Source organism: Plodia interpunctella, chromosome 2 (assembly GCF_027563975.2).
Source record: "Plodia interpunctella isolate USDA-ARS_2022_Savannah chromosome 2, ilPloInte3.2, whole genome shotgun sequence".
Taxonomy (NCBI): Eukaryota; Metazoa; Arthropoda; class Insecta; order Lepidoptera; family Pyralidae; genus Plodia; species Plodia interpunctella.
This window is the reverse complement of record NC_071295.1, coordinates 10,151,687-10,391,304: the sequence shown is the minus strand read 5'-3', so window position 1 is coordinate 10,391,304 and position 239,618 is coordinate 10,151,687. Positions and strand designations below refer to the sequence as shown.

The following is a 239,618-nucleotide window of genomic DNA, read 5'->3' as shown; positions in this document are numbered from 1 at the left end:
AAATCTCGAACTTACTTTGGGGCTAGCTCAATCTGTGTGATTTGTCCTGATATATTTATTTATTATTATTTATATATTTATTTATTATTTAAGGTCCATTGATTATGACTAGTCTCAGACTCTATTGTCATCCACAACTATTGTAGAGTAAAATATAAGTGATTGAGTTTCACCGTCAAATTGCATAGATTTTAATCGGCGCGACGTTGACTTTTAGACAAAATACGTAGGCGTACTTTGCGTTTTTCTGTTGACGGTGCAACCCACCTTTGGTTACAGTAAACGTTCTTGCAGTCGTTAAAAAAAATTGTATAGCAAAGATATATTTTAGGTCTCGAAAATCCAACAAAAGGTTTCTATTTTGGCAGAGGCTAAAAATAACGTATACCCACAATATATAAATTCAGAAGTTTATCATAATCACAACACATATGTTGATAATAAACGCATCAAGTTACTTATAGTTTAACCTGATCTATAAGCAATATTTATGAAATTAATATATCATTAATTTTCCGTTTATAGTCTAGGATATCGCTTTACAAATGTATCAATATCGAGAATTTTTATTACCGTCGGTATCTAAAGTCTATGAGAGATTAAGACTAATTTTAATATTAATCTAGACTTGATTCCGGCAGGTGGATGAGTCATCTTACCAACTTTACTGATCACAGATAAATAGACACAACAACTGAAGTTTAGATTTGAAAATTGATTGTATCCAGATATAGTTCAAGTGAAGTCGACGACCGTGCGAAGTGGAGGCGAAAATGTAGACAAGCGGACCCTGAGCTCCGACTCTTAACGGCAGAGGAATAACTATTACAAAACTATACGGCTGTATTCTCTAAAATTATACTTGGATCTATTTGGTTTAGAAAGTATATAAAAAAATATGGTATTCGATCAATAAGTATGAAAAGCAAAAATAAAATTTTGATGGTGGCTTTTTTTTCCCAAACGATAAACGGTAAATCGGAACAGTCACCATTATCGGAATAGTCAAACGTAGGTTGTATTGTAACCTACTTTCGATGGTAAATAAAAGATTATCAATTATCATAATAAATCGTGCTTGTAAGTAGTGCGCTCGTGAAGTTACATACCGATTTAAGATTTAGTCGAGTGCTCCGCTCTCGATTCGCTATCGAGCGGGTAATTAATCGATGTCAATGCCAAAACCGAACATATCCTTCTAAATATTAGCATATTCACAGATTAGACGGGATACCGAGAGATATATATTTTATGTTTTGGAATTATCTAGAGAATAATGAATAAATTAAACACAACCTCTACGGAATAAAAAATAAGTTCAAACATAGCTGAATTTATTTATTTTGCGGTAATGTAGTTGCAGTTAAAAGTATGTATGTATTTTGCACTGCTGCAGCACCCCTATTTATAAGGGTGCTCAAACCCCACAAAGATTATGGAGATTATGATGATGATGGGATTCATTGTATTGTATTCGTTTCACGTTTTTTCCCTTGATTGATCTCGTGTTGCAGCTGGCGTTTATCGGTAAAACTGAGATTGTTTATATACTTCCTAATTTGCGTAAATTTTAAGTTTAGTTTGTCAATCATACAAACTGCGGCTCGTGTCTCGAACTTGACATTCGGAAATAAAATATTTTTATCACTAAAACTTTCCAACTACATTCATAAGGAGTTTTTTTTAAATATTTTTAATTCATTCAGATGAATGAATTAAAAATATTAAATGGGGGTTGAGTGGGTATTGAGGGGTTCAAACCCCTCAATAGAAAATTTCAGCCATATAAGTAGAGTTTCTTTATTTTTTTTTAATGTGTTACTCTGCGGAGAAATACTCTGTGCGTTAGTTCAAAAATAATCCGCAAACAGCCGACGGCGCGCGAATCCCGACCAGTTTTTGCTAACGCCAGCTACAAAAAGTAAGACTTGATGCCGGTGACAGGGAAAGTCAAACAAATGATCTGTTCGGGATAATCCTACATAGATGTGGGTGAAAGGCTCTCGGCTAGACGGTAATGATATTTTTTTTTCTTATCGAGTGTGTTATTGCTAACACTGGCGTCGCCTGAAGACATGATTTTTACGACTACCCACCGACATCTAGTGGCAAGTAGTCGCATATACACTAGTGAACTTAAACTGTCAACCAGTGTGCAGGTTTCCTCACGTTTTTCTATACATGATGATAATGGTAATGATATCGATATGGTTGTTTATAATTAGCCCTACATTTTTATATATGGACAGGTAAGTCTATGCGTGTGTAGTGTATACGGTAGCGGTGGTGGTGTAATGGTTAAGACGCCCGCCTGTGGATCGAAAGATCCCAGGTTCGAATCCTACTCGTGCCACATGAGTTTGTATACCAATCTGACTCATGTATAGTAGTTTTCATAGACCACCACTTGCTTCCGGTGAAGGAAAACATCGTGAGGAAACCTTCACACTGGTCGATTATTATTAACTGCTGTGTGAAATTGAGAAGGCAATGTAAAATCACTCCATTAATAATGCCAAGAAAGTTGTTGTGTGTGTTTCATTCCACGTAATGACCACGACCCTCAGCCATGAGGAATACGACTATGAAGAAGTCTAATAAGAAAGTGAAGAAAACGGATTTCTGGTGAACTACGTTGCCGTCGAAATATGAATGGTTGAATGAATGGTCAAGATTGGTTGATAAACACTGTGTTGCCAGCCACCAGGAGATAGCAACTTCATTTAATTTTATTTTACTTTGGGACTAGCTCAATCTGTGTGATTTTTCGTAATATAATATATATTTTTTATTATTTTATTTTATTATTGTTAAAATGTCATATTTTTTTTGTAATCACCCTAAAGTACGGCTGACAAATGGAAAATGAATATATGATGGGAAATTTTCAAGTTGCTGTGGCATTTAGGAGTCCAAGTGCGGTTTTTGTTTTGATTCTGCCAACAAATCTGTCACCACTTCAAAAGACATCAACGTGTTTTGAAAGTATTTGTCAAATACATTGAATTACCTATTTGGTATTAATTTTATTCCCTTTTTTTATCTAAGTATATTAAGTATCTCAAACTCGTAAGGTTAGTAGAATCGTACATAGTAACTTTTCCCCTCCTTGTCCAATATGAATTTTGATATTTTTATCGTTGGGTAGAAATTTCTCAGACTTATAAATTACAAGTTGCTGCCCAGGATTTCTCATAAATAATTAAATATATACGAACTAATCACACAGAATCTTATAAAATTCAAAAAGCACCTGACAGCGGTGGGATCCGAACCCACGCCCTTTCGGACTGGTGTTAAAGTTTAAACCCTAATAATTTAATTTAGAAGTAATTATCTATCATTATTGTGATTTGTGATCAAGAGATCAAATAATTAAAAAAATATATTATTATGTATGTCTATAAAAATATTAATGAAATAGCTATTTTATTAATATTTTTAATAAAATTCTAAAATCGATCAAAAGTAATAAAAATTTAAACTAAACTTAACTAAATAAAAATACATTTTATAATAGAAAGGGGTTATAAAAAATATATTTATGTTATATAAGCAAAAAGTTTCTGACAGCGGTGGGATTCGAACCCACGCCCTTTCGGACTGGTGCCTAAAACCAGCGCCTTAGACCACTCGGCCACGCTGCCTCGTGAGAGCTCGGTCGAAATATTGAATCTCATGTCGTGGGCCAATTCACGTCATTGTAAATATTGCTAATTGTCAAGTAATGTTTTAGAAACTGCCATAATATTTTCATTTTCGTATTAGTACATGTACCTACATTAGTACAATATTATTTTTAAAACATTTTTAAGGAATCAGGTAATTTTAATCATTATTATTTTTTAGTTAGTTGTATTTTCTTTTATTAGTACAAGTTTAATTTCCTGTTAAGTACCTATGTTTCACAAATAAGACAAATTGCGTACGTACGTATTGTACGCATATCGTACTACATTGTACAAATGCACAATGAATAAGCGCCTGTAAAATGTATCAAGCAAAAGTGTTGTATTTATGCTTACATTTTTGAACAAATTAGACATATTGACATTATACTTACGTCAACCTACGCTTTAATAAGTTTAACGTGTGTGTCTGTGTATCGCCCAAACGGATGAACCGATTTACGTTTAGTTTTTTTTTGTGTCATAGATAATTTTATCCCGAGTGTTCTTAGCTATGTTCTTAGACATGAAAAACATAGTTACAATGGCATTCTGAAGCCATTTTTATGCGGTGGTTCTTAAATGTTTTTTGATCAAAATCGGTTCAGCCGTTCAAAAGTTGTAGCGAAATTCATTTCGCTACAACTTTTGAACTAAAAACAACTTTTCATATTGTTGTATAAAACTTACTTAATCATATTGAAAGGTTTTTTTTAATTTGTCTAACAAAAACTTGTAAAATATATTATTCATCATCATCAACCCAGCTCTTTTAATTTAATCACATTTTTTAGATAAAAAAACTTATTTACAAATTCTTGGATAACGATTCAATTGCCGATTTAAAAAAATGCGACACCATACTTAAATCGAATAAAACTATTGCGTTACTGAGTGACTGACTCTCAGACAACGCACAGCCGAAACTACTGGGCGTAGAAAGCTGAATTGTGGTGTGTAAGTTCCTAGGACAGTGTAGGGGAGAAGAAGTAAGAAGGGATTTCCTAAAATTCCCACTGGAAACGGATTTGTACTCATATAGTAAGTTGTGGGAAAAACTAGTATCATATATGTATAATGTGGATGTACTATCTGCTGCGGGAATTTCAGAATAAAAAGTACCCTATGTGTTATTTCAGGTTATATTCTACCCGTGTACCAAATTTTATAACAATTCGTCCAGTAGATTTTGCGTGAAAGAGTAACAAACATACATACATTATTCCATACAAAGTTTCCCATTTATAATATTAATAGGAATCAATATAGGAAACACGACAATTATCGTGTCGCATCGGATCACATTGTAGTTGAGAAGAAAAGATCCACGAAGTGAATAGTTTATTAGTTAAAAGTTACAAGTTTAAGTTGCTTGTCCGCAACAATTGCTAGTAATGCTGATGTTAGTCGAATGGCATGTGTTTACAAATAAACAAATAATCTTTAGCGATAATTGACGTACTAAAACTGGGTCGACTACGACACAGCAGGATTGTACGATGTAGGTAAGTCGTACAGCATTGATCTTTTATCTCGATGTGGACGCAGGGTAAAGAACACCCGATTACTGACGCGCTCGTCTCGAGTAAACACAAAAATCTCCAGGGCTGCCTACTGTTTAATTAAATAAAACTCATAATTGTTCATAATGACCTGTATATTTACCTAAGTGTATAGGAGTGTATTTACATTTCAGTGGACATCCATCGTGTAAACTGACTACCTAGCCTTAACATGTAAAATATAATATGAACATAAATTCACTCGTTCAACTTGCAATCTTCCTAGTATTGCAAATTAACAAAAATATATGCGTTTGAAAATAATTGTATGGTTTTGTCATGGACTACTGATGTCACGAAAGTGAATTTCATAGAATTCTGATTATTATTTTAATGTACAATAGGAAGATACATCGTGAAATTATAAACATTGAAAACATATTCCTAATGAGACTCTATTTTTTTTTTTTACTTAAATTCATATTTAAACAAGCCTATTATCGATATCGATTATCGATGTTAGAAAACGAATTCAACGTTAAGCGGGAGACCAATTAGTACAACTTATTTTTGGTTACAGTGATATAACATTACAGTACAAGTTACTCCAGTAGACTAAGAGAATTTACAAATATAATGTACAAATTCTTAAACTAATGAGCATGGGACTGCTCCCTACGATGTACTAGAATTAAATTATTATGTTGTGTAAACGTGAATAAGTAGTGTGTTATAGAAAGAGATTACGCCGTGAACATTAAATTTATGCCCAGTTTATGCTTGGGCGTAAATCTCTGTTTATATAAGTATCCTAATACTTGCAGAGATTTACGTCCAAGCATAACCTCGATTCACGATTCAGATAATATAACGGTGTAAACATTTAAATATAATGTCTTTTTTTAAATAAATTAGCCACAAATAACTCGTGAGCCGAATGATGTTGTCTCGTCTCAAGGGTTATTATTGAAATTGTTCTAAATCAAGTGAAAATCGTCCTTCTCTTCGATTTTTGAATCATGCGTGTATTTAAAAAATCCATCCATCCATTCTATCTCATATATCGCATATAGGTAATATTGTAACTAATTGGACATTTTTATTCCAATTAGTTACATTATTTAGAAAAATTTAATTTAATGTTTTAGAAAATTTTAATAAGACTTTGTTTCCTCTATTCCATCATTTTTTTGATATATAGGGATAAATCACACAGATTGAGTTAGCTCCAAAGTAAGTTCCAGACTTGTGTCATTTATTTATTACAAGGATGGAATAAAGAAGATTTTTTTTAACAGCAATACCTGCAGGCTACAACAAGTTTGATAAATACATATCCCATAATGATATTTCATTATTTTTCAGAAAATTGATTCGTACTTAAATTTTGAATACACAACATAGTAATAAAATTCCGCTATTATCCAAACCAGTGGTTCTGATAGGAATGTATGTAAGGCAATTGCGAGTAAACTGCATTTTTAAATTAGTTTTATTTTAAATTAACTAACCTAGGTAATTAAAAGTAGAATTCATGAATTAATTCCAAGTTAACAATACATTTTTGTCTCGTAAATAAAACAATTTTTATTTAATAAAAAGTGATTGGTATTTTCTTTTTAAGATTTAAGAATTGAAAAATATAAACATAATTCTAAATGCAGTTCGCACGTATTGAACCTTATAGAACGTTTCAACTACTTTCTAATTATGTCCTTATATTTGCTGAGTTTTGACATTTAGAACACTTTACAGATAATATTTACTAGTATATAATTAGCATATTTTTACAATTCGATGGTCACAAAAAAATACAGTGAATTTCAGGTTTCTTGTTTCAAAACAATATATTGCAAAAAAGTTTTAATCTTGTCTATGCTTGAGACAAAATGTAATATTTTTATTTTAAGCAAATAATTAGAAATGTATTATTTACACTTGCTCAGAATTATTTATTTTATCCATAAACTGAGAGTTGCGTCTACAATTTTATATAGATTTGTTAAATTATCGTATTGAAAATAATAAATTAATTGACAATTGTTGTTTAAAAATTAACCACTGGATTAATTATTATTTAATCGGATATAATGAAAATATAGAAAACAGACCTTAACATTGAAAATGGCACATAGCTTATAAAGAAAAAGTTTAACAATAAAAATATATGATTTCGTTGCACAACCAAGTTAAAAATAATATATTGTGAGTTTGTAACGTGAAAAAATACGGTGGAATTTCATAATTGTTTTTTTTTTCATATTTTAACGCGTTATTAAACGAAATAATCTTTCGAAAAAGGTATTTTCTGTTACCGTTATTAGCATATGCGTAGATCGGTTTATCCCAGAAAAAACTTTTAGGGCCAGACATGATCGAAGCTGTGCTAAGCGGAGTCATGTTTCAAGCCGCCAACTTCGTCATTTGGTTGTCAATACCCAGCTGAGCACCTGTTCAGCTGGGTATTGACAACCTACTGCGACCTAATCCAAAAGAGTCTCGTTTTGACGAACGAAATTCTTTTGGTTGTTCGAGACTTAGCATCGATTAGAGTCGAGTTCCAGCCTTAGGCCCAATTTATGCCAGGGCGTAAAACCAACCGCGCATATGCGTATATATGCAATAAAATAAACACTAACTAGGTATATGATTAATAATTTCTTAGCCAAACAGAGAACTTAATATCCTTAGTTGATAAAATGTTAATTTTAATCCAATTTATTCAAACATACTTAATAAATAGACACCACTTAATAAATAGACCTAGAAAGGAACGTATAAACTATTAGCAAATTACAATTGTAAGCCAAAAAGTTAACAGCCATGTGTTTATACATAATATAATATTTAAAAATATTAATTTCGATGATGCCATGGATTATATGGAAGCAAAAAGCTTGTTGTACAAATTCTAATTAAAAATGTAGTGTTGATATAGATATACAATACAAGTACTATATTACATACATAGACAAAAGATATGGACGTGTCCATAGACCTCTAGAGTTAGTTACCCCTTGTTCATAAACAAATAAATATATAAAAAATTGTATAAACTAGACTCCAACACTAAGACTACAGCAAAATATTATTTTTTTTTAAACTATAAATAAGTAATTTATGAAGTCCGTGCGAAGAGATATTGCAATATACAGATAAGCAGATGGCACATTCAATTTTACAGATAACATTCGACAATCAACCATCCATCATATAGAACAATGATATTCAACAACACACAAACCACGTTGGTCTCGAAGCGAAAGTTTAGGACACCACGTGATCTTGATCACTCAACTTGGTCTTGAAATTGATAATTTAAATAATTTAACATTTCAATGGCCCATCTCTGACAATCTCTTCGTTTAGACCTTTTTTTTTTTGTACAGAGTTTGTACATGTCACAGTACAAGCCGTACAAAACTCAATCCAAATGATATAAATTTTAATAAATTTTTGTGTCAGTCACAGAACAATTTTAGCCACGTAGACGCATATGCGTGAAACCATAATTTAAATATTATTAATAATAATAATTAAAAAAAAAAAAAACAAAAATGTATGAACGGCATTTTGATCAAGCCGATTAGTCTCGATCGGTCAGCCGACTAGTAAACACGTGGCATGGTTTGTTCTGTGTCGTCTCACGCGTAAAATTCCCTATTGTTGTGTCCCTTCCCGTAGGAGGCTGCGGCGGGGCTTCTCTTCGGCTCATCCAGGGCGTAAGAACCTTCATCTTTCTTGCGCATGCGGTACACAATGAACATAACCACGAGGATCGCGCATAATAGTCCAACTACTGCGCCACCAATCACGGCTGAAAGTACAATTAAAATCTTTATTATATATTATAATCAGCACTCGGATCACAATCATAACCTGTTTTGATATACCTTTTGACTATGTACATTATGTACTTTTATATATTATTAGAAAGAAAAAAAAAACATTGTAAGAAACAATAATGGTAAGCCGATCTGGCATGATAGGGACCAACACTGTTCAAATGAGTTTCTTTAGGCATTTCTTCTCAGCAGTGGTCGTTCCGAAATGCCAGTAGTTTGTAGCTTGTGAGAAATAACTATAAATATAAAGATTGACGAGAAAAAGTGCCTGTGAAGGTCTAATTTCTGAATGATTTGAATTTGAATATTAAAATTGCTCCAAAATATGATTTTAGGTGATTATAATCTATTGGGGTCATAATTAATTAATTATTTACTTATATTATATATTTTATTTTAATATTCGTAAGTATTATTACTGAACGGGACTACATTCCCGTACAAATTAACACTTTGTAGACATGAAAAACATAGTTACAATGGCATTCTGAAGCCATTTTTATGCGGTGGTTCTTAAATGTTTTTTGATCAAAATCGGTTAAGCCGTTCAAAAGTTGTAGCGAAATGAATATTGAAAGGTGGGGGGTTTTTTTAATTTGTCTAACAAATAAACTCGTTCTCCCGGTGTGTAGCGGTGTTACAAATCGCGGTGTGACTCAATGGGAACAAACAAATATCAGTAGTTTTACAATTACTTCAAATTTTTTAGTTTGAGGAAGTATTAAGTTGTTCGACTACAATGTGAATGCAATCGTAATCATCATATGGCGTGCCTTGGATGCAATAAAATACTCATATGTAATTGGCGCAGCCGATCATGTGCGTGACAAGTCAGTGGATGGAGTTCTGACAAGTAAGAGTAGTAACGAACACTGACCAGCAAGAATGCCAGGCTGCGCGAAGAAGCTGGTGGCTTGGTCCTCCGGCTTGTTCATGATGAGCACGCCGTTGTCCGCCGGACCCACCTTCGACTCCACGAACGACGACCCGTCCGGCTGGTGGTCCTGGAAATGATAATGATCTCGATCAGTGTCTTCGTTACGATGTCATTTAGCAAGACAATTCTTTAATAATTAGATGCAGTATTTTCTAGTGCTTATCGCTAGAATGTGCATACTTTGTAACATTGTTAACAAAGTCTAGCATGTTATTATCGGCGGGAACCTGTAATTGGCTTCTTGTAATGTATTGTTTTTGTCTAGAATTATGTATGCTCTTGCTTATTAAATATGCTGTTGCTCCTTAAAATATACAAATAAAAACAATCTGATAAAACCTATGTAACCACTAGAGGGTGAATAAGCGCGGCTAAGAACTTCTTTTTTCAGTCTTTATTTGTGTTCCACTGCTGTGTATGATGTGTACTATGCGTGTATGTATGATGTGGCTAAGAACATCAAACAGAAAATAACATTAAGACTGGCTACAACGCACGCCAGCGCCACCATCACACTTTATCAAGTTATTTTAATTAATAGCGAAAATTAATAAAATACTACATGACAATATGATACAAGATAATCGTTTTTCAAAATGGAAATTACAATTTACTAAAAAGAAAAACATGGCCACCAAAATCCTTGTCGAAAGATACACGTCAAACTCATAACTCGCTCATTTGGTTGGGGATCAAAAATTGAGAATCAATGGAAAACTGTTGTTTATGTGTGATGAAGTAGTAGAAGGACTACAAGATGACACTGTTACTACTCGAGTTGTGATCAGAATGGTGGTCATTTAAGAATAAAGTAAGTTTATAAACAAAGGTTTGTGCTATGTTTCTATTGCTTTCGATAGAAATATCTTAGGATTCGCAGAGCTAAAATCGGTAAATGTATTTTATCCAAAGGTTGACTGTAAAGTTTATTATTAAACTTACACATTATGTGTTTACTACAGACCTCCGATTTATACGTACAATCATCAGTTTTATCCAATTTTTATGAAGCTGTTTTTGCATATACAAAAAATAATCGTCAAAAAGTTCAACCGGACGCATCGATCGATTAAACCTTTTCGTTTGTAAATATTAAAACAAATAAAAAAAATTGGAGAAACTTCATAACTTCGATTATGTGAGAGTCGGACTCCTGGTATTTTGTACAATAGACTTTAATAAATAAATTAAACATGAAACAATATAAGACTACTTACAGGTTCAGGATTGGTTTCCTCTCCAGAGATGCTGATATCAGTCTGGTCTGGACGCGAGGGGGGGACGTCCCTCGCGCCACCAATCACCACTTCGGTGTTGCTTGTCTCCGAGGGCTTCAACCGTGCTGGAATTACAATGACGAAAAGCAAATTAGGACAGATACAAGAGGAAACAGAAGGTAAAAATGTACTGGACATTTCTTTTGACAATGTTATCACACTGCAAGAAGCTTTAATTTGTTAGTATTTTTAGAGTTTAGATACTCCATTGGATTAAAAGTCGATTCGATTAATAGAATAATGATTGCTTCGAAAACTATTTTCCGTTGTTAGTATTTTTCAGTTGTTACAATGTTGCATATGAAAAGAATTACTCATACACATTCCATTTACATACGAAACGAAAAGTGTAAAGAAATTAGTAATCGTTTGGTGGACGAAGACTTAGGAATAGGGTCGTTTATTCAGGTATTCGGAATTGCTAAGGATCAATCACTATTTAAATTAAAATGATACATCAAAAATCCAAAAATTAAAATTCTAAAATACATGAGAGATGCCAATGACGAAAATAAATTGGCCATAAATGCTAAAAATGATCACCATGGGATGATAAATGCTAACGTACCGAAAAACATGCGGCACTAGTCGATGGAGCATTCAATAAATGGATACGAGAAATCGGTAAAAACGATATTGTTTTGCATGATGAAGAATGAGTCATGCAAGGTAATTAAATAAATCATTTCATAGCTAATGTAGATACTGATAAACTTACCGAACTCCTTTTCAGAAGAATTGTTTTGAAGAATAGAAATTTATAGATAGACAATTTAGTAATAAATATTTATCGAGTCGACCGTCTAGGAGCGTGTTAAACGGGAAACTGGTGTGTGGATAACCAAATGGCTTCTGTCACACTTTACAGATGATAAAAAAGTGTAAATTCAAGGCTATGACACAATTAACACTATTGTTTTAATAGCTACAGCATAATGACAATTATTACGGATATTTTGTTAATGTTAGTAATTTGTTAATTTATAGTTAAACTGATTGTTTCGTGACGTAATAAGGAAAATAGTAATGACTACATAATTCAAAATAACACAGTAATTGACATCGACGAGAACACAAATTTAACTTTAATAAGAAAACAATTGAAGTCATAAAAAATAATGATATTAAAGCTTCGTCTTACACAATATTTCTGGACAATGATAAGAAAGTAAAATGTGTGTTCTCAACTATAGACTAAAAACGCAAAAAAAGGTCATGCCATAGCAGCTACTCACGAATGACTACATCGAAATATGGGACCGCTGACGTCGGCTCCGATATGACGTCTGGGTAGAAGTCGAAGCTTGAGTGGAATATGGATTTGGGGTCATCGGTGACGATGATTAGGGTAGTGTTGGTCGTGGACAGGAGGGGTCTGGGTGTGGTGATGGCGAAGTCTTCGTCGTCTTCAGGCCCTTCACCTGATCCGCGCCCGTCCTCGTCGTCGACGCCCGGCCCGGCGCCCCACCCGGACCCTGAGCTCTCGTCTTCTAGACCTGATCCATCATCGTCAACATATTCCGGGGGCGCTTGGTTTGATGGGGCTACTGCGCTTGCGGCTGGGTCCTGGAATTTTAAAAAATAAATTTGAATAGGCTGATTTGTTTGAATTCGGTTTTGCTCCCTCGACAAACCAGAGACTATGGTGCTTTCTCGTTTCAGAAGCCAAGATGGTTAATGTGCCAAAGGAGTAGCAGTAGTAGTATGATGATCTGTACCAATATAATTATGCATTTTCTCTATGCAAGTACTTATAAATATTTGTATTCAAACACTGATAGATAAAATATGGTTATGTAGATCAAATATATATCATTATCTCTGTAGCAGTGCATCTCCTTCTTTACGTGTCGACTCGGCTAAATTTGTGTGCATACTATAGCATTTAACTAAATAAACCCTAGTATTTTATGGGAAAGATGTTTCGAAATCTGATACGATACACACCTAATATTAGTTGGAAACTTTTGATTCTAAACAGTTCTATGCCTTCATTTCCGAACGCAATTAACCAACCTGTCAAGAAATGTTTAATACCTACAATCAAACGATTAATCACTTCGTTATATAAATGATATGAATGACTCCGTATACATAATTTAGAAGCTTGACCTATTTACTGTTTCTATGCCGACACCTAAAAACACTTTACGGAGCTTTTTAGTTTGTACCGCTGTATTAATCACAACGAACTATTGTATCCAAAACAAAAGAGTCTAAATCACTGCAAAGGAAAATGGGTAGAACCATAAATCACTATATTGCGTTCCTTTCCACGTCACCATGGTCATGAATGGGCCAGGCCATGAATGGGGGATACGTGTTTTATAAGGTCACTCACCTCGTGTTTTCCGACGTGTGTTCTTAGTATTCAGTAGTATTAGGCCTGATTACGTTTGAATTATTTATATAATTTTGATTTGGGCAGCCCTGTGGCAGTGATGTGGTGAGTTAGCTTAAGTTGTGGAGCGAGCCGCGGCGGATCGATAGGCTTTTGGAGGGGCGCGGTGCGGTGAGGCGGGGTCGGGAGCGAGCTGGGGCGTTCCCGGGTGCTGCCGACAGATGCCGGGATGAGAGGCTTTGCAGGAATGTTCACTGTTTTAGCGGCAGAGCGCGTTTCAGGAGTTCGCGATTGCGGTGGTTTTCGACAGATGTCACTTGAGTCGTTGCTGTCCTCCCATCAAAATAGAAGTTATATAAAAGAAAATAATTTCTTTTATCTAATTTCTATTTTGATATTATGCATATCCATAAACTATTTTTTGTGCTGTAATAGTGACTTCGGGACTCTGCTGTGAGCTGAGACAAGCCCCAAATGACAAATATAAACAACAAATTTGTATTGTGACACTGAAAACGATTTTACTTGCAAGATTTGATTATAATCACCGGTACAGGTGAAACTAAATAAAAGCTCATAGCTAAGTATATATAATAATGATGCGCGAACGATGCGCGTTCGTTTCGCTCATACACCGGGTGCAGGTGCGTAATGAGCATTGATATTTATTATCTGCGGAAGCCGCGGCACTGGGCCTGCTCTGGCAATATTTTGTGTTTTTTATTACAGGAATACAGAGTATTAATGCGGATTTTACGGTGAGCTTCGATATTTCATTAGGATGTTTATGTTCTGGATGACGTTACTTGTTTACACTTTCGTCTAGATTTAAAACCAGGGGAAAATGTTAATTTATTAAAAAAAATAAAACACATAATGTTATGATTGATGAGCATGATTTTTCTTCCAGATTGTAGTAAATTTATTAATTTTTTTGCTACTGAGTTATTTATATTTTTACTACTGAATAAATTTTGGGTTTTTAGTAACATTAGAGTATTATATTATAGAGTACATATCTCGGTTAGGCCTTATTTTCTTAAGATGGGTATGTCAATTTCGTGACCGTTAAAGATGCCATGACATAGAAGAGTTATAAAAATGTGGTTAAAAACATACACGACTTTCTGGACAATTTTGATGGAATGGTTTGCCATGGCCTTCTTTATTTGCAGGTGCAGGTTTCCTCACGGCGTATTCCTTCACTAGAACAAGTGGTGGTCAGATTGGTATACAAACTCTTATGGCACGAGTTGGATTCAAACCTGGGACCTTTGACAGGCGAGCTTGACTACTGGACTACTACCGTTTCAATACACTAAGGACCCCTCAATCCACAAGAAATATCTGGAACAAAACTCCGTCACCTTTTAATATGCGAATTCTCAAGTGGGCGAAAAGCAACTGTTTAAAATGTACATTCTACTTCACATCAATTTACGCCACTTAGAGCTCAATGTAGCGGCAATAGCGGTGATATTAAAAAGAATGTCGGGTCGGTGCGTTGACTGTACAAAGTTTAATGGAAATTCGAGGCGCTAAGGGAATATTAACGGGATAATGGCGGCACCAAGTCTCACCTGGTTAAGCCTTTCCTTGTTCATTATCATACGTCTTGATATTTGTGAAGTTGCAGGACAGAATGAGTATCACTTTCTTTCTTATCCAATATGAAGCTGTGTAAGTACACTAAGACCACAACCTACTTCTCGCGAAGGAAATAATGATGTGAAAATCGGTACACTGGTATAAAGTTGACTGCAAAGGTCTAAAGTCTAAAGGCATCTGACATGACTTTTATGAATACCGCCAACAGGTGGCAGTAGCCATGCTAATGAACTCACGATTTTTTACTACATCGGAAGTTAGTGGTGGTCTATGACAAAATTAACTAACAATTTCCCAAAAGGTTAGGTATATGTCATGCTACGTCTGATTATACATTTTGTACTTATGTATACTATGTAATTAATTTGTGCAATAAAGAATTTTTGTATTGTATTGTATTTTAATTTATAGTAGGCAGATTAGGATGAGTTTCTCCCTTGTCTCCTTGCTGATAAGAGAGAGTCGCTTCTCATAGGCGATGAGCATGATCTGTCACTATACAAATGAGCCCAGTCAAACGTTGCAAGAGAAAGTGTTCCTTGATACCTTTTTACTGACCCCTAAAATTGTTATTATGCTAACCAAGTCACAAAAGTAACCTTGAGTCAAGTATGAACAATTTTTGAGAGCAAAAATCTTCAAGTTGTGATCGGAAATGGTAAATACTTTTTCCTTCTAGGGAATGAAATTATGTCTAAATAGGTCGCTAGATAGCGACCTCCAGATAAGCTCTGGGTTTGATTCCCAGCGCGCGCAAATATTGTACTCTGATCACAGTTCACATTAGTCTGCGGTTCTGGGTATAGTGTGGTCGGTTTTGTGTTTGCATCCATCGGACACACGATACTAGTTTAGTGCTTTGTGTGGGCCGTTCAGTCGTCTTGGAAAATGTCCTTTTCTTACAATGTCCTTTCTCATAATGTCCTTTTCTCGAAATGTCCTTTTAATAAAAAAAAACGGTTTTTAATCAGTTGCTTATCTAAATTATCATCAAAAATACACAAGGACATTTTGAGAAAGGACATTCTGAGAAAGGACATTGTGAGAAAAGAACATTTTGCGCCAAGACGGCTGAACGGAACGCGTTATGGCGTAAAATGCCTTTTCTCATAATGTCCTTTTCTCGAAATGTCCTTTCTCGTTCCGTTCAGCGTCTTGTTGTCAAATTTTCATTTTATTTTATCGTTAATACATATTAGGTTCAATTTATTTATAGAATTTTTCAAAAAGAAATCCTATAATCTTCATCTTTATATATAAGGAACCCACAGTTTTTAGAGTCATGTAAGACGTAAGTGGCTAATTGGCGTGAAGCAATTAACCCTAACGAGCAGCTCACACACCGGAACTCCACCTCCAAATGGAATTTTCTAGAAGCCTTCAGTTGCGAAAAAATTTCGGCGTATTAGATGTACTTAATTGTTGATGTTTTCTGTAACAGACCTTGTATGTGCCCTGAAATCCTAACAGGTATCAGCGATATCGACAACGCCCTTGAACAAGAAGGTCTTCTCATAAATACACTATTTTAATTTGAAATAAATGGGTTTTAAATCATTGGATAAGAATAATTTAAATTTGATATATTTATATTAAAAAAACTAAAAAATTGTTCCGGTGAAAAAGCGTATAAATAAGAAAACTATCGCTTTTTTATTATCAGTTCCTTATCGCAACGACTAAGTTTAGTGAAAAAATTCTTTATGATATCTTGGAAGTTCCTAACGGAATCTCCTTATAGGTAGGTACTGCTGGATTGGCGATTTAAAGAATTTATCAGAGAAGAAGAATTTTTTAGTTGAAATGTGACGTAATTAAATGAGAGCTCAATGTGTAGTTTAGAAACTGTACAGTCAACACCAAATAACAAAAAATATCCAAATTCAAACAGCGAATCGTTATTACCGCCGCATAGAGATTTATTCGGGGTAACTTGGCGTGACTGTACTTAGTGCTAAACGTTAAACAAATTAAAGTCATTAGTTCAGTATTACTGAAACAGTCGGGGTTTGCTACTGAACCTTGTAATTTACTGTTATTGAGGGCTTGGGAGTAGCACAAAATGAATGAGATATAGATATGACACACCATACTCAATTCCAATTTTTCCATTCAACATTCATTCGTAAAAACATAGAATTTGTCAGCTGTTTTCTATGCAGTCTGTAAACGTAAATCTTGTCGCTATAAACCCCGGGCTCCAACGCTCAATGACCGTGGAAGAAACTTGCATAACGCTCCGATAAGAGAGAGTTGCTTCTTATAGGCGATGAGCATGATCTGTCACTATACAAATGAGCCCAGCCAAACGTTGCGAGAGAAAGTGTTCCGTGATACCTTTTTACTGACCCCTAAAATTGTTATTATGTTAACCAAGTCACAAAAGTAACCTTGAGTCAAGTATGAACAATTTTTGAGAGCAAAAATCTTCAAGTTGGTTTTTTCATGAATTTAAATATTAGTATTGTTCATAAGTTTTAAAGAATTATTTATTGATTATATTTTGTGCTAAATTATGTCTTTTATGAGTAATCATCATAAAGTGTCATTTGTTATTAACTTTGTGGTGATATGATGTGATTTCGCGGTAAAAATTTACGTTGGGAAAATCTTTCTCCACCAAGAGTCTAAACCCATTAATTGTGGAGTAAACAAGAGTCAAAGGCCATTTTACTGATATTGTTGAGTAAACAAGCGTTTTTTATATTATTTTGTAAAATAAATTTCTGTTCCTTTGGTGTTTTGTTTTCATAGGCTTGTTATGTAGTAAACACCCCTATGTTATCCCGAGTAACGACACGCGATAGCGCATGATACCCTGTGAGCGAGACAGAAATATGTTTATTTATGGTTCATCATGGAATCGCGATTTTGATCAGCCGCTTTCATATTGTGGAAGAATTTATTTATTTTTGCCAAGGGCGGGCATAGCTGTATTTGTTCCTATTATTAGCAAAAAGAAAAAGAAAATGTATTGTTGTAAAACTTATATTACTCTATTAACGGTAATACACAAGAGGCAAGACGACTAAGGTCCATTTCATTGTCCATGGGATACACCTGCAAGCATACACGCTAATACTATTTTCTTTGGTATCGTGACATGTATATCTGTATTTAGTGATAGCTCAAAAAATAAAAAGGGAATCGATGTTAATAGATTGAAAATAACTCGATTTGAAGAAACCTGAAAAGATTATGCTACTTATGATATTTTTTTTGCAATAGAGATTGCCTATGTCTATCTAATGCCAAACCACTCCATTAATATTGCTAAAAAGTAGTTGAGTATTTCAATCCACATAGTAACCACGACCCTTGACTATGAGGAATACAGCTATCTCTCTCCCTTTACTGTTAAGGTAAAACCACTTATTCCGGGTCAGCAGTAGACGAACTCCAAACTGCCGTTGCCCTTCCTGGAGCGTTTAATTCCTGCATTATTTTTGAGTCGTGACGCAGAGTTAAGAAGAGCTATAAAATTCCCTTTTTGTCAGCGAAATTAGATGTCGTAAGCCGGCGCAGGGTAAAAGGCTTAGCCATTAGATAACCATTCCAATTTGCGCTCGGCCAGACCGCTCTCACATTTACATATATCCAGGCTGCCTATTGCAGGTTTTTTTTGACAGCAAGTTTTGTCTAACTAGTTCTTTTAATAAGAAGTTCATCATCAGCCATTTAAACGTCCCCACTATTGGACCATTGGTCTTATATTTATACTTATGCATGGATTGGATGAGGTGCATAAAAAGTTTTGTTTTAAATCAAGACAGTCGTGGCGAGGGCCACTTGTATTAACAAACTTTCGAAGTGAGAGAATCTTGGCCGAGGGCATATTGGAATGAGTGCCTAATGGCCGTACCCGGGGTAAGGGACAGCATTTGGGCCCAATAGCCCGGGAAATAGCCGGCCGGCGTCCGCCGTCCAAATTAGGTCAAGACGCGAAGCCGTGTCGAAAGCCCGAGCTTTTAGTGAATTATACGGACTTTTATTCGATTTCTCTCTCGGCTAACGACCGTATTACTTAATATTCCCGATCGGTATCGAGAAATTGGAGTAATCTAATAGATGATGAAGTGAATTGGTAATGTAAAAAGTGCGTCTTGCTCACTACCGTGGAAAAATATTTCATCAATAACTGAAAGAAAAGAGAAATCGTATAATGGGTACAAACAAAATTTGGAACTGAACTAAAACTGAAAACTAAAGTCGAATATCAAGGTCAAATTTTGAATGAAGTTGCGTCGACTAAATTTCTGGGGATAATAATAGATTCAAAATTGAACTGGAAAGATCATATAGATATAATGTGCAAAAGACTATGTAGTTCCGCGTATGTTTTATTTAAGTTATCAAATGAATTAAACACGAAATCCCTTCTTACTGCATATCACGGTTTAGTCACGGTTGAATCAGGTCTTAGATAAGGAATAATTTTCTGGGGAAATTCTACAGACAAGGATTTAGCCTTCAAAATGCAAAAACATTGTATTCGCGTAGTGTTTGGCTTACAAAGTATTGATAGTTGTCAGCCACTTTTTAAACAACATTTATTTAAAAAGCACCTCAAGTCCTTGCTGATTGAAAAATTTTATTATAATTTGAACGATTTTTTAATGGTAGATTTAGATAAAAATTTAGTTAAATTAGTAACTTTTATTTATTCGATTTTGTTTTGTGGAATAATAGCATGCTCTCCATTTAAATTTGCATACCCGTGGACGGTGAAACATGTAGGATTAAGTTTTTCTTTTAACACCACATTGTAAAAAATGTAAACTCATGTTTTTGCAAATAAATAATCTTTGCTTTGTCTTTGTCTTTGTAAATTATATGTATTAAATATATCCTATTTCTACATTTCTCTTTTGTGTTACAGCACGAATTAATTATTAATCACTAAATAAAGCTTTATATATTTTTTCATATTTATTTCGTAATTTTTTCTTAGCGAGTTGACACAGGCGTTTTTTGTGAAGACTACTAATTCGCCATTACCCAAGTACTGTTCGAATATACAGTTTGAGTTTAGCATCTAACGTGCCACTCTTCTAAGTCCTCCAGACATCGTAAGTTAACATCAGTAAATATGATATATAATGATATATTTTTAAATCGGCATCTCAATAAAAAAACTAATAAAAAAACCTGCAATACGTGACCGTAAAAAGCAAAAGTCACGTGAAATCAGGCTCATATCATGCGTCGCTGACGAACGGTGTTGTTAAATGAACCGCTTCACGGTTATTTTCGACAATTCCCATATTTACCTGCATATATATACAATTTGAAATACTCCCTATTTTTGTTTATATAGTTTCTTCAAAGGTAGAATTTAAATTTATGAGAACATTCACCAATAAGATTAGTTACGTAAGCCGCATGCGAGTTAAACTTGAAGAACTTGAGATTCTTCTCATAGACGAGGCTGGCAACCTGTTATATATATAAATAATTTCACGAAACAACCCATCATACATCAGTAAGTACTTATTTTTACTTAATTAAGTTGTCAACGAGTGTGGCGTCTTTCAGACAGACATCACATTAATGAAGCACCCGACAATGCCACTGGGGGGAGATATGCTATGAAGAGAAAACTGTATTTTGCATGAGATACGTTGTTAAAAAAAATAACTTGACATTTTCGTGAATTTTTTTATGGAGCCATTGAATGCAGGCTGTCCGTCCGAAACAAGCATTTTGAGTGCGTACACCAGTAAACTCTTCATGCTTCAACGCTCTCTGTGTTTCGTGACTGTGCAGTGTGCCTAGGTTATTCTAGTGATATTCTACCAAGCAGCCTATGGACACAGTACCAGGAAGACAACAATACAAGCGTTTGGCGACTGTCATAAACGAATGGTACCCAACTAACAATAACAATGGAGACGAACTTATAGATTTAAGGTTTGGGGCGATTTTGACATGAAAAATTCTTTAGCAGAGTTGTGTACTTTTTGTGATGGGTGGAAAATGTTAAACTCGCGTCAGGACATGTGATCAAATTGAAAATTCGTATGCACAAAGTTAATATTCAAGTTTTCACTTCTCGGCGAGTGCCGACTCGAAGTGCAACCCGTTTTTTATTTAAATTTCACTTAAATTGTCATAAAGAGAGAGCATAAAATAAGCATAACTTAAGGCATACCTACACTATAACCTACTTTATAAGTTGACAAAAATCCATCACATATTGTTATTGTTATTATTCATAACAAGTGTGATGGATTTTTGGACATATTTTTATTACAATTTCACATCGTACAGTTGAACGAAAATTATTAAAAGAATCAATTTTTTTCTGGTACGCCTACGGGATAAAAAGTATTTTCTCCCTTAATAAAAAACAATATCTTTTATCTCTGACATAAATTGTTACTAAATATAGACTGGCTGAAATTAATTTTGAAAAGCTAATAATCATTCATCCGTAAATTAAACAAGTCATAAATTCCCGCCATAATCCCGTGATGAATTGGTAGCACTAAACTAGTGACATTTCGCTTTTCATCCTCAAAAAAATATAATTACTAGGAGTGCCTCAAAAAGATAAAAGTGGAGCAGTTTCTAGGGACACCCGCCAACCGGAAAAATAATTTATTCCGTGTTCAGTGAGAAAATTAAAACTGAGATTCAGTGCTGTAAATAGGGGTGTACCAACACTGTCCGGGCACAGGGCGCATGAACGCGCAGAAATGGCAAGGGCAAAATCACAAAAAATACATATCTAGATAGATTAGGTATAAATATAACAAAAAGAAAACACTTATTTTTATTTTTTGTTAATGTATGAATGTTGTTTTGCTTTAAAAACGTACGGAATTGAATTCTGCATTTTAAACTATATTAATATATGCCGTGGTTCCAACTAGTGCAACAAGAAACCAAGTTCTAAGAGCGACTTGTAGGTAGCTTGCACCGGGCGCATTAAACGCTAGTTACGGCAATGCTGAAGGTTCATTTACACCATACAAGTGAATTCTCATACTATTTTCCCTCGCTTTGATTGTGGCTGTAATAAATGGCTGGCCAGCAGTGGGACACAAAATATGTTTAAAAAAGATTGGTTTACTGTTTCACTTGGTTTCTATTACACCTACGCCTTACAAACTTTTGGAAATAAAAATTATTAAACCATTTTCTTTACACAGCACATATTTAAAAACTCATATTAAAAGCTCTTGGACGACATCCAAGTGGAGGTGATGTATTGGTGTAGATCCAAGTGTCTAGTGAGATAATAAAAAAATATAAAGCAATACACGGCCAATGGATGTAAATATAGTAAGAACAAATATGACGCACTCATTTTATTTATTTTTTATGCCTGTCTGACGTCAACCTGTTCTTGAAAATGCTATTATTTTCTATCGGGTAGGTAGTCGTAAAAGTCATGTCAGATGCCTTTAGGCGACTTGAATAAAATCTGACACCAGTGTTAGCAACACCTGAAATAACGAGAAGCTGCCAAGATTGTGTCCCTTAGTCGCCTCGTAAGACGTCAATGGGAGAACATGTATAATAATAATAATAACGACTGATTTGAGGGGCCCATCCAGTGAGCGGCGGGTCACCACCTGCCACTGAATAGTCAGTTACCACCTGCCATTATCATGATTATGGCAGGTGACCGAACTCTTTGCAATAGCCCATTCTCAGTCCATCCAAATTTCATTCTATAGACCAGTACTTCTATCCATTATTCTGCAACAGTTCACACTCCCGCCGAGATCTGCTCATGGGCATATCATTTTATTGGTATATCCGCGAGCGGGTTTTGGCGGGAGACTTACACAACATCAAAACTCTCCAAAGGGCCTCTACGTGTTGGATCCATATCCCCACGCAAGCCTCTCAAAGGACCGGACTTAGTGATGTAAATTTTTAAAAGGAGATACATATTAATAATAATAAAACTTTATTTCAGACTTTGCAGTCCAAAAAGTGTTAGTAACAATTTAACTTGCTATGTTAGTAAACAATAAATTACAATAAAATTAGACTGTAAAGACTGATCGTATTTTAAGCGCGGATTAAAGTGCCTCATCTGCTGCCTACATAATTTGGCCCAAGAGCTAGGGTTAAGATTTATGGAGTTGCGAATTTAGTATGATAGTGAAAGTGTAGTTGGGATGTTTGTTCGCGAATTGCGGGAGTTTGGGCCGCAAAGTTACGCCGGATTCCATTTGCATTGTTGGCGTGTACTTGTGTAGGCGGCAAGGAATTTAACTTGAGTAAGAAGTTATAGTAACGGGTGGCTGATTAAAACTTTTTATGTTTGGTAATTTGAAGGTTAAAACGTGATGTTATCATAATGAGTCTTTCTTGTGTTCATTTTAATACTTTTAATGGCAAATTCAAATTCAAAATTCTATATTCAATTTAGGATGATGGACATCACTTATTGACGTAAGAAATTACTTAACTAAGTCTAGTGCCGACTTCCAAAGCGCAGGTGAAGAAGAATCGGCGCAACAAACTTCACCGCAGCCTTTTCTCCAAGGACGTCAATTGGCAAATGTTATAATTTAAAATGAAAGAAAACCGATTGTAAAATCAAAGTCGAATCTTATTATTTTTTTTCACTGACCCGGCATCACAGCCTCGAATGAAACCGGAACACGCGAAGAAGGGAGAGACATATACATGGTATACTCATATGGACTCTGTCTGAAATAAATAATTTAAATAGCAATCATCGAAATAGGTATAGAAAAAGTAGGGAATCCAATACAAATATTATTCATATATAAATTTATTTGTATATGGAAACGTTAACACATTGGAAATGGTACCACATAAACTCGATAACAGTTGAAAATTTAATTTAATTTAACCGGCACACCGCTGTCGTTTTGACAAAATGGTCTACTTTGCTATTTTCTGCACGTTATATTAACGTCAAAGTCGACGGTGCAACCCGCACTAACCAAATAGAATAAGAAAAGCTAAATTAAACGGAAGGGATTAATTAATACCGCGTATTATGCCTGATGGTACATCGTAAATAATTGTCGGGGTGATCCTTTTAATTTTTTTCCATACAATCTCCCTCCACTGTCAGTTGTAGGCGGAGGCACAGGGCCGGAGTACTGGGTCACGATAGGGAGCGATTCTATTCGAGCATTCGATTAAATATAAACATTCTAAAAAATATATTAAAACAAAGTATCTCGTCACACACACATACGAGTCCATTGAAAAGTTTGGATGTTTGTTACTCAATCACACAAATTCTCTATCTTCTCTACACAATCTTCTGGACGGATTTCCATCTAATTTGGTACACGGCACGAGTAGAATATAACCTAGAATAGAACATCTTCAATCTTAACATCTTATTCCTAAATTATCATCGGGGTGAAGTCCTGGGTCGCTCATAGTATCTGTATAAAAGCGACAATCATAACATATATATTATTAGAAAAAAAAATGTAAGAAACAATAATAATGGTAAGGACCAACATTGTTTGAATGAGTTTCTTTCGGCATTTCTTCTCAGCAGTGGTCGTTCCGAAATGCCAGTAGTTTGTAGCTTGTGAGAAATTACTATATAGTTTAAAAATTGACGTGATAAAGTGCCAGTGATGGTGTAATTTTTGAATAAATGATTTGAATTTGACAAATTCGTAAAAGATGATAAAATTTTCATGTGGTTTTCACCAATGAAAGCCCTGGTTATTCACGAGGAAGAGGACAACGCTAGTGTACTTTAAACAAATGCGCAGGGCCCTAGCCTATGCGGGGCCCTGCCTTAAGAATAATCCGGACCTGGTACTACATAATGATTTATGACGCAATCTTTTACTCGTAAATCAAAATACAACCGCTCTTGTTCTGAGCGGGACTTTGAAACAAGCTCCTTTTTCATAGTTTTGATTTACAGTGGCGAAACGATTAGTCGTAAAAGGAATAAAAATTGTAGATTACATGCAAGAACTGAACTATGATGACGCGCGTTTATTGCATACATATTCCTTGCTACATATAGGCAAAAACAGCATTCCCAAGGAGGGTTGATTGGCACTGAAGCTTCATGGGGGCAAACCAAATTTCAAACTGAATTATATCCTATAAATAATTACATGTCATATCATAACACGACTCAATTATTATAATAAAATAATTTACTTTTTTCGGGTATCGACTAAAATAATTATAAATGCCTAGTATGTAAGGTTACTGTCGCCAGGTTGCTATCAATTTAAGATGCCTTTAGGCAAATCGCAAAAACCTGACAACAAAACGTAGCGCACATTTATTACATTCAGCTGTATTCGTACAACTAAACGGAGAAAAATATGCGTTCATTTCTATTAGAGACAGGATTGCTCTTTTTTGTCATACACAATAAGTCACATAATTCCTAGAACAGTTTTTTCCGACGTTTCAATAACATGACCTTTTGAACTTCCCATCAGCTGCCTCGTACAAAACAACTCTTATTTATGTGTCAGTGAGACATCCTGAAGAATAGCAACAACGATTTGTCAAAGGAAATGTACGTAATTACATTCACTTTCTGGGAAACAGTATTTATGTCGCTTTTGGAAGTATCAGTAGTGACGTTTGTATACTTAGTTTCGTATAAAGACTTATAAGGACCTGTTTTATCGCTTGCTGATAAAGTATCTGACCTATATGTAACATAGAAAATTGTGTTTGATAGGGCTAACTGACAAAATAATGATACTTCAGGCAGATTTATTAGATCTGTCAGATTTCAGAGATAATGTGATACAAATTTAGGCAGATCTATGTAGGTGTTAGTTTATCTGTCAGTTATTATATTTTATTACGAAATAGTGAAACGGACACTAAGCGTTTTCGTTTTCTGAAAAGCACTACATATTTTTGTATTTTCTTCATGAAATGTGCGAATTTATGAAAAAGGGTGGGAGCGTGAAGGGCTTGGTGGCTCGACGGTAGAGTGTCACGATTCTAGACTCCGATGTTTAACAACTGAGAAAGAAACGCTAATAGATGAGCGAAAGAGAAAGAGATAGACAGACGACTTCTATTAAAGTAAAGGTATTAGTAAAGGTGAAATGAGTGTAAATAGATATAACATTTTTGTATCCCTTGTATGACGCGTAGTGATAAGATTTGTCTGGTAGTCCATTACTGTCGCTCTTAAGTTGTGTGATAAAGACAGAATATGGGCCAAGGCCCTTTCGTGCTAAAATTACCGAAACAAAAATGTATCTAAAATGCCTGAGATTAAAGACAAAATAGCTAATTAAGTTAATTGAGCTAAGGTCCGTCCACCGATAGATTCATCTTATTGAGATGAAAAGTCCACTTTGGCAATTAGAATTTTAGCCACAATCTTACTAATCCAACACGAGAACGGAACGGAATTGTGAATTCGACATAATAGCGGAAAGCCCTGGATCAGTCAGTGACCCGCATATGCGAAATGTTTCATATCCTCTTTCTATATATCTCTCTTTCATAGAAGTTCTATGTTATTAGATATTATCTATCTTATGAATATGATGATGTGTAAATTGTTAGTTACAATGATGTATGTATGTAGGTGTATAACAAATCGGATATTTATTGTATTTTCTGGTCGAACATTTTGCCAAATATTCACAAACTCCAACCCTAGCAAAAATAATTCCAAATTTGCTCCTTTCACCGTGGCATACCATTACATGCAAAGTAACTGGATGTGCGGTTTATTGTATTCGTGATATCCGATATTTTGACCCTCGTGATATTACCTGAAACAATACAAAATCATTATTAGAAACCAATATTTTAACCAATCAAATATAGTTTAGGACTGATGTTTTTTGAAATAAAAATATATCGCATATATATAACATTTTTATAACAAGAGTTGATACTCAGGGCCAGCGAAATATAAATAAATAAATAAATTAGGACAAATCACACAGATTGAGCTAGCCCCAAAGTAAGTTCGAGACTTGTGTTATGGGATACTAACTCAACGATTTATAACAAATACATATATAGATAAACATCCAAGACCCAGGCCAATCAGAAAAAGATCATTTTCCATCATGATCCGACCGGGCATCGAACCCGGGACCTCTTGGTTCAGACGCAAGCACTTTACCACTGCGCCAACGAGTTCGTCAAAATATGTAATAGTAATTCGTAATAATATTACAAATGCGAAAGTTTGTGAGGATGTATGATAGTTAGTTACTCTTTCAGACAAAATCTCCTGGACCGATTGTTATGAAATTTTGTACACGGGTAGATTATAGTCTGAAAAAGCACATAAGGTACTTTTCCTCCCGAAATTCCTACGGAAATGAAGCCCCGGGGCACTGCTAGTACTATATATAAATATACGAGTAACGTTTTAATTTACAAGAGATACTGCATGACTGAAGAATATAGTAATGTAGTATAGTAACAATATATAATTACGTTTTTGAGAACAATTGTTGTGAATTATACGAATTATCAAGCGAAAGGTCTATTTGCAAACGAGGTCTCATAAAGCTGCAGATAAGTAGGGTTGCCATGAGCCCTGTATATACGGGACTTGCAAAGTATTTCACCATTTCATCACACATTGCGACGTGTACCGCATTTGTCCCGTATTCAAACACGGGTCGCGAATGAAACAAGTTTATTTGTTAGACAAATGAAAAAAACCTCGACTTGCAAAATTCATTTCGCTACAACTTTTGAACGGCTGAACAGATTTTGATCAAATATATCTAAGAACCACCGCAGCTAATTTTTAGCTATCAAATGAAAAAACCGCATCCAAATCGGTTCACCTGTACACAGACAGACAGACACAGCGGTCAAACTTATAACATCCCTGTTTTTGCGTCGGGGTTTAAAAATAAAACTCACTCGAAAAAACTCAGTCCTTGTTATTACAAGTCCCGCTTTGGTTACTGGAAGTTGTGGCAACCCTAGAGATAAGAGCAATAACAGAATATTTATGTTTCAATCATAATAGGCTAACGAGGCAAGCAATGGTAGGTAAATGAAAGGTCGAGGCATATTAACTTGATAATAATTAGGAAGGGAAAACGCGGCAAGACAATTGAGGCGAATAATGTTATCAGTCTTTTAAGACTCTGAAAAAATGCTTTACTTTTTAACTACACGATTTTACGCATTTTTTTTTAATAGTCATTTAGAAATACTGAAAAAAAAAATGTGTCAAATAAATAATCTACTTTTTACGACAAAGCTGAATCTTTGCCAGTACAAAAGATGTAAAATGAAAAAGATTGATGTATGTTTATTTCGATACTTAATTATGGTTTTTCCTATGAGTAAACGAGAAAGAAAGTATATTTTATAAGGCTTATTATTCTTCAGATACTTTCAGTAAAAACAAAAAAATCAATAACTTTAAGATATTTGCCGAAAAAGCTTAAGCATCAAAAATACGTAGCACTTACAAAATTATTCCTTGAAGAATTACGTTTTACCTTTAGGCGCGATTGGTCCAATTCGTGATTGGCCTAAACTTAAAAAAAAAAAATAATCGATTCGCCATTGGTCGAATTTGCGATTAGTCCAATTCGTGATTGGTCCAGTTCGCGATTAGTCCAATTTGTAATTGGCCCAATTTGCAATTAGTCCGAAATTTGAGTCGAAACATTGTATCGCATATTGTACAATTTGTGGTCGTCCAAATCAAAAGGGACCGGCGCCCGATACTTACGGCATTATTGCCGTTGTTTTGTATTGGAACAACGGCAATAAAGACCTAAGTGCTAGCCGCCATAAGGTCCCTTTTGATTTGCACGACAAAAATTGTAGCTGATCCCGCGCGACTTCGATCGCGTAATGTCATTCTACTAATCGAGACGAAGACAAATTATAAACTAATTTAAAAAACATTATGAAATGTCTTATTTTCTACGTGGTGAAAAACTTGAAAATACCTACGTTATATTGGACCAATCGAGAATAGGATCAACTGCGATTGGACCAATCGCCCCCAACGGCCAGTTACGTCAAATCCGCTCAAGTCTGTCACTGTAACCGCAGCCTTACAAATTAAAGTTAATGACTATAATCCGTAGGCCATCATGGGCGAAGTAGGCTGAAAGGAGACGAGAGGGAAAGAGAGGGGACTAGTAATGGACAGGACAAGATGAATCCTGTCATTCTGAACGCGATTTTTATTTAGATATCGTTAATTGAAAGCCCCTATTTCTTGGCAGTTTAATTAATTCTATCAGTGCTTCGATGTCAATGTACAGTGGACAGCACGACAACGTACCCAAATTCATTGCAATTACAATTGCAATCTTTTCAGGTGGCAATTGATTCTTTAGAATCCAGGGTAACTTGATATGTGATCGGTATTACTCAAAGATTTTTAAGTTTATAAATATTTGTATTGAGTTTTATAATTAAGTAAATTATAATTAAGATTTTCAAATATGAATATCAAGTGTTCCTTATTAGGTGTACTATGACTATGTTATTACATTAAAGTAAATTATACTATAAAACTAGTAATTACCATAATCAAATTTACTGTAAATCCTAACTAATATTATAAATGTGTAAGTATGTTTGTTTGTTACCTCTTCACGCTTTATCTACTCAAACAATCTTCATGAAAATTTGCATACATGCAGTTTAAAACTACGGATAAGGACATAGGGTACCTAACCGTTCACGCGGGCAAAGCCTCGGGCAAAAGCTAGTGTGATATAACCAAAGTCAGCTATTTTCGTTTAGTAAACATTTTGAGAATTAGGTATTGTGCGCCCAAAAGTTAGTGGCTTGAATCGCTTCAGGAAGAACGGTTTATCTTACTAATTCTCTTGGTGCCAAGTGCAGCTGTATATTGTAAACTCACAAATCTCCCTTCAGCTAGTGTCCTAAGTGAGCGGTGGAATGCTGTACGTTGAGTGCCACGCTTTGCGTGAATGAGAGAGTATGGGCTCAACACTAGTGACACATGTCACAAGTATATTGATGCAATGGCTCGCGTCGCGCTGCTTTGCCGCATTTGTCGCTCAGCTAGGACGCCGAGTCACGCTCCTTTGAAACTCTTCCAAACTCAGGATAAAAGTGACACCGACAACTTTCAACAAAATCTCCGAATTATGAAAGTTTCACGAAGGTTGTCCAACGGTCGGAAAATTTCAGGTGGTGAATTGTTTAATTCAATTGTTATATATAATAAATATAAAGGCGATGGCGAGAGGCCGGAAAAGTGAAAAATCGAGTGAAACGTTAAACTATCTGATTCGTGAAATCGTCAAATCTATGTTTCCATTTGAAATCAAAAGCTATATAATTTAGCTAGTGGTCGTTGCGAAACTTATTATAAACATCCCCATAATTTCGGGATGAAAATTATTCCAAGTTATATCTACCCGTGTACCAAATTTTATTATATAAATAGAGTGTGTATGTATGTAGTGTATTTATTAAACAGCGTGAAAGAATAATAAACATACATACACATACATCCTCACAAACTTTCACATTAATATTAGTAGGATTACTTAGTAGGCAATGCTTTCTTCAGACAATCCTTATATTGGTTATTGATAAAAAATTGTTCCTTTAAATATTTTCATTTCGATTTCTGCCTCAAATCTCCCCTGATCAGAATTTTCTTAGTCCCAATTTTATTATAGTACTAAATGTTATCCGGGGCTTCGCTCCCGTGGGAATTGTGAGATAAAATATAGCCTATAGCAATCTTGGATAATGTAACTTTAGGATGGTGAAAGAATTTTTTAAATCGGTTCGGTAGTTTCAGAGATTACCCGCCTCAAACATACGAACTCACAAACGCTTACCTCTTTATTGATATTCTGAATCTGAAATCTACTGTTAGAAGTTATTTGCGCCAAGAAAACCTGTTTTTTCCCAAACAAATTACAAATATAAACTTCATCACGTACTTATTAAAATAAATATGCTCCCTATGGACATCAAGCCTTAGGCTTCTATATAGGACTACGGTATTATTGTCGGGTAAAAGTCAGAAATTGAATTTTAACTGGCGTCCCGTCCTTAATTAACACAATATCATGGCGGGGCGTTGTTCTGTTATACAAACACTTTTTACAGACATTTCAGTGTAAACAGAATAAAAAAGGCCGCGATTACGATACAAGTTATATGATAGGTGATTTTGTTTGCTTATATTATCCATATTTTTTTACGAATTTTATAAAATATTAGCTTTTGTTTAGCCTGCAGCTTCGCCCGCGTTCACCCCCTTGATGGTGGAATTTCCAAAAATCCGTTTTTAGTAGGATGTCTCTTAATCACAATCTATATTACAGCCACTTCTTAAATGGCCTAATAGTTTTCAAGATTTCGCGATGAGTAAGTGAATATTTTTAGCTTTATATAGATAGACGTTAAAATAATTAACATTAACTCATCATCACCATTTAACACTTACGGCCTAGACTAAACACTAAGCTCGTATCGCGAGTCCGATGGACACAAACGCAGACGCGGGCACAACACAACACGCCCTGAACCGCAGATAAATATTTGTCATCACAGGTACATTCGCCCGTGCTGAGAGTTGAACCCACGTCCTACAGATAACGGACGGGCGTGGTGACCACTACACGACGTTGGTCGTCATGTTATTTCAAAAAATTTCGTATTAAATTAGTAATTTAATTGTATTTCATATTTGTATTTAGATAAGGTCGTCTGGAAATCTAATGAGTTCTAGAAATTATTACAATAACATTTTATTTCTAATAAGATTTGTGTTCGCTTAATAACCGTCTAGACGTGAAAATCTATTGACATAGTTGCTTATTTCAAGTGCAATTTTTATTACCATTTAGTTTTGGTTATGTTATTGTATAATATTGTTCATCAAACTTCAATATTTATATTATACTAGGTGCGCTCCGGGGCTTCGCACCTGTGGGAATTTCGGGATAAAAAGTACCTTATGTGATATTCCAGGTTATTTTCTATTCGTGTACCAAATCTCATAATCTATCCTAGCTCGCTCAATGCTTCATACCTCGAGAAAACATCTTAGGAGAAGACCATTAGCAAAAACACCGTAATTTATCTACAGGCAACAGTTCCTCTAATCCCTGTTCCATTATTTCCCTGCCCACCACCAGGGAAATTTGCGTAATCCCCGGTGATTTTTTTTCCTCCAAGATGTCTATATGCTCGGCGACTAATGGAATCCTCCGGTAATCCGGTCTTAACGGTTTGAATGTAGTATTAAATGAGTTTAATTTAAATTTTGGGTCGGTTTAAATGGTGAGTTAACATCTCAAGTCCTGTGTATGCGACTACTTACCATTAGATATCGGTAGATATCATGTCAGATGCACTTAGGCGACTTGAAAAATATCTGACTGACCAGTGTTAGCAATAACACAGTCGATATGTGAGAGAAAGGGAATAAAATGAGTTAGAATTTGATTGTTTTTTATGGAATAGGGTGACAAACGAGCAACTGGGTCACCATGGTAAGGGATTACCGTTTCCCAAAACCATCTGCAATACGAGTACCAGGGTCAAGATAGGAGCGTTTTCAAACTTTCAAGACGTTAAAATATATTGAAATTGCTAGCTAAAGCTATTAAAAAAAATGTTTTTCAGGTTATATTATTTTACTAGTTGATCAAGTGAATTATAAATACGATGAAGTGATGATGTTTGTTACTTAGTTATGCCAAACCTGCTACACGGATTTTATAAAATATTATAAATATGATTTGTCGTCTATTAGGACTAAAATGATACTAGCAGCTTATGTTATTGTGATTGATTGATTGATTGATGATAATATCAATGAATATATTATTTTACTAGTTGATGAATTGAAACGACAAACTACATATTTCGATCCACTTATGTAGGTTATAAGTGAAACGAAAAAAGGAAAAAATCTAAAACCAATCCAAGATCAAATTGGATCGAAAAGGAAAAATATTGTTTTCCTCGAGATATCAAATCAGGCAAGTACATATTTTCCTTTGCCAATGAACCGAGAGATCCTTCCACCAATATTCCGAATACGGTCACATGCTGCATCGCAAACAGTCGTTGACCTACTGACACCGGTGTATCCTGAAATTTATTGCACACACGACCTTCCTGAATATTCGATTGTAAACAATACCGGAAGCGGAAACGAGTCAATTTGATATTTATTTCTACTACAGTTAATCTATTCAGTTTAATACTGGAGCGATGCGTAGATGCTGATCTAAGTGTATAGGATAATTGCCATTAAGGCGATTACTCCCTGCGCCCTTTTTCGATTTAGTCAACTGTGACTAAGTGACTAATGCTAGTCATGACTAGTAGTTGACTAAAACGAAAACAGTGATCACTAAATTACTTTTAGTCTATCGAGATCACAGTGTATACTTTAAAACTTTCTACTAAAACTTTATGAAGTGTGGCATAATCTGTAAAAATATTTTTTAAATTTTCGTTTAGATATTCAACAATACAAAGTATTTTTAATTATACTGTCCACGGGACAGTGTAATTAAAAATACTTTAACAAAATACTTTAACTTTTTTTTTTTGGCGTACAATTAAAAATACTTTAAACGTAAATTGTAAGTTAGACTAAAATTTAAATTGTACTATTGTTTATTGTCCCAAATATAATATATATATATACATAGGCTGCTATTTATGTATCCGGAATAACAAAATTAAACAAACATATATTATTACATATGGTTTTATTGTTTCTCGAAGTATTCTCCGCGATGATCTATGCACTTCTGCATACGATGAAACCAATTTTCAAAGCACTTTTTCCATTCTGATTGAGGTATGTCCAAAACGTGTGTTTTGAACGCATCAACGGCCTCTTCGCGGCTCGAAAAACGTTGACCACGTAATTTATTTTTAATGTTTGGAAATAAATAAAAATCATTGGGTGCCAGGTCGGGGCTGTACGGCGGATGACCCGTCAATTCAATCTTTTGACCCTCCAAAAAATTATTTGTTTCAGCCGACTTGTGGCAGCTAGCATTGTCGTGATGAAGTATGATTCTGCGTTGTGGGTTGTTCTTTCGTATTTTTTCAAAGACTTCTGGCAAACAAATGGTGGTGTACCATTCAGAATTAACCGTCCTACTATTCTCTAGTGGCACTGTAGCTACATGTCCGTTGATACCAAAAAAACAAGCGACCATTTGCTTTAAAGTGCTTCTCGCACGAACAACTTTTGTTGGATTCGGTTCATCTTGAAAGACCCACACCGTTGACTGCTGTTTAGTTTCAGGGTCATAAGCATAGATCCAGGTTTCGTCACCTGTGTAGATATTATAAACAGCTTTTGACGTGCCACGGTTGTATTTTTTTATCATTTTCTTACACCAGTCGACACGAGCCTGTTTTTGATCTACGCTCAAGTTGTGCGGAATCCAACGCGAACAAATTTTTTTAACAATTAAATGTTCGTGTAATATCGCGTGTATACTCGTCATACTAATGCCCAGAGACGCCTCTATCTCGCGGTATGTAACATGACGATCTTGCATTACTAATTGTCGCACAGCATCAATATTTTGTTGTACCACTACCGATTTAGGACGACCCTCCTTAATTTCATCCGTGAGCATAGACCGTCCACGTTGAAATTCCTTAAACCAATAATACACAGTGGTTTTCGATGGTGCTTCATCTCCAAAAGTTAAAATCAGTTGTTCGATGCACTGTTTTTGAGTTAATCCACGCCGAAAATCATAATAAATCATCCCGCGAAAATGTTCACGAGTTAAATCCATGGCAATGAAGACAAGCTATTTTCAAAATTGGCGCCAATTGAAAAAAACAAATGACAGTGACATGAAAAATATTTATTCTCTAGCCGAAGAGTTCTATTTTCAAATGTTGTAATTACTTTTTAAATATTCTAGAATTATTGGCCAGTTCCGGATACATAAATAGCAGCCCTCGTATATATAAAAGACAATAACAAAATGTGAGATGGCACTAGTGTGCGAGGATTAATCACCTAAAGTCAAATCAAATAACAGTATTGATTACGATGGTTGATGTTGGCTTTACTAATGTTTTGTTAAAATCATGTCACACTTCTATTGAAAAACATTTGAGACGATTTTGACTCGACGCAGAAACGAAACGAACCATTTGAAAATGTCATTATTCAAATTGAACTTTACCCAATTCCCATATCCGGGCTGTAAAAACAAAATGCAATGGAACATCGGTTCGTTTTACGAGAAATTGGGTTCTTGAAACGTAAAAAAAGTTTTTAAACAAAGAAAAGTTTAAGTATTTTCCCGTTTAAAGAAACACAACACTGTTCAAATGAGTTTTTTTGGGCATTTTTTTAGCAGTAGTTGTTCCGAAATGCCTTTATCGTACCAGTAGATATAGCTATACTTATAAAATAAAATTTCACGTGACGTGCCCGTCAGGTCAAATTTCTGAATAAACGATTTGAAAAGATTTAAATTTCCAAAACATGTCTTCGTAAAATACTGAACTGGCATGCGGGAATATTTAAAAGTGCTAAAAATTAACTAGTACTTACCAAGAATACAGGTCAGCCGTGTAGAACGTGCAGCGCAATATTAATACCATTTATAAACTCCCCGTTTAAAAACTGTCGAGTAGGTAAATATGTTCTTTTCTCCAAAGTAAAACAATGATATTTAGCAAATTATCTCTCATACTAATAGTGGGTCGTACTGTCTACTTTAATGATGTTAACTTTAACTTGCGCAGAAAAACGCATATACGCCATTTTGTTTAAACGTCAGCAGCGGAGCGCAGGTATAAAGCCAAAGTTGACGGGTAACCTCACTCAAAATTTTTCTAATCCGTTTAAAAAATAGAATAGACATAATTTAAAAAATATGAAGTCGAAGCGATGGCCATGGAGGCGTAGTTGTTAAATCGCCCGCCTTTGATAGAAGCGTCCCAGGTTCGAATCCGACTCGTGTCACATGAGTTTGTGAACTAATCTGACTCAAGTAGTTTTCATAGGCATCCAGTTGCTTCAGGTAAAGGAATACATGCACTAAATAGCTGTAGTGGCAAACATTATATCCTATCCCAATCCCGACTATCCCAACTAATATTATAAATGCGAAAGTAAGTTTGTATGTTACTTCTTCACGCCTTAGGTATCTTCTTAACTAATGTTCTTGAAATTTTTCACACATGAGTTATACGGAGAAAGATAGGCTTTCATCTCGCAAAAATGTTCCTGTGGGAAAAATACGTCGGCGAAGCCGAGCAATAGCTAGTACATGAATGAAATCTGACACCAGTTTTAGTAACACACAACATAAGAATGAAGAATATTTTATGTGATAATTCCCATAGAAAAGTTCCACATTTATAAGTATCTATATAGCTCCACGTTCATTAGCTGGGCTATTCAGCAATGAGGCGCGTGTTTACTTAAATAATTGTGCTTGAGGAATTTAATAAAGTGGCGCGATTTGTTGGATTATTCGCAGTAAACCTTCACTTATGTGACAGAAAGTAAATTACTAGGATAGCTGGGAGATTTTGGTGCAATTTATAAGAGAAGAGATAGAGAATAAGCGAAAGAACGCCCGTTTCCAAAGTTGAAGAAAATACAAAGATAAAAGAAGATATTTTGGCGAATGACAAAAAATATCTTGAGATTTTTTAGCTAGACGCACTAGGTATAGCGTTAGTATCCACGGGTAATAAAATGTGTAAGGTGTACTTATTTAAATAAGTACACCTATTATATTACACATGGATGCGAACTTTACGAGTATATCCAAATTTTGTGGTTTATTCGTTATTTTTCATATAATATCTGTTAGAAAACCTATAAATCTTTAAACAAAACTTCACAATTTCACGTAGACATTGAAGCCGGAGTATTTCGAAACTGTGCATCTAGTCTAGGTGTTATAATTTCTAAATAGGCATCTTAGAGACCGCCCGCTTCAGCCTATGATAAAGACCATAAATGAAGCCAACGTTGTAATTACTGGAACAAATGATACACACCTGTGTACCGTAGAAAATGTTCACTGACGCCCGGCAATTAATTTAGACTGTTAATTGTTCACGCTCATTCGCCTGATATACGAGGATCTTGCGGATGGCACGTGCGCCTGATTGGTCTATATTTCCGCCAATTAAGAATATTTTTGTTTGCTTCCCTAGCTTTCCAGGCTAGCCTGCCAATAATACTCTAATTGACAAATTCAAATTCAAATTCAAATCATTTATTCAGAAATTAGACCTTCACAGGCACTTTTTCTCGTCAATATTTATAGTTATTTCTCACAAGCTACAAACTACTGACCGAGCTAGCGAAGCGAGCGAGGTCTAAGAATCTACTTGGGGTAAATTTTTTTTTTTGTATATATGTAACTTTCGAACCGTTGGTCCGATTTTGATGAAATTTAAAAGGTATGTAGAATATGTCCATAGAATTTTTAAGTTCGTGGGGGCATCAAAATCGGTTCAGACGTTTTTGAAATATTCAAAATTTTGTAAAAATGTATTATGTTCGCGAGGTAGTACATAACAACTAGTATTTGTGCAGAGGAAAATTAAAGTTTTTGTTAATATATTATTACTATATCTTTATGTCTACATTTTACATTCAGTCATATGGAATATTAAATAGAATTCATAATAACATAGAGACGTAACCTAATTCAATAATAACTTCAGATGTGGAACAGAATACTCGTGAGCTCGGGAAAAACTTTTTAATTTAAACTAGAGTACTAAAGTTATATGGAAATTTAAATTGGCTCTATTCTGTAGCTGTTGAGAATTTTTAAGTAATTTTGACATGCTGTCGTCAATATGTCATATATATAATCTATACATATAAAAAGTGACCTATTTCACATATGAGATATTATAGAAAATCACCTGTGGTATTGGGCTTTGGAATTATTTTCTATTCAAATCTTTATGACAATTTTTTGCAGGGAGGAAGCTAAGGTTACACACTTGCGTCAATGTGGACCGGTCTTTAAAGACGATAACTGCGAAAGTAAAAGTTATTTTAATAAAACTTATTACCATAAAAAAATACAATTTCAACAGTATCCGGCGGCATTGAGCAGATCCCAAATAAGTTTTAAAAAGGTCCGTGCAATATGGCGTAATTTGAATAATGTAATAGTAAGGAATCCGTACCGACAGACGTGGACAGCAAATCAAAGAGGACAATAGCCTTTTGTGCTCAGATGTCGAGATCAGAGCAATCGTATCCAATAAATTATTTATTTGCCTGTACTTTCCTTACCTACGGTCAGGTGCCCTGATTGAAGGGCCGCACTTTAGTTTATATTCGAGTGGAACCTTTGTGTATTTTCTATTTCATAGGGTTATATAGAAGTGGAGGGAATAAAGAAATAGTCGAGTTGTTATTTTCCTGAGCTATATTCATACCATACTTTTGTCCAGCTAACTAAAAATAGAAGATTGCGATTATCATTCTATGATTTGGGACCGAAATAGAATACAATTTGTTACGTATTTAATATAGCCTACTAGCTTTTGTCCGCGGCTTCGCCCGCGTGATTTTCCCATGGGGACTTTTATTTTCCGTGGTGAAAGGTACCCTATGTCCTTTCTCCTCACTCCAAACTACATGTATACAAAATTTCAAGAAGCAGATAATGCGTGAAGAGATAACAAACAAACTTACGTTCATTTATAATTATAACTAGCTTTTGCCCACGGTTTCTCCCGCATTAATTTGCCAAGGGAACAGTTATTTTTCTGGGATGAAAGGTACCCTATATCCTTCTTCATACTTCAAACTACATGGAAAATTTCAAGAAGATTTGTTGAATAGATAGAGCGTGAACAAACTTTCGCGTTTATAATATTAGAATAGTTGCTGTTGTTGGTGTTCTTTTTGTCCTGTCTGTAGGTCATCCTTTGATTGTCCGATGACGTTTAGGTAAAATCCAGAAATAAGATTTTTTCGGTCAGGCAAACTTTTTAAATGACTGATTTCATAATACAAATAAATTAATCAGCCAAGAACACACTTCTAAATTAGAAACAAATTAAATTTTCGTCTAGACACAATTTTAACAACCGTCTAATTATTTAACAAAGAAAACAAAATACAAATATTAATTGGCTACTTTCATTTGTTTGTATTTTTTTTGCGAAAGCATTCCAAAACAAAACGTGATAATTGGGCTCTATTTTATTGACCAATTACTTTTGGTATTGATTGTTTGGTATTGGTACAAAAGAGGGTCAAACTGATCCTAAAAGAGGGGTCAAAATTTTGTGGGTAGAAGGGTCCGCGATAAACGCGAGTTACTTTGACTTTTATAAACGTCTGAATATTAATTACTATAATTTAAATTGTTTTAATTTAGACAGCATTCAACAGATTTAATTCTCCTCAGTACCAGTAAAGGACGTTACAAAGTTAAATGTGTATAGTGTTAATATTTCGCATAAACTCTAACTAGAGTGTGAGTTAATCCACATTAAATAATACACCTGACTCATTACAAACATAATTCCGGAACGTAACGGGGAGTAGAGAAATTTAAATTAAACCCCTGTAGAAATATGGCAGTAATTTGTTTCGCACGTGTGTGAATATAGCATTCTTATTCATAGTAAGTCGGCCATTACACTACCTACCATATAGTGATGCATGGATGCGTGATAGCTTACTTGTTAATTTACTCGACTCACCAAAAAGTGTGTCATGTTTACAGCCGTTTATCAAATTCAACGACTGAGGTTGAGATGCATCAGTCAATTTTGTAACCGCTATAGTTTCGAAACATTCAAATCTATCCTTTTTTATCCATAATGCTTCCTGCACCTCTTAGGCAGGTTATACATTATCGCTGAACAGTACGCCAAACTTTGGCGGATTTACATCGCTCTTTTTTCATTGTGGCAATTGAAAGCTCTTATACAAAATATGCAATGTTCATTATTTCGCGTCGGCGTCTCGGCTTGAGTTCGGCGATAGTCGGTAGTCGGTATTAGATATACCATATTATAATATGGTATTATAAGTATGCCACACTGAATCAACCTCCCCAATTAAATTGCAAATTCCCCGATATTGCCTTCACGTAGAGGTCAATTTTTTTTGGTTTTACGTGCAGTTGACTGTACTAATTAGTACTAGACTCAGTCGTGAAGGACTACAATTATCTCGTAGTGATTTTCGAGGATTTGTTTTCTCGGGTCAGATGCTTACATGCTTACTGTGTAGGTTGTTCAAATAAAGTACAATTTCATTACGAGAACTGTGTAAGCAATGAGAGAATTTAATAATAAATTTAGCTTTTTAATATACAATAATGGAAAAGGTTTGCTTTGTAAAGGTTATGAATGTTATGATATTAAATTGAAACAATATAATCCCAGTTTGTTCTATGAATAGTTTTTGTTTTGATTCGAGGTATTATAATAACATTTTATACACGGATCGCTTAGAAATCCTGTGAAGATTTCATCCCCTTATATATAATAGAAAATAATGGTTATATATTATGCTTAAGTCCATCTAATAAAGATCTATATATCCGCAAAAATGAAACATATAACAAAATAAATCTTCCTTTGTTTTTCGAAGGGCGAGGTTATCTAAGCCGTTGTTACACGGTCACAGTATTATCTTTATACCGTAAGAGATAGGCCTCCGTTGCGGTTCTTAGGGTAAAAGAACATAGAATAATAGCACTTATGGACAGAAGGACCACTCTATCTTTCTCTTTCACACTTCGGGTTATGATTGCATTCGCAGCCACGACTGCTTGACTGATGACAAACCTCTTTGGAAACGCTGTTGTTACCTATCAGCTGTTAAGAGTAAATTAGTTCTAGTGTGGATATTCGATACGACATTGAGTGAAGAGCAAAAATAAGACAGGAACCACACGTCAAGAACATAAGAAAGCTTGACAATAGACTATAACATCAATGTATGTTATGTCGACTATAAACAATCGCAAACAGTTCACCTAATTTTGGCGATATCAAACATTTTCAACAAAACGGGTTTTTCCTTACTGTAAATAAAAGCACTCATACAAACCATGCTTATGTCCGTCGTTTGCGTTAGCATCTGAATTCGGCGATAGTTGATTTGTACATTAATTAGGGCATAGATAAAATAAAATTGGTGAAATGACTGAACCGTGTCCCTGGTCGTCTGCAGGGTAAAGATTGATGAGAAGACCCCGCAGAGGGCCGACTGCCAATCGTACCTAACTTTAGCAGTGCCTCCCTCCGCTGGTAATGCTCTGTTCTGATCTCTGCTGTTCCTTATTTATAACCCTGGGAAAATTGTAATTTCGACCCCGATTCACTCAGCTTTGTAAATGAGTAAAGTAATAGGCTATTAATGTCATTTCAAATGTATTATTACAGTAGGTATAAAAAGCACTGATGACGAAGCAAGTTGAAATGAAATATGTGGTATGATGAACAGTTTTTCTGATATTTGCATGTATTTTTTAAATATATTTATTATGCAATAATGTACTAAAGTTTTAAAAGATTTTGTTTTCTTATTGTTTGCCATAAAATTAACTTTTAAACTTTTTTACCTTGAAATTTTTAACCTAAAATATTTTTAAGAAATACGGCTTGTCCTTTCTCCAATCCAACCCAATATTTGCATGATGTAATTAAATTGACTTATCCTTATTTAATTTACAAAAGAGATTGAATATTCTAATGAATGTAAAGACTATGAGATTCAGGCGAGTTTCCTAAATCTGAAAATTAACACATCAAAGCGAAATTGAGGGCTTTTCGGGTTTTGATTTACATCTCAAAAAGAGTGGGCTGAATTTTAAGCTATACTGGCGTCCTTCGTTTGCTCAGGCTTAATTAATACCAAACGGGATTCAAATACACCTCACGCGATAAAGTAATTATTGAAAACTACAAATATATCAAAATATCTAAAGTAACGTTTCACTAACTTTGATGATAGATTCGTGTCAAATCGTATAATCAGTCGTTTCGCTCGCTTGGTGTAAATACACCCGAACATAGTAAAATGTTCATTCCCACTAGGACTTTCGTGAATCAACAACAAATGATTAAAATCTCATGTTACTATGTCAAAATTAAATAATAAATCAAATTCGATAGAATCGATAATCAATCAATCACTACACGATGAGATAATAAACAGTTATTGCGTAGCCTATCCTTAACTTAATATCAAATTATTTTTCCGCGGGTATAATTTTGATAAGAGTCTGAAACGGTTCTCCGACAATTGCTTCGTCTACGAACGTTTCGTCGACAGAATGTTTCGACATCGGGCGTTTGAATGACAGAACCCTTCATCTACGAACGATTCGCCGACAGAATGTCTCCTCCATTCGAACACGAAGCATTTGTCGGAGAACCGTTTTAGACTCATTTTGATAATATCTATATAGTTTCATCCAAACAAAATAAAAACCAAAACGAAAAGAAAACCATGAAACAAACCCACTTTTATATTTATGGTATTAGTTAACAGTATCCCTCTAATGTTACCCTGATTTAAACAATACCCGTGTGGTTGTGTTTCGAAGGCCTCTGTTCATTAATAGGGTAGCGTGTATCATAAGAAGGGACACAAAACGATTATCCCTTTTTCATTAAAGAAAAACGGCCATTGTTAGGGATACACGTGTTTAGCCGGATTATCTACTGTATTGGAAACTGAACGCACGGCATTATGGTATAAGCTATTTTTTACACAACTAAGCTGTTACATATACAGAAATTTTCACATACTGAAGTCGAATTATTAATATTTTTTGTAAAATCTCTACAAAAGTTTTCTTTAGAGCCTTTCGAATTTGATTAAATGTTAGGTGATATTGATCTAATTTAAAAAAAAACTACCTCTGCTAATATGTATATGGAAAAAATCGATTAAACTGGCTTGTTACTAACACGTGCATCTTATTGCACGTTGTAGGAACGAGACAATAAAAGTGAAATACGGATTCATTTTTATCTTATTTCATTAATCAGTGAAGTGGAAATCGACAGATTGAATTTAATCTAGTATCTGCGAATTATTATATTCATACTTGATCTTTGAACTTTTTTGGCGCCCAACGTGGAACTGTCTTTGTTGGCACCCAACGTGCCAACGCTTCCACGGAACCGCGGCAACTCACAAATGTGCTCTCACATCAGCTTTTATGACCCAAGCATTCTAGAAATCTAAATGTTAAGTACTAATGGCCGACATTTACTTGAGTTACTTTCGCAGGTTGCTTTATATTGAGTTTCAAATTTATTCCTTTTTCTTCCAAAATTTAATGAGAAATAATTTAGGGCAAATAAATAAGAAAATACGTTAAAGTAATTCTCATGACCAAAACATTATTTCTTGTTTGCCTAGAATAAAATAAACTAAAATGTGGATTACCAAACTAAATTTGCTATTTAAATTTAGTCGCATATTACATTTAATATAAAACATTAGATAAAGGTTATTTAGTGTAAGTTTGAGAATAAATGAGTATTTCTTGAACAAATGAGTATATCTACTATATCTTGAACAGAGTTTTATATTCCAAATTCGAAAGAAGAATAACAATGTAAAAACATACACGTCAACGTGATAAGGATTGAGGTGTTTGATTTTGATTATATCTGGTTTTCCTTTCCGGTATCAGGTGGGTTCCCTAACGGAGTGTATACGTAGTGCCATGAATAGGGATAAGTGGAAAAATATCACAAAAGCCGCAACAAGCATAACTGATGATCCGCAACCACGACCACTCCGTCAGGAGTGTACGACTGAGAAGAAGATCAGGTGGGTACCACGTAATAGTTATGGTCAATTAATCTTTAGTTATGGTCTATATATCACACGTTGGATTAAATATCAAACAATCTATCAATATATCAAATTTTAATTGATATGCACTAGTTTACGCAATTTAGTGGTTGTATCAAAGAAAAAAAAAGTGCCTTACAATAAAAAACGCACAAATGTAGTAGAAAACAAACGTTAAGTCGATAAGTGTGTATTAACAAACTAAATTGTGTATTAACAAACTAGTGCTGTAATTTTAAGAGCAAGTCAGATACGTGGACCCCGAAAACATTATTCGCTTTTTCCCGGCACTTATGTAAAAACAGAGTATTCAAATATACCACTTGGACGGGAAATTCAGGACACATTCTAACAAAGGGGCACAGAATAATATAACGAAATAAAAGAAGAAATAACCTTCATAAAGCGATGAATGCGAATTCAATTTCGTTAACAAAGAAAAATAGCCGTGGAGAAACGTCGGGGAACTTCTGGAATTTACGTTGAATAAATATTTTCGGGGCTCCTTCGGCGCACAGTTCGCACCCTAAACTTTCACAAGACGTGGAATTTCTGAACCGAAGCATAGAGTAAGCATTAGTACTACTTTATAGATGGTTCACTTTTGAAACGCAATCGCATGGAATGGAATCATAGTGGGCAAGATCTTGTTGATAAGAGACTAATGCTGACGTTAGGAGTTGGTGGATTTAGAATTGCGCTAAACTATCACGGTTATGATTATCACAATGTATGTATATGGTCATAGGGCCGCGCCGCGACCAAGAGTTAATTAATTCCATAAGAGGTTATTATAGAAACATTTTTTTTAATGGTAGGTAAACTAACAAATATTGTTAATAGCAACATTTTTTCTAACACTCGCAACACAGTCTAAATGTCACTTACTTTTCCAATTTTGCAGTTCAATGTGCTCGTGCGTTGCTCATGTAATAAATCTATAAAAATAAATTGCAGTCCAAAAAATACACGGTATTTTATTATACAGAGGTAAGCTTAGAGTAACTCCGAGTATGTAGTTCGTGATATGATGTTGCGCGATGCTTTATACGAAACAAACATTCGTTCAAATCTGCGCGTAGTAATGCCGTCACACCATAAAAGACAGATTGGCGAGTTGCGTGTTGAGTGGCCATCGATTAGGGAATACCCCTTGAGGAGTCGGCGGCTGATATTACCTAAACACAAAAGCATCGATCCCCTTTAAAATTCCTGAATTGAAAGAATGGAATAATTGCAGATTTCGACAATGCGTCTGGCCGTCTCAAGTTTTCCCTTGGATGATTTGCAAAGGGATTCGGGAGTTGTTAAACGCACCTGAGACTCGATTAGTGAATTTAATATGAATTTGACGACTTCTATTGTTTATGTTACGACTTTTACTTCCACTGACGACTGATTTGAAAAGATAAACTGATCAAGATGAAAATGCAAAATACAAGATGTGTGATGTTGTTTTATGAGGAGAAGATGGAGCAGGGTGCCAAAGCGATTTGCCACCCTAGTAGAATACTATAGCTGGGGGTTGGAACAAACCAAAAAAAACTTCTATTAGGTCATATAGCTTAGGTTCTAATGTTTCAACCTAGGTTGAAACAAGTATCGATTAGAATGGCTTAAACTGCCCCGCCTAGGTAGGGCGCAGCAGTAATCAAATCATAAGATGTTTGCGGTCCCGCATTCGATGGCTGAACAAACGGAACTGTTTGAGTTAGCGTAACTACGTGTTTGTGTGTTTGTGCCTGTTGACAGTTTGCGCTCGGGTGTCGAGGATTGCTTAGCCTATCCGATAGATAAAAACTTCATCGTAATAACGAATTTTTGTATCGGGATGGTGTGGAATTGGTCTCACGGTTCAGAAGGAAGAAATCTTAACCTACTACACTTTTTTGTTTTTGATATGATTATCAGTAAGGCTTCTTCCGCGTCTGTCTCTACGTACTCTTAGATCTTACTACATAATGGTTTTTGATGCAGTTTTCAATGTTAGGTAAAATACGACCTCGGTGGCGCAGTGGTAAGATTCTTGCCACTGAACCGAGAGGTCCCGGGTTCGATCCCCGGTCGGGTCATGATGGAAAATGATCTTTTTCTGATTGGCCCGGGTCTTGGATGTTTATCTATATATGTATTTATTATAAAATATAGTATCGTTGAGTTAGTATCCCATAACACAAGTCTCGAACTTACTTTGGGGCTAGCTCAATCTGTGTGATTTGTCCTAATTTATTTATTTATAAACCCGTGCCTAAGACGGGTTGCACATTGTTCTATTCCTGCATAGCGTATGCGTCCAATTGTATATAAGTAGAAAGAAACCAAGAAGCGTGGCTTGATTTCTTCAAAGATGATATGTGAACTAAATCGTCTGACAATTAAGGACGCCAATGACCATATAAGAGAAAATGAATCTTGGATTTTGAAGCAATATAGCTAAGGAAGTAACCGGAAAAACGCTTAGATAAGAGAGAAAACTCATTACAAACGAATAGAATCTTTATCCGCGTATCAGTTTCTACTTAAACAAAATTTCAGATATATATTTTTAATTAAAATGTTAACAAATTCGCATGAGATGTGCGAACGTAACGTGAATACACAAAAATCCAAGCCTCGCAAGAATATTATTTGCAGGCTGAAAAAAAAAAGGTTTTGTTATGTTTTGTCTCTGGCAAATAAAAAAAAACGATAAAGCGAGGTTTCCGAGCACACCATTGGTGGGACAATGCTGGGCGGGAACTATGGGCCCGAAGATTGTAAAGATTGTTTTCTTCCGACCCATTGTGCCACGGAGCTCGAAAACCAAAATAATGTGAAAACATATCCTAAAAAAATTAGATGGATATTATTATAAACTGAATTGAATGATTTGAAGCGATGGTGGTGTAATGGTTTAGACGCCCGCCTCAGGTTCGAATGGCCTCAGCTTCGTATCCTACTCGTGCAATATGAGTTTGTGTACCGATCTGACTCATATATAGTAGTTTTTATAGACCACCATTTGCTTCCAGCGAAGGAAAACATCGTGAGGAAACCTGCACACTGGTGGACAGTTTAGTTCCCTAGTGTGTATGCGACTATCTGCCGCTAGATGTCGGTAGATAGTCGTAAAAGTCATGTTAAATGCCTTTACGAGACTTGAATAAAATCTAACACCAGTCACACACTCGATATTATGATTATAAATGATCAGATCAGACACTGTAATGTTGAATATTTAAAGAATTATATAATAAAATAAATATAACCAAATATTAAACTAAATTTAATTTGAAACTAATCTTAGTTTTAGGCATTCATTCGTACATACATTATCTAATGTATGTACGAATGAATGCCATTTCCGGCAGTATCATAGATAAAAGAAATATTATGGTAGTATCCTGTCCGGCAGTATGTCATCATGATTGGAAATCTGCCGAGTAGTTCCGAATTATAATATCCACTACACAAAAACATACAAATACAAGTATAATAGTGAATGTTTCGAATATTATGAGTCACATTTTGTTTTGTATCATTATACAAAGTTGTTTATAGAAACGGGTTAGGAGACATGTCGCCATCTACAAAATCTCTATCGAGAGAGTTATAGAGTTGTGCACAACTGCACAAAATTAGTTTTTTTTTTTAATTTAATTTAATACGTTATTTAAACAGTCTTTATGTTCGAAATGCTCTCAACTCCAGTAACACAAAGGTTGCTTCTTGCCCCCTAATTAAACTACTGAAGTACACCTGAGAAACCAATCGGTGTTCCAATCGCAAGTAATTAAGTTATCAGCTGAACCTCCGGAATCGGGTCAATTTGTAACCCGACGTCCTAGTTGATCGACGGTATGCTGTACTACAAAGCTGTAGTTGAATGACTGATTATGATTTACAATTGTCAAATTAAATGAACAGCACTCAACAAACCACCAATTAATGTCTATGTAGTGTAGTAAAAACAAATCTACATGTAAAATATACCACATATAAAATGTTATATGTTAACACTGTTAGCATGAACAAAGTTAAATAAATAAATATTTGCCCGCGCCAATTATCCTACCTCCATATGACGGACGGTTGTGGTAACCACTAGGTAAATAAAAGTGATCGTCAAAGTAATGTACTAATAAAATAAAAGTGGAACACAATAGACAAATTGATTCATTCAATATGTTATTATTTTGTTGTCTGAAAATAAAAGATTTTTTTTTTAATTTATCTATTATTTAATACAAACATCTGATATTAACGCAACGCGCGGCGTCGTGTTTCATTCCCGGTTTTGCCACTAACCTAGGACGCGGGGTTAGTCCGCGTTGCGTTGTGTACAGTGTAGGTAATGTCCGCGTCTCCAAGGAAATACAGTACGGGAAGTTTGTTGAGTAATAGCCAGGAACAGTCAATATTTTTGGTGAGTAAACTATTTGTTCATTTTGTAATTGAAGATAAAGTGTGTTCACAAAAATTATATTTTCATTAGTGATTAAAAAGTACTTTTTATTTATACAATAAACAAACCTTAATTTTAATTTAAATTACTTACACCAAACGTAAAAAAAATTACAGACCATAAAGAGCATTGTCTCTTGATTAATACAATTTTATTTTTAAAATATAATTTATATCGAAGAAGAATATGAAGGAAAAAATGTTCTATATTGCATGAGATTGTTTACCAACCTTTGACGGTGAAGATTTTATTTTCTTATTTTCTGTGAAGGAAATAGAAGCACAAATGCTCATGCATGATTGGTACAAACACTCGAAGTTTATTCAGGAACTATAATGAACTGAAAAATATTTAATTATTGATATAACATCAATTGATATAATTTTGATATTTGAAAATATAATTATATCAAAAATCATTTTTTGATGTCACTTCATTTCCCTAAATCACACCATTTTGATAGACCAGTGTATCGTCGATTAATTTCTTCCTTGCGTGGTCACACTACATTCGCCCCTTACCAAATTGGATGTAGTCATGTACACACGTCGTAACTACATGTAGTATAGTGATGTAGTAGTTAGGTAGTCGCATGCAATCTGAACTCCAATTAATCTGAGGTCTTGTACAAACTGTTTAGCGTCAGTCGCGATTTGAGAGATACAAGCTCACATACATTGTTATGTGCAGGGAGCTTGTGAACTGTGAAGCTGCTATATGACTCTTGCATCAAGTGCACATCAAAATTCATTGTTGGTTTGTTTTCATTTGAAATAACTTCATTGGACAATAAAAAAATGTCTCGAATAACATAACAATAATCTTGGACAAAAAAAAAACAGAACACAAAAGTTCTGTTCTTTTTATCCATTATTGTTATCTTATTCGAAATGTTACGATCTTTTTCAGGATAAAAGAAATAGCAGTAGTTTTTGGAAGAGTGTAATACCGAAAGAAAGAACTCTATTGAATATTATTTAATATAAAAGGAGTATTGAGTGAAAATTACCTTTGTGTAGCTGAATACTTCGATAGGCTAATAGCAGGCCCATAACAGTGGTCGTAGTGAAATACTAGTAGTTATAGTAGCGTTGAGAAATATTATATAATTTGAAATCACCCGTGAAAGTCTTATTTCTGAATAAACGCTTCCACTTCAAAGTTGAAGTAGTAGGTCAGTCAGAGTTAATTCTGATCCACTTCTGTTGATTACCCCGTTTCCTAAGCTTTACGCCAACGGAAAAATCAACTAGAATAATTTTAAAAACAGTATAAGTTTAATTTTTAGTATAAGTTTAATTTTTAACTTGAATAAGTTTCAAACTAAGGAAATGATTAAAAAATACATACAACAGATGAAAAGCGAAAATAAATCGCTAAACTGGCAATATTCCGTGTAAGTGTATCAGTTTCTCAGAGTGTCTCGGCAACAGCCGCGGGTCGGGACATCAAACAGATAGGGGATTTTGTAAAGAAATCCTGAATATCGATTTGAAGTCTATTTAAGTAAGTACTTAGTTCGTCCACCCTTTAATCAGTACCAACCATCACTTCGATGTACCAGATGTCCTGGCCCTGTTTCAGTTAAGCTTCATAACCGTGTCTCCAATATCCCGTACTTTGGACATATTCTGTGGAATTACGATGTATGGTCGCGACTTTGTAACCAGATGCCGAGCATGATATTAGTTAGAGCTTCATTTATATTCAAATATATAAAATGAATTTTAATTCACTATTGATTAAAATTGTATTAATTATGTATTTATAAAAAAAAAGTAATTGTGGTAAATCTTTAGGGATATACCATAAATTAGAATAAAATAAATACACATTTTAAGTTAAGTTGGTAAAGGGTAGATCGTAGGCAAATTATAAAATAAAAAATTGTAATAAACATTTGCCTAGTAGTTTGCAAATATAAATAATAAATATAAATATATTAGGACAAATCACACAGATTGAGCTAGTCCCAAAGTAAGTTCTAGACTTGTGTTATGGGATACTAACTCAACGGTACTATATTTTATAACATATACATATATATGTTATAAAATATAGTACCATAGATAAACATCCAAGACCCGGGCCAATCAGAAAATCATTTTCCATCATGACCCGACCGGGGATCGAACCCGGGACCTCTCGGTTCAGAGGCAAGCACTTTACCACTGCGCCACCGAGGTCGTCAAAAAACATATATTTGTAATAGCAAGTTCATGAATAAATAAATAAATAATAATTAATAACCGATATTCAAATACATAAAGTTAGTAATGGTCTGAAATCTGTCAATTCTGAAAATAGTTTATAAAAATGATGCTTGTATAAACTAGTACCGACAAAGCTACGATAAATCAAATAGTTGGACGATATTTATTACTTCTTGGAAGATCTCCAGTTTTGTTTCAGATAAAACTTTCAAAAGAAAAGGTATACACTTGAATTATTTTACGCGAATGTCTTTTGTAAGTCTGATGAAACTTTGTATAAAGGTCACTTCGGTAAAACTATATTTATAGAATTATGAACCTTTATGCATAGCTTAATAAAAATAGATATTAAATATGTTATAGGATTTTGATAACCAGTATTTCGCGATTATCTTAGAGATACCAAAATACCACATAATATTATCCAAACCGCATCATGCTTATTCTTTTCACCGGTAACATATTTCTTTAATAAATTTGCATTTTTAAATTTGACTTTAATTTTAATATACCTATCTATTTATATAAATATCCATCTAACTATTATTGTCCTAACTTTACAAATGCAAAAAGAAGTTTGTTTGATTCCTTCACGACCAACCAATCTTCTACTACTCAAGCAATCTTCTTGAAACATTGCAGACATGTAATTTTAAGTACGGAGAAGGACATCTTTCATCCAGGAGTCACTGCTCCCGTGAAAAATTTACGAGGCCTATAGCCGCGGGCAAAAGCTAGTTAAAGATAAACTAAAAAAGGAGCAACTGATTTATTTATCCAAGGTCGAGGCGTGACGTCAGATGGAGCATATTTCTGCATCAAATGTAGTAGTTTGTTTGGGAAGACTAATAAAAACATATTTGAGTAATAACTCAAAACAGCATTTATTAAATTATTGTTTTCAATAGATGCAATAATTATTGTTTTCAATAGATGCAACAATAATTTAATAAATGCTGTTTTGAGTTATTACTCAAATATGTTTTAAAGCTTAATAAAGCTAATACCTAGCGGGTAGAATTTTGAAATATATTTAAATTCGCTTTTAAAATATAAACGGAAAGAGAAAAACCTTGGATATTTTGACTATCTTATACGTAGATGATTTTCATGATCATGAAGATTACAAAATTGGCGGTGACCAGAAATCATATTGGCATTGCAGATAAACGAGAAGAGGTGAAAGCAATTTATTCTAAGAAATTCTTTCTGAAGACTGTTAGTAAATGTTGGGGCGTGCCCCCGACTGGCTCTTTGCACAAATGATTATTTTTATTGCCATAATATTCCGGGAAACTTGGGAATTAATTAGGTATGACCAATAAATTACGAATAAAGAGGGAACTTGGACCGGCAATGCAAACATTGGTGGTAATTTATCGAAAGGTGGGTGGATTAATGTTACCATGGAAATATATTGTGTTTTCGTGGAAACTTCTCCAGTTGAGTTTAATCGTTAGTTTCACATGCGCTTTGTTAATGGGTTGTAAACGTTGAGAACCAAAGATAACTTCTTGGATGCCTTTGTTCCATTCTCATTCCAGTTATGCGAAGACATGATGCAGAAATTAAAAAGAAACTCCTGAGTTCAATGAGTTTAATATTCCTGTTGATTAATATTTGTAGCTACATTTCTATGAGTAAAAGATTGTTCATATATTCATAAATATATTTTGAAATTAGATTTTCAAGAAATAGTATTATATATATAAAAGACAAAAGTCCGAGGCGCATCTGTAATAATATTGTAAAAAAAAGTTATTCCTGGGAAATCAGTGATTTAGAAGATATAAGAAGCACAAAACAGCTATATATTTTCTTCAAAGAAATACATATAGGTATTCATTAAAAATAAGTAAATGATAGATATTGCGGTCAGAATAGCTGGCTGGAGAAACGGAAAAAGTAGAAAAAAAAAAAAGAAATTGGTATTCAATTGTAGCCTAATTGCAAAATAACTGCCCTAACTGGTGTTTGCGATAATTAAGCGGAAATGCGCTTAAAAAAATCTCGACGACAATATTGCTCTTCTTTGTAGCATCGCTGCAGCGCTTAAAGCAAATTGTTTCGCTGGAGAAGGCGGCATTTCTAAAATGGCGACAGCATTTTCGACGAAACAAATAAAAGAAACCTAATGATGTTTCACGAGATTGTATTCGTGGATATATTCGAAGAAGAGTTAGTTCTTGTCAACATCACGAGGTTTCAATCTATCGGATGATTGAGTTGACATTTGTATCTTTCTGAAATGATAAGTTTCCTTTACTGAACCGTTGGTGTTATATTTTATAGTACTTATGTAAAATTATTATTCTAACCTGCTGTAGGTCACTCACATTCTAAGTATTCCAGGATCCCACAAGAATCTCGTGCTCGGAGGCATTTGAGGTATATAAAATTATATATAATATATCCTTTTAATTTTAACATACCTGAAACAATAAAAGATAATTTTATATTAGTTACTACTGCTACTTTTTTGGCGATAGACATATATCTATGTATGTATATTTAAAGTATTTTATAACCTTTCAATTTATTTTTTTGTGGAGTGTAGTTTCGCCTTATAATAGGACTCAATATTCTCCCGTGGATGTCGTACGAGGTAACTAAGGGACACATAGACTAGGCAGCTTATAGGCAACGATAGTATTCTCAATAAGGGTTGAAGCAGGCAGGCAGCCGGTTGTAATCAGCCGAATCAAAACCTTTAACGGAACCGGAAACATGCGGAGATGAGGTAGAGAGAGACTATATGTAAAGTGTTTTATGAGTCTGTATTACATGAATTAAACGGATTCCATTTTGTCAAAGAACAAATTAGTTTTTTTTTTTAATTTAATTGGGATCTTATTTTAATTAAGAATAAAATAAAAATAATGAAATCCAGATCACAAATAAGGTATGAAAATATATAAATTTGTTTCTTGCAAACAAATTGTTGCATTATCATAAAAATAACATAACTAGATTTAAATTTATTCAATTTTTGGGGCAACATTCCTGTTGCTATAACAAGCAACGAACGAAACCCAAGTTTTCTGAAATTGAAACTGGTGCATATTGCACGATAAACATTCGAGGAATGTCCCAATATGTGCATCTTACCGTCTCGCGAAGGCTGTTTGCAAGTGCATCTCATTTGGCAGTAGCGCAATATTGGGCAGTAAAAGAATCTAATGACAAAGTTAATTATAGTTATCAAATATTATCTGTAAGATAGTAGACCTACGCATAATATTAAATAGTCAAATATTCGAGTTCAAATAGAAGGTATTTTTTTTCAAAAATCTATCCCAAGGGCATTGCGATTGGGGGTGTAAGTATATTCTTGCTGCGAGCGAAAATATTAGCCCTATCTATACTATTATCTATAAAGAGGTAAGCGTTTGTGAGTTTATATGTTAGAGGCGGATAATCTCAGAAACTACCGAGCCGATTTCAAAAATTCTTTCACAATTATAATCAAAATGTTTTATCTCAAAATTCCAACGGGAGCGAAGTCCCGGGCAACATTTTTTTTAGCAAAAAGAGGAGAAGACTGAACACACTCTAATACCTCACACATTCCTATGTTAAATACATGTAACAATGTAGTAGCTAGGAAGTAATAAAGAGGACTTTTGAGCTCGCGTCGTCAAAGCTCTATTTATTTATTGTTCCCTCGAAATTCAGGCGAAAACAGGTTTCTGTTTCGCAGTTAATTTCCAGTTAGTCCAGGCGTTACACCGAACGTTGTGTTATGTGGATCAAGTCATAGGTGACTAAATATATAAAACAAAAATATGAAAAACATTGTGAGGAAACTTGCACACAGTTTAGTTCCTTAGTGAGTATCCGATCACCTGCCACTAGATGGCAGGGTAGGTAAAAGTCATGTCAGATGCCTTTAGGCGACTTGAACAAAATCTGACATCAGTGTTAGCTATAACACACTCGATATGATGATGATGAACACAATTTTACTATATATTAACATAGTTTGTATTATTTTGCAGTGATTTCAGTAGTCTAATAAAGAAGAGCAATAGAGGCGACTGTAATAGCAGAAGAAAAAAAAACAATCATGCCACTTAAATAGAGAAGAAGCCTTTTGAAGAATGTGACTCTCAGTTTTTTAGCTTACAAGCAAATAATCTCGCCCCGCAACAAGATCTTCAATGTAAAATTACAATGAAAGGCAATACGACGATATGTATGCTTATTTCGTTTTTCGCTCGGGAGCGGGGCGTCTTCCCCACTCGTCTGCCTCAACCCCATGAATCGTCATACAACTTTTGTTAGGCATAAGGAAGTCTGTAAGGAACTCTATTTCGTGGTCTAAACACTATATCGCTATAAGCGTACCACTTGGCCCACTGTTTCGCGGTCTAAACATGAAATCGCTATCAGCACTCCACTTGACCCATAGCACACAAAGCTGGGCCGCCATCAGTCGCAGCTGGCCGGCGACAGAAACTCACAGTCGTTTTCAACACTCGCCCTCTATTATTACTGGATTCTAGCTTCCGCTGTTTAAGTTAACTCGTTATTACAATTCTTGTAATAAATCTTAAAGGATACTCAGTCAAATATTCCAAGAAAAATGTTTTGTTTGCTTGATTTTGATGACGTTGGTGTTAGTTGCAAAACTCGCCGACTAATTTATTTATGTACACAATATAACTGTGTGAAAGAAAATCGAAAAAAAAATAACCTAAGACAATGACATTATTCCATACAAAGCAATGAATAGACCTAATTCTCACGCCATTTCTCATTCTCCAATATAAATTTGATTATGAATTTAAAATTGACGACCTCGGTGGCGCAGTGGTAAAGTTCTTGCCACTGTCCCGAGAAGTCCCGAGTTCGATCCCCGGTTGGGTCATGATGGAAAATGATCTTTTTCTTATTGGCCCGTGTCTTGGATATTTATCTAGTATTTGTTATAAAATATAGTATCGTTGAGTTAGTATTCCATAACACAAGTCTCGAACTTACTTTTGGGCTAGCTCAATCTGTGTGATTTGTCCTAATATATTTATTTATTTATTAAAAAAAGTCTTATCTTGCTTTACACAAGTTTTATGGGAACTATACAAGAATGCATTAATGTTAGGTACAACTTCATCTCTCAAGTACTTCAATCGATCATTTGGAATTTCCCAAACATTTTGACAGGGGCAAACGAAAAGGGTTCGGTATGGAACATGCATTCCAGAAATATCAGTTCAAATAAGGTTTACACGAGTCAATATATCGCGAATGATCTTCCATATTGATCCACACAACACTTACAACCTTTTAGTTGCTATCTATATATCTATGTCAAACTAGATAGTTTGACATGATAGCAACTACCCTATTGCGCAAAATAACAAAAGCAATTAATCCCTATTTAAAATTTAAATTGTGTACTTGAGATCGATATATGTACCAATACAAAACGAAAACCGAAAACAATTGACTACTTAAAATTTACAAATTTACCTACGAACAATTCATTTGTCAAAGCCGATCAATGGAAGCTTCAAAGATTTAACTTAATTAATTGGAAATACAGTACAATAGCCCTTGTGGCGTGAGGTTCTACTCTAGAATAAGACCACTCCATATCCTCCAGTGGACGTCGTACAAGGCGTACTAAGGAATAGGGTAGGCAGCCGATAGGAAACAATAGCATTCTCAAGGAGGGTTGACGTTAGGCAGGTAGATTGTAAAATACAATAATTGTAATAATAAAATAAATAACAATCGTTGCAAGTTAAATAAAAGCTGGTGAGCGACATTTTTATTCAAATCAAAAGAATAATATCTGTGAATCTAACTTTATCAAGTGTAGGTACCTAAATCTACTACAAGATAACATTTACTAGTTCAGAGCAATCAATGAAATCCCCACACCTCAGCATTTACAATGTTCGAGTATCGAGAATCGCGTTAACTCGGAAACCGATTAATCGGTACTCCGCAGTCGATTGTTCGACTCGCAAATCGCTAGTCGCGCATTTGTATTAGTTTGTTAACTTTGAGCGTTTCTTGTTTTGTTTTAATTAAAAGGGAGGGGACAAAGTTGTAATCTAAACGTGATTGTCGATTAAAATTCTGATGTCATATAGTTTTATCTATTGTGATATATCTCTCTTAACTGAATTTTCTTCTTCAATCGCAGAGTGTCGGAGCCCAGGTCATATATAAAGGCGCTGTTAATTTCCCATATAATTTTTGTCTTATCTCAATTTTTTGGCTGCTGCTTTTTGGATGTACAATAATACCTTGTCAAAAATTGTAAACTTATAGAATATATCAATAGATCGATCGGAAATTACAGAAATACATCGAAGAATTGTACAAACGAACAGATTTACAACACTCGGAAAATACCACCAATCTTGCAGCACTAGAATGCAATTGCAACAATATCATGCCGAGCCATGAAGCCATGATAGACAATATCGTTCGACGAGTTTCGATTCGATATATTTTAGCATATTAAAATATTGCACCGTCAGCTTTGACGTTAATTTTAACGTGCGCAGAGAAACGCAAAGTGCGTCATTTTATCTAAACGTCAGCGATGCGCAGGTGGTGGTGAAATCAACGGCGAATTTATGGATGCTACTTACGCTTAGTTTTCCACTATAGTATTCTTTCATATTGGCAAGCTTGTATGTGGATAATATTTTAGTTTTAATGTTATCTAATGGTATAGGTATTTGGGTAATAATAATTATTTCTAGTACTGGATCACCAGTACTAGAAATAATTATTTTGCTAATTTTCTTTGAGCACCGAAAAGCTAGCAATACAAGTTTACGCAAACAAGACAAAACAAAGCGCGAGTAAAAAATACATTCTCATTAAAATGGACAAACTTTTAACCATAATTAGATGCAAGTATCGTCTTGGGTATTAAAATTTATTACCACCTACTCCACTCAGTTGATCTTACCTCCCTTTAAATATTTTATTGCGACAAACAAAATGTACCTACTGCGGTAAATATCTTTTGGAACTTTTTTGGATCGCTTACCCCGCGTAATTAGTTCTGATAAGGTATAACAAGAACGAGGAAGAATACCTATTAAAAAATAAATTGGTAATGGAGATTGAAGTTGGGCCATTACTTTTTTTTCAGCGCTGTTTTTTTCATTATAAATACAATTATATACTTGATAGGTTTTCGTAAGTATCTTGATCATTATTTTATGAAAATTATTAAATAAGAGTAAATGGGTTCCCCCCATTTACTTATTTACTACTAGATGTTGCCCGGGGCTTCACTCGCGTAGGAATTTTGATATAAAATATAGTCTATAGCAATCTTGAATAATGCACCTTTCTAATGGTGAAAGAATTTTTGAAATCGGTTCGGTAGTTTCAGGGATTACCCCCCTCAAACATACAAACTCACAAACGCTTACCTCTTTATAATAATAGTATAGATTGACAATCGACTGTATACTTTTCAGTGGTTTAAAGTTTTAATATCTGCGACAAAAACTCCAAGCCTAAACGTACAAAATATTTATTAAATCTGCGGTGTAATTTCAACTGTGTTTAATGGCAAGGCAACATTGTGAGCATTAATAACCTCTCTATAAAAATAGTGTAGATATTGATTGCTATCTCTCACCTTCGTAAATCTTAGATTGTAAGTAATTGTGTGTGTATTGATGGCTCAATAAAGATTTTTTTTTTATATATGATGACACTGTAATAAAAAATTACTATTTTTATCTATAGTAAACACTATTGAATAGCTAACACAAATTCACTACATTACTTCCTATTTACTAGAACACAATTAATTGTACATGTACATCAGTAAATTGTAGTTGCTTACTTGAAGCATACACGAGCAAACCTCGTTCTAAAGTTGAAAGTAACTCCGCTGGCTGAAGTAGCTCTGGTACTAATTATCTATTGATGAAACACGTACCTGTTTGCCGGAAGCCTGCAGCCACGGAATATGTAACTTTTACTTCATGGAAAGAAATTAAAACTTAGTAAAGGAGCAAATATTTTTGTCATTATAAGTTTGGCGGTTCAAATTTCTGCCACCACCGGCAGAATATATCCAATCCGCTCATATGCTTCGCTGTCTCTCTTTCCTACGCAACGGATTTTGATGGCTTTTTTTTAATGGAGTGATAGTTATAGATAGGTGTATAATTTATTATGGTTTTACCCGAGCGAAGCCAGGACGGATTGCTAGTATATGTTTAATATAAAGTTGAAATTACAGGTTTTTGGGGATAAGTACCGTGAAATTTACTGATAAATTACGATTTATAATATACATGTGCTCTGATATAAAGCAAATCATTTGTGTATGTACCTTTTGCTCGTGATTCTGCGTACGACCTTAAAATACTGTTCTTCCCGTGCCCGTAGGATTTTAAGAAAATCGTTTTCCATATTTGAATAGAATTTGACACCAGTGATAGCAATTAACACACTCGAAAATAAAAAAGAAAATGCTGCTCTACACTTCCTAGGCACCTACATACCAAATTATATATTTCTTTCTATAGTTTTTTCTATGTCATCTGTCAATTAACTAAGCTACATACCGAAAGATTTTATATTGATTTTTGACAATCTATTGTATACTTTTCAGTGTTTTAAAGTTTTAATATCTGCAACAAAAACTCCAAGCCGGCAACGTACTAACTATTATTAAATATGTGGTGTGGTTTCAACTGTGTTTTAACTGCAAGGCAACATTGTGAAGCATTAATAAACAAGATTATTTTTAATCTGCACAGTTCCACTGCCACTTATGAGAACAGCTCGCATATTATTAACACTAACTTTTATAACATACCTAGTTGTTTTTAGTAACACTCATAACGTAATGCATAAAAAAAGCATTTCTTACTTTATGCCTTTGAAAATTAAGTAGTTACTGCTGGTTTTCTGCGTTGTACTTAACCGTTTCACTTATTCACTTCATAAACATTGATATTAATTAACCACTTGTATATTTGAATTATCTAACAAAAATGTATCATTCAAGATTGATTTTATAATTTACTCATGTTGACCGATATGTGTGTTAAGGGGCTATTAGCTCGTAGTCACAGTAAATCTGTTTCAATATCGCGAATCATACCAGCCATTTTGATATGCGCCGCCATTTTGTCATGTCGAATAATGTCTATGCGAAGATTATTATACGTTTATTTAATCTTTCTCACATCTGAGCGGTTTTCCGATTTCTTTCACGGCCATTGAGCGTCGGAGCCCAGTATCCGCTTTCTTACTTTTTCGTCTCCACTTCGTACGTTCGTCGGCGTCCTTAGTTGTTAGACTATTGGCACGCATATCATCCTTGGCAACATCAAGCCAGCCCTCTTGGATTTGCCCTTTCTGCCAGGGCCAGGCGGGAGTTGCATAGTCAGACATTTGTTCCCTACGTAATATGCCTGTCTAGGCTAGACGTGGGAGTGCCAACACTGTTTGTAAAAATACAAAATCGGGCATAATATGATCCACTCAGCTACTGTTGATACCTAATAAATATAGATTAATTGATATCAGGCAGATGTTATACTGAACAATAAATCTTATATTGCATTTTGAACACCAATGTTTATAATGGGATTAACGCAATAACGTAACGATAGTCTTATATGACGGGCCTCCAACATCATACACTTGGTTTGTATTGCACATACATGTTTTGATACAATACATTATCTTATGCCAAAGTCCTTGGATCATAAAAGTCTGAAATTGCTTGGATTAGTGTCACAAAATGGAAACTGCCGGACTTGTTTCGATTTTTTCATAATAATCAGATTGTTGTTACATATTGAACTAGCTGAGCTCCGGGGCTTCCCTCCCGTAGGAATGTCGAGATAAAAGTGCCCTATGTGTTATTCCAGGTTCTATTCTACCCGAGTACCAAATTTCATAACAATCCGTCCAGTAGATTTTGCGTGAAAGAGCAACACAGAACACACATTCATCTTGGCAAACTTTCGCATTTATAATAGGTACCTATAGGATTAGTAACGAAGAGGTTCTAAACCAAATAGAATAAAAAATAAACATTCTCAAACATATTGAAGATAGAAGAGGGAAAATGTTAGGACACTTTATATGACACGATGCCTCCATATATATATTTAACCTATGATGATAATATGTGAGTTTTAAATAAATAACTAGTATAGAAGGAAAGGTAGAAGGAAGAAGGAACCCAGAAAGACCAAGAGATAGTTATCCCAAGCAAATAAAAGAAAAAGATGAGCGTCGTGCGTCGTATCGGCCTATTTGACGATCTCGGTGGCGCAGTGGTAAAGTTCTTGCCACTGAACCGAGAGGTCTCGGGTTCGATCCCCGGTCGGGTCATGATGGAAAATGATCTTTTTTTCATTGGCCTGGGTCTTGGGTGTTTATTTATGTATGTATTTGGTATAAAATATAGTATCGTTGAGTTAGTATCCCATAACACTTGTGTTATGGGATTCGAGACTTTACGTACGTTACGTACGCTTTCACGTAATAAAAAGGACATTGAAATGTCTATTAATTGTTCAAATTTACTAATTCTTTTGTTTTGATGAAAGTATAAACAAACAAAATATCTTTGACAACAACATTTGTGACGGCACTTGTGGCTGTCATACAAACCCCATATATATAATTTTTTCGCCACACGGATAATAGTATCTGATTTTTACTTGATGGCAGCTAACCTTATTGCACGAAAACAAGGTAAGCTACATACAAAAGGTAGGGTACGTAGACTGTTGTACAGGCAGACAGTTTTGTAGTTTTTGCACTCGCTTTATCATAGTTGCGCGGAGATTAAAGAATAATCTTTCTCAGCTCGTGTAAACCCTGGCTAGGTTTTAATTAAAAATACCTGGAGACGATGCAGGTGTAGGGGATTCATTCGCCACATTTAATTGAACCAGAACTTTCTCTTTGATAAAGCGTTAATAGACTTAGTTTTAGTTTTTTTTTTAAAGTCAATATATGATATCACTGGATCTTTCTTTCTTATCGAAACTGATATCGCTAAAACTTGGTGTTCGATTTTATTATAGTTACCCCAATGCTACAAACTACTAGCATTTCAGGACGACCACGTTTAATAACTGAGAATAATATCGAAAGAATCATTTATCCGTAATATTTTAAATTATATAGTAAATAAAAGTAAGTGATATTTTATATTTTAAATGTAACAAAGTTGTAAGTACCTGGTCAAAAAAGTATACATTTACACGATATGTTCCACAAAAACGTCATTAGGACGTAGGACTCGCTTGACAGCTGAGCCACTGTTAACATCGTCTCTGTGTTCTTTAATTTATTAAAAATATAAAATCGTGCAAATAATAGCAATAAGTTGTTTAATATTGTTCAGATATTCTATAATATCATTAAAACATAAAATTTGGTATCTAAGTGTAGTGTTAAAGTGCTTATTTTCAATAACAAAATTTTAACGTTCACAGTGACATTTCCCTTCAAAATTTTGCTAACTGTTAATTATTCACAAAGAACTGGACTTTTTAAACGTACAATTATCTTGAAATTTAACTGTCTGAGACTGTAAATAAGTGTTATTGTGACTTAGGTGTATAAAATAAATAGAACAAAAATTGTGTTAAACAAGACGCGCGTAAATTCGTCATTGCTGCTGACGACGCCACGGCTGTACGGAGAAGTAATCACTGGATTTGGTTTGATAAAGCATCGAGATAAGGTCAGATCCATCCATATTACATATAAATTATTGAATATTATAGCCTATAGCACACATAGAAATACGATTGGAGTTCATTGTTCAATCACGGATTTGCAATTTTATATTTTTTCTACCCACACATCTAAAAAACAGAAACTGTTATATTGGTACACAATTGAACGAAATAATACTTACATATATTTTTGATGCAGTTTACTAGAATTTACTTTGTATTAAAATTGAAAGTAAAGGATCTAAAGTTATAACAAACATATTCATTATCATATTTTATTTATTTCTGGACTAAGGTCGCCATCAATTGGCATAGTTAGAATAACACTAATATTCATAATATTAATCAATTATCTATAGTTATAAGAATAGATTTTGTGGTTAAAGCCTACCTATTTCATAAATTAACTCTGTTTTTATATATATAAATTTAACAATTTTATTTGAAATGAACTTCTTAGACTCGTTTCGTCGCAGGAAATCTGACTCAGAGTGTCAAACTGATGATATATTCGTGTCAAACTTAGAAATAGATAATAATTCAAGTAATACCTTACCAAGCATATCAGATGAGGAAGGAGATGAAATGAAACAGTTAAAGGAACGTTTGGCCACTGTTCAGTCAGAATTACAATGTGCGCAACAGGAAATATGTAGGCTATATCAAGAAAATAGTAAATTAAAACGTGCTAACAAAGAGTTACAAAATTTATGTGATGCCAATAATAGCAATGCTAGTAGTCCTGTTACTTTGCGTAAAACATCGCCGAAAAAGAAAAACAAAAAACGTAAAAATAAAACTCAAACAGTTTCAGATGAATTAGAGTCACAAAAAATTTCAAGTGACATAGAATTAACAGAATCCTCAAAAAATCAATGTGAAACAAGCTCCAAAAGTAGTAACACGAAAATAAAAAAAATGGAAAATAGAAACAAAATATGTATATTAAGCAGCAACAAACAGAATAAAATATTTTCAATTGCTAGAGAAACCTTAAAAACATATAACATATGTCATTACCTTACTACAAATGGCAACACTAAATTATTACTAAAAGACATCAAATCGAAATTGACACATTTTAATAAGAATGACTACTGTATTATTATGATCGGAGATGAAGATTTTAAAAGTACTAAAAATTATTTTAATATCATATATTACATTCGAGATATGTTACAACAATTGACACATACCAACATCATTATTTGTCTTCCCACATACAAATATAGTCAAATAAATAATATGTTTAATTGGAGAGTTGAAAATTTTAATAACCTATTATATCTGGATGTACATAGTCATGGATATGCTTATATATTAGATTCAAATAAAAATATAGGTTACGATTATTCAACATTCCTGTTACGAACAGGAATTGTAACTAATAATGGAATGCGCATAATATTTAATGATATTAAAAATCTTATTAAAGATATAGATTACAATAATAATCAACTAGAAAATAATACTCCAGAAGAGGATTCTTCATTTTTTCGAGACTAAGGCTTTGTACATTTTACATCAAAACATTGCAGGGTTATTAAATAAATCTGATGAGCTTTGCATTATTTTACAAGAACTCATTGATAAGAAAATAGACGTAGACATCATTTGCATAACTGAACATTTCATGGAGACTGGATACGAGACCTTCCTAAACTTACATAATTATAATTTAGCTGCTTGTTACGGTAGAAATAATTCCAAACGAGGAGGAGCGTGTATTTTAGTGAAGAAAGAGCATAAGTGGAGAGAAATAAATGTTAAAAAATATTGTGTTCCTAGTACATTCGAGTGTTGTGCGGTTGAGTTAATTGATTATAAACTTAATATTCTTTGTGTATATAGGGTGCCAGATTATAAAAATATATATGATTTTTTCCAAAAGTTGGAACAAGTCTTAAACGGTATATCGAAATGTAGTCAAAAACAATTAATAATTGCTGGTGACTTTAATATTGATAATCTGAAAAATACTAAGGAAAAAAATGAATTTGAATGTATATTAAATAGTTATGATTTAAAATTAGCATTGAAACAAGTCACTAGACCAGTAAGCCAGACATGTATTGATAATTTTGCTCATAATTTCAAAAAGAATTGTATAACGGAAGTGTTAGATTTCGGTCTGTCAGATCACACAGCTCAGCTTATTAAATTGCCTATTATAAAAACTGTAAGATTTAAGTTTTGGCGTAGAACAGTGCGAGATTACAGTGTCGAAAATATTAATAAATTTATAGACTGCATAAAACGCTTAAGTTTTTCGGAAATATATAATACGGTGGACCCCAATATTGCGTATCACAGTTTTGCAGAAGTTTTTATATTATTTTATGATTTATGTTTTCCTAAAAAACGGATTATAGTCAATGTCTATAGAAAACAATCTTGGATTTCCAAAGGATTAAGAAATTGTAGTAAAAAGAAAAGAAGTCTTTTGTGGAAGTTTAGAACAAAGCCTACTCTTAATAATAAAATAAATTACAAAAGATACACGAAACAGTTTAAAAAAATTATTAAATTGACAAAATTAAGTCAAAATAATTATAAGATAATGACGTCCGAGAACAAATCAAAAACCACATGGCAAATTATAAATCAAGCTAGACTAAACATACCAAAAGAAACAATAAGTCGAATTAAAGTTGATAATCACTATATAACAAATCCAGAGGAAATAGCTAATTCATTTAATAATTATTTCATTGACAAAATCAAACCAGAAAAAAGAAGTCGAGCCAATACCATATCTGCTATTACCCATAGACAACATTCAATGTTTATGGCACCATGCTCACCAGAGGAAGTTTATAAAATTATAAAAGAACTTAAAAATACGGATAGTGTTGGGTATGATGGTGTTTCAACCAAAATACTCAAAGCTGTAAATGAACATATATGTCATCATGTTAGTCACTTAATAAACCTTAGTATAGAAGCTGGTGTTTTCCCTCAAGACTTAAAAACTACCATAATTAAACCTTTATTAAAAAAAAATAACAAAGAACTAATGCAATATTATCGACCTATAGCTTTAAATTCTATATTTTCAAAGGTTTATGAAAAACATTTTTCCAACCAATTAAACGTCTATTTTGAAGATAAAAAAATTTTGTGTAATGAACAAAAGGGGTTTCGTCGTAATAAAAATATAAATATGGCCATCTATGATTTTTTGAAAATTGTATTAACTGAAGTTAACATCAGAAAACCCATATGCTCTATATATTGTGATATGACACAAGCTTTTGACTATGTTCAACATGACATACTATTACACAAGTTAGAAGCGTACGGAATTAGGGGTAATGTGTTAAATTTAATAAAATCATATTTATCTAATCGTAAACAGTTAACAGAAATTTCAAAATTCAATCCTAAAACACAATCGGAACAACATTACTTATCAACTGAACGTTCTGTATTATATGGTGTTCCACAAGGTAGTGTGCTTGGGCCCCTTCTTTTCATAATATATATTAACGATCTTCCAAACACTACCAAACATAATATGACTTTATTTGCGGACGATAGCACGGTAACAATAAAATGTAATGATGTAAATATTTATCAATTAGATATTAATGCAACTTTAACATGCATAATTGAATGGCTTGATAATAATAATTTAAAGATAAATCTTGACAAAACCAATATAATGCATTTTAGTCAAAGACCGCTTGATACGGAAAATTATAAAATAGAATATCAAGGCCATGTGTTGAAAGAAGTTGATTCAACAAAATTTCTAGGGCTAACTATAGATTCTAAATTAAACTGGAAACCCCATATAGATGGTCTTAGTAAAAGACTTAGTAGTTCGGCGTTTGTACTATTTAAACTCTCAAATGAATTAAACATAAAAGCGCTTCTTACAGCTTATCATGGTTTAGTGGAATCAATACTTAGATATGGAATAATTTTTTGGGGCAATTCGACGGATAAGGATATAGCTTTTAAAATGCAAAAACGCTGTATTCGCGCAATGTTTAGACTCCAAAGCACTGATAGTTGTCAGCCGTTTTTTAAAGAACACAAAATTCTTACACTTCCGTCACTTTACATACTTGAGGTAGCAACATTTGTGAAAACCAATGCTCATTTATTCCCTCGTCTAGCTGATGTTGTATTGAGGAATCATCGAGATATCTATCGATTATGCATGCACCCATCAAAAACTGCTTTACTCGGTAATAGCATAGTATGTATGGCACCGAAAATTTACAACAAAATTCCAAATCAATATAAAAGCTTAAATTTAAATCTATTTAAAAAGCACCTCAAGTCTTTATTAACTGATAAATGTTATTATACTTTAAATGATTTCTTTAATGATAGACTCGGATAGAATTTAGGGCTAGTATAGTACATTATAGTTCATTATAGTTTGTTTTGGATTTGTAGTGGATAGCATGCTCCTCTTTATTTAATTATATTTGCATACCTATATTCGGTAAAACGTGTAGGTCTAATTCATTTTGACTATTTGTACTCATGTTTTTGGCAAATAAATGTTTTCTTTCTTTCTTTCTTTCTTTCTTTCTTTCTTTCTTTCTTTCTTTCTTTCTTTCTTTCTTTCTTTCTTTCTTTCTTTCTTTCTTTCTTTCTTTCTTTCTTTCTTTCTTTCTTTCTTTCTTTCTTTCTTTCTTTCTTTCTTTCTTTCTTTCTTTCTTTCTTTCTTTCTTTCTTTCTTTCTTTCTTTCTTTCTTTCTTTCTTATTGCTAAGGCAAATAAAATTAAGTTATAATTATAATTAGAAACATCCGCGAAGCTCCCAATTGGGATTTCATAACGGAACAAAAGGTTTAATTAAATCCTGTAACTATTGCATTATAAAATTAAGGACGTACAGGCAACTGCACGTGAAGTTAACCCACATGAACCTCTATGCCGCGGTAATAAGGGCGAATTTAGGTCGGTTGATTTGGAGTGTTAATTATAGAATCTCTGTCGGTGACAAGTATTCAGGGCATGTGTTTAATGAATTGTTATTTCGTATTATGTTAAAATAATTGACTTAAATTAATTGTTAAAATAATTAAATTATTGTTAAAATTATGATTTTAATATTATCTGCGGGATATACGGATTAAAAAGCTTTCAGTTCAAAATGTTTAGTAGGTAATAAAAAATACCTACAATGTTATTTTTATTAAATCAAGAAAGAAAACTTGTTGCTGTTTCTTGTATTATAAAAAAATCTGTTACTAACATGAGAATAGATTACACTATTAAACCTTTTCTAAAGATACATTGTAGTAACTTCAGAAATCCCTACATTATGTTTTTCATATGCTGTATTATAATTTTATTCTACGCGGCATTATTGAATATGTGTCGGTCGTAAAACTTTTATCATATTAGGTTAGGGTTGCCATATAAAACTTGGGTGACAGCTGTGTGCATGATATGTATGCCACAGAAAATTATTTTACTTTCTTCCTTTTTAATAAATATTTTGTAAATGAACTACTTGTAAATATTTTGTACATCAGATTTTTAGTGAACAATATTTAACAAGAAAAAACAAACTTTTTTTCATCAACAACATAGCCTATCTAAAATCACTGATTTGATTTTCTGATGGGAGATGCTTGCCGATTAGTTCATTCCTTGGTTATCGATAGAGACCTTAAAAAATCATATTTGAAAATAGAAGAAAAAAAGTAAACAAAAAGACAACACAAGTCAGTAATTTATATAATAATATTGTAACGTAAATATCATATGATTCAGCGACAGCAATTATAACAAAATGCACGCAACGAAAATTTTTAAAACTAGAGAAACTAACAAAAACCAATGCAAAGGCAAAAAAGCAAACACTTTCAAGCGTATATCACTGACTTCTAAATTCCTGGGCTTGTCAAAAAGTATATTTTTGTTTTCTTTCCACTTAGATCCACCGACTTGATCCACATGTGGATCGGACCCTAGATTGATTGTACCACGTATTCCCGAATCAAGAACAAAAACTTATTTCTTTTAAATCGAGTCATTAGAAGTCAACGGTTCACAGACTAAATTATTGCCAGACTGTGTTGCCAGGATAAAAAAGCTAGCAGCAAAATCGCAGTGAGTGTTTCTCATTTCAAATTCCTTTCAGAGAATGATTCATCAATTGAGCGACTGAACGAATGAAAAAGTTAACATTCTGGATGCACGTCCCTAACGAACTGAAGCGGATTGGATGCGACCTGAGGGGCGACTATTCAAAAAGTTCATTCAAAAGTATCGTTGAATAGAATACGTGTAGTGTTGATATACTTTTGTAGAATATAACATTTAGAGTTGATTTGTAACCCCCGACTACAGGAGAAAATTAAGTTCAATATTTTCTGTGTATGTTTGTCCATGCCATCGTAGCAGCTAAACGGCTGAACCGATTTTGATATAGTTTTTTTTGGAAAGAGAATATATATATATATTGCAATGATCCACTCAAACAAATGTTCTTTACCTATGCATATCTTGATGCAATTCAGCTACATATGCAATTGATACAATCCTAACAATACTCGATCACATATTAGTGGACGTTATAATCGATGTGTTTGTCAGTAACATGCGATTAATTGCGAGATTAATTCCAATGGTACCGATCAATTAACTATAATCAGTGTCTGCTATTAGTTTCCATTACGGTGTTGGAATCAGTGTTATCCAAAAATTTGTATAATGACTTTTTTTAACATACTGTCAGTAGATTTTACTTAAGAGTAGGTTTATTCAAAACGAGTATTTTTTATACATAATAAAATCATTCTTACGAAATAGTGAAAGATAGGTACGATATGGCAGTTTCTGTTTCTTGAATGAAAAAGGTTTACAAAAAAGGTTCGTAACACAGTTTTACGCTGGACGTAAGTTTTACGCCCAGTCCAGGTCACAGTCTAGCCTAATAAAAGAGAGCGAAGTAAACGTGGCTTTCGAAGTTTCTTTAGCAATGGAAACCCTTCTTTGTGAAGGGTTTCCATTGGTAAAGAAACTATATTCGGCAAAATTGTGTAAACTCCGAACATTGATGTCGTTTGCTAAGAAGAATATTGCAAACATATTATCAACCAAATGTGTGTGGAAATAGATATATTCTACTATATACCTGTTGATTTGAAATTCCTGAAGGTTTTTAAAGAACTCGATATAAACGGGGTAAAAGGATTACGTAGCGAAATAAATTTTAATTAAATTGTTCGGGCAGATCGATGCTGCCTAACGTTCCGAATGTTTTGCGAAAATATTCATTTTAATTAATCCCCTTTCGGGATCGGATTGAAGGTTTCGACCTCTTTGCGACCTGTGTATGTAATTTTAGATAACACGTAGGTATATATAAATATTAATAAACTTTATTGTTCCAGAGCAAAGTATACTACTAATAAATTTCTCTTCCAGCTCTCCCAAACTTGCATAATTGGAATTTCGAATCACTCTACTTATTGGTGAAAACCGCATGGAAATCCGTGCAGTAGTTTTTGAGTTTATCGCGAACAGACAGACGCGGCAGGCGACTTTGTTTTATAATATGTAAAGATAAAGATTATATTTAAAGCCCTTCTCATGGTCAACTAAACGAATTCAATCATTTCATTAAAAGAAAGAATAATAACAGATTCAAATAAACGGAAGCACAAATTTTTTTCATTCGCTGAACTGAGATAAGCATAGGCAGCCACCAACTGGCTTTATGCAGCGGGATCTTTGTCCAAATGCACTGTTACGTTCATTGCATATTCATGCTGTAGCCCGCTTCGGGAAAAAGGTCGCTTTTACATCGTGGCCTGCAATTTCTGATCATTTCTGATATTCAATTCGGACCAACCCCTGATTTTCCCGAATTGAATATCTCATCATCATCTGCAGCCCTCTGTGACCCACTGATGGGCATAGGCCTCCTTCCATCTACGCCAACCATATCTGTCTTGGGCCATCCTTATCCAGATATTAGTAATGTCAATTTAATTCTTATGGCCTATACTTATATTTTTGGTACAATTTAATCATAAACCCTATTTCCATATGCGCTAATATTTTACCGCAATATTTAATCAATTCAAAGGGTCACAACTTACTAGAGTAAATATCGATCAATATGTTTATTGTGTCGGTTAATTATTACTTTTTAACAAGTGTTGTATACATAATTTTTCCTTTTGATGAAAACTTACGAAAATGTCTTCAGTAGTAATCAAATCCAGTTCCACTTGTATCTTTGCATTCGGGCCGCGTCGAACTATGGATAAAATCGGGCCAAATTGTAAATTGACAAAAGTGACTGCAGAGTTATTATCTATGGTTTCGCTATTTGTTACCGGCTTTTGATATTTTTTTTTTGAACTGTGTCAGGATTAATGTTCCTGTTGTTGGTCTGGGTTTTGGTGGAGATTTTTAGTTTCGGATCTGTGTGGGATTTGGGTCATTGTTACACACAAGATACACGATGGTCACAGGATTTCGAAATGGGAGCTTTGATAGTGACAAGCTGGAAACAATAAAATGTTTCTTTTGTGATGATGGATCACATTCCTGAATAGACGATGCTTTCAGTTTGAAACAGAAAGACTAACAGCTACATAAATAAATCTTTACAGACATAAAGTTTGTTAGAAAGGATAGTACAATGATTATTTCCATCCGCACCGTGAATGAAGTTTATGCCTTTAGTAAAATTGAGATAAAAATAATTATTTACCTTTACATAGTTGCAATGTTGCAACGGAACAACCTTCGCTAAAAGATTTGAAAAACTAAATATTCTACAATTACAGTGACTCCAAGCTTCATTTCCAAAGACCGCTGAACTAAAACATGGCATTAGAAAATATTCAGTGAAATTTCGAATAATATGCAGTTGGAAAATTTAATTTAAGTTAAGCACACCATTCTTAGCAGCGTCTAGCCGAACTTGCTTGAAATAAAGTATTTTCATTAGTAATAGCGAACACACGATGGAATTATAATGAATTGGATTTCCATTTACATTTTCTTCATTAAATTTCTTAATTGTTTTCCGCGAATGATCCGGTTTGACACGCGCTCATTTAATCGCTCTGGAGAAGTTCCTCAACCCATCTACCTTCTCACATAAGTAGATACACAGTTAAGAAGTTTAAAACATATTTTGAACTAACTTTTGCCACAGAATTTCACTCGGTGTTTTTTTGGATGAATTGTAACCTATGTCCTTCTGTACTCTTAAGTAACTCTAAATATATGCGACATTTCAGGTAGATTGGATGAGTATCTACTCAGAGCGTGAAAAGGTAAAAAATAAATAAACTTACTTTCACAGTTAGTTACGATTAATTAGGATTATCATTAAATAAATAATAAATAGCGTGTTATACTAGTAATTCAGCTAGGTGATATCCAAGGCTACGTGTAACTTAGTTACTTTGTACATCATCTACGGTATGATATATGGAGTGGACCTTATCTAGGGCGGAGCCACAAGCCATAGGGACACTATGGGTGGGTTACACCGTCAACTTTAACGTACGTAGAAAAACGAAAAGTACTTACGCCATTTTGTCTAAACTAAAATTTGACAGTGCAACTTACCATAAACATATTTAATTTAATCAATATGCATGATTGCAGAGTAAATTAATATTGTATACAAAGCAATTTAGATCGACCCATTTTATGTGGCAATAAATAGGGATTATCGCTAGCATCAGGCTAGCTATGGCTACAGTATATTTGTAGGCTATAGGCTATACTCATTATCGTGCCGATACAAAATATATTGTGTTTACTGTAAAGCCCGCCTCGCCGTACTGCAATGTTATACTGGACGTGTACACAAATTGCTGTATCATTATTGTTTTGGCTAATGAGATTCTGAGTATAAGGTTAGTCCCCAGATTTCCATATTTATCCGTGTAAATGTAAAATTCAAACATGTGTCTGATTTTACCGAATTGTTTTCAGAATTTAGGCGTACAACATTTATTACTATTATATTTGTAGACTAAACGACATATTGGATGTAGATCAGTGAAATATAGATAACATTTATATACAAATATTGCCAGCAAAACTCTGGAATATCAATCTCTGAATTCCTCCTACTAATATTGTTAATGCGAATGTTTGTGAGGATGTATGTGTGTGTGTTTGTGAGGATGTATGTATTTTATTACCCTTTCAAGCAAAGTTTACTGGACGGATTGTTACGAAATTTGGTGCACGTGTAGAATATAACCTGGAATAACACAAATAGTACTTTTTATTCCGGAAATTCCCACGGTATCAAAGCCTCAAAACGCAGATAACTTATTATAATTTTAAATACAAACTAAAACTGACATTCCAATGTCCACCCCGTAGGTTGGTTGTATGTACTACGTTAAACTAATTAGCGTGCAAGTAATTGATAGTTCGGGCTTTATGCGTGAATTATGTTGTGCTTGAATTGGGTTGAAAGGTTTTTATCGATTACTGGCTTCCGCTCGCGACTTCTATATTCCGCGTGTATAAATATCGTTCTTTTACGTTCTCGAAAGAGAATCGGGAAGTCGTTTAGTATTAATTTATACGTTCAGTAGTTTAGGTTTCACATGGTCTGTCAGTCATTGAAACTGTATGCCACTGCTGAGTGAATTAGTCAAAAGATTTGTGCTACAATATTGTACTTTACTTTCTCATTAATGTTACTCACCGTGTCATGGATAACCGAAAACATTGCCTACCCCTGACATATAAAGACGTGTTAACACATCAGAATAATTATGTGATATATTGTTGGCTACAACAAAACGGAAAGCTAGATATATTTAGTGGCAAAGAAACGTAGCATTTTAGATTGAAAACAAGAGTATTCAAAACTATATAGTATATAACATATATATAACGGAAACATTTTCATAGTATAAGTAAAAAAAAAAATGTTTCCGCCCGGGATCGAACCGGGGGCCTTCTGCGTGTTAGGCAGATGTGATAACCGCTACACCACGGAAACACTGACGAATTTGTTAAAAAACTGTATCTATTTTATTCCGCGGTACGTCGCTAATCCTAATTGATGTATTTATTGCGAAACTAATCAGAGCATTAGCCTGCCATAAAGATTAATGATTGTAGGATAATCCCCTTTTATAGCAGCCTCTTTAGGGATTTATAATTATATAGATTACAAATGTACAAAATTTAAGCTGTGTGTGGTAGTGGGATTAGTTTTTAATGTTAAATAAATACATGCCGTCACAAATGATCTATCTTATCTATAATAGTTTCAGTCGCTATGTTGGTAGGTAATTTGTTTGTAGTTACGTACGGTTGCAGTGAAATTGTGCCAATGGACTGATTACTAAGGATACTGAAGACCGTGTAAAGTGGAGAAAATAATTAAGAATGCGGAATGTGGACGCCGATGCGACGGTGTTTAATCAGATGAGAGAGAGGGCAGCTAAATTATTATTTGAGATAATATATTTTGGATAAAAATTCGAAATACTTCGATTGGCGATCGTTTTGGTTAGTTTTCACTATTTATAGCTTAGTTTTTTCACTACCACGTTTATATATAGTCCAGCGTATTATGTTATACCTCCGAAGAGAGCAAAAAGGATTATTTGTTGGAAATAGCATACAAGCTTTTATGTCAATGATTTACTGAATGTGTGTTGACGTTGAAACCTTGTGGTAAAAATTAAATAATTCAGAAGTCAGAACTGTTATTTTATGGAACACAGTACAGAAATAAATATATTAGGACAAATCACACAGATTAATCTAGCCTCAAAGTAAGTTCGAGACTTGTGTTATACTAACTCAACAATACTATATTTTATAACAAATGCATAGATAAACATCCAAGACCCAGGCCAATCAGAAAAAGATAATTTTCCATCATGACCCGGCCGGGGATCGAACCCGGGACCTCTCGGTTCAGAAGCAAGCACTTTACCCTTACGCCATCGAGGTCGAGGAGAAAGATACGTCAGAATAGTTTCACGTGTTCAGTTTGCAAGTAGACGTGCAAAAATTTGTGCATATTTTATCGTAAAAAAAAAAAAATATAGTCATAAAATCACACCCTATTTCAACGGCGATGAGCATAAAAAGCGTCTGTCAGCGTGTCGTGGCCCTGGTACGTGTAGCACTTCACGAATTCATTTGCATTCAGCAAGATTGTAAATCTTGCGAACGGGTCGATGTTGTCGTCGTCACTTACCGCAAGGAGAATGCGGCCTCGAGACCAGCATTCCGTATGGATTGTTTTTTCCTGATCATCAAAATCGTTTTAGATTTTTTTGAGAGTATGATTGATTGTCGTGTCATGTTAATCTAGGCATCAATATCTTAACATTTTTTTGGGAATTTCCCCTATATTATTATATGAAGTTTGATGTACCTATTTCAAATTATTTTGTTAATTTTAGTTATTATTGAAAAAATGGCAGTGCGATATAACTGCGAAAAAAGCGGGCATAGTGCGATTTTAGGTTCGAAGGTTTTACTTGTCAGTGTTAAGTGTATCGTGTATTTATATACCTATGTATCAAAGTTTTGTATTATTATTATATTATACATAGCATTATCTGTATGAATAAATGGTTGATTGTTAGATAATGCTTTTGGCATTAAGCTCACCTTTTGTACTTTTACTAATTGTATTTTGTGCAATAAAATTTAAATAAATATGTAACCAAAGTGATGGAACTTTGAAAATCTAGCTGAAACTGGCCACAAGCGCATACGAAAACAAAAAAAAAACAGTGTTTTAATCATGGCAAATCAAAAGCTAGGATATTACGCCTTGGAAAGACACACGCCCATGTTGTGGCCCGAAGTGTTTATATCCTTGCCATTGCAAGATACTGCACTCGAGACTGACGCGCACTAATAACCCTTATTACTAATACTAAAAGCGGCCAAAATCGCGTGCACCGCGCTAATTTATAGACCGGCTTGTTTACTTATGTCTGTTCAGAATTTGTGGAGTTCAGCTGAAATTCTAGGGTTATTCATGAATGTACTGTGGAAGTAGGAAATAGTCAGAAACACCACGTAGGAATTATGAGGCAAGTTGGTCGATTTGTCCTTGCCTCTCTAAATACGCCTGAGATAATGCTCCAAGGCGTCCGTGTTGTTTACTTTATGTATTGACTAGACTAGACTAAAGAAAACCGCCGCGGTTTTTTGGCAACACTACGTGACGTGTGATAGAAATGCAAGGTAGTTTTCGTTTTTCTAGAAGTTTCATCGTTCGGCATTTGTTCAAATATCAAATCAAATCAAAACCAAAAATAATTTTATTTGCATTAAGTAATTTAGTTGCATAAATAGTTTTTATTTTATTTATTATTAAGTATATACATTTTTGATTATTATTTATTTATGTACGTGCTTTACTTGTGTAAATATAAAAGTAACTCATAGAAAACTTAATATAAGCAAACAATAAAATTAAACAAAAAAATAAGTAGGTATCTTATTGTTTACATTACCGTCAGGCCAAAGTCGCTTTACTTCACTATGAATTTATAAGCCTACCTATTATTATTAAACGTGGTCTATCACTACATAGTATAAAAAAGTCGCTTCCCGCTGTCTGTGTTAAAACTAATCAACGGACTTTTGCGGTTTTTTTTAAATAGCGTGATTACTGAGGCAGGTTTAGTCATTTATGTTTTTATACTTTTACCCGAGCGAAGCCGGGACGGGCTGTTAGTAAGTAATATTAATTAAATTTGGTTATAGAGTTTACCACGTTCAAACAAACAAACCTCTCATCATTGGCAAATTAACTTTTGCTAAAGTTGAGTATATTTTTGTAAAAGAACCTACAATATGCCAGTTACTTATTCTAAATTTTAGCGTAAATTAATATATGAATTTTAATATTTTATTTGTAAACGTTATCTCATTAAATCCCACGATTTAATAAAATAACGTTTTAGCTGTGAAAGCATTTTTTATAATAGGCTTAGGCTTTAGATAATAGTTTTTGGTTCAATTATGGCTTAGGATAGCGAAATAAAATTGAATTACGAAGCTTTTTACTCAAAACGACAACGAAAAAAAAAGCTTTGAGGATTATATTCAATGTTCTTGTTGTTACAAGTCAGATTGGTTAAGCGTGCGGGAAATAAATAATTTAATTTATCATTCGAGGGGCTTCTTGTTCGAAACCAACAGTAAATTGGAACGTCCCAGTCATTTCCCTAGTAATTTTTCGTTTCCTTCTAGGAATTATCATAAAATTGGGAAATCTTTTATGCTGGTCTTGAAGCGATAGAAAAACATGGAAAAATCAATCAAGGGAAAAAACCATATTCTGGACATTCTTCTCTTAACTCTCTCTCATCGACTGTGTTATAGCTTACATCGATGTCAGATTTTATTCTTGGAGGAGGGATTGGTATACACTCATACATTCATTGTATATACTCATAGGATCAATCACAGGCGGACGGTCTTAACCACTGGGCCACCACAGCTTCATTCATTCATTCTTCATATACAGCCTCTCTCTAAGAGAGAGCTCTTATCAAAGCGCTTTTCCGTGTACTGTAATAACGACAGTTGTAATATGTATATGATTTTCCGAAAACTACAGATAAAAATAAAGTCGCGGGTTCAACCAATAGTCACCACCTCTGACCTCTGTCGTTTTATCGTCCATCAGAAATTATATGGAAATTCGACACACGTCAACGCACGTCAGTGTCAAAACGTATAGATAACAACGGAACCGTTACTGCATCGTAGAACGTCTGAGCAATGGGGCATGGCTTTAACGATATTATTCAGACGCACAGTAATGTAATTCTCAAAAACTCCTCTGAGAATTTCCGCGACACCGCTGACATCTGACAGTTGAGTGTCAGTTAGGAAATAAAGATGGCATGGGTGTCGCCCGGGTTTCTCGAATCTTCCATTTTTGGAAATATGTCCTCATTTTGGAGTGTCAGTTTTAGTATATGCCCGGGGGAGACATTTATATAACGAGTGGTGCTGGCTGACGCTTATCACAGTCAAATCATTTATTCAAAAATTAAATGTCCACAGACACATTTACGTTATATTCTGTGTCCTTACATATTATCCTACTAATGTTATAAATGCGAAAGTTTGTGACGATGTATGCATGTATGCTTGTTACTCTTTCACGCAAAATCTACTGCATGGATTCTTATGAAACACGGCAGAAAATAATCTGGAATAATACATGGGTATTCATTATCCCGACATTCTCACAGGAGCAAAGCTCCGGAGCGCAGCTGGTCAGCTATAAACTCAAAAACCATTGCTCGTATTGTCATGCGGTTTTCACCGATAATATGATTCCTGAGGAAGATTTAGCTGTATTTTTTATTATGTATTTACTTGGGTGAAGTCGGAACTAGTATTTTACGGTCGCATAACTCACGTTTGAAAAACTGACCGGCTTGACGGTCGTTGACCGGCGGCTGATATGATTTGTACATTAGTCAATAACATCGGTAGTCCTGTCTGAGTAATATAGATATGTCTGATAACATTAAAAAATACAGATAAAAAGGCACCTAATAAATAGGGGCGTCCAGGATACGTCCGCGGCGCGCCCCTTCGTAGCCAGCACCCTGGGTAGTCACTCAACCGCACCCTCCGAACGCCGCTGATCTACTCGCTTATCCTTTTTGTGAGATTGAGAATTTTTATTATTGTATTTATGAGTCGAAATTGTTTCTGTTGCTGGAATGGCTTCATCTTCATATTTTATTAAAATGAAACTTGTAAGAGTGCCTTAAATTTATTTTCTCTTTTCAAAAATATTAAATTAATTAGTACCTATATGAAACATGAATGAATTGTTTACACCCTTCTAAAACGGCAATCCTCAGTAAAAGTATTGTATATACGGCACCTAAAATTTATAATAAAATTCCACAACAATATAAAGGTCAGAATTGAAATTTATTTAAAAAGCACCTCAGGTCCTTACTGATTCACAAATGTTATTATAATTTGAACGATATTTTTAATGATAGACTCAGATAAAAATTTAGTTCATTTAGTAACTTTTATTTATTTGTTATGTGGGATGATAGCATGCTCTCCATTTAAATTTGCATACTCGTGGACGGTGAAACATGTTCTTTTAACACCACATTGTAAAAAAATGTAAACTCATGCTTTTGCAAATAAATAATCATACATTAGTTTTAGTCTATGGTTTACTTTTAATACTTTTAATAAAGGCGTTTATACTTTTATGTCACATGATGACTATGAATTTGCTTATGACTGATGTGAACACAGACCTATATGGTGCGAATAAGACATAGAGTAAGTCCGAGGCAATTGCACACCGGACTTGGGCCCAATTTACGCAAAGTGCTCACACAATGGCCGGCTCGTTACCATTGTGCATTTGTGCAGTGACTGCGCAATGTAACTGAAAATTATAGCGAGCTTTGACGGCAAATTCAATCTACATACAGTTGCCACATGAATTACTCTATTTTTGTTCACGAAAAAATGCGTAGAGTATTTTTTTAATTTTTTTATTGTTGCATTGAAGTGACCCTGACTGAAATAGTGAATCTTAGTCTCCGACACTTCATAGCTACAATTTATCTTCTTTGTCTAATGATCAGAATCAGATAAAAGAGTGAAGAGAATAAATATCCCTTGCATTTTTGATCTTATCGTGAAAGTTGTAAGAAACGCTGGATGCAGGTAACCAATTGTATCTATGAAAGAGGCAGAGGCATCACTCATATTTAAATAAATAAATATATAAGGAGACTAATCACACAGATTGTGTTAGCCCCAAAGTAAGTTCGAGACTTGTGTTACGGCATACTAACTCAACTATACTATACATTATCCAAGACCCGGGCCAATCTGAAAAAGATCATTTTCCATCATGACCCGACCGGGGATCGAACCCGGGACCTCTCGGTTCAGAGGCAAGAACTTTACCATTGCGCCACCGAGGTCGATATTGTCTGTAGATTCGACAAAAAGTAGCCCAATCACTCATCGTTACCTCAACTGTCTTCACACTAATTATCATCTCAATACAATGCTCAGTATTATGGACATCCTAAAACACTAGTCTAGACCTTGCGTCATAATAAACTGTCATATAATATACTAACGCTTAATAATGCATAACATTAAATAAATCTATAATCTATATCGAGTGAAAATTGTTATTAAAAGTTTTAGGATGTTCAATACTGATTCGAGATCATTTTTAGTGTGAAGATGAGTTGAGGTAGCGATGAGCGACAATGGCAATTTTTTGTCGAATCTGTAGTATACAATAGCTGCGTTTGCTACGAATAGTTATTCATAGCGAACGCAGCTACGATTCGCTACAAGGTTTCGTAGACCTCTACAAAGAGTGTCAATTTCGTAGCTTTGTATTGCACGTTTCACTCAATATTATAGTTTTTTCACTCAATATTATATAGATTTATAATATACCGCGTAGCAAGCGCAAGGCTTCATAGAACTCTACGAAGCCATGCACTTGCTACGCGATCTACGACTGTTTGATAATTATTTTGGGCTTCGATTCGAGGCTTTCAAACATTATTTAGACGAGAGCTAAAAAGAGGTAACGAACTATTCTATCATTTTTAAAACTGTTTTTCAAGGTCGTAGAAAAGGCGCGTGTATTTTTTTTTACTTCTTGTGGCTTTATAAACCTTGATGGGAACAAAATTATTGTCTTAAGCAAGACTCGATATATCGAGTCTCATTGTTTTATTTAATATTTATTTTTACTTTGGTAATAAATTGAGATATGAAATATTGTACACTGAGATATGAAATAGTGTAACACAGCATATTTGCTCCCAAAATTGTCTTGTGCGACATAAAGTGAGAAACAAAAAAGAAATAAAAGTTTATGAATTCTCTTGTAATTGAAGAACAAATATACATATAAAGTTCCAAGGCTTCGTGTTCCATTTGTGGCAATTCTGTCACCCCGTCATATATTGTGTTTCGTGCGAATGTTAATTTTCCCGCCTAAACAATTGTACGATAACATGATGGGAATTTCGACGAACACGTCAAATATAGTAATGTAATATAATAATTCTCTACGGAATTCTCAAATGGATACAGGTTTATTTTTCACTTAATATTTGATATGTACGACATCTCGTGTGTCTCAACAGATAATTAAATCAATGAGTAGAGTTTACGAATTATCCCTATACTTTTCATGGTGACAAAAAAAATATGACAAAAAATCTCGACGAATCTTTTGAAGTCGGCAAAAAAACACATTTTAAAAACATAATTTTTATTCTTCAATTTTCCAATGATTTCTAAATATATTTCTTTTAAGTGCAGTTAGCACTTTAAAGTAAACGTATCCCTAAAACAGTGGACTTCATCATATTAATTTTGAAAAGTTTAACGGTTGGAAGTTGGAACCTATATCTTTGTGAACATGAAATAAATTCAAAAATTGTGATAACGTGTTGTCATGATTTTAAGACAACTCCTGAAACGAATAGAAATTCTGAATATGTTCTGAGCACAGAATTTGGAAATTTGATGAAGAAGAAGTGTCATGGACGCGTTATTTACTCGCTCCGAGTAGCTCCGACCAGCGAATTTCTGTTCTAATTTAACACGTAAATTTTTAATGAGCGTTAAATCTCTCACTCATCCTCCCGCGTTCCACTCTCGGCTACGATGTCTCGGAAAGCCTGGGAATTGTGGCTGTGATTTCACGATCAAACGCTTGCCTCACATTAACTCTCTTTGGGAATACTATTGTTATTACCAAGGGTGTTCTTTTCCTAAGTTGCCTCTTATGACATCCACGAAATAACAGTCATATTCTTGGTCACATATTTTCTTATAATAAATAGCAAACGGCAATTCTATTTGCCTTATAACTCCTAATTCCATGCTTCATAATAATCGCGTCGTCAGCGTAAGTACTAGAACAATTGTTGTTTTGTTGTTTCTAGAATTATTTAGCGCGTGAAGGTTTCACTCCTTTTTTAGAATATCACCTGAAAATTATTTGTTTGATTTTATATGTGTACAACTCAACTATATTTATACATATTTATAAAGGTAGAAATTAAGGTTCGCGCGTAAACTTCAATCTTTTTCATAATCACTTCATAACATAAAAAACCGTCGCCCGCCGCGTCTTCGTGTCTGTTTGAGTTATCTTCTTTCAAAACACGCAACAGATTTTGATGCAGTTTTCGAAGTTATTTAACAATTTATCACGAAAGGTTTATATACAAAAAAAAAAAACGTTACACCGTGCGAAGCGGGGCCGGGATATTATTACTTATTAAGTGTTGATGAAATGATAATTTCGATAGAACTAGATTTTCTGCTCGCAAAATAACATAAGTTTATTTATTTGTACCTCAATCTCAACCAACTTTGTAAGTGTTGTGTTACATATTACACCTCCAGCACTCCACAAATAATGCACCGCATTGCGCAAATCTTATATGCTGTGTTCCCTGTGTGCGAAATTTCATAACCCTAACTCCTAGTTAATATTATAAATATGAAAGTAAGTATGCTCCTATATTTGTTTGTTACCTCTTATTTTTTTTTAATTTCTACTGAGTGTATCCAAACTAAATACATAATTATATATTAAACAACAGGTATTAAAGGAACATATCTTTTTTTATTTCCCAGACGTTAACAAGACCCGAAACGTCTGGGAAATAACACATGTCGTTTAATATTACAATTATGCAACGCAAAAGTTTAAACTTAGTTAAATTCCATAGTCACATCAATTTTAAAAATAGGGTTACTTTTATTTTTTTACTCAAGCAACCCTCTCTTACTCTCATCTGAGCGTTTTCCCGGTCCCTGCCTTAGCCGTAACTCAACGAACTATACTAATGCGAACGTTTAGTTGTCTCTTTTTGTTATCTCTTTATACTCTTTATACACAAGCTGTATAAAAGCCAGTCTTCTGAAAGTCTTGCATGTATTTAATTAAATGATTTCAGTTCTAATACGAGATAAAAAATGTGAGTTTCTTCTTTATCTGTCTCACAAACTTAAGTTATTTTATTTTTAAAATTTTCTATGAATACCTGACGCGCTCGATAAAAAACTCGATATTGTAAATAGTATCGACAGAGGTCTAATAGTGTTACTTTTATTTATTAGTTTTTTTTATCATTTTATAGCATGATAGCATGCTCTCCATTTTAATTTACAAACACTTAACCGGTGATGTAGGATTAAGTCTTCTTTTAACACCACTTAAATAATGTATACTCATTTTTATTTATTTATCTATTTACGTACACAACACTTACAAATAGGACTCATTTCTATTAGAAACTATTACAAATACTCTAGTTTTTGCAGTCATATAAAGACATATTAAAGAGCCGTCAGCAATCCCGAAATCCTCGTCTATGTAACGCGAGGTCCATTTTCCTTGATTGCTTCCGAATTAAACAGGAATGGGTCTTGCGGGTCTTTCTTATCGTTAAAGGTCGCACTAATAGAATTTCGTAATATATGAGTATTTGCGGTCAATAAGCTAGAATCGTAGATATATTAAATTATAGATATTAATATATCTTTCGTTTTAGAATTACATGAAGGAACGGGATAGAGTGCCAATATCTTTTGTGCCTCTTCGTGTCCATATAAGTTATATGGAAATCTCATTTGACTACTCCAGCTCGTTGTTTTTAGATTTTTTGGCTAGATTCTGGATTGGACTTAAGATTTTTTGATCGTTATTCCGATCTTCATTTATTTATTCTATCAGCGATTGAAATTGGGACTTAAATTTTTCAATGATTCAAATACTTATTTCCTCAAGAAAGAGTAAATGGTTGTATTGAGAATTTGGACAACAGCTTCGCAATAACAAAGCAGTAAACAGAATACTTTACTCTGTTATTGAAGTGAGTCTGATCTATCATTGTTCGTATAAATTGCAACTGCTGTTTCTCCTTTCATTTCATTTTATTTGCTTCGTCATAGATATGAAATAAAGCAGACGAGAACATTAAATACATATATTACATCCAAGACGTAGCATCTCAGCTTACAAAGTAAAAATACAAACTCTGAAGAGAATGAAATAAATTAAACGTTAACTAATTCCATGAAATTTCTTACAAACGGAAAAGAAACGTACAGAAGGAAGGCATCAAAAGCAACTGAAACGCCATCTTTCTTTTTAAATGATAAAAACAAAATCCAATTCTGCAAGTCTGACTGGGAAAATATGAAAATGATTTGGAATGGAACGGAAAGCGGCGTCATTAAGCGAATTTATATTTTACGCTGCAGAAGTATACTTGTGCTCAGAGCAAGTTGTCGCTAAGTGCCATTAAGACGAGGACTCACATTGTTGCTGGCTGCCAACGTTGGCGGTTCCATTTTCAAATGCATAACCATTTGATGTTTGCATAATTCATAGACAATTTTCTTTTTTTTTTTAATGAAAAGACATGTTCATAATATGATCGTTCAGCCGGTTCAATCAACCCTACAATATCCTTATGAATATATGATTCAACGCCAAGATATAAAATGTTCAGTAATCAGTAATTTTAGAGTGTAATGACCGATAGTACATGTTCTTTAATACTCTTTCTTCTTTACTATGTTAGAATTTGAGTTTCAACCTCAGCTCTCTCTCTCTTATTTGAGCGATTTAACGGTTTCTTCCTAGGTACAGAGCGTCGGAGCCCAGGCTCAGACTTTTCTACTTTTTCTCCTCCGCTTCGCGCGGACTTTGACCTTTGTTGTCAGTTCTTAATTTGCTGGTTAATGCAAAACGTGGCCGTGCCAGCTCTGTACTTTGTCTGCTAAGTTACGGACATGGAGGCTGCTGTGAATGCGAGAGTTCTCAACCTCAGTAATGATCAATAAATCAAATGTTTGTACTTCAAAACTAGTTATCTCAGTTAGCGAATGCGTAACGAGTATACACGAGTAATCAATTCAGCGTGTGTGTTTGTGTCAACATCTTGATGGTATAGGAATCCTATTCACAACAGCTAAAACCAATGAAACATTCCGATTTTATGTTGGGATACAGTTGAAAAGTTTTTGAATATACCAAAATCAGACGCCAAAAGTTAGGTCCGCTCATAATTGTATTTAGATTCATCTACATATATATAGTTCTAGGTAGGTCAGGGAATTCATGATTATTTCTAGCATTTACAAGAACAATTTTTCATAGAGGTACGGCCACATTTCGGGTAAACCAGTAAAGTACGTAGGAAATAAAATAAAATGCTTATAAAAATGACTTTTACTATTTTGATAGGTCGAGTGTTCTTGACATTATCGGCAGGAAAATAAATCGATTTAGAATCTGTGGCAAACACATAGTGTTATTTCCATGTAACGTCACAAGTTTCTGGTAACACAATCACATCCCTTTTTAATCTGTGCCGCGAAGGGCGCTTGAAATGAAACGTGGTACGGTCGACTGCATCACGAATGACCTGTACGCCGCTGTAATAGCGGCGAGTTTACGATGACTTCCGATGGTTTGTGCTGACTGTACAGCCAACAATCCAATTTAGCTTCGCTTTGTGCAGCCGAATCACAATCAACCCGAACATGTTTCATGTATCTCGTAGGAAATGTTATTATCATTTTCTCTGATCTCCCTCCTCGCATTGATTTTGGTTCGAAAATCGTGAATTTAAACCGAGTTTCTTTTTTGGATTTTTTATATAATAAAGATTTCCATGTTATCACAGTTGACTAAATTGAAAACTGTGGCCACCGAAGTCCGTTTAGTTACAATTGGACCACATTGTATTATAGCTAACTTTAACACTCTCATCCAAATTTCTTTATGAAGTGTGGCATAAACTGATAATATATATTTTTTAAATATTTCGCTAAGAAATAAAAGAATCTGATAAAAATGTTGGGTACATGGGCTAGTGCGCGGGTACATAGCGCGTTAAAGAATTTAGAATCGTGGATTAAATAGCACCTTATAGAGTAGTCTGCGTTAGTAATTAAGTAAAAAGCGATTAAGGAATATTTAATGTCAAAACATGATGGATACTAAATTTCCGTAAATAAATCGCATAAGTTTAACGAGTCTGGGTAATGATAAAATTAATATTTGATGTGCAATCTTATTACTATCTACATAGATAAGAGTTTAAATTTTCACAGAATTGGGATTATGATATTATTTCTTAATTTTTCCAGGTAATAATAGGTAATTTAAAAATACCTTTACTTTATATTATAAGGTAAGCATCTTCAGACGGATTAGTATTAATTACAAAATAAGTATCATTATATTATCTCTACAGCTTAGTACAAATCAAATTGATTAGTCTGGTACGTAAGTAGTACTTTTTTAGTGTTCCGGACGATAAATCAAAAAACAAACTTATAACTCGTGCGTCTGTCTGTCTGTCCGTCTGTCACGAATCTATTGAACCAAATTAGGTAAAATTTGGTAAGATGGTGTAATTCTAACCCAAACATAGACGTGCATAGTAAATAAATATTAAGGGTGATTTTCGGGGGCTAAATCAGGAATAACCTTATTGTCATACCAAATTAAAGGGCTCGTTATGAGGATCTCAAATATAACTTTGTTCTTATTGTAAAATAAATAGTTTCCATTAATTTTATAAATTGTACGTAATCCTTTTTACGCGAGTTTAATTCGCACTTCACCGTTTTGTTTTATTAGTTTAATGTAGGTACATTTTGAAATAAATAAACCTAATTGGATACTTGCTGACAGTCATGTGTGCGACTATTCTCTGTCGCAAAAACTGCCGAGCGACTGCCAGTATTTTTTCAGATTTGTTGCTCTAAAAGCGATTAAAAAACTGAAACATTTATTGTAGAAAAAAGTTTCAGTTTCATAAACTACGATTCCGGATATTATGAAAATAATCAACTATATATTCCAAGTCTTACTTCAATTTTAAAAAAATATGACTATTTTTTTTTATCATTCTTGTTTGGAATCATTTAGGAGTTGATAAAAACGTATATTGTAGCTACTGTTATTTATTTCATTAGTCAAAAGGCAAATATTTAGTTTTTGTGGAAAACTAAATATTTGAAAAAGAAAAACTAAATATTTGCCCTGTCCAAATAACTTTAAAAAAAAGATAAATGTTCATACAAGGCGTTAAACGAAACACATTCAAAGCATACGGGTATTTCCCAATCTCCCACGTGAGCGTTCGGATTGTATTCCGAAAACAATTCATAACCAACTTCCGCGGCTCTCAAAAACAGTATTGCAATGGGCAAATTAAAAAGTTACTGCAAACAAAATCGTCTGTGGATTCCAGGTTTTTGGCCGAGTGTGATATGGGGTTGAAGTAGTTGAAACTTTAAATGAATGCGTCGGCGCTTATTGTGGGAATATGCCCTATGCTAGATATACACGAGTAGGTAATATCAGTTATAATAGTGGCGAATCGAAGTATATAATGCTTCAGTGGTTAGTGATGTCTATTAGTTGTCTGGTAGTGATAGGGAATTTCACATGGCGTTAAGTTCGCCATTTGTGAATATTATTTTGTTCACAACAATCTTTCACCATAGCACTCTTTATCAAAGTCGGTAATCGGTGAATCTTATTGATGAAGATGTCCTTAGACTGCGGTTGATTGCTTACCATCAGGCAACCTGTTTGTCTACTATAATTCCTGTTCTGTTCCTAGTAAGAAAGAGACAGGTTATGCACGACACAGGGAATCCTTTCTGATTTTGTTACTATGTAAATTTATTGAGCAAATAAAGATATTATCTCAATAAATATATGAAAAGTACATGCAGAAATTTGAAAATTTGACTAACTGCCTTCGTTAATGTTACTACTACAACAACAAGACAATTTTCCTGGCGAGTACACAGCGATCTTCAGGGACGACGGAGCCAAACTTGAAAATTCCCAACTGCCGAACATCCCCAGCAATTAACGGATGAGTACGGTAACCACACGTCACAATTTAGGCGGAAAAATTCAATTGCTTGTTTTGCTTTTATTTTATAAAAATGCTCTCGCTAAGTCTATAGGTACTTCTATTATCTACTAAACCTATTCTTAATTTCATCGATATCTGGCTGGCGGAGAGACAAGCGAAAAGGATCGTCAGGTCGTCATGTGAAACCCGTCACATAAGAATACAATATGACCTGGAATGGGGCTAATAAAAAATACTTATAAACAATTTTGTAGTAAGTACACTTTTGTATTAATTAATCTTGTAAACCCATTAAAAGCCACAGTGTAATAAATATTAATAAAACCAATATGGCGCTGGCTGGCTCTCGGAAATTAATTCATAATTGGTTAAAGTTTGCCCCTCAAATGAGACAAATCAAAGCGAACTCGATGACGTAATTAAACTACGAAATTAAACTATTTCGGGTACGTTTGTGTTTCCGTTACCTTCGGATAATTGGGTATATGGGGTTGATCTATAGTATTATTATAAAGAGGTAAGCGTTTGTGAGTTTGTATATTTGAGGTGGGTAATCTCCTAAACTACCGAACCGATTTCAAAAATTCTTTCACTCTCTCAAATCTTTATCTCAAAATCCCACGGGAGCGAAGCCCCTGGCAACATCTAGTAGTTAATAATTTTGCGTTAGACGCAAAGGTTCGCAAATATCATAAACTATATGCGTTTACATCGATTCTGTACGGCAGCTTCGCTGTCGTCGTGTCGAACGCGTTTGTCACGCAGACTTTCACCCTCCATTTCTTCTATAATATTTCAAAAATTAGTTTATGTTTACACTAGTATCTATATACATAATTGTAAACATGATGCCTTCAAATATCCTTTCAGTCAACATGCAGGTGAGTTCTTTTGTTCTTTTAAATTAATTCCCAGTGGAAAGATGTGTTTGAAGTAAAATACAGAATAGTCTCGAGCGACAAGCTGACAAGCAGTAGACGGTAGACTACTTGTCAGCATATGTATTATATTTTCATTATATCTTTAGATTGGTTACATTCACATGGTATACATAGTATTGTCTCATCTGTTTCGCGCGGATACTATGATCTGTACTAGTGACGATCCATTCCCCAACACATTCACGCATCTGTCATTACAATATTTTGTGCCAGGCGTAAACAAAAAGTCTTCGAGCACTTACTGAAATATCAATGGTATGGCGTGTCGTTTGCCGAAGTTTTCCCATTAAAACTTGTGGCCACGTGAAATTGGGAATCGAGTCCTCTCAATAGATTCCACGCCTGTAAAATATTGCTTCTGGTTTGCAGATGATTTGAAACTCAAGTAGGATTTGAACGCATTACACCTTTCTGTTCGAAGGACCGTTAATTTAGGCCGTATTTAAAGTCGTTACACAATAATATTATTACAAACAAATAAATAGCGCTGATGAAAAAATCACGAACGCAATCAATGAAAAGTAACACTATCCGTTACATTATGTTTATACATTGAAAAGAAATAAAACCCTTGCTTCAGCTACACGGGACACGTAGCAAAAAAGTAATCAAAACTTTTACCATCTAGGGTACAGCAAAAACTAGGCGTGTTCCTAAAAGACACTTTAGGTGCGCAAAAAGGGATCAAGTCAAGGGTTCGTATAGTTGCGGACACTATTAACTTTTTGAGGGTCTCGTGTATCGGTTTACAAACCGTATTATACGTGGTTTTTTACGTGTTAAATCAGAAAATACACGTAAGCCGATATGTTGGTGATTTTTAAAATTAGATCTGTTTTTTTTAAATGCTATCTGAAAATAATTATCTGAAAATAATCTTTTATTTTTTTTCTTTATTTTGGCATCAAACAGCCATTACAAATTTAATTACTAGACTAAAGATGCTTACAACTAATGACAATGAGTGCTGAAAATAAAATTTTTTAAACTACATTGCAATATTCATAGTGAACTAAATATTATATTATTTTTTTGTATCAGGAAACATATAAGAAGATAAATGTGTTTACTAAAGTTATTGAGTCGATTTTCTATACTTATTTTCAGAAGAAAATATCGACGAAGAATATGTTTAGATTAACGATAGATGCTGCTATGCTGAAAGAATTTCCTGGCCTCATGAAAAGCGCAGGATATTGGAGCCAAGGCTATTATTAATACGCGAAGAGGCAGGTCATTTAGACATTCCTTAATATACGTGAACGTTTCTCAGCAACTTACCTGTTATATACCACATGCTTTACTTTTCTCGTCGATAAAGTATTTATATAATTTTTATATTACCTGAAACAAAAAATAACAAATATTAGTCGAAATATATGGCCGTCTTTAACATAGTAAGGGCGGGTTGCACCACGCAATTTTTGAAGTTCACTTAAAACTGCGCTGTAAAACGAATATTACGCCTTCTGATCTGAACGACGGCGGTTAAAATTAACGTCAAAGTTGACTGGTGCAATTGCACCAGTCAAGTTTTTGTGGACCTTTTTTTTATGCACCCCAAGTTTTTATGGAAAATCTTACAGGTAGTAAATTTTTATCAAAAAATCACAGTAACTTACTTATAAATAGTCTTTCATTTGCAAATGGTGCTCACGGAAATGAACACTGATTTTGTATCACCATGACAATTTTATGGATGCAACAAAACTTAAGTAAGCATTTCTTAGTGTAAACACGTCTTTAAAAATTTAATATTATTTTTATAGACATTGACAAGAAAATACTCAACGTAAAGTTGTAGGATAGGATAGGATAGTAATGTCAAAAATAAAAGCCAAAAAAGGATGAAATACTAGGTTATTTGTTTGTGGGTAATCTAAACTATAACATCGTATATGGTTCACCCCATCACTAAATACTTGACACAATCTAATCTCACCATGTCATCTAACTCACAGACGGCAATAGACCCGGGTCGTATTGAACCACGATAATCGGCAGGGTATTCCGAACACGTAGCATTATTATAAAGCAGCCTTCATCAATACAGGAACAATTAGGAGCCCCAGCCCGATTAGGGTTGGCAAACATTCAAAACCAATCAATAAACAGGGTGGCTATACACAATTGTTACTTAAACCACGAATGTTAAACCCTAAAGTATAACTAGTAGTTCGCCGCGAACTTAGACCTCGCGAACACATGAAACTTTCACAAAATTAGGAATATTTCAAAAACGACTGAACCGATTTTGATGCCCCCACGAATTTAACCACTGGACACTGGAACTGGACCACTGGAACTGGACCACTGGAACTGAACCAACGGTTCGAAAGTTATCGCGTTACAAACATATTAAATGCAATGGCTGCAATTAGATGATGTATTTTATATATTTTGTTACAACAAACACGCATTCGCCAGGTCTAACAAGAGTATACATATCCTTTATCGCCTCGTACGACATCAATGAGTATTCAGAAAAGACCTTATTCTAAAGAAGAATACGTCACATGCCCTCTCCTATCAGAAAAGTCGGACGTTTTGACGTCCTTAACGTATTGGATTGCTTCAGAGGATAGAAATCAATAGAATTACGTGACCAGTTTTGTGTATTATAAGTATTATAAGGGGATTTGGATGTAAGCTTACGCATGCGGTTCTGTGCGTCCTTGAATATCACACTGCTGATAAAGTTTCGGTTTACTTTTCTTTGATATTGTACCTCACTTTTTGTTATCTATATACCAAAGGTTGACTGCTAGATAATGCAATTTTATACATTGTCTTTTAATGTAATTAATTACCACATTGTTTTAGGTAAATAAAGAAGAAATCAATTTCTATGAAACTGAATGTTCTCATTTTTATAATTTCTTATTTAGAGATCTAAGTGTTGTGTTATAAATACATATAGTAGTTCATATTGGTCCATAGTACTAGCGGCCCGCCCCGGCTTCGCTCTGGTCCAATATGTGTTTATTCATTACAAAAAAAAAATCCCTTCATAATATTAGTATGGAAAATAATCAACAAATATTTCCAACCGCTGTCTCAAGTCATATTCCGTTGTCATTACGTTAGATTAATTATAGTTTTCATAAATCACAATCACTTGCGGACGAAGAATCAAAAAGTTATATTTTACAGATGCAGAATAGAAAATTACGTAAATGGTAACAGAAAACTGTTTGATTTCAGTGGAGTGAACATTTCATTTTATAGAAATCACAATAGTTAAATAGGAACAGAAGACATAAATCTAGAAATTGCATTCAACAAATCCTCATGCATGGGTTGCGATTAAAGTTGCTAGCTCGTGTAACTTTACTTGTCTTCAAGTTTCCAAGTTTTTCCTTTTAAGTGCGCCGTCGATGAAGTCGTCTCCGACATGTTCTTGCAAAGGTCGCATGAATACTCAGAAAGTATTGATCACACCTTTATGCAGTTTATTATAATAGGCATATTTAATGCACATGGTTTCGATTTTATGATGAAATTCTTTAGAAATCGTGTTTTATCATCAGTCTTGCCCTTACCATCCTTGTAGGGTCGCCATGTAAGAATGGGCTTTGGTGAATGTGAATAGAATAGAGAATTTAAGATGATTAAATTATCTCTATTTGATATTAATACATTTAAACGATATCCATGGCTATCCAAGAGGAAATGCGGTCAAAGTGATGGGAACCTTTGAGACGGGTGGTATTTTTAATTCATATTATTTAATTTATTAAAAAAAAAAATGTTTTGGCTTCATAGTGAATAAGCCCACTTACAGTTTTATTATATGTATAGACGTATGCTTTTAAGAGTACTATAACAATTTTAAAAAATGTAATATATCTTTGAGAGTTCGGAGGTACTTATTGATTTGACCAGTATAAATTTGAAATGAATCGCTTTGCCATTATATATACATTATTAATGAAGCCCTCAATTTATAATACAAAGTTCAGTCGCACTAATCAATTTGACGTTAACTTTAACGTGCGCAATAAAGCGCCATCACGCCATTTTATCAGCGGCGGCGCAGGTTAAAGTTAACGTCAAAATTTACTGGTGCAACTGAACCTTAGTACATACTAATGAGCTCTATTCGTTTGCGGTGGAATCCATTGCAGTTTATGGGTGGAAAAGGAGTAATATTGCACTCGGAATGAATGAAATCGAGTGGCAGAATCGACTGAGTGCAGCGCACTCCGCGCCCTGGAAAATAAAGCACGTTGTTTGTTTTATTGACATTTTATTGAATGGTTTAGGAAACCTGCATTGCACAGTACTAGAAAAATACATTAGTAACAGTTAGTTCAGTTCAGACAGAGATATAATTTGCGAAGAAATTAGAGTGAAGTAGTATAGTGAGTAAAAGACTACGAACTAAGAGAGTTTCATTCATATAGGTTTTTCACTCTCTTCATATATACAAGTTTATAGAAGTTTTCACATATCAGAAAAATTACAAATTCATCTAGTTACCTAGAAATATTACATTAATAAAATGTTTTTTATTTTCTTTTTTTATTTAGAGGTTTTCATCTGAGAAACAGACATGTCAAACTGTGGCCAATAAAATGCTTAATTAATTAGATTTAAAAGTCAATAATTTATATTTTGTAACGAAATCGTGTGGGAGAATCGATGCTACGCGGGACTCGGTCAAATCGAATTGAAATCGTCGGCTATGATTTATAGATGTGTAATTGGATAGGTGCCCGTTTTATTCTGCACGGAGGTGTACGAGCTACGTGTCGGATGATAGCCGCCGATTCAATTCAAAACATTTATTTCTGATGGCTTCCATAACGTTTTACGCAACACATACCTGTATGAAAAAGATTATTTTAGATTTCTGTGATTTTAATTTTACAAGCTTTTATTTCATTTGCCTCATCTGTCAAATAAAATCTTGCAAGTTGGATTTTTGCTTTTCTTATAAAATATAATATAAATCCTTCTACGAGCTCTAGGTACCATGATAATAAGAACAATAAATAAATATGCCTGATATTTTTGTCACGCGACACTACAAGATATCCTTAACATAGTAAAAGTTTGTAAGTATTTAAGAAAGTTATTATTCTATGGTTTAAGAATGGATATCGAAAATATATGTATATATTAAATTCTGACTGCATGGTTTTACGTCCTTCGTATCTTGTTTGATTTATTTATTTATCACTCAATATCCATAAAATAGGTTCATAGATTCCAAGTATACTATTTTGATGAGAAATCTGTGTAACACATAGTATAATTGATTAAAAATTGTGTCAATGATTTTCCTTTTATCGCTCAAAGTTACAATTAAAAAAATGATTACTTGTAAAATTATACGAAACAGCAAAATAGTGTTACAGTAAATGTACAATTTCGGTCAGAACAGAACTCGTTCGGACCAAGCAGTTAAAATCAATTGCACGAGTTCACGGGACGTTTGCCACAATTACTGGGACCGGTTTTATAACCAGATATAAACATTTTGGTTGTTGTTGATTTTTAGTCAATACAACCGCATTAGATGGGTAAATGTCTGGGCTCTGTGCTGCCCAAAGATTCAAAAGCTGACCGATTGTTCTGTGGGACCTCTTACACCTGGTTTTGGCAGGAGCAAACCCAAGAAGTGCTGGTCGATGTCGTCAAGGACGGTGAAGTTTGTTAAAAAAAGCGTATTAAAAGTAGGAAAGCGAGCGAGCTGAGCTCACGTGACATCCTCTTAGCTAAAGAATATCAGAGCCCAAGAGCGGTGGAAGCAACCTGAAAAACGCTCAGGTAAGTGAGAGCTACACTAAGTTAAGTGAATTATCAATTAGAAATAATTTATTCGATTATTGTCGGGAGATTTCGAATTATTTTTATGAGTTAAGTCGATGGTTAGATAGAAGTTACATTTTATATTTCGCTTTTATTTAATAATATTAAGTGAGTAACAGGAATCCGGCGAAGCACACAGTGGCACATGATGAGATATTTTGTTAGACAAAATGTTTATGATACGAGTATAGCAGACGCAGGTTCGATCCCTATTCGAGTAATTCTTTTTCACCGAATTAACTAATTAAAGTTTAAAACTTAGAGCTGTGAACTGATTTCAATGTTCATGTATAGTATCATACCTATTTCAAGTAAAAAATATTCTGTTATCCATTATTATTTTTTAAGTTAGACCGAGGTAACAAACAAATTTACTTTCTCATTTATAATATTAGTTAGAATTTTATCAGTTTAGCCGTGAGGGCGTGATTGACAGACAGACTTTTGCATTTATAATATTCGTTATGTACAAAAAGACACATGCATGATGAAACGGCGGTGTCAGAGCGTTCATTTATTCGCGGACGCCGCCAATATGGGCACATGGGAAATTATTCATTCATATCCAGGACGAGGGCCGAAGCGTTATTATTTCAACTATATTATTATTAGAAACGGAGATATTCTATCTGTCTTTCTCTCATCTTTGCGTGTTTCCGGTTACATTTGGAGCTGTGACGCCCCTAAGTCCAGGGTTTGCGTAAAAAATAGTTGTTAAGTATATTTTGAAGATTTGGTATGATGATTATACAACCAGCCTGCTACCTGACGTCAATTGCCTCTTTGGGAATGTTATTATTGCGGTCAATTCAAAGGCGGGACCACAGAACAGAGATGTTGACGACCTCAGCGGCGCAGTGGTAAAGTTCTTGCCACTAAACCGAGAGGTCCCGGGTTCGATCCGCGGTCGGGTCATGACGAAAAATGATCCTTTTCTAATTGGCCCGGGTCTTGGATGTTTATCTATATATGTATTTGTTATAAAATATAGTATCGTTGGGTTAGTATCCCATAACACAAGTCTCGAACTTACTTTGGGGCTAGCTCAATCTGTGTGATTTGTCCTAATGTATTTATATTTATCATTTAGATTCTAATATAAGCGAAGCCTTAATTCGAATGTTGACCTTTTAAGTCGAGCCCCTATCGGTATATGCACTTACTCCGTGATATAAAAAAAAAAATATCACAATAAATTTTTTTATATTTGTTTTTGAGTGTAATCCTCATACCATTTATTACGGCGTAGTAAAATGGTTTATGTTTTCCATACATGATTTGATTTCCAGATGTTTACGGTCGCATTTTACGAGCATTGCAAATATTTAAATCCCAAAGAGTACTCTGATGTACTATAAAATAATGTCATTAAAAATAAATGGCACGTTACATTGTTTTATTAACTTCAACGAACCGAAAGGCGCAAGATTCGAAACCCTATGTGAGAAATACCTAAGCCACTAGTGATTCATGAATTTGTATACAAATCTGACTTCTATATAGTAGTTTTCATATTTCGTGTCACCACTTGTTTTCGGTAAAGGAAAATATCATGAGGGAACCTGCACACTGGTTGACATTGAGTGTGTATGTGAGCGACTATTTGTCACTATGTGGCTACTGGCGATGGTTTTTAAAATGACTTTATCTACAGTCGTAAATGCCTAAGCGACTTGAGTATAACCTCACATTAATTTGAGCAATAACACACTATGAAATTTATTTGTATATATATATATAGAACAATAAAAGAATATATATTTGTATATATATAAAACTGTAATGTTTGTTCGCGCAAAACCTGAAAACTACTCGATTGAATTTGATGTGGTTTTGTCAGTTGTACAGCGAACTAACTTAAAACTTCGTATCACTGTATAGCATCGCGATATATTGTTGAGAACTCGAGAAATTAACAATAATAAGTTATGAGCGGACGTACGAATACGCGGGCGAAGTCGCGGGATAGAGCTAGTTTCTTATATTTATTAGATAGGGAATCACGTCTTAAGAATTTACAGGTTTAATTCGTGTAAGAAACCCTTTATCATTATACCGATAATATTTATTTCAGGTTCTCAATTTCTGGTATTCAAACCTTTGATAAGCATGCGACTTCAATGTATATACAGTCGACAGCATATCCACCTACCCAAAATCATTTCAAATTTGCCTCGATTACCCCGGCATAAAAATCCATCAAAAGTAACTGGACATGTGGTCGACTGTACCTCCAAGGACAGAAGTTTTTATCAATATTATCATTCGGTGGATCTATTCAAAAGCGTTTAACAAACACAACAGCCACTTTAGAATTCAACTGTACACTTTGCGGGTTTCCACCAACTTAACCAATCGGATTCACCAAACTGTATCTACATCGTAATCTGAAACGTGAATATTCCAATAGGCCTGCGTACAAAATCAAGTTACAAGCCTTAATACGTAATGTTTTGATTTGAAACTGTTTTTAGTATGAAGTGGTGGCACTATTTCAGGGCGATAGAATATAATATGGGTCACTGGCATTTGTATTAGGTTTTTTATACTGTACTTATGTTATTATGAAATAAAATTATTTATTATTATTATTATAATTTTCTCATTATAACAAGTATCCAACTTAGTATAGTTAAAACTTTAGGTATACAATTAAATACCAAGAATTGTGATTTACACGTGCAGACTCCAATTAACAGACATAAAACTTCGTAGACACAAACTTCATACTAACTTTTTTGTCATGTCTCCAGCCATAATCGAAGTTAAATTGGGAAGGCGGCTAAAGGGGGTGCTGGCTTGCTAAATTGATTCCGATCAGCCGATACGGGGCGGGGGAGGGGGTACGAAAAATATAAGATGTCACAAAATAAAGAGAACATAAAATATAACTTAACCTTTTTTTTCAACAAAACATAAAAATAATATCTGGTTTTTTGTTAGGTACCTATATAAAATTGACTGTTGTTTAAAATCCACCCATACAGTTGTAGGTGTTTATGGTTCTGTAGTACTATAGACAAGGAAGCCTTAAGTTTATGTAGAACGCCATGTTCTGTCACATTTATTCTAATCTAGTAAGGAAAAGATAACAAAAATGACTTCGTTACAAAAATGACAGACTTTAATTTTAGAAAATGTAATTAAAAGGAAATGGAAGAATACCGTTAATTAGGTGGGTAACAAAATATTAACACATCCCGATTGATAAAAAGGTCTCTAAACAAAAACACCACTTCCTTTAATCCTCCAAATCAGCCAGACATCAAGGAAACTTAGGGAAAGAGAATATCTTCAAAGTGCGGCCGTAGGATGAAGGGGAATCCGGTACCGGAGCGTAAATCCCTATGGGAAGAAAGTAATTGCATGCTATTAATTAGCTACACGCTATTTAAAATAAAGGGATGGTAAATAGATAAGATATTATAGGTGATTTGCTTACATATAATATTTATCTATGATGAGGTTTTTCACATAGAACTATATTCTAACAAAATAACAGCTATAATAACAAAGAATAAAAGTAGCTCTTACCCAAAATATTTGGGGATCCTATAATTAATTACAGATCTATCTTAATAGATAAATAGGAGATTAAAATTTATTTTAATCTTTACACATTAGAATATAATCAACCAATCTTTCAGTTTGACATACAAGACCATGACAAGACATTATCAAGAACCAAAATAATAGACAAACAGAATGAAAGAGTTCCGAAATGAAAATAAAAAAAAACGTTAAAACATAAAAGTGTTACATACCCCTCTTTTTAGGTAAGGATTTTTCATAATAAAATCCGCTACTTAACATTTAAGTTAACTTAAAATCTTTAACATGCCAAGATCCTAATTTATTACCACACATATCCTCCAATTCATAAACCAACTTCGATTTTTTTCCGATTATGCGACATTTTATAAACTTAGGTGCTAGTTTTTTACAAAATTTATTACCCTTATCGCTTTGGTAAAATGTTTTCCTCCAAATAATATCACCCACATTGAAATCTATGTTCTTTCGACGAAGATTATAATAAGTACTATTTCTTGCGTGAGCTTTAATCAAGGAGGCATAGACCTTATCAAAAATTTTACTCAAGTAACCAAAATTTTCCGCGTAAGCATCGCGTGGTGTGAATACAATATGACCTTCCAGGTCGGCATCTGAATAATGAGAACCACAAGTCACCAGTTCACGACCAAAAACTAAAAATGATGGTGAATAGCCTGTTACCTCATTAACAGCACTATTTATAGCAAATTTTTATATATATAAAACAAATATTTTTTCAACGTGTTACTGATAAATTGTTTACCATTATCCATTATTATGGTACTAGGTATACCATGAACAAGGAATATTTTATCTTCCAAAATATTACATATTATATCAGCTGTTGCACGACGTATTGGAAATAACATCGTATATTTAGAAAAACAGCAAGTTATGACCAATAAAAATGTATTCTGTTTTCTAGATATAGGTAAAGGACCAACGAGATCAACACTAATCATTTGAAAAGGGCGACTACAATTCTTTGGACGTCCCATAGTTCCTAAAGTAGCATGATTCGGATATTTATAAGACAAACATACATCACAACAGGTTACAAAATTACTAACGTCTTTTTGCATACTAGGCCAAAAATAATTCAAAGATATGCGTTTATAAGTTTTAAAAATACCAAAATGACCAGAGCTCGCTTCACAATGATTACTAAAAATTATGTCTTGGCGATACTCTAAAGGAATAACCTCTTTCCACTCAAATTCCCTAGCAAGAGGATTAATAGATTTAATATAACGGTATAGTTTACCATTTAGAACACGATAATTAACAAAACTTGTTGGAGAATGTAAACAACCATTGTAAATATCTAAGAACCAAGAGTCAGTAGTTTTAAGAACCGGCTCATTCGATCCATTGTTAGATAAATCAATAGCAACTACAGGTACGGATCGTGATAAACTATCGGGAACAATATTGTCCTTGCCTTTACGGTGCTTAATTTCAAAATTGAAAACGGAAAGACGGACACCCCAGCGAGCTAGTCTCCCAGTAGGATTATTAAGATTTAAAAACCATTTTAGTGAAGAATGGTCAGTAAAGACAGTAAATTTTAATCCGTTCTCTAAATAACAACGCCAATGTTCAATCGCGGTCAGAACTGCTAAAGCTTCGCGTTCAGTAGCACTGTAATTGCGTTCTTGTTTACTTAAAGATTTGCTCATGTAAGCAATTACTTTTTCCTCGCTACCTAGAGTCTGAGTTAGTACTGCGCCTAAACCATGATCACTAGCATCGGTATGAACCTCGAAAGGTTTAGAGTAATCTGGACAAGAAAGAATAGGTGCTGAAACCAAAAATCCTTTTAAACGAGTAAAAGCAACATCAGCTTCCTTTGACCAGACAAATGGAGGAGCCTTCTTACCTTGAGATGTTAGTTTATTCAGGGGAGAGGCTAGTTGACTGAAATTAGGAATGAATCGACGATACCATGAAGCAGTACCAATGAATCGACGAACTTCTTTACGGTTTGATGGAGTTGGGTAATTAAGGATAGAATTAATTTTATCAGGATCAGCACGCAAACCATTGGAATCTACAACATATCCCAAATATTTTAGCTCTTGTCTGAAAAATTTACTTTTCTCAGAATTTATAGTTAAATTGGCTAATTTGAGTTTTTCTAAGACTTTGTTCAGAAGAAAGATATGATGTTCAAATGATTCAGAAACTATTATAATGTCGTCGATATAAACAAATACTTTATGTTCAAATTCAGGTCCATAGAAAAGAAAATCTACTAACCTTTGTTGTGTAGCTGGAGCATTAGTTAAACCAAAAGGCATAGACTTAAATTGAAACGTACCACGAGAAGGAATATAGAAAGCAGTCTTACAACGATCTTCCTTGCTTATTAAAATCTGCCAAAAACTTTTAGATAAATCAATGCTACTTAAAAATTTAGCATCGCGTAAGTTATCTAGAATCTCAGAAATATATGGTAAACTGTATGCATCTCTTCTAGTTATTGAATTTAATTTTCTACTGTCCAGGCAGAATCTCAATTCACCATTCTTTTTAGGAGTAAGAAGTACAGGAGAAGACCAAGGACTCTCACAAGGCTCTATAACATCGTCTTTAAGCATGTCATCCAGTTGTTTAATAATAATTCGCTGTTTCTCCGGTGACATGCGATAATAACGTTGACGTATGGGGGCAGCATCCCCAGTATCAATTGTATGTTGTATTAATGAAGTACGACCTAGGCCTTTTTCTTCATAAGAGATATCGCGAAATTGCTTAATAAGATCATCAACTGTATTCCTTTGTTCAACTGTAAGATGATCATAAGAATACAAAACAGATGTACCCTTAGTTTTAAAATCTATATTATTAACAGTTTCAGAATCCTTAACAAAATTTACAGCATCTCGATTGATAAAAAGGTCTCTAAACAAAAACACCACTTCCTTTAATCCTCCAAATCAGCCAGACATCAAGGAAACTTAGGGAAAGAGAATATCTTCAAAGTGCGGCCGTAGGATGAAGGGGAATCCGGTACCGGAGCGTAAATCCCTATGGGAAGAAAGTAATTGCATGCTATTAATTAGCTACACGCTATTTAAAATAAAGGGATGGTAAATAGATAAGATATTATAGGTGATTTGCTTACATATAATATTTATCTATGATGAGGTTTTTCACATAGAACTATATTCTAACAAAATAACAGCTATAATAACAAAGAATAAAAGTAGCTCTTACCCAAAATATTTGGGGATCCTATAATTAATTACAGATCTATCTTAATAGATAAATAGGAGATTAAAATTTATTTTAATCTTTACACATTAGAATATAATCAACCAATCTTTCAGTTTGACATACAAGACCATGACAAGACATTATCAAGAACCAAAATAATAGACAAACAGAATGAAAGAGTTCCGAAATGAAAATAAAAAAAAACGTTAAAACATAAAAGTGTTACAGTTCACCTGGACATGGCGTTCTACAAATACTTAAGGATTTGAGCTAGACCGTCCGTCCGCGGTCTAGCTCAAAAAATATTACTACTTAGATTATGTATTTTGGTAATAGGTATACACATTCATCACGCCACCAAAGTGGTCAAATAAAATCTTGAAAAAACAATTTTTTTGGGTTACCGCCTCTACAAGTGAAGTGGGATTGATTTTTTTTTTATAATTTCGTTAAGTTCAAAATATTTCTTTAAACTATGTATATAACTTATTTGCGCAATAAATTATTATTGTATTTTAACTTTTATTGCTTTTTACTTTTATTTCAATACCTATCTAGATAAATAAAACATGAACGTATATCCATGCGGTCTTTATTTTGTATTAACGTACCGAGATACAAAAATTATATCCGTTTGTGGTAAGCGCTATCTTCATATTGATTTTCTCTTTTATTCCATTTTTGCGTACTTACGAGAATTTTCGTTGCCATGATAATGTTGTATTTTTGAAAGGACTAACTTCCATTTTGCTAGCCACGGTTTCTCCGACATCTATAAGTTTCGCCATGGAATGCAACTTAGTATTTTATATTTCTAAGAAATAAAATAAATTAATAAAAATGAGCGCTAACTGCCTGTGCGGGCAGTGTCGCCTTAAGGTATTCCAAACACGCACGACTCTGCTGGCGGTTGCATTGTTTGCAGGGTTACCTATTGTAAAGTGGGTACAGTCAACAAAACAATAACTAATAGTACTAGTACCCAATTAGAGCCTAACTGAACTAGACTTCGGCAATTTTTTTTAAAACCAAATTTGGGAACAACGCAAGCACCAACGCAACCACAGAAAAGTACGTGTTACATTTTGCTAAAATCCTGTCTTCTTCTGATTTAAGAGCTATACTCTTGTAGATGGAGTATACGCCACACCTAGAGAGGTGTGGCGTATAGCCGAGGATAGAGATCCTCGACTTTGCTTTTAAGGTCTCGATACGACACAACGCCTGCCTTCTTTTTCAGTTGGTTTGCTTAAAAATCTGCATTAATCTTAAAGGCTCTATTTTCTATTTACAGAAGAAATTTAGGCAGTATAAGGGAGAGAGGGAATAATTGCATGTGAGCATCAACGTTGTCTATTTGATATTAACATGCAATCAAATATATCTGATCTGAATATTTAATCCGCGACCTGGACTATTCGACAGCTATAACTGCGCTAACGAGTCATATAACTTCCTTACAGTGGCTCCGACAAGCACCAATATAGGTAATTCGCTTGGAAATTGTACAACAAATTGGTGATATATGCACTGACAGCTTACATAGAATCGGTACATTTTTATAGGCATCTACAATAATAGTAACGTGTGACGTATTTTGTTTTTCTATTTACTGAAGGAATTTAGGCAGTATAAGGAAGAGAGCGAGAAATTGCATGTGAGCATCAACGTTCTCTATTTGATTCCCCGTCGCCTACCGGCATGCTCTAACTAGTATGTACATCAATTATTCTATATGGTCTACGCCTCGGCAACAATGAATTTGATTACGATGATCGTAATAATGTTGGAATAATTCATTATTTTAATTATGGCGAATTATCACGTTCAGTTTCATGCTCATTACTAATTTTCTACTGTTGAATAAAACTTGGTTGTTCTGCAATTTTGCGATCTATCTGATAATGTAATCGGCCTGTATGTATAACCTAGCCAAATACATAGACAGGTAGCCCACTATTAGGTAGCCCAAGGTATTGTAATAGAAACTGAAGCTCGTTCGATTAGTCCGGCCACAAATTGTATCGGCGTTTAGGTAGACCGCACCGGGCGGGCCGCAAACGAATCAACTGCGGAATTGCAATCAAGTGTCAGTTGCATTGTACCCGAAGGACGCTTTCGATGGGTGAGTCACATGGTGTTTTATGTACATACACAGATATATTGTAAGGTACCTCATATACATATTTACTCTTTGCATCTTTATTAATTTTACTAATTTTAGAATAATTAAAACAATCGCTATATATGCTTGTGACGAAGTTGCACATTCGTTTATAGATTTGTGATGAATTTACTATCGGTGAATGTAATTCGTGAAAAAAAAATGTATTTTCTAATTTTGGAACCTTTTTCTTCCGAAAGTTATTCTAGATTAAACAATTTTCCAAATTTGATTGAATGATTACCTCGTATTTTCCCACATTTTCTGTAGCAAATATAATAGCTAACCTATCAATATAGTCGACTACCTACATAGCGGTTTATAAAAATTAAAATTTACAAAAAGAACGTTAATTTATTCCCTGTCCCTTTTTGGTGGAATCTTTTGTGAAACGAAACGCACCAACAATAAAGTAGGACAAAATTCAAATTAATCATGTTCCATTTTTGATTGCCAAGCTTAACGCTTGTCATTAGTACGTTTCTCCACATGAAACGGAGCGGAAGTACTCTTAAAATTAATTATGTTGTAATTATGAACCTATTGTTTGATAGAAAGAGCTAATTACGTATGAGATTCACAGATTTATCTTTTCCTTATTATGGTATTATATTCATGATGACTTTATGATCCATATTTTTTTGAAACGTGAATCTTTTTGGGTAATTTCAGCCATAAATGGTATATATCCCAAATGATATAATTTCTCATAATAATAAAAATAAAAATTATATTTTGGTATGACTGAACAGACAGTATGTGGTGTATAGAGAGAATAATTTATTTGTAAGGACCAAGACTAACAAAGTGCCGTAGAAAGTGCGTAAATAAAAAAAATATTGCATACTAATATAACCTGCATGGGTAGGTATTTTATTACGCGGGTATCTCAAACTCGGTCGTATTTTAGTATTCTAAATAGTCGACCAATATTCGTCAATGAATTATGCAGTGTTTACAGTATATTTATGCACATTTCGACGTACATACGCTCAGATCTTTTGCATACATGAATGTTGAAGCTAAGAATTGCATTTGATGCAAATGTGTCGGGAATACTGATGGCTATGATGTAATATTTCTACCACAATATATTCATCCTTCTCAGACTTCGAAGAAAATAAAATGAAGTAAGTTTATCATTGAAAGACGCAATATTTTTGCCTGCTTTTCAACAATAATATCTGAAGTCTATTAAATACGATAGGAAGAGCCAATAGCGTGAAAAGTGACAATTAGAAGAGAACGCAGATTTTTTTAGGTACAGTTTAAATTGCAGTGTTTAAATTGATGCTACATGCTCCAAGCGCCCTAATAGGATAAACCTGACATTTTCTACTTGTACAGTCATCATAAAATGTTCTTCAACCACTTTGTAAGTCATGGCAATTTAGAAATAAATCAACAAACATCAATTTTATTAATCACCGTTATTTTAAACTTGAAAATGGTATACTTTTTGGGCTGGACGTCAAATGAATATTTAAGCCGCGACCTGGACTATTCGACAGCTATAATTGCGCTAACGAGTCATATAACCTCGTTACAGTGGCTTCGACCAGCAACAATATAGTACCAATTGTGCAACGAATTGGTGCTATATGCAGTAAAAGCTTACATAGAATCGGTGCATTGTTATAGGTATCTACAATAATAGTAACGTGTGACGTTTTTTGTTATTGAAACATGGATTTTTTTATTAACACGATTAATAATTTAAAAGAATAAAATATATTTTTTTAGCTATAACATGTCCCACTGCTGGGCAAAAGCCTCCACTCTCTCTTTCGTGTCCTTTTTAATAAAATTATATTATTTTTGAATACTGTGTTGATATTTAAGAAGTGAAGTTTGAAATAACAATCTTATACCTACGGAAAGTGTACCACGGTCACTTTATACTATTATCTACGTCCAGTACACTCTGAATTCTTGATAGATGCCCCAGGCATCTCGCGTGACAGTGCGGCAACACTCACTGGGTATGATGTACGAGCTCCTAAGTGCCACAGATATAACCCAGACATGCATTGTGTAGGCATAGATATAAAATGATATAGATATGAAATGTTATTTACGATAATGAAACTTTTTCCATCTGAACGTTTTCTCGATTATTTTATATATTTTTTCTGTTATTTCTTCTCTATTTTGTACAGAGTAGAAATCTGTACTTGCACCTACTTTTGCTTAGAACAAAATATAGTAATTTTTTAAACAATTAATGGGCCAATAATAAAATATGACAATCTGTATCCTAATCCTAACTGCTATGGACCTTAAAATGCTGTTATTAAAATAAAATAAAAAATAAAACAGTTTCAAATAAACAGGACATGCTAAAATTAATGAACTACTACGATCACGAAAGTCTATTTATCGCCAATTCAACCAACCGAAACGAATAAATTCGAAAACAATTTTATGAGGAAGTGTTAAAAGTATAAATATAATTTTTTATTTGCAAAAGTTTTGACTGGCTTTCACTCCGCTTGACTGACGTTTGGGAACAGTTTAACACAGATATACAAGTTATTGTATTATATAATATTGTCATTGAATATGGGGTGCCAAAGCCCTTGCGAAATACCGATGAAAAAGTCAGAAATGGGTTCTGTTTTTCGATGCTTAGCGGCTGTGGAAGAAATCAAAACAATACTCCGATGATAGAGAGAGTATAGTTGTGTTTAGTCGTCTCTTTCCCAGTCAAAGAAAGTTAAGTGGGTCCCTGGCTTCGGGACTTCACAGCCAGAAATGAAATGCGAGACCTTTCAAATCTAGTGACTATACCTCTGTTATTTATATGTCGCCCGATATAAGAGTCAGGTCTTAAACATGAGTGGTGATAGTTATAGTTAAAATGCAAATCCGTCAAGTTTACGTCGGCCCTAAAATCATATTATGGGCTTGGGGCGTCTTCGGGCCACCTACGAAATGGGGGCGACGTCAAACGCTCCACTTAACTAATATGGTTAGGACCTGAGTCCATAAAAACAAAGATTGTAGATATTTGTTACATTTATGTTCACTAGTTTTTAATCACTTTTCCACCCGCATGAATTTACCACGGAAACAGATTTTTTCGAGGTACTCGTAAATGGTATACCCTATGTCCTTCACCGTACTCTTTACTGCATATGTGCAAAATTTCAAGAAGATTGCTGGAGTACAAAAATTCTTGTAGTTGGGAGTACCAGGGGGTATTTACAGGTCCTACTGTACAACTATGTAAAACTACCAGTAGTGCTTTGGGGGAACTGATGTTCCTTCGTTAGGTACTACCAATTGTTTTGCTATGAGTTAAACGATGTAGGCGCGATGTACGGCACTGATCATTTTTTATTATTTATTTTCGTCTGTTGATTTTCTCATACCAAGATGTTTCCATTGTAGTAAAAAGTTTCTTCGAGAAATATACGAGTGTCTGCTTCACACTTCAGTGGACATTGGCCCTTAGTCAGTGAAGTCCGAGTTAAATTGATTTACCACACTATTTAAGTGTCTTCATATAGGCGTATAACCTATTTAAGTTCATAAAGACCAGGCGATGAGGGCGTTGGAAGCAAAATAACTTGAGTCATGGCTCCGGTGATGTGGCCATATTCGAAATTGTGGATAAAATAGTTATTTTGAATTAAATAGTAGAACTGCTAGTTAGCAGTGAAGAATTAAACTACTTACTACGTACTTTGATGAGTTTCCAGAACTTGAAAGCGTAGGTATCGACTTTTCCCATGATAATATTCGTGTGTATGTACTCTAGAATTTTAAGTTTGTGACTAAAAGACCCGCAAGCTTAGCAAACCTTCCTCTAACATCTAACCGTTAAAGTCAATACCTCACAAACTAATCAAAAACATGAAAAACTCTAAAAACAAATAAGAATACAATTTATTTATCATAATGCTCTCGCTTCAAAATAATCTTTCCGGGCTGTTTCGTAGATTGATGATACCGATACAAACAGCAGAAGTATATTGATCCAAAAGCGAAAATGCCAGCAGTCAGGATGTGCGATTCGTGAATGGATGTTATGACGAAGGACGCGCAGATGAACACCCACATCATACCAAGGTGGAAAAATAAATACCACTTCTGGTATCTAAGCACTGGCTGTTTTCGTTTGACGAGACTGACGATTAGAATGGCAGTAGCTACCATTAGTTGAAGGTATAGTATTCCGGAGACGAATTCTACTACAATTGCGGTCTTCTGCGCAAGTTCTTCGGTCATTGTTTTCGAAGCTACAATTAGAAGAAGCCCAGCGAAGAACACCAGGGGAGAGACAGATGTCATAGCCACCATAACGAATGCCCGCTTCATCTGCATGCAATTGCATGTAACTTCAGTAGTATCTTCTATTATTATGTTGAAATTCTTATTGGTGTTGGCGCCCGGCATGATAAAATGGAGTTTCTAAAAAATTTCCGATGACAAGAATGGTCAGTTCAAAGAAATCAATTTTCTCTTGTCAAAGTGATGTTTTAGGGTTTGACGACAAGATTCTTATTTCTGGTCGTTGATAGTAAAGGAATAAAGATTCGTTCAGCATATTAATAATCCTAATATTATAAATAGAAAAGATTTGTATTTTTGTTCGTATTGAATAAACTGATCGATCCGATTTTGATGAAGTTTGGCTCAGAAATGGAATGTAAATGTCTATGGAAGATAAAAGGGAAGGCCTTTGGCCAATAGTGGAAAACACAAACAGGCTTTCATATAAATTTATTACACTGATACCTATTTCGCATTATATATTACAAAACAAAGTCCTCCTCCGCATCTGTCTGTCTGACTGTCTGTTCGCGATAAACTCAAAAACTCCCGCACGGATTTTCATGCGGTTTCCAATAATAGATAGTGTGATTCATGAGGAAGGTTTCGGTGTATATTTTGTTATGTTTTTACTCGAGCGAAGCCGGGACGGGCCGCTAGTAAAAGCTAAAAAAAGTTCTAAACACAATCCTACAAATTACAAATCTATACCTTTTAGATATAAAGTATTTGGGCATCAAATTATTTTCAATTTGTTGTAAGATTGGATTAGACCAATAAAACGTTTTCCCGGTTATTACCTCAGCCGTTGAGCATCCGAGCCCAGGATGCCTTTTACTATTTTTTCAGTAGTTCCTAGTTGTCAGACCATTGGCACGCATATATCCTTGACGACCATAGATTTAAAAAAAGTAGAAATATTGCCAAGCCGGCATTTCTCGGGTGTAGCTAATACAAATAAATACTACTAATCTAATCTACTTTCGTTATTAACATGTTTTAATTGTTCTTTAATCCGTATTCAATCAAGTGTTATTAGTAATCTAATCTTAACTAATAATTTATTTTGTAGTTCTTTGTCGGTATACCTACAGCTAATCACTAATTGTTTTCGAATTAAAACCATCGTCACATCCCGGATCATTTACATGAAATTATAGAACTGAAATGCGCGATACAAATATGATATTATAATAGTAATTAGATATCTGTTATAAATATATGTTGCATCAATACTAATCCTTACATACATCTGCCACGCCCTGATGGAAAGGGTTACTGATAAAAGTGACGACCTCGGTGGCGCAGTGGTAAAGTGCTTGCCTCTGAACCGAGAGGTCCCGGGTTCGATCCCCGGTCGGGTCATGATGGAAAATGATCTTTTTCTGATTGGCCCGGGTCTTGGATGTTTATTTATATATGTATTTGTTATAAAATATAGTATCGTTGAGTTAGTATCCCATAACACAAGTATCGAACTTTGCTAGCTTTGGGGCTAGCTCAATCTGTGTGATTTGTCCTAATATATTTATTTATTTTTATTATTTATTAAAAATGACTTTGTTCTTATCCTTTCTGTTGCTCGTATGATCGTATATAACTTATTGACACATTTTTAACGCGCCATCCTGAAGCCATTTGTTAAAAGTGTGTCTGACAGCAGGTCGACACTCGCTTAGATTAATAGGATGTGTCGGGGGAGACGGCGCCATTGATTACAGCTTGGAAATTTCATGAAACTTTGGCACCTAGATCTTGACAAGTTCAGCATTTTTTAAAATATTCGTTATATGCATGTCATACTTCTGGAATCGAACTAACGCCCCTACTAGTATTTATTATTTTGAGGACTTAAGACTTGAGTGATTTGACCAGAAATAGGTCGGAATTGGTTAATAAAAAAATATCTTGTCACCACTAATGGCTGACATATTTCGTGTGAAAAGTGATTGAACTGGCGTCAAAATCTCATATTCAATGATTCTGAATGTTTTGATTTAATTCTGTAAAATGACTTGTATATTGTATGTATGTATGTGATCAAGTATATACTTGATCAATAGAGACTGAAACAAAACATGAAGTTAGTTGTAATGTGCACCAATTTTTCTAACAGTAATAAAATCCAATTCTTAAGTCAGAAAAAATAAAGGTTAGAAAGAAATTATTAAAGATAATTTTAGCAGAAACTTTTACCGTTTGTTCTAAAATTATGACAATGATATTTATAGATGGTAATTCCAAACTGACAACACTCCTAAATTCACAAGATAGAAAAAGTACACGAAACAAAATCTTCACGAAATATATTTTCATTATTTTTTGTCATTTCTATTTCGCGGTAATCTTCAGAGAAAACAACCTAAAAGGGAAACATTAATATTCATAAACAGGTCCTCCCCGAGGGCTTTAATAAATTTATAATTTACGTAAAACTATTCCCATTTACCTCAACCTTTTGGTTACAAAATGGCTATCCAATCCGCTTACTGAAAGTACAGGGCTTATATAACACGAAGCAAAAACAAAGACGCCTTATTGCTTATATATTTATAAATCATTTCTCTAATTAAAGTAGTATGTCGCGGGGCTGAGGCAGATGGAGCGAGAAAGCGGTTCCGCCATGACTTACTATCGGATTTAATACGGACAATCGAAAAATTATATTTTATTACAATAATATTTATTTGAAAGCTGTTTCGTTCCATGTAGTGCGGATATTGAGATATTTGGCTGATGTTAGAATAGCACGATATACCTAGTTAGCTGATGTCTGATTAGAACCAACTTTTGATTATTTAGTGGCGGGTGGCCCTTAAAACATTTATAAGGTCTTCAACCCAGCGGGAAATTCCCTAAAACCGCTTATCCTTATCACTTCACGTCGTCATGACTCGTAACGTTTATGGGTTAAGAGCAAAATATCAAAGATAAATTTATTTACGAACCCCGGTGCCACCCCACTAAATGCCCTGAGAGATTACGAGTCAATTTCGTACTTATATAGCTAGAGCTATAAATTTTATGTACTAGCTTTTCTCGTTACTCTTACGAGAGAATTCTAACTAGAGTAGGAGATAACGAAGAATCATTAAATTTATGTATTATTATTGAATTTGACGTTATGGACGAGTGAAATTACCTCTCACAGCAAGATTTGTCTAAAAGGTGATTTCAAGCTCGAGTAGGCACAGTAGAGCCATGCCCCACTGCTCAGCGTAACAACGAACAGACAGAAGACAACAGCGTTCCGTCACATTGACGTCCGTTGACGGATCACCGTAGATAAAGAAATCGTATGAAGTTTCAACGTACGTTAATGTTAAAATTAACGAAGACTTTTTGATGCAAAAAAGATTTATTTATTATTAAAATAAGATAAGGTTATTCGTGTGACGTTGATCCGAAATCTTCATAAGAAACATATTTTTTTCCTATACGTAAGATAGGTAAAGGTCTCCGGATATCGTTTACGTAATGCAAAGGAAAAGGAGAGAGTATAAAAATAATCCTTCTCAATTTATGTGATTTATATAATAATAAATAGTGAATGTCGAGTCTTATCAGGAAATGGATGAACCATAGGAAGATAAATATAAATGGATGGAGCTCCACAGCCAAAAGCTTAGTTTTATGAATGTGTTCGATTAAATCTTAGAGAGGTCCCTAAGAAATTCGAAAAATACAGCTTTATCCATGGCTTATTACAACAAATAAAGTAAGATTTTACCCAGTACCTACTTGCTTAACCAACAAAAACAACACTTAATCTGATTTCGTAAAAAAATTAACTTGCGCTGCACGCCGCTGACATTTAGACGTTTTTCTGCACATGATAAAGTTCTTAATATCATAATTAAAGTTAACTTAAAAACTTATTAATTAAAAAAACTTAGTTCTTAGTATCTTAATATTTTAATAATAAAATTGACTTCCACAAACATTTCTTTTCTCCTTTTCTCTCATTTGGTCTTTGACTGTTTGTTGTATTTACCTGAAACGAATAAAGATGTTACTACTATGATGTGTACTAGTCTAATAACAAAAAAAATTGTATCAACTAACTTAACCTTTCGATAAAAATTTGCATTTTTTACAAGGTTTTGTTTAGTTTCAACTGTCCCACGGTCTGTAATCAAATTTTGCAAGTAAAATTTTACTTACGTCCTCTAGTTCTACAGAATTGAAATGATTCAGTATATTATGATCAGCACGAATTGATAGTTCATTCAGAATCGGCTCCTAATAAGAGAACTCCTCAAAGGTTTATTGTGCGGATATGATTTTTTGTCAACACAAAACTAATTACATATATATATATCCTATACCATACAAATCTATATCCTATACCATTTGTATGGGAGGCGAATAAATTATTTTAATTTTTTTACATCTGTTTCTTTGGATACCGACTCAGTTTCATCATCCATATCTGCCCACAAAAAGTGTGCAGTGTAAAAATACCCTAATGTCTAGAAATTTCTTAGCAGAAGGGTCAAATCAAGAAGTTCTTGGTTAATGTCGTCAATAATGAAAATCTAAAAAGGTGGACCCTGCGCTCCGACGCTCTCTGGCTGAGAAGAAACCTAAACATAGTCCTGAAATGTAAATATATCAAACATCTAACTAAGAAAGGAAAACTCTCAACTGAAAGTCTTCAAAAAAGGTTAAATGAGTCTGCATATGCGGCGACGCGTACAATTTTTTTCTTTTGTGAAATCAGTACAAGAGTCGACCACTAAACCGACTCGTGACCCTATATAACTCTAGCTACTCAACGTATACAATTCAGATACGTACCTTCCGTCCGATATTCGCGATTCTCAGTTCATTTCTATTTTCAAAACACGCTTTAAAGAATAGGTTTTACTTATTTAGTACATTATAGTTAAGTAAGTATATGTTAGTATATTTCATTGTTATATGTATGTAAGTATGGAGACGGCAATGGCAAACCACTCTATTAATGGTACCAAGAAAGATGTGTGTTTCCATTTCACGAAATGATCACGACCCTCAGACATGAGGAATATGGCTACGAAGAGGTAATTACATATATATGTAGAATATGTGTATGTATGTGCATTTTATTTGTGTTTTTTTTGTTTGTATTGATGTAATAGTGTTACTTTTATTAATTACTTTTTGTTATGTGGGATGATAGCATGCTCTCCATCTAAATTTGCATATCCGTGGACGGTGAAACATTTCTTTTAACACCACATTGAAAACATTGTAAACTCATGGTTTTGCAAATAAATAATCTTTGTGTATAACAATCAAAATTCTTAGCTTCATTCCTTCTTCTGATTTTAAGTTATAATACTATTGCAGCAGGTATACCATCAACTTTTACAGAACGATTCCAATGCAACTCAGTTCAATTTAGGAACCTAAAATGAATCGCATTCATACAAAAAATTAAGTCAACGGTAAAATTTGCGACGCAGTTATGATGGTAAGCCCCGTGCTTGCTTTAAGTAAAATGCTAAAATGAATGTATTTCAGTTGTTGTTTGAGTACAATCATAACAAAACTGACATTTAATACCATGGTAGAATAAATCTACTCATAAACAAATGGAAACGAATTCCCGTTACGGATCCAATTTAAGTATAATGTTTTTTTTCCATTCCATTTCCAATTTTAAAAGTAATACTTTAAAAATAATATTGACTGACTATATAATATTGAAATTGATATTTTTAAAATAATGTCTGATATCATAAATGCGGAAGTATGTCTGTCTGTTAGTCACGCTTTTTTTCATCACAACTAAATCACTGCGGCGACTTTGATAAAATGTTGAATTGGTATAACAACCTGAGATCAAAACTACAGAACAGATATGTATATCATAAATCATTCGCAACAAAGTCTAAAATCTGGAACTTTCCATAGACATATTTATATCAGCAATAAAAATCCTACTTACAACAGTTTAGATTTATCTTTTTTATCCATTTTTATTATCAAATTAATAATCAGACAGCCATTAATTCAGACAAACATTTAAACACTCGCTAGGTTCCTCAAAAATTTCCTAACAGCAAGCAAATTTATCAATTATATCTTTAGTGTATGTCAATAAATATTGTATAGGTACAGATTCCAAAGTAATTAATCACATTAACTGAAACGCAATTCTTGTGGAAACAAAGAAAATAAATGCTAATTTAATCTTGTTTTGTTTTTTACATGCGTAACTTTAACACGCGTAGAAAAAACAACCTAAGCCAAGGGCTGACTGGTGCAACTGATCCTTATTTTTTCTATTTGCATTTACGCAATTAGAAGAACTAATTGTTTGTGTATAATTGTATGGATGTAATTAGAAAAACAAAGAGTGAAGTGCACTTTGCCGATCAGACAAAATGGCGCACTTTGTTTTTTTCTATATGCATGTTAAAGTTAAGGTTAAATTTGCCTGGTACAACCCACCCTGAAACAAAACAAAACACAATGACAATTTGCATTTGTTTTCTTTGTTATCACATCTATTGCTTTAAATTAACAAGTTATTGAGAAAGTACATATGAGATATAAAATCGTTTATTCGATTATCACCTAATTAATTTACTGATACAACTATTTGAAAATCTTTTTTCTTAGAATAATTGTTTATCTGTAAAATATACGTAAATAAATAAATAATAACACAAATCACACAGACTGAGCTAGCTCCAAAATAAGTTCTAGGCTTGCGATAAGGGATCCTATATTTTATAACAAATACATATATAGATAAACATCCAAGACACCCGGGTCTTCCAATCCAATCAGAAAAAGATCATTTTCCATCATGAGCCGACCGGGGGTCCCTTCCGATGATTTTCCCGGTACATGTAGCTTTTTAATTTCTGATTCAATTGTTCTATTAGTGGCTTTCCTCTTAAAAGTTTTCAGTGTTCAATGTTCATGTGGGAGACATACTTATATAAATAGAAATGTTACGTATCGCGTGTTTAAAGTCTGTTTCCGTGCCTCGACTTTAAAGTAAATCAAGGATATAACGTGGATATTTTTACTAAATTTGCGTTGCCCTTTCATGAAAAAAATTAAAGAAATGATTATTATGAAATTTAGTAAAAAAAAACGAGTTGAAATATAACATCTTAATGTCGTATTACATGATAAGAAAGGAACTGAACTATTACACATTCAACGGCTAACTTAAGCACTCAGCTTGCAGCAGAGTCCAGTGGATACAGAGACACAACACAGAAATAGTTATAACGCATCCAAAACCACAGAAAAGTACCTACCTGTAACGATACCGCACCGCTGCTATAGCCTATGAATCAAAATCAAAATAAAAATCAAATCATTTATTCAGAAATTAGGCCTTCACAGGCACTTTTTCACGTCATATTCTAAATTAAATGATGTTTACCAAAGCTACAAACTACTAGCATTTCGGAACGACCACTGCTGAGAAGAAATGTCGAAAGAAACTCATTCAAACAGTGTTGGTCCCTATTATGCCAGAAGGGCTTACCATTTTTTAAATATAAACATGTCAAGAAAATATATAAATAATAATAAAAAAGTAAGATCAAGTGTGAGAGGTGGAAGTTTTAGGAAGGGTCCAAGGTTTTTTATCATTTAAATAGTCGCTAATCGTGTAATAAGCATTAGCCATTAAAGCATTTTTAATATATTATTTAAATTTTGGCATTGGCAAATTAATAGCCTCTACAGGGAGTTTATTGAACAATTTTACACTCTGACCCACGAAAGACCGCCTAACCTATAATAATGAATGAATATAAATATATGTTGGTTTACCATGGTCAACCTAACAGGGTGATCCTGGTGTACACGTATATCATCTACAGCCCTTGTCGACTCACATGGGTATAGGCCTCGTTTATGTCCTGGGCCATCCTTATCCAATTTCCTTATGCGCGTGTGGACTGAGGGCTCGCTTCTTGAAATTCTATGATTTACGTTGTCGACTCATCAGGATGCCCTATGTTGAAAATATCTGAATATCAGAAAATTGTTTATTCAGATATTTAAAAATCTAATATATTTATTAAGCTGGCATATGCTCTAGCAATGGACAGAACAGGCTAAAATGATGCTGATTTAAATGGTGAACAAAAGACTGTGACACTCGATACGAGCAACAAGATTATTTTTTTAATAAAATCTCAGGATAAAATAGGACTGATAGATTCTAGACGATGATAACGATATCATTACTTTCTGTTGAAATAAACGCATTATCGGATCACGTGTCAAGTTACTTAAAATGCGTTGATAAGATACAAAACAGAGAAACGTACTTCATCTTTTGGCCCCAGCGTTAGGTCAACTCGTACAGGACCTATAACATTGCACAATATTGCAACAATACGGTCATATCCATCACCCATTCATAGATCACGTCTATTTGGGATTCCCTATCGACCTATAAACTCAACCTCCATTGTTTATCCATCGCTAGTCAAGATTATTATTTAACACACAAAACTGTTTGTATGACTAGTTGATAAAACTGTATTATGTACCCGAACAAGAGGTAAAATTTAAATAACAATAATCCTGTCATAAAAGGCTTTACCTCACACCAGAGTTGATAAATTAATAGTAAAGAGATAAGGAAGGTTATATATACTTATAGATTTGATGTTGATGTTATATCTTATTCCGCCTCTGGAACAATGATACGTGGTACCTTTTTAATCAGTTTGCTTATGTGTGGGTATTCCCTCCCTGCTGGTAGGGAAGAGAAGAGTGCTCTGTTCGAAGTAGTAAGTACAATTTGGAGTGAATGTGGTGGTGTATGTATACTATGTAAATGTATCTGTAGTGGTTTTCGTCTAAGTATTGTTAAATGAAAATAAAGACATATTTAACTCACAATGTCCGGTTGTTCCTAAACTACTGTTTTAAATATTTGAAAAGAAAAGTTCTATAATGTACGTAGGTACACATATATTTATATTATAATAAAATATACATCAATAATGATACATTCTCTTCATTGATAAAAAAAATACGTTTTTGTTTTCAATCCTGTCAAAAAAAACTAAATCCTGAAATAGAAAGTAATTTCGGAATTCAAAATCTCAACTGTGTTGTATTTGCAGCCCGAAATAATAAAATCCAATGGATATCAATCGGAGCGGCACCACGTGATCACGCCAGACGGTTATATCCTGGAGATGCACAGAATCCCATTCGGCCGACACCAGACGACATCAGAAGTGAGGAGACCGGTGGTGTTCCTTATGCATGGGCTGTTAACAGCCTCAAATTCTTACATCGTTCTCGGTCCTGAGCACAGCATTTGTAAGTAGTTTATGTACTTATAATTATATCAAGCAGAGTTGATTTTGACGACCTCCGTGGCCTAATGGTCACCATGTCGGACTGCTACACTGGAGGTCCAGGGTTCGATCCCCGGTCAGGTCAACGTGGAAAATATTTTTTCAGTTTGACCTGGGTCTTGGAGATTCATCTATATATGTATATGTTATAGAATATAGTATCGTTGAGTTAGTATCCCATAACATAAATTTCGAACTTACGTTGAGGCTAAATCAATCTATGTGATTTATCCTTATATATTTTTCCTTATTCATTTATTTATGATCAAGCCCGACGACTATATCCTAGGGATGCAGGCACAGGATACCAATCCATGTCTACCAAATACCTACCATTAATCTTAAACATAATTCCTTTTCATGCGTGGACTATCACGTCAAACCATTTTTTTACGAGAATCGTGAGTCGTAATTTCTAATAGATAGGTATTGCTATCTGAAGTGATGTTGGCTCCATTGACGAAGTCCACTTTCGATAAGAAAGGAAAATAATTCAAAATCAGTTGTTAGTATTTGTTGTCATGTTGTTATTCCATTCTTGTTAATACCTCCCTGATTGGGAACAAAACTTAACTATGGGTACTGCATCGACGATAAGTATTAAATTGTTTTTTAAATCAATTTTTGTTATTTGGCTATAAACCGCATCTTATAAAGGATACAGCATGGTTGTTTAGACTAAAATAGATATAACAGATCAAAATTATGATAGGATATAAGAATGATTTTGTGTTATGTATTATGTAATTCTTTTTATTGACATATATGTGATATTTTCTTTATCCACAGCTTACAACTTGGCTGATGCCGGTTTCGACGTCTGGATGGGAAACGCTCGCGGAAACAGATTATCAAGGAGACACACGACTTTAGACCCTGATGTGGACAAATCTGAATTCTTCGACTTCTCGTGGGAAGAAATAGGCATGATCGACGTCGCTGCTATGATTGACTACGTTCTAGAATTTACTGGAGAAGAGAAACTTCATTATGTAGGCCATTCTCAAGGAGGCACTTCTTTCCTGGTTCTTGCTTCTATGAGACCTGAATATAATGAAAAGTTGAGTTCCGTTAATCTTCTGGCCGGAGTAGGGTATATGAATCATTTCCCTAATAAGCATCTTGGGGCAACGGCTCTTTTGACTGATGTTATTTACGTAAATATTTTTGCTGTTGATTTATTTATTGTTTCTTTGGCTATTAAGTATGGGTTATTGCCAAGATAAAATTAAAAATAATTTTATCTTGGCAATAACCCATACTTTGATAATATAAACAAAAGTTTTTGAACGTACTAAGAATCGGATTTAAATCTGATGTGCTGGCAAAGAACATTGTAAAAGTAGATTATTTATGTAGTTAAAATTGTTTTATTCAGATACATTAATTTATGCTCAGAATTAGGAAAATATTCAGTAGGTCGAAAAAAAATCTTTAAAATTTCAGGTAGCAGCTTCAGCAGTCGGTTTCGTGGAGGTCTACCCTCCAGACTTCGATAGATCCCTTCCGTGGGGCAGGACCGCTGGCACTGATCGCTGCACCGGGAATCTTGAAACACAATACATGTGTGACCTCATAGGAGTACGCCACTTGGTGGTAAGTTTTCTATCTGTTACTTTGACTGAAAATTATCTTTCTTCCATAATGTGAATTAGTATTCGGTAAAAGAATTCATGTTCAATTAATTTTGATAAATGCACTTACTGTAATCCAAATAAGTGTACGATCAAAAAGTTCATTGTCATCCAAGAATATTGCTATAATCAAACTAAACGTGAATTAATACGAACCACCTACGGTGAAAGCCACCTTGAAAAATTGCAATTGATATCTTACTTTAAAAACATTCAGTACTTGTCATGGATTCACTAAAAACGTATGTGCCAGTTTCGGAATAAGGAAGTGAAATCAGCGATGTTATTCATTAATGATCGATCATTGCTTACAAAGTTCTGTCAGGTGGGATCACCACCACTGCTTAATAAATTTACCCTTGGTTCCCACCGACAAAAGAAAATAATAAAACTAAATAAATTACCTGTTGATTTGTTGGGGAAACTACAAATAGTAATTAAATTAAATTGAGGTATTCAGAATACAGTTTGTTTATTTATATGTAATACGTTTACCTTTTAACCTTTACTTTCTAATGCAAATTATAAACTTATTACATACATGTCCCTATCAACAATATATATAATAAACTGTGATACTTAATAATTAAATTTAAGTTTAAATCTTAACTTGTAAGTTAATTTATGAAATCCGGAAAGAAGGTACGACCTGTTCCATGAAGAAAGCTTGCTGGATAATTGTGTGAGAAGATTTACGTCATGAAGTAATTCTTAAAAGTGGCAGTCAAAGTAAATCACTGTAAATAAATTTAGTTTAACGAAAACTGCTTCTTTCAGTCCTTCAGCATGACTTTATCACACTTAAATAATCATCCTTGTTGATATTTACCAATTAATTTCCGTTAAAAGACGTTCTGCATTACTGGTTTCCTTAGTTTTTCACCATTCTCACTTTTTAAACTATGCAGCTTGACGTGAAGTAATCAATAGCTTTTTTTGTCGGTGTTTTTTTTCATATAAATATCTATATTAGCATATTTTTTTTCGTTATATCATTATTCTACGTACTCTAAAAATAACTTAATACGTTTTAAAAATACCTCTTTCACTTTTTTATTCTTCGAAATTGTCTTTAAAACGTTGGATTAACGTGCATTTTGATAATTTGTTTATTAATCTATCAACAGTGTCAGGAAATAATTTACTAATGTCATAAAATTGTTATCACTTATTTTACTTACTTTCGCATGTTATAGATAAGATCACAACAACAGTTACTGAAGTAATCATAATTATATTATTCCAATAAAAAAAACTATACAATAAATTTGTATCTTATTCTTTATCTATGCAATAGCAGTGTACCGTAAAATATCCGGATTGTTTGATAAATGAATATAAAATAATGATTTAATTTCAGAGAGAAAATGAATCAGTCAGTGGAACTTCAGACTTTTTGGATATTGGAGGAGCTGCTCTGAAGCAAATAGCTCACTACGGGCAAAACATAAGGGACAAGGCATTCAGAAGGTGGAACTACGGCTTAATTCAGAATTTGAGAATTTACGGAAAAGTGGCGCCACCGGCTTATGATCTAAGTCTGATTACCGCTAATGTTACAATGCATTATACAGTCAATGATAATCTATTGGATGAAAGAGATGTTTTAGCTATGGCTGCTGATATGCCTAATACTGTTGTGAGGAAAGTAGCCAGAGACACATTCTTACACGAAGACTTTGTTCTAGCTAAAGATGTCAAAGAATTAGTTACTGATTTTATGATTGAATCCATGTTGCAAATCGAACATATGTGAATATTCTGCGATGTGTGACTTTGGCTGAAATTTCACATAAATAAAAATGTTTTTATATTTTTTAAACTTGACTGACGATACCAATATTTGTATGTTGCCATTTGTGTAATACGTAGAATTATACTAAAAAAAAGTAATTCAAAATTATACTACATTGTTTATCAATTACCTGTGTTTTTATTTATCTTTCCAGAATTATCGAAACATTGGTTTCAAAAGAAGATTTCCATTCCCAAATTAAGTGAAACCCCATCAAAACAACAATGTATATAGACAATTCAAAAAAAATTATAATTTAATCAACAACGGGTCTTACAAATCACCTAAATATTCGTTAATCTATCATACTTCATACTACTATATACTATACTACTTTATAATAGTATAAAGAGAAAAGTATTATGAGAATGAGAGAAGTAGTATGAGAATTATATTATAAAAGTATAATGTATTTTTGTTTATAATAAACAACCATGGAATTAGTAAGTACTCCTCCTCCTCCTCCTACCTCTTTACTAAGTAGATACTTACTAAATCCAATGTAAATAACTTTAAAAACTACTGGCCAATTTTGATGACATTTGTCACAGAGATAGATGAAACCTTCAGGAGTAATATAGACTACTTTATTATTATGGTTTTACCTGAACGAAGCCGGGTGGGTGGGGGTCGTATATAAATAGATAGTCGAAATTATTTTGATGTCAGTAATGGTGAAACTGAAGTTGAAGTTTCAACTGACAATCCTATCGTCGAAGAAGTTGATATTACGACTGAAGTAGATAATATTGGTGATGACGAGGTTCAGCCAATCATTGATTTAGGAGATAACTATAATGGAAATGGACATGATTCCGCAGCAACCGCGGCATTGAACATTCTGTTAAGATTCGCGTTTGTTTCATCTTTGATCTGTATGTAAATAATGGTTGAGGACAATAATAATTAAAAGACATAATTAATACTCATTGTTCCGTTGTTGTAAATAAATTAACTAATTGACGACCTCGGTAGCGCAGTGGTAAAGCTCTTGCCTCTGAACTGAGAGGTCCCGGGTTCGATCCTTGGTAGGGTCATGATGGAAAATGATCTTTTTCTGATTGGCCCGGGTCTTGGATGTTTATCTATAGATGTATATATTATAAAATATAGTATCGCTCAGTTAGTATCCCATAACACAAGTCTCGAATTTACTTTGGGGCTGTGTGATTTGTCCAAATATATTTTTGTCCTATATGTTTAATTACATGGTTTACTATATTTTTTATTGCTCCAAAGCAATTAGTACTTAGGTCTGCTTTTTTTGTTATTTCGTACATATTAACTTTTACTTACAATCTTTTTAATTGTCATCATTTGTAAAGTAAATATAAAAACATTCTTATGTAATATTCTATTTTATGGGACTTCGTGAGAATAATACCAAGTATAGCGGCGAATGCGCGAAGTGCCATCATAAAAGAAAGTGAGGTACTGAAATGGTTACAATAACAGTAACTAGAAAAGTAAACACGATAGTAAAGACAAAGACGATATTATTATACCTTGAGCCCTTATAAATATTTATTGACGTTGAGAGGGCACTGAAGAAAAAACAAAGTTGGTAACTATCATAGAATTTCTAAAGAGTAACTAAAATTTCAAAACAAAGGCATACATGGTGCTCCAAAATTATTTTAGCTTTAGGTATGCCTTCAATATAACTGGAACCACAGGCCTTACATAACGGAGCACGAATTTCCTGCAACTAAAATTTTCAAAGCTGCTGGTCTAATGAATAGCAGTCGGTGTTGCAAATTGAAGAGCGCGCTATATTTGATGCTCGCGGTGGACGAAACTTCAGATTTCAATTGTGATTTCGGAATAGCATCACATCCCACTTCTGAATATATAGAATGGAATTAATTGGACTAATTGAAGGGATACGGACTGTACTTTTCAAAAGATTGGCTTGGCTTCAAAATTATTGATAAATTATTAGTTTAATAAAAATCTTTTTAGCATAATAAATGCTTTTGTAGTGATAGATTATCTTGTAGCGTTTATTCTACTGGAGATGAACTAATTAATTTGCTTGTAATAAAAATCAGCTTGATTATTATATAACATCTCTCTACTTTACTGGATGGCTCTGTAGTTTGTTACGAGGTATAGATACGTCAAGTATTACTTGTCTGTTTTCTTTAATTACATCAAAATGGATTCATCCATTTTCCAAATGAATATCGCGTGTTTAAAGTCTGTTTCCGTGCCTCGACTTTAAAGTAAATCTTCTAAGTGCCTGCTAAAGAAATCAAGGACATAACATGGATATTTTTACAATATTTGCGTTGCCCTTTCATGACAAAAATTAAAGAAATTATTATTATGAAATTTTATAAAAGAACGAGTTGATAAATAACATCTAGACATTCAACGGCTAATTTAAGCACTCAGCTTGTAGCAGAGTCCAGTGGATACAGAGACACAACACAGAAATAGTCATAACGCATCCAAAACCACAGAAAAGTACCTACCTGAAACGATACCGCACCTCTGATATAGCCTATGAATAAATATATGTTGGTTTACCATGGTCAACCTAACAGGGTGATCCTGGTGTACACGTATATCATCTACAGCCCTTGTCGACTCACATGGGTATAGGCCTCGTTTATGTCCTGGGCCATCCTTATCCAATTTCCTTATGCGCGTGTGGACTGAGGGCTCGTTTCTTGAAATTCTATGATTTACATTGTCGACTCATCAGGATGCCCTATGCTCAGTTTCTCTGAAAGTGCCATACATTTAAAGTCGATCAACAGTCAACTAATTGACTGTAAAGACATATAGAGACAGACAGAGCCTGAATATAATCTCACATTTTCTTACCCTCTCCATTTTAAACTTAACCCAATTAGATAAACTCAGATCACCATCAACACGAGTTCAGTCGGAATGGACCATTACACCAAAGTTAATGTGGCCACCTCCTTAAACTATTGTCCTATTGTTCTATATAATTAATAAGGGCCTGAATACTGGCGGGATCCCTTCTATCTTTAGATACAAGGAAACGGGAAAATTTTGTCACAAAGTAATGTACTTATCATGATTGCAACCATCATTGAACTAGGTGCAGAGAAATAACTTTATGTTGAAAATATCTGAATATCAGAAAATTGTTTATTCAGATATTTAAAAATCTAATATATTTATTAAGCTGGCATATGCTCTAGCAATGGACAGAACAGGCTAAAATGATGCTGATTTAAATGGTGAACAAAAAACTGTGATAGTCAATACGGGCAACAAGATTATTTTTTTTATAAAATCTCGGGATAAAATACGACTGATAGATTCTAGACGACGATAACGATATCATTACTATCTGTTGAAATAAACACATTATTTATTGGATCACGGGTCAAGTTAGTTAAAATGCGTTGATAAGATACAAAACAGAGCAATATTATAACAATACGGTCATATCCATCTTATCATATTCACAGGTCACGTCTATTTGGGATTTCCTATCGACCTATAATCTCTAATTTATCCATCGCTAGTCAAGATTATTATTTATCACACAAAACTGTTTACATGACTAGCTGATAAATTAAAACTGTATTATGTACCCGAACAAGAGGTAAATTTTAAATATCAATAATCCTGTCATAAAAGGCTTTACCTTACCAGAGTTGATAAATTAATAGTAAAGAGATAAGGAATGTTATATATACTTGTAGATTTGATGTTGGTGTTATATCTGATTCCGCCTCTGGAACAATGATACGTGGTACCTTTTTAATCAGTTTGCTTATGTGTGGGTATTCCCTCCCTGCTGGTAGGGAAGAGAAGAGTGCTCTGTTCGAAGTAGTAAGTACAATTTGGTGTGAATGTGGTGGTGTATGTATACTATGTAAATGTATCTGTGGTGGTTATCGGCTAAGTATTGTTAAATGCCATTTTCTACTGGATTTAGAATTGATTTTAATTAAATAATCATAAATAACTCACGAAAAGTAATTATAGAAAAGACATATTTGACTCCCATTGTCCGGATGTTACTAAATTAATATTCTACTGTTTTAAATATTTCAAAAGAAAACTACTATAACGTACGTAGGTACATATACATTTATATTATAATATAAATATACATCAATAACGATACATTCTTTTCATTGATAAAAAAAATTATTATGTTTTCGTTTTCAATCCTGACAAAAAAAATCTAAATCCTGAAAAAAAAAGTAATTTCGGAATTCAAAAACTGTGCCTGTATTTCCAGCCCGAAATAATAATATCCAATGGATATCAAGCGGAGAGGCACCACGTGATCACGCCAGACGGTTATATCCTGGAGATGCACAGAATCCCATTCGGCCGACACCAGACGACATCAGAAGTGAGGAGACCGGCGGTGTTCCTTATGCATGGGCTGTTATCAGCCTCAAATTCTTACATCGCTCTCGGCCCTGAGTACAGCATTTGTAAGTAGTTTACATCAAGGAGAGTTTTATGATTTTGACGATCTCCATGGCCTAATGGTCACCATGCCGGACTGCTACACTGGAGGTCCTGGGTTCGAACACCGGTCAGGTCAACGTGGAAAATAATCTTTTTCAGATTGACCTGGGTCTTTGATGTTCTTATATACATGTATAAATATACATGTATATCGTGGAGTTGGTATCCCATAACACAAGTTTCGAACTTACTTTGGGGCTAACTCAATCTATGTCATATGTCCTTATATATTTATTTATTCATTTATGATCAAGCCCGGCCGTTATATCCTGGATGCACAGGATACCACTCCATTTACTCCTGCTCCACTCTACCAAATACCTACCATTAATCTAAAACATAATTCCTTTTCATGTCCACGCATGAAAAGGAATTGGTGAAACATGGTTGTTTAGACTAAAATAGATATAACTGATCAAAATTATGATAGAATATAAGAATGATTTTGTGTTATATATTATGTAACTCATTTTGATTGACATATATGTAATATTTTCTTTATTCACAGCTTACAACTTGGCTGATGCCGGTTTCGACGTCTGGATGGGAAACGCTCGCGGAAACAGATTATCAAGGAGACACACGACTTTAGACCCTGATGTGGACAAATCTGAATTCTTCAACTTCTCGTGGGAAGAAATAGGCATGATCGACGTCGCTGCTATGATTGACTACGTCCTAGAATTTACTGGAGAAGAGAAACTTCATTATGTAGGCCATTCTCAAGGAGGCACTTCTTTCCTGGTTCTTGCTTCTATGAGACCTGAATATAATGAAAAGTTGAGTTCCGTTAATCTTCTGGCCGGAGTAGGGTATATGAATCATTTCCCTAATAAGAATCTTGGGGCAACGGCTCTTTTGACTGATGTTATTTACGTAAGTATTTTTGCTGTTGATTTATTTATTGTTTCTTTGGCTTTTTAATTTTATCTTGGCAACAACCCATACTTTGATAATATAAACAAAAGTTTTTGAACGTACTAAGAATCGGATTTAAATCTGATGTGCTGGCAAAGAACATTGTAAAAGTAGGTTGTTTATGTAGTTCAAATTGTATTATTCAGATACATTAATTTATGCTCAGAATTAGGAAAATATTTCAGTAGGTCGAAAAAAAAATCTTTCTAATTTCAGGTAGCAGCTTTAGCAGTCGGTTTCGTGGAGGTCTACCCTCCAGACTTCGATAGATCCCTTCCGTGGGGCAAGACCGCTGGCACTGATCGCTGCACCGGGAATCTTGAAACACAATACATGTGTGACCTCATAGGAGTACGCCACTTGGTGGTAAGTTTTCTATCTGTTACTTTGACTGAAAATTATCTTTCTTCCATAATGTGAATTAGTATTCGGTAAAAGAATTCATGTTCAATTAATTTTGATAAATGCACTTACTGTAATCCAAATAAGTGTACGATCAAAAAGTTCATTGTCATCCAAGAATATTGCTATAATCAAACTAAACGTGAATTAATTGGAAACACCTACGGTGAAAGCCACCTTGAAAAATTGCAATTGATATCTTACTTTAAAAACATTCAGTACTTGTCATGGATTCACTAAAAACGTATGTGCCAGTTTCGGAATAAGGAAGTGAAATCAGCGATGTTATTCATTAATGATCGATCATTGCTTACAAAGTGCGACGTTCCGCATTACTTGTTTCCTTAGTTTTTAACCATTCTCACTTTTTAAACTATGCAGCTTGACGTGACGATAACTTTTCCATCAATAACTTTTCTTGACGGTGTTTTTTCGTATAAATAACTAAATTTAATTATTAGCATATTTTTTTTTGTTATATCATTATTCTACGTACTCTAAAAATAACTTAATGCATTTTAAAACATACCTCTTTCACACCATTACATGGTTTATTTTTTTATTCTTCGAAATTGTCTTTAAAGCATTGGATTAACGTGCATTTTGATAATTTGTTTATTAATCTATCAACAGTGTCAGGAAATAATTTACTAATGTCATAAAATTGTTATCACTTATTTTCGCATGTTATAGATAAGATCACAACAACAGTTACTGAAGTAATCATAATTTATTATTCCAATAAAAAAATCTATACAATAAATTTGTATCTTATTCTTTATCTATGCAATAGCAGTGCACCGTAAAATGTCCGGATTGTTTGATAAACATGAATATAAAATAATGATTTAATTTCAGAGAGAAAATGAATCAGTCAGTGGAACTTCAGACTTTTTGGATATTTTCGAAGGCCATGACATCGGAGGAGCAGCTCTGAAGCAAATAGCTCACTATGGACAAAATATAAGGGACAAGGCATTCAGAAGGTGGAACTACGGCTTAATTCAGAATCTGAGAATTTACGGAAAAGTGGCGCCACCGGCTTATGATCTAAGTCTGATTACCGCTAATGTTACAATGCATTATACAGTCAATGACATTCTATTGGATGAAAGAGATGTTTTAGCTATGGCTGCTGATATGCCTAATACTGTTGTGAGGAAAGTAGCCAGAGACACATTCTTACACGAAGACTTTGTACTAGCTAAAGATGTCAAAGAATTAGTTACTGATTTTATGATTGAATCCATGTTGCAAATCGAACATATGTGAATATTCTGCGATGTGTGACTTTGGCTGAAATTTCACATTCTTAAACTTGACTGACGATACCAATATTTGTATGCTGCCATTTGTTAATACGTAAAATTATAGAAAAAAAAAAGAAAATTAAAATTATACTAGATTGTTTATCAATTACCTGTGTTTTTATTTATCTTTCCAGAATTATCGAAATATTTGTTTCATACGAAGAATTCCATTCTCAAATTAACTGAAATGCTATCAAATCAACAATGTACATAGACAATTCAAAAATTTTTTAATTTAATCAACAACGGGTCTTACAAATCACCTAAATATTCGTTAATCTATCATACTGATAATAGTATAAAGAGAAAAGATTTGTATTTTTGTTTAATATAAATAACTTCATAAACTACTGGCCAATTTTGATGACATTTGTAATAGAGATAGATGAAACCTTCAGGAGTAATATAGACTACCTTATTATTATGGTTTTACCTGAACGAAGCCGGGTGGGTGGGGGTCGTATATAAATAGATAGTCGAAATTATTTTGATGTCAGTAATGGTGAAACTGAAGTTGAAGTTTCCACTGACAATCCTATCGTCGAAGAAGTTGATATTACGACTGAAGTAGATAATATTGGTGATGACGAGGTTCAGCCAATCATTGATTTAGGAGATAACTATAATGGAAATGGACATGATTCCGCAGCAACCGCGGCATTGAACATTCTGTTAAGATTCGCGTTTGTTTCATCTTTGATCTGTATGTAAATAATGGTTGAGGACAATAATAATTAAAAAACATAATTAATACTCATTGTTCCGTTGTTGTAAATAAATTACCTGATTGACTGTACTTTTAAAAAGATTGGCTTGGCTTCAAAATTATTGATAAATAATTAGTTTAATAAAAATCTTTTTAGCATAATAAATGCTTTTGTAGTATAGATTATCTTGTAGCGTTTAGTCTACTAGAAATGAACTAATTAATTTAAAATCAAATTAGAATTTCCATAGAAAAAAATTAGCTTGATTATTATATAACATCTATTTACTGGATGGCTCTGTAGTTTATTATGAGGTATAGATACGTCAAGTATTATTTGGGAAATCCAAATGAATAAACCGATATTGATTTAGTTTCTGTAATAGAAAGGCATGATTAAATGTGCCAAGTTGGCAGTGTGTTATTTAAAATTTTTCATGTTTTTAGTGGCGATAATTGTCCTGTATTAGAGTGCCGTAGGATTAGGCTTATAGTTTATTACCATAAAATCATTAATTAATCATGTTTAAAGTATACAAAGTAGGTATGGGAAATTTACTTTCAATACGGAAGTTACAAATACAAGTTGCTTTTGTGGCATACTGACATAAATCCTACATTTCAGAGTTCTGTAGGTAGGTATCGTAGTAGGAAACGTCACGTATAACCATTTAGAAGCAAAGGGTTGGCTGAACACGTTTATAAATCACTCTTACACATTAATGGACCCCTGTCAGTGCAAATTAATGGCGACTGCTGGTGCGACCCTCATTTTCTAATCGCTTTTGTCAAAATTCTGGATATAGGTCATTAGATACGGTTAGTGGTAGTGCAATTCTTGCTAATCCAGAGGTGTTCGATTTCTATATCTTATTTAGAAGACCATCAGTCATATACTGTTGCTAGCAATCTAAGAAGTGTTCAATAATTTAAAACGTACATTATTTAGATGTGCCCTGGAGTTCGCTCCCGTGGGAATTTCGGGATCAAAAGTCCCCTTGTGTATTTCCAGGTTATATTCAACCCGTGTACCAAATTTCATAACAATCCATCCAGTAGATTTTGCGTGAAAGATATAATAAACATACATACATCCTCACAAACTTTCAACATTTACAATATTAGTAGGAATATGCGCATCTATAATAAAAGTGAGCAAGCCGCGACTTTCCTACATAACCTACGGTACCTACCTTGATTGTAGCAATAATTATGAGCTTCTGTTTATTTTTTATTGTGAAATATTATGAGTATAGATTGGTAATTTATAAGTACTAATTTTTTAAAACAGTCAACACTCCAATGTTTTTCTGTCAAAAGTTCATACACCTCAACAGTACCTAGCTATACAATGCAATATTTTCCTATAACCATACATAACGGCATTTGCGTACTACAAAAAGTCAAAAATTCCTTCCCCTTCTTTACATCTCCACAAATATTTTTCAAGGTATGTTACATCTAAAAATATCTGCATATTATTAGCGTCAAGAAAGACAAAGCGATGTTTCTGACTATTTATAAGCAAGTTTTAGACGACGCAATTTTCTTTAGCAAGTTCGCTCTCTCGAGATAAATACTAGGCAAACGTGGCTTCGAACTTAGCCAATATCTGTGGATAGACAGACCACCGTAAACTGACTCTTAATAAGCGAAGACTCGTAATAACTACAGGGTTAAACTTCTCTGTTTTAATAAGTTGATAGCGCAGTTCGAGCCATGAGACAATACCTGTCCTCTCTCTGTTTTTTCTCGATTTTATTATCGGGTGTTACGAGCTGAAGCTGAAGAAGTTTTGATTCCGGTCGCGATTGACGTCATCCTTTGTCACCAATGTCACTAGACTTTTTTGACGTTAGGAGATCAATTCACCACTTAACAGGTAGTCCTGTCAATTGTATTGTATTAACTATTTTACAAAATGCTATACAATACAATACAATTTGATAGAAAGCGGAAATTTAAGAATTACATTATTATTAGGCTATTCTCACATGGCGCGAATCTCGCGTCGCACAGGCTTCAATGAAAACTGCCTTAACCCTTTGCGATTTTGCCGTTTGAAAGACATATTTTACTAGGTTACTAAATGTAAAAAAAAAATTACGAAAAGGTAAAATTTAACCATAGTTTATTTTATTTTCTTATCATATTTTCTGTAAAACGAAGCTTTCCCTCTCTGATGACAATATTGTGTCGATTCAAGGCTTAAGGCCATATATCTTCTTCGAGAAATCAAAGTACCTTATTTCAAATGGAAATACTGGTTCAAGCCATTGCGAATCTTAATACATTCGCAACACGGCATTTTATCATGTAACAAAGAACTAGGTAAGTATGCAAAGACACAAAAGAGAAAAGAAGTCTTTTGTTAAAATAAGATCCGTTTCAGCATTCAGGAGCTGAGGAATAAAAATAAATTCACACCTCTTGATTTTTTTATCCTCCTTCAAAGGCATTTAATAAATCATGTCAGCTTTTATTAAAAAGAAGTTTTTTTTATAGCATTACGATTATTGCTTGTCAAAAAATGAATTCAGATATTTGTTGTTAATATATCCATTAATTTTTCAGATACAATTTTAGCTTTTATCGAAAGCATATAACACTTTAGTTCCGTGATTAGAGTAGCAACATAATATAAGAAATGATATTTGAACGAAAACGTGACTGCGCTCCTACACTTTTGTAAATTAAGGTAAGAAAACGCCAGCCAAAATCCAGTTAGTTTTCTTGGATTTTCCATAAAACAGCGTTGTAGATCTAGTTCTAGTCGTTAAGCATTTGGATTTAAGATCTAGACTTTGTAGGGAACTATTTACAACATAGTAGCCGAGTACTGGCCGTGTCGTCTATAACAATTCGCTTCACACTTTCAAGAGTCAATTCCAAAGTTCCCCCGGCGTTTCTGGCAGTATTTTAAATCGGTTATTCTGACACTTAAATCCTAGGGTTGAAATCACAGAAAAGAAGAAATGCGAATCTCCAATTAATAATCGAATTATTGAGGCTCAATTGTTGGTTTTCAACTTGAAATCTTTAGTTTTCAGTCGGTAGAATTCTTACATATATAACAAAGTCCTCTACCGCGTCTGTCTGTTCGCGATAAACTCAAAAACTACTGCACGGATTTTCATGCGGTCTTCACCAATCGATAAAGTGATTCTTAAGGAAGGTTTAGGGGTATAATTTGTTATGTTTTTACTCGAGCGAAACCGGGACGGGTCGCTAGTAAAATTAAATAATGAAAATAAACAGTTACATTTACATTTTTACTTACAATGCTAAAAAATCACGTGATTTGACGGCCCCTATAGGATCGGCTAGGCAGTCAGTGTTAAAGACGTGTATTATGCAATGGACACTATTGGATTGTGCCAATAGAACGACTGTCGTTCAAAACGGCCACTACAACGCTAGCGATGGACGGTTAACCGCATCTGTGATTGTATTCGACCGAGACAGTCTGAAGCTTACATTGCCAGTTGTTGTGGCAATTGTCTCGTGTTGAGATTTTGTATCTTTCTAATATAATATACCCAATTTCGGGTCGACTCATTTAACGCTATTCATAGAAAAAGAATAGCTTCTTTTATGTCCAGAGTCTATAGGTGTAAAAACGAAATTATCCGCAGCCTGTCTGCACGACTGCTGACGACCATAACATATAAGGGTTGGGTTAAATTGACGCATGGTAATGGGTAGTTTTCTATTACCATTAATAAATAAATAAGTTTTTAGTGAACAACATCTGTTGTTTTTATGTATTTTTACTTTATTTTATATTTATTTACTTTGTGATATGGATCTTATGTCTGCAATAAATAATTATTATTATTATTAATATATGAGTTATCATCTACTTTCTAGCTTCGCCGGCATGATTTTTCAACAACAATACTTTTTCCGGCACGAAATATGATACGAGTATGTCCTTGTTGTACTTACTTAGCTTAACAAAAACATTATTATAGGTCATTTATTTTTAAAAGAAGTTGGAAGAAATATTTGTAATAATACAATGATTTCATGTTATATTTGTCGATACTGGCGTTAGAACGAGTGACGGTTAAAGCGGCTACTACATGGTCGACGATGGACGGTTAACCGCATTTATGTGATTGCATTCCACCGAGACAATTTGACGTCTGCCTTGCCAGTTCCTGCGACAACTGTCTCGTGTTACGATTTTTGATCGTTCTAGTATGTAATTTCAATTTAATAGCAGATATTCTGTTACTCTGGTATCTGGTAACTGGCCGTCGTGACACAAGTTTTGATCGCACGAAAGCCTTGGTGCAATCTTATTATTTTTCACTACCGAGTCTTTTGGAGCCGCAGTCAACCAATCACCGCGGACTGGTTGTCATCGCGTCACTATAGCATACTATGATTGGTTGACTGTGTCTCACTGCGAAATGATTCGATAGTGAAAAGTGAATTGCACCCGCACTAAGGCCTTTGTAGAAGTAGCATTAGACGTTTCGTGTTCGATGGACGATTAACCGCACTTTGGTTTCATTCAGCTGAGGCAGCTATCGTTGATGCTGGCATTTCAGTAGTGTTGTTTATACATACAGATACAATACAGATTCTGTGTTTGTCTGAATGTACACTCTATAAGTACTCGTTCACTGAATAAGTAGCATATTACAAGTTAAGGGAAATATCAATTATTACAATTTGTACGTTTCGATTTCTTTATCTTTTCAATCACAATTCACATAAAGAAAAAGGCGTTATCGAAAACGCTATATTGTTTAATTTCAATGGATCCAAAAACCCGCAAAATACATTACAGGATAAAACGGGCCACTAAGTTTTAAATGGAAATTATGTGAACAAGTACTATCAGACCCAGCAGCGGGCAAATGAGCAAGATAAGCTTTAAAATCCAATTAACAAGGATTTACGACCACGGAATCTTCTTTATTTAATAATTTTACGGGACCTAAGTATTATACTAACAAAGGTGCGATACCCGCGAAGCAAACGGCTTCCTTTAAACACCGTTTCCTTCATTAGAACCGCACTTACCATCTATATTTATACGGGTAATACTCATGATGGCCGATGCGACCGCTTAACACGACCATACTTTTAGAACCCAGCGGAATTTAAACTCCATACATTTTGATGAAGTCTTGAAAGATGGTGGGGTCTATTTAAACTGGCGAGCTTTTGTTGACAGTCTTTACGGCTCCATTAAGAGCTGGTGCTGTAGTAATGATGGCTAATGGCGATCCATCCAATATGGTTGGTCAAACAGTAGTCTTAACTCTTTTCATTTCATCTCGTGTTGTTTTAGTATTTTGGAGTTTTAATCGTTTTAAATACTAAATTCAAAAAGATCACTTTAAGTCAGATCACTTTAACAGTTTAAAGTCGAAGCAATTAATAGTAAATGTGATATGTTATTACTTTATTTAAATTCATTTGTTTAGTTAGTTACCATAGAGATTAAAGTTGTATTTTAGCTTGAACAGACTATGAAAGCTACGCTTCGCGGAATACGGAAAGAGTGTGTTCACACGTGCGTATTCCCCATTTGGATGCTACCTAGTGTTGCGAATTAACTGAACCGGTTACTGGCTTTATTCAATTTGAATTTTGTCCATTCCATACGAGCGTATTTTTTAGGTTTTTCATTTATTAAATGTAAATAGTGTTCGGATATTCGTTTAATTTGCAAATTGATTATTATATTTTGTTAAACTATATAGAATATTACATTTAAAAAGTCATATTTTTTAAATAAAGATTTCAAATAAAAAACATAGTTTTGAACTATTATTTTTTGAATTAAATATTTTTTATTTATTGATATAAAATATTAATTTACATTTTCTGTACATTGGTTACAACGTAATTAGAATATTTAAATAAGTATTTGTTATTTTTGAATTTTTTTGTGGGCGGCATATTAGGTAGATGGGGTAATACAAGCAACCTCATGTCAAGTAACCCATTGACCTCTATGCTACGGTGATAGCGGCGAAATTGAAATGAACTTAGATAAGTAGATGTCCTGTCGATTGGACGCCCCCAATCATGACATGTTTGTAATAATTTTATTGTACTATAAGTACTTATACAAGAAAGACATATTTACAGTAGTAGACATATTCTAGGTTTCTTTTACAGTCAACCTGTGCAGTCAACCGAACGATAGGTCGAGACGTCTATCAAACTTAAATCAAACTCATATTAAACAATGTATTTATTACATGTACGTAGCGCGGATTTATGGACATGCTTACTGTATTTTATTTTAATTATTTCATTTCAAACATAAAGGATTGTGTATTGTAGTGTATATAGTGTAACAGAACAGCACAAATGCAACAAGGAGGACCGCACGTGCGGAATGTAAACGTACCCGCCTCGATCGCTGCACCGCGCCGGATACGAAATCTTGTCTTTATTTCTATTGTGCTTTACTAGCGTCCTGTCCCGGCTTCGCTCGGGTAAAAACATAATAAATTATACACCACAATCTTACGGGAATCATACTATCTATTGGTGAAAACCGCATGAAAATACGTGGAGTAGTTTTTGAGTTTATCGCAAACAGCAAGACGCGGCAGAAGGCTTTGTTTTATAATTGGCATGGATAAGGAAAAGATGATTTGGAAGTGAAATAAATACATGTGCCAGCTGCTTTTCTCCCGCGCACATCGTAAACGGCAATCAAGGGAAAGCGCTATAACCTGGAGATTCCTCCTTTTGATGACATATCACCTTTACTCAATACCATTATATAGAGTTCAGGAACAGCTTTTGGCTAACTAACTAAATCGGTGCATTGTTCAAGCCAAAACCATCTCTAACTTGCAAGTAAAACGCTTTGAGTAAGTTTGTTTATTTCTGGAACGTGTATTCCAGAAATATGAATGGATAAATCGATAGCTTGACGATTTTTCAGGTATTTATATTTTTCATTTACACGAGTTTCACATGGTAAATGAATAGTTACTTTTATAACAAAGGGTTACAATTACAATAACGAGGTTCACACGTGTGGAATGTGAGTTGTGAGCGAGTATCCGCGCCGCTCGAGTGCTCGCTGCATCGCGATGCGAATAAATTCGTCTGTTACTGCCTTCACTTCTATTTGATAATATTTTTTAAAATAAAGTATCATCATTTGTTTTGTTATTACATTTTATTGGGAATTTAATGCATATTCTTATTTCAAACAAAATTAAAATAAAAAATAAATATATATCCGGACAAATCACACAGATTGAGTTAGCCCCAAAGTAAGTTCGAAACTTGTATTATGGGATATCTTATAACATCTAATACATATATTACTAAACATCCCAAGTCAATCTGAAAAAGATCATTTTTCATCTTGACCTGACCGGGGATCGAACCCAGGACCTGCATTGTAGCAGTCCGGCCATTGAGCTACAGAGTCGATTCATGGTAATCAGTGTGGTTTATTACTAGACCTACTAGATTTAGCTAGATTGAGGCTCTTGCTAGTGGAGTTCCTTCCATTATTTTCTCTCCATGGGTAATTCGCTTCTCTTCTTGATACGCGACGATTTAGCTCAACAGAAACAATTAATTTCCTTACACGATAATCTGAAATCATTTTGAAAATATCGAACATATTATGACCTCAATAAAATGTCTATGCTAAATTTTACTGCCATATAATTCAAGGGTCGAAACTTATCAATCGGGGTTGTAACACTATTCCATGCACGTCGCCCCCCTAGTCAGGCCTTCAACTCTCGAGGGAGTTTGATTGCTAACGAACTAGTTTCCACAAAGGCTGTGTGTATCTATATAACATCTGATTTTAAAAAAAATGGCCATAAGTCAGTTAACACACACAGCAGGCACAGATTAAATATTACGTAGTAACCTAAGACACAGTTTAGATGAATTATTATTATAGAACTAGAACATATAACTTGTTGTGGCATATACTTTAGACCATTTTCTCGTATCAAATGAAATAAGTCGAACATTTACCAGCCAAAGTCAAAATTTACTGCCAGATGATTCGAGGGTCGATACCCCCCGAACATATCAATTGGAGTTGTAACACTATTCCAATCACGTCGACACCCGAGTCGTGCCTAAAACTCTCAGGGGTAGTTCGATTACTAACGAACTATTTTCCATGGAGCTAATATATCTTGAGCTCACGTGATATGATGAATAAGGCGCAAGATTTGGTAAGTAAGGTTCTGACCTTACTAACTTCTACACGGCAAGATGACTTTTATTGAAAACAAGCTTTAAGTCGTCTCCTGTAGATATAATTTACATTGACGACAAAATAATAGACTGCCTGCTCTTGTCTCTTACGTGATATGTCACCATGATGACTTACACTGAAAAGTAAGCTTTAAATCTTTCACTGTAGATATAATTTACAGTGACAAGAAATTAGCGGATTGTGCGCTGTCAGCTCTCGTCTTGTCAATGTAAAGTATGTCTACATAGGACGTATTAAAGCTCACTTTTAATGATCATTATCTTGTCGGGTGGGAGTGGTGCCGTATGCTATGCGACGTACCATCAACGTGCCGCGTGCGGGACCATGTTTTTGGAACGTAACATAGATATTATTTCTAGCTGTTCACAGTAATAACGTGTTTTCAGTCTAGTCCGGCTGGGACGCGAACTTCCTTCATCGAAAAGTTACATCTAAGCTTGAAATTAATTATATATTTGAGTCACTAAGTTACATTTCTAATATACTTCAATGAAATGGACGAAAAAACGAAACAATTAAAAATGTCGTATATTTGTATTGTATTAACTAAATATACGTATGCATTGAAAACAATACTCCGTAACATATACCTGTACAGTTTCATCTATTTACCACCAATAATGCAGAGCGCTTCAAGCTATCAATTACTTAATGCACTCTATTCGGCAACATCTCATTTATTCGATAATCGAATGTCGGCATCCGCTCGAGTGCTCTCGCAATCAGCGCGACATTCGTCCGCAAATCGATTCCGTTTAAACGAGTGCCGATTCCGATTATTCCGAACAAGCGTGCGGTTGCGATAATTTTTATTGATTTGCTGAATTGTTTCAACTGACTGAATGCGATAGATACACGCAAAATACAAAAAGGAAGCTTTTTATTTGCAATAATAAAAATATTTTTAGTTTTTTTTTGATGAGTGCGTTGGATCTATCAGATGATCTCAATCTAGTCAGATTAGAAGCAAAGATGAGATTTAAGATATTGGGCACAAGCTCAGAAAATTATTATTCACTCTTGCCTAGTAACTACACGAAACTTCGACGTTTATGTTATGGACCAGGTGATTATTTATAACGTTGTTAATAATGCCCGGGCACTTTGAATATGGACAAGCTATTTTGAGCGAAAGAAATTGAGTGTTATATTCTGTTCCAAAGCCTGCCCAATAGATGACGAGCATAATAATGCCTAGTCAATATAATTATGTTAGCACATAGAATTTTGGGCGTTATTCAAGTTGCGTGGACATTTTTGATACCGTCCAATGAATTACTTGATTCAATCATCTATATTGCTGTCACTCAAAAATACTGGTTAAAAATGCAGACAATATATGAGATTAATAAAAGATCGGGTATTATTTATTATTTGCAACTAAGGAAAACTCCTAAAAAAATCTACAAAGACATTTTGTTCAAAATAGCACTGATTATAAAATAGGTACTAACAATTTACTACTATAACAAAATTTGTAGGGCGTGATGAAGCTACCATGATTAAATTACAATAATTAGTCAGTGAAACAAGCATGTATTCATATAGAACTAGATATACTACTAGATATATAAAATATCGGATATGTGCAGCAATTCACATCTTCGTGGTTCCGTAATATCCGCGCTCTGATCAAAACGTGCTCAGGGTACAAATAGATACTGTTTGACTTCACACGAAGAAGGGATAGAGAATTAAAATTTAAAAGAACACACGCGCCTTTGATGATTTTCCGAGGAGTCCCAAGCCAGCAGATCACGTACGAGGTGATTAAGGGAGAGGCTTCGCGACCTGATAGGTAACAATGGCATTAACATAGAGCGTTGTCGTAGGGTAAATTGTAATATCACAGGCAAATCTGCATGATTTTACGACCTACCCTAGCTACTAACTTAAAGTTTAATTTTGTACAGTCAACAGCGCACCGACCTACCTAAATTTATTGCAAATACAACGCTATTACCGCGCCATAGAGGTTCATGCAGGGTAACTTGATGTGCCGTTGACTGTATGCTCCTTGGGCTTCAGGGCGTTACTGTCGCAAATGACACACAAAATACGTGAAAATGGCAGTGCGCCTTCGAAAAAATTCCGAGACACTTTCAAAGAAAATCCCTGTTGAAATTAGATTGGAAAAAACAATCTCAAAATGCAGTCATTATATAGATGTGTATTAATTAATAATTATCCTTACAAACATAAAACTGTCTGTCTGTTTGCGATAAACTCACGGAAAATACATAAAACAACTGCACGTACTTTCATGCAGTTTTCACCAATAGATAGTGTGATTCCTGAGGAAGCTTTAGGTGTATAATTTATGGTTTTTACGCGAACGAAGCCGGGACAGGTCGCTAGTAAATAATATTATTTTCTTTTTCAAATCAAATAAATTTTATATAAGAAGACAAAGTCACAACAAATCTCATAAATAAACGAAATATCGCTAGATACTAGGAAAAATCTCACGTATACCACACGTGGCAACCACAATATCCCGAAAATTGCCACTATAAGCTTTACCGAACTTACGGGGACGATATACCCTGCCGGAATACCCGCTAAATATACTCCATCTCCTGTGAAGGTAAGTCCCGTATGACAAGGCAGACGGTAACTAATAGTCGAATTTCCCTAAAATACTGCTCTGCCACATTTTTTATCTCGGGTGAAATACATCGCGTATTGCAGGGCTGTCGCTGTGAATCGAATTATCAATTTTTTTTTTTCTTTAAATTTACTTACTATGTTTAATGTTATTAAACTCTGTTGTTAAACTCTTACCTTACGATTTTGATTAATAAATTTTAGAATGTTTCCTCATATCATCTCTTGGTGCTGCAAAATTGTCGGTAATTATTTTTCATAGGAATAACAACGAACTGTGAAAGCAGTTAAGAACGTTGATTGCACAGTAAAATTCATCGAGTACTCATATTAAAATCTGGATCTATATTTATTTATTAATTATTACTTTTTAATTTATTTCATCATCTTACTACTACCATTACAGTTACACTAAACTATTGCGATTGTGCAGCTTAAATATCCTGTAACATATTATATACAAACTTACTCGTGTGAAGTCACTGAGTGTGCAAACAAATAAATCGATCTCATTAGCTATGAGCTTAAGTGTGCGCAGCGCCCGTGTAATAGGGGTTTCCCGTAGCAGATTCGTCCGCGCGAGGGGGACCGCCAGCAGGGGGGGCGCTGGAGACGTCGCATGTACCTGCCTGGCACATATAACCCGACCTGCGCCAGCACATCCGCATGAAACACTCTACCCCTTAGTACCTTAAATATATAAGTCACGAGGGTCAGACTCCTTCGCACCTTCAGCTGATTGTACCCCACCATGCCTAATATAAACAAAGTAGGATCAAGGGGTAGAACGAGTATACTCCATATTTGTGCTAGTTTTTTTTTTATAGTCGGTATTATGAAATGATATTTTTATTTCGAGTAACCAAGAGACTCATGTCATTATGTGTCCCACTGATAGGCGAAGGCCTTGTTTCATCGAAAGAAACACGGCGCTAGTTTGAAAAAAATAAATTAATCCGTGAATTGACAGCCCTATCCACCTGATCGTACCAACGCGTGATCCGCGTATGCCCGCTGGAGTGGAAGCGCGATAAAAATGGCTTACCGTCGATCCTGTGTGCACTGTGCATGGCTAAATTGCGATCATAGTGATAGGAATCTTTTTCGAGACTAGCTGCTTATATGGCTTTATTTATGTGGGAATCACAAGATGAAAAGAACAAAAGGCCTATCATAATCTAACAACCACTGCGATATCCATTTATGTTGGAGTCATTTATTATATATATAGGTTAAACCGTTTATCCACCAGATCTACAACATACGGTTAGCCAGTAAACTTATTTTCATTTCATTTCATGAGCGGACGCACATAATAAATGTGGGCGAAGCCGCGGTCAAAAACTAGAATATTTTAAAACTCGCTCCGTATTTTAAAACTTTTTAAAAATCGCTCCGTAGTTTCATCGATCTTTATTAACCTGATAATATGGCTACCTTGCCACTACATTAACCTATTGACAAATTAATTAAAGTGATTAAATTGTTAATTTCGCCACATTAAGCATCAATTGTTTCCATTACGCAAGGATAATGTAATTGGTTTCTGGGTATTTTGGCTTTAATCGTTATACAGAATCTATCTCCTCATCTGAGCGTTTTCCAGGTTTCTTTCTCAGCCGTTGAGCGTCGGAGCCTAGGGTCCGTTTTCCCACTATTTAGTCTCCACTTCGCACGGTCGTGGACACCCCTAGTTGTCAGACCATTGGCGGGCATATCATCCTTGATGACATCAAGCCAGCATTTCTTGGGTTTGCCCCTTCTACCGGGGCCAGGCGGGAGCGGCGCAGCTACACATTTGTTTCCTATATAATTTGCCGGTCTACGCAAGACGTGGCCGTACCAGCGCAGGCGTTATATAGAATACTGTTATACGTATGGCATATGAAGGTCTAATTTCTGAACCCTACGTAGTTACCCTACGAGGTGGTAGTAACGTTGAATTTGACGTTGTGTTGACTACAAACAAAGCAAAATCTCGGGTAACGAAGCGGGGTAAATTACGCGAAACATTGATAACGAAAAAGAACAACATCTAATAGATTTACAGCGGCGTGCGATAAGGCGTGCCCTGTCAAACGCACGCGGCCATTACGACCGGCCTAAGTAATTGTGTGGTACGGTGCATGAGCCGATAGCGATTATATATATTACATTATAAAACGAAGCCCTCTACCGCGTCTGTCTGTCTGCTCGCGATAAACTCAAAATTACTGCACGGATTTTCATGCGGCTTTCGCCAATTGATAGAGTGATTCCTGTCGAAGGTAGGGTTGATTATATTATTACCCGAGAAAAGCCGGGACGGGCCGCTAGTAAAAAATAAACTTTGTTATTATGTTGGTAGACATTGCCAGCCACAGGTGTCCAATGGGATACGGTCCTTTGAGGCATTCAAGGCGCCCACAATATTGAAGAGGCATTGTTGTACCTTTTTATTCTAATAAGTGAGATAGCTGCATTATTATTATTATTAAAAATACAGGTCACCCACGTGTGATTTAGACTGAAATGTCGACTATTCTTCTTAGCGTGTTGATTCGACTAAATTTATGAGGCCACCGAAACAGAATTCAGTTTAATAAACCTCTTTCAAGACGACAAATTATTACTCTACTATCCGATCATAGTGCTAGCTAGCACTGAACTATCAAACCAAACTTCATATCGAAAGGCTGCAAAATATCTGCTTTAAAATTGAGTTACATGATTCCAAAGATATAAATAACTGGATATCGACGACCATGCGAAGTGGAGATCGGACTGTGGGCTTCGATTCTCAATGTCAGAGTAAGTAATAGGGAAAACGATTAGGGGCCGGATTCTCACATAATCGAAGTTCATATCATCAATTTTATAAATTTTTTTTTCGAATTTTTTTAAGCAAATTTACAATGGAAAAAGTCGATCGACTGATGCATTGATTTTGACTCTTTCAATTGTGATTTTACGCAAGTCAAGAAACCGTGTTAAAGTTTCTAAAATAATTGGAGAAAATTCGTGAAATGGACTTCGATTCCATGAGAATCGAGCCCCATATAGTAGATATTGAGATCCACCAAAACAAACATAATTACAGGAACATTATGTAACAGACTTGTAAAAATTAGAAAGTTGATTATTTTGAAAATTCATCCAATTTTTAAGTTTGTGACTTGCACCACGTCCAAAGTGATGCCTTACTAATGACTGTGTGTCGAGATTTTTCCCTACTCATAAATATGCATTAATGATGGCTTTCCAGCAAGTGTAATTTAAATTTCAGCCTTAGCTACGTACGGGAATGATAAAATAAAGCATTATCATATATTAAGGCCGAAAAAACAAAGGTTTGTTGGAAACATTAAACAGAAAATGTCACATATTTTGTGCTTACCTAATTTTTATTTTGCGCTTTCATGGAAACGAAAATACTGTAATGTGAAATTAAATTTATCTTTTATTATGAAGCTTTTTAAACCCTACAAAGGATAAATTACAACTTGCACTAATACCTGTTATATTTTAATCTAGCTGTGCCCGCAACTTCGTTAGCGTGCTCGATTCGAAATAAGAAAAAAAATATTTTACATGAAACACTTAAATAATCTCTTCAATTGAATAAAGCAGAATTTGTTTGGGTTTAAAGATATTTATTTCTCATTACATAATTCACTTGGTATGAGAAATACAACTAAGTGTCCTATATGTACAATTTTATACAACACGTCACGTCACGTTTGAACTTATCTTTGCTGGTATGATTAAAAAATATTATTATTATTATGATAGCCACATTCATTTAGTAAATAAACATAGCATATAAGATAAAACATACATACATAGTATCAGACATAGCATTTTGAACAACGCTCTAAATTTTGTGCTACTCCGAGTTATAATCTACTTACCCATGTAATTTCACTGAAATCCGTCCAATAAAGTTACTAAGATAATCAAATTAAACTGTTAAACTAAACAACAGTTAATTTTACCGTTAATCACTTAACATTACGTCAAGGATTAACAATATAAGCGCATAGTACGAGAAAGGAAAAAAATTCATACAAGGCTTGGCTCTACGACGCACCATATGTGCTACAATAGAAAATGTAGCAATGCCTACGACGCGTAGCAAGTCTACGACATTGCTACGCGGGTATGTAAGGCGCTACGGAAAATATACTACGATTATGTTTCGATTGTCCATAGCTCCCACTAAGTATTTTAATGGTATATTTACAGAGAAATTATATACCATCACAAACTTTTGCGTTAGGTATAATTTTAGGCATAAAACAAACATTGTGACATTGAAAATATCGCCCTCAAAAAAAAAATCGTTATCACTTAGGAAATTCTCTTTTGTTATTTTTAATATTATTATATAATTCTTTCCACGAAGCCCAGCTCTCCAAGGTACTCGTTAAGGATAAAAAAGTATTGTGTTTATTACTGAAAAGAAAAAATAATTCTATCCGAATCCATCTGGTCTGCTAATGAAAAAACAGCGGCGAAGGAAATTTAAGAAAATAAAGGATTTTAATTGTTTTGGCATTTTATGAGATCACCCAGACTTTTTTGCTAAGTGCGAATGACATGTTTTGTTGTATTTTTACAATTAACTGACATTATTTTAAAGCCTTTTTATATAAATTGTATATATATATATATACTAGAAAGTGTCTTTTGATAGTAGTTTACTAAACTTAAATGAATCGTTCCGTAGTGTTGATGGTATTCTGGACTTTATTGTAATGTACATTGTATATACCATAGATATTATTCTTTTATCTATGATAAGTCCAGTCAACCACATATCAAGTTACCTTACATGGATCTCTATGCAGCGGTAATACAATTTGGGTAATTGATAGTCGGTTTAGGTGGGTTTCAATCAAATTTGACGTTGACATTCACCGGCGCACCGCTGACGTTATCGTTTATTTCTGCTCGCGTTACAGTTAACATCAAATTTGACGGTGCAACCCACGCTTTGTGTTCATAATTTTGAGGCCAATATGCGAGATGTTAACAGACATAGATCAAATCACACAGATTGAGCTAGCCCCAAAGTAGGTTCGAGACTTGTGTTACGGGATACTAACTCAACAATATTATAACCATAGGCCATAGAAGTCGGTAAATATTGTACTATAAACTGTCGTAATAGTTTTAATTGTTTGAAACTACAAGTTACAAATAATTTAAATTAACCATACTAATTATACGACACGTTTAATTGAACCAATCTAAGTGGTCAACCGTCTTGATTAGCGTGTAGGGTTTCAACTTGGCTAAGTTTAATTAGACTGTGAACTGAGGCTTCTAATACTAAGTCAATTTATGTAACTGTGTTTACATATGTAGAAAAGCATGCTAATTGATGCCGATTTTGACTAAATTCGGCTTTTTTTAGGCAAATAGGCTTTTTTTTCAAAAATAAACCCCCTAATATCAATTATGGGGGGTGAAAGTTTGTACGAAAATGGTTGCCTGTAAAGTCGGTTTTACGGGCGAAGATTTTACGTGACAACGTCTTTTTACGCGCGCGGCAGACCGATCATAGTTGAGTGGGAGAGAGACGCAAGGCATTCGGCGGGCCTCTCTCTCGTTCGGTGACTCATCGTAACGTTACCGGGCGTTACACTTTTTCATAAGTGACTCCCAGCCGCAACCTAATTTAAGACGTTGTCACGTCAAAAACGTGTGTTCTGCTGTCGCAGAGAAATCCACGCGGTCAAAGCCGCATGCTATAATAATTTTTAAAAATCTGTGATATTAGAAGTTTGAATGTAACGCATGTGGTAGTGCGACTGGTCCTTCTTAATTACCTGAAACAAAAGAAATCATACGTTAGTTTTTTTTTTATTTTTCAATACATTTCCATTGTTTTGCAAGTCGTCAACATGCGTTTTAAGTTTTAAATGCGTTTAAGTGGATTAGTTATACATACGTGTCACACATGCTTTTTAACTTATTTTTGAAAATAAATTTAAATGGGTTCTAAAGAAACACGTTAATACCTGATTTTAACTGAAAACGAAGCAAATGCTTACAGTGGTTGGCAAAAACCCATTGATTTTAGCAAACCCTACAATTCAAGAGAGACGACAATACACAACTGAAGTATGTGGAACAAGGATGCACGACCATAGTAACATTGAGTATCAGGTGCACGGAGGGTGCGTCGTGCGTACCCCAAATAAAGGCCATAAGAAAATCGTCTCTCCCTCTCATATATAAGTCTGTAATTATAAAGACCGTTTTTAAAGCGAAATCGATCTAAAAAAGTCAAGTCAAATTATATTAGTAAGCTGGATTATTTGTCGAGGACAAGGAATGTCGGCCGTTATTTTTAACCAAAAAGGAAGGAAGTCAAATTGCATACTAGTATTTAAATTTATATACTGCCAAAAAGACTATACAACTGATTGTCGACAACAGCATTTCCTAAGAGGATTATTAAGAAGACCACCGTCCAAGCGGTCGTGAAATCACAGCGAAATGAGCAAAACTTTATACCGATTTTTTCGTAATAACGCCGATACCGATTTTCGTAATCGAGTAAACGCGGGTATGAGAGAGTTCAATCATAACACGAAGCCACAAGAAGTACCCCACAAGGGTAACACAAGCCAATTATAGTTGTTTTATTTCGTATCGTCCCGGCTTCGCTCGGGTAATAGCATAATTAATTATATCCTTAAACCTTTCTCAGTAATCAGACTATTTATTGGTGAAAACCGCATGAAAATTCGTGTTGAAATATTCGAGTTTATAACGAATAGACACGGCAGTGGTCTTTGTTTTATAATGTGTAAAGAAGGATAGATATTCTCTCTCAACCTCGTAGCTGTGACGCCTCCAAACATAGGGTTCGCGTAAAAAAATCAACGCATAAAATTTAAAGAGGCCGCCGGCCTGACGTCAACCGTATTGTTTGCCTGACGTCAGCTATTGTTACATTCAGCTGTTAATCCCTTAGCCTCGTATGACATCCATGGGAGGATTTGGAGTAGTCCTATTCCTATAGGGCGGGACCACCACCGGATGTACATATTATGCATCAGAATTTTCCAGCCAGCCTCGTTTCAGGTCGTCGCGTTTCTAGTCTATTGTTTATATTTAAAAAAATATGGTGAATAGAAAATTTAACTGAAATAAAATAAATTTTAATAAAAATATGCCTATTTACATTTAGTACTTAAATTTGTAGAAATAATTTCAGTTTATATAATTCAGGCTACGTTTTTATACAGATAGAACTTTTTGAAACTTTAGAAGTAAAGCCGCATGAGCTAGTAGAATTATTTCGAAAGAGGATTTTTTAATTTTCGCTAATAAACAAAAGGAATTGGTAAAATGTGATGGTGGCGCTAGTGTGCTTATATATCACCATAAACGAGTTATGAAAATAACGCAACTTAGCAAAGGGCCTGGCTTTAACACTGGTGCAGGGCCCTACGTGCTGCGTTTATAATCGTATCGTAAATTACACTGTGAATAGCACGCTTTATGTATTAACACAGAAATTGTATGTGTTATGTTTTTGTCTAGTATGTACAGTCAATACCACATCAACATATCCAAAGACATTGCAAACTCGTCGCTATTACCGCGCTATTTAATGCAGGGTAACTACATGTGCCGTTGACTGTGCCTTACTCACAGCATAGGTAGGGCAACGGTTTAGAACAATTAAGTAATTTAAAAATACCTCTAAGTAAATAACTTGTAAACAAATCATACAATAAATAAATAAATAATAATATTAGGACAAATCACACAGATTGAGCTAGCCCCAAAGCTAGCAAAGTTCGAAACTTGTGTTATGGGATACGAACTCAACGATACTATATTTTATAACAAATACATATATAAATAAACATCAAAAACCCGGGCCAATCAGAAAAAGAACATTTTCCATCATGATCCGACACAAAATCGAACCCGGGACCTCTCGATCCAGTGGCAAGAACTTTACCTGTGCGCCAGTGCGCCACCGAGGTCGTCATATACAAAGTTGAAACAGTAAATTTATATTTATGAATAGTGCGTGCCGTTTGGGATGTAAAAGGTATTACTGTGGGACGACCTCATTGCCTGGGCTTAGCGACCAATGAGGCCGGGGCCGAAATTGCGATAATTAAAGATATGGAACCGACCATAATAATGGTCAGTTAAAAATGGTATCGACTAACGTGAACTATGGTACGTAAATAAATAAATATATTAGGACAAACCACACAGATTGAGCTAGCCCCAAAGTAAGTTAGAGACGTGTGTTATGGGATACTAACTCAATGATACTATATTTTATATCAAATACATATATAGATAAACATCCAAGACCCGGATCAATCAGAAAAAGATCATTTTCCATCATGACCCGACCGGGGATCGAACCCAGGACCTCTCGGTTCAGTGGCAAGAACTTTACCACTGCGCCACCGAGGTCGCCAAAAGAACTAATTACATATTACCATAGTGTATGGTCAAAAACTCAATCACAATCTGACACATTTTTCCTATCGCTTCATGATCTATCAGTATCTTTTAAGAAGAAAAAACATTTGTTACTGATCTATTTTATTTATACTTGATGCGATATTTATATTAGACTAGCTGCGTCCCGGGGCTTTGCTTCCGCGGGAATTTTGGGATAAAAAGTATTCTATGTGTTATTCCAGGTTTTTTTCTACCCGTGTACCAAATTTCATAATAGTCGGTCCAGTAGATAATGCGTGAAGAAATAACAAACAAACATTTCATTTTCGCATTTATAATATTAATTGGGATTGGAATCTAAGTTTGTTTGTTACCTCTTCAAGCTTTATATACTCGACCAATCTTCTTGAAATTTTGCATACACGTGGTTTGAAGTACATGGGGTATTCCATCCCGGAAACATAAATGTTCCCGTGGGAATTTTATGCGGGCAAAAATATTTTTAATTTTTATTTAATTTATGAAATTTCCCTCGTATTCTCACATCTCGGCGAGTTCTTGATTGCATTTGGTACTGTGACGTGGCGATGCCCTGTGCAGTTTTCAACCAACCGCTTGCCTGACGTAAACTCTCCTTGGAAATACTATTTTTGCCTATCAAATGCTACTGAAGGGACACCCCAAGGGACAAGGGTTACCTCGTATGACATCCACGGGAGTATATGAAGTGGTCCTATTCTAAGAAGGAACCACACGCCACAAAGATTATTGGAATTCGCTAGATTGATTGGGAATACTAAAAAATCAACTAATTAAAATTAATATAACCGACAACTTTTTATAATTGCAGGTTAGTTTATTTTCGCCATTTTAATGATGTCGTTCATTGAATAGAATGTATTGTGATTAATTAATGGGATCAAAAATCATTTTCATTTAATAATTTTGATATTGGTTCCCGATAGCGTATAACTACGGCCTTTAAACTAGTGTTTATAATAAAATTGATAGAGTTCAAATTTCATTCTTTATAGTCGTATTCCTCATGACTGAGGGTCGTGGTCATTACATGGAATGAAACACACGTAACAACTTTCTTGGCATTATTAATGGAGTGGTTTGCTATTGCCTTCTCCATTTCACACACACAAGTTAATATAATCAACAAGTGTGCAGGTTTCCTCACGATGTTTTTCCTTCACCGGAAGCAAGTGGTGGTCGATGAAAACTATTATACATGAGTCAGATTGTTATATAAACTCATGTGGCACGAGTAGTTTTCGAACCTGGGACCTTTCGATCCACAGGCGCCCGTCTTAACCATTACACCACCACCGCTTCTTATATATATATGCATAACTAGCTTTTCCCATGGCTTCGACCGCGTTAATTTTCATTTCTCCCCCACCCCCCTTAAAGTCATTAGGGTATTGATTTTTGAAAAATAAGCAAGTGTATGAATGGCGTTCTTTAACTACATATACAAACCAAATGTCATCAAAATCGGTCCAGCGGTTTAGCCGTGAAAGCGGACAGACCGATTTCAAATGTACAAATGAGACAAAATTACAATATTAGAACCATAATTATTAGCATTGTCACAAATTTTATATTATTGATAATTAACGAATGCGTCGTATTTTTATTAAGCGGGTCAAAACACACGGGTCAGAAGGGTGCGACAAAATTCTATAGAATACGTTACAGTATCAATGGTAACTAATAGTAAGTAGGTAGGTAATAGTAACTAACAGCAAGCACAGTCGTTGACTGGATAAGTCAACACACGTAACATCTGTAACAAGATTACTCAGGTACGACCTTAACATACGTACAGCCGACCGCACGCTATTGCTGTTGTAGTTGCTGCTTTAAGCCCCAGTAAAAGAATTTGCAATAAATCTTAGGCTGATGTGCTGTAGACTGTACCACCAAGCATGTTTCGCGTTATAGGTATTTTTAATTCCAACTCAAAAACTTTATAAGTTTAACATGTCTGTCTGTGTATCTGTATATCTGTCCGTGTCATCGTAGCTCCCGAACGGATGAACTGATTTTCGTTTAGTTTTTTTGTGGCATATATAACTTTATACCGAGTGTTCTTGTCCATGTTTCATAAAAATCAACCAACTTCAAAAGTAGTAGCGAAATGAATGTTGAAAGTCGGGGTTTTTTTAATTCGTCTAACAAATAAACTTGTAGGTATCTACTACAACAATATACATTATATTTCGCGGACAGTACCATAATTTGTTATGTGTAAATGTTAACAGCAAAGTTGCATTTCGATCTTTTTACTGAAAACAATTTATGACTTGTTTTTACAAAACAGGCACCACGGGAACATAATATTGAACAACAATCTTTTCAGCTGTATCGTTTATGTATTAATTAGCATTTCATAATCCTAATTCTAATGAATATTACAAATTTTGTTTTTTACAAAATTGCGGGTTTGTGTTAGAACATTAGTGGAGCAGTATATACTGCTCAACTAAACTCAAAATTTTGCCTACATTTAGTTTTAAGCATAGAGTAGAACCTAAAGTGCGAAGCGGTGGTGGTGTAATGGCCCAGGTTCGAATCCTACTCGTGCCACATGAGTTTGTATACCAATTTGACTCATGTATTTAGTAGTATGTAGTAGTTTTCATCGACCACCACTTGCTTACGGGGAAGGAAAATATTGTGAGGAAACCTGCGCACTGGTTGATTCTTATTAACTTGTGTGTGAAATGGAGAAGCCAATGGCAAACCACTCCATGAATAATGCCAAGAAAGTTGTTGTGTGTGTTTCATTCCACGTAATAACCACAACCCTCAGCCATGAGGAATACGACTATGAAGAAGAGAACCTAAAGTATCTTTCATCCCGGAAAAAAAGGTGTCCCCGTGGAAAATTCACGCAGGCCAAAGCTAGTGCATTAACACTTTAAACGGAATACCTCATTGCAGTGAGATAAGTATACAAATGTATTCCCGGCACCAAGCATCAGACACAATGGCCGTCTGCGGGCGGTCTCCTAGTCTCACCTTTATTGTTTCCCGCGGCATTCTTTGCAGTACCTTTGTCTTATTTGTCTGCATTGAGTATTTCATCTCGTTCTGTTATCTATTTAATGAAAAGGATAGATAAATTACATCACTTTAGAAGTTATATTTATTTCAACTAATACATGAAAGTTTACAGTATATCTAAAAGTGTATCTGCAACATGCTTCGTCAACAAGTGTATAGAAATGTATCCGCCGTGCGCAAGCTTCATCAAAATATACAACAGAAGAATCCGCCGAAGCATATTGCTTCGTCAAAATGAAATGTTTACATGAAGGAATCTGCAACATTCTTCGACAAAAAGTGTATCTGCAACATGCTTCGTCAACAAGTGTATAGAAATGTATCCGCCGTGCGCAAGCTTCATCAAAATATACAACAGAAGAATCCGCCGAAGCATATTGCTTCGTCAAAATGAAATGTTTACATGAAGGAATCTGCAACATTCTTCGACAAAAAGTGTATCTGCAACATGCTTCGTCAACAAGTGTGTAGAAATGTATCCGCCGTGCGCAAGCTTCATCAAAATATAGAACAGAAGAATCCGCCGAAGCATATTGCTTCGTCAAAATGAAATGTTTATATGAAGGAATCAGGAGCATGCTTCGTTAATTAGGCAACGTTATATTAGGCGTTAGTTAAGCGGAACAAAAATTTATTTAGGCTATGAGACCACTACCGAACCTGGGGGCTTACCATCATCTCTTAACGCGATCCACTTCAAGACCTAAACTGATCTGCATCGCAAATTCGTACTATCGAGTTAATTTTTAGTATGAATGTGATTCATTTTAGGTTCCTAAATTGAACTGCACTGCATTTGAATCGTTTCGTAAAAGTTGATGGTAGGCTTGCTGACCATTTGAAATATACGTTCCAAATTATTTTTTTATGTTCCCTATAGTAGTTTAACTCTCATTAATTCTCATTCTGTATGACTAATCCGCAGTTTGTTACATTTTGTCAATCATAAACTACATCAGCATTTCCAGCACGCTGAAACTGAAAATTCTTTTCTTTCTTTTCTTTCATATATTTCCAAATATATATTTTTGGTACGGAAAAAATATATAATAAATAAAGAGGCATAATATGGCGGGCTTATTTCAACACATGAGTAGGTACTACTTATGTAATAGTAGATACATAATGTAGCTCCATATATATGGGCTCTAAACGAGGCACCTCCAGCGTATAAGGGTTGGGGACCGAACAGCTTCGATAATGAGTTGGAAACACAATCCTGGTTGCGTGATTGTTTGCTAAACTTCGTCGTACTTTAGATGTCTCGCTTCAGACACCAAGGGGTTTGTGTGAAAAACTCGGGGGTATCGGCATTATTACAAAGGCATATCTTTCTTTTATTAGTCGTAAAAAATTGTTTAAAACTCAAATATAATAACATTTTAGGTAGCCTAGGTATTCGTCGTCGGTAAATATAAAAAGTCGTTAAATTATTGAATAAAATATGATGTCACGATATATTTTCTTTTAAATTTAAATAACTACTACTCTTTTATCCTTTTCTGTTGTCTTTTTGAAGATTTAACCGGCAATAAGTCCGCCTATTGTTCATATTTTAAGTTATGCAATAAAATTTAAATAAATATAAAACTACCTCATTTTTGGTTCCACGTGTAAACTTTTGACGAAATAATTAAATTATTTTTTCAAAAATAATGTATGCTACAAGATTTCATCTCAATGGTTTGAAGATATCTGCTTCAAAATTGAGGACAATGTCTCGAGAATCTTGCTATCCACCCCAGACATGATTTACATTGCTTGTAAAAAAGTCAATATTTTATAATGTCTATTTTCCATGTACATACATACATACAAACAAAGCCATCATATCATGTCTTTGTATCTGGAGTAGGTGTGCAATGACGTTTATGGTTATACGATATTCATTTACAAAACAATGGTCGGATATTTGATATAAGGAAGCTATGGTGATCGAGTTTCAATCATTATAAAAGCTGTATTATATATATATCATCATCATCGTCTGCAGCCTTCGGTAACTACTAGCAAATTATAACTTCACTTTTACTAGGCAAGTTTTAAATTATACGACATGAATTCTGAATGCTACAAACTACTTACAAGTATACATCAAGTTTGACTCATAACTACCAAACAAGAAATGGTAAGTCGGTAAGCCATTCTCCAATATCCTTCACTGCAAATATTGAGAGTTGCGATATTGCTATTGTTTCCAAACTGATTGTGATGAAAATATGAACATCCGATCTTCCATAGCGTTCGCGACTTATTGTACTGGATTTAGTATCGTATGCCAAATGTTTACTTGCTCAAGTTTTTGAGTATTTGAATCGAAATACATGATGGCGTCGTACTTTGCAAACTTTGCATCTACAAATACTTATATGAAGTTGTAAAGTTTGAACGTGTCACTTGAATAGGTGTTAATCCCATTTTATATTAGTACTGAATACTTTTGGTTACTACCTGTCTGCCTGACTTGTAATGATAGTTAAGGGTGGTTCGCTGCAGCCGCCCTGTCATTACGATCCGTCAATTATCTTGAAATAGTAATCATTTCCAAATACAGAGTCATTCATAAAATTTACATTACCAAAGAACAGATTAATTATTTCAAAGTCAAATAATAAAACAAATGTTTGTCTTTGTTAAAATTTCAAATATTATAATGACAGTACAGACAGACAGCAACGGTTGTAACGGTGTGAAAAGCAACCAAAAACGATATTTTAATCTCAAATATCGATGAAGATAGCAATTTAATTAAATAAATAAATATTAGGACAAATAACACAGATTGAGCTAGCCCCAAAGTAAGTTCGAGACTTGTGTTATGGGATACTATCTCAACGATACTATATTTCGTAACATATACCTATACACATATAGATAAAAATCCAAGGATCGAGCCAATCAGAAAAAGATCATTTTTCGTCATGACCCGACCGGGGATCGAATCCGGGACCTCTCGGTTCAGAGGCAAGCACTTTACCACTGCGCCACCGAGGTCGTCGAATTTGAGTCACAACAAGTTGTGTCGCCCCCGTGAAACCATGAAGTAGTAAGTATATGTGTCCCTTACTAAATACAGATGACAGAGTATATCAAACTCAATTAAAATCCCACCGAGTTGATCCCTCGATCTATGACATAATAAAATGGTTGATGTTCCCGATATAAGCCAAGTTTATGTCTCTGACAGATATCTAAATGACCATAACATGGGGAAATATTGGAGGGGAGATATAGGGTGGGGGGGAAGCATCGAATCTCACTCAGAAGGTCGTCAGCTGTCGCTATGCCCGCACGCTTCGGTGATTGATACGCGGGCCGGAAAATTCATAATAGCACACGGACTACCATTTTGTTTCTTGGGGTTGATTTTGACTTTTTGTATTGTATACTAATGTGGTGTTATGTCTGTTATTTCGCCGTAATTGTAACCGAGATGAAATTGTTTTTAAAAATCCGTCAACTTTATTTTCAAGAAGATCGTATTTTTTAAGATTAAGGGACTGTAATATTCTTTTCTTAGTAGTAGAGTATACATATCAAATTCATCAACCACGACATTTGACGAGGTCAAATTATTGTCATGTAAAGAACTATATTTTTGCAGACAATCCATGAAATGTTCAAGAACTATATTTTTGCAGACAATCCATGAAACTAACCAAAAATAAACAGTCAAGTCAAGGTGCCTTATAAATAAACGTACTTATCGCGGGCACAACTAGATAAGGATAACTTATGGTCTAGATTACAATTTTTAATCGCCTAAAATTTGCCTATATTATAAACAACTTTATTTGTTAGTTAAAATAAAAATCCTCAGACTTTCAATATTCATTTCGCTAGAACTTTTGAACGGCTGAACCGATTTTATGAAACATGGCTTCTTAGCCATGTTTCATAAAATCGGTTATGTCATAGATAATTTTCAGAGTTATATTTACACTCTGGATAAAATTATCTATGACATAAAAAAAAACTAAACGAAAATCGGTTCATCCGTTTGGGAGCTATGACGACACAGACAGATACACAGACAGACACGGTAAACTTATAACAGACCTATTTTTTTTTTACTTCGGGGTTTAAAAATTAGATCGATTGGCAAAATTTATGGAAAAATGCAAGGGTTTCAGAAAAACTAATAAAAATACCTGCGAACGTTATTAAAGGATCATTTTCATCGATCTTCCTTTAGCCAATGATGCTACAAACCCCAAGCGATCCATTATAACTAAGAAAACAGCAACTAACGCGCGCCTGACCGGAATCATAAACAGTCGACCGCCTTTCAAAAGCCCTGATCAAATTTTCGTTCCAGGAATTCTTTGCCTAACAAAAGGTATCGACGGTGAAGGTATTGTGAGAGTTTCTGAGCTCACTGACAGACTTTGCCAAAATATTCCGATCATTTACCCTAAATCGTTGACGGTGTGATGGTTACGACGCGTGCTTTGGATCGGAAGGTCCCAAGTTCGAATCGTAGGATTCGTGCCAAATGAAATTAGGTACACCTGAGATTATTTCTGATCTAAGTGGAACACGGATATATTATAACCTGGAATAACATATAGGATTCTCTTTATCCTGAAATTCTCACGAGAGTAGAGCTCTGGAGCACAGCTAGTACTTATTAAATAAACATTTAATATTTAATGTTTCCATTTTGACGAAGGCTTCAACTGACAGCCGGATTAACTGCAATTCTGTGAAATTCACGACATAAATATTTGTTAAAAATATGCTTGATTAATGGTGTCATATCCTCAGCTTACAGGATTATCGATGAATAGTTGCCTGGGACAGAAATATATGAGTATACATTTTATATTCAAAATATATCCATAACTCAATATAATAAAATCCATATGTCTACCTAAACTACTGGGCCGTTTTTGATGAATTTTAAAAACACAATTAACGATTGTTTCCTCAAATATATTCCACGAGAACAGTTAAATTTCCGGGAGGATAGCTACGCTATGTCCTTCTTCGCCCTCAAACTGCATACATGCAAAATTTCAACTTTGCATGTATGCAGCTTGAAGTTGACTTTGTTAAGCTGATAAAGCATGAAGAGGTAACAAACATTTATAATTATTTGTTTGGATTAAGATGACCAGAGGTACATATAAGCTGCGCGTTGCATATCCATCATCGATGTTTGCGGAGTAGACACTTTTTCTTCACTTATTAGACAAACATCTGTCCCTCTTCAGCGGAATTCGCCGTAGTTCCAACAATCTCCTGAAGGTAATTGCGATGGATATGGCATGTGCCGTAATGGGCCATCTTATAAAATTGACTTTATCCTTAGCTCAATGAATACCTATACAATGGTACATATACATTATTGAATTGTATAATAAACTACTTGACCAACAAACAAGAGTCTCAACTCCAATAACAAACAGATTAAATTTTCTATTAATTAAGTCTCAAACATATTTGAAGTATGTTTCTATCTCCTAGAACCCCCAGGGCCACATAACTAGTATAATTTTGAAATACAGCAACGCAAAATATCTCACAACGTCTCGCTATATAATAAGGAGACATTTCTCTCTGGAGAACAATGCAGTCGCAAAGTGCAACTGCTGTCATTTGATTAAATTGAATACAGACTGTGTTCCTTTGCTTTAGTAAAAAATGAACAAGTTTACCGTGACCTGGTTCCCGTGTTGAGGATGAATGATATAACTACTCAAATATTATTGTAGTATTTTGGCGAACTTTTCTGTATTATAAAACAATAAAATATAAACAAAATGGAGATTTTTTTTCCAATTCTTCTCGAATGGGTTTGCTGTAGAAATCAGTTCAAATAAGCCTTTGCTATACATTATACATTTCTTTCTTCTACTTTTTCAATACATTTCTCTCTACTTTTTACGTAAAATAATGAAATTAGATATCGGAAAAGGAATAAAATATGATATATTAAAAATTACATGGAATGATAAAGTAGCCCATTTATTATTGAATACGTAATTTATATGATATTTTGCGAACGCTGGATATTATGCGGAATGGATATTCTACTGTTTATATTTATCAAGAATTTCAATGAGACAAAGAAATAGCGTGGGTCAGTTATTTATTGGAAAACTTTACAACTTGACAAATGAATCGAATAAATGTCCGGAATAGACGTCTGGACGTCCGTCTGTTGGAAGGTGCGCCATATATATTTCTGTTTATTTATAGTGGGTTATTCCGGGATCACACGTTGGTATGTTTGTAATCGAGGGCCGTAGCTGTGGCGTTATTATTATAGATTTGTAAACAGTATACAGTGAAGCATTTCCGTGTGCGGTTTCTTCTTAATAATGTAAAGTATTAAGTAATATTTTTCACATTTAAATTTTTATCGATTTTTGAAAGCACTAAATTTGTATTGGTTTACTTACCTTACAAATTAGCTTTTAGTCCACTGAATGAACGACTGATTATTTAGGGTTCCATTTCCCAAGAGGTAAAATGGAATCCTTGTAGAATCACTTCTTTGTCCGTCTGTCAATTCCCTTTTTCTCAGTAGGTATCAATGTAAAATGAGTTCTCTAAGCTGACAAAAAATCTGTCTGCTTCTATTGTGAAAAATCCTATAATGTTAGTCAACACGATCAAAAGATGTATTCACATTTAACCATTCATGTCGTATATTTTGTGATTACCTTTATTTCTCTTTGACACAGACACAGTTTGATATCGGTATAGGCATCGTAAATCTAACATACTGACGTTTTTTTATAATACCTTCTGGGCCAAACTCTCTCACATACTATTTCCGTTTCAGTAATTATGGATAATTCTCATAATATTTTTAGTTTTGATATGTACCAACAGTATCACGATTTTTATGGTTTAGACAGAGACAGGAGTCTCAAACTCGAAGGCCATGCTTAGCTATATAGGGGGCTTGGTTAAATGTTCACAAATAGTGTCATCGTCGACGAAAATCGTCCGTCGTCATCAATGAGAAGAATCTCCAGTACACGTTAACTATATTCTTGTTTATTTGAAGGAAATAGTTCCTCCAAATATAGTTAACTGAGACACTGATTTTACATGATACCAACCTCACCAGAAAGTACAATATATAATAATATTATAATAGAATATTAACATACCAAACCGTTATACCCAAAAAGCCGTAGATTAATCTTTCTTCTTGTTTCCTTGCCAATTCCTATATTATTTGGGGCAGTCCTTCTCATTGCGTCAGGTTAGTCCGTCCTTGGTCCTAAATCTTTTAATTAAATAAAAACAAATGGTGAATGATAGGTTTTCAATACTTTCATTCGAATGGACCACAAGACAAGGGTCTGACGCAAGCATCCTGATTTATACATTTGTTTATTTTTATAAGCGTAAGTGGCGAGCTTACTCACAATTTTAAGAGCTTACTCTCAAGTTTCTACATGGCAACCTAATGGCGTAGGGGATCCCTTGCATTGGCATGTGTTTTGTCCTAAAATGGATTGGCATAATTTATTTAGCATAATATTAATTAGACCTAATTTGGTTTTAGCATAATATGTGTAGGTTTAGGTGCGTAAGCCGCTTTATAATGACCTTACATGAATATGCTTACTGCATTTATGCTAAAAATTGTATGCTAAAAACTGTTGTGCTTATTAGTATTATGCGAAATTGTAATTAGTAGTAATTACAATATGCTAACTTATTTTATGCTTAAAATTTTTATGCTTCTTGACAGTGAACCATGGCGTAGTGGTCACCACACCTGTCAACTATCTAGGGTTCAATTCCCAGGGCGGGCATATATTTGTACATATGTTTACATAGTTTTTCTGCAGTTCTGGGTGTTTAGTGCTCGTTTGTGTTTCTATCGAATATACGGTACAAAAGTGCTATGAATATTGCCTATTCGAATAAAAATATTTATGCCTTTGATTTTACAGAAAAAAACTACCATAGAATAAAATAATTGGCTTCAACTTCGACCGAAGTCGAACAAAAATTTACCTTCGGTCGAAAGTACTATTTAATTGATACACAAACACAATACTTATACGATTGTATATCACTTTCAGCGATATTTTCGAGTCATTACCTGAAACAAACAAAAAATAAATAAATTTTAATTGGTTTCCAGTAACTAGTTAATCACCACAAGATATAAGATGGTTGCCAATTAATAATAATAAAACAGAAAAAGTTAATTTCTGTTCGTAATAGGATTTTATTAAATATAAATAGTACTTCTTATCACACGTATTAGATTTTCGACATGACTTTTACGAATACCATCTAGCAACAGACGCAATACACACTATTAAACATACTTAAGTATATACTTTAATTAAAAACCAAAGAAGTATTTCAAGGAAGGAATCCGCCGGGACCGACTGCAATATGCGAGAGAGGGACGTATTTCAACTATTTTATGATGTCTCTGATTTACGTCAATGGAAAGTACAGGAATGTCTTATTGAAGGTAAACTTGGCTGCCTGCATATACGTAAATCAATAAGTCTGTGCCACGACACGGGTTACTGGATAAAACTTTGCTGTCGTCTGTTACTGAATTTACGACTCTAACTGTACTTACTACGAGCCGAGTAAGGAAAGAAAAATACTGACACGGTATTTTGGTGACTGGCAAATTTGATACAATACGAACACCATCTGTATGAGATGTTCGAAGGTCAGGCTTCCTTCAATGAGCAAGCCATGTATCGCATGGAGGATGACAGAACACCTAAGCGTCTCTTAAATTGTAGAACTGACGGGTTACCGTGGCACCGAAGCTATACGCAGCATAAATATAAGCAGCACGACACTATAGCATTCTGGTTTATAGGCTGGAGAAATCTACACAAGGACAAGAAAACTTAACTTGACTAGGGCAAATTCCGCCTGCGACTGTAGAGCATTAGATAATGATGACAAGTCTTTTCTCTTTATAATATTAGTATAGATAACAAAGAACTGAACCTAAAAGCAGTCGTTAAAACTTTAAAGCCAGTTGAATTGAAATCAATATTCTCAGGGTCCTGAGATATCTAACTCTTTACGAAAGTTATATGCGTCTTCACGTGGAAGCAAAGTTAATAGTAGTCTACAAATAACTGGGAGTTTATTTTTATTAGTGTTTAGTCTCGTTGCTGTAAACATTATAGAAATTATCATTACCATATTGTTTTGTTGCTATTATCTTGTATATTTTGTTGCTTCATAAACATTTACATAATAGTAATTAGGGTTTCTATAAACATTGTAACGTACTTTTATCAATAAATAACATTATTCAAAAATTTTAAAAAGCTGTTAAAAATAACTTATTAAAAACCACAAAAATATATAACACTACTATACTATACAATTCTTTACTGTAATAATAGTAATAAGATTTTCCTCAGCGATGTTTCCTTACAGGCTCGACATAATATATCGGTTGGTATCGGTTGGTGTCCACGGGCTGCAGTGTTTGCTTAACATGAGATAAATCAAAGAAATGAAACAAATAAATTCTTTATTTCAATTACTTAAATGGTAAAGTTTTAAAATAAACATAATAATAAATAAATATATTAGGACAAATCACACAGATTAAGCTAGCCCCTAAGCTAGCTAGATAGCTAGACTAAGTAAGTTCGAGACTTGTGTTATGGGATACTAACTCAACGATACTAAGTTTTATAACATATATAGATAAATATCCAAGACCCGGGCCAATCAGAAAAAGATCACTCCATCATGACATACCATCAACCCGGGACCTCTCGGTTCAGAGGCAAGCACTAAAAAACATAAAATACCTATGAGCTCATTTGCCCACAATGCCATAAAAAAAACACAAAAAAAAAACACTTTTTACAAGCCACCGTCCCTATAAAGAAATCTATTTAAAATACTTAAGTCCAAAATTTCATCCAATGTTAGTGCCGACTGGATAATGTTCCCCAGTCCGGCACTGTCCTATAAAAGGCGTATCAGGTGCAAGCACAGTGCATGATTAATGCACGGTGCACGCTACATGCACTTGCTTTTAGTCCATCTCGGAAAGTGCAACTATAGATTAGTGTTTAACACTTCCGCAGACATACGGTTGCTATAGCAGTTTTAACTGATTGTCTCGCAAAATTAATAATAAATTAACACGTGACTGGATTAACTTTTTAGAATACAGTTAAATGAGGATGTGGCTTGACGGTAAGCAATCACCGCAATCCATAATAGCCACCAGCAACTCATATCTGTATGAATAGCGTGCATACTTAGCGTCCCAAGCTCTGAAGAAGGTAATAACGCAGTAATGAGCGAGGATTAGGATTCGACGTCATTGGTTAGAAAACCGAAACTCTTAACTAATGCGGGAATCTAGTGATTTTTTTGCTTGACAGTCGTAAAAAAAATGCGCTGTTGGATTTTTGTACTAAATTTTTATCTGGTCATGCGTACAATAATAGAAGCATTGTCATCGGGAGTGAATTCCAATTTTAAGGATAAGAAAACATTGCACAAATCCAGCATCTAAAATTTGACCCGAAATACATACACAGAATCATAAAATTTATATAAAAGTAAAAAACATAAAGCAACGAATCTCGTTCTTCAGAATCTCTTTTTTTAACTTAAACTACTAATGTGTATCCAGTGCCACATAACTTCTGGCTATTGTTTTTCATGTGTCACCCAGTTTACACGCTTGAGCTTTTCAATTTCTTACTTCTCTTCTATCTGTGGGGACTTTTAATTGGCTTTCTATTTTTTACTTTCATTTCTATTTATATTATATTAGCTGTAAGTCTTCCTTAAATATAAGTAAATAAATAGAATTAAATAAACAAAATAAAACATTATTTGATATCTGTCTAGCTTTTTAAACACAATCTACTCAACCCAATTGTCTGACTGTATTTTTTACGATCTCCGTCATTGCTTGCATCTTTTTAATCTCAGTTATAAACTTAAACGCGGGTTTGGCGGTGATGAGTAACGTTTTCGTGGTAACACCCGAAAATGTAGGTTAAACTGGGCTTGAACAATGCAAAATGAGTTTTTGGGGTGTATTTCAAATAAATTAGTTTGCTGTGGCAATCTGTTCATACAGATATGAGTTTTTGGTTATTCACTGGGACATACGAAGCTGACCACGCGTTAGGTTAATCGTTGTCAGACCATTGGCACACAATGGAGGTGCGATAAACTTATTGTGAACAAGGTACAATCAACAGCACGTCAAGTTATCCAAAATCACAAATTCGTCGCTATTGCCGCAACATAAATTTGCAGGCAAGGTCACTGAGTTGCGTTTGACTGTACATTTCCGTGAATGGACCTTTTTGGTCACCTTACGCTGCCTCTATTGGCAAACAATCATACTTTATTTGTAAACTATACTGCGGCGTGTAATATATTGATATTTAATAACTTTGTTTTAATTAGTCTTACTATATATTGATATAGTAAGACTAATTAAAACAAAGTTCACTCCAAATAGATATCCATTATATTGAGCATCGATAGATTTGTGAAGTATCAAATCAACAATGAAAAGTGAGAAAACTTGTCGTAGAAAATTAACTTTAAAATGTACATTATTCTTCACGCCTCGCCAGCCACCCGCTACCGAGAGGGTATTGTCAAGGGGCAGGAATCAATAATCCGACAGTGAACGGAATAGAAGCCATACCCAGGTTCAAAGCCAGTCGGTCTCCCGCGGGTTTGTTTGCATCTGATCGCCTTTAAGGTGACCATAATTGATGTACACAGCGGACTGTACGCGTTATACATAGTCCGTCAATTCGTCATGAAGAAAACGTAATTATTAATTTTAGAAGCGAAATATTTAACTAAAAATATAAGGTCTACAAAATCTAAATAAAATTCTTAATATAAAATTGATTTTATCGACAGAAAACATGCGGGTAACACCTCAGCGGGTAACATCCAGAACGATTACTGAACAGTGAGTTTATAAGAAAAAGGTTTTTAAGAAGCAAACCAGCTTACAGCTCGAGAATATCCCAGTCTTTCATAAAGTTTGCGGCCCCTACATATCCAGCATGCAAACCATTTTCTGTTTACACGGTGATGTAGCGAGGAATACCTAACTTTTCTTATTTTCTTTTCTCTAGGATATGTATTTTTATTTTAATACCAGCTATGCCTGGGAGCTTTAGCCACAGCCAGTTAGGTCAAAAAGTAGCAGAATTTGAAAACTTCTAGAATTAACAATTATTGTCAATTTGGACCAGCGGTACTATATATATATTGGCAGAACGTGACAAAACACATTTTAACTTAAAGTGGGTATGCTTGAATTTTTTAATGAATAAGTGGAATATATTAGCATATTTAATTGTTTTTCCAATATGCTAATATAGTTCTTTACACAATAACTTGGTACTATTTAGATTTTGCTAAAAATGTAACTACCTAACGTCATTATTGATGTGATCCATATCTCTAACCACGTGAGTATCAATTTTTGTGGTACATTCTTAGCTTATACGAAAAATAAATTACTTAAAAACAAACGAGTTCTATCAAACAATTGGCTGAAATTTCTGCTGCTGACTAGCTTTTTCCCGCGGCATCGCCCGTGTGCGTCCGCTTTAAAATTATTTTTGGCAATATCTCGGGTTCTAAGCGACTTGTCGCGATGAAACCATCTGCTATACAACCACATGCGATATAATTGTGCAACCGCATAATATTCCATCCAGTAGTTTTTGCGTGATGCGCAAGCAAACCTACAGATAGACAAATATTTAAAAAAAAAATATTAAATTTTTATTATAATTATTTTTCCATATCCCACTTACAATTTTATTATATGTATACATCTTACCGTCATTTCAAGTTAAAATGCCACCGTTTAAGATAAAACATAACAGAGGAGATGGCAAAATGGCCGACATTTCAAATGATTTTAAGTAGCGATAAAATGCTTTGTTGTTTAAGCGATTATAAACTTTGAAGTGGTCCTTTAGCGGAATTAAATAAAATTATTTAAATGCTTTTAAGAATTTAATGTTAATTTTATTGTTTATATTATAAGTATCGATTTATCTTAAATCTTAGATAAATAAACAATAAATTTAACACCAAATAGATGAAAATATCGAAATATATATATATTATCATTTTAAAATGGATAATATACACATTTCGATATTTAATCTGTATCATGGAAAACAATTTGAAAATGTATTTAAAATATTTCAGCATTGATAACCGATAATGTCAGGAGAACTACACAAAATCCATTTTCAAAATCTATTAACAGATATTTATTTCAATAAATATTATTGAAATAAATATCTAACCATATTTATTTCAATAATATTTATACGTAAATAAAATATAATGAATATGGTTAAAGGGATGAATATCCTATCGTCAAATAAAGAGATTTAGTTTACCCTTTAGTTTTTGAAGTCAACCAGTAAATATGTAATAAATATTGAGTACCTAAGATGAATTAGCTAACAGCTCATAAACCTAACAAAATAATGCCAAATTCATACAACTCCATGCAAGATATTGAATAGTCATTTATTCTAGTGTGAAAATATTCAGGTAGTAGCTTTTAATATCACTACATTTTCAAACAACGTGGAAACATTTCTCAAATACTTCTATTCACTTTCGGCACTTTCGCCACCACATTTATGATGAACTTTGTCGTTAACCTTTAACTTGTACTCAGAAAAACGCAAAGTGCGCCATTTTGTTTAAACGTCAGCGGTGACGGGCAGCGCCGATTAAAATCAACGTCAAATTTGACGGTACAACTCACCCCTTAATAACGGCATAACTAGGTACTTGGATATAATCTTGAAGATTTCCTTGTTTTATAACTCTCATAGTTTGACACACACAATACAATATTTTTCGTAAACAAGACATGAATATAAGACGTACATAAACGTATGCAACAGTTTTGACATAAAGAATACAGTTATTGCATTTGCCATAAAATAAATAATAACTCTCTCTCTCATCTTAGCGTTATCCCGATATCTTCTTCAGATATGATAATTCAGTTGTATAAAATAAAATTTCAGTCGTGCAAATTAAGTTGTTTAAGATGTCCGTCAATACATTTAAATCGCCGGGCTAAGCAAAACATCACAACAAATCATTTTAAACAGAAGTTGCGTTAACCAAAAATAAACAAGGCATATAAAAACCTTATGCTTTTACGTTTACGAAACCTTCATTCGGCGGTTCATGAATGAGAATAGGCTGGAATAGACTGGAGAGTGGAACCGGGACCTTACGACTAGTTCAGATTGGGAGAGTTACTGGTCTTTAAATGGTGTTGGCAAATTCCAGCCTTGTTCTCATTTTATGTAATGCTCAAAATTGATAAGCGATGTTTTTCTCCGTCCATCCATTTTTTCATTCGCTCTACTGAAGAATTTGGAGCTTAAAAAATACGCCCTTGCAAACAGTTTACATTTAAGCATTTATATACCAAGAATTTAGAGTTGTTTAGAAAAATAGTGCAATCATAAAAGTCATTCCAAGTGGTTATAAAAACGACTACAATTTAAATGTGCTATTCATTCACGAATTTGTAGGGTAAATTCGAAAAATTAAAAGGCACTTTCTTTACTAGTTTACGCCTTATCAGTTTATCAATTTTACTGCGTTAATATGAACTCATTTTGACAATAATATCAAGTACTGGAGATAAAACGAACGGCTATAATACTTAACGTTACGTCCCAGGTCGTTCCGGTAACATCTGCAGGGTGCGCGTGGCATAAATTTCTGGACCCAATTCTCGAGCAGTCCAAGGCAGAAACTTCTAAGAATATGTCTAATTTGGCTAAGGAGTTAGCATAAAAAAGATAAGGGTAACCAGCAATATTAATAATAAATTATCTTAAATTTACATTAATTTCAAATTACATATAGTGGAATTACTTAGGATTAACTTAAGAATAAAATAAAAAGATATTTAACAAAAAAATGTAACTTAAAATAGGTACTCCCATAGGTATTAAACATTTTATCATTATCTTATTATTATTTACGAGGAACAACTTATTTCGTAAAAAAAAGTAAGTTATGTATTTATACTTATTGTTACAGAAGTAATTTTGCCGGTAACATCTGCAGTTAAGTTACGCAGAGCATAAATCTGTGGACCCGTTTGGTTGGGGTCCAAGTCACATACTGTTATACTAAAAACAGTAGAAAGTGTCTTTAGTTCTCCAAATTCTCTTAGCGGTAACCTTTTGGCATGACCATGGTAAATCCAAAAGTGCTAACACCACTGACTTCTAAATAATTTCTTTGCAGAAGCGAGTCACTTCCTTGACTTCATAAGAAGCTGCCGTCGAGTCAGTTCGAGGACTGTAAATACGAACCTACTCTACTTTTTTAACCTGTTAGATCCATTCGAAACTCAGTGGTTGTTCAAACTTTCAAGCTGAGGCGCTGGCTTTTAGATTACAGTGGGCAGGTATCTTGTCTAGATATAATAAGAATTTACGTTGTTACTAATATGTTATTTTTTGTATTATGGTGTTGTTAATGATAAAAAAATATATTCATACTTCTAAAGTGAGACAAGTTGCGATTGGAAAATTATTATGAAAAGACCTTGTGAAGTGCAGAAGAAAAATTAGGAACGTTAACCCTGGTTTTCGACGCTCTATGGTTGAGCTTTCTTACCAGGAAAATATTCATATTAAATACAGTCAGGAGTGTATGACTGTTTGTTGTGATATACCTAGTCAAAATAATAGCCATACTTTGACACTTCACGCATCGTTCTTTTTCCCCCAGTGAACAATACAAAACTTTTTTTCGACGGGTGCCGGGATAAGCCCCGCCTTTTTCCTATTTCGTGAATGTTGCAATAAATATCGCGCGGCCTTAGTTGATGCTCGCTCTAAGCCTTTGAATCTGCAATTTTATGTGTGCAATGAAGCCTCTGTTTAGAAATACGTATGAATGTTGCAGACAACAATGGAAATGGAAATGTTAGGAAAATTCATGGAACATCGATTATTTACTCTAAAGCGAGGATTCCGTTTTGTTTAAATATTTAACGTATCATCCTGAAGTATTAGCTTTTATTGAAAAAATAGCAATGTCTGTTATCTGTGATATAAGTACCTAAGTTTGTAGTTTTTTTTTTCTTTTTTCAGATCATGTGATATATAATGCGAATTAGTGATGGGTTTCTAGTTCTGTTAGGTATTTACTTACAATCATCATATCGAGTGTGTTATTGCTGACACTGGTGTCAGATTTTATTCAAGTCGTCTAAAGGCATCTGACATTACTTTTACGACTACTTACCGCCATCTAGTGGCAGGTAGTCGCATACACACTAATGAACTGAACTGTCCACAGAGTGCAGGTTTCCTCACGATATTTTCCTACACCGGAAGCAATTGGTGGTCGATGAAAACTACAACACATTAGCCAAATTGGTATACAAACTCATATGACACGAGTAGGACACGAACCTGAGACCTCTCCATCCACAGGTGGGCGTCTTAAGCATTACACCACCACCGCTTCAATACTCACAATAAATTGACGCGTTTAATTTACCTTTGCCTATACACTTTTGTATTTTCAAACCTGATAAAATGTTTATTGACAACCCATCCTATTTTACGTCATACCTCTGCCACTTGAAATAAATGAATGTCAGGAACGCACCATACACGAGTATTACCCGTTGTTTTCACCATAAAATTGTTAAGATAGCTCTATAAAAGCACGCCCTTTTAATCTTTAAATGTGTTTCGGAGGGTGCTGCATACTTAATACCACCAGTCATTATTTACATGAACGCGCCCCCTCGCTAATGTGTTATAAATTCACCCCCTCCTAGTTCCGAGTACTAACTCACCAAGAATTGTATGTTTTAGTATGTATCTGGAGTATAATATATACTTACGTAATGTGAAAGTTAAATTCGTATATATTAAATTCTAGATACAGTGAATGTTCTTTATTGAAGATGGGAGCGTTTTTAAACAAAAGTCAATGTCGCTGTTGTTGCATTTCTACAATAGGATAATCTTCTATCAAAAGAAAACAAATCGGGAGATCAAAACATTTTTCGCGACACGTTTCAGTTTACTACTACATAATGTATTTTATTCATTCTTTTACATCGAAACGCATTTACACATCAGAAATGCGATCAAACGCGACCACCCTAGGACGAAGGAAAATATTTTTTTTTCCTTTGTGCCCGCTCGAACAGGCAAAGGAAACAACGCCCGTACAGCCAAGCGTCGTTAGGCTTCTTTCACTTCTTCTTATCTATTTTTTTAACTTTCCTAATGTTTTCTTTTTGGCCAGCTCTTGGTTTGCAGTTTTTTTAAGTTACATCTTTCTTCTCGCTTTCCCACTATTTAAGGGTGGTGAAAGAAAAGGGACAGAAGTGTGTAACAATATCATGATATATGATTTGCTACTATTCTTTTTCTGAATTGTGTTATGTGATGCGATAACATTTGATCTACTTCTTTAGGTTTTCGTGCCGAAAGGGTAAAATAGGACCCTATTAGTAAAACTCCGCTGACCATCTGTCTATCCGTCTGTCACGAGACTATAATCTCATGAACCGTGATAAATAGATGAAATTTTCACAGATGATGTAATACGATAACAACATAACACGCTAAAAACCAAAATAATTATGATAATTAGTTTTTCAATTACCGCTTTCATAAAAACAGACGCGACAGGGAGGACTTCTTTTATTATAATATGTGACGATAGTATAGAACCCTATATCCACGGGTGCGACTCGCATTTGGACAGTTTTTTTTAATCATGTCATTCATCATGAGTAATATCGATTTTCGCAAGTAGAGACGCGGGTAAATGTTAATTAGTAAACAAGTTTATTACGTAAATCAATCAAACTCTTCCACTAACACGCGGGCAAGCAACAATTATGTTTTCGTAAATTACGAACAGATAACAGAATCATTCATGTCTATATCACTGCGACACGTTGACTTTGACATGAGATAGCAATTTAGGGCACCAGTGATAGGCCGGGGTTATCTTGTGACGATACGTCTCAGTATTCACGTTAAGATGAGACTTTCCTCTAGAAAAACCAAATCGTTATATATTTTTTATATGCAAACAAAATTGCAATGAGTCAACTCTTGATTCATAAATAAATTATGTATATCTTTATGATTTGTCCATATTAAAATTAATTATTTAATTAATTAACACACAGACTAAGTTTGCCCCAAATTAAGTTCAAGATTTGTTTTACCAACTGAACGATACTAATATTTTATAACATATTTCTTCTTCGACAAAGACTACTTTCGCACGCACCCTATAGATATTTTATTATATATTGTATATATTGTATGTTAATGTAAACGTTAATTGTGAATCGCTATAACCCGACCATATTAAAAAGCATCGCGTTGCAGTAGGCTCCCCATAAATAACTCTTATTACCCCAATTTTGCCAAAACGCATAGGTCAGGAATTTGGCAGACATTTTTTTGGTTCGATCGAGACTAATTCCAAGTTGGACAGTGGCCAAAACTGCGGCATTCAGAGTAAATATTTGGATATATTTTCTCATACGTACATTGTAAACTATTTATTTGATTAAAACTTGCTTGAGAAATGGAATAAATAATACAGGAATACTCAAGTATCAGTTGATAACAGAGATGAGTTTACGCCCAAAATTTACCTTGTTTTTAGTAGAAGTGTTTGAGAGGCTGAGGTGCCGCAAAGCCAGAGGTCAGTAAAAAAGAATCCTTAAAACTTTGACTTTATTTTGTAATCTGCCTGGGAATGTTATTGTTACCTATCAGTTGCCTAGGCTATGTGTCCCTTAGGCGTGGGCTTATTCTAAGGCGGAACCACAAGCACCAGTAGTTATGTGTAAATGTTTCAACTACATAACTACATGTAATGTAACCTTTTTTATTATATAAACATAAACATTTACAGCAGTGTAGGTCTATGAATAATTGTATATAATATAGTTAGAAGTTACTATTTTGTACATGGTTGTTTGTTGCCTCAATAAAAATAAATAAATACATCCGATATTTATTTATGATGAGGCCCATAGAAAAGACTAAATTCCCATATTCAAATTTATAATTGCTAAAATACCTATTAATATCATGTTTATTAACCGTCAAAACATTGTATGTTAGGATACCAGCCTATTGTAATATGTATAAGTAGAACCTAATTTTATACATAAATAATTTACGTTGTATAAACAATCTCTTGTATAAAATATAACACCCATTGTTATCTTCCTCAGCCAGTGACCATTTTTATTGGTGACAAATGAGGCTGACTAATCATCAGCCTGACTAATTGCCTGACACCACCGTGCCGACCTGAATATGACTCTCTGTTATGGGCAGCTCTGATTGCCCTTTATAAGGTGCTTAGCAAATTAAATAATGTGAGCATCTGTGACACAAATACTATAATAATATATATTAAATTAAACGTAAAATAAACTAATTCATTAAATAAAATAATTTAATATCTACATTTATGATCATTTGAAAAATTTAAAGAAATTTAGGGAACGTAGACAAATTTGTGAATGATTGTCCAATCATAGTACCTCTCCTAACCTCAACAACTTCTTAACCTTCTCAGTAGTTTTTTTTTCAAATATTTGCACTATATTTTGAACAATAATTAAAAATATATTACCTGAAAGATAGACTAAAGTATCTTGAATGTAAATGACACCTGATGGCAGAAATCCGCGAAGCGAGCTCTTTTGCCATTGTTGCGATATTCTTTTATCTATGGTTGCGATAAATGTGCGATCAAGTTTACAAAGAATGATGAAAGAAAAATTGCAAATAAACACGCCCAAGTGCGAACAGAAATCGTGCACGAAGTAGTCGCACACAACAGTACCATTATTTATAAAAACGACAAAAACTCCTCTTTGTTGTGCAGCATCTCCCCCGTTTTTATTTTATTCTGTTTTTAGCATTAGTTGCTAAGTTGAAAATTTCAACTAGGATGTACCTATCTCTTGAACCGTAATAGCTAACTATTATCACACCCTAGTGACAGATAGACAGACCCAAAAAATTTGGGTTGGGCACATCACGACGTCGGTCATCACGAAATTGGTTCACTGCGTCGCACTTCGAATCGATTCGATGATGAGAAGTGAAATGCGAACCCGCACTTCACCCACTGAACAAGCAGTTATCAACTGAAAATTAATTACAAAATATTACCGAAACAAATCAGTTTACATACAAACCATTAATATCATATATACGGATAATATTAATGGATCAATCTGGAAACGAAATTAATATCGAAACAAAACCTAAACATGTCAGAACTTGGAATATCTAAAATAAATTGAAGCTGATGTCGGTTCGTCTAGTGAATGTTTTATTGTCCGTTAAGTTTTACCCGTCGCTGTAATCGTTGATTATAATCTCGGCTCAACTTGATTATTCATGGGAATAAAATCGGTTTACATTGTGATGGAGAAACAAACAAACAGATTAATTATACCTTAATACAACTACAATTTCTTTAGCTCTTTCTGAATTAAAAACTTTTGCAATGCTAAGGGTCGGTTGCATAGTCAACTTTGATAACTTCAACTTGCGTTGAAAAATTAAAAGTACGACATTTTGTCTAAACGTCTGCCGTATTTTTTTTTAATTTATGCTCTTATTTATTTATTTATAAAATCACTCACTGCACTAACAGTTGCCCAAGGCGAGCAGTGAGCCAAAAATATACATTAATTATTATTATATGACAAATCATTTATACACGCACACAAAAATCGTCTCAAATTGTCATGGAAAATGTCTTGTTTTTTTTTTCTATATTATATTTATAGTACCAAAATTCTATATTTTTCTTTATGTATAAGTAAAACCTCGTGAAAATCCGTGCAGCAGTTTATCGCGAACAGGCAGACAGACGCGGCACAGGCCTTTGTTTTATGTATATTATGTAAGGTAAAATTCTTTAAACATCGTCTACTTTAGTCAGCCCTGTAATAAATAACTGTAATGGCAGCTTACATCTACTATCTACAGACTGAAAGCCATACATCCTGGCTCAGTATACGTTTTAGGGTATTTTGTGATATATACGGAACAGTCTTACGTGTGCGTACTGCAAATATCCTCAGAAAATGTTACGTTACGTATAAGATGGATTTAACTTGCTAAGAGACCTTTATGCATTTTATCAACAGTACTTAATTACAGTTTGTTATGGACCAGATGATTAATCATTACATTATTAATAATGCCCGGGCCCTTTGAATATTGACAAGCTATTTCGGGCTAAGTAGATTAGTGAACCACCTTTCGGGCTAAGTAGAGTAGTGAACCACCTTTATCATATTGCCTGGACATTATGAATATTGTCGTGTGCCTGTTGGGCAATCATTTGGGAGATTTGTTATAGTAATAATTACGTTTATTTTGTTTTCGGGGTTTCAATTGAATACAGATACACATTTTTATTTTATTTTATGGTAATAAAGAAGTACTGTAATGTCATGGCTCCGGCGCTGCAGCTCTGGCGGCCCCATGCGAGCTTAATCGTCGCAGTTGGTATTCACTCACCATCGCACGACTGTCATAGCTGCTCCTCAGCTCACCGGCCGCCAACACCGCAACCGGTTCTCCAAAGATTATTTATTAATAACTTAGATTCATTAATTATCTTCAGATATTCGATTTTAACGACATTTCTAGTTGTTATAATTCTAGAACGGTTAGAGTCGCCAAGAACTAATTGAAAAAAAAAAACAAATAAATAATAATTTAAATCAGACAGAGTTGTATTAGAAACGCAACCGTCGTCGACTCCAATTAAACTTCCTTTTCCCTTTTTTTAAAGAAATAACTTCTTGGCAGATGGTTTTGTGTAATTGAATGTAAAAACGAAGAAAGCCTTTGAGCAATTTGTTATACAAAGGAGAGGAAATACGGGTATTTTATTTACGACACATGTATAACATTTTTCTGTTATTTGTAAGTAGGAAAGATTTAATTAAACGATCGTTTATGTAATTAAAAATATGATTATTTACCCGTGGTCCTGCCGAGGACCTTGGACCTTTTAAGTAACGAGGATACGACTTCTCGAAAGGCGTTTACGATGATGGCATTGCAGTTGTTCCTGGGCATCGGTGACCACTTACCATCACATGAACCGCAAGCTCATTTGCTATTATTCCATGAAAAAAAATTCAGACCCACATTACGATATACCTAATATAACCTCAAAAACTACTATACAGCACGTAGGTCCAATTAAATGGCTTCGTTGTCTAACGAACAGACCATTAGAGCTAAATTGGTCGTGTATCTTATTATGAAGTAAATAGGAATCGCCCTGGCTATATTTTATTGCGAATTGCTTAAAAGCTTTCGCGTCTTAGAATGTAACATTTTTCCTGTTAGGAATAACCCACGGTGGCGTAAGTGGTGTGTTTCCGTTGCTCCCGTCGAGTCGCCCCTCTAGTGTGAAAGAAAATTGTGTTAGTAGCTGAAGTCACGATCACAACCTCTTTCGAGGTACAGTGCTACTAAAAGGAACTTACGTAGTTTGACTGTTTGATGCATTCGTTTATAGCATAATCACTATGGTTTCGTCTCGATTCACGAAACAAAGTTTTATTCAGTTTTGTTTTTAAACTTCTTCAAATTTTAATAATTAAAAACAGCAGCCTGTACGATAATAACTATGCAGAAATAGACTAATAATGAAATAAACTTTCGGTCAACAAAATGCCCCAAAGTGCCCCAGATGGTATTAAAGAATTCAAAGTTTACACGACATTTCGACTTACAACGAGATATGACGTCGGGAACGGTTCCTATTCTGACGTTGTTCATCAAAAATTTATAACAAGGGCACAAATAAATCGTATAAGGAATAGGAACCACCATCTAAATAAATAAAATGGTATTTTAAGGCGCGCTATTCACAACACGACAATGCTGTTGGTGATATTGTCATTATTTTTTTATCACCAACGTTGAAAAATGCATTGGATGTTATGTAATATTTATGTAGGTTATTATTAATTATTCCATAGACATTACGTCCCAATCTTAACTAATACCATAAACGAGAAAGTATATGCCTCTTCATATTTTATCTGCTTGAGCAATATTCTAGTTTACTTATTTGTAGTACGGAGAAGGTCATCACCTTTCGTCCCGGAAAAATAAATGTTGTTGTGGGAAATTCACGCAAGCGAAGCCGTAGACAGAGAAATCTATAAAAATTCTCTATCTCCCACGCTATCCCGTTGTCTATAGTTTTATTTGTCTTTGCCTTCTGATTATTTGAATTGTTATTTTATTCTTTATGCTGTTATGAATATATCGTACAAACCCAATTAAGATTTCTTAAAAATAGTTTGCAACAAGTCAAAGGGTATCAATACTGAAAACATTGATAAAAATACGCGTAGTACGAATAAAAACATGTACTATCGTAGCATACTATTATTATTTTTCTGTATTACAAACACTTTATCAGAAACTTCTGATGAATTGTAAGGGTAAACGTTATAATAAGAGTCATTCTGTATGTTAGCTTGTTATTTGAATAATAAAGGATTTTATATTGAGTAAAATATTATATTAATATGTATCGGAAGACAGTACTGTAGGAGATGCATATTTAAAAATTCCCTTTGAATCATGACAAAGAAACTAAATCATAATCGGTTCATCCATCCGTGACCTACGGTCGACGAAATAATTTTTTTTTAAATAATTTATTTATATACATCACTTATTGACATAAAAAAAATACTTAAACTAAGTCTACCGACGACTTCCAAAGCGCAGGTGAAGAAGCGGCGCAACAATCTTCTCCGCAGACTTTTCTCCAAAGACGTCAATTAACATACGAAACATCAGACAACCTTATAGATCCATCGTAGACTCAAATGTTTTATTTTGTTTTGAATGCGGTTAAAATGGACTTGGATTTGTGTTAGTCCACTTCACAATAGCGTAACAACCATACGTCAGCCTAGAAAAGGTCTAAAATAACAACACTTGACCTAACACCTGAGATGTTTGTCTGATTTATAAATAAAAATGTTACGTGAAAAAGTGACTGTGCTGCAATTTGATACTTTATTGTGACAAGAAAACTCTTCTCCTGGAATCTGACAATTACAATCAACAGTTTTACAGTAAACAGTTTAATAAATAAATATATTAAGACAAATCACACAGATTGTGTTAGCCCCAAAGTAAGTTCGAGACTTGTGTTAAATAAAATCTCCAAACTTCAAGACATACGCATCAGCTTAATTAGCTATATAGCCTGTGTTATAAAATAAAATAAATATCTGACTTTAAGCTCAAAAGCAAGGCTAGCTATGGAAAACTCGTGGAGTCAGGGTTTACAGTATTTTTCTTCCGTGCCAACATCAGGCAATAGTCACCTGATTATACTTAGGGGAAGGAGTATGGATTTCGATTGGATGGATTTGGATTCTATAAAGGACTAGCCGTCCCGGGATGTACCCCGGGGCGTCGCTCGCGTGGGCATTTCGGGATAAAAAGTACCATATGTGCTATTCCAGGTTACGAGTGTATTCTACCCGTGTACCAAATCTCACATCAATCCGTCCAGTAGATTCCGCGTAAAAGAGTAATAAACATACATACGTCCTCACAAACTTTCGCATTTATAATAATTCGTCGGAAGTAGAATAATACCAAAATAAAAATTCAAAGCATGAATATTTCCACATATACGTATGCTGTTATATATCTAGTTATTTGATTTAATTCTAATCAAACATCGTTTTCCAAAACGCACGTACAAAATCAACTATAATCCAAATTTGTATACGTTTAGAGCACACATATAATTCAATGAATATATTTGCTAAATGTTAAATAACAAGTTAATAATATATTTGCTAAATATTAAATTTTGCTCCGCATCAACCCAAACGATGATTGAACAGCGAGACGTTCATTTATCAAAGAGATTTCCACGTCCGGTATTTACCCAAAGTTCATATGTTATGAATATAGTCGGATTATGACGCAAGAGTAAATAGGGCTGCCACTATCCGTCAAGACCCAGGGTTGTAGCCTTTTGTCGTGCTAACACGACTGGTGGCAATGTGGACCAAAACTGGGTCCAAATAGATTTTAATTTCCGTACCTACTACGACTTCGACATGATAACATTGAAGTGTCAAAGATGAGTGATTTTGTTGCCATCATGTCACACTTCTATACAAATTTTGCTGACCACGGGCTTCGCGACGCCACAGCCCTGCAACCTGGAACACGCGAAGATTATGAGGTAGAGACATAAAGATAGACTCTGTGCTACAGGAACACCCTAACAAACATTAGTTAAACTTCAGAGTTATTGATATGGCTATACATATTTATATTTAAATAGCGGTTTTATTTTACTCCCTAGATGTCTACTTATTGCGATCATTTCAACTATAATAAATGATTTGGGCTAAAACTGATCAATTTGGAAAAGTCCAGTTTTCAACTGGGCTTTTTGCTCAATAATACTTTAGGCCACTCTGTTGTGTAATATGTAGCAAACGTTGTATACTGAGATTAAGTTTATACTGTAGATTAGAACGTACCTTATAGGTCTTCGGAATAACTTAATACAAGTACAGCCAGCAACACACAAATCTATTATTTTTGGCAAAGTCTCCGCTATTGCTAAATTTTTTAAAATGTGAACGAAAATAAAATTAATTACAGAGATCCATATAAGATATAAGGTAACTACTGATATGCATATAAGACTCTGCTCTAACAACTTCCCTTGGAATTTTCAAATCTTCTTGAACACTTGATTGAGTAAACATTTCATTCATTCACACAAACTCAGTGAAACGCTGAGAGATTAAAAATAACAAACAAACATTATGCCAATAAACTTAGATATTGATAGTTATTAGCGGCTCGTCCTGACTCCGCTCGAGAAAAACCATAATAAATTGTAACCAGGAAACACATATTTATTTGTGAAAACCGTTTGAAAAATCCGTCCGCCAGTTTTACATAACCGCGTTCATACGGACAGATGTGACAGATCTTTTTATAATATGTAAGGATATAGTACATATTCTTGATGAATACTAATAAAATTTTTGTGTCGTTGCCAACGAGTTACAACGTTATAACCGTATATTTCCATGGCAATAATGTTTCTACGGAGTTGCTTTTCTAAAGGTTAGTAAAAGTCCTACTATTGAAGCTACATTGAGACACGATCTACATACCTAGTTGTCATCCAGAATATGTCGTGCTCATTAACATAGTATCGTAGAAAGCTAATCATAATTCAACAAAGTAAACGATAAACCAAATTCGATACAAAAAACTAAACGCAAGCTTTGATTGACATATTTTTTCAAGTCTTTTGTCAATTCAGTTAAAAAAAAAAAACATTCATGAGCGTGAAAGATTACACCTCAAAACTCGATAATGTGCCGATATTTAAAAGGGAATTATACAGTTGGATTATGCAACATGCAACCAAAAGTTAGACAATGCAACGAGTCGATTTATTTCTCTTATGTTGACTTCAACGCAAAAAGTAATAATGATTGATGTCGTAGGTAGTTTGTGTAACATTTTGTCCGTGATATATATTTCATATTTATCACTTTTTTAAAGTCAAAACAAATTAAAAAATTCCTGCAAAGGTCTAATTTCCGGATTAAAATTCGGAAATTAGACCTTCAGAATTTTTAATAAGAATACAAGGTCACTCATGTGTTATTATTAACGTTACGCATGTTAGTTGAATCAAACTATTTTAAATCTTAACCAGAAATTTGTTACCGTCAAATTTAAAATTATATAATGTTTCTCAAAGCTACAAACTACTAGCATCTCAGAACCTACCAAGAAATGACAACATTTAAGTTGGTAATTACCCAAATTGCTTACCCCACCACGATCTTTGTCGTACTGTCAACAATTGTTTGGAACACTTAAACAATTAGAACTCCGAGATCGTTTTAAGTCTAAAACTCGTTAAAAGTACGCAATATTTATGTGCTGATTCTTCTTCTTCTTCAAATTCTTTTATGGCTGCACATTAATCAGCCAACATCAAGGAAAGCAATTAGGTTTTATTTTTCTTTTCATTTAATTTGGTTATACCCCCAACCAAACTATTACTAATGCTATGCAATTTAAATATTTTTACTCTCTTGCAAAAATATTAGATTTTGAGTAACACCAATACCAGGATATTTGCTACCCTGAAATTCCCAAGAAATGATCTGGACCCCTCAGAAGAACAAGACAGATTGTTTCTGGTTCGAAACGAGAACGAATATATCGTAAATAAAACAAAACATTATAAATATCTAAACAGCATACACAAGTGATGTACAAAATAACCCAAAAACTGCCATAAACACGCGAAAATGGCACTTCAAAGATTATTTTGCGGCAGCCCTGTGGCGATTCGTGTTAGGGCTGTCAACGAGTGGAATATATGGCAGGGTTGTGACAAAGGGGGCTGAATGTTTCATGTGGGCATAAAGGGATATAAACAGACAACGTCGGATTGTGGTTCCACCACAGTAGGTGAAAATAGAAGTAACTCTACCTGGATATAAATAAGATTGGAATAAAAGAAACAATAGAAGCCCACGTCACGCATATTCAACATATTAATGCGTGAAAATCCCAATCCCAACTAATATTATAAATACGAAAGTAAGTTTGCCACCTTTTCACGCTTAATCTTCTTAAACAATCTTCTTGAAATTTTGCATACGTAGTTTGAAGTGGATATAGGGTACTTTCCATGGCGGAAAATTTTCCCGTGAGAAAATCAAGCGGGTGAAGGCGAGGGCAAAAGCGAGTATAGTTATCAGTGTGACGAGACTTTTATCTTGTATTGTAATAAATTGTCATAATTTCACCAAAAATGGTTTATATAAATGTAAAGTTAAGAATTGAATTAAATGAAACGACCACCACATTGTTCCATTAAAAGTTTTACATAATTTATTTTCGTAAATATATATGCAGAAAACCCCTTTTATCTGAATACTGATTACTGAATAATAATTACGAAATAATTATCTTCGATTTTACAATTTCATGTCTTAAAAAATAGAAGACTTCATTATGTCATCCAGTGACAGTGTCTCGATAAATCTGATGATCAACAATTTCACGCTCCTGAAGTTGGACAAAGAATAATAGATTAATAAATTGGATATTTACTGCTACATTTTAGGGGTCCCTAGTGTCTGAAATACTCGTAAATCTCTCACAAACTATTATTATTTTAAGTGTCGATGGCTTGTCTCACTACTAGACAAAGTTCACCTTAAAACTGTCTGTCTGTGGAAAATATGGTAATTCTTTCGAAAATTTGTTGAGAATAATAATATACTTTAATGAGACCGAGAGAAATAGTAAATCTTGTAATTAATAAAACTGATCAATTAAAGTAACATTCAATTCTCGTGTTTGATTATTTAAATACATTTTATTTTTTACCCGGTCGAATAGCCAATTCAGCAAAAAAAATTTTTTTTTAATCTAAAAAAAACTATGTTTACTTAAAAATCTGCAGCTCGTTCATTTATCGTTTTGATTGGATTTAAATTTTCTTTTTCAGCCATTATTTTGGTATATTCTGTATTTTGATTTCTTTTTGTTCAATACAAATATTGCGATATCAAAATTTCCGTAGATGGAAAGCGAACACAGTAAATATGAATTTATTTTTTTCGTTAGGGTAGTTTAAAAACTACGTCTAGTTTTAAAGTTTTAAAATATATCTTCTGCTTAATGTCAAGTTATTCTTCAAATAATAATAAAAAATGGCCAGCACCTTTGGAATCTTTACAACTGCGGAACCATATTTCAAATACGATTTGTGACTGGCCGGTAGTTTAAATTCAATTTTTTTAAAAAGTGTTCACAATCTCAGTTCATTGAAGCGTGTAAATGTTGCGTGGTAATAAATTCTGGTAAAAAAACTAAAGCAAAGTAGAGTCGCACACAAATCATGTTTGTTAACTGCGCCTGCGCTAATCAATCTAATCATACATGTAATCAAGCGTGAAGTTGACGTAAATTAACTCATCTTTATGAACAATGCGTAGAGACGCTGACCGATGCGACGTAAACATTGTTATTGTTGATGAAATGGTAATATTTCTTGTTTTTTTAGCATAGTGTATTTAAACTGTTAAAGATACAAGTACCTAAGTCCAATTTATATGTACACAGAATAATAGTCTGACTTCATATATATTATCAATGCGAATGCAAACCATATGATCTTCTCTACACATTCAAATTATTATATATGAGCAAAAGCCAACCGTAGTAACAGTAGTAAATAGTGTAGGCTTTTTTTCTTGTAATGAGTACATACAAAAACACTAATTTGTATGTACTCATGTTTTTGTCAATATGTTTTTTTTTTCTTGCGTCAAAGTACTTTCAAAAGAACCTTTTACACGAAGATTTTGTTGTTGCGAAAAAGATAAATTGATTCGCATTGACAATGTCAATATGACGAACTCCGTTGTCTAATGAGCATTATGTCGTACTGCTACATTATAGGTCCAGGGTTCGATCCCTGGACCTGGGTCTTAGATTTTTATATGTTATTTTTTATTTATTTTTTTTATGTTATTTTTATATGTTAGTCATCGTTAGCATCCAGAACTTTCTTTGGAGCTAACTCAATCTGTGTGATTCGTCCCTATATATAAAAAAATATTAATTATACATACACAATATTCATTAAATTTCAAGTGCCTACATATGAATAAGCAGTCTAGATTCGACCTTTAGATGAGATGCCACAGGAAATGGTTCGACATTTTGAATGCCTCCGATATTGCATTCCGGAAATGGCGCCGGCCGCAATTATTGGGTTGAGGCAGTGACGACCTCACATTCTGGAGATACCGGCAATATACTGCTGGATGAGGTGGGCATAACCTTGATATTTGATGGAATATTCTGTAGAAACCATGGAAAGTATCCAAGTTGTGCTGTATTGTCTGTGTACAATTACATCTCCATTTGCAACAGAACGTCAACTCGATCGCAGCTGAAACTCGATCGTTCCGCTATTTAATTTCCACTTCGGTATCTCAAAATAGTTTGAAAGATTTTTGTAAAATTATACTATAAACTGGTAAGTAGAATGCCAACAAATTTATTTATATCCGCCTGGAAACATTATTTATGGATTTTGATGTCAGTACATCTGATGATACATTGATTACATATGATCATACATTGACTGGAAAAACCCTCAGCAAATTTTTCGGATCAAAATCGTTAAGTTCTTTGAATCTAGTCTGGTAGGTGACATTCCTGTAGCACGTGGTTAGACTACTATATAATAGTACCAATCCATATGCATTTCCAAAGATGGTTGACAGTCAGGTTTTATTTTTTATGCTGACCCCGGTTCACAGCTCACAAATTAAACTCGGAAAACGCCAGGATGAAAGACAGATTCCTGTCGCTTATGTGAAAATTAATTTAAATAGATAACGTTTTATCTTTACAACTGACAATATTCTCACAACACACTGTGGGAAACTTTTGCAATCTTAGCTAACATTTACGATCGTTTTAAGTGAGCAAACTTCACAAGTATCGTCCATATAGATGGTGTCCTAAAATTGACCTATTTCCCTTCGCAACACCCACACATGTAAATTTTATGACCTTGCTCTGAACAACTTCGTCTTTTTGGCGTTGGCGCCAAATTGAATTCTATCACGTCCAACTTTTTGCTTTGAGACAGTTGTAGTCTAGACGTTCTAAAAGGAAATCTTTACATCCTTTACAGATCTCATTTATTTTAGTTTGAGTAAGCGAAAATTATGTTATGCAAGCTTTAATTTAGTGTTACAGAGTCTGTTTGTCGTTCTGCCTGTGGTGAAATCTTATGAGTTAAATTTCACCTAGTTCCGCTTGTCCCACAGAATTGAAATTTTCCACATTTCAGTTTTAGTCTGTTTCTATGAAAATACATATTAACGTAAGCGTAACCTCTGCTGCACGTAGGACTGGAGGGAAGTCCTCAGTGCTTAACTGTAAGGACATATTTTTGTCACGCATTGTGTTGCATTCAGCGGGAAGATCCCTGATGACATTAAACGCTTGTGTCAAAAATGACTCTTGTAAAAAAAAGTATTAAATAAACCGACACAGATTTAGAATTACGCAGTCGCATATTACTTTATTGCTAATTCCATGATCAAGATAAGTTGTTTTTTTTTGCAATTTTATGGGTCTTTACTTTCATTTAAACAAGATTGTTAAATATATTTTCTAATTGACACACGCTATTATACGCTAAAAATATATTTCTTTATTGAATATTTTGTCACGACATACAAATTTAATCTTTTAATAAATGTTTTAATAAATATGTCAATAAATCTAAAACCCCAACTCGCAATTAATCGAGTAACGCTCCGTCGAATTATTTATTACAAATGGCTACTGTAATATTTATATAGATATAAATAATATCGATGCCAACCAATAAAACTCCAGAGGGCAACCCAATTGACCTATACTATCAAAGAAATTGTGGCAAAGAGGTTATATTATAACCTAAAATGTTATCGTAGTCTATCGAATATACGAGTAGTATAATAACGTCAACAATTAAAGTAACTAATACCAACTTGAAAAAAGACTGTACAAAATGAATAATATCATGTTAGCATGAGAATTATCCTACATTCCTACTAATATTAAAATGCTTGTTTGTTACCTTTGAAATTTTTCATACATACATTTAAAGAGTACGGAAAAGGACATAAAAAGCTGTTATTTTCAATCCTAAAAGTACTAAAGAATTTACAAGTCTTGGTTGCAACGTGCCAAACTGTACAGTCAACAGCATATTAAACATACAGTCATATAGGGTAACGAGGCGCAGTGACTGTACATGTGACATAGAAAAGCTAAATTGGAAATTCCGTATTCCAAAGTAATTTTATTAGGAGCGTCAAATTGGAAAGTAAAGAAGCTTTAGAAGTTATAAATGGAGAGTTGTCTGAGTTGCGCAGAGCCCGCAGCTACTTGTCAAAACGCCAATAATCCGGATCGAGTTCTGCTGAATTAACGAATGGATTTGAATTAAAGAACCCTGTGGCCCAAGTGATAAGAGAAACACTAAAATCACCGGTGTTTCTTTTGGCTTCTTGAATAAAATCATCCAATAGTTTTAGAAATTTGAAAAGAACTAGAGAACCGGTAAAAGCGTTTAAACTTTACAAAAACAAAAATATAACATGCAATAAAAATATGAGAGGTAAGAGCGAGAGAGAGAACATAGTATTCAAAAAGACTTTAAGACTTAAACATTAATTATAAACAATTAAATTTATAAAACCCATCACCAACAACAAAATAACAATTTTAGCTGTGACCAAGTCACAACTGAAAATCAGTGTATTGCCCCTCCGGGTAATAAATAGTACCGCTGAGTTGTGTCCTTTTTGCATTGCTGCAACACACATTTATTTGTATTGTGTGTGTTACTAATATGAAGAACCTGTATGTGTTGTGTATTTTGTGTTGTGGCTACAAATAAAGATTTTATCTAACTTTCGATGATCTTCCACAGAGTACTGTTACACGACGTAACTTCAGTGAAATTCGATAGCCTTGTATGTACAGAGTATAGAAAATTATAGCATACAAGCGTCCCGACCCGGCTTCACTCGTTTAAAAATCACTACATACACCTAACTACACACACTTAAATACACCTTATAACCTTCGTCAGGAATCATATCGTTTGTTGAAAACCGAATGTAAATCCGTGCAAAGTTTTTGAGTTTATCGCGAACAGGCAGAGGAATATGTTTTATAATATGTAAGATAGTCACCGTGTCAGCCAAAATTAAAAACATATTTACAGTTCTTTACGATATTTCTCTTAAAGTCTACCTTACGAACCCGTGGAAATGCGGCAGTCAAACAATTGTGTATCTTTTGAGTCTCGATTCTGCGCGATCGACGGGTTAAATGAGCCGTGGGCATCAATTTTTAGTAGGTTCCAAAATTCCAATCTTTGTGTTTAAGTTTGATGCATATTGATTAGTTTAATTCTTAAATACTCACACAGGAATGCTATTATTTTTTTTATGTAGCTCTCCGGCCGCACTGCTGGGCAAAAGCCTCCCCTTTGTTGCTATTAATATGTAACATTTTTCATTTCTTCATTCTCTTCACTGCTCTTTTCCGTTTGTCATAGTACATACCTGAAACAAGCACATCACAATATTAGCTTTTCAAAAAAAAACTCTGATTCATTCAAAACCTTCTAAATATCAATCAATAAATAAATAAACGATGATATGTAATCAGGAAATAATGAAAATCATACCAGACGCAATTTTTTACGCATAAATTGCGTATCTTGAGTCCACACCACGAAAAAATTCCTTTAGCAATGAATGCAAATCAGTGCAGTTCTTTCGTGGTGAGGACATAAAATTTACTACTCTTCACAGTCCTCACTAACATTGTTATCACGCACATAAAGTACAGTCAGAGTCAAAATGATATGTCTACACTCTGGCTGTGTAATTAATGGCTAGCTCTGACTATGGTCAGGCGTTGTTTGGACAGGGAGAGTGAGAACAAAACAAGCATTTACTTGATGTGTATCAGCCATGGATTTTGTAAGTACTTCATCGGAGTACCTACAAATTCCATGGAATCAGCCTTTACAATCACTGTCGCAATAGAGTGACAGCTGGTATAGAATAAAACGGCAAATGTAGAAAAGTAAATGAACCAGCCAGTATATTAGGTGTCCCGCCATCGATCACAGTGCCAACTTTTTAATTATCCTCCTTCGTCAGGCCGCTGTCACTACGTGTCTCGTAGCAACACCCATTTACTGTTTCACACTTCAGTAAGAAAGGGAATGTTTTTTTTTTAATTCAGTTTCAGTTAGATGCGGTAAATTGTTTTCAGATGTCCCCAGCTGTAGATAATGAATAATAAATAAATATATACGGACAAATCACACAGATTGAGCTAGCCCCAAAGTAAGTTCGAGACTTGTGTTATGGGAGAGTTATTGTAACACAACGATAATATATTTTATAACAAATACATGTATAGATAAACATCCAAGACCCGGGCCAATCAGAAAAAGATCTGTTTCCATTATGACCCGACCGGGGATCGAACCCGGGACCTCTCGGTTCAGAGGCAAGCACTATACCACTGCGCCACCGAGGTCGTCAAGATAGTGATAGTGGTATATAGTGGAAGACTTGAATGTATACTAATATTATAAATGTGAAAGTTTGTCCTTCTTGCAAGTAAAACCTGTGATTTTTTTGTTTAGATATAGGTGGAGGAGTGGACATTGCCATAGGCTTTTTGCCGTAATTATTATTTAACAGACAGTCATGGAATAATTACTGTTCTCAAGTTCTGGCTTTAATTCGTCAAGAAGATAATGTTGGCATATGGTCTTACAAGTAAGAATGTCGCAGATCGTGCAAAATGGTGGAGAAACGATAGGAAAACAAACCCTACTTCCATAAGAGTCAAATTTACTCTCATCACCATTCATCTAGTGTAAAAGGACTTTTTATCAGTTACCATGGCCCTTTCTTCAAAGGTAATGAGTACGAAAGAGAGGGATTGTTAAAAAGATTTTCATTCTGATTATCATTTATTTCGCCAGATTTGTCACGAGTTTTTCGTCACAGAACTACGAATTTTAGACGGAGTAAGATTTTAATGAATCTTATGAATATATGTATGCGACTTCAATGAATATATGGAGCAGTAATAATGAAATGTGTGAATGAACTCGCTGGCAGTGCCAGTTCAGTGATCCCGATTCTCGATTGTTCTATTACTACACCAGGCATTCGATTACGGCGTAATAGGTCAGGAAGAGGTGGTAATCGATTTATGGCTGCCGGAATGGAAATAGTTGCACACGAGTGGAAATAGTTTAGTAAACACATAATGTTCAATATTTTTTTTCATACTACTTACAACTACTCACTAATTCCAATCAAACTTGGTAGATTTTAGTATCAAAATGTAGATTAAAAATATATTAAATTCTCCGATCAAAATAACGAACTGAAACATAAAATAAATAAATTGTGTAAACAAGTGAAAGTTTTTTATAATGTGAAATTCAAAAGGCGAATCCAAGTTTTATTAAGATAATTATTTCACTGTTTGTATAGTAATATCTGTAAATCACATGGAATTTGTATTTCGTAAAAATTGCATTACTAGTCTCGAGTAGGCGCCAACGTTTCCAGGAACGTGCTTTTTGCAGGAACGGGCTTTCCGAGTTTTCCTCAATTCAGATTAAGTAATATGTACGCGTTTCATTTAAACAGCATTTTTATTATATTTCGAAAATACATTTATCTCATACGCAATGATATTTCAGAGAATTGGCCTGTATTCATTTTTACACTCCCAAATACAAATATTTAAATATTTCTTTTTATTTGCAGTTTTTAAATTAATTTTACATATACTGAATTTTAATTTTAACACATGTGTTTATAAACAGTCTGCATGTGCAACATATGCGTGTTCGTGTGTTCATACATTTTGTAAAATTATCTATTCTCCCAAAACAAAACACGTAGGTATTTATCTTTCAAAATCTCCAGGCAATCAATACAGTTATTGCAATAATAAATACATTCATAGATATTAAACATAGAGTATAATAGTATTATATGCGTGCCAATGATCTCACAACTAGGGATGCCGTCGACCGTGCGAAGTGAAGATGAAATAATGAAACGAATGTAGAAAAGCGAAACCTGGGCTCCAGCTCAACGGCTGCGGAAGAAACCGAGAAAACGATGAGAGAAAGAGAGAGAATAGATTATAATAATTCTAACGGAATGTGAACGGTATCTCAATCACTTAACAAGTTTAGTGATGTCAAAGCTAACCTTCGTTTACGTAGGATCGATATCTCATCACTAATGGATTTCGATCGCAACAATCAAGTGAGGTGCTGACAATTTGTAACTCACGTGTATTATTTTATAATATTACCTATTATTATTTAACATTACACTTTCACTTTTCACCATCGAATCGATTCGCAGTGAGACGCAGCGAACCAATCATATTGTGCAATTGTGACGCAAAGACAACCACACTGCAATGTGATTGGTTCGCTGCGTCTCACATCGAATCGATTCGATGGTGAAATGTGAAATGCAAACCCGTACTAACCCCTCTGATAACATAAACCATAACCTGGTTTTTAAAGTAAAGGACACTATTTTTTATTAAAAACGTAACAAGTTAACCATTTAATCCACAGATTAGTTAAAATAAATAAAAGAAGAATTACACTTAATCTAATTAAAATTACTCGAAATCATCCTTGATCAATCGGTTTTTATATCACAAATCACAATATTAATAGACCACGTATTACAAGTCAAATCTGAATCAATTGATTTGATTACACCATGTCGACTAGCCACTAGCAATTTCAATAAATCGGTTTGAATCGAGTCACGTTCGTATGATATGCGGGAGACGTCGCCGGAATATTCTGATTTGAAACGTGTAATCGAACATCGTATGTGAGGATAACCTTGTTATAACTTGAATCGATATGTATTAAAATCTAGGGTCGGGATCATGCGCCTGAATTCAAAATAATCGAGTAAATGGAAGTGCCATCTCCTCTTGCAGAATTCCAAAAGGTAAACATTGTTCAATGTTTACCTTTTGAGGTACGGAGGTCTTATATTGTACGTCTTTTTTACTTTTTTTTCAAATATCAACCTCTAAGTGACTATAATGGGGGATGAAAGTATGTATGAAAATCATGTTTGTTCCGCTTTCCGCAGAGAAATTCACGGGGGCGTAACCGCGGGCAAGAGCTAGTATAGAATAATCACACACACGTGTATGACTTACCCATACGTAACAGATATGTTTATATAAATATTTTATAATGAACATAAACAAATTATAATAATATATTGCACAATACTGAAAGCATGCGAGGGGATAAAATGTAATTATTAAATAGATATTTCAGAAACAAAAAAGTTTGTGTATTAATTTTTACATACTTTATTTACTTGTTAAAATTTACAAAACAATACAAACTACAATTAAATGAGCTGTGATTTTATTATTCATGCAAAAACCATTTGAAGAATAAACAAAAGAAGAAAGCAGAAATACATATGATGCAGAAAACTGCACATTACTCAACCTCTCAAATCAAGTGAAACAAACCCAAATTTATCGGCGCAGGCCAAGTTATGAAAAACAGAGAAAAGGCCCGCTTCCCACATCGACCTGGCGGCGCGCCAGCACAGCACGGCAGCCTGTGAACTTTTCGATCCGCACCTAATTTTATATTTTTAAGTTTCAATTTTATAGTCGCACAAGTTTCAGATCCTTTTGTGTTTAAATTCTTTTCTATATAATTGGCTTATATCTTTTACATCTGTGTACTAAATAATATATACTAATATACCCATTCTGATCTGAACAAGAGCCTATATAATTAAAATTAATTCGGCTTCACAAATAATATAAATTGAAAAAAAAAAATATAACGGCACTAGGGATTAAGTTGTATTGTGAAGATGATTTTAAGTTTTATTTTAGTAGCATCCATATAAATTTGAATTCCACTAAATTGTATCTCTAATTTAAAACATGTATACATATAGACATCGTTTTTGTTAACAGAAAGCCAACGCTTTCTATTAACAAATAATATATTATTCAAAATCACGATTTCGAATGATAAAGAAGATGGAATCGTAACGACACTTTGAGTAAATTTAAATTGACATAGCAAATATTCAACAATGCTTTCAGAATTCCATTGCCCTCGTAAAACAGAAAGCCGTTCATTTGAAACAGTTAAAATTTAACAGTGAAATTAATCTCTCTACACAGTCTGGAAAATCTCATTAGTATTCGTAAAAGGCGATCGCCCTTGAAATTAATATGACTCGATAAAAGCGAGAGCTCGCGAGCTCGAACGCCTAATCTGAACTTTACATTGAAATGCAATTAAAACTGAACGAATTGCGTAATCGATTAATCGGTGCTCGAAATGAATGACTCGATTCTTTTTATTTCTACAGATTGGATGGTGGCGGCAGTAAAAGGTTAATTTGATTTTTAATATTGTTTTAATCTAATTGACCGGTTTCACTCGTTTACCAATAATGTTTCATTCATGAATACTCCTGTGTTGCCCTGGTATTGCAATTGTTCCTGGGTAGCGGTGATCACTTACGCAATTACTTAGTGCTGACCATTATTATAGTTACACGCATTGTATCAACTTATAGCTGAACATTGCACACTTATAACATCTTCTAGCACCACGTTTTTGAGTAAATTAAGTTATAACGAATATGATTAGATCACTTGATACCATGTTGATTCACCTTTACATACCTTATTATCCCCCAAATGGAGGTTGTAGGTGACCAATAAGCTCAATTTCGTTCTTAATAAAAAATTAAAATTTCTTTACTTGGTTTATTTTAATGAAAAAAGCGGGAATAGAAAACTTATAAATTTCAATAGGGACGTAATAGACAAACATTTGTTTGACCGTATCGCATTTGCAGTTCGTAAGATACTTTCTAAGTTGTGATTTAAAAAATACAACCTTTATTGTAGAATGTACAGTCAACGGTACAGCAACTAACCCAAATTCATCGTAAATTCGCCTTTATAAATTCCGCATAGAGGTCTATGCGAGATAATGTGATATAGAGCTGATTGTACATGAAGCAATAGAGTGCATATCATGCAGTTGTGATGTATTCTCTGTGTCTCTACGCCACTTAATTAACATAACGAATGTGTCAGACATGGTGCCAACATAATGCTGTATAAACCACTAGTGTTTGTCTATTACCCTGATATAATGTTGTAAGCAACTATCATAATAATAACATATATATATTATACTAAATTAGAACAGCAACACGGTAAAATCAAGACGAAAATTTTGCTAAAACAAGGTTTTGTACAAAAATTTTACCACAAGATTATTGACCTTAGGGAGATCTTGTAGCATTCAAAAATTTCCGTACAGTAAACCATTGAGGAGTTCCCTCGTCAGGGACAGATACTGGGCGCATTGTTATGAAAATTTAAGACAAGTCCGTCGTCAGACAGAAATAGAAGAATTTTCTTGTTCTATCACAAGCTTGCTCTTAATTATACCTATAATCTTACCCTTATCCCACTCATGTGGGGTCGGCACAGTATGTAAGATCTTTCCATTTCGTTCTGTCATTTGCCATATCCATTGATACTCCTTTCCTGTTCACACTATCCTTGACACACTCCATCCATTTCTTCTTAGCTCTTCCTCTATTCCTGGAACCCTTTACTTCCATCTTTAATGTCCTAAGTGACATGATTTTCATCTCTTATTAAAATATGGCCCGTACCGGCCTATTGTATTTAATTTCTCATTAACTGGTGCTACTTTCATATTTCCTCTTACATTCATTCATAGTCGTATTTCTCATGGCTGAGGGTCGTAGTTATTACGTGGAATGAAACACACACAATAACTTTCTTGGCATTATTAATGGAGTGACATTGAAAACAGTTGACAGATTGGTATACAAACTCATGTGGCATGAGTAGGATTCGAACCTGGGACCTTTCGATCCACAGGCGGGCGTCTTAACCATTACACCACCACCGCTTCTCTCCTCCTACCTCCCTTCTCTCCCTCTCCCTCTCCTCTTACATACTCATTCCTTATTTTATCTAATCTAGACATCAACAAAAGATACTCTGTTCTTTTAAAAAATCAAAGCATTGAAATAAAACGTATATCATTGCATGTGTACATTAATTAATATGACAGCAAAGCGCAATCGGAACTGCAGCTATGTGCATTTGCATTTTAATTAAAACAGTTGTATATCGATACATAAGCCCTGTGTGAAAGATAAACGCCAAAGCATCGGCTTTGGCGTTTATCTTTCACACAGGGCTTATACTGAAGTTGAAAGTTTATAGGCAACGAACATTGTACTCAAAGTCATACAACGTAACGTTCAATTTGACTTGACAACGTTGGCACATGATAAAACCTTAGATTTTTATACTTACCATGAAATTTTTGGTGAGTTTTTAGACTTACACATAAAATTTTCTTGTGGAAAATGAAAACACACAACTTAAATTTGCTAAAAAATATGATAAAGTTGCAATTAAGGTGATACATAACTGCACACTAACGCCATCAAAACATGTTTACTAATTACCAATCTCTTTTGGTTTATTAGCGAAAACTAAAAACTTATCTTTCCAAATTATTCTACACTACATCCAGATAAAGGAATTTATTTGCAAAGTATTACAGTTTTCCATTACACAATGTAGTTACAGCCTACTATGAAGATTTTGGTGGCTACCAGTATAGGTTTTGGAGATTGTGACTACAAGTGCAATGGAAGGGGAAGGTAATTTTCCGGGAGCCCCTACAAGCGAAATTTCAAGAAAAATTAAGAGGTTTACAAAGTCACATTCCCATCACATATTAGTTGGAATAGCTTTGCCTCCGTTGTTGGTATTTACGCCACAATCGATACAAAGACGAAGGCACATTCATCAAAACTTCGCAGATCTTCCAGCGAGGATTTCTAATTAAAAATTCACAAAAACTTGGAGACTAAAGTTAATATTAACGAAGCTGACGAACTCCGTCAATGATACACATGCATAATGTATTATTTCGAGATTAATTCCAAGAACAAAGAACAATCCAGACGATTGTTGATCCTCTGGAATTATAAGACGATTCCTTCGGATTATTCTCTCGTAGAAATAACAGTAACTGTTATTTACGATTTAAAAATTTAACGATAAATTTCGAAGTTTCAACTGTTGAAACTTCGAAATTTATCGTTAATTTTTGTTGGGCTTCGAGGCCTCACGGCAGACGATCACGCTTGGCTGAAAGAGAGATGGAGAATATCTTAAAATCGTTTAACAGTTTTAACATCAACATAATTCACATTTGTTAATACATAGTTAAACAGTATGTTATACGATTTACTTCAAACATAGAACTTAGATATTAACACGATAGGAACAACCATATGCAAAATGAGTTAATTTAAATTAAAGTTTTCACCTTCAAAAAGTTATTGTCACGTAGTTATTACTACGTAATACTTCGTATATATCTTTGGTAAATGGTTATCTAGAAAGTCGATGAAAGCCCCACTACCTAGGCGAGCTACTCGCACATCAAAGGCAAGTTTGTGCAAAATATTTAACTTCTTAATTAAATTAGTCATGGACCGAGCGACAAGCATCCTCAAAAGAACCCAACTTTTGCATAAAATATAGGGAGAAGAGAATTTATACTTCATATTTGCCAGTGGGGAAAGCGAACATTGCCCTAACGTGATGTGAGAAAACACATTTTCTGAATTTTCAAGTGTTTAGCTGTCGTTCGAGAGATAAAGCGGCCGCTGTCTGTCTGACGGAGTGACAGATATATTTATAGGATTATTTTCTGCCTTCATTTTTTGGGGTTCCGTTCCTGTAACCCAAAAAAATGATCTAGGTATTGTCCAGTGGGTCCATATCAATGTTGTCATCTTATATTGTATTATATCTATATCTAACTAGATAGATAACATAGATTAGAAAAATATGGACTTAGGCGCGTTCTTTGGCATTCCTGTTGTTACCTAACAGCTGTCGAAGCTTTTCTTCCTTAGCCGCCTCGATAAAACCTAGTTACTACTGGAATAGAACTACCTCATATACTGTCGTAGTCATAGGCTATCCAGCATACGTTCTTGAACTGAATATTTAATGGCAAAGTGACACGTCTGTACTTTGTATATTTCCCGACCATAGTCTGTATAAGCGAAATTAATAAGATGACCCACACTCCCATGGACCGAAATATAAATTATGCTGACTTAACCTTGGTCTCATTATAAAATATATATTAATGAACACCACTCAACGGCCCACACTAAGCACTAAGTTTGTATCGTGGGACGGCGGACACCTACCCAGAAAAAATCATGGCACACCCAACAGGCACATATCTGTCATCACAAGTACAATTATTTGCCCGCGCTAGGAATCGAAACCTCATCCAAATAGAGATCGGGCATGATGACCACTACGCCACGGTGTTCAACAAAACTTAAATTACAGGTAAGCAATTAATAACCTAAAAACTTAAATTGAGCTAGTAGAATACGACTATTTGCATAAAAAATTCCGATAAAAAAATCCTTTCGAATCCTTATTCTTAGAATTACAAGGACAATCGTAAACACTCTTGATTAATTCAAGATGGCTAATTTACATAAAATAATAAAGGGAATTTATCAGCTAAACGAAGCTCAGAAACTTGAAGCGAAGATTAATTATAATACCTAGAAAATACGACTTGAATGTGATAAATAATTTTCATACAAATCTTATATACTGACTGTTAAAGAGTAACAGAAATGCCAGAGTACAGTTTCAAACCATATAATATACTAGCTCCGTCCCGGGCCTTCGCTCCCGTGGGAATTTCGAGATAAAAAATAGCCTATGTGTTATTCCAGGCTGTATTCTATATCAAAATTCATGACAATATGTCCGGTAGATTTTACGTGAAAGAATAATAAACATACATACATACATCCTCAAAAAACTTTCGTATATATAATATTAGTAGGACAACGCACATGCACAATGATAACAAATGGACTTTTTATCACACAACCAAAACACTATTCGTCTCCCTTCAGACACACCTGTCTATCTTGAGATTTGGCTATGCTTTTACAACATTACAACTGCGGCTGCCTGCGTGACGTCAACTCTCTTCGGGACGTCAAACCTATATACCTATATCAGGTTTAAAGTAATTTATTTCTCAAATCGAAAATACTTATTCACTTACAGAGAAACTACATCTAATATACAATTTATTCGACTAGTGTGACACTAATCATTCACTCATTGAAAACATGCATCAAAACTCCACTAATAAATTAAAACCGTGTGGTTATGACGAACGAAAAAAAAACAAACAAAGCTTTAGAGAGCCCAGAAGGACAACCTGTGGTTGGATGGCTATAGTTCCACTACTTCGCTGTAATTAAATAACTATTAACAGAATTAATTTAACAGTCCCCAGCTAGCGAATAAGTGAGAAAGTTTGTAACTTTGTTTTGTCACACAGCCTAATGGTCAGAATATACTCGTACAAAGCAGTACCAGAACTAAATTAGTTGATGGGACTCTGCAAGGAATGATTTCTCTGCTCTGGGGCTCGATTCTCACACAATCAAGTACCCACACATTTCACCAATGTTCTTCAATTCTTTTAGAATATTTAACACGGTTTCTTGACTAAATCGAGAAAAAATCGATCGATTTTTTCACATTGTAAATTTGCTTAAAACCTTCGAAAACAATGGAGAAAATTGATGATTTTAACTTCGATTGCGTGAGAATCAGGCTCCTGGACTAGTTTAGACAAATTTTACTTACATAAATTAAAAAAGATGTCCTTTTTATGTATGTTCTTCTAACATGCGTTTTTTGTACAAAAAATATATTACAAACAAGGGTAATATTTAACAGTTAGGAAATTGTTTGTATTTTGGTAAGTTAAATAATATATTTGGTTAGCTACAATAGCCAATTGTCAGCATGTGGTCAGCAAACATTTCTAAAGTCAAATTTCACTTCTCCTACAGTGTTGAATTTTTCCTTCACGTCGATCTAATATAAAGGATTTTGCACAATTACCTATTAACAAAATCTTCTGTCATATTATACATCTGTATAAAAAAATCAATTCGTAATTAGCTGGTCCGTGTGTGTATAACAAGCTACAGGATCCAATGTTTCGTGTTACATTTCTCTTTGTTTCATTAACTCCGGCCCGCGGCATTTTCCTGTTTATTTTGGCATTATATATTTACTTCGTTTCGATCGAAATGGCCCGAGTCATCAGCGAGACGACTGAGACCGGCCATCATCAATGGTGAAAGTTACATTTTTCTTCATCCTGCCTTCATCGGCAATAGCTATTTAAACGTCCCCAAGCTGGGGCACAGAGACTCCTTATAGATGCATAAGGAGCATGGCCCACGACCGAACCCATAGTGGGTTGGTGAGTTTTAGCCACTGCAAATACAGTCGGGACTAACGGCTTAGCGTGCCTTCCAAAGCACGAAGGCGCTCAAGATAATTTTGGTCACCCATACAATAACCGATCATTCTCAGAGTGTCAGTCAGCACTTACATAGGCCGAGTGTGCTAACCACTTAACTATTAATAATCAAATATCATATCTATTACTCCACTTTTCCGCTGGACACCATTACAATATAGAAGGACATCAAAACTAATCCTCTTTAACTCGACGGCTGTGCAAGACAGATAAAACTACCCTATTTGTCCCCTCACTCTGTCGTTTGTCAGAGCCAGTTACTATCATTATTAATATATACCCATAATTTCAGCCATTGGATAAGAGAAAATTACTTTTTCTTCCACTTTCTACCAAATTATCGTTCAAGCTGTTTGTAAATTAGTTTCAAAACATCCTAATTGAAACTTAATTGCTTTTTTCTACCCTCTCTTTCTCATTCTCTCTCTCTCTCTGCTCAATTTTATTCGGGGCTGTAAAGCCGCGAACCCCGGGGTCTACCAAAAAAATAAATTTAAAATTTTATCGATTCGGCTGTAAATGTACAATCGTCCGTAACCCTGACGTCAACCCAATTGGGAACGTTAGTCAATCAATCTGTCATCAATCTGTCAAGGCTGTGTGTCCCTTAGTTGCCTTGTACAACATCCACGGTAGAATATGGAAGGTCCTATTCTAGGGCGGGACCACACGCAACAGAGCGGCTTTAATTCAATTGACTTCGATTCAGTGTTCCACTCTACTTATTAAAGATTTTTTTTAAATTATAAAGTTGCCATAAAGTTGTAATCACCGAGGGTCGCCCTGATCTTCAGATTGTCAACGTTCACTAACTTCCGTCCCCGGAGGACGTTTCCTTCGACGTGAAATCCGAACTTTATCCAGTCCGACAACTTTCCTTGAACAAATAAATTTAATAGAACCAATAGGGAGTGAGATCTTGACAAAATATTAAGTTAAAGGTTGTTAATATAGAGCTAAGACTGATAATGATTCCACAAATTACTTCAGTGAAAAGTTTTAATGAAATATTTTGAGGCTTCTGTCCAATGACAGAAGCCACACACTTTCTAAGTAATTTCTGCACATTAGAGAATTTCAATGAGCCCAATGGCTCATTGAAATTCTTTAATGTGCAGAACTTCTTTACTGTATATCTACTGTAATCATTGAAACCACAAATTATGACAGTAAAAAATAAAAAAATAGAAAAATTAAGTACAAGACGAAAAGGAACGTGCAGGCCAGTCCTGCACTGGCAAAGCTAGTACGAATATATGGACAACGTTACAATTTTCATACATAACATTATTAGTTCCTATTACGTGTAACTAGCGGCCCGTCCCGGCTTCGCTCGGATAACAATTTACACACCTGAACATTCCTCAGAAATCACACTATCTGTTAGTGAAAACCGTACAAAAATCCGTCCGGTAATTTTAGACAGACAAGACGCGACATGTACCTATTTTCATAATATGTATGGATAATGATGAGAGCATCATGAAGAGTCATTTCCCATATATTTTTTGTCAATGACAATACCCAAAAACTCGTACTAATCCCACATAATATATATTGTTATCAAAAATATAATAATAATTATATAGCGAAGTGCACGTTCCAATCAAGAAAGCCGGACAAAAGGCTTAATTACAACCGTAATGAACCAGCAATAATTCCCGTCACGTGGCCTCACATCCTCCCAGACTGAATCAGGGATGCGCGTGAGATGCATCCCAAAACAACTTTATTCTTCGTAATGCCTTTGTGAGGAAGACTTATAGATTAATAAACATAGGACAAGATATCGGTTCAACGATATATTTGACGACGTAGTAATATTATAATAGATACCAACTTAAAACATTATTTTAAAATAAATAATTATACAGTATGATTAAATAAGTTTTAGTGCGTGTATTGTTATAAATTTTATTGCACGAAAGTAAGTATATAACTTTGAATTAATAAAAAATCATATACAATGGATAAATCCTCTATACATAGGATAAATCCTCCGCCGTGTATGGTCCCTATAGGAATCTCTTACGATCAACCGGCGATAGGTTGTCACCCTTCGCCCAGCCCTTCTCCCACTTTATTTGGGATCACAATTAAGTAAGCATTTCTTAAAGAAATTAAACTAAAAGGTACCTTATTCTAAAAACTAAATAACTGTAGTCGTAGCTCGTAGAGCTTCGTAGCTCCGTAGCAATTTGTAGCAGTCCAATTTTTCGTTTTCGTTCGTAGCTTAATTTCATGACGTTCGCGATGCGTGCGTGTGACGCAGCGTCTGAGTGAATGAAAATATTCTTCGCATAAAGCTCGCGAAAATATCACGAAAGCGAGGAGAAATATATGAATGATATTGACATTAAATAAAGTAAGTGATAAATAGAAAAATGACCTTGTCTGACATTTAGAGAGCGAATAAAAATTACTTCTTTAATACATTTTTTTATCTACGTCTGAATATATTTGGCTCTAATATTTGGCATGTGGTTGCGCCCTAGAATAGGCTCACTTCATATCTTCCCAGGCAACAGGAGCAGTGGAAATTTACGCGTGCGAAACCGCGGGCAAAAGCCAGTATTATATGTAAAATGTTCAGTTTAGGTTAAGGAGTCAATAACAAGGAACAACGCCCTAGTGAGTTATGCCAGCCATTACTCAGGCTGTATCGCGCGAGATGTTCTCGTCAACTTGAGAACAAACTTGACTGATGTGCGACCACACTTATTTTGCGACCTAAAACTTCCGAAAATGCGGGACTGTCACACAGCTTCCTTTAAAAATCCTCGGCTTCTGTAATCTTTATTTGATTCTGTTTATAAAACAATATATGTTCATTTCATAATTAGCTATCACATTGGGAAAATACATATCTCATCAAAAACATTGTTTCAAAAAAGGCACAATTAAACTATTTGTTTCTTTATAAAAAGTAATGAAACGTCTAGGTAAAACCAAGTCAAGTGTAAGGTATAATATTGCCATTTATTTATTACTAGATGTTGCCTGAAGCTTCGGTGCCATTCTATCTAATTACATGATGTAACTAGTTACACATTTTTATTCCAAGTTATTATTTAGATATTCTCATTTAATGTAACTAAAAATACTTTTTTACATTTCAATTCCATTTGTTATATAGTAGTTACATTATATTGCATAAGATTGTATTCTGCTGTATTTATAGAGGGAACCACACGCTTTACACATATTTAGTTATATTCACACTATCTCACCTATGATTTAAAAATCCCCATAAACACACATGAGCACATATTGTGCTACACACAATACAGCAAAGGCGACAAAATGGCGATTAATCACTTTTCTTCATGAACCCCTGGTAAAACACGACAAAGCCTGCCAAGCCACTCAGTAATCGATTCTGGATGATCTATCTGTCCCTTTCCCCTCTATGCTATAACATTATGTTAGACAGAGAGCTAAATAGAGCAAGAAAAAAGAAACAGATCTAATTAGGGATTATGCGGAGTTGGTTTTTATTGTTATTGGACTGGACCCTATGGTTGGCTATGTTGTGTAATTAAACTAAAGAAAATGGATTGCGTGTAGTAAGTCGTAATTATAACAAATAATTATAAATCTGAAAGCGAGTTTGTTTTAAAATATGTTTGTTAGCGTAAAAACTATTTAGACTTAGCTATTCAATCGAACTAGTAAAAAAAATATGATCTTCATGCAATTCATTATTTTTATTACGATTATTTCATTGATGTTATTGAAACTTAGGTGTAAGCAAATATTATATCTACTAACTAGATGAAGCACAGTCAAATTACTTTCATGGTAAAAATAAAAATGACGGGTAATTTTTTTTTTCGAAAATAATATCACAAACAACTATTTATTCAATGGTATAGGTACTTTCTCAGGCACTTTTTCGTTTCTTTTTTTTTGTGACACAGATACAAAGAATGTAATGTTTTTAAATCTGCGATTTGTGAGCGATGTTCAATTATTTTTAAATTTTGGGTGAGTCGAACCAGTCAATTTTGACGTTGACTTTGTCCTGCGCGCGGCGCCACTGACTGACGTTAAGACAAAAGCATACTTTGCGCTTTTAGGTTTTTAATTAACTATAATTTTAAATTTTGCAGGTTAATAAAGTTCAAGCCAAAGATCACCCCAAAATCTAATACCAGAAATAAAGAACTGAAAGTAACGAATCGAATGGATACTTATTTCATAGTTAAAACTTTCAAACATTTTACAACGCTCGGAAAGTACTAAGAGCCCAAACCCCACTTTCCAATTTAAGTTGTTTTCGTGGCGACTTAGGTATATTGCCGATAAAACAAAACTTGCCTTTCAAAGTTGGGACTACATGCTCGGGATCATTAAACTTTGTTGCTTCGCCTAAAAACTTGGCAACTTCATTAATTGGTTCTCCGTCTAGTGATTGATCAAATTTTCGCTTGTATAATATCTGAGGATACATAATATAAAAAAAAGATGTTTACTGAGAATTCCTTTTGTTTTTAATTTCTTCCTTTTTTCTGCTTCGTACGAAATTTTCAATCTCTCTCATTTGAGCGTTTTCCCAGTTGCCTCCTCAGCCGTTAAACGCCGGATTCCGTAAAGTAGGAACATTTCAATATTTAGTGGAATAAACTTTTGTTTTTTCAATAAAATTGAAGGGAAAAATACGCAAAAGACACATGAAAACTTCAGGAAAATTAGAAAAAGATCATCTTCATCAAAAGAATTGAAATTCAGATTTTTTTTTTCATATTCATCATTGGTACCAATCATCGAATAAAAATTGGTAATAATATAAATTTTCACGTAATCTGAATTCAAATTCAAATTCAAATCATTTATTCAGAAATTAGACCTTCACAGGCACTTTTTCTCGTCAATCTTTAAATTTATAGTTATTTCTCACAAGCTAGAAACTACTGGCATTTCGGAACGACTGTGTTCAAAGGTGTTTCGAGACTATGCATGTACCTCGTAAACATCAAAGACTCAACTTTCTATTTAACTATAATTTACAGTCAACAGTACATCAACCTTTCTATTGCAAATTTGCCACTATTATCTCGGCATAAAGATACTTATCACCTTGCCATGCGTTCGCGTGTACATGTGAAAAATCTAAACTTTCCGTATATTCTTTCGCAGTTCACTCACTGTTACATTCCGATATAGGGGAGATTATAATCACCCCTGTCTACCCTCGCCGAAACTAGATGGAATATAAACGCGGTATATGTAAGTACCTGAAACAAAACAGTATATGTATTTAAGTACCATTTGAAGAAGTTTTTAAAAGAGTTTTATGTGACCTGTGGTTTCACCTTGGAATAGGGCCTCTCTAAGACTAAGGACGAGTTGCACCAGTCAACATTAACATTAACCTTCATGCTTATAATAATCCAAACTAAACGTGTGTACAAAATTTCAGCTCAATCGATTGCTGACACTGCTTCAAAATTTAGTTACAACGTTCCATCCGAAAGTACATGTATTTTCTGAAATTTAAGTATGCATTATTTACTTACATACATTGCAATATAAATAAGAGCTTGTAAAAATATGTGTAAATTAACTCTAAATAAAGCAGTGTTTATCACAACATTCGTAAAAAAATTAAACAGTGACGGGACAGCATAATATTTTCGCCCAAAACACAGCGACAGTGACGACATCGACAATAAAATATTGTATAACATATTACGAAGCCCAAGGTGAGCATCCAACGGTCGAAACACTTTTGTTTGTATTGTATTATGTTTATACGCGATTCCCCTTTTTATAACATCATTTTGTAGGTCAGGTCGTACAAAAACATCATCAATCATCAACAGTCATTTAACGTTGGGAACAGGCCATGACCCACAACCACAACGCGGGCTCATGGCGGATTGGCGGGTTATAACGACTGCAAACACAACCGGGACCAACGGCTTTGACGACCTCGGTGGCGCAGTGGCAAAGTTCTTGCCACTGAACCGAGAGGTCCCGGGTTCGATCCCCGGTCGGGTCATGATGGAAAATGATCTTTTTCTGATTGGCCCGGGTCTTGGATGTTAATCTATATATGTATTTGTTATAAAATAATAAGAGTTTAGTATCCCATAACACATGTCTCGAACTTACTTTGGGGCTAACTCAATCTGTGTATATAAAAATATATTAGGACGAATCCGTCCTAACATATTTATTTAACATGCCTTCCGAAGCATGGATGATCTCAAGATAATAAAAGTTTTGGTCACCCATTTAAAAATTTATCATTCTGAGTGATTTAATCGCTATTATCACGGGCCGGCGCGCTAACCATTGCGCCATGAGCTCCTCGACAAAAACTATATTATTATTTATTACATCAAATGCCAAACCTTGACTATATACTTTACGTCAATACAATTTAGTTGGGTCGGGTCAAAGTATTCAAAATCGATCATTTATGCCGAGGGCCGACTGTCTCATTCAATATCATCACCATCTCCAATCCTACCTTTCCATTTTATGTGGGGTCAACGCAAATGCTTTCCACATTCAGATTTGGCATCTGCTTTTATATAAATCTGGGGTTTACAACTATACTACAGCTATACAAAAAATATGGTCGAAAAGAAACTTTTAATACAGATCTACATAGACTTACCAACGAGTAAATAGTATAACAACTTCAAAGAGTAGTTTTGTAGAGGTACCTAAAATAAACTAGTTGAAAACGACACACAATAATATAACAATATACATATAATAATAAAAATACAATGATAATGAAAGTATAATACTGAAATCGATAACTATTATGTTCATTGTTAGAGGTGAAAGTCAAGCGGTTAAAAATTATGACTCATTAAATATAGAATTAACGATGCATTTAGTATTTAAAAGTTTAGTGGTTAAGTTAAATAATTAATTAATACCGACTGGATTAGTAATTGATTTTAATTAATTAACATAAGGAAAACCGGAATACATTTGCCACAATAAGTTTTCATTCAATAAATTAGAATATTTATTTTTACGAATTGTTAGCAACGATACAACACAAGTATCTATATTGCCTTCAATCTAAAATTCATCAGTGTACTGATAAATAAGGACGTTACAGACACATGTTCTCAATTCCGGTTAGGAGTATGACAACGACTATGCTGTCTCGTACTCGTAATCCATATTTGGTTTCAGCGAATGCCAAGTGATATTTGAATGTTTTACCATCTGCTAAACGCAGTTCCGAGAAGCTTGTATCTCGAATAACATATGGCAATGAGATTAGAAAAGGAAGTATTAATAGAAATAATAATCCAATAATATACTATGTGTGTAGATATAGGGGCTTTTAAGAAAAGAGTCTATCGCTTCCTCAAAAAGTCAGCACCGGTGACCCTTACCGGGTTGCCGGTGTCCACGGGCAGTGTTTGCTTACCATCAGGTAACCTGTATGCTCATTTGTCTACTATATACAAAAATTGTGTGTATATAAACATATGTAAAATTATTATTATTGGCTTATTACTTTTATGAAAGTTAGGACAGTATATAATATAGGGTATTTTTTTTACACCGCATAAATTTAATATGCAACTGAGTTGGTATCCAAAGAAATCGATGTCATACAATTTGGGTGAACTTATTGTTCGTTCTTATTTCACTGAATGTTTTTTTAAAGTTGTTACATCCCATACTGAGGAAAAAAAATTGCAATGAATAAAAAAATTGTGTATATATGAAAGAAAATCTACAATGAGCAACGAAACAGTTTTAAAAACATTGAAGCACTTTCAGATTTTGCGAATGGTACTCGTATATGGATGGTTTTATGGAAATAAATGTCCAAATTTTCGCATGGTGTTCCCTTGTCTAGATTTATCTGTCAACGTGTGAATATGCAATTGGATATAGTCGGATATCAGTGGTTAAAAGCACTTTCACAGACACAGGTCTTTCGAAGATAGCAAACTCTAAAAAATGATTTGTCTTCCTTATGATACAAATGTACGGTATTAAACGAAACGGAATCTTTTTGTTTCATCAATTTATTCTCAAATTAATAAACAATATGTAAATTACGTACAACATGTGCTTACGCAATATAATGTTGACAAATCTTTTCAGCAATGTCTTCCGTTCCAAACTAATGACTATTCACTAGAAATTAAAGAGCACTTTCCTATCCACTGGCCACGTCAATTCCTTTTTGTGATTTAGATGCTTTTTGGCATGTCCGTGACCATTTGATGGTCACGAACATGTGAGCATTGCAAACAATGTTGCATTTCATTCATTCCAGTTGACTGAGCTTGCATATAATGCATTAGCACAAACCAATTTCTTACTATAAGGAAGTAAAACAGCATATATTCCGTTTAATCTATTCTTTAAAAAATGGATTACAACGCTTGATCGGGACCTGTCCTTCGTAAAACAGATTCAGATTTTTTATAGATTATGGCGGTAAATAAACAAGCGGGTCACGTGATTGTAAGTGATCACTGCTATATTTTTTAAATCGGGGACATACCTAATTTTTATTTTTTTAATAATAATATCTTTGAGCCAATGAGTCAGTAGTAAATATTGTATCTATACAATGCTACAAGAATGAATACAAAATGGAAATGCGTCGATGCGCAGGCGCATAGCTGACTCATCCGCCAAGTTGCAAGTCGTCGGAAGCGCGTCAGGCACATCTATCAAGCTATTAATCACTTAAATCGATACTCGTGTTGTCTTGACAACCTTATAACTTATGAATATCGATTATTGTGTCTGCACGATATGCAATTGTCGACGCACAACCTAGAGTTTTTAAACACAAAAACAGAAATATGATGTATTTAAAAAATAATAGTCTTATAGTATATGTTATCGATTTCGATGACGTAGCCCTCGACTCGTGACAATTTTAAGTAAGTATATGAAATACTAGCTTTTGCCCGCGACTTCGCACGCTAAATTGCGAACCGAACTAGAATAGAACTAGATTCCGGGAACTGTCCATATGTACCATATGTCCTTCTCCATACTTCAAACTTCATGTACTTATACAAAATTTCATGAAGATTGGTTAAATATAAAGAGCTTGAAGAGGTAATAAACTTACTTTCGCATTTATAATATTAGTTATGATTGCTTCCATTATGAGTCTTTATATAGTTCGCTAAATTTTGTTTTAAATGCTTAGTTGTACGACAGGCAGAACTGTTGGCCGGTTCTGTTGCATGTAATATTTAAAAAATATCTTCTTTAAAATATTTTGATAAAAAAAATATTATAATGATAAACTGTAAAAAAAACGTGTCGAAAGCAATATCGAGGAAGAGTTATAATATTCTGATTTCCCAAATAAACAATGTGAAAGAAAAAATAAAAATCTGTTTTCGAGATACCAGCTAGACAAAATGATTCAGTACGTAACCTCGTCTGTACTTATGAGGATCCAGGACAGCTTTGTCCTGGGTTGTTAGTGTGAAGACTGCAATTGTTTTCTCGCCACAAAGGACTTAATTCCTCTGTCCACACTTCTGTGTCGACGTATTCAAATAACACTCCAATGCGCTTAATTATCCTTTAATTTCTTGATACTCGAGAAATAGCAGTCCTATTCATATTATAAATGCCAAATTTGTGAGGATATATGTCTGTATATGTATGTTTGTCACTCTTTCTCTTACTTAATCTTAAATTTGGTACACGGGTAGAATATAAATTGAAATAACACATAGGGTACTTTTCATCCCGAAATTCTCACGAGATCGAAGCCCCGAAGCGCGGCTAGTTTAAAATAAATCTTTATTTATTTAAATGATGCAATCATTATAATAGTACATTTTGGTACTTCTATGTACATTCGATGTCGTTGATGGAATCGATATGGAAATAAATTATTTAAAACGAAATTAAAATACCTATAAATGCCAAATGTTGTTTATAATACTACTAGTAAAATCTTGAATTACTATTTTTTCACATTGTAAAATTTCCGACATTATGAACAACCACTTAGCGAGCTTAATGTACAATACTTCTCCTTTTTCCTTCACTCAAATCCTGTACAGTCGACTGCAAATTGAGTTGCACAAAATAGACCTCTATATCGGGGTAACACCGGCGAATTTATAATGAATTCGTATAGGTATATATGGAGCTAACTGTGCACTCAGTTAATGCTAATTGCTCCTACGGGAAATTTAAAAAATACGACGTTAAAATCATTGCTAGAAAGGTTTAAGTATTCTTAGAAGGAATATAACTAGTGAAACGAATTTAACTTTTGAAACTTAATTAAATGTATTTTCTTTCTATAAACTAGTGATCAAGTTACACTTTCTATATTTTTTTATACGACTGGCAGACCATAAAAAGTTGCCTATGTTACACCTGAACGTTTCATTTATATTTGTACCAAATTTCGTCAAAATCAGTCCAGTCTTTGAATTTATTCATCACAAATAAAAATACAAATGTTTTCTCTTTATATTATTATTATGGTGTATGGATATATACAAGGTAAATTTTTATACATTGGCGATATTTTGTCTACATGCTCAGTCCATAATTCTGAACAACTTTTAATATGGGAGTAACACCGAAATCGCGAAGAAAAAATCTGTTGAAAATTAAATACCTAAGTTGTGGAAAATGTATAGATCGGCTGTTTTTTTTTAATAAATGTATATATGGAAGTATGGAGCTGCACAGTCCTTCGAATCAATATGGAAGGTAAGGGCGAGTCAGGTTGACACTAAATTTCCATTACCATCAATGGTGACGTTGACAAATTACTTTGTGACGATCCTCAAAATAGTCTTGTGGTGTTAATATCCGATTCTGTGATATCTAGGCTCTGTTTCACCGCTTGCTAAAGGGCCAGATACCAGATAGCCTAAATGTTACATATCAAACAGATAGCTTTAAAAATTGTGTTTCACAAATTTAGGACCGGGCTAACTGGCTATTCACAGCCGATTTATTGATTTATTTATTAGACAAAGCATACTTTAAGCTAAAAATCCCAAGCATAATTTGATAGAATTTCAAGAAGTGGGCCCTCAGACCACACGCACATAAATCTTAGATTAGATTGAATCTAAATGGAATGGCTAAAATATATTTTGTCTCTGTAAATGCCAAATTGTGTAAAGTGCAACAGTGACAAAACATACTTTTACTTAAAGTATGTTTTTTTGTAAATAACAGGGTTTAGAGGTTTTCTTTAATTTAGAGTTTCTTTTTTGACCCGATCTTTGACCTTTTGCTTCATGCCAATTCAGATTGCCACCAATTTGAAAAAAGATACTAGAAAACATTTGTATAATAATCCGAAAACCAAATGTAATATTATAAATGTGAAAGTTTGTTTATTTGTTACCTTTTCACGCTTTATCTAGTCTAACAATCCTATGAAATTTCCCATAGATATAACTAGTTATATCCGTACTCCTAGGAGTACGGACTGTGGTACAGGCTACCTTCATTTTGTTTCTTCATCACCTTCAATACACATCCCATTCAGTTGGGGTCGAGTTGAGTCTCATTGGTTACTACAAAACCTATCTACAAATTTACATTATCAAGAGCGGTCGAATAAACAAAACAATGCTAATCAGGACGAAATTTTGATAAAATTAATTAATAACGCGACGGCGCAATTAAAATCTCCGCATAGAGCAGTTAGTGCGAAATTACGCCCGTCACCCCCGTAATTACTGCGTTTTAGGGCGCGGCGTCAGTGACAGGCGGAAGCGATTATCGCTGTTTGATTTTGTTATAAGCCCGTTCTACTCAATGGCCCAGTGTTGTGGCCAAGTTATGTAGCCGGTGTACATCGGATCATATGCAACACTTTCGCTGTACGGTTGTATGGAATTGTAATATTTACGCGTGTAGACGTGCAATTTTACTGTATACGTGCGCATTCAGTGCACAGGCCTGAAAGCCACGTCACAAAATTCGCTCAAAACAAATTTGAATTCGTTAATTTTTAAAGTTGTGAAATACTCTGAAACTGTGCGCTGTGTATGAGTCTAATTAAAATTTAATACAAAATTATAATTATGATATAGGAAGTCGTATATAAATTTGTCATAATGTGATAGCAAAAAGAAGTAGTCAAAGAAATTAACTCGTAAATCATACGCTTCATTGAACGTGGTTATAAGTATATTATTCTTATAGTTGAATATAACGTGTACATTACTAATTTGCAACAAGCGTAATTTCAATGGTTGAGTAAGCCAATGTTAACAAAATTACCAATTGTTACTCGGGAAGTGAACGATTAAAAAATAGTTGATGCCAGCGTTAATAGTAATTGATGAAATAATTTTAAAAAAACATTGTAGCCCATATAGTGTGTACTGTACGTACAGTAATTTTCATCGAAGCGAACGAATATAGTGTGAAACCTGCACACTATAGTTAATTTACTTGACCATTATGTCATGTTCAGAGTCATGGCACCATTATTATCTATTCAGTAACGTACCCAAATTCAAAGTTTGTATTCAACTTCTTAGATCGTATATATGTACATCATTTATTGTAAATAAAAATTTACATAAATCAAACTCCCGCAGAGTTCCAAAGTGCAGATGAAGAAGCGGCGCATCAAACTTCACTGCAGCCTTTTCTTGTATTGTTTCGATTTTTATTTATAATCAAATAAAGATTTATTTCTTCTTCAAAGATGTAAAATAACAAATATGGGCATTAAATTGTGGGTCGTACATATAAAATTTACGTAACAAAATCGCTTTCGTCTATAACTAGAAGCAGATGACACAAGTGATGAATTACTTTGGAGCGCAAAAACACGTCAACTATAAGAATTTAACGTCCATTAATGATAATGTCACATATTAGTATCACAATGGACTTAGTGCAATCGCCAGTGAGTTCACATGGGAGCACACATTGTATAAATTACTTGGCAGATCTTAATTGTGACAAAAGACAGTATAAGGACATGTCTATTTTTATAATTTCGTGAACAAAATCAATGTATTTTATAATTAAATAGTGGTCCTATATGCAACACATAGTTGCAAGTTTATATAATAATATATAAATCTCAGCAAAATTTCTTTTGAAAAATCAATAATTTAAATTTTACGGAAGGTCCTAGGGAAATTTCACTTGAATAGTGAATGGGCTACCACTAAACTTGTCACCTAGCAGTTAAACCATTTACTACAATTTCTTATAGAATGTTATATGGCTAATCTATTAACCTTGTTTAATTGATTGAGAATTTGAAATTAGCCCACCGTCGAAAATGGCGCGATAATTCTGAAATTCTACGTCTTATTCATTGCCATTAATTTTGTTATATAAAATCAATATTGTTCCTTTTTACTATTACATACAAAGCTAATATGGAGCGTGATAATAGTATCTCCTAAACTAATGCCCTCGTCGGAGCCAATATACGATAACTGGGCCCTTTAGTTATTACACACATGATTCATGTATCTAGTATCGAAACAATTTATAATAGTTTCTGATCAAAGATAGGCCTGAGGTGGCCAATTTATCAGGAACGAGCGCGATGGAATCATGAAATATTCAGTATACTAAAGTTTGGGATACACGAATCAGTTTTGAAGAATAGCTATATTATTGATTCCTAGAAGCGCTTCTAGGAATCAATAATTCACAATCACTATCAATAAGCACTCGATATGAAGATATACCTCGAAGCTCACCTTTTAGCAAAGAGGTGCGCTCAAATTCTGAACGTAACGACAAAGATCCACACATATCTGCCCATATGTGGACTTTCGCTGTGATAATTAATCAGGAAGATTTACGTTGACATTACAATTTCAGCAATCAAACATTTATATCTCATCTCATATCGGATAGACTTCATTTCAACTACGCCGAAAAAATATAATTTGATGTAGATTAGAATGAGAAAACAAGTAAATTTATTAGGTAAGCATTTTCTTCGACAATGCCATGTCTAAAAATGTTCTTACTGAGTAATGTATGTAAACATTATTTCTATCCTTTATTTTCTACAATTGTTTACTTCTCAGTGTATAACTAGCGTAGTGAATTTCCAGTCTAAAGGCAAAATAATGAGTCTCAAGTGCAGTCATAAGACCATCAACTGTAGAACTAGCGATCACATCTTTTACATACTTTCATTTAGTTCCACTGGTTCTGTTTGTATCAAATTTTACAAAGTTAATTTCATCCGGCGACCTCGGTGGCGCAGTGGTAAGATTCTTGCCACTGAACCGAGAGGTCCCGGGTTCGATCCCCGGTCGGGTCATGATGGAAAATGATCTTTTTCTAATTGGCCCGGGTCTTGGATGTTCATCTATATATGTATTTATTATAAAATATAGTATCGTTGAGTTAGTATCCCATAACACAAGTCTCGAACTTACTTTGGGGCTAGCTCAATTTGTGTAATTTGTCCTAGTATATTTATTTATTTATTTTATTTATTTATCCACTTGTCAGACACACCACAGTGCCGAAATTTTCCACATCCCTTCAGTTTCTATTATAAGACAGTGTTATAAGCATGATCTGATGGTGCATCCAGACCAATACCACCACCACCTACCAATGAGGGAACTATTAAACAATTTACTGTTGAATGCATCGACAGCTTCCTGACAACAGTAAATGCTTCAGCTTCAGCAAAATTTAGTTTCAGCTTATCTTCTACTTCTTCTCCTGTACAGCATGAGATAATTTTCGACCTCAAATATTCATTCACCTGCCTTGTATTCAATTAAACCTAGACTAGAACCGGCAATGTCCACAACAGACATGTCTACGTCAAGGGCCCCATCCTGTCCCCAATTATGACCCCGGAAATTGACCTTGGGGACGCAAACATGTCTCGTCTACACTATTTGCATTCATGGTACATCCATGCTATTAGGTATTGAATTATTAATAGGGCCTAGTATGGTCAAGATACTAGCACAATCTACAAATACGGGTTATTTATTTCTCACGTCACTTTTAATCAAATTACCTTAACCATTTACGTACCAATTACTATAAATTTATTAAATAAACTGCGTAAGAAATAAATAACACGAGAAATGAGGGCCGAGCCGCACTCGTCTTGAAAAAGGTCTAAACCACTACTGAAACTGGACTGAAACTATAGTCGACTTTTCCGTCGATAATCGTACATGAGTGACCCGTATTTATCTTCAATAATGTAAGTAATAATACGTCTAATACGTAAAACAAGCTTATAGATTTTCTTTAGAAAAATGTTTTTCAGTACATACTCATATTTATTTAATGCCACCCTATGATAAGATCATTCCTTCTTTGAATGTCTTACTTATGGAATTAGACGCATGCTCAGATAAGTGAGAGAATGGAAGGAAATCTAATATGAAAAACATCGTTATTAAATTTAAAGATGCGGAATAATAATTTATACAATTAATTCTATTAATTAAGAGTCACAAAGCGAATAGATTTATACATCTGTCAGGCGGTTGAGGATTTGAAACGCGAATATGTCCAGTGTATGTTGTATGCTCGCACATGACTATAACAAATTGCATTACATTATAGTAACTATGGAACAGACACTTCGTACGTAAACAATGTACTTTGTCTTCTACAGACAAATGCTACTTTGACGCAGGCTGTGAAAGTTCCGTACAAAAATTTAAGTATAGTACGAACCGTCACATTTGCTATCTGCCTTTCAAAAGTTAAACATATCGGATGATTGAGTCTGCGATTTCACGTATGAAATAATCTTAACTTAGAACCGAATAAAGCAATCAAAAGATCACCGTAAATGTGGCATATTTCTGGACCTCAGAAAATAATAAAACCTTCTAATTTTTATGCAATAAAGATACAAACAACATATCTAATTTTTACTCTCGAACAAATTTTATTTCGTCTAATTTATTGACATTGAAGTATTATGCATCGAAAAAAGGCTAACATTTTGTATTTTATCCCTTATTTTTTACTGTTGTCATTCTATAAACTAAATATTTCTTGCTAATTGTTCACCGCAGTCACGCAACATAGATTAATTATGAGGAAGAAAAACTGCATTCGTTTGCTTCGTCGATCCATAATAGAGGCGACAAATGATCAAAATTTATTATCCAACACAATTGGAAGCGCAGCAATTGAGTAATAGGTTTTTCACAAAATCTGGCGAGCAATATGTAGTTAACATGTGGAGTAAATTTCTTAAAGAATAGATACGGATTTCAGACAAATATCTTCCCCCATTTATTCCAAAAAAGTCAGAATACAATAAGGTTTTCGACAGATTTTTTGAGCACGGTGAGTTTATCAGTCCACAATAATAAGCCTAGACAATTCCGATGACGTTAAATCAAAATTATGTATGAATGGTGTTCAAATTTAGTTGTACTTAATTAATATAATAGCAACAAGATCATGATTGTGTATTAACGTCAGCTAGTACAATCGAAACCCTGATGTTCTGAGCGAGGAGGATCTATTAATATAACTTCTTGACGTATTGATGACGAATTCTTCAACAAGTAAAATCTTAGTAGTGTCAGGTACACACTCAGATTTCATTTCAACATCGTCACGTCAATAAAATACAATTTATTGTATAATCCAGAATGAAATCGACTAGGTATTCAGATATTAGATACAATGAGGTGAGAGAAAAAATGAAACAACTCCCATTTATGTATAATTAGAAGGACCATTGAAATAAATTCAGGTAAGTACTTATATTTAACTTTAAATGGACATCCCTTACCGGTAAGCACCCACGTATCAGATTCGATTGGTTCCTGACATTCCAACTTCTGGCTTGCCGAGTCGGCAACTCGCGGTCTGTAGAGAATCGACTACTCGAGAGTCGAGTAGCGTGCAGACTCGATGCAACTACTCGACTTATTGAGATCGTTAATCGCCGCTGCGGTTACTAAGTTCATTGAGCTGCAAGAGGTTCTAGAATTTAGTTAGTCGAATGGTTAACAAATTTATATGGGATATAGATAGTGAAATTAATTAAGCGCTTAGCTGAGGAGTTAATAACTTTTTTCGACTTCAAAAAAGAAGGAGAGTCAATGCGTTGCGATATTTATTTATTTACATTACCTTATTATTAAGGACAGGCCACACAGACAGCGACCGAGTGAGACCGGTGGTAGAGGTGTAGTCTACCCTATCTTGTACATGACTGTTATATTAACTAACAGCCTTCTGAAGGTAATTGCTATGGATATGTGTTGTCCTGTAAAGGGCGATCATTTGTTAAATGTCATACACTAACATGAGAATAAGTTATGCTAACACAATAGAACTTGGTTATTTGATATATTATTGAAATAATTATCGAAATTAACTTACCACGTACAACGACGAATTAACATTGCACCTCGCGGGAGGGGTCACATTCCAGCGGAGTGCACAGTTGATTCGTACGAGTTGTATTTTGTGAGCTCCAAACTATAACTTGAAAATCAATACATACCTTGAATCGGCTCCCAATTAAAGGCGAACTAGCCAACAGGTAATTGGGCAGAGTCGAACGAAAAGCCGTGAAATGGAACTTGACAAATATTTGAGAACGCTGATTGAATATAAACAACTTAAGTCTAGAAAACTGAGTTCAATTCCTGAAGTTGAAATTACGAGTTACGCCTTTTACATTATCCGCCGCGAAAGCATGAACATTGCGTGGTTTGTATGAGTGCTTTTATCTGCCGCAATGAAAAACCAGTTATGTGTGTCGAATCCGCCGTTCTGTGAACTGGTCCGCGATAGTCTGGAGCCGATATTAGGATTTGTTCTAAATTTAATTTTGTTCTAAAGAATGTTTTCGAAGCATTAAATGTGAACATTATATGATTCTTCCATTGTCTTATGCGAGTAAAAACATATAATGTACCAATGATGTACCAAAATTTTGATTGAAACAGACAATTAAAAAAACATTATGATTTAACATTACATTTAGGGAGAAAAAGAAAGTTAATTATTAATATGTTTGTGGTCTGAGGGCCGACTTCTTGAAATTCTATGAAATTATTCTTGGGATTGCTTGACTAAATCGACAAATAAATAAGAGATTACTGTAGCATTGCATCACTTATTAAAATGTGTAATATACAAGGTATACAAACAAAATATATAAATTTGATAAATTAATTGTCGAATTGTCTTGAGTAGTTTTATTTACTTAAACAAAATTTATATCCGTATCCTTTATAGATCCATCACCTGACCTTGTCATACTACATAATGTTGTGATTCATCCGAAAGCACGTATGTACAACATATCAAATCAATCGGGAAATTGGAAACGGAAAAAGAAATGCACCTTGACCTTGAGGTGAAAGTAAATAGTAAAAACTTATAAAAATTATGACCTAGGTACGCCAGCCGTTAATATATTTGTTTGTTACGCTTTACTGCCTGAACTCGTAACAGTTACGTATGTACCTGCATAATATGTGCTTTACCACACGCCTGAGTCTACGACCAGTATTTTTTCACTTTATTCCCAAAAAAATATTTTGGGAAAAAACTAGCAATAAAAATCTACTTTCCGCTAAAATTTCTACACTCTCAAGTACAGTCCACTGAACTAGCATAAAGTATATGCAATATTGCAGTGCTAACGTCGGCCTAATCTTATAACTTTTGGGTTTGGTAGTCATCTCTGAAACCTGTGCTTTTCTCTCATGTCAATAGCAATGAATTCATAAAGGTAAAATAGTAGGTACCGTTGATATTAGGGATAAAAACAACCGTTAATTGTGTGACATAGTATGCCTTTAGGCGACATTAATGAAATCTGAACCAATGATAGCTAAAATATAATCGATAAAAAAGTACGTAGGATGGATTCAAGCTATCAGTTGATAAAAGAAACCGGATCAACTTGAAGAAGTTATAAACACTGCATTAAATCTATAATAAGTACTTATTAGTCAAAGATAAAACAATTCTATTGTTTCGTACAACTAATGAACTACGCACGACAATTAAAATCACAGACTAAACAAACTTTAACTCATACAGTACTAGCGACCCAATTTGTTTATATTATAATAATAAATAAATATATTAGGACAAATCACACAAATTGAGCTAGCCCCAAAGTAAGTTCTAGACTTGTGTTATGGGATACTAACTCAACGATCATTTTCCATCATAACCAGACCGCGGGGATCGAACGTCCCGGGTTCGATCCCCTCGGGAAAAAAGAAGTAACAGGTCGGTTAACATCAGACAGGGAGAAGTGGAAGACTGATATGCTGTCCACGCATAAAGTGGGATAAGGTTTTGAGAGTTTGATGACCTGTTGGATAAAACTGATACCCCTACAATATTTTTCCCTTATAGCGCTTTGCCTTGATTGTCTTATACATTCTGCGAAGACAGAGTACACAAATCAACAATAATTGCAACACTAAATCATATCTTGACGAACCTTTCATCTCAACATCTGTGCGGCAACTGTGGGCACACCGTTGAACGACGGAAACATGACTCATTTGAATACATATTTTGGGCTCTCGAACAATGCCCAAGGATGACAAAGTATAGGCAATTTATTGCCACTTTTGATCTTTAGTTTTGAAATTTACATCTTAAACAAAAAACAGATAAGTACTTTTATTATATTATCATGTAGCATTTACACTTATCATGTAGATTGTATGACAGTGGGCACAAGGGACGTCACAAATGTTGGTTTAAAGAACAAAAAATACTAAATATTACTAATGAATAAATAATAATAATATCCGGGTACTATCCATGGTGGTATATTTAATTAAATAATGATTATTGATTTTAATTTTAAATTGTTTTTAACTGAATAAAGGCCGCCTATTGCGCAAAAAATAAAGGTTAATTAAAGCGACATTTGTTTATCGTGTTTCATTATGTGAATAAATTTATACATTTTAATTTATACCCCTGCTACTATTATTAAGAATCGATTTATCTATCTTTAAAGACTAGATTCCCATGACGATATGCCATATCTTGGCATCACGTTTGTCCAGGCCTTGTGTTAAATATTCCATCATGGGCTCCGAAGACGGATGCGTCTAGTTAAGACCCGTATGATCCGTCGTGCAAACGTAATAAGTACTATAACAATGATGCAGAAGGATAAAACAGTAACTTATTAAAATAAACTATTTTTTTTAACCTGAATTATTTTTCTTTATTCATTTACAAAGAATAATTGTATATTTAGGTATAACACTAAAACTGACAAAAAAAGGAAATAATTGCACAATGAAAATAAATAAATATATTAGGACAAATCACCCAGATTGAGCTAGCCCCAAAGTAAGTTCGAAACTTGTGTTATGGGATACTAACTCAACGATACTATATTTTATAACAAATACACATATTCAAGACCCGGGCCAATCAGAAAAAGATCATTTTCCATCATGACCCGACCGGGGATCGAACCCGGGACCTCTCGGTTCAGAGGCAAGCACTTTACCACTGCGCCACCGAGGTCGTCAAACTAAAATATTTAAAGTTGAAAAACTTTTACTTCAAGTCTTTTATAATTCGATGAAACATTTCATGCTCAATAGGCAATATTGCTAACATTATCTCATTACATTTAATGAACTACAAATTAAATTTCCTGAATCTTAAATTTACTGATCTAGAAATTAAAGAAAACTCTTGTCAACGTAGTAGTGACGGCACGCCGTCCCAAAACTATTGCAAAATTTCAGTAAAGTACGAAATTCAAACTAAATTTATTGAAAGTTAGCTTTTGCCCGCGGCTTCACCCGCGTTTATTTCGTGCGTCCGCTCTAAGTTATTATTATGAATATCAGGATTTATAAGAAACATATCGCAATGAAACCTGTATCAGATTTCAAGTTAGACCATCCTCTATACATCTATGATCGCATCAAATTCCATTCAGTAGTTTTTGCGTTATGCGCGAACAAACATAACCCACTTACAGTTTTATTATGTGTATATAATATGCACATAATATGGTTCACTACCTGTAACATCTTTATTTTGTGAATAGATTAAAGCAATTCGATCAAGAGATCGGTCGAAAATGTCACACGTATGACACTGATATTGTGGCGTGTGAAAGAGATTTGTTAAAATTTTTCCTCTGGTATGGTTGCATAATTTTTTCATAGCATGTCATCGACATAAAGACGCGAGACGTTGCTTTTATTTAGGACAAAACACTGACAATTGTCGTGTTATTAATTTTAACCATATTTGGCTAATTACATAGTTTGATCTTAATTATAAGTAAAGTTACTTACAATTATGATAAAATATTTTTTTAGAAATGATATTAGGATAAGTAAGTATCCATAAGTAATTTCTAGAAAAAGAGACTTATTAATTGATAGTACACGGCCTTGTCTTGTATCATTCCCGGCTGTGATGCCCGAAGAACAATTCCATTTTGAAGATCCAGATTTCATTCTTGACTTCCACGGAAAGTTATGAACTGGTATTATCTAAGAAAAATCTAAGAAGGTACGCTTCAATGTATGTTTCCTTGTACATTTCACATCTTCATAATTACTTGAGAGCTTTGTTTCTCATCAAGTGAATTAACCGTACTACTCTAATTTGTCAGGCAGTTACGATTGCGATGCTCAATTAGAATCGATTTGTATTCGTGCGCGGTTCCTGGGGGAGTCACGATTGTATAGTATAGTGATTCTGACTGTTCACAGAAAGACACCTGTGAATAAACTAGAACTATGAATTAAACACGAATTTAGGCCGCCTAAATACTCCGTTGCGTTGACGCTCCGTTGTTTCCACAGGTTCTTACATTAACGTGCATAGACGTACCTACGTCTAATCTCCGTACAATTTCTGCGTTATCCGTCGACGGACGTCAAAAAAAAGGAGGACGATGGAGCAATACGGCCGGGCTCTTAAAAGTGTACACTATAGATAAGATTCAAATGAACGACGAACAAACTATAAGGAATGTGCTAATTAGCACATTTAATAGTACCCCATTGACAAAAACAATATGGAAAACTTGTAAAGTTCGTTTTTTCTTACCATATCTTTTTTTATGATTTTAAAGCAATAAGTATGTAACTAATAGACTTTTAAAGAAATGTTCGTGGTTACGATAAATTTATTTATTAACAATTTAATAATGGTTTGAGCAAAATTCGACAATAAATACTGTGAAGATTATACATTGTTAGGACTCGTAAGGTATCACGGACTTTGAGAGATCATTTTTTTACTTGTATAATGATAGAACCATACCATTTACACAGCACAGATTGAAATATTCTTCAATTTATGTACACAGCACAACATAATACTTACAAATAAGTACTACTATATAATACAATCCATGTTTCACTTGCTGTGGTGCCCTAACTGTCCCACTTCTTGTACCTTAGAAGACCTTTACAAGCCCGACGATAGAGCAATAAAAGTGGCCACTTACTGGTCTCATAATATAAATAGCCATAACGACTCGAAAAGAAGAAGAAGAAGTACAAAAAGTTTGTAAGATAAAACATATTTTCGCAAATATTCGTGGTAGCCCCGCAGCGCATACGTCGATTATAAATATTTCAGAAACAGGATGTGACCGCAGTACTGCATCCTCAATCCACCAACGATTCAGAGTGAACTGAACCCATGTTTGCTTCAACTTTGTTTATGATTTATGAACAAACGTATGATATAACTAAACGGATGATGAAAGCGCGCGCCAATCATTATTGTAATAGTCGGAGGCAGAAACTAACCCACAACCGACACATTACTACAAAGTAGTATCAAATAATGTGATCTTGTTAATAGAACCCGCCAATGGGCCAGCATGGTGGGCCCATACTCCTAAATCGACCGATCGGACGACGTGAATTTTTTATCAATCAAACAATTAATTTTAAAAAAATTCGCATGGTAGGTACCTGACTGTGCCAATTGATAAATTTTAATTAAGTATATGTTAATAAACAGCATTTCAACATTCTCCAACGCCTATGCTACGCTAACAATGATAAGAGATAATTTTAGATAAACCGTCTGTTATCTTAACCTGTATTGTTATGAAAATGCTTAGTAGAGAAAATTCAGTGAATCACGATATTTTTTTATTATTCTTCGATTCGCTGTGGAACAGTGGCGTAACTAGGGCTTCGAATCAGGGTCGTATGACGGCAAAATGTATCTATATCACCCTTTGTATCGTTAAAAAAACAGGAAAAATTGATGAGTATTTTCAAAACACTTCGTGTTTTTTCAATGCCGCCAAAGGTTTTTTTTTTTCAAAAAAATAAAAAATAAATCTTGATATATTTTTGGTATTTCTTCTCAACAGTAGTTGTTCCAAAATGCCAGTAGATTTTAGCTTGAGTAAGTAGAGTAGAAAAAATATTTCAAATATGACGTGAAAGTATAATATCTGAACAAATACTTTGACTCGGAAAATATTATAATTTATTTCCGAAATACACTGGAAAAGATTCGAAAACTACCAAACCAATGTGTACATGGCCGATTGACCGCCCAACCATTTTTCTGAACTATTCCAAAACCTATTTAAAATAATATTTTATCATGCATTTACCATGTTTTCAATTTTAATAAAAAAAAATTACCTTACAAAGGTAAACACAATGTCCATCTTTAAATATGGTTTAAAAAACTTTTTTTCCTCATACATGTTTTTCAGAACTTCTTAATAAATAAAGCAAACTCGGCAAGTCCCATTAAACTATGAAAATGCATGTACATGAGTAAAGAGCCGACAAGGATGCAAAGTTGTAGACTAACTTGACCTCATGTAGTGCTTCAAGTATCTAAAGTGAACCCAAGTTTAAGTGACTGGTACTCGGAACGCCTTGCTTACTAAATATTTGAAACTAGCTTTTGCCCGCGGCTTCGCCCGCGTAAATCCCCCAATTATTTTTCAAAGATGAAATGTAGCCTATGTCCTTCTCCATACTTCAATCTACATGTATGCAAAATTTCAAGAAGATTGGGTGAGTAAACAGAGTGTGAAGAGATAACAAACAAACAATTTACTATATTTATAATATTAGTTGATGATCCCAACTAATAAAATATGAAATTGTTATATATATAATTTAAAATATTAGTTAGGATTTACCTGTGAACGTTATTAATGCTACGTATTTGTATGTCGTGGTAGGGCTTCAGAAACTAAACTGCAAACGGCATGTCAAGTTACCGTACATGTTACTCTATGCGATGGTAATAAGAGTGAATTCTCGATGATTTTCGGTAGGTTGATATGCTGTAGACTGTACTTAATTAACGTGTTTGAAAAACTTTTTTAAATTAACAAGTACTTATTTAGCAAATGTTTTTTCATGTAAGCTTATACACCTAAAACGTAATGTAATAACTTGTTACTTTAAAAGTACTTCACAAAAACACATAAAATGCTAACTAATAGATAAGCTAATAGCCCTCAGGCGCCGTTGGTCAAGCAACTTTATTTTGTTATCTCGACAGTTATTTAGGCCCAAGTGACAAAAAATGTAACAATAATGAGGCTTCCCACCGTTCCTTTCATACTTACACATCAACCAACTGCCAAATAAGTTTCTAATCCGGCACGTGTTCTGTTTACCTGGCTTGAGGCTTCATGACGCCTAGGAGAATATGCAATGGTGTGATAACCAACTAACCAACACCGAAGACCTAAATCGGCTGTGGGTTACGCTCAAATTCTGATGATAGATAGATAGATAAATCATTTATTCGTACTACTTTTTCACACCAACATACAATAACAATCTTAAGAAAATTTTAAAGATCACAAATCTAACATGCATGATGACAAATAAAATCTACCCAGATAATGGGGTAGTAACTACATAATATCAACTACGTATGTACAGTCAACAGCACATCAAGTTACCCTGCACGAACCTCTATGTAGCCGTAATAGCGGCGAGTTTGCAATGGATTTGGGTAGGTTGATGTGCTTTTGACTGGTACTAATGTGTGCAAGCGAAATTTTCCACTCGAAAGTCTACACTGCACCAGCTATGCCATTCTGAAACTTTTTTACGTTGACGTAGTATTTCATTTGTGTAGTTACTCGATGCCGGGTCGACAAATTAAATTTTTGCTTCAATTCAAGCACTGTGCTATGCAAAAAGATTAATACATATCTACCAACCACAGCAGGCTACAAGACAGTTTTGAATAAATTTATAGATGAAAATAATTTGTGTGAATAAAGAGACGAATGCTGGCAGGGTCGCCATGTAAAGTCTCAGAAAATTTCACCAAGTTTTAAAGCTCATTGAGTAGCATGAATACTGAAAAGTAAACTGAAGAATCATCATGCATGGGCATGATATTGGATGAACATCAAATTAACTTTCTTCCCTGTTAGGTAGGTAGGACTACCTACCTATTTATTACTATATTATTTATAAGTATTACAATTGTACCGATATAACTTTATACCAACAATACCAACATCCTTTTAATTGAATAAGTTTTTAATTGAATAGATTATGTACCTCTTGGTATTGTGTACACACGTGGTATAAATTGATAAAATATTAAGTAGGTAGGTAGTAGATTATGTTGCAATTGCGTAATCATTGTAATCGAAATCAGTCCGCTCATGTTTCGAAATGTAGTTAGGTGCACCGGCAATGAAAACATTCATATTACTGTGAGAAATTCCTTAGCCAAAGCTATTTTTTTATATTTTTTTGAGACTTATTTCTTAAATGTTCTCGAAGATCGGTTATTTTTCATTAATTTAAAGTATTCTTTTCTTAGTTCAATATTTGAAAATGTTGAATTAATTGTTACCTATTATATTACGTGTTGTGTGTTTGACGTACTTATATATCGGACCTACAGCACAATGTCGAATGAGTTGATTTTACATTTGGATAGATGTCGAGATGTAGTTAGGCACTCGTAAAAACTTAGTTAACAATAAAATCGTCAAAGAAAAGGAAGTCGTAGGTCGTGTCCTTTGGATCTTGTTAGAGATAACAGTTAAGGTCTTTAAACATGACTCCTCAGTCCCTACCTGACCTCAATCAATATAGTATCATGGCCAGAAAACACATGACTAGGTACTACAATCTTTGGAGGAAACAAATTCTTCCTGTTCTTCCACTCAAGATATGAGAAAATGGATCTATCTATTCTATTTAATATTACAATAAAGTACTTACGTTAATATAGGTATGTACAATATTTCCAATAAAATTTAACTTGACGTCGAACTATATAATGTATAGGAGCGCATAGAATTAAGTCATCCATTAACAACCCTTTCGTCATTTTCTTTATTTCTTTCCTTATTCCTAAGACGGTTGACCGTCTTCGAACATAGGCCTCCTCCATTGAGGAAGCAAGTCCTGTCCGTAGCCTTCGCCTTCATTTTATTTTCTGTAGGTACCTATCTAGGCCCGATGTTATAGAAGTGAAAATTAAAAGTCGCGTCCCGCTCCACACATCTGCTGCATCAACAAAGCATAAAACGAGAAATAACTTTACTATATAAATGCGAAGTCTATTACTCGGTTCCTGGTCTGCAGTTTGCTCAGTAATGCACAATATCCTGTGCTCGACCTCGCTGCATCTTCCGCCAAGACGTTATCAACTTATCACCTGAAGACGCCATCGAATCACGTGTATAATCAGAAGTACCTTCAGGGGGAATAAAGTGGAATGTTCCTGTTTGTACATACGTACTAAGATGTTTTGAAGTGCGGACGATTTTATTTCTTGTTCGAGTGTGTATTTTGTGAAATTTGAATCTGAAGAGTTAGGGACACGTGTACCGAAAGGGTTATGTAGGTTAGATATGTGTATTATAAAGATAAACACGTCAGTACATTATATCTCGCTGTTTTCATCTAATTTATTATGTGTTATCTTCATATTTCTATTACCAATTTATAATTATAAAGTATTATAATTTACCGTTTTCCCGTTATCGTATTTTTTAAGGGGAAATCTTGTAATTAACCATATTTATTTTTTATTATTTAGTTTCTATATGTTATTAATTAGCCAAGTTTTATGAGATTAAAAAGTAAAATAAATAAATTCAGATTTCGCTGCTATTACAAAACTACATTATTATGTAGGTACCTATATGGCAGTTTTGGTCCTTAGAACCTATTGAATTCCTCTTTGTATTCCTAGAGTGTCAGCTAACATAACCTCTTGATCTTTATATACCTAGATACGTTTGATACAACTTGACAATCTCTTGAACTTAATTTGATGAAGTGTTCCTGGGGACACATTTTAATTTATTACTTAATTAAATTTGATCTATTGATTCAGAATAAACTTAATCTCGTCAGACAGCTAATGCAAATGTTTATCTTTTAAAATATAATTTAATATTAAGTATTTTTCAAATAATTCTACTATATACTCTAAAGCGATACAATATTTAGATACTATTATTCCTAATTAAATTTCAGATGGTTAATATTGTAGGTTGGTTTACTGGCTATTTAGTGTAGGCAGGCATTGTAAAATACTATAGAAAGTAGCCACTAAGTACATTATTACTTTTGCTGCCTAGAATCTGCGTAGATCTAGTCAAGTAAAGGCACTTAAAATCACAAGGCTGTATTGTCTGTAAGCCTTGTGATTTTAAGTGCCTTTACTTGGCTAGACCTACGCAGAATCTAGGCAGCAAAAGCAATAATTTACATTTACAGACATTAATAGGAGTTATAAAGGTTATTGCGTGCTCATAACATACATAACGATGCACGGAGAGCTCAATGCCAGCGCAGATGCAGATCGACTTTCTCCCAAAAACGTGGGCGATAGGTAGATACCATACTATGCTCCCATTCAACGTGTTTACCGAACCGATACCCACTACGCTCAATCGATGAAGGGACATGATAACATTTGTTTACCTGGACACTACCTACTGCAATTTCAAGGTGACGCACAATAATTCATTTATCGACGTATATTTTCTTACACCACGCGACGTTTTACACTAGATTACTCACTGTTGACATTGAAAGTTACGCAAGTGTGCAATGCGACTTTAGGTCGTAAAAAGTAATTGTAGCCAACATCGGACGGTTCGTGTCCGTGTCTGCTATAACAAAAAGCCGGGCGAGTGCCGCATTTAAGACGGGTCCCCCTTACCTCTGTCGCCCGAACATATCCTGCGAGGACTACACAAGACAGCCATAGGTATATCCTCAAATGCATCACAACAAGGGAACTGGACCCGTCGCACCGACGATGACACAATAGCACTAATAACACAGCACAAAGCAATTTGCTGTTATGTTATTCCACTAACACCATGCACTCGGGCACAAAAACTCGCGAAACGACATGCGGCGTCGATTTGCGATAGTAGTAAACTGAGTGAGTTGGGTCGCTTGGTGCTGGCTTCGGAGCGCTGGGACGCGCGCCCCGCCTCGTTCAGCGGCTAGCTTCACGCGAGAGGCGCTTCGGTCGTCGCCCGATACTCCCGCTAGTCGATGGCCCGAGCCCTCCATGTCACGCACGCCAATTTATTACTCCCGACTTAACCGAAACAGCCAAATTATCCACGAACATTCCTATTGCCTTCTATAAGCTATGGCTACCTATATAATCACAGTGCAATTTAAACTGTATGCGAGGAATGAACTTACTCTAAATTTGGACTCTGGATGGACAGAAATATTGTTTGCTAGGGCGACGACCGTTTGATATTATATTCCATTGAACACACGTCAAAACAAACGTCAGAAGTCATTTAATAAAGATCTAAACTTATCGAATGCTATTGTTACGATTTATTTCCATTCCATTTTGCCAACTGGACGGCCACTTGACTGTATAAATAAAATGATATGTTACGGTGATTACCAAAAACTATTGTTAAAAAACTATATCAAGAGTTTAAACTGTAATAGAAGATAACAACAATTTTAAACAGCTTTAAGCATTAAATTAGGCAAAGTAGAGTCGATTTTTTAAATGTGTGATTGAAAAAACTTATACTATATTTGTTTACAGCAGTTAAGCAATCAATAAAGCGAGAAAAAAATACTGCTAAATGAAGCTGCAAAAAGAAAGCGCTCCTAGTTCTTAATTACGAAGCAATCAAATCAAAACAATTTTTATTATTTTATTTAAAAACTGTCACCATCGCCAGCGCCATCTATCTGTTACCAAATGGATCAAAACACATTTCTATACAAAGCAAGTAAACAATACGACCCACGGAAACCACCGCTCATGCCAGCTAGATACCGACATTATCGCGAAATAGTTCGCCGAACTTTGGCGGATTCGGCATACATTGCTAGTTTTATCATTGCAGTAAATAAAGCTCTCGTACAAATTACGCAATGTTTATTTATTCACGTCGGCATCTGTGATCTGTCAGTGTTCGGCGATGGTGTGTAGCAAGCATCAGTATTACTATGCTTTATTTACCATTCGCCCAAAGTCGGATGCAGAAAAATCATGACAGACAATAAGTTATCCGATATTTTATCGATGGAAGCGATACGATGACGTACAGTCAACAGCACATAAACCTACCCAAATTCTTTGCAAATTCGCCGCTGTGATGCAGGGTAACTTAATGTGCTGTTGACTGTACTCGCAAGGATTGGTGCAGCCTCACTAGATCCTAAAAACAACATTCCCGAGTCAACTAGAAGAAGATAAACAGTATTACGATCATCAAGAATTCTCTATTTCCATCGATTTTACCTCCTTTATTATGATACTGAAACAGAAATTGTATAATCCAGGACAGCTGTGCTAGTAGTTTGAAGCTTTGGTAAACATCATTTAATTTAGAATATGACGTGAAAAAGTGCCTGTGAAGGCCTAATTTCTGAATAAATGATTTGATTGTGATTTGCTAACTACTTGTAATACAGTACTAAACTTTGTTATTATATTTCGCCGACGGGACATGGTAAGGAAGATGATGACTAAAATTGTAACTAAAATGTAAACATTTTGTTACATCAATAAATGATCAAACACAAATCAATCACAGACCGTATAATTGCCATTTAAACTTGAAACTAACAATTAAACAAAATAAAAGCGACCACAAGAGTGAAAAACGGTTACATACTTAATACGATTGCATCTTTTAAAAAGTTATGACGTCATTTAATGTTTCTTGTCCATTTCGCTCATTTGCTGTTTGTGGCGGCGTATGGCGTCCTCGTGACGTTTGATCTGCTCCTGGTGGAAGTTGATCTCCTTGTCCAAGTGGCCTCTGAGGTTCGCCAACTGTTCCTTTTGCTGTAAATTTAATTTTAATCGTTCAATTTACACTTCCCATAGGTACATCCATATTTCCAATATCCATATGTACTAGTTTATATTCGTACTAATATTAATAATAATTGCGAAAATCTGTCACGCTTTCACTGCTTTAAATGGCTGGGCCAATTTTGATGAAATGCATACCTACTAATATTATAAATGCGAAAGTCTGTCCGTTCAGCTTTCACGGCTAAACTCGCTGGACCGATTTTGATGAAATTTCAGCGTCTGTGGTGCTGGTCTAGCCAATGGCCAACCTACTGTCGTGCTCAAACTGTCCTTCCTGCACCATTTAGGACCTCTACGAGGTTAACGACAAAGCGATAATATTAACCCTAGATTGACATCGTGTCATATAAATAGCCATAGACTCAAAAAGCATGACTACATAAATAAAACGTGTATTCTGCGTGTTGACTAATTGGACTACGTATACTAAGTAATTTTACCAGTAGTTGGCCACGACCAAGGCATTCCGTGTGCATTTATATCAAATTCAAAATATTTATTGCCATGTTTGGTTCAATATGAACCCTGTCGGGTATTTGCAAAACGTCTCCCAGCGTGCACTAGTCCAGGCAAGATGGGCAGTCCGGAAGGTGAAGTCATTCCGGGACTCCACACGAGCACTGAGGACTTTGTGAAACCCCTCCGCAATAAGTTTCTTTTGCAACGGTCAACCTGTGTCCTTAGCCTATTTAACAGTTTTATCCACTGGCAAGAGGAGCAGTGGAGTCAATTAAACACCTTCGGCTTCAATTAAATAACCTCGAACCTTTTTGTAAAAGTATTCATCTTCCCTGGCAGCTTCCATCTTGCCGAAGCTGCCCCCCGCCTCCCGGATGGAGCCACCTCCGCCGCCCCCTCTGCCCGCACCAGAACCGGGCTCCCCAACATACGTTCTGCAAGTATATTTGCCATTTAAGACATTTGGGAAATAGAAAGCTTGTTACGGGGTAGACAGAGCCTAAAGTTGCGAAATTCGAAGGTCACATTTAGCTTTATGGTGATAGGATGCTAGCCTGCTGCATATTCCCTTGATTGACTATTACAATCTGCATGGGAAGAGAAGCAGTTGACTTTCTAGTTTTCCCGCGCTGGCTGCCGACCAACAAGACACGACTTGGTTTTAATAAAAATGTCTAAAATAATAATAATCCATAAGTTTTGTTTGAACTTACCTCAAATATAAATAGTAAAATTATTTCCTCACCTGTGACGAAGAAAAAATTTGGACTAAGTATTATTATGCAAATCACCATATACAGCTAATTGTGGTATATGTTTATTAACTTGTAGTGTATGGTATCAAGCCAACAACAAACAAGAATATAATTAAAAATGTCTTATACATATGATTACTCGTAGTAAAACTGTTAGCTCAGTTAAATGTACCTTGTTGGAGTGATGTCTTCCAGAGTATGTTACCGATGTCACGGCAGACGCCTCGTTTCGCCCGCTTTTCAATTGTAATTTATGCCGGCTCCACACTATCGTCGAACAGTTTGCCAAACTTTAGCGGATTGGATATACATTGCTGGTTTTTTATTGCGGTAAATAATAGCACTAATACTAACTACGCAATTCAAGTTCACGCATTCGCGTCGCCATGTATCTGAGTTTTTCGACAGTGTAGAGCTGGCAATACAAGCCAGATCAAAATACTATCAAGATACTATTGTCACTGGTTGGTATGGGATATACCCACAAATTTACACATTACAAACCATTAGTAAACTTGAATAATTAAGCTACAAATTATAGCTTTACAGTTAAGTATATAAATATTTTATTAATATTGTTATATTCACAAATCTTCACCACATTGGAAAATTTCCATTGTCTATACGCTAACGCACGGTTTATCAACGTGAGGAACAACAAGAGTTCAGTTCTTTACAATAGACACAACAAGAAACAAGGTTTCTTCTCATGCACATTGAGTGTGACTAAGAAAATCATTCAAAACTCCCTTCGTAATATGTAAATAAATAAATATATTAGGACAAATCACACAGATTGAGCTAGCCCCAAAGTAAGTTCTATCTAAGACTTGTGTTATGAGATACTAACCCAACGATGCTATATTTTATAACAAATACATATATAGATAAACACGCAAGTCCCGGGCCATTCAGAAAAAGATCATTTTCCATCATGACCCGACGGATCGAACGCGGGACCTCTCGGTTAAGAGGCAAGCTCTTTACCACTGCGCCACCGAGGTCGTCATACGAAAAAACAGAGGAATGAATAACAGTTTTATCATAAGTTATATTCATTTATTATGTTAATATTATAATTTTAATGTAATTATAATTTCTTTTATTTTAAATGTAATTATAATTTTTACTTTTCCTATAATGTATTAATTGATTTTCCTATAATGAGTTAATTTGTGATTATTGTAGCTTTTAACGCCTGAAGCACTGGGTGATTTATTTACATCATAGTTCAGGCACCTTATTAATGTGTGATCCTTTTATTTATAAGCTTATTTCTGTTAATTGAAAGAAAATTTATTTTTATTTAATTATTTTAGTGGATACGTGGTACATGCTTCAGCAGAGGTTGCATCAAGTCCGTACACGGCTTTAGTGCATTATTCTTAGTAACAGTATCAGACTATTCATAAAAACCTTTTGTGATTACTCTGGACATATAAATAAAGAAAAAATAAAACAAATAAGTCACATACCATATATTTGACATTTTAACTTGAATCTAACAACTAAACAAAATAAAAGCGACCACAACATTGGTTAGATCTTTATAAATATATAAAAGAGGACCCAGACTGATTGACATATCAATGCAGGATCAAAACCGCTGAATATAAAAATTCAAATTTTTCCAGAGATGTTCTTTATTTAAAATAATTATATAGCGAAAGAAAGGAACGGTAAATACCTAACTATACGTCAAAAGAATCGTGTTACCCCCAAAATCTTTCAAATTAAGTTGTGGGCAAAAACTAATATATAATTATAATAAAACGTTTTTTTATTTATACTGTTATTTAATTTTTCGTATCCATTTCGCTCAATTGCTGTTTGTGGCGGCGTATGGCGTCCTCGTGACGTTTGATCTGCTCCTGGTGGAAGTTGATCTCCTTGTCCAAGTGGCCTTTGAGGTTTGACAACTGCTCCTTTTGCTGGAAAAAAAAGAGATAGCTAGGTTGTTATTCTCTTCTTTTAAAATATAGTATGTTATTTACCAAACTCCAACTAACAGGCAGTATCAGGGCTCAAAATCAAGTCAATTCTTGAAACCATTTTGTCTGACATACTGCAAAAGCCTCCTGCAAAATATGGCCTTTGAGTTTTCAGTCCCAAGTCTGTCTATACAGTATTACTTCAGTATTACTTCTACATTCCTTATGGAATGTAGAAGTAATACTGCATCTGTCTGCAACTCCTAGTAAAACTATAAATGAATTGGGTTCCCAAGTACACCCAACCTCTTAATAGTTTGAGCATAGCAGTTATTTCAATCATACTTTAAAAAACAAAAATAATATAAATGTAATAATTCTACCTTTTTGTAAAAGTATTCATCCTCCCTTGCAGCTTCCATCTTGCCGAAGGAGCCTCCCGCCTCACGGATTGAACCGCCGCCACCACCTCCTTTGCCTGCACCAGACCCGGGCTCCCCTACATACATTCTGAAAGAAATTATATTTAAATATTAACACAGAATCGAGGACTAGAATCTGGAATTATATATCACATCAAATATTCTAATGAATCAATTCTATTTCAAAATAAATAAAAAAATATACTATTGATCAAATGTCTTTTTCCATTAGATGCCACAATCAATACATAAAGAGCTTAGAGCATTAAACATACACATTAATCACAATAATACCCTAAAAATATATGTATATATTTACAAGACAGTTACATTAAACAATGTAAATAAATTCTAAAATAAATAAAATAAAATGGAATTACTTCTATAAATTACACAACTTACTTTAAAATTGCTTTAGTGAGTCCAATATACAAAAAGTACACACCTTCACATTGAAATGATGCAAACAACTGAATTATTGTAAAATGAATGTAGGTACTCACTTATTTATATAGGCACTGTAATTTGATTTCAGTCCAAGATTTTCAGAATATGTTTGCCACAAAGTACCAATAACAAAATTAAAAATACACAGCACAGATTAGGTAGCTACTAGAATAATATCTAGGGAAAAATATATCGCTCAGTGTTCTCATAACGGTTCTGAGGCAATAATCTATTATGATAATAATGATCCATTATAAATCTGTCACGTTAATTTGCAAGTTCAAAGTTACATACCTTATCAGACCATTTAGAGGACAAACGAAAACACAAGATTGTTAAAAAATATAAACAACGCATATGTAGACAATAATAAAAAAACGTTATATTCCTCGTAAAAATCTATTTTTAGTATAATTATTTCATCAAATTGGTAAGCAAACTGCCAAACACGATATGAAGATTGCGTAACCTAAGACACCGGCAATTTGGTTTTCTCACCTGACGTTTAACAATGGGCGAAACAAAGATGTCCTGGATCGAATAGCTGAAGCCATGATTTAGTTGCAAATAAAAATTATCAAAATATATTTACAGAGGATTTTGTTTTTTCAATTTAAATACACAAGAAATTTCTTTCAAAATGGGAATGACATTACTGTTGATTATGACATGACATTTCTTACAATTACCTGTTTAGTGATGTGGAGTGTACGGTCTGGCTGGATGTCAAATGAATCGATTCGAAATCAAAAGTAGATTCGATTAGAAACATACAGTTTCGTTTTGAAACTACTTTTTTACCTATTTGAAGGAATGTCAATAAATTGTTGTGAATCCTACAACAAATAATTTTAAATACGAAAGTTTGTAAGACAAATTCTATTCGAAACTACTTTTTTGCCTGTTTTGTATAACTATTTGGAGGAATGTCAATAATCAATGATTCATAAAAATAGTTGCATCATTTTTATTACTCTTAAACTGGTTACATACCGTTGTATCTTATCTGTATATAAATATAAATTATAAAATATTAACTGTAAGAACGGGTCTGACCAAACCTGTCAAAGATTTGAGTTAGAAAGCTATATCTTTAGGAAAATAATAATCTCTACCTGTAAATCATCAACAAATAAATATATTTTAGTAACACAAAACGTTGCAAAAATTAATGAATGAATACAATTGTAATATCGATTAAAAAATCGGCAAAATTATTAATTATAGAGAAAAAGCATAATTCGATTCTATTATGTACCTACAAGTCATTCAAACACTATTTACCAAAGAGTAATTTAAATTTAAATATTTTTTTATTGCCGATTACCAACCTTAGCGGCTTCGCTCGGTGAATTTCCGAAATTGTGGAATTCTAGATAATCTTCCATTATATTAGCATGAATATGTATTGTATTTTTCTAGGCAGGAAAATTAAATAAGCAAAATATAATAGTTACTGTAGATTATCTTCATGTCTAACTTTTTTTAAACGCTAATAGGAATTTACTACTTTAATATTAACGTTAATACTCATTAAACGGACAGACAAGTGAGATTTAGAATTGGGTCTACTCACGTCATGTCCTGTTTTTTCATCCACAACACATGCTTCAGTTTCTGTTCAGCAATGATTTTGTTCAGTTCAGCAGTCTCCCTCAGTGCCCTCGCTGCACAACGCTCTTCTTTCAATGTGTCCATCTTCATCTGCTTTTCTGTCGTTGTGTATCTTTAAAAAAATACAGACTTAAATCCTACTAATCTTATTCTACTAATATCATAATTACGAAACTTTGTGAGGATGTATGTGTACTCTTTCACGCAAAATCAACTGGACGTATTGTTATGAACGTTAGGACAGGCCTATGCGCAGCAGTGGGTCTAACGGAGGGCCCAACTAAAGCGCCTACTTTAATTTGGTCGGCAACATTTTGCATATTCGAGTAATATGCGTAGCATAATAATATTGTGTGATATACCCTGAAAAAAAGAAGTTAAAACATACTCAACAACAACTCAACTTTCTGTCAATTTCAAATACTATAAAAATGCGATTGTGACAAAACATATTTTGGATTAGAGTATTTCTTAACTTTTTTATGAATATAAACCTACCTAACAGAGTTAAATGAACTCGCAAACTTTTGCTTGCAAAGCCTATAAACAACAAAATCTCAAATCAATCTAAAAAAAATACTTTACCTACATCTTCAGTTAATATTCAATTAATAATAGACGGTTCTGTGGGCAAAATTTTAATGCCAACTCCACACTGTTGCCGAACTCAGAAACATGCGAATGCATGAACATTGCGTAGTTAGTATAAGAGCTTTCATTTACCGCAACGATAAAACAGCAATGTAACTTTACCGAATCCATCAAAGTTTGTAAAACCGTTCGACGACAGCATAAAGATGAAAACTGAAATTAGTAAACTGGGTAGGTAATTACCTACCTGAAAAATTCTTGAAGGTCTTTATGGAAGGAATTAATATTTGTCTCATTATTGGGCTCAGTCATGCAAGATACACTCTTTTTAGTCAGGCCATCCATAGGTTCATTTTGTTCAAAATAGTTCATTTCTGACTGCTCAGAAGACGAAGATCTCGAAGACTCGTTGATATTTTGGCATTGATTATTTGTAGATGGCGGTGGGGCGAGAAAATAATCTTGTCTTGGCACTTCATTGTTGACATCTTGGGGTGGTTGAGGAGTATCCGGGATGTCTATGGTGAAGTCGCTGGCACTGCAGCTTGGTTGGTTCAATTCCCTTTGAGATAACAAATTACCAGTTATATTCCACGACTTAGGTACCTACTATCATTCTAACCAATCACACCAATGATAAGCTAGAGATATAGTTGAGGATCCTGCCTATAATACCTCTTTAATTTTGATTTACCTATTATTAGGAAAACAAGCGATTTCGACCGCGCTTTTTTGTGATAAATGGCACGCAATGTGGCGTGAAGGTCTCAGTCTCGTCTATGAATCTCTGTGCCTAATTTCATCAAAACATACAAACAAAAGTATCGAAAATATAAATACCTACTTACCTACTTCTTCTTTTTCATATATTACTATAGAGTATGATTATGGTCTGAGCGTTATGAATAGTTATTAATGTGGATAGTATCAAATACTTACTTGTACTTACAAGGACCCTACATTTTTGTAGTTAGATAAGTTTTAATAAAATGTTAGCGTTTTTATAAGCTAAGTATCTAATAATTATTAGGTGATAATGTCAACACTTTTACATGTTTTACAATGGGTACTTATTACTTCTAAGTACCATCTCCTGCAGATTCAATAAAATTAACTAACTCTATTATGTAACTCAAAATCACCAACTAATTATTCCTTACCATGTTTATCTTAGTTAAGTTACTCCTAAAACATTTAACTACAAAGCAAAAAAATATCAAAATACGACGAACGAAAAATAAAACATTGAAGCCATCTTGTTTAACAACTTACTCATCGAGACGTTCGGTCTTAATAACTATGTCAGTGGTTAACGTTGTCTCGTTCAAATTGTCATTCCCTTTGAACACACCATCTTTTACTAAATCCAGTATATTGCATACCTCGAACGATTGCTTAGTAAACTTATCAACAGCCGGACCTACTAATGCTATTTCTTCACGGGCAATTCGTTTCATGTTCTGCCATTGTGTTTTCACTTTTTTAATATTACTAGCGGAAAATTTTGGACCAAACCTCACAGCTAAAGCATGTAATATTTCATTCCATGCCGTGTCCTTTTCCTCGGAATGATTAGGCCCGCTGTTCTTTTGTATAACAACAACATCTTTACGTTGTTTTATTAACTCTAGTAGGTACTGCTTCTCATCGAGAGACCAGTTGGGTGTTCTAGATCGCCTGTTTGTGATTTTTCCCATCTTACACGGCACTTTTCTGGGATCGTGACTTATCTTTTGCAACGATTTGTTGCAAACGATGCACTCGACGTCCAAAATAATTGGCTTCCACATTTAAAAGAACAAATGAAATGCGAAATCAAAAAAGCGTTTGACAGAGACAGCGGACAGTTCCGCTGTTAACTTATGACTGTTAAATCCTTATTGCATGGAGTTTTTATGTAAAAATAATATTCATCGGATAATAAAATGAACGAAAATATTTTTACGTAAATCCATGTGGCAATGAGATGGACTAACAATTGTAATTACACGACAAGTGGCATAAGTATTATTATTATTAGTATAAGTAGTGGCATTTCATAGAAATTTTTAGTCTCGGAAACATATTTTTTTTATCAAAGAGGTTAATATTTGTAGCCGACGAAGCAACAGGGCAGAGACTCTGTTAGGATTAGAGTTTTTTCTCAATAACATAATACTGCTTACTAATCGAACAGGAAATCAAAAAGCGAATTACAAATGTAATTAGCAACATAATAATGTACGCATCAATTAAAAAATTAAACCTGTCATTGATTAGTGCGGTAACACTTAATTTTGAGAATTAAGTAGGTAGTTATTTTTATGACGTGCATTAAATACATAAAAGGTTTAAATTTTAAATACCAACACGGCTCTCATATAATGGCTGGATCACAATCAGTTAAAGCCCAACACCGGTATGTGTGGAAGAAATTAGAGGGCTGTTGCCCGGCGCCGGGACATAAAGAGAAAAAAAAATGTAATGTTAATGAATAAATAATTTATCGATTATCACAATCACAGATAGATTCTATGTCTTGCACAGTTTGTCTACGTTTAAAAGAAGCCAAATAAACACATGCTATCTTTATTATCTTATTTAATTTGCATTTTATCGGTCGGTCATACACTTCTCCGTTCCCAGGAGCATAATTTCTTATGTTATACATGATGTATTAGTTATTAAGCTTTGAACTTACGTTATATAATTTACCGAAGGGGTGTCATTCAGAATTTCGACAGTTAATTACCTATTTCGAGACGTGATACCGTGTCGAAATAATTAACTGTCGAATTTAACCGCCGAACTAGTGCATTTCGAAAAAGTTTCTTCCGAAGTAGCGTGCTTCGAAGGTGTGTCTTGTCGAAGTAGGTTCTGTAGGACTACTTCTACGACTAGAAGTAGTCCTACAGAACCTACTTACCCTACTAAACCTATATTCGACAATGTAAGTAATGTTTTGTCAAAACAATTAAGTGTCGAACTTTGGTTTTTCGAAGTTGAGTTCGCGTGTCGAATTATTTAACTGTCGAAATTCATAATGACACCCTTACCGATGATAATATATAAGATGAAGTGTTTCCAAGGTAAGTCTTACACGAATGTTAAATTTGTTTTTGGAATAGAAATTCCAATAGTACATACTCCAAAAATTTGACGTGATTAAATGCTTTGACTCTGAATTCGACCAAAAAATAATACGGAACTAGTTATCTGAAAATGTTGAGTAAATCGAATCACAAGTTTTCCTTTACTTAAGTTTTGAAGATTACACCGTACACACAAACAGTTACAAATTTACAAACAATTCCTCTTTATAAGGAAGCAACCGGGAAAACGAGATAAACCTAAGAGAGAGAAGGAATAGGTAACATTTAGATCTAATGGGGTTTGAACTGCAATAAAACAAAATAACTACATTATAACTTATAAACTTTTTTCAGTTTTTTCAATTTATCTTGACAAGAAATATTAATTAGTGAAACCCTGTAATACTCACTTCTTATTATTACAAAAAAAATATTTTTACTTATTTTTGAAGTTCAATTTAATTCCAAGAAGACTAATAACATCTAAATGGGACAAGTTTAATAGAACACAATGTACAGCCGCGGAAAAGGCATTAACCAATGATCAGTGCTACGACATACTCGAAGTGGTCTACACGTCTCGTAGCACAAAGCGAAACCTGTTCGGTGGACTGTATTTCGTAACAGTGAAAGACGGAAAATTGTGAACGTCGTGTATAAGCTTGTTATTGAGTGAATTTGTTTGTGAATTTTTGTATCAGTTTCGTGATTATTATGAAACTGTGACTCGATTTTCAACTGTGGTAAGTTTGAAAGTTATATTTCATAATCTTTTTCAACATGGCGATGAAGAAGTACTAAATATAGAAAGTACATGAAAAACTCACACTCACTCACTCGGGTAAAACAATTACATATTATACACCTAAAACCTTCATGCTTGAATACATATTCAAGCATGAAAATTCGTGCAGCAGTTTTTGAGTTTATTGCGAACATATAGACAGAAGCGGCAGAGAAGAAGACTTTGTTTAATAATAAGTAAGGATTAAGGCTTCTCATTGAATTCGTCACTTGTCGTTGTCCAGCTAGTATCTCCTGACTTATCCGTCGCAATCCAAATCGTCCATCGCGTTCTGAATTACCTCATTTTCGTCACCATCCAACTGGGACTCCAGTTGGATGGTGACGAAAATCCCATTCTGTGCCTATTTTTCACACCTTTTTCCTGCAACCTTAACAATCAACGAGATTACAAAACTTACAAGAAGGGAAATTATGGCTCAGTTAAAGAAAAAGCCAGAGGTGTTGTATAAGGATACAATAATAATGCCAAAAGACAAATGGAAACGGGAGATCCCCTTACATTGGATGAATACAATGATTAAGAACCTCACATGTGATCGAAGGTCCCAGGTTCGAACCTACTAGTGCCAACACCAATCTGATTCATGTAGTAGTTATCATTGACCAGCCCTTTGTGGTCAGTGAAGGAAAACATCGTGACGAAACGTATACTAGCTAACTGGTTGTGAATACTATTTTTGCCGCTAGATGGCAGTTTTAGATAATTTTGTCGATTTGAATAAAACTTGACATAGATACGGTGTTAGTAAAACACTTTGAAACCGCTGCAAAAGAAACTATGGGAACCATTCTCATTCCTAAGGCCATACTTGCCGCGTAATATAACATATATCAAAATATTTAAATTAGTTGAACCGAGGTTGATACGACGCATCGTATAGCTTTAATACACCGGTTTCCTGTGATCTCTTTTACACATTCATCAATCTTGTGAGTCTCTCACTCACACATTTTATGTTTACTATAAGATTCAAATAACTTTGATAATGGTTTTCCCGTGGACATAGATATTTCGGAAATTAAGTAGTCTATTTTTCTCATTCTGTGGATCAAAACAACCCGTTCCCCTTCGTTTGATAGTTTTTAGTAAAAAATAAACATCAGTAGTTCATTGTATAAGTAATATATAAATCGTAGTTAAGTGGATGTCTCCTTCCTCACTGTTAATATACACACACACCGTTGGCTAAAATGGTGAACACAGCCTGTTAAAAGTTTAGATGAAATACAAATGAGGCAAAACGTGACTAAATTAATTAATCTCAGCACGATGTGGTTTCTTCCTCAGATATAGAGCGAGTTCGCTTTCCGAAAAGAGTTTCTCATCCGCATCCCCGATGGCATGGCTTCTTAGCCATAGTCGGAGTCCAGGATTCCCTTGCTTATTTACTATTTTATACTATATGTTGACCGGGGCTTCGCTACCGCGTGAATTTTGAGATAAAATATAGCCTGTAGCAATCTCGGATAATGTACCTTTCTAATGGTGAAAGAATTTGTGAAATCGGTTCTGTAGTTTCGGAGATTACCCGCCCTATATATGCCATGTAACAAAGTCAACAATCTATTTAAGTACCTTCCTATGTTTTACAAGAAAGATATTTAATTGAATTGAATTTTCTTCTCAATTTCGCACCGGTCTTCGGCATCCTGGTCAGATTCTTGGCACGCACTTCAACCTGGAATAAAATTAAGTGAATGACTGACACACGTTTACTAGTGCATGTAACGGTGTTGTAGCACATATATCGACAGCCGGACGATGCAACCTGACACCGGCGCGCCACCACGAGGGGGAAAGCGGCCGGTCTCTTTAGACACGAAGAATGTTCAGTCACAGTGTAAGGCCCGAACTCGACTAGAGTGCCCTGTTACGCTGTGGTAATTAGCTTAAAGTCTTTTACTTAAGCTAACAACCAATAAAATTTCGTTAAGTCAAAAGCTGTGAAATTTGCGCATTGCCCCGCTCAGCTGGAGCGACCTAAAGCTTAGCTTCAATTAGCACGATATAGCAGAACTAGTCGGGTTCGGGCCTAAATGTCGGCTATACATATGTCGTCAATCTATGATGGTTGCAACGTAAATTGCTGGTTATTGTTTGCGTTGAAATAAACTCACATACAAGCTTCGCAATGGGCGTTCTTTCACGTCAGCATTTGTCTGAGTTCGCTGATATGGTGCAGGAGCCATAATAAAGAGTTGCGATCTTTCAACAGAAATCGGAGAAGTTGAAAGTTAATCGAATCTAGTTAATCGAAAACCGATTGATTTTTACCCAGATAATTGTCACAGAGTTTTGACGTAATTTGAAAAATTATTAGAGCAAATAGTAAAATGACCGATTTGATAAAAGGTATGTTTATATAAGAACGCGGGAGAACATTGGATAATAGCTACATTTATTTATTTCGTGTACCGAGGGTCTTTGTTTCGAGCAAAAATAATGAAGATACTCATATACTTGGAGTTCAACGGCTTTAGTAACAAGCATTTATTACGACTCAGTATTTAATATAAAATATTATGGTATGATATCTCTTGCCCTTATCATCACATATTTACCTGAAAAGGCGCCATTATATTCCAAATTAATATCTACACACAAACAGACAAGAATATGATACAAATATCTAGGATACAACAAAAATAGCAATACACTTAAGTACCTTGTAAAAGTAGTTAATCTGCCCCATCGTTAGTGCCCCCGCCAAGTCGAGCGCGAAGCAAACACTGCCGTAACATCCTTTACAGGAACCATTTCGGCGTATTTTCGTGCTCCTGTTTGAGAACCTTTGGCCGTTGTTAATGAACACGAAATTATCCTTAAAATGTTCAACGGTCGGTCACATAATATCTAAGTATATCCTTATCCTTTACATATTATAAAACAAACTTCGCTGCCGCGTCTACTACTGCACGGATTTTCTTGCGGTTTTCATCAACGGATAGTGTGATTCCCGAGGAAGATTTAGGTTATAATTTATTATGTTTTTACCCGAGCAAAGCCGGAACGGGCCGATGCTAGTTAAAAAATAAATCGCGGTAAGGAACCTGAGACTTGGCTTGGTTTTATCTACTTTTTCTATAGAAACAGCTTCATCCAGACTTGGCAAGATTTTTATAGAATGTTTTAATGGGATCATTACAGTCTCCAAAGTTCAATAACCCTCCATTAGGTAACTATAAACACCTTGCTGACACGTTAATATCAAGTTCTAAAATGGATCAATTTTGATCAATTGACATGACGGGACGACACACTGCAGGATGCTCTACATCTTGCATATATCAAGGCAACTACAGTTGGTGGTCCAGTGGTTAAGTCGAATATCAAAGGTCTTAGGTTCGAAGCCTACTCATGCCACATGACCTTGAATGTATAGATCATGTAATGTATTCCTTCAAGAAAACATCGAATGAAAAATTGAAAAATTTAAATCTATAAAAGATTTTTATTTTGTTCACTACTTCAAAAACAAATTAACCCCATCATTAGAAAGTACCTGGCTCAAGGTGCTCTTGAAGGAATATATTTTAATTAAATCACCCCTAAAAATATAATTACTGGTGCGCTAAACGGAATAAGTACCTGAAAACACTTCTAACATTTATTAGATATATTTTATCGTAACACCTTGCTATCTCTGTATGATTATTTTGTAGACTGCTGTCCACCATTTGTATATACGAGTATATATATTTAATTTGTATTAATAAAGTAAATGATGTAAATTAATAATTTATGTTTGCTCACGCACAAGTAGATAGTTTTTCAGCTATTCTACAGAAGAAAGCTGCGACACTGCTGCGCAGGGTGCGCGGGGACAGCATCAGCGCCGAAGGCGATAACCGATAGTGGGGATTGTCCTCTAATTGGTCATTTAATAAAAATTACCAAATCCCTAGTAGAATATAAGTACTAACACAATTAGTTTTTAAGATTACCAACACAATGGATTCATATTGTCCGAAAATAAATATATATATATATTTTTTAATAATTATCATTTTCCCCTCCCTCAGCCCAATGCCGTGACACACAATGAAGGAACTAAAGCTGCCAACTCGCAACGTTCTAACGGGGGCTGTCGTGAACTGGGAAGATGAAGGCCTCGGGGACAACGTGGAGAACCTCACGCTGGCCTGGAAGGACCTCTCCGTTTATAGGAAGAAGAAGCACCAGACGAGTATATGGAGGTCCCCGACGTATGAAGAAGTTAAGGTCTTACATGGAGGTAGGAGTCTGCTTCAAATTTTGTTTTTGTACATTTCTATTTACCGCGAATGTGCAGTGTGTTGTGTGGTGGTGCACCCTAGAATAGGGCCACTCAAAATCTTCCCGAGGATGTCGTATTATATGACACATGCCGTAACAACTGATAGGTATCAAAAGCATCCCCAAAGAGGGCCGACATCAGGCAGGCAGCAGTTGTAAAACATAGTCATGGTTGATTTTTCACGCAAACTTTGGGCTTTAGGGCGTCACAGCTCTGAATGTGTTGTAATACAAACGTAAGTACAAATAAATATTCCTTCTTATAGCAGTGTGTTATTGCTGACGAGTTATTGGTTTAAAAAAAATAAAGATCAAACTATTATGTGTTAGTTTCTATATAATTTCAACGTGAAAAAGCAGGCTTTATATTTCAAGATTATTTAAATTTATTTTATTTAAAATCAAATTTGAAAAGATTTCCACGTAAATAAGAAGTAAAATCTTTGTTTTGCACTAAACTTTCAATGTAACTATATATATAGCATGATTTAATTAAGGGCCTGTTTCGTTCCGAGTAGATGCCACATAAACGAAACTAGTAATTAAAATATTTTAATAAGAAA

At 34.4% G+C, this 239,618-nt stretch overlaps 6 protein-coding genes, 1 long non-coding RNA gene and 2 other non-coding genes across 15 annotated transcripts in view; 3 read left to right on the top strand and 6 right to left on the bottom strand.

Moving 5' to 3' along the window:
* Positions 1-3,567: 3,567 nt before the first annotated feature.
* Positions 3,568-3,647, bottom strand: TRNAL-UAG (transfer RNA leucine (anticodon UAG)). The gene has a single exon. It is a non-coding gene; the product is annotated as a tRNA-Leu (tRNA).
* A 1,660-nt stretch (positions 3,648-5,307) lies between these two features.
* Positions 5,308-222,775, bottom strand: Sdc (Syndecan). Of its 3 annotated transcripts, none has more exons than XM_053763402.1 (5): positions 222,529-222,775; positions 12,651-12,795; positions 11,170-11,294; positions 9,893-10,019; positions 5,308-8,987 (listed from the first exon to the last, which is right to left on the bottom strand). In XM_053763402.1, the coding sequence occupies exons 1-5, from the start codon at positions 222,592-222,594 to the stop codon at positions 8,815-8,817; spliced, it is 636 nt and encodes a 211-aa protein (XP_053619377.1). In that variant the 5' UTR covers positions 222,595-222,775; the 3' UTR covers positions 5,308-8,814. The 3 variants fall into 3 exon arrangements, with proteins under 3 accessions (XP_053619377.1, XP_053619369.1, XP_053619384.1); XM_053763394.1 differs by having other exon boundaries at positions 12,465-12,795; positions 222,529-222,774; XM_053763409.2 differs by lacking the exons at positions 12,651-12,795; positions 222,529-222,775 and adding an exon at positions 11,948-12,098.
* TRNAV-AAC (transfer RNA valine (anticodon AAC)) lies at positions 73,217-73,289 on the bottom strand. The gene has a single exon. It is a non-coding gene; the product is annotated as a tRNA-Val (tRNA).
* On the bottom strand, positions 111,111-115,294 carry LOC128680343 (uncharacterized). Its single transcript, XR_008405849.1, has 2 exons — positions 115,003-115,294; positions 111,111-111,208 (listed from the first exon to the last, which is right to left on the bottom strand). It is a non-coding gene; the product is annotated as an uncharacterized LOC128680343 (long non-coding RNA).
* On the top strand, positions 115,829-120,108 carry LOC128680320 (lipase 3-like). Its single transcript, XM_053763380.1, has 5 exons — positions 115,829-115,973; positions 116,313-116,514; positions 117,342-117,709; positions 117,999-118,148; positions 119,547-120,108. Exons 1-5 carry the CDS (start codon positions 115,884-115,886, stop codon positions 119,940-119,942), a joined length of 1,206 nt encoding a protein of 401 aa, XP_053619355.1. The 5' UTR covers positions 115,829-115,883; the 3' UTR covers positions 119,943-120,108.
* On the top strand, positions 123,673-127,085 carry LOC128680313 (lipase 1-like). Its single transcript, XM_053763366.1, has 5 exons — positions 123,673-123,800; positions 124,216-124,417; positions 124,963-125,330; positions 125,589-125,738; positions 126,633-127,085. Exons 1-5 carry the CDS (start codon positions 123,711-123,713, stop codon positions 127,044-127,046), a joined length of 1,224 nt encoding a protein of 407 aa, XP_053619341.1. The 5' UTR covers positions 123,673-123,710; the 3' UTR covers positions 127,047-127,085.
* Positions 222,776-224,385: 1,610 nt separating the features above from the next.
* On the bottom strand, positions 224,386-232,706 carry LOC128678738 (uncharacterized). Its single transcript, XM_053760497.1, has 5 exons — positions 232,174-232,706; positions 231,149-231,463; positions 230,273-230,422; positions 225,449-225,575; positions 224,386-224,649 (listed from the first exon to the last, which is right to left on the bottom strand). Exons 1-5 carry the CDS (start codon positions 232,689-232,691, stop codon positions 224,515-224,517), a joined length of 1,245 nt encoding a protein of 414 aa, XP_053616472.1. The 5' UTR covers positions 232,692-232,706; the 3' UTR covers positions 224,386-224,514.
* LOC128678743 (ATPase inhibitor mai-2, mitochondrial-like) lies at positions 227,360-229,506 on the bottom strand. 4 transcript variants are annotated; one of them, XM_064436641.1, is made up of 3 exons: positions 229,386-229,506; positions 228,211-228,337; positions 227,360-227,827 (listed from the first exon to the last, which is right to left on the bottom strand). In XM_064436641.1, exons 1-3 carry the CDS (start codon positions 229,466-229,468, stop codon positions 227,693-227,695), a joined length of 345 nt encoding a protein of 114 aa, XP_064292711.1. In that variant the 5' UTR covers positions 229,469-229,506; the 3' UTR covers positions 227,360-227,692. The 4 variants fall into 4 exon arrangements, with proteins under 4 accessions (XP_064292711.1, XP_053616487.1, XP_053616503.1 ...); XM_053760512.1 differs by lacking the exon at positions 229,386-229,506 and adding an exon at positions 229,195-229,378; XM_053760528.1 differs by lacking the exon at positions 229,386-229,506 and adding an exon at positions 228,753-228,910.
* A 1,810-nt stretch (positions 232,707-234,516) lies between the features above and the next one.
* The window catches only part of LOC128679012 (protein scarlet-like), a 12,997-nt gene continuing 7,895 nt past the window's right edge, over positions 234,517-239,618 (top strand). For both annotated transcript variants that reach the window (XM_053760956.1, XM_053760948.1), the window contains exons 1-2: positions 234,517-234,715; positions 238,803-239,014. In XM_053760956.1, the coding sequence (XP_053616931.1) occupies positions 238,822-239,014 (193 nt within the window). In that variant the 5' untranslated portion in view covers positions 234,517-234,715; positions 238,803-238,821. The remainder of the gene's footprint in view (positions 234,716-238,802; positions 239,015-239,618) is intronic.

Coding starts and splice junctions, on each gene's coding strand:
- LOC128680320 (XM_053763380.1), top strand. CDS start 115,884: ATGATACGTGGTACCTTTTTAATCAGTTTGCTTATGTGTGGGTATTCC. Junction 116,515..117,341: donor CGGTCCTGAGCACAGCATTT/GTAAGTAGTTTA, acceptor CTTTATCCACAG/CTTACAACTTGGCTGATGCC. Junction 118,149..119,546: donor TAGGAGTACGCCACTTGGTG/GTAAGTTTTCTA, acceptor ATTTAATTTCAG/AGAGAAAATGAATCAGTCAG.
- LOC128680313 (XM_053763366.1), top strand. CDS start 123,711: ATGATACGTGGTACCTTTTTAATCAGTTTGCTTATGTGTGGGTATTCC. Junction 125,331..125,588: donor TTTTGACTGATGTTATTTAC/GTAAGTATTTTT, acceptor TTCTAATTTCAG/GTAGCAGCTTTAGCAGTCGG. Junction 125,739..126,632: donor TAGGAGTACGCCACTTGGTG/GTAAGTTTTCTA, acceptor ATTTAATTTCAG/AGAGAAAATGAATCAGTCAG.
- Sdc (XM_053763394.1), bottom strand. CDS start 222,594: ATGCATTTGAGGATATACCTATGGCTGTCTTGTGTAGTCCTCGCAGGA. Junction 11,295..12,464: donor ATATTTCGATGTAGTCATTC/GTGAGTAGCTGC, acceptor TTGTAATTCCAG/CACGGTTGAAGCCCTCGGAG. Junction 8,988..9,892: donor GCAGCCTGGCATTCTTGCTG/GTCAGTGTTCGT, acceptor TTGTACTTTCAG/CCGTGATTGGTGGCGCAGTA.
- LOC128678743 (XM_064436641.1), bottom strand. CDS start 229,468: ATGTTTCTAATCGAATCTACTTTTGATTTCGAATCGATTCATTTGACA. Junction 228,338..229,385: donor CACTCCACATCACTAAACAG/GTAATTGTAAGA, acceptor AATTTCTTTCAG/AATGTATGTAGGGGAGCCCG. Junction 227,828..228,210: donor ATGAATACTTTTACAAAAAG/GTAGAATTATTA, acceptor TTTTTTTTCCAG/CAAAAGGAGCAGTTGTCAAA.
- LOC128678738 (XM_053760497.1), bottom strand. CDS start 232,691: ATGTGGAAGCCAATTATTTTGGACGTCGAGTGCATCGTTTGCAACAAA. Junction 231,464..232,173: donor AAGACCGAACGTCTCGATGA/GTAAGTTGTTAA, acceptor GTTATCTCAAAG/GGAATTGAACCAACCAAGCT. Junction 224,650..225,448: donor ATGAATACTTTTACAAAAAG/GTTCGAGGTTAT, acceptor TTAAATTTACAG/CAAAAGGAACAGTTGGCGAA.